This window comes from Lynx rufus, unplaced genomic scaffold, assembly GCF_022079265.1.
Source record: "Lynx rufus isolate CCGP_SWC_20201006 ecotype Redwood Valley unplaced genomic scaffold, mLynRuf1.p SCAF_4, whole genome shotgun sequence".
NCBI lineage: Eukaryota > Metazoa > Chordata > Mammalia > Carnivora > Felidae > Lynx > Lynx rufus.
Window position 1 is genome coordinate 74,576,649 of NW_025814856.1, and position 288,358 is coordinate 74,865,006.

At 39.4% G+C, this 288,358-nt stretch overlaps 4 protein-coding genes, 1 non-coding gene and 1 pseudogene across 7 annotated transcripts in view; 3 read left to right on the forward strand and 3 right to left on the reverse strand.

The window, feature by feature from the left end:
* The window catches only part of SUGCT (succinyl-CoA:glutarate-CoA transferase), a 330,930-nt gene extending 307,015 nt beyond the window's left edge, over positions 1-23,915 (reverse strand). Inside the window, exon 1 of the mRNA XM_047095218.1 lies at positions 23,816-23,915. Coding sequence (XP_046951174.1) covers positions 23,816-23,915 — 100 coding nt within the window. The remainder of the gene's footprint in view (positions 1-23,815) is intronic.
* A 164-nt stretch (positions 23,916-24,079) lies between these two features.
* Positions 24,080-26,326, forward strand: MPLKIP (M-phase specific PLK1 interacting protein). Its single transcript, XM_047096639.1, has 2 exons — positions 24,080-24,745; positions 25,805-26,326. Exons 1-2 carry the CDS (start codon positions 24,281-24,283, stop codon positions 26,003-26,005), a joined length of 666 nt encoding a protein of 221 aa, XP_046952595.1. The 5' UTR covers positions 24,080-24,280; the 3' UTR covers positions 26,006-26,326.
* Positions 26,327-57,715: 31,389 nt separating this feature from the next.
* On the reverse strand, positions 57,716-182,274 carry CDK13 (cyclin dependent kinase 13). Of its 2 annotated transcripts, none has more exons than XM_047096877.1 (14): positions 180,963-182,274; positions 154,089-154,748; positions 145,799-145,969; positions 144,323-144,462; positions 142,344-142,514; positions 101,269-101,458; positions 100,171-100,227; positions 80,119-80,220; positions 79,946-80,023; positions 70,881-70,997; positions 70,198-70,329; positions 63,999-64,204; positions 61,360-61,632; positions 57,716-60,749 (listed from the first exon to the last, which is right to left on the reverse strand). In XM_047096877.1, the coding sequence occupies exons 1-14, from the start codon at positions 182,174-182,176 to the stop codon at positions 59,896-59,898; spliced, it is 4,365 nt and encodes a 1,454-aa protein (XP_046952833.1). In that variant the 5' UTR covers positions 182,177-182,274; the 3' UTR covers positions 57,716-59,895. The 2 variants fall into 2 exon arrangements, with proteins under 2 accessions (XP_046952833.1, XP_046952832.1); XM_047096876.1 differs by having other exon boundaries at positions 61,360-61,812.
* A 76,865-nt stretch (positions 182,275-259,139) lies between these two features.
* On the forward strand, positions 259,140-259,241 carry LOC124525230 (U6 spliceosomal RNA). The gene has a single exon (XR_006965445.1). It is a non-coding gene; the product is annotated as a U6 spliceosomal RNA (small nuclear RNA).
* Positions 259,242-275,943: 16,702 nt separating this feature from the next.
* On the forward strand, positions 275,944-277,269 carry LOC124523392 (annexin A2-like; annotated as a pseudogene).
* A 681-nt stretch (positions 277,270-277,950) lies between these two features.
* RALA (RAS like proto-oncogene A) overlaps positions 277,951-288,358 on the reverse strand; it is a 74,465-nt gene continuing 64,057 nt past the window's right edge. Inside the window, exons 4-6 of one of the 2 annotated variants that reach the window (XR_006965064.1) lie at positions 288,006-288,180; positions 278,354-279,936; positions 277,951-278,220 (exon numbers count right to left, since the gene is read on the reverse strand). Coding sequence is in view for 1 of the 2 variants with exons in the window: in XM_047095468.1 (XP_046951424.1) it covers positions 279,814-279,936; positions 288,006-288,180 (298 nt within the window). In the remaining variant the exon portion in view is untranslated. Of the gene's footprint in view, positions 279,937-288,005; positions 288,181-288,358 lie in introns of both variants that reach the window. The other variant, XM_047095468.1, reaches the window with a different exon arrangement.

Genomic DNA, 288,358 nt, shown 5'->3' on the forward strand with positions numbered 1-288,358 from the left:
TCATGATCTCACTGTCAGTGCAGAGCCTGCTTGGGATTCTCTCTCTCCCCTCTCTCTCTCTGCTCCACTCCTGTGCTCTCTCTTTCAATCTCTCTCTCTCTCTCAAAATAAATACATAAACTTAAAAAAAAAAGGTACAGGATAGGAAAAATGATAAATGGTGTTGTAATAGCATTGTACGGTGACAGATGGTAGCTACACTTGTGGTGAATATAGCATATATTAAAGTGGTCAAATCACAATATTATATACCTGCAACTAATGTAACACTGTGTCTCAACCACAATAAAAATTTTAAAAGGTGACAAAGTGCTAGAAATTTAAAAACAAATAAATAAATTAAAAACATACACCAAGGCACATCAGTGTAAGAATTTGGAACACTAAGATTTTTTGTCTCTGCCAAAAGAAGATCTGAAAAATCTCTAGGGAGAAAACAAGCATATACAAAGGATTGGCTAACAGAATCTCATTGAACTTCTCAACAGTACTGGAAGCTAAAACATAGAAATGGAACAAAAACCTTAAAATTTTTGAAAGGAATATGTATTTCTCTTTTAAATTCTAAACCCAGTCAAGCCATGAGTCTTGTGTGAGGGTAGAAAAAAGAAACTTTTTAATCAGAAAAATTTTACCTTCCCATCCCTTCTTGGGAAAATTATTTCTAGAGGATATGGTCCACCAAAAACAGAACAAGAAAGAGGGGCACCTGGATGGCTCAGTCGGTTGAGTGACCAACTCTTGATTTTAGCTCCAGTCAGGATCCCAGCATCGTGAGTTCAAGCCCCATGTTGGGCTCTGTGCTGACAGAGTGGGGCCCCGCTTAGGATTCTCTCTCTCCCTCTGCCCCTGCCCCGCTCACGCAAGCAAGTGCACTCTCTCTTGCTCTCCGTCTCAAAATAAATAAATAAATACTTTTTAAAAAGAAATAAGAAGAGGGGAGCCTGGGTGGCTCAGTCGGTTGAGCATCCCACTTCAGCTCAGGTCATGATCTCGCAGTTCCTGAGTTCGAGCCCCACATGGGGCTCTGTGCTGACAGCTCAGAGCCTGGACCTGCTTCAGATTCTGTGTCTCCCTTTCTCTGCCCCTTCCCTGCTCATGCTGTCTCTCTCTGCCTCTCAAAAATGAATAAATGTTAAAAAAAAATTTGTTTAAGAAATAAGAAGATAAGGGATCCAGAAAATGAGGGATCTAAAGGAAAAGATGAAAGGAATCTTCAGAATGAAAGTAAAGAAAATACTAACACAATAGCTGAAATATCCTCATGGTTCAGTTGGGGGTGAATTAAGGACATATATTGAGAAAGTAAATAAAGAAGCCATACAAATATTAACACAAGGAAAAACAAAAAGGTGTGCAAGAGCAGCAATGTCATCCAAATCTGAAGAATAATTGTATAATCATAACGATGCAAATACTTGAATTCCGATCTAGCAAAATGTATGATTTGATAAGATAGAAAGTGTATGTGCAGTTGTTGGCATGGTGGTGAAAGAGAGCTAGTCTTTCTCACTACAGGTAATTCCTAAAAACAAAAGCAAAAAGTAGCATTATAATTACATTACTTAGAGATTTGAAGGTAAAAGCTAAAAGAAACAGCTAAAAGAATTGACATTTGTTGTCTCTGGGAAAAAGAGGCAGAAAGGCATCAGAGGTTACTATTTTTCATAATTAACCATACAGATGTGAAGTATATATAAAATATTGATTTTAAAAATTAAAAAATAGGGGCGCCTGGGTGGCTCAGTCGGTTGGGCGTCCGACTTCGGCTCAGGTCATGATCTTGCAGTCCGTGAGTTCGAGCCCAGCGTCGGCTCTGTGCTGACAGCTCAGAGCCTGGAGCCTGCTTCAGATTCTGTGTCTCCCTCTCTCTCTCACCTCCCCCGTTCATGCTCTGTCTCTCTCTGTCTCAAAAATAAATAAACGTTAAAAAAAAATTTAAAAAAAAAACAAAAAATTAAAAAATAAACTATAAGTTATGTTAAATTCATGAGCGACAGTTGAGGAATCATTTTGCTGTACTGCCCCCTGCAATGTTTTGATAAATATTGCACTCTGAGGCTTTCCATTTAATTATTTACACACACTGCAGCAGCTTCAAAGGGAAATTATAGTCTATTGTCATCATTCGCAGATTCTGTATTTGAGGATTCAACTACTCACTAACTCCAAAATCAACATTTTCAGTGCTTTTGCAGTCATTCCAGGCCATGCACAGAATGCAGAAAAATTTCAGTCACTTGATGTACATGTTCCCAGCAACACTCTTCTTGTTTTGCCTTGTTAGGCCTTCTTGTTTCCAGTCTCATACTGTAAAGAAGTGTCCTTAGTGTGGTGTACTTAGTGTCACATTTTCACGTTTCTGTGCTTTTTTGTTGGTGATTTCACCATTTAAAATAGCCCCCAAGTCTAAGTCGCCTGGGTGGCTCAAGTCGGCTGAGCATCCGACTTCGGCTCAAGTCATGATCTCATGGTTTGTGGGTTCGAGCCCCGTGTTGGGCTCTGTGCTGATAGCTCAGAGCCTGGAGCCTGCTTCTGATTCTGTGTCTCCCTCTCTTTCTGCCCCTCCCCAGCTCGCACTCTGTCTCTCTCTCTCTCAAAAATAAAGAAAAAAAGTTTTTTTTAAATAAATAAATAAAATGGCCCCAAGAGTAGTGCTGAAGTGCTGTCTGGTGTTCTTAAGTGCAAGAAGACCATGATGAGCCCTATAGAGAAAATATGTGTTAGATAAGCTTTGTTCAGGCATGACTATAACTATATAAGTTATAATGCTATGGCCATGGATTTAATGTTAACGAATCAACAATATATATTAAATAAGGCGACTTTAAACAGAAACACCCATAATACAACATTATGTGTATTAACTGGTAGACAAAAATGTGTGACCAAAGACTTGCAGGAACTTAATCCTATATTTCCCCCAGGAGCAATGGTTCAGTATTCACTAATTTGGTGTCCACAGTTTACAGAACAAAACTACTTCTAATAACGAGAATTAACTGTATAAAAGAGGCAAGAGAAAAATCAGCACTACCTCAACCAGAAAGCCCTGACCAGCCTTGGGAAGCTTTCAAACAAACCTGAGTGCCATCATCAAAACACAGTTTGGAAGGGTGGGCCACAGGGGAAGAAAAGGTAAAGAAGATTTGATAAATTGATTCTAAAATTCATCTTGATGAGTATATGATCAAGAATAGCCTAGAAAAAAATTTTTGTGGGGAGAATATTTAGCCTACAAGGTAAAAATAAAAGTGTAATTTTTAAAATAAGATATTAACATATGAACAAAGAAACAGCCATACATAGAAATGAAAAATTATTACATAACAAAGAAGAAATCTCAAATCAGTGTGAAAATGATAAATTATTTAAGAAACAGTGTTAGGAAAATTGATTATCCATATAGAAAAGAAGAAGTGTGATCTACACTTAAGTTCTAAGATCTAAATACAAATAAAATTTAAAGTAAATGAAACCATTAAAGCAAGAACGTTTGAGAAACTTTGAGAAAAGTTCTTCTCTATCTAAAAAAAAAAATTTGAAATTAAAATATCATCAAAGTTGACAGTTCTGACTACATAAAATTTTAAACTCAGTACAATGAAAGATACTATGATTAAACTTAAAAGATAAATAACATACTGGAAGAATGGAAATATTTGCAATAAAAATAAAAGACAAAGGTTTTAATGACATATAAAATACTGTTAGAAATCAGTAAGAAAGAAAGAATGGAAAAATTGGAAATATACACAGTCAATTCACAGATAAATAAAAATTTCTAGTATGCGTAACAAAAGACATTCATAGCATTTTCATCTACAATGAAAAGATGAAAATTATAATAATAATAATATTTTTCTCACCAGATTGGCAAATATTTATAATACCCAATAGTGGCAAGGGGGTGGTGAAATGGGCACTTTCATACACATAAATCACTAACAACTTTGTAGGGCATAAAAATTTTAAATGTTAGGGGCACCTGGTTGCCTCAGTCAGTTAAGCATCCAACTTCAGCTTAGATCATGATCTCGTGGTCTGCAAGTTCGAGTCCTACATCAAGCTCTGTGCTGTCATGACATTTCAAGACCCTGCAGAACCTGTTTCAGATTCTGTGTCTCCCTCTCTCTCTCTCTCTGTCCCTCCCCCACTCACACTCTGTCTCTCTCTCTCTCTCTCTCTCTCTCTCTCTCAAAAAATAAATAAAAACATTAAAAAAATTTTTTTAAATGTTAATATCCTCATACTAGGTTTTCCTGTTGTTGGCATTTAATTCACAAAACAATTCCACAAGTATGCCTAGACATGGGTAAAAAAAAAATGTTCATTGCAGAACCTTTTTGTTTTGATTTTCAGCTGTACTTCAAATGTTTTTCAATCAACATTGTTAAAAATAATTTACATATAATAAATTATACAATTAATTAAGTTTTGACAGATATATATACTTGTGCAGTCACCTCCACAATCAAGAAATAGAACTCTCCATCCCCTGAAAGTTTCTTCCTGTGAAAGAAGATTCTTCCTTTGCAAACTACCTCTCCCTCCACTCTCAGCCTTAGGCAACCAATGATCTGCTTTCTGTTACTAAAATGTAGTTTGCATTTTCTAGAATTTTATGTAAATGAAGTCACTTAATAGAGACTCTTGTATGTCTGGCTTCTTTCATAAAGCATTAAATTTTGAGATTCATTCATGTTGTTGCATTTTTATAAGTGAGTAGTATTCTACTATATGGATATACCACATTTGTTATGCATTCAGCTGTTGATGGACATTGAGATGGACATTTAGGCTACAATGAATCAAACTGCTATGAACATTCATGTACAAGTCTTTGTATGAACATGTTTTAATTTTTCTTGGGTAAATACCTAGTGAAATGGCTGGGTAATATGCTAAGTGTATCTTTAACTTTCTAAGAAACAGCCAAACAGAACTTCCAAGTGGTTGTAAAACAGTGCATGTGAGTTCTAGATGCTTCATATCCTTGCAACACTGGAAATTGCTGTTATTTTCAAAGTTAGTCATTCTAATGGGTAGATATTTCTTGTTGTGGTTTTAATTTGCATTTCCCTGATGAATAATGATATTGCACATATTTTTGTGTAATAATTGGCCATTCATACATCTTCTTATGAACTGCCCCACTATGTTTAATAGCAAAGCAAAATAGGGGCACCTGGATGGCTCACTTGGCTGAGCGACTGAATCTTGATTTCAGCTCAGGTCATGATCTCAGGGTCAAGCTCCCCAGTCGCTGGGTGAGAAGCCTGCTTAACATTCTCTCTCTCTCTCTCTCTCTCTCTCTCTCTCTCTGTCTCTCTCTCTCTCGCTGTGCCTCTCCCCTGCTCACACACTCTTACTAAAATTTTAAAGAAATGAAAATACTGAAGCAAAATATTCAAAACAATGCAAAAATCCACCAACAGGTGAAACGTTACACTGGCACATTCACACAACAGATTCTCATATAGATATTTTTAAAAATGAAACAAGGGTGCCTGAGTGGCTCAGTTGGTTAAGCATCCAACTTTGGCTCAGGTCATGATCTCACAGTTCGTAGGTTCAAGTCCTGACTGGACTCTGTGCCGACAGCTCAGAACCTGGAGCCTGCTTCAGATTGTGTGTCTCCCTCTCTCTCCACCCCTTCCCGACTCACACACTGTCTGTCTGTCTGTCTCTCTCTCTCAAAAATAAATAAACATTAAAGAAAATTTAAAGGGAGCCTGAGTGGCTCAGTTGGTTGGGCGTTTGTGACTCTTAATTTCAGATCAGGTCATGATTTCACATTTCATGAGTTCAAGCCCCACACCAGATTCTGCACACACAGCACAGAGCCTGTTTGGGATTCTCTCACTCTCCCTCTCTTTCTGCCCCTTCCCCACTCGTGATCTAAATAGATAGATAGATAAATAAATAAATAAATAAACAAAAAACTTTTTTTAATTTAAAAAAAAAGAAAAAAAATGAAACAGACTTACATATCCTAACATGAAAAGTGGACCAATATATATATTTCTTTTTTTTTTAAGTTAATTTATCTTGAGAGAGAGAACGTGCACATGAGCAGGATGTGGGGGAGGGGCAAAGACAAGAGAGGGAGAGAGAGAATCTCAAGCAAGTTTTGCACTGTCAGCACAGAGCCTGACGCAGGGCTTGACCTCACCAACCATAAGATCATGACCTGAGTCAAATCAAGAATTGGATGCTTAACCGATTGAGCCACTCAGTCACTGAGCCAGGTGCCACAACCAAGATATATTTCTAGTTAAAAAATAAAATCAAGTTATAGAATAAAATGCATAATATTATCCTATTTTATAAATATACATAATAGCATTAAGAATATATGTTGGTAGTTGTAGAAGCATTCATGAAATTTTATCAGGGATTAAATCTTGGGAAAAGAAGTTATGGAGAACTTTTACCAGCTAAGTTCTATTTTTCTGTAATTTTGCTTAATTTTGATTATGTTTCTAATCAGCAAAAAAAAAAGAAAAAGAAAAAACATACAGAATAAACAAAAACATTGGAAAAACATTTTCAAGAATAAAAACATAGAAAAAGACCTCAAATATGAGAGGATAGTTTGACATCATTAGGAATGAACGGACAAGTAATTCTCTTTGTTATATATGTCTCCAAAAATACTGGTCTTCTGTTCTCAAATCTCTTTTTAGGGCCCCTGTTTTATTTCAAATGATGCGTAAGATACGTTTAGGAATCTCTTCATCCCATAAATCTCGTTTCATTACAAATCTATTAAGAGAAGTCTATATTTCACTACAATGCCATCTCACAGCCATAAAAATTAGTAAATTTTGTTTAATGAAGCAAAAACTTTTATTTATTTTTAATTTTTATTTATTTGAGAGAGAGAGAGAGAGAGAGAGAGAGAGAGTGTGTGTGTGTGTGTGTGTGTGTGTGTGTGTGTGAGGGAAAGGCAGAGAGGGAGACAGAGAATCCCAAGCAAGGCTTTGCACTGTCAGCACAGAGCCCAACATGGGGATCAAACCCCTGAAACGTGAGATCATGACCTGACCCGAAATCAAGAGTCAGACACTTAACCAACTGAGCCACCCAGGCACTTCAATGAAGCAAAAGCTTTTTTTAATATAATTTATTGTCAAGTTGGCTAACATACAGTATATCAATGGCTTCGGGGGTAGATTCCCGTGATTCATCGCTTACATACAACACCCTGTGCTCATCCCAACAAGTGCCCTCCTCAATGCCCATCATCCATTTTCCCCTCTCCCCCACCCCACCCCCATCAACCCTCAGTTTGTCCTCTGTATTTAAGAGTCTCTTATGGTTTGCCTCCCTCTCTGTTTGAAACAATTTTTTCCCTTTCCCTTCCCCCATGGTCTTCTGTTAAGTTTCTCAAATTCCACATATGAGTGAAAACATATGCTATCTGTCCTTCTCTGACCGACTTACTTCATTCAGCATAATACCTTCCAGTTCCATCCATTGTTGCAAATGGCAAGATTTCATTCTTTCTCATTGCCAAGTAGTATTCCATTGTAGATATAAACCACAAAAACTTTTAAACTAAATTCATTTCATATCAGGCAACAGAATTTTGTATTGTCTGAGAAGACACCCAGAAAGAACTTCTGGAACACACTGAAGTCAAAATTAATAAATGAGCTTTCAATAGTAAAGAGCATGAACTTTGGAGACTGACTGGATTCAATTCCCTGCTCCAGTACTTGCTACCTTATGACCTTCAAGGTAACTTCACTTCTCTGAGCTTCAGTTTCCTCATGGGAAACACCTAAATCATAGAGTTTGCAATATTACATGAAATGTTGTGTGTAAAGTGCTCAGCAAACTTCTTGGCATATAGTAAAGGCTTACTAAAAGTTTACTTTTGTCATTATTATCACTATCATATATGTATTACACAGTCACACCACCTACTAAAGTAAATAACTTATTCTAGATTGGAAAATAAGAAAAGAAAAACACACAATTATTTTAAGGTACAGAAAAAAATATGACTCTCAACACTCTATACTTACGAAGGATATCTACATCCACATTTTGGCAGTTTGTGAAAGACAAGAATAAGTTGGATGGGAGTAAAGGGTGATTATAGGAGGAAAAACAGTTGGAAAGGGCAACAGTTGTTAATTTGCTGTGATATATCAAGCAGTTTGTATATCGCTCTATTTATTTAGCCTCTAGGATGGAAAGCTATTATAAGAATACAGCCGAGCAATCATGCAAAGAAGTATAATTGTAATGAAGGAGCCATCAATTCCCTGCTTGCTAGAGCTGTTTCTAAGACTCCCCTGGTATGTGGCCCTAAGGTTTCCAGGACACGAATAAACTTGAGCAGCATGAGAGTAGACATAATTGACAGGTACCCAGGTAAGTGGCTCATCTGTGTGACAGCAATCATGGCATCCCTCCCCACCGTACTAGCCAACATTAAAAAAAAAAAAAAAAAAAAAAAAAGGCCAAGTCATAAAACAAACTGATCAAATAGAATATGTAATATACATTAAAAGGATTTTTTTAATTTGATATTTTACAGAGAATTTAACTACCAGAACTTAGGAGTGAGAAAGCAGAAGATGGACATTTTTTTCAAAGCATGTTCTCTTAATCTGCTGAAGCTTTATTTAAAATAGTTAGCATGATGTTTTCTTTCTGGCATGTGTTAGAAGTCTTGAAAAAATCTCTGTTACTAATGATATAGTTTGACAGGTAATTTTAGGAGTTTAGAGTACTTCAAAAATTAGTATCCACTGGAAGACATTCCAGGGAAAGTAGAATTTCTGAGTTGTAAAAAGGTAGTGTGGGAGTGATACTCAAGTTATGAGCCAACCATACCACTTAGAGACAACCAGAAAATAGATGGGTAATAACTTAGAATAATTGGGGCGCCTGGGTGGCTCAGTCAGTTAAAGCATCTGACTTCGGCTCAGGTCATGATCTCACAGTTCATGAGTTTGGGCCCCGCATCGGGCTCTGTGCTGACAGCTCAGAGCCTGGAACCTGCTTTGGATTCTGTGTCTCCCTCTCTCTCCGCCCCTCCCTCCCTCCCTCTCTCTCTTTCAAAAAATAAATAAACCTTAAAAAATTAAAAAAAAATAACTTAGAATAATTTATAATCTACCTCCTATTGACACCAGTTTCTTACCAACTGCCCTTCACCTATAAGAATGCAGCTATTATTACTGTGGGATTTGCAATCAAACAGGTTTTATAACTGTCGGATGCCACTATTTTAATGAAAACTTGAGAAGTTTATAGGAAGAACGATGGCCTCTGATCAGAAAGAGGGCTTCTGAATCATGAGTAAAGCGTGCCACAACCAAAATACACGTCAGTGCTAATCCCAAATCCCTCTGCTCCTCCACACTTCCAGCTTTCTCTTGCAGTGAGATTGGGCTCAAATGCCTGGGGTCTGGCCAATGAAATGGATAGATGGAAGTAACTTGAGCCAATTCAGTACAGACCCTTAAAAACATCCCATGAAGGAGCACCTGGGTGGCTTAGTCGGCTAAGCGACCAACTCTTGATTTCAGCTCAGGTCATGATCTCATGGTTTGTGAGATAGAGTCCAGCATCAGGCTCTGCGCTGATGGCATGGAACCTGCTTGGGATCTTTGGTCTCCCTCTCTCTCTGCCCTTCCCTGGTACATGCATGTGCACACACACACTCTCGCTCTCTCTCAAAATAAATAAATATTTTTTTTTAATCCCATGAAATCCTCCAGGTTTCTCTTCTACTGCAGCAACCCTGGAGGCTGCAAGTTTCACATAGTGAAGACAGACGTGCAAGAAAGATGTTTTTATTGTATTAAAGCCAATAAGATGGTGGGCTAATTTGTACTGCAGCACAACCAAGCCTATCCTGACCACTTGAGATGCCAAGCATTGAAGGAAGAAAAATGGTAGCCTCTAAGCAATTTCACGGCAAGAAAGCTAACAAGTGATAAGTCCATTTCAGGAGTAGATTTTTACTGTCCCTTTAGCAGCAGTCTTCAAACTGAGATGTGTGAACACTTTCCTAAGAGATACATGAATCATTTTTAAAAAATCAATTTCCAGGTTTTCAACTTCCATACATACATTTTTTTAATTTTTTAAATGTTTATTCATTTTTGAGAGACAGAGACAGAGAGAAAGAGACACACAGAGAGATAGAGAGGAGCAAAGAGGACAGGGAGACACAGAATCCAAAGCAGTCTCCAGGATCCAAGCTGTCAGCACAGAGCCAGACACGTGGCTCAAACCCAAGAACCTCAAGATCATGACCTGAGCTGAAGTCAGACACTTAACCAACTAAGCCACCCAGGCGCCCCTCAACTTCCATATGTATTCTTGCCTAAAGTTGATTAGCCAGTGAATAAGCCTTCTTTCATGATAACCATTCTCCCCACTAGGCTAAAGAAAAGCATATTCCTCACACACCCCAGATCTTAACTCTCACTTTAGTTCATATTATAAAATGTATTTAAGTGATAAAAACTTTTGGTTATAAAGTCTTTAACTCTAGATTGATTTATAAAGTCTATAAATTGGTAGCTTTTCAGCCTTCCACATACAAATCTTTAGTAGTGGTCTAACTCCTAAATAACTTGTAAACAATATCTTGCATATAAGTTGATACTTAAAGGAAAACAAAGACCATGCTTCCAAATACAGAGGCAGGCCTTATGGTGGCCTAGCTGTGTTCATGATACAAACTCTTTAGTACTGTTAATACCAATTATCAAATTGTCCATGAGAAAGGTAGTACTAATATATGCTGGCACGAGCAGTGCATGAAAAAATAGTGTTCTCCGCCATCTTCCATAACACTGAATATGATCTCTTGGCTTTGTAGGATTTTTATTTACTTGTTGCAAATTTGAAAATTAAAAATTTGCATGTCATTGTCATTTTAATTTGCATTTATTTAATGACTTCTGAAAGTGAAGAGTTTTTCGTAACTGCTCGTTTCACATCTTCCCTTATAAATTATTCTTGTAAATTCTCTTATAAATTATTTTGTTTGCCCCATATTGCTTAGGCAGAATTTTCTTATTATTAATTTTTATGGACTCTTTATGCAGTAAGAATATTAACCTTTTATCATTAGTATTTAATAAAAGTAACTTTTCCCTATCTTCAGTTCGCTTTTTGAGTAATTTTGGAATTTTACTTTCCAAAAAATCATTTTACTTTCCACCTTTGGTATTTATTGTTTCAGAATTCCTCAAGACTACCCATACTTCCAATGATCTGCTAAAAGGATTCACAGGATTCGGCATATAGCTGTTTCTGTGACATTACAGCAAAATGATACATGACAAAATCAGCAAGGGAAAAAGACAGGCACAGTCTGGAAAAATCCATGTACAGGCCTCTTATGTTCTCTCCCTTCTGTGAGGGGCCACACAATGCATGCTTCTTTCTCCAGAAACAAAAAAATACAGTAACATGTCCAATGCTTCTGCTCAGGGAAGTGTATTACAAACTCAGAATCTAAGGTTTTCACTGAGCACTATCCACAGAGACATGCTCTGTTTACCATGTACCAAAATTCCAGACTCAGCTCTCTCCCCGGTATCTCACCGCTGTGTCGGTGCAGGTAGGGGATTGAGCTCAAGCTAGCTCGGATAAAGGCTCTTTTGCTTTTGCATCGGACTCGGCTCCCTGGTGGTCTTTGGGGATCACGAATTCTGGGCATAACAACAGAACCTCGTCTGGATCACCTGGTGGAAGAACCAAGCGGCACTCGGAGATCTTGGAAGGCAGGAGAAGGTTTATTTCACACCGGCGGGCTCAGAGGAGAACACTCTCGAGAGACTTTAATTTTAAGTAATGTTTACACTCGTTGTTGGGCTTGAACCTACAATCCTGAGATCAAGCGTCACATGCTCTACCAACTGAGCCAACCAGATACCCCAGGGGGAAACAGAGCATGAACGGGGGAGGGTCAGAGAAAGAAGGAGACACAGAATCTGCAACAGGCTCCAGGCTCTGAGCTGTCAGCACAGAGACCAACGCGGGGCTCAAACTCAAGGACAGCGAGATCATGACCTGAGCCGAAGTCGGACGCTTAACTGACTGAGCCACTGAGGAGCCCCAATTCTTGGATTCCACCTACACCTGCCTAAATAACCCAGAAAACCGCCAGAGGATTAGCAGAACGGAGTCACCGGACCCAAGTGCAGACGAGAGGCCCACGGAAGAGGGTAGGAAGGGCCGCGAGGCGGTGCGCGCTCCACGGACTGGCGGGAGGGAGCCGGGGCGGAGGGGCGGCTTGCCAGCCAAGCAGAGCCCCCGAGTCCGGCTTGCAAAAGCGGAGGGGCCTGACGGACTGTGTTCCGACAGCAAGCGCGACTTAGTGTCTAGGAGGTCATAAGTTAACAGCTCTGCTCGGAAAGCGGGAAGGCTGGAGGACAAAGGGAGGGTGAGCTGCGGAGCCCCCGGACGACAGAGCTCAGTTTGGCGGGGAACAAAGGTGCTCGCCAGCGCCATCTCCCCCGCCCATCCCCCAGCCAAAATCCCAAAGGGAACCGGTTCCGGCCAGGGAAATTGCTCGCTCCGCGCAAACACCCAAATCTGTGCTTCTGTGGAGCCAAACCTCCGGCAGCGGATCTGACTCCCTCCAGATGCCACAGGGCCCCTCCTGAAGTGGATCACCTAAGGAGAAGCGAGCTAAGCCTGCCCCCCCTGCCGCCGTGCACCTTGCCTTCCCACCCCAGCTAATACGCCAGATCCCCAGCATCACAAGCCTGGCAGTGTGCAAGTAGCCCAGACGGGCCACGCCACCCCACAGTGAATCCCGCCCCTAGGAGAGGGGAAGAGAAGGCACACACCAGTCTGACTGTGGCCCCAGCGGTGGGCTGGGGGCAGACATCAGGACTGACTGCGGCCCCGCCCACCAACTCCAGTTATACACCACAGCACAGGGGAAGTGCCCTGCAGGCCCTCACCACACCAGGGACTATCCAAAATGACCAAGCGGAAGAATTCCCCTCAGAAGAATCTCCAGGAAATAACAACAGTTAATGAGCTGATCAAAAAGGATTTAAATAATATAACAGAAAGTGAATTTAGAACAATAGTCATAAAATTAATCGCTGGGCTGGAAAACAGTATACAGGACAGCAGAGAATCTCTTGCTACAGAGATCAAGGGACTAAGGAACAGTCACGAGGAGCTGAAAAACGCTTTAAATGAAATGCAAAACAAAATGCAAACCACCACGGCTCGGATGGAAGAGGCAGAGGAGAGAATAGGTGAACTAGAAGATAAAGTTATGGAAAAAGAGGAAGCTGAGAAAAAGAGAGATAAAAAAATCCAGGAGTATGAGGGGAAAATTAGAGAACTAAGTGATACACTAAAAAGAAATAATATACGCATAATTGGTATCCCAGAGGAGGAAGAGAGAGGGAAAGGTGCTGAAGGGGTACTTGAAGAAATAATAGCTGAGAACTTCCCTGAACTGGGGAAGGAAAAAGGCATTGAAATCCAAGAGGCACAGAGAACTCCCTTCAGACGTAACTTGAATCGATCTTCTGCACGACATATCATAGTGAAACTGGCAAAATACAAGGATAAAGAGAAAATTCTGAAAGCAGCAAGGGGTAAACGTGCCCTCACATATAAAGGGAGACCTATAAGACTCGTGACTGATCTCTCTTTTGAAACTTGGCAGGCCAGAAAGAATTGGCACGAGATTTTCAGTGTGCTAGACAGAAAAAATATGCAGCCGAGAATCCTTTATCCAGCAAGTCTGTCATTTAGAATAGAAGGAGAGATAAAGGTCTTCCCAAACAAACAAAAACTGAAGGAATTTGTCACCACTAAACCAAAATTCCAGACTCAGAGGAAAAGCAGGTTTACCATAAATGACATGGATTGTACAAACCATCTAGGCACCTTTATTAATTAGGAAGCAGTTCAAGTGCCAAGTTCCTAGATGCCATCCAAGGGCTAATTGAAGACAGTTCTTCTAAAGGCCTTCTAAAGGCCTGAGGCCTGCTATGTTAATGATTTTCTGCACAGGTACCATGTTATCCCAATCCCAGATTACACAAATGTTCGTGTACAGGTGGGTTTCCCATTTGAAAAGCTTTTATTTTCCTATTTAAAGGTTTAAGCTACCTAAGGCTTATTTTTTCTATTTAAATATTAATAGTTGCCTCTTAGATAAGAAATTAATCTTGCTTTCTATTTTTCTAAACACTTCAGGTTTTCTACAAATTTTATTGTTTTTATAACTGGAAAATATACAAGAATATGACTTCCAGTGAAATAAAAATTTTATTTTTTAATTTTAAAATAAAAATTTGTGGGGCACGTATGTGGCTCAGTTGGTAAAGCATCTAACTCTTGATTTCAACTTCAGGTCATGATTACAGTTAGTGAGATCAAGTACCACATCGGGCTCTGTGCTGAGTGTGGAGCTCAGCTTAGGATTCTCTCTTTCCCTCTCTCCCTCTCAAAATAAATAAATAAACATTAAAAAAATTAATAATAAAATAAATATCTGTCTCAAAAACAATATTTATACTCTTACATATCCCTTCATATTGAAGTACTCTGTCAGCAACTTTATTCTCAAAGAAAATTTTTATATAAGTGTGAGTTAACGCTTTAACATCTGTGTTAACACCTGAGTAAAGAATATTAGTCTACAAAGAAGTAAATGTGTGGGGCACCTGTGTGGCTCAGTCAGTTAGGTGTCCGACTTCGGCTCAGGTCATGATCTCACTGTTTGCAAGTTCAAGCCCCTCATCGGGCTCTGTACTGACAGCTCAGAGCCTACAGCTCAGAGCCTGGAGCCTGCTTCAGAGTCTGTGCCTCACTCTCTCTCGGCCCCTCCCCTGCTCGCACTCTGTCTCTGTCTCTCTCAAAAATAAATAAACATAAAAAAAATTTTTTTAAAGAAGTAAATATGTATAAAACAATTCACCTGTGCTTGACTACCACAGACAATGCATACATGCTTAGAGTTAAAAAGAAGATGATTAACAGTAACCTTTGGCTCTCAGATGTGGAGGCCCTTTTTACACAAACAGGTTTGAGCAATGATGGAATGCAGAAAGGGTCACAGTGACCACCTGGCTGAACACAGGCCCATCAGTGACCCACCCGGAAATACCTATAATTCCTAACTGACCAGTGGGCTACTTATAACCAGACAGTTACCAAAAAAGGTAAAATTTCATACCTCACCTCCACTCCTTACAAGCAGCCCCCTCCCACTGTCTCATCGCAGACAGCCTCTCCTCTGCTGTCCTGCCCTCAGCTCCCATTCCATGTGTTCAGTAAACTTCTATCTCCTTTGTTCTGCTTCAGGTGAATTCTTCCACCTCAGGGGCCACTGGCTTCCACCCAATCATCACCCCACATTTGAGGGCCCCCATCTGATCAAGAGACCTCCCATTTAGGAGGCACCACATTTGATGCCCCCTCCACCCACATTTGGGGGAACCCTGCACGACGAGCCCTGCCAGTCTGGGACTCTCCTCAAATTCTCTTGGGAATCTCTCAGGACTTTCCCCGGGTGAACCAGCTCTACTGCTCTTTGGGGAACTGATGACCTCCGTCAGGGGTTACTCCTCATACAGGATTCAAAGCCCCAGGGAGAACCAGCCTGACGCCCTTGCCAGAAAGGGTGAGGGATTTCCCCTTTTGCCCTTCAGAGGGGAATCCCTCCCTCCCGCTCCTTTCTCTTTTCGACCCTTCAACAGTCTAACCCCTAGTACTCCTCAGATAACTGAAGGCCTCTGGCCAGGGCGGCTCTCCAGTGTGGTCTGAAGGTCTGAGGGGGAAAGCTAGGATTGTCCGAGCCTGGGAGAGTGAAGGACCTTTTTTCTCTGCTCTCTCATTCTGTCTCCTGAGGTCTGTTCCCAAAGTCTGACACAACTGGCAGGTTGCCCAGTCTGAATCCCCACACTGGACTGCATTGGGACCCTTTCCTGACACTGGCTGACTCTGAGCCGCTGCTTCTTTTGGCCTCCACCCTTTTCCTCTGTTCCTGCAGATCCAGCTGCCATCTTGATCTGTGGGCAAACATGTTCCCACGCATCTGCATGGGTCTGACCCAGACTGGCCAAACTGGTGTCTGGCTCTCCTTGTCTCCAGGGGACACACCACCAGGAAGTGCCATGCCATTTGCTGCAACCTCTTGGTAATACACACCAACACGGTGGGATACCCCAAGAGTTGGTCACCCTGTATTTGCCATGACTCCTCTCCATGGTGGGACACCACCTGAAGAGTCCATCCCCTCCTATTAGGTCTGGTCCTTTTTCAGGTCAGCCCGACGCCCTGACTAAAATCCAGACCATGAGTCCGAACTCCATTCTCTTTGGCAGAACACCCCTTTGGGAATCAGTAGCTGGTCTTTCCGACGATGGGACCTCTTCTCTTCCTTCTGACTCACTCTTGGGCTGTGTTCTTAAAAGCAGAAACAAATTGGATCCACAAGGCCTGATGTTTCTGGGCCTTAGTACAAACCCCCTTAGTACAAAACCATTAATTAGTACATATTAGTACAAACCCCTGATTAAGAGGTATGGCCCTTCCACAGAACGCTTTCGTATAATACTTTTTTCAGCTTGACCTCCTTTGCTAGAACTCTTCCAAATGGTTAGAAGTCCCATATCTTCCGACATCTTGGTCGGTTTCATGGCCCTAAATCAGCACCTTGACATAAGAGCCATTTGCAGAATGTGTTTGGCCAATAGCCAGTCGCTGCCTGACATATTGGATGCTGACTGCCTCACTGTGCTTCCTCCTAATAGGTATGGGGGCTTCTCCCTCATTCATTTCCCAAGTTAATGGCTATGATAATTTGGAGCCAACTGTCTCTGGTTAATCTATCTTTGAAGGGGACTTTAAGAAATATTCCCAAGCAGCTGCAGAAACTCCCTTTGTTTTGGGAAAGTTTCCTGTCTTCTCCCACCCCATGCGAACTGCCTCAATTTTCACCTGATGACAGGAAAACATGGCATCTGCAAATCTGTCCAAATTGAGAAGCCAAGCATTAGGACTGGGGAGTCCTTTTTCTCTGCCTTCTAGTGGCACCTCACCTCTTCTGCCTCTACCTCCTCCTGTTTCTGCACCACTTTGGGTTCAGCCTACCTAACTGGTTCCTATAGCATCCTCAGTGCCTCCAGCACCATTGGCTCCTCCTTCTATCCTTGCAGAGCCTGGATCCTGCTTCAGATTCTGTTGCCCTCTCTCTGCCCCTCCCCTGTTCATGCTCTGTCTCTCTCATTCTCTTTAAAATAAATAAACATTAAAAAAAAAATACTTTCTGGGGCGCCTGGGTGGCTTGGTCAGTTAAGCATCCGACTTCGGCTCAGGTCATGATCTCACGGTCCATGAGTTCGAGCACCGTGTCGGGCTCTGTGCTGACAGCTCAGAGCCTGGAGCCTGTTTCAGATTCTGTGTCTCCCTCTCTCTCTGCCCCTCCCCTGTTCATGCTCTGTCGCTCTCTGTCTCAAAAATAAACGTTAAAAAAAATACTTTCTAAGGTTTTAACAAACTTCTCCAGGTTTAAAACTATAAACTGAAATTTCTGACTAATTCGGCTTGTTTGCTTGGTATGTTATATTCTGGTAGAAAGTCATCACTCAAAATTCCTATTATTAAAGTATTTTGTGTCACAGAAAAAAACGAATTTTCTGTGTAGAAGCCAAGAGCACCCTTTTGGACTTAGACCACCCACTTCAGAGTTCCTCACCGGTGCCCCAGGTAAAAACTGACATGGGGACAAACTGATTGACTTTTAAGTGCACTGAAACATAATTCAGTATTTAAACTAATTGAAACTTTTATTCTACCAAGATTTACTGAAGGCCAAATAAGCTCATGTTATTCCTGTTTCAATTTGCTAGCAAAAACATGACTTAAAATAATGGTGAATTTTGTTTGTCTCAAAATTTTCATAGGTTAAGATAGCTTTAAAAGACTTTGATAACCTGAAATTGTAAAGTTCCACTTAGATGATAAATGGGATTGAATTCATTGGACTTCTAGGTCTTTTCCAAATAAGATAAAATACTAACACATTGATTACTAAACATGAGTTTTATCTGGTTTTGACTTCTTATTTCAGAAAAACTAAGACTATTTGGGTACGTTGGAAAACATGCTTTGTGCTTAATTGATTCATAAATTTGCGATTCAAAGAATCTTGGTGCAACAGTTCACAGCTCACAATTGGTTACTACTTAGTTTTCACTGGAGACTAAGGTTGCTAAGAGTTTACAATTCTGCTTTTCTCTCTGTTAAAAACACAAAGTTTCCTTGGATTGTTCATCGGCTCTTGATAAGAAAATGTAAACAAAGTTGTTTTCTCTTTTCTTTGCCCCGAAAAACCAGTTTCTATGTTTTGTCTTTATCAGGTCTTTAATGATCCATAATCCTACTTAGGCATGTGCTTTAAAACTTTCTAAGGTTTTAGAGGTGCCTGAGTGGTTCAGTCAGTTAAGCATCCAACTTAGGCTCAGGTCATGATCTCACAGGTTGTGAGTTCGAGCCCCGCATTGGGCTCTGTGCTGACAGCTCAGCTGGAGCCTACTTAGGATTCTGCGTCTCCCTCTCTCTTTCTGCCCCTCCCCTGCTCACGCTCTGTCTCCGTCTCTCTCAAAAATAAATAAACATTAAAAAAATAAATAAAAACTTTGTAAAGTTTTAACAAACTTCCCCAGGATTTAAAATTGTAAACTGAAGTCTGTGACTAATTCAGCTTGTTTACTTGATATGTTATATTCTGGGATAAGGACATCACTCAATATTCTGATTATTAAACTGTTTTGTGTCACAGACATAACCAAGTTTTCATGCCAACTGCATCATAATGAACTCTCACCAGATTGTTAACAATGTCTTTGTGATTTATAGTTATTGTTCTGATGCTCTTGCAAAATGAATTTTGTCTTCAAGGAGATTTATAAAAAGGGCTTTTGACAAATACAGGTATTTGACATCTTTAAGATCATAAAACTGAAATGGGTAAGAACCTCCAAACTAACTAAAAAGCTGCATTCTAACTGAACAAGAATTAGTAACATGGAACTAAGTGAATTAGGGAAAATTATTACAGTTTTTGTAACTCTTGTTTGAAACATTGCTGGTTCTGTAACGTTTGCTCTTCCAGATTAAGGAAACTTTCTCTTAAGATATCTATGACTTACAGAAATGTGGTATTCATTTGTAAACAAATTGAAGTATTTAATTTTTCTATCTGAACCCTTTGAAGTTCAAAAAGTCTCAGTGAGTATCCTTTCTTCCATGGTAATCATAGTCATTTGCATTAAGTTCAATAAGAATCTGTTCTCCTTTTAACAGGAAACCATTGGAAACACTAGTTCTTTTACCAAGGTTTAGACTGGAATGCCATATCTGAGAAAGACATGCATAGACTCAGATGACCAGACAGCTTTAAGGAACTGAGGTTGACTTTATGAAACACGGAGTCATAAAGTCCCTTGGAAATGTTGGCCTGATACCCTGCTTACAGAGTTCCCAGCAGCCTTACCAGGTGAGTAAAGAATGTCACTTCCTGGCAGGTGCAGGAACCTCAGGATACTTTGGGGACCTCAAAGAGGAAATCGCCCAAATCTATACGTATTGGAGGTATGTCTGATGACAAGTATTTGGCTTGGCTTCTGGCCTAGAGAGGCTGCTAACAGTTCAATTGAGATTCCTCATGAAAAGTTCCAGCGAAGGGGCGCCTGGGTGGCGCAGTCGGTTAAGCGTCCGACTTCAGCCAGGTCACGATCTCGCGGTCCGTGAGTTAGAGCCCCGCGTCAGGCTCTGGGATGATGGCTCAGAGCCTGGAGCCTGTTTCCGATTCTGTGTCTCCCTCTCTCTCTGCCCCTCCCCCGTTCATGCTATGTCTCTCTCTGTCCCAAAAAAAATAAATAAACGTTGAAAAAAAAAAGTTTAAAAAAAAAAAAAGTTCCAGCGAAGCAGATTTTAAAAGATCTATAAGGCCGATTGCTATTCTTCCTGGGCTTGCATAAACAATTAGGCCAAGGGGCGCCTGGGTGGTTCAGTCAGTTAAGCATCGGACTCTTGGTTTCAGCTCAGGTCATGATATTAGGTATGTATATCTAATATGTTGAGACATTGTAAGACAGCCAGTTGGTTAGGCCTGTACATACAGGGGTTGAACCACAGGAAAGATCCCCAAAAGTATAAATCTGGGAGTATGTATATTATAGCTGCCCAATTGCCACCTTTCCCTGAGAAAGGCAGAAAAAAGTTAATCTTCCTAATGTAAGCAAATTTTCCTTAGGAAGAAAAGGGAAGGTCTCTGAGTTCTTACCCTTTGGAATGTAAATAAATGTCTCAGGGAGAGAAGATTAACTTTACAGAGGGAAAGATTAATTTTACAGCTTTACAATCTCAATCCTGAATGTCTCCAAGGCTCAGAGTTTTATACCTCTTTGAAATAGAAACATAAACTTCCTGGGAATTCTCTAACAATCTAATCTCTTAACAATCATTTAATTTCCAAACCTTGCCCTTTAATCCAGGTTCTGGTTTTCTTGACTTAGAAAGCCGTGATCACGCAGAAAAATGAATATATACACTTCTTGGTAATACACAGTAAAACAAGCCAAAATATTCAATATTTTCAGCCCGCTTTCGCACTCTTTCTAGAGAGCCCTGGGAATTCCTCAGAGGTGCCTCAGATGCCTCTTTTCGGGGGAGTATTTAGAGGTGCATAGTGAGCAGGGCTCTGGAACCCCAATTCCTGCTTCAAGCACAGCCCATATGCTCTCATATTTGGGGTTTCCAATTATGTTTTTTAAAGATAAGACTCTACAAAAAACAAAACAAAACAAAAACTTGAAATCCACTGGAAGAAAAAAAAAAACACTGAAAAATCTTAAGCAACCTAAATAAAAATCCTGTCTTACAGAAACAGACATGGTTCCATTGACATTTTCGCTTAAATTTCCTTGGCTTGGTACTCTTACTTGCATTAATGTGAAACTTATAAAATACACAACACCACAAAATTAACCAATTATTTCTGGGGCTCCTCATATTGTTCACAGGTACTCAGAAAGTTCTTGATGTTCTGTCTGTTGATGTCCTATGTACACAATGCCACTTGAAAAAAGACACTAAGTGTCTTCCATGAAAGCACCAACCTATCCAGTACCCAATTTTCTAATGCTGATACTCCCTAAACAGGGCTGCAATTCTTTTTTTTTGGTGGGGGGGGGGTGGGTAGGGAGGGAACCAAACCTCTGTTGCTCACAAAATAAGAAGTGCCCTTTTCTCTCCACAGGACTCAGACTTCAGGGGGGCAACTACCATACTCTCATATCTATCATCCCAGTTCTTCACTTTTCTACTTCTCCTTTCCCTCATCTCTCTCCCCCTGAACTCACCGCCATACATTCGATACAAACAGATGCCTCAGACGGACCAGTTCAGGCACCCACATTGCAATTCCCATGCTAACACCTGAGAAGATTGTAGCTACACTTATAAAAAATCAGTATTTTTTTTTCAACGTTTATTTATTTTTGGGACAGAGAGAGACAGAGCATGAACGGGGGAGGGGCAGAGAGAGAGGGAGACACAGAATCGGAAACAGGCTCCAGGCTCCAAGCCATCAGCCCAGAGCCCGACGCAGGGCTCGAACCCACGGACCGCGAGATCGTGACCTGGCTGAAGCCGGACGCTTAACCGACTGCGCCACCCAGGCGCCCCTAAAAAATCAGTATTAAGGTTATACCTACTAATCTCTAAATCCAAAACAATATGCTACACGGCATTTCCAAAATTTTACATGTTTATTTATCTATTGCAGTTTCCAAAGCACAGACTAATAGTCAATTCATATATCTTTACGTAGGAAAAAAAATCTCCTGGGATTCAAGAAGCCTGAGTCTTCTAGTCGCACCTCTGTTTGTTATGTGAACTTAAGCAAGTCAACTTGACTTCTCTTGGGCTATTTCTCATCTCTAGAAAGGCAAATGGCCTATGCTCAGAAGTGATCCAAATGGAATATGGAGTTTTCATATAATTAAGAACTCTCCCACAATCCTCATATGTATCTGCAAACCTGGTGAAGGGTACATTGTCATGTGTAATCTACCTGTCAAACATTCTGCACTGTATTTCTTTCCTTTACTCATTTATTTTTTTTAACATTTGTTTATTTATTTATTTATTTTGAAAGAAAAAAGAGAGAGCGGGCTTGCATGTATGCATGAGGGAGATGGGCAGAAAGGAGAGAGAATCCCACGCAGGCTCAGTGCTATTAGCACAGAGCCTGACACAGGTCAGGCTCCCACGAACTGTGAGATCATGACCTGAGCCAAAACCAAGGGTCAGATGCTTAACTGAATGGGCCACCCAGGCACTCCTCCCACCCCATTTCTAATGCAAATGCATATGTGTAGAAGATAGCAAGACACCGCTACAGGGAAGATCATTCTAAAAGTGTAAGCCAAGTAAAAAGACAACATACGGTATTTTAATCAATTCTGCAAATCATTTGCCAGTAATAAAAAAATTAATAAAGGTAATTTTGGCCTCCAACACCCTCATTTTTCTGCTCCCTCTCCCCAAAAAGTAGATTGGTTAATTACATGACAGGTATCACTGACGATGTCATGACCGACCCAATCGTTTATTCAATAAATACCTGACTGCTCAATTACCAGGCATTAAGCTAAGCACCACAGACAAGGCACAAAAGCTAAATTTTGGGCCAAGATAGAAATACACAATAAAGTAGATAATCTGGGTCCTCATGCCTTCATTGTGTCACAAGGCCGTGATGGCATTATCCTGCCCTGATCGATTCTACAACTTGGGTCTAAAGGACAAATTTGGTGAACAGAACTTGCTCAGAATAAATAACAAAAAACAAAAACAACCATTTGTGTCTCCACTTCTCAAGAGGGATGGAAGCTGAGAAGACAGCACGCTCTTCAGCTAGCCATGTCACCGAGCAGTGACAGAGAGGCAGTGAGGAGTGACAGCTGCAAGGTGTACGGCCTGGAAAGCAGAGGTCCCCGCTACCCGTTAGGCTGTGATTTAATGAGTCCTAAAGTTCCTTAAGATTCTGTTTCCTGCGAGCTGATTTCAAGAGTCATGGTGGACTATCATTCCCAAATTCTGAGGGAGTAAAGAAAGTTCTTTAAAACGGTAGTCAATTTAAACTACATTTTCTAAATAAAATTCTGGGACAGGTGTCTGGTACAAAAGCGTGTTTTATTATACAGTAGGTGTCGTTCCTGAATTAGCACATTCGTCTTTATAACCAACAGTTCGTGAAACAGTCAAGATTTTAAAAGCTTCGGTCAAAGTTTGCTCTCTGAAAATCAGCATCTGCCTCGGAGCCGCCTCCCTAACCCGCTTCCATTTAACAAGAACAAGGAAGGGGCTGAAGTCCGTTATGAGTTACCACAGGCTCTCCCCCCAAGTTATGCAGAGATGTATTCTGAAATCCTTTCTGAAATGCGGCTGGGTGTACCTTTTTAAAGTTACTTAAACTCGGGGGACACAGGGAAGGGGGAAGGGGCAGAGGCGAGGCGTCCGCCCAGTACGATCGCGCAGGGGCGAACTCTCGGGCCCTCGACCGGGAAGCCGGGCAGGTGACCCCGGGGCGGCTGGGGGCGCGGGGCCAAGCCGGCCGCGGGGCCAACAAGCGAGGGCCCCGGGAGGCGGGAGAGGCCAAAGGGCGGGCTGCGGGGACAGGAGACACTTCAGGAAAGCGCGGGCGCTCTCTCCATGGCGCCGCCCGAAGGGGAGACAGGGGCTGGGTTCCCCTTCGCCGCCCGGACCGCGTCTCGGAGGGTACCTGACTGCGGGCGGCCGGTCCACAGCCCCCTCCCGCCGCCCGGGCCGAAGAGAAGGCGGGTTCTCCGCAGAGCCGCAACCCTCGCCAGCGTCGCCAGCATCGCGCGCCTCTCGGTTAGCCTAGGACCCTGAGTGAGGAAAGAGCACAGCGCGCGCGCCGTTCGCCGCCACTGGGGGCGCCCGCGAGCACACCAGGCCCCGCCCCCAACTGGGCAGCCCCCACTGGGCGGAGCTCCGTCGAAGTGCTCTGGATCCCTTGTCACTGCGTTCGGGAGTTGTCTAGTTAGTAGGTCCCGACCGCACACCGCAAAAGACGACAAAGCTCTTTGCTGGAGCCGAGGGTTCGGCCTTTCTTTTGTTTTTTTTATTTATCCTTCCTTTACTTCAATCCGCTCAATCTCCACCCAATTCAGTAATCCACGTACTGGCCTGTGCCTAGCGGAACACTTGTGACGCCGGAACCAATATGCTGTACTGCGCTGAAAGGCAGAGGACTGTTTTGCCGAAGGACCACCGAGTCTCTGAGAAGGGTTGGTCGGGACAGTTCCGGCGGGAGAACGCGGCAGTGAGGTCTTCGTCTTCATCTTCTGATATGCACCGACAGAATTTTCGACCCCCGACTCCTCCCTACCCCGGCGCGGGTGTAGGAGGTTGGGGTAGCGGGAGCAGCTTCCGGGGTACCCCGGGCGGAGGCGGACCGCGGCCGCCCTCCCCTCGGGACGGGTACGGGAGTCCGCACCACACGCCGCCGTACGGGCCCCGGTCTAGGCCCTACGGGAGCAGCCACTCTCCGCGACACGGCGGCAGCTTCCCGGGGGGCCGATTCGGGTCTCCGTCCCCTGGCGGCTACCCTGGCTCCTACTCCAAGTCCCCCGCGGGGTCCCAGCAGCAATTCGGCTACTCCCCAGGGCAGCAGCAGACCCACCCCCAGGTAATAATAGCCAGCGTTTGCCGAGCTCTTACTGTATGGCAGGCATGGTGCTAATAATCCCTTTACATGGATTATTTTGTTTAATCCTCTATGAGGTGAGATACTATTGTTGGCCCTGTTTTGCAGATGAGTAAACTGAGGCTGAGAGAAGTTAAGTAACTTTCTTTAGATTATCTTAAGTAATAGAGCTGTACTTTGTGTTTCTAGAGCCCTCCTGCTTTGAACTAGTACACTGCCATTCATACACAGATTTCCCTAATTCCCTCCCCTTTGCCAGGGACCTTGCCAGTTCGTGTGTGTAAATTATTCTCCGGGGGGGGGGGGGTGGGGACGAATGACTCACCAGCATAGAGTTCCTCTGAGTTACTGGGTTTTAGCCTGGTGCCATTTTCTTACTACCGGTACCTTTTTTAGGCGAGGGCGGCGGGAGGGGGTTAGGAGCTTCAAACGACACTGTCTCCTGCTCCAAGCCTTCTTAAAGGAAAATCGGTGATATTGGAAGTTTCCCATTCTCAGTAAGTGAATTCAGGAAGGCCCAGGGGGTATTTCTGATGTGTCTAGGGTTTCTGTCGTTTAAAACTTACATGGTTTTCTAATTTTCCTTATACTAAACCAACCTCACCCCCTTAGAGTCTGGTGCTTTATAAAGAGATAAAATTTCGTAGGATGTAAAGGTTCTAGAAATTTTGAAGGTGTAGGGTTAAAAAAAAAAGTTTTAATTTCAGAAAAAGATGAAAATTTTGAGGAAAAATTGAAATATAATTAATTTCTTATTTCATCACCAACTGATAGTTCTACAGAGTTACTACACTAGAAATCTAGAAGTATTTGAAGGTGACAGTTGGCATGGACTTATTAATACACAAGTATATCAAACTGGCTTAAATACTTTTAGGAACAAAAACACTAGATTAAAGGAAGAACCGACTTTGCAGTTGAACATGTTTGGGTTCAAAACACAATTTTTAACTAGCAATGCGATCCCCACTAGCTTTAAAAAAAAAAAGTGCCAATTATCTCTACTAAACATTTTTTTAACTGATGATTTTTTTTCTAAAGGGTTCTCCAAGGACATCTACACCATTTGGATCAGGGCGTGGTAGAGAAAAAAGAATGTCTAATGAGTTGGAAAGTTATTTCAAGCCTTCAATGCTTGAAGACCCTTGGGCTGGCCTAGAACCAGTATCTGTAGTGGATATTAACCAACAGTACAGCAATACTCAAACATTCACAGGCAAAAAAGGAAGATACTTTTGTTAACATTTCTGAAATTCACCGGGAAGCTTCTTGTGACAGGAACATCTTGGACAAAACTTTTACTTGTGTAATTAAGTTGAACCCTAAGATGGTGACTTTGAATAATTAGTTGGGTCTTCTTGGTATTTTTCATCATATCAAGTATTGTTGATAATAGAGAAAACATCCAGTAGAATAATTTGCAATATTTAGCTCTTTGGAAGTGCCTACCACATTTTAGAAGATTTACAGTTTCCAGATATTTAACGTTCATGATTATATAATGGACATTTGTCTTTTCAATGGTTTTTCCAATGTTTTAAAATAAAACATTTTGTCTTTCTAGATATATTGTGGTTTTGTCATATGCTAAAGAAGTGGAATTATCAAAATAATGCCTGTAATCACTTGCTTAGAATTCATAGATAAATATTTTGCATACTACTTTTGAAAATGAAATAAACCATCCTTTGAGCTGTAGATAGTTCTATATTTGTTCATAGGGAAAAAGGGTGAAGGAAGAGAACAGAAAAGAATTCTATTCATATTTATTACAACCATTGTTTGTGCATAGTTATGTAATGCTTTTGTAAAAATGCATTGAAACTTTATTGAAAGTCACAGAAACCCACTTACACTTAAGTAAAAGAGGGTATTTATTCTTTTTATACTCATTTAACTAGAAAGGGCAATGATAGACCTATTTCTTGTGTAGCTAGATTAAAGTGTTCTGTATCTGAATTTCTGAACATCTCTCAATATTACGGGGTCATCTTCTCTTGAGCCAAGGAAGATGGATACCAACAGTCTGAAATCACTTCCATTGTGAAGAGAACATTTCCTAATACCGTCCATCCCAAGAAAGACAAATTTGTCATGCCTGATTCATGATTCTATAGTCTTGAACCAATAATTATGCCCAAGGCAGTGAGGCCTTGAACTATTGACCTCCCCTATAACGAGACAGGGTCCCATAATCTTCAGCCCTGCTAGGCCTGCCTGGATTAGAATAGTGGTTTTCCAAAGGAAGGGGTGCTACGTGTATATACCTGTATTTCTCCGCAAATATTTAAATAAAGCTAAGTTTTCTAACATTCAGGCTTTTTAAATGTTTTGAGATCACAACACGATGAAGGTAGAGCTAGTTAAAATTCTTTTTAAACATCCCCAAAAAAGAAACATCTAAAAATGAAAAGGTCACACACCTATTTGAGCCATACTCTGTTCTGTTAGGTCTTTCGCAGAGGCAAAGAAGAAAATGAGAAGGGAAGGAGTTTAGCTTCACAACAGCCAGGACTGTTTGTACCAACTACTAGCTGATTCAGTTATTTAACTTCTCTATGCCTCAATTTTTTCATATGTAAAATGAAAATAGTACCCATGTCATAGAGGTATTGTGTTTGAGGATTCAATGGGTTTATATGTGTGCAACTCTTAGGCCAGAGCCTGGCACATAGTAAGCACTCAATAAATGGTAGCTATTACTTTCTCATTCACCCCTATAGAGCCTCAGCTCCTAGAATGATGTCTGGGAAATAGTAGGTGCTTAATAAATATTTGGTGAATGAATGTAGACCTTCTGATTATAACTACTATATTGCTCTGCCTTGTCTCCTCTATATAAAAGGGATAGTAAATTAGTAATTTTCCCCAATATTTTAAAGGAAATGTCTTTATTCTTTAACACATTGTCTTTCCAGATTATTTGAGGTCATGATGTGTGATGGAAATTAGAGCAAGTAGAATACTTACAAATCTTTTAATGAACTTTATAGGTAAGATATACTATCTTCAGGAAATGACATTTGGAAATAATTATTAAACCACCTCTTAGAGATCACTGGGTTATTGGCAAAGATGAAAAAGGAAGTCAGGAAGAATTTTGTGCCAATGTATTCATATCATATTTGGAAGATACACAAATTGTAACGGTTCCAATGGTTTATGTGCATTTTATTTCACTATAAGTGTAATGTTAAAAACTAAATGTAAAGTTTCTTTCTTGCCAAGTCCCCAACATCTACTTCCAGGGGTCTGACCTTTTCTGACTTTTCTTAAGAAAAACTTTTTTTTGTCCTCAGGAAGGGTACATTGCTATTTCGCTCTAGTTAGTAGTGTCTTCAGATATCCAAGTTCTTGCAACATTGATAATTTGGTTTGTTGCTATTATTAGCCTATCTTTGTTTAGCTGAATGAAAGGAACTGATCATTCTTTAAAATGAAAAATAATTGTTTTCTAGCGTTTCAAAATACACATTTTTGCCTCCGTAGAAATGCTATATAAGTTGGAAAAAGTTTTAGTTAAGTATGCATCCTGAATATTCAGATAACTAAAGAACAGAAGTATAATCTGTAGTGGGGTCTTCAAACAAGGGTGTGTGTACTTCTGGGAGTCTTCAGCCTTCCAAGGGAAATGCAGGCATAAAAACCTTTGCAGATCCTCAATTCCCATATATACTCTTTGTTAAAATGATCTGCCTAAAGAACATTTCCATGTTTGGTGAATTGTGCCAGTTCTCCTTTTTATCTTCTGCCTTTTCATAATAACCCTTCTCCCACTTTACGTAAGAAAACTATGGCAGCTTGTGTTTTCCAAAAACAAGCCCAACAATATTTCAGGTCCCACATACTCTTCCAGAACCTTGCACTACCCCATCAAGATGTGGAGTTACATCCCTTCCCTTGCAACCTGAACAGACCTTTTCTGACTGCTCTATTTAAAATATGGTGGAAGTTAATTTTCATTGTGAGTGAAGTGTGGTCTTAGAAATGGGTTATATTGGCCAATGTGGAGATTTTCAGAATTCAGATGTGTGGTCAAGTAGGAGATAGTATAATGATAGTTCTTACTTAATGACCTTGCCTTTTTTGTTTCCTGATCAAAAATTCATTTTTCCTATGGGTGAATCATGTGAAAGTAAAGCAAAGAGCAAGAACATAACATGAAGGTAAAGGTACCTTATTTTTAGGTAACAAATGATAAGATTATTTGTCTCATCTATCTTAGAATATTCGAAATTGGTACAAAAACATGATGGGTTTTGGTAAATGCTGTCAAGCAAACTATTTTCACCATTCTCAATAATGGTAAAGAGCCTGATAAATAATGTCTCAAACCTGTCTCAGTAGCATAATTAGCATGATTTCAAGGAGGAAGAAATTAAAAGTTCCATGTTTATTTCTGACATACTAATATTAGATTTTCAAATGAATAGATCACATACCAAAGGTAAGTTCATGATTGTATATTTTCCAGAGCATTTTTCAGATTTCTTAGGAGAAACTTATTAACCTTTGCCAGTTCATTATTAGATTTTGTAAATCCTTATTAATTTTTTACCTAGCCCAAGTCTCTTCCTTATTTCCTAAGCTTTTTTCATTCTTATTTCCTAAGCTTTTTTCAATATGTATTTAGGTTTAAATTAACAAAACTATTAACTATTATGGGTTTTATAAATAAAACCCATAATAGTCATTGATATACCTGGCTTACTAGTGATTCAATATAGTTTTTACCTCCTAATTTCCACAACCTAATTTTTCATCTAATCTAAGACGCTATTCTGTGATTCACTGTTACATACCACTTAGTAAAAACACTACCCACTATGATATGCCATCAATTGTAAGATCATCCCAATTTCATAAATGTTAAGATGTGTATCTTAGTTTGATAAAAATACCATAAACAATCATAAAAGCAGAACATATATTGGTAAATGGAATAAGTATTCCCAAAATGTACACTAGGACATAGTACATTTAACTTTAGAAAATCAACTTTATTTAGTTATGATTAATTCTTTTATATTACATCCTAATTTTGTAAAAACTATAACTTTCAAACATACAGTTTCTAATCTATATAAAATTATCCTCAAGAAATCTGTACAATTTCAAATTTTGTGGGGGTATTTTTACTCCATTTTATCTTAATTTTAAGCTCCATGAGCAAGATGACTCTGTGAAAGAGTTATAGATAAGTCTTAGTAATAAACATCTTTGGTTAACTTTCCAAAGAATTGAGAAGGAAAATGGCTTGAAAATAAGGTCTTTAGTGAGGGTAGTTTTCAGCTCTTTGCTTTCAGCAAAATTGAAGAAAGCTTAATCAGATTGTCAATTAAAATCATTAAAAATAATTTGATGACAGACTAGTTTATAAGTTTTGGCATATAACTTAAAAGGAATTCAAGAAATGAGTGACATCACTACAACAGAATTCTTTCTATCCCTTTTTACTATATACGTGAATGAATTTTAGCATTTATACATACATATATTTAACATTTACACATTATATATTACATATGTATACATTTTATATATTATATATATTACATTATACATAGAAAATAGTAATAAAATAGATGTCTTATTCTAGCAATTAGCAATATTTATGAAAATAAAATACAGCACTATCCTCATTAAGATACATTTCCAATAAAACTTAATTTTTATGTTTTTAATAACTTATTAAAATTAATATATTTATGTTTTTATCATTTGAATAGTAATGATAATCCAAACAATCTTCAACACTTGGAGGTTTATAGTTATTAGAAATATATTTTTATAATTTCTAAAAATATTTTTTATTTCAGTAAATGTTTTTCATGTATTTTGAGTCAGAGATGTATAATAAAGTACCAGTAAAAGACTATCAAGCAATACACTATATTCCAATGAGATAAAATTACATGGGAAAGTATAATGGAGATATAATTTAGAAATAAAATAGCATAAAATTTCAATAACATTTAAGGAGTGATGGTGAATATCAAATTGCTGTGATGTATCAGCTGGATACCTTTGTAATGTAATGGACTTAGCTTAAAATTTCAATATTACAGAAATTACTTCCTTTACGATAGAGAATATATGACCAAAAATTTTAAAGGTCTCCAGTAGAGGAGGAAGAAAGTATAGTAAACCATAAATCCAAAAGAAATCAGGGAAGGAAAAAAAAGTAAAAATGACAGTAGTCCCAATGTATCACAATGAATCTAAGGAAAATAAAAATTTGTTTTAAAGAAACATCAGATTGGATTAGGAGAATGGAATCAATATATTTGCTGGTTTTAAAAAGATACATCTAAAAGGGTTATAAAGGGTGACAAAAAGATTCAAATTCACAATCACAGGGGGATTTCAGCACATCTGTACCAGACATGGACAGACATATCAAGCAGATGTGGAATTTGTAAGGATACAGACAAAACAGAGGTTATGTGTATATATATGTACATTCTTTCCAACTACACACAGCATATAATAATTTTTATATGTTCTAAATGACAAAGAGTGCAAATTTCAAAGATGTGATTGATATGCAGATCAAGTTCTCTGACAAAATGCTTGATAAATTTAAAAATAAAAAGAACCCTCCATCAAAAAATAAAAGAATAAATCAGTGAAACAGAAGGCAAACTGTAGAGAATGTTAAGAAAGCAAAAGCCTATTCTTTGGATAAATGAAAGAAAAATTGATGAAGGTGGGTTGCCGGGGGAGTGCAATGACAGATGAAAAAACCTAAACTATTATTAACCTTTGGTGTAATATCAGAAACTATGCAAAAAAAAAAAAACAAAAGACTGTAAGAAAACAATAGCAATGGAAGGAATCACCTAGAAGGATAATGCAATAGTGAAATAAATCATCATTGCATCATCCTTTTTTTTTATTGCATTGTCTGAAGTACTGCATTATATTTTAAGAAGATATACAAGAAGTCTAGAGACAATCCATGCAACCATTTTTTTAAGCTTTCACCGAGCACAGTTAGCAATTTGTAGTTTTTTATTTTGCATTCATGATGGTAAAGAAAAAGGTATTTCACAAGCCCTCTGGATTCTAACCCTAACTATAAATTTTCAAATGAAAATACCCTAGAAAATTTTTCCGAAATTCAAGAATCAGTGAGTGAGCAATACATTTCTAAGGACAAAGGAAATATGTAATCCATATAATCTGTCATCTAAAAGGACTTCATTACAATACTGTCTCACAAGAACATCTTTTGTGTTCATCAAAATTTACATGATCTAGTTTGTAAGACAAAATTTGAAGGCAGATGCATATTTAAAGGTGATTGAAATGAAATAAATGATGTAAAAGTGAAAAATTGGATTGACCATTTTAATTAGTGTTTACAAATCTACAAGTGAAAATGTTTTGCCATTACGAAGCACAGAAGATAGCCATTCTCTTCAAAAGTGTGACATCAAAGTCTTAGACTATATTGCATTTTGAAGATGCAAGTGTAAGAAGAACCAGAAGTAATACTAATCCAGAGCTCATTAGAGATTTACTTGAAATCTGGAGTCAAGATTTATAAGTTGAATATGTTCTAGGTTCATGACAGTTAAGGAATGTCTATTATATTCGAAGTACATTACCAGTGTCTCCTATATTAATACCATGAAAACAAAGAAAATAACAAAAATTGGGATTTGCTATGTTTATATTTTTATTCAAATTTCTAATAAAGTGCTTCTAACTATATATTCTGTACATTTTGATAAATAACTTAAAATACATCTAAAAATTAAAAGGATGTGTTGGCCCCAGATAACAAATGATGTTTATTTTTTTCTGGTATACTGAGGATTAAGATGAAGAAATTCTATTACTACTGATAGAAGCTTTGAAAGTCATTCAAACATAGTATGGCCAAAGCATTTGAAAACAGTTAAAATGAGTAATTTTTTAGAAAAGGACATGATCCAAATTGACTCAAAAAGAATAGAAAGCAAGAATAAACCAACAGCCATTATAGATATTGAATTGATAATGATTCTCCCCACAAATGACATCAGACTTAACCAAACCTTCCTGGAACACCTAATCCCTGTATTACAAAAACTTGATCTAAAAAAAAAAAAAAAAAAAAAAAACAGAAGAAAAGAAAGTATCCAACACAGGCTACAACCTTGGTATTAACTTGATCTCAAACCTGGCCAAGGACCTATTAATGGAAATTGTACAATATTTAACTTATGAACATAGTGGTCAAAAATCTTGAGCAAGATACCACACTAAAGTAATTACAAAACAAGTAAAGTGGGGTGTCTGAGTGGCTCAGCCTGTAAAGCATCCAACTCTTGGTTCCAGCTCAGGTCATGATCTCAGCTTCGTGGGTTTGAGCCCTGCATCCCACTCTGTGCTGGTAGTGCAGAGCCTGCTTAGGATTCTCTCTCTCCCTCTCTCTCTGCCCCTCCCCTGCTCCCTCTCTCTGTCTCTCTCTCTAAATAAACTTAAAAAATATTTTAAATAAATAAAAATATTTGTGCATGAATTTATGTTTATTTAAAGATATGATAGGTCAGTTCACTCACAAATTGTGTATAATAACCTGACCATGAACTCAGCATAAAAATATTTTTAAATCTTACTGAATAAAGTATCTGGAAGCCTCCTTGCAAAAATTATTTTTGCAAATAAAGAGAATTAAAAGATGAGCTATTTTCTTCTGCAATATATAACCTAGAAAAATACTTGCTGTTGTATTTTTGCAGAGATATAGTTAAGAATGTTCTTTGCAGTGATGTTTGTAAGATCAAAAGATTGGCAATAATCTAAATGACCATTGATAGGAAAAAGGTTAAGTTGTAAATTTGCAAAATGTAATAGAATTCAGCAAATTAAGCTACAGACACAAATAATTTTATGTAAAAATAATTTTATGTAAAGAAGAGCAAAAAAAAAAGCCATGTGATATTCTTTACATGAAAATTTAAGTCTGCCAAATAATAAAGTGTATAAAAATATGAACAAAAGTAAGAAATCCTATTCATGATAGTAATTATTTTGGGGTAGGGAGATAGAAGCTTCAAATGGATTTGGGTGGATGGGTAGATGGGTGTATATTACAAGCTATCAAAAGTTGGAAAATATTAAAATTTATTAAGGCTGGCTATGAGGTATACATTTTTTTTCTCATTTCTTCAGAATATTTCATAATAAAAAATTTACTCTGATCTCTTATTCTAAAATGCCAGAATCACCCGTATACAAAGAAAGAGATTACAAGATAGAATACTCACAATATCTCATGAACATAGATGCAAAAATCATCAGCAAAATATTAGCAAATTGAATCCAACAATGTATCAAAAGAGTTACATACCATGAACAAGTGGGATTCCACGTATCCAAGTCTGATTCAATATTCAAAAATCAATGTAATTCAGGGTGCCTGGGTGGCTCAGTTGAACGTCCAACTTCGTCTCAGGTCATGATCTTCCACAGTTTGTGAGTTCCAGCCCCACATCAGGCTCTGTGCTGACAGCTCAGAACCTGGAGCCTGCTTTAGATTCTGTGTCTCCTCTCTGCCCCTCCCCCACTTGTGCTCTGTCTCTCAAAAAATAAATAAGTGTAAAAAAAATTTTTTAATTAAAAAAATCAATGTAATTCATATTAACAGGCTAAAGAAGAAAAATCATATGATCTTATCAATATAGGCAGAAAAAGTATTTGACAAAGTCCAGCACCCATTAATGATTAAAACTTTCAACAAACTAGAACAGAAAGGAAGTTTCTCAAACTTGAGAAAGAATATTTACCAAAACCTACAGCTAATATCATACTAAATGGTGAGAAAAATAAGCTCCAACCAAGATCAGGAACAAGGCCAGCATGTCCCCTCTTACCATGGCTTTTCAACACTGTACTGGAAGTTTCAAAAAAAAAAAAAAATTAAAGGTGTACAAATTGAGAAGAAAGAAATTAAAACCTATTCACAAATGACACTATTGTCTATGTAGAAAAGCACAAAGAATCCAAAAAAAACAAAAAAAAACAAGACAAAACATCCTGGAATAAGCAATTACAAAAAGGTTGCAGTATACAAAGTTAATAGCTTTCTTGTATACCAGAAAGATTAGAATTTGAATTTAAAAATCCAATATAGCTTAACATTAGCACCAAAATAATAATAGTAATAATAATAATAATAATAAATACTGAGGTATAAATCTAACAAAATATATGTAAGATCTCTATGAGGAAAACTACAAAACTGGTGAAAAATACAAAAATTTGGAATAAATGGAGATACTCCATATACACAGATAAAAAGACTCAATATTGTCAAGATATCAGTTCTTCCCTATTTGATTTATAGATTCAATGCAATCCCAATCAAAATGCCAGGAAGTTAAATATTGACAAAATGATTCTAAAGTTTAATTGTAAAGGACTGTAAAATTTAATTGTAAAGGCAAAATAGCCAACACAATATTAAAGAAGAACATAGTTGGAAGATTGACACTATCAGACCCCAAGACTTCCTATTAAGCTACAATAACCAAGACCATGTGGTACTGGTGAAAGAATGGACAGCCTGGTCAATAGAGCAGAATACAGACACCAGAAATAGACCAACACAAATATAGTCAACATCTTTGATGAAGGATCAAAGGCAATTCAGTGGAGAAAGGACCGTCTTTCAACAAATGGTGTTAGAACAACTGGACACAGACCTTACACCTTTCAAAAAATAATAATGAATCATAGACCTAAATAGAAAACACAAACCTATAAAAGAAGGTAACTTACAAGAAAATCTAGGTTACCTTGGCTGTGGTGATGACTTTTTAGATACAGCACTAAATGCATGATCCATTAAAGAAAAAGTAAGTTGGGGCGCCTGGATGGCACAGTCGGTTAAGCGTCCGACTTCAGCCAGGTCACGATCTCGCGGTCCGGGAGTTCGAGCCCCGCGTCGGGCTCTGGGCTGATGGCTCAGAGCCTGGAGCCTGTTTCCGATTCTGTGTCTCCCTCTCTCTCTGCCCCTCACCCGTTCATGCTCTGTCTCTCTCTGTCCCAAAAATAAATAAAAAACGTTGAAAAGAAAAAGTAAGTTAAACTTCATTAAAACTGAAAATTTCTGCTCTGCAAAAGACAATGTTCAGAAAATGAAGAAACAAGCCATGGATGGGTAGAAAATACATGCAGAACAATGAGATACCAGTTGTAATGGGTAATCCAGTGGATAAAATCCAAAACACTGAAAACACTAAATGTTTACAAGGATGTAATGCAACAGGAACCCTCATGCATTGCTAGTGAGAATGCAAAATGATGCAGCCACTTTGGAAGACAGTTTGGCATTTTCCTAAAAAACTAATTGAACTCCTTCCAAATGATCCAGTAATCATGTTCCTTGGTATTTACCCAAAAGAGTTGAAAACTTATGTCCACACAAAAACTGCACATTTGTATTTATAACAGCTTTATTCATAATTGCCAAAACTTGGAAGCAACCACATGTCCTTCAATAGGTAACAAACTGTGGTACATCCATTCAGTTGAGTTATCCAGCAATAAAAAGAAATCACTTATCAAGTCACGAAAAGTCATGGAGAAAACTTAAGAGCTAAGTGAAAGAAGTCAATCTGAAAAGCCTACACATGCTATCATTGCACCGATGTGACATTCTGGAAAAGGCAAAACGATGGAGACAGTTAAAAAGACCAGTTGTTGCAGAAGCTTGGAGGGATTGGTGGGTGGAGGGAAGAATGAATAGGTGAAGCACAGGGGATTTCTAGAGCAGTGAAACTATTCTCTATGGCACTGTTAATGGTGGATACATGTCATTATACAATGACCCACACCCATAGAATGTACAGCACAAAAAGTGAACTCTAATCTGTGACTTTATATGTTAAGTAATGTATTAATAATGGCTCATCAGTTACAATAAAGGCACCACACTAATGCAAGATGTTAATAGCAGGGGAAATGGGGGCAAAAGGAGGATGAGAGGGTATATGGGAACTTTCTGTGTTTTCTGCTCATTCTTCTGTAAACCTAAACTGAGAAAATAAAGTCTATTAATTAAAAAAATTTTTTTTTACTTTGACTTCAGTGTGGAAAACAGAATAGACAATAGATTCCCAAAGACCATTTAGTAAACCACTAAGATAGGGCCACAGATGGTCATGCATTGCATTGAAATAGTGACAATAGAGCTGGAAATGGATGGATTCCAGGATAAAGCAAGTTTAAAGTATTAGTCCTACAGCTCCATTTTTTTCTTTTAAGTTTATTTATTTTGAGAGAGAGAGCACATGCTAGTGAGCGGGGGAGGGGCAGAGAGAGGGAGACAGAGAATGCCAAGCAGGCTCCATGCTGTCAGCACAGAGCCCAACTGGGGGCTCGATCCCACAAATGGTGAGATCATGACCTGAGATGAGATCTAGAGTCGTATGCTTAACCGACTGAGCCACCCTGGGGTCCCCCTACAGCTTATTTCTGTATGAGAGAAAATATAATCCCTTCTTTGTTTTTCTCACAGTCCTATTACCTTATATGTAATCTATGTTAAATGTTTGCAAATGCCTAGAATTGAATTGTTGCTGTAGCACCTTAATTCTGTATACCTTTAAATATACATTTGCAGAAATCATTCAACACAAATTAAATTTTAAAAACATGTATATAGTAAATAATTTGGCCTTCAACTTTCGTTCATCTTCCCTTGTTAGAAAGATGTTTCGTTTTTTTTAATGCTCCAACCCTTTTGCACCTAATCTCTAAATATAAATCTGTTTTTGTCCGTTAGACACACTTGCCCAAGATTCGGTAAGTAGAAGTTAGTCCATCTTCAGGGTGGCTTCTGGCTGTTGCCACTGGTTAGGAAGATTGTAGTTTTCCTGAGAAGATTCCAAGGTTCATTTGCCAACTTTGTAGGTGTCTCCGGCTTCTTGACCTAGTTCCCTAGTGCCTGGATGCAGTTGTCTTCCTATTATCTAGATGCAGTTGCTGGCAGTGGTATCCCCAGTTTTAGTGTGGCTTCAGTGCAGTAAGTTCCCTACTGGACAACTTCTATGTTTTCAGAGAGCATTCCAACGGCCCAACTTAAATCCTGCTCCTTCAGGCATGCCACTGGTGTTAAAAGAACCTTCCCACTTAATAAATATAGTGAATTTTGTTTCATGCCTTGGATTAGTTAGATGTAACACAATCCATAGAGATTTTAAAAGCAAAGATTTGCTGGGGCACCTGGGTGGCTCAGTCGGTTAAACGTCCAACTTCAGCTCAGGTCATGATCTCATAGTTCGTGAGTTCAAGTTCCTCATTGGGCTCTGTGCTGACACCCCAGAGCCTGGAGCCTGCTTCGGATTCTGTCTCCCTCTCTGTCCTTCCCCCACTTGCCCTCTGTCTCTTTCTTGTTTCAAATATAAATAAGCATTAAAAAAAAAAAAAAAAAAGGAAAGATTTGTGTCATCTGGAAATCCTTGTTAAGTTTGTTTTTGTAACAGGGAATGAGGAATGGAAGAGAACAGATAGATGCCCTTGAGGATGAGATTGTTAATGTACAGACCAACTTTCATTACCTCAGCTTACAGCTTCAATGAATGTCTGGGCCACATAGATTATCCAAACCCTGCGAGTTCACTAAGTTTTTCATAGTTAAGATTCATTAAAGAAACGCCAAAACCCAATGCCTATGAGGCTAGGGTAAAAAGAGTCAAAACTGTCAAAATTTTATTTTTCTTTAGGTGAGCATATCATCTGGGATAAGTATATTTGGTGGGGTTTTATGACTCTAACATTCAAATTTCTTCCTCTCCTTTATTCTCTAGTTAGGGTAAGCTTACACCATAAGAAAGTATCAGCATGCTTTCTATTTGTTTTGTTCTGATTTTATGAAATGACCCTTAAACATATTAGATCTGTAATTTGATGCTGCAAAAGCAACATTTACCTTTCCCTTTGGTCTTCTAGATTGTTATTAATCCTTTGGAAGTCAGAATCCTTAATACTTCTTGTAGAACAGTGAGCTCTATGTTACTGAAGAATCTTCAACATTCGGCTCCCAGAGAGAGGACTGCAGGGGAGGGGGATGAGCCATTTCTCTTGCCATCGTTTTCCTACCTGCATTTACATGTGACAGAAGCTGAGAAGTTAATCTGTTTGTAAATTGGTACGAAATGCCCAAAGCAGAAGTGCAATGATGCCAGATTTTCCATTTTTCAAATGACTCCTAGAAATCTGGACTTTTTTACACAAATCCTCCCAGTTTCACACTAATTCTTTAAGTGTTTAAACACTGTAAACCAAAGAAAACCACCTATAAACTGAATCCCTACCTTGGGTCATCAGTTTATAACCTTTGTTCTGAGTGATTCACAGAGAAATGTGCACATGTTGTCCCTTGGTAAATGCTTTTTCGTGTCCTCAATAAATGCAAGGTCCAGGGATAGAGGAGGGGGTACACTTTTTAAGCTAGGATTGGAATCTATTGAGTAACTTTTCCAAATATTCCCCAAATATGTAGGTATAAAGGAATTCGCATTGTTGGTTGATATTCTACATGTTAGGACCAATTTTGTAATTCAACAAAGTTTAATGGATGATTGTGATGATTTTTTTTTCTTCCACCACAAGAGCCCATAGAACACATGATGAAATTCCCATTGAAGGACACTATTGTATTATGAATCCTGAATTTAAAACAATGACCTACTTCATCTCAAACTTTGGTACTATGTACTATGCTGTAATCATTTTAAACTCGTAACCCTAGAAAATGAATTGGACCAAAAATCAAAGGTATAGGGAATAGATGTTAACAAAATAAAAGTCTGTACATTGCTAGAGTTTTCTCTCAAAAGCTACATGTTTTTCATGCCTATCTTTCATGAAATATTCTGTATGCTTGTCATGAGCAAAGTGTTTATCACTTTCAGCTATATGGCATGGATTAAGAAAAAAATCTTAGTGGCTCAGCCTATCACTTGAGCCAATTAAATTATCTGACTAACTGAACAAGGCAAATTAAAATAACTAAGGTCCAGCTGTTTTTACTTTGATTTTCTTTACCGTAGATATCTCACAGGACAGCAGTCTATATTTGCTACCTCCAATGACAGAAATACCATATGTCCTTAAGAGCAATTCAGAAACGTGTAAAGCAGGCTGTAAAAGTCTTGTAACCCCAATCCAGGTAACAGATTAAATCTTTCCAAAGATTTTAGATGCCCAAATACGTTTTCAAAAGGTATCATACTAGATGAACAGTTTAGCATTAACCCACTCCAGTTAGAAATTTTTGAACTAGTCTGCATCCAAGTTGCAACCTTCAGAAAATCCAACTTAAATTGACCTATTCAGCAAACGAACTTTATTGATCAAGTCCAAGGCTAGCTGTAGAGAGCTGTAGAGAGGAGCTTAGACGATGTTATCAGTTCATGGATTTGCTCTCTGGGTAGTTGTTGTGCTCTTTCCTGTCTTGGTACCATTTTCTAGGGAATGGTCATTTCTGGGAATTGAGTCTCACAGACATTGATTGAGGGACATATCTGAGGATATGATATTAATCAGTAGGGCAAGCCTGGGGCACTTGCCATCCACAGAGGCAGAGGAGAGTCCATGGCTCTCTGAAACATGAACACTGAGAGCAAAGGAATGCATAGTTTCCCAATAGGAAGCAGAATGTTCTTGCCAAAGAGGAAATGAATGCTAAGTAAGAAAAGATATTCCATCTCCCAGCAGTCCAGTTTCCATATATAGGTTTCTTTATACATACACTGTTTTCAGGGGTTGGTTTATATTTTTAATGTTAGACTTACAGAAAGTTGCAAGGATAGTACAGAGAGTTCCTGTATAGCTTTTACACAACTTTCCCTGATATTAGCATCTTATATAACCACACTGTACTTGTCAAGAATACTAAGCTGCAGACTATTTGGATTTCATCAGTCTTTCCATTAATGATCTGTTCTAAGATCCAATCCAGAATTCCACATTGCATTTAGCCAACATGTACTTTTTAAAAGTCACACCTGATAAAATGTAACTACCGTATATGACCAAACACATCTTTTTATAGAGACAACTCTGTCTCATTATTCATTCACACTGAAGTTCAAAAAACCTCTAGATATGTATTTCTCTTTTCAGGTTTGCTATGGTACAACTCCTTATAGCAAACTGAGGCTAAATTACATACTTAACCAGTTCCTCCATACTCAAATAGGCAGTGGTGGAAAGGAAACCGGGTATTTACAATTAGAAGGAGGAAGAGGAGGAGATGAAGAAGGATGAGAGAAAGAAGGAAGGATGGAGGGAGGGGAGATGGAAGAAGGAAGGGAGGGAGGGAGGAAGGGAGGAAGGAAGGGTGGAAAGAAGGGAGGGAGGGAGGAAGAAAGGAAGGATGGAAGGAAGGGAGGGAGGGAGGATGGAAGGAAGGGAGGGAGGAAGGATGGAAGGGAGGGAGGAAGGAAGGATTCCATTAGGATGGGAAGGAAATGAAAATATGTGTATGTATGTATTATATATGTATATATATATATGTTATATATATAACATAGCCTAATTGAAAAGCATAGCAGAAAACCCTATGGAGTTTTTTACTGGACAGGAAAGTAAGTTTTTTCATCAGCCATGGTTCTGTCTGAATCTCCTGTGTCTTTGGCATATGGTCATATCTGAAATGAACAGTGAGGTTTTTTCCTTCAAGTGACTGCTGTTCTTCAACCACCTCCCTCTTTTCCTGTGAAGTGTTCTGCCTTTCTTGGGCTGACTGAAACTTTGTTTCATTTTATTGTCTTATTTGATATACTCATATTTCTACTTCCAGGGAAGGGTTTCCTTTTTATCCATAAAATCAGTATTTGTTCCTTGAATATTGAGCTTGTATGGTGTGCCAGTCACATTTCTAGAGACTGGGAGTAGAGAACCATAAAACAAAACAAAACAACTGGTTCCCTTGGAGTTTATATGGGGGGAAAAGTCGATAAAGCAGGAGGGAGACACGGGCTGGAGTGAAGTTCTTTTTTTGGCAAGAAGAGATTTTCTGGGAGAGAGTTTATCCACAGTAACAGGAAAGGCATTCATGAAATGGGGGCAGTTAGTGAAAGGTGGAGGTAGCAGCTTTGGGATTTCTTATTTCTGTATCTGTAATAAAGGGGGAAAAAGTGAGGATGGGAGAGTGTGATGGGCAGAATTGTGTCCCCTCAAAATTCATATGTTGAAGTCCTAGCCCCCAGTACCTAAGAATGTAACTGTATTTGCAGATAAGGTCTTTACAGAGGTAACCTAATTAAAATGAGGCTGTCAGTGTGGCCCCTAATCCAGTATGACTGGTGTCCATATAAGAGGAAATTGGGGCACACACAGAGGGGAGACCATGTGAGGACACAGCGAGAAGGCAGCCTTGGGCAGAGAAGTCCTGGAGGTCTGAGGAGAGAGGGGAAGAGTGTGAGATGATCATGATCAGGACGAGAGAATGACGAGGACTAGAGAATTAGGCTGTACTTCATCAAACCTAAAATGCCATTTGAGAGCCACAACAATGTTTTAGGTTCCACAAAAAAGGAAAAGCTCTGCCAATCAAAGTATGACATTTGGTAGTGACGTGTACAAGGCACACCCTCATTCTGGAGATACTAAGTGTGACAGCATGTATGTTCTAGAACCGATGGCATATGGCAGGATAACTGATGGACAGCCAGTGGGCCCACAGTGAGACTGGTGATCATGAAGTAAAGGGAAACTAGATGGCACAGCTCGTTTCTCCACTATGTTCAGCTGCATGGATACAGGCATAGTGTGGATTCAAACAGTGTTTCTGGACTTTGGGTCTAAACAGAGTTTTCATTTTATCAAGTGAGAAAGAAAGGGGACGCCTGAGGCAGTTGAAGGGGTATATAAGGAAGTGAGGGAGAGATGATAATGAAAACAGGTAGCGGAGTCTGAGTACTGGGAGGGTGAGCTACAAACTTAGGAGGGGTTCCAAAGAGCAGTATGAGTAGTGTGCTTGACATTGAGGTTTGTGGAGGGGATGACATTATTGGTGTTGATAAAGTCCCAAGTATGACAAGGGCGTGAGTAGCTGAGATGAGGTGGAGGAAAAGACCATTAGAGAAGTGGGCAAGGTTTGAAGAATCATCCACATGGGAAATCAAGATAGAAATAGGCAAGAGTGAGTGAGCCAGGAATTAAAATCTTGAAAGAATGCGTGTGGGGTTGGGTATTGGGGGGAGGGTGGAAGGAGAAGAATAACTCAGAGGTCAGTAAATAATAACAGCAGGACAAGTGGAGTGAAACAGTCTAAGGAGAGTCAAAACTATGTAGTTTGGGGGCGCCTAGGTGGCTCAGTAGGTTAAACATCCGACTTTGGCTCAGGTCATGATTTCACAGTTTGTGGGTTCCAGCCCTACGTCAGGCTCCATGCTAACAGCTCAGAGCCCGGAGCCTGCTTCCGATTCCGTATCTTTCTCTCTCTCTCTGTCTCTGCCCCTCCTCTGCTGGAGCTCTCTCAAAAATCAACATTAAAAACAAACAAACAAAAAAACTATGTAGTTTTAAGGAGGCAACGAGAGAAGTCTGAAACCAAAATTGAAGGTCAAGAAGGAAACCTAACTGGACTCCAGGCACAGTGGTACAAGGGAGAGAAAACAGCTATCACTTGAGAAGGCTGCAGGGCAATCGGTATCCTTAGGGAAGGGCCAGGTATCAGTCAAAGCAAGCAGACCAGGAGAACACAACTATCCCTTCCCACACTGAGTAGGGTATTCTAAAGTCAAAATGATTTCCCTTAGACTTTGCAGTAACTTTTAGCATCCAGTGTTAATGGTGAGGGGTCCAGTGGCAGTCTGGTTCTCTCTTTTACTGACAGTCTATTTTTGTTATTTCCTCAATCTAAATAAATCTAAAGTTCCAATAAAACTGAAAACTCTGACATATTACTTTGGTGTATTTCACGTGTAAATCTTTTATCATTGGTCTTGCTCTGGATCTCTTCCATTACAAGCCTCATGTCTCTTTCAGTTCTGGGAAAGTTTCTTCTAATACTTTTTTGCTTATTTCTTCCTCTCCAATCTCTCTGTTTTTTCCTTTTGGAACTCCTATCAGATGGATACTGGGATATCCATCTACTTATTCAATTTGCTTATACTTTTCCTTATTTAGTTTAGTGGTGAATTTGGGGGAGGATCATCCCCAACATCTTCCGGCTTGATACTCAGGCTCACTAATTTGACCTTCAGCTATGGATATTTTACAGCCCATCCACCTTTTTGTTTGTTTGCAATCATGTTTTTAATATCCAGGAACTCTGATTCTCACTTTTGTCAGCTTTTTTTTTTTTTTTTTATGAATGCTTAATAAGAAGTGACTCTCCAACATTTCTTTAACCATGTCATTCCTCGTTCAGTAGTTGGATTGGCAATGTGTATATAGCTCGATTCTGGCTAATGAGATGTAGTTCTTAAGAGGCCATTCGTCCTGCTCTAGAGAGTTTTGTTTGTGATACTGGAACAGCCACAACAAACTTGCTCCCCTGCTGAAATGAAACCAATGCACAGAGGACAGAACCGATCAGGAAAGCTACAAAGAAGTAAACATGGCATCCTGGCATACCATGTCTGAAAGTTACCCTTTTCTGGATCTATGTGAGAAAATAAATTTCCCTATTGTTTTTTTTTTTTTTAATGTTTATTTATTTTTGAAAGACAGAGAGAGTGAGCAGGGGAAGGGCAGAGAGAAAGGGAGACAGAGGATCCAAAGCAGGCTCTGTGCTGACAGCAGAGAGTCTGATCCAGGGCTCAAACTCACAAACCACTACATCATGACCTGAGCCAAAGTCGGATGCTTAAACGACTGAGCCACCCAGGCGCCCCATAAATTTCCCTATTGCTTATGCAACTTTGAGCTGGATTTTCTGTGATGAGCAACCCAAACATGCTGACCTGATAGAGAATGTGGTTAAAGGAAGTAAGACGCTTCAAGTACCACAGCACATCCTCAAATGTATAATTGGCAAAGTCAAGGATGTGGAAGATTGGACAACGTGATTCCCACTGTTCCAGGTTTGGATGACCCTTGCATTTGGCTAAGTTCTTACCTTGTACATTGGGACATTAATCACGTACCTACAGAAATGTGGTATCAAGGAAAATGGTAGGGAAAAATGAGGACGTTGGAATATGTTGGCCATTTCTTACAGCACACAAGAAAGAGATCCAGCCGAAGATGACCTATCTGAAAGCACAAGTCCTTCCCAGGTCCAGCCTGCAATCCAAGTCAAGACCCTGAGGTTTGAAAAGCTGAATTCTCTGCTCCAGGAAGTGGAAGACATAGTAGGAGATAAGACTGAGGGAAAAAAAGATAAATTTTATTATGCCTTTCTCAGAACTATAGGGTTATGAAGCATTCTTTCTTACCTAACGCTGTTGTTTCAAATTTCAAGGGCAGATATAAAGTAGAAGGTCAGAGGGATGAAGAGATTACAAAAGTGAAGCGTAGAATGAAAGGCATCTCATTGTGTTAGCAACACTGTTTCATCAAAACTATTACATCCAAAAAGACAAGTGATTCAACTGGTATCTTTTTAACAGTACAGTTGCAATTATAACAAATTTTGTTAACTATACATTTAATACATTCATTCTCATGGCTTTCATAATCATTAAAGATAAAGTACCGAGCGAACTTTTTCCCCCGTCGTAGAATTCCTCACCCCCATTGGGAGTGGATTCCCTGTAAGTTGTTTTCTGCTGCACCAATTTTCCTGGCATAAGAAGGATCTATATTTCGTGGCTCCGACCTTGGAATTTCTCTGTAATATTTCACCATGTGGTTCCCCCTATGTTTTTTTTTTTTATTTTTTTCTTAAACTTTATTTTTGAGAGAGAGAGAGAGAGAGAGAGAGAATACAAGCAGGGTAGGAACAGAGAGAGAGGGAGACACAGAATCTGAAGCAGGCTCCAGGCTCTGAGCTGTCAGCACAGAGCCCCATGTGGGGCTCGAACTCATGAACAACGAGTTCATGACCTGAGCTGAAGTCGGATGCTTAACCGACGGAGCCACCCAGGTGCCCCTGTTTTAATTGTTTTCTATCAAGTTTCTCCAACTTCTTTGCATTCTATCTTCCAAGAATTTCTAAAACCTTCTAGGACATAAGAGGCCTGTGTTCTGACACTGTTATTGAATTATAAATACATACACAAATTTTTGAAGAAGAGTGTGCTCAATATGCTAATCTCTCCCTGCATCAATTTCTTACAGAAAATGTTTATGTGCACCTTAGAATAAGTGGTTCTATGTGGACTCTGGAACCAGACTGTGTCCCCAGTCTGGTTCATAAACTAAAGCTCTAACAGCTTCATAAACTAAAGCTCTAACCCCCAGTGTTGTTAAATAAGGAGTAAGGAATCATTAAGGTTAAATGAGGTCATTAGAATGGGGCCTTGAGCCAATAGGATTAGTGTCCTTATAGGAATAGATGCCAGAGAGTTCTGTCTCTCCATCTCTGTCTCTGTCTCTGTCTCTGTCTCTGTCTCTCTCTCCACACACTCAGAAGAAAGGCTATGTGAGGACACAGGGGAAAGGTGGCCATCTACAAATCAGAAGAGAGCTCTTACCAGAAACCCTGCTGACCTTTGGGACTTCCAATCTCCAGAACTGTGAGAAATAAATTTCTGTTTAAATGTAAGCCCCCCAGCCTGCAGTTTTGGGTTATGGCTATGTTTAAATCCCAGCACTGCCTATAACTGATTATATGACCACAGGCAATGTGTTTAATGTTTCTTCACCAGTATCATCCTCTGTAAAATGTACTTAGGACTAGTATCCAGCTCCTGAGAGTTATTAGGATTAAATAAGTTAATATTTATAAAGGTCTTAGAACAGTGCATAACACATGGTAAACAGGAAAAGTGTTGGTTAAAGAATCAATGACACCAAATGCAAGAATAATTTCATTAGTTTTTGTATAGTGTCCTTTGATAAAAAGCTGAAAGCTTACCAATAAAATGTTAGTTAAGGCAATTCTATAAACTATCCAGATAATGGTAGCAGTACTTAAATATTCTGAAGGTCTAGTTTGATCTGAGGATACCACTTAGAATATGTAGAAGAAAACATGACTTTCTTCCTAAATTTAATGAAGTATTAGTGCTTTTGTGTTTTGTTCAGAGTCACAACAAATGTATTTTTTTCTATAAGCTTTGCTTTTTTTATCTTTTTATTAAAATTTTTTTAATTAATTTTTTAAACATTTTCTTTTTTCTTATTTATTTATTTGAGAGAGAGGGAGGGGCAGAGGGAGAGGGATGGGGAGAATCTCAAGCAGGCTCCACACCTAGCCCGGAGCCCAACTCGGGGTTCAGTCCCACCACTAGGAGACCATGGCCTGAGCCAAAATCAAGAATCAGATGCTCAACTGACTGAACTACACAGGCACCCCCCTTTTTTTTTAATTTGAGAGAGAGAGAGCATGAGCTGGGGAGAGGGGTGAGGGGGATGGGGAGGGAGAGAAAGAGAGAGAGAGAGAGAGAGAGAGAGAGAGAGAGAATCTCAAGCAGACTCCCAACACAGTGCAAAGCCCGACATGGGGCCCACTCCCATGACCCTGGGATCATGATCTGAATGGAAATCAAGAGTCAGATGCTCCGCCAACTGAGCCTCCCAGGCATCCCATTTTTAATTTTTTTTAAAGCAGGCTTTACAACCCAACATGGAGCCCAATGCAGAGCCTAAGTTGGGTTTGAATTCACAACCTTGAGATCGAGACCTGAGCTGAGGTCAAGAATCAAACGATTAACCGACTAAGCCACTCAGGTGTCCCAAGCTTTGCTTTTTTAACCTTTCACATTTAGCCCTATGATCTATCTGAAATTAATTTTTGAATACGATATGATATATGACTCAAGCTTTATTCCCCCCCACACACATGGATACCAATTACTACAGCAACATTTATTGAAAAGATTATTTTGGGACACCTGGGTGGCTCAGTTAAGTATCTGACTTTGCTCATGTCATGATCTCACGGTTTGTGGGTTCGAGCCCCACCTTGGGCTCTGTGCTGACAGCTCAGAGTCTGGAGCTTGCTTTGGATTCTGTGTCTTCCTCTCTCTCTGCCCCGCCACTCCCCCTCATGCTGTGTGTGTGTGTGTCTCAAAAATAAACATTAAAAAAAGTTTTGGAAAAGATTAGTTTATCTCATTGAATTACATGAAGGTGAGTGGGTATGTGGGGATTTATTTCTGGACTTGTATTTTGTTTCATTGGTCTACACCTACCATTGTGTAAATACCACACTATTTTAAAAGCTGTTTCTTTACATTAAGCATTGAAAATCTGATAAAGTTCTTCAATTTTATTCTTCTTCAAGGTTTCCTTGGCTATGCTAGTTCCTTTGCCACTTGGCCTTAAATTTTAATGTCAATATGTCAATTCTCTCTCTCTCTCTCTCTCTCTCTCTCTCTCACACACACACACACACACACACACACACACACACACACATACACACCTGCTGCATTTCTGATTGGAATTGCATTAAATCTATAGATAGCCCAGTATGAGTAGAATTGATATAATAAAACTGAGGCTTCCAATCGATGAGCTTAATATATTTACCCATGAGCTAGCTCATTGTCTGTCACTTTTTCTCCATAGTTTTAGGCCTCCTTTAACTTCTCTTGGCAGTGTATTGTAGTTTTTAGTATAGAAGTACATTTTTTGTAGGATATTCCTATATTCATGTTAATGTAAGTGAGGTTTACTGAATTTCATTTTCTAACTGTGCTAGTATAAATAAATACAATTGATTTTTGTATACTGATTTTTTATTCAGATTCCTTGCTAAATTAACTTATTATTTGTAGTTTCTTTTCTATTTTTATTTATACAATCATATCATCTGCAAATAAAGGCATATTTGCTTCTTCTGTTCCAATCTTTACATTCTCCTCCTTGTCTTATGGCTCATACCTCTAGTAAAATATTGATAAGCAGCAGTTAAACATCCTTTCTTGTCTGGACCTCAGGAGGAAGAGTTTGATATTTTTCCATTAGGTATGTAAGGTATAGGTTTTCTTTTCTTTTCTTTTTTCTTTTTTTCTAATGTTTATTCTTGAGACAGAGAGACAAAGCATGAGCAAGGGAGGGGCAGAGAGAGAGGGAGACACAGAATCCAAAGAAGGCTCCAGGCTCTGAGCTGTCAGCACAGAGCCCAATGCAGGTCTCGAACCCAGGAACCTCAAGATCATGACCTGAGCCGAAGTTGGATGCTTAACCAACTGAGCCACCCAGGCGCCCCTAGGTATAGGTTTTAAATAAATACCCTTCATCAAATTGAGGAAGTTCCTTATGGAGATGATGACATGGCTTTTCTCCTTATCATGTGAATGTGGTAAATTGCATTGATTTATGAATTTTAGCCCAACCTTGCATTCCTGGCATAAACTCCACTTAGTCATCATACATTTTTTTCTTTTAATCTGGATTTTCTACTATTTTGTTAGGGATGTTCAATGAGAGATATTGGCTTATAATTTTCTTGCAAAGTCCATGTTAGGTTTTAGCTATCAGGGTTTTGTTGAACTCATGAGTGGGAATATATTTCTTCTCTCTCTAATCTCTAATAGTTAGTGTAGAATTATTAGTTTTTCTGTAGGTGTTTGGAAGGTTTCATTAGCAAACCATTCTGAGCCTGCAGTTATATGTTTTGGGTTTTTTGGGGGAGGTGGGGTGGGGGAGGTTTCTAATTACGGTTTCAATTCAAGACTTTTCCATTTTCCTGCCAGTCTTAACTTGTATTTGTCTCTTTCATTTACCTTATCAAATTTATTTGAACAAAGTTGTTAATAAGAGTATACACTGTCTGGCTCCCTTAATTTGAAGCCTAGGAACAGACAAAATCCTAATCAAAGGTGATAGAAGTTAGAACGGTAGTTCCTAGGAGTCCTGCTTGGGAAGGAGTGTGACCTTCTGGAGTGATAGAAACGTTAATCTGCGTGGTGGTTACATGGGGTGCAAACATGTAAGAATGCATTAGGTATACTTAATGTTACTTTAACTTATCCGTGTTATACCTACGTAAAAGTTTAAATGTTCAGTTAAAAATAAAACTTAACATGTGATTCTAATGCCCACCCAAGGCTGAAATTTCATATTCACACGTGGCTTGAGAGAGCCGGTCTGAGCACTGATGGAACCCTCCATTTTCAAAATGAGTGGTCCCAATGCTTATTAGACCATTTTCCTGTAGTGAACGCAGAACTAGCTTTACTCCTAACTCCTCTGATGGAGATCGAGAAAGAAATCATTTCTCTGAACTTGCGGATAGTAAACATTAGTGCTTGAAGGAGAAAGAACAGACAGTTCTCTGTTAATCACTTCTTTCTGGTGTTTAAGGTGATAGTTCAAGATAGTTTTTATATTCTGTGGAAAGCCTCAAGGGTGAACGTTATGATTTGTTGACTGAAGTTGATACCTTCCAACTTAAAATTTCTTATTACAAAAAGATGTTAATATAAAGAGCAAGCATAGGGGTGCCTGGGTGGCTCAGTCGGTTGAGCGTCTGACTTCAGCTCAGGTCATGATCTCACACTCCGTGAGTTCGAGCCCCGCGTCGGGCTCTGTGCTGACAGCTCGGAGCCTGGAGCCCGCTTCAGATTCTGTGTCTCCCCCTCTGCCCCTCCCCTGCTCATGCTCTCTCTCTGTCTCAAAAACAAATAAAAACATTAAAAAAAATTTTTTTTAAAGATAAAGAGCAAGCATGAATGAAGCAGCAAAATTTGCCCTTCACCACTCCTACCCAATCAGTAGGTAACAACACGAGTATTCACGAAGCACTTACTAGATACCAGGCGCTATGAAGTTACTGAACCCATAAAACTTCAGTATTTTACCCGTTTCACAAATGTAAAAACTGAGAATCAGAGTTTCACTAACTTGTCTAAGGCTGTACAGATTAATACATGGTAAAGCCAGAGTCTGATGCTGGCTTAGAAGCCTGCCTTTTAAACCACTGTGTTATTCATTAACCCACAATCAGTTTTAGTTTTCATATCTTTCCTATACACCATATATAGACACATTTCGTTAATCAAATGGAATCATACTATACTTTTATCCATAACAATATTTAACTATTCTCCAATAGAGGGATATTTACATTTACTACTTTGTAAATAATATTATTTATGAATAACAGATTCCCAGAAATGGATTTGCTATGTCAAAGTGCATTTTCTCTTCCTCCGGATTTTTAATTTTTGTCACACAGACCCAAGAAAATGTGTATTTTAAACATTTGCCTCTTTTTGACGTTAGTATTTGTACTTGCATATAACCAATTGTCCCAGAAAACTTAGTATCTGGTAGAACAAGTCCAAATTCTTATTTTTTCAAAATTGCCTTTGCTATTCTTGGTCCCTTGTTCTTCTGTATAAATGTTTTAGCCACTTTCTCAAATTGCATATTAATGCTAGTAATTTTCCCATGGATCTCTGTTGCAAGTCCTCCATAGACAGTCATAGAGTCTGCCATTAAGAACTTTTTCTTCCTTTCCAATCCTACTCTTCTCTTCCTTCCTCCTTCTCCCAGCTCTTTCTTAACTGTGTAACAAGACCTGCCACAAAGTGTCGAATACCAAGTAGTCACTCATAATGGGCATGTTTGTCCATTCCTCCTCTTAAAGTGAACGTGTCTAACATTCTATCCCAATATATTGGTGGCATTAGGTTTTGGTGATGATCATAATAGCTATGTAACAGAACTGAAGCACAGTACTTTTAAAATGAGTCTAAAATCATGAATTTTACTACCAAAAAAGTAGCAGAAAGTAGGTTAGGAAATAGGGAAAGTAGGCACATTTCTTTTTATATAAGTGACAGTCTATAGCAACTCCCTCATTCCTGACATTATTCATTCAAAAAATAGGTTTACATATGTCTTCCAAACATTTAAAGATAAACAGGAACATTACAAATCAACAGAAGGCCCCCAAACACAAACTTTAAAAAGAGAGTAAAAGAAAGTAAGTTAATAAAAGATGAAAAACAAAGCCAGCAAGGTAGCATTAAAAAAAAAAAAAAAAAAAAAGCAAGAAGGGATTATAAAATAAACTTTCAGAAGATCAAGTGATAATCTTAAAACTGGACAAAAGTTTTCAAAAATGTGAAGAAATGGAACAAAGATTCAGGGGTTATGAACCTGTAAGTGCTCAACATAGCACAGAATATATATAACAAAAAGGATTAATATGGAAAAATATGTAAAAGCAGTATGAGAATTTACATTTCTCACTCCTTGAGAGACATATAGATAGTAAGTAAAGATCTCCCCAGTGTTCAATGAATAATATTGATTATACAAACTGTACCAAAGGAAATGCCCTGTACCAGAGCACTCAGGAAATATTTACAAAATGTGTTTGGTTAGAAGGTTAAAAAGATATCCTTAATAAGTTCCCCAAAGTGGACTGTATACAATGACTACATGTAATACAAACTGTAAGTTATTGGGGTACCTGGGTGGCTCAGTTGGTTGAGCGTCCGACTTCAGCTCAGGTCATAGCTTGCCAATTCAAGCCCCGCGTCGGGCTCTGTGCTGACAGTTCAGAGCCTGGAACCTGCTTCGGATTCTGTCTCCCTCTCTCTCTGCCCCTGCCCCACTCACGCTCTGTCTCTCTCAAAAATAAACATTAAAAAAAAAAAGAAAAGAAAAGAAAAGAAACTATAAGTTATTAACAAAACACTAAAGTAAAAAATAAAGTATATCCAGCCACCTGGAAATTCAAACACACTATCCTCAGTAAGCCTTGGATCAAACAAGCTATCAAATTTGCAGCCACCAAATATTTAGAAAACAGTAATGATAACACACCATCCTCAATGTATGGAATGGAGCCAAAGAAAATAATCAGAGAATCCATACCATTAACATGGCTTTAGAATCGAAGAAAGAAAAATAAACGGATCAGTCATTCAAACTCAAGAGGTGGGAATAAGTAAGGGAAGTAGAAGAAAGGAATCAAAGTCAAAATACTGAAATAAATGAGAAAACAGGTAATATATCCTTCCTTCCCTGGTAGTGAGAGAAAGGATGGAGGAAGAAGGGAGCAAACCAGAGCTAGTCTAATCAAGGAGAAGAAAAGACACAAAAAGGAGATTGGTAATAGATAATATATGTATTTACAACAGTGAGATTAAGTGCAACTATATGCTAAGAACAGTTTAAATATAAGGTAGACCACAATGACAAATTTCCAGAAAAAGGAAAATTACCAACATTTACTCAAGAAACAGAATGCTGAACAGAGCAAGAACATATGAGGAAACAGAAATACTGTGAAAGAATTACCTTCAAGAAAAGAGTCAGGTGTATCTGCGTATAAGTAAAACAGCATCAACTTCAGTAAACAATCATTCTCAAATATATAAACTATTCCAAATCAAACAAAACAGGAGATAGTTTTCCAGTTTATTCTGCACAGCTATCAAAACCTGTAAATTAAAACCAGACTTGTTTCTTATGAACAAACGTAAATACAAAATCCTAAATACAGGGTTAGTCAATAGAACACAGCAGCATTTTAAATGAGCAGCTCAAGATTGGATTCTACTAACATAGTTGGTGTCTATGATCAATAGCTCAAAGGAGAAAATCTGTATAAATATAATGGTAGACACTGAAAAGGCATTTGAAAAAAAAAATTAACATCTGATCCTAATAAATGGGCTTCATGAATAATCTTGACATAATAAAGCACTGTCAGCACAGAGTCACAAACCATGAGATCATGCCCTGAGCCAAAATCAAGAGCCAGACGCTTAACCAACTGAGCCACCCAGGTGCCCCATAAAGCATTCTATTTCTACTCTATAGGTTAAAATTATACGTGGGAGTGAAATACTACAGACTTTCATAAAGTCGGAAACAAGAATGCCCATTATCATATTAAATCAAACTGAAAATTACTGGAAATTATAATAAAATGTCTTCAGTTAAAAAAAAGACTGCTTTCCTATATAAGCAGTGACTAGTTTAAAATATTACAATACTATTATTTAATAATATGAAAAGGCCATTTCTAAAGGCAACAACAATATTCTTGGAAACTTTTTAAACAATTAACAGCTACCATAAAGAAAATTTTGGAACTTTTAATGAGGAACATGCAAAAAACCAATTCTATGTTCTCAATGGAAAGACTCCTAAGTAAATTTAAACACTTAATGTTTCCAGTTAAAATCCTAACAAGATACCTTGGGGAAAGTGAACAAAATGATTCTAAAAGTCACATGAAAAAATAAACAGGCAAAAATAGAAAACTTTGAAAAAGGGACAACTAAGCTCTGTCCTACAGCAAGTATTACTGCCTGCAGTGTGCTATACATCGTTCTAGGGATTGAAAATAGAGTGATTAAAAAAAGGACTACAAGGACTGATGCATAATTTATACAGACATAATGCAACTGCAGAACTTGTAACAGAAGAGATGAGGGTGGAATGCAACTGAAAGCCCAGAAACAGACCTGAATAAGACATAGATGGTATTTACAAACTATGACTAGGACGCACTGCTCACCAATGCTGCTTGCGTCATCAGGTTAGCCACTCCGAGAAAGCCTTAAGTCGTCGCTCACCTCACAAAACTGAATTCTAAGGTGATTTAGAATTGAGTGTAAAAGAAGCCAGAGAAGTAAAATAAAACTTATGTGAATATTAAAATAATCTTGGAGAAAGCTTTTCTAAGGAGAAACCATAGGAAAAGATGAATAGAATTGGCTACATATATAATTATGAATTTTTCCTACATCAAAACACACCATACAGTGTTTTTAAAATTATACTTTACATAGGGCTATCTTCTTTATCTCTGTTGCTCTTTCAAGCAATAATTGAACATGAATAGTTAATAAAACAAAATATACCTGGCTAACATGAAATAATGAATTTCATTAGTAATCAAATAAACACAAATCGAAGTGATTTATCACCTGTCAAAATGGCAGATTTAAAAGTTTTAAATACCCAGCATAGCTAAGTGAAAAGTAATAGGAATGAATGTAAAATTTGCAAACCCTTCCTGAGGGCAATTTGGATATAGCAGAAGTTTAGAAGTATGCTCCTATACACCAGCAATTCCAAGGAAATCATGCATATTTGTTTTTATGTGGATTTTCATCACAGTTATTTATAACAGAAGGGTTAGCAATATTTTGTGTCCAGCAATAAGGAAATTGGAAGCTACGGTTCTTCTTTTTATAAGGGAATAACTTAACCATTAAAAAGAGGGTAGAATTTAATTATTGGCATAGCAGGATGTTCACAATGTATTATTAAATGAAAAAAATAAACTACAAAGTTACGGGTAACATAAACCCATTGTTTTAAGAAAAAGATTAGATATGCATTTATATACATCCATCAAAGTCTAATTATTAACGGTTATCTTTGGAGGTGTTCCTACATTTTCAAATATGTACCAGTCTAAAAAGGACAAAGTAAGTATTCCGGGTTTTAGGTTTTGTCAATAAAACACGGCACAATGGATAATAAGTGGTCATCTTTTTCAGATTATTTATTAAGATTATTCCTGGAAGTCTGTACTGGATATAAGCAAGAATAAAACAAGGCTAAAAATGGCCTCGAATTCTTTTGGCAGTTTATTTACAGACTATCGAATACAGCCTTTATTTATTTATTTTTAAACAAATGGCTTCTATTAAACACATTAAACAGTTACAAGACTTTACTAAAAGTTCTTGCAAAAAAGTACAACACCTTTACAACAAACTAGCTGTCAAAGAAAACCAAGGGGTGATTCACTTACAGGGCCTCATTTTGAATGCAACTACAACTAGGAATTGTTTTGACGTGATGAAGAGGGTAAGACCCACAAAATATGTTAGTCTACACAATTTAAAGACAGAGTTCTGTTATGGTCAAAATTTTGTTTTCTCCATCTTCAAGTGGATCCCTTGATAGCTTATTAATTTAATAGCTTTTATTTTTAATTAAATTAAAAGCAGCTTGAGAAATTACCTGGAAGAGGCTTTGGTAAATGACAAACCGTTGCTCCCTCATGACACCACTGGAAATTATAAACCCTTGAAAGATTTTAAAAGCAATGTTTGCAGGCCTGCTAGCATAGACTTTCCTCCTCTAAAGAGAAAACAAATGTAAATGATTCAGTTCACTACCTAATCGTTATTTAAAAACTACTGTTGTTAAAAAGAAACAAAAAACAAACCAAAAAAACGAGGAGCCTCCTTTTGAAGAACTATCCATCCTGTATAGGCTTCTAATGAAGTTTTTCTAAAGTTTTGTTTTAGTCTATTTTTTGAGTCGTTTTATAAGTTGACTTTTTAAAACCATTTGTTAAGGTAGTTGTTCAGTATTCTAAATTTAATTATTTTACTTCACTGTAACACTGGTAATTTTTTTTCTTTTTTTTAAGTTTGAGAGAGTGAGTGTGCACATGCGTGAGCAGGGGAGGGGCAAGAGAGAATCCCAAGCAGGCTTCTGTCAGTCTGGCCCCAACATTGGTAACTATTTTAAGTCAATTTTTTAAAAAAGTTAAGTGTTTTCTGCAGAATTTAGATGTGGCTTAGAGGAACTGCCCTGGAAATCCATCTCTACATCTCATTTCTCTTAGGCTGTAAAAGTGAGGGGACAGACCAGATGATTAGAATATTGGAAGGAATGTCCTGTTCAGACTTTAAAAATCTCAAAACCAGTATCCCAGAGGATCAGATTTTCATTCAGAACTTGTATTTCAAGTTTATTTTAACAAAAGGTGGGGGGAGGGACTATGGTGAAAGTTGTGTAAAATATGATTAAGCTCCTAGCAAACACTGCAAAACTTTGACTCACTAGTTCCAGTGAGAGTAGTTTGGAAGCACTTAACCCATTTACCTTCCACTTTTCTTAAGAAATCCTGATATTTCCTACAAATTGGCCTATTACAAATTGGCCAGATGCAACTTAAAATTTGTTTTCATCATAGAGTTTCCAGTTGTTCTATTTTGTTCCAGAATGTTATTTCTTTATTCAGTTTCCACTTTAAAACTGCACACGCACATGGTCACTTCTTACATTCACTTAAGAGTAATGTAGATACAGCTGAGAGTAGCAAATACTACTAGCTTCTCCAGACCCTTTTTAAAATCTTATCAGCCCACTGGAAGTGTGACTGAATGCCCTTCACAAGTTAACTGACGTAGCCCAAGGCACTGAATATATATACTCACTGACAGAATGAAGCCCTGAATCACAGCTAAAGCATTATCTTAATTCACATTCCACAAACCATTTTCATCAATAAACCTCTTAAAACGAGTCTTAAAAATTTCATGGGTGACTACAATTCTTCCACAAAGAACAGACTGAAGACTTTTGAGTTGCATGCAGAAAAACTTGCCGCGTCAGGAAATATAAATGGGAATTTCACATGGGAGATAATAAGTTTTCTTCTTTTGGTAGGTCAGTCTTTTATTTTCATCTTCATATTTGCAATCTGACTTACCTGTTTCTTTCCCCAAAACTTAAGTAACGTTTTATGGTCCTTAGACTTTACTCAAGAATACTCGTGATTACTGCAATTATAACCTATGTAATTAGTGATTTCCATCCCGGCTCTTTTTATTAATCCGTATTTACTAAAGTATTAAATGGTATGGAAGGATGCATTGAGATTTTTATTACCGTATTTCACTGACTGTTTCATATAATAACATCTATGAATTTGGGAAGTATCTTACAATTACTGCATCTGGGCATTGTGTTGTGGTTTAACCGGCAAGATTTTTTCTAAGTGGTGCGTAAGATACTGGTATATTTCACAATTAATACTGTCTAAGGGTAATATTATAAGCTGTAGTTCAAATTTCCAATTTCAAGCAACAACTTCCCTGTCCTCCCAGCCACTCTCCCAACATAAATATATAACTGAAATGTTGGAAAAACTATCCAAACACAGTTCAATTTTATATAAAATATTTAATTTTTAAAACACAGGCTATTCATGTCACATAAATATCTTCAATTTTCGGTTAGCTGCTATGGTCAGCAGAATTATCAAGTGTGACTATTAAGAATAACTTAAGATACTGTCACTTATAGGAAAGTCTAAAGCGCTAAGACTCACCATATTAAAATTTGAGATAGTTGAATACTGTAGCTATTTTGCTAAATTTGAAGTATTTCTTCACCTCCTGCAATGTAGTTTTAAGTTGTTAGTACTCAAAATTCAAATAAAAGCAAAATAATTTTTCTTCCATTCATTTTTCTCCCCAATAACAACAAAAAAAAATTCCATCAAAAAAATAAAATGATCAACTGACATCAACTCATTTTATAGCAGTAAAATGGTAAAATATCCACTTTAAAATATCCTTGCTGTCACCAAACTGTAATGCTTCCCATATAGTATTTTGAAATGAAGGTTCACAAGTCAGAGGGCATGGGGTTAAAAGACTGACTTTAGAACTGGAGCAAATTTCCATTCTAAAACAGTTCTTCCGATTTACAATTCCGATGAAAAAGTAAGTTACCAGGAGAAAGAACAGTTAAAACAAAATGGTTAATTGGCACAGCTCTCATTTCCAGAGTTTATTTTTCCATTCAGGGATACTGGAAACACTGGTTATTCACCTTTGGTTCCTTTTGAGAATTTATTGTAATTGTACGTGTGCCTGAGCGTGCACGAGAAGTTAGTTAGACTTGACATAATTACAGCTTACATAGGGTTAGTCCATCCTTCTTTGCTGCTTTTAATAAAAGAAAAATGCTAAAATGAACTAAGGTTGCTCTAAGTCTGGCAGAAGTCCTAATAAACCTCACAGAAGATGAGAGGAAGGAAGAGAAGAGGTTTTCTCTCACTACTTTTTCTTTTTGTTTCAATAAATTCAGTGTAGGCAAAGTTTCTAGTTAACAAACTGAACGGCTTTTTCTTAAAATGGCAATTGCGTAACTTAAAATATGATGTCTGCCTCCCCTCCCCCCATGAACTTTAATAGAATCAGGCAATTCTGTTTATTAAGCCTTGCTTCTGCACTACTGCCCTCCAATTATCCATGGCAAAAGGAAAACAGGGACAATATGGCAGCCTGAAAACGGGTACTCTAAAATTCTCATTTAGCTATTACTTTCAACCACTTAAATGATGTAACTTTTTAGAACTTCTTGGAAGTAACAAGATACTGACTGGAGTTCTAATCCCTTTCTTTGCTCTCACGCTCCTAGCAAGACAAGGTGGTAGTGGAAGGTAACATAGCCCAAAGACAGGCAGGAAAGAAGAAAGTGTGACAGGCAGAGGGAATGAGTCTAGCGGGAACTGAACAGGCAGCAGTCCCTAAACACTGGAGAGCTCCCTGCCTCTTCAATACAGTATTGATTCCCTTTAGAAGACAAAATGGGTGTAAAGGTTAACTGCTTTTTCAGACCTTCAGCTTACCTGTTAAGGCACTTACTTACCCTCCCCACCCCATATTTTTCATATAAAACCCACTATTTCATTTGAATGCATTTTGCTCGGCTATGATAATCTGCAAAATAAAACAAAAATAACGTTGACCATTTTTTTTTATAAAACTGTTGCATCAAGAGAAAGGTTGTGTTTTATTTTCTGAAGTGAGCACAAAGTACACCTTTCACAATAACACTGGAAGCAGGTGCAAAGACTGACAGTGACCTTTGACTAAAGGTAGCTTTGTAAAAAGAAAAATACCAAATAAATCAGTGCCCTTTCTGATTGTTGTAAAACTGGAGGGGGGGAGGGGTTGGTTGGTTGTTACATAAAAGTTGGTCCAAACTTACAAAAAAAGCACAAATGTGCATAGTTCAGAAGATCTGCAAGAGGGCCATAAAAGACTCTTATGTCCCTAAGATTAGCATCCACGTAAAACTGCAAGAATACAAAATAAAATTGTTAACTAGAATTTGTGAAGATGTACAATCAATAGATCTAGTTTTTAGAACAGCATGAATTTAAGCAAAGGTTTTTTTTTCTTTTTTTTTTAACTATTGTATGCAAGACCCTTTTCCACATAAAAATAAAGCTGTTGTTGAATTAATATTATTCAAGTCTCTTGGATTGCTGCCTTAAATTGCAGCTAGAAAAGTCTTTCCAGATAAAAATGATGTGCCTGAGGAAAAACAGATACTCAGTATGGTAACCCTCTGCCTCGACCTCTGCCAGCTGATGTGCTAATGTGTCCCCTGTATCCTTGTGAATATCCAGGTCCTTGGGCAGGAGAAGTCCAGGTCTGTCCATGCATGAGGCCGGGGCCACCCGGGTTTTCCTGTAAGTTACCACCATAGTTATAGTTGTGCATCTTTGCTGGCAAAGGATGAGTACTCTCTGGCCCTGTGGGAGGGTCACTGCTGTTCGCCAGGACTGCAATGGGGCCATGGCTATATTCAAATCTATGGTCCTTGTCTCCACTGAACAACATGGGACCAGTATTGAGGTAAATGTCTCCGTATCCAGCTACTGAACTGGGAAATGACTCGGAAAAGGCAGAAGGCTGAGGTGGACCACCAGAATGAGATGAAGAAGTACTGTAGTTATCCAAAGACTGAATATCTGAGTTTCCAATGAAGCTACGTCGTTCCAATGGTGGAGGAGCAGAGCTACTTCCCAGACCATCATTGCTAACATAAGGAGCGGAAGAGAAAGAAGAGGATCCAAAATTGTCCTTGTAGTCTGATGTGGGCACATAAGTGTCTCCTGCCTGGTAATCCATACCACTTTCTCTTTTGGGATCATCCTGGGGCTGATGCTGAGCGAGCAGCTGTAACAGGGCGGCTTTCACTCCGGCATGAGGGTCAGTTAACGAAGAACTGGTGGTGGGTACGTGCTGGTTTTCTGTCCGATAATCCAGATCTTCTTCGGTCACTGGTGGTGGTTCAGGTGGTTCAGGAGGTCGCTGATCAGGAGGGAGGATACGAGGCCGGTCCGGTTCTGGGGTGAGCTCCAACATCCTCATATCTTGGTGCTGAATGAGGTCATCTTGCCCTAAGTGAAACAAAGCAAAAAGAAAAGGAAAAAAAAAAAGAGAGAGAGAGTCAAAAGTGATCATGGAAAACTACGTGTTTCAAAATAGTCAGTTTCCTACAGGTGGTCCTAAAGAACATCACAAGTTCCGGAAGTTCCATTTCCAGCAAAAAAAAAAGGAACGAAAGGAAACAGGGATATAAATACTAATATTGCCTGCTACCATTTAGGTCTGTGGTGACTGAAAAATTTAACTGCATTGGACTTTTCCAAGGTATCTCACATCTACCTATTTATTGCCTGAAGAACAAAAGCTACCATACACACACAGTTTCTGCCTTGCTCAATCATGTTGTTGTAGTTGGAGTAAATTATTTCTTCCATCAGAGGTTTACATGAGAAAAATCTCTGGCATTCTTAATGAGCTACAGCACTCATGGGTAATTTGTCAAAGAATCTACTCTTCCTAGGAGTAAATGGACTCACGTACCAACCTATGACCAGTGACCTGGGAATTTTCAGAACATCTACTCCTAGCAATGCCACCAAACGATACGCATCAGAGACCCCCCCCCCCAATCAAGAAAAAACAGTGTGGACACTGTTAGCAGTCTGCTCTCTGCACACTCACCCGATGCCGGAGTGCTAGGTTCTGGAGGTGGCCTGAGTTGTAATGACGCTTCATGTCCCGACCCATTTTCCCTCTCTTCCAGTAGCACGTCTTTCTGCTTGGACTGCTGGGCCTTTATTAACTGAGTCAGCAGAACTGCGAACGCGCTCTGCACGGCCGCCTGGGCAGCATCAGTCTCCACTTTAGGCTGCGCGCTCTGAGAAGAAGGCTGAATTCCTCCCAATGGTTTCGAAGACTCCTGTTGTGGTGTGGATGGGTCTGTCTGTTTTTCACCTGTTGCCAAAATTCCAGCAGGAAGGTTTATTTTATTTAGCTGCTGTTGAGTCTCAGAGTTTACCTTAATGTTCAACACTTGGACAAAATCAGCCATATTAACACTTGTTTTAGACTGTAGTAGGTTTAGTAGAATTGCCAATTCACTGTGGTTTAACTGCTGTCCAGGGCCTGTTTTTACTAAAGACAAAATTTGTATTAATTAGAATTGCCATAATTCACAGCACACCCCGCCCCCCCCCAAAATGGCTCTATATTACCCTATTAAAATGCCCATTTGTGGGACAGTGTGTAGGAAACACTGTGAAACAGGAATCTCAGCCTGGTTCTAATTTCATGTACGTACATTTAAGATGTAACTGCACGTAAGTCAAAACAACAACAACACACTGCGGCCCGTTTTGAAGAATTCTCTTCAGGGCTCAATAGTTCAAAAGGAAAACCAAGACTACTGCTGGAGCCCCGTACGGTAGGTGTGAGTGGGATTCGCCAGCTGTGAGCAGGGACTGGAGGCGGCGGCGCGGGGCAGCTACAGTGTCAGGCATTCTTGAAGCATTTGGGATCTTCCATTCCTCGCAACAACCTTGAAGGCACCCTCTATTATTACTCCCAGTTTGTTTGTTTTTAAACTGAAGAAGAAACTGACATCCAGGGACACTAAATAATTTGCCCAAGGTCACAAACGCTGTAAGCGGCCAAGCTGAGATCAGAACCCAGGTATTCTGATTCCGGAGTCTGAGCTCTTAACTACTCACTAAAATCATCTTAAATAAGCTCATCTAAAATCATGCTTATTATCTGAGGACCTAACCTGATTTTGCTGTAAATTCAAACTGAGATGTTACAGACTCCTTAATAAAATGTATTTTATTCAAATTACCTTTTTTTTAAGGTAAGTCCCTTAGGGTAAGTTAGGAACTCCTACAGAAGCATGCTTATAATGCTCATGCAAGATGGTATTAACTCATCACCAACAAAACAGATGGCGTTGTTTTTCAATTTTCAGTTGAGGCTAGTGACGGTTTGCACAGGTTCTCGTGCAAGCTTCTCTGAGCCACACATAACGAGGCTCGAATGTGTATGATACCACAGAAGTTCAGCGACACTACCCTGATAAGCAATTTCTATTATAAGAATGATGAAACAACAGAAGAGAAACTCCAAGAAAATAAAAAACTGATGAGTAACGCTCTCCTTTTATTTTCTCTCTTTATATATATTTTAAGAGCCTTTTTATTACTTCTTAATGTTATTTGTAGGTTAACTCAAAACAAACTTTTGCAAGTTCTTCCTGTGACTCGCAGGCATTAAGAAACAAAGAGCCATGTCTGTTTGCTGCATCCTAAGAGCCAGTTTCCCCTCATTTTCCATTTTATTTCTACATCAGCAGAGGCAGGCTCTGTGTGAGCTTGCAAGTATTCTGTAACTATGGTGTCTCCTCTAACAAAAAGGGCATTTTCTTTTAAAATAAGACAGTTGATGATGAAGAAAATGAAGCAGAGAGGATTCATTCCTATTTCACAAAACCAGGATTCTTCTTAACAGTGACAGTTTCAAAAAAAGGAAAACAAAAGATAAAATGAAACTCTGAGCAACAAATAACAATTGCTTTTGGTTTGTAAAGTAATGTACCAGTACTTTAATGCAGTCTGACCAAGGTCAACTATAAGCTTGCAGATTACATGGGAAAGCATTAATGGTAAATCTTTCTCAGCTAATCTACTCTATATTTATATCCAACCACCAAAGTTCAATCTGATCAGATCTGTTTTAATCAACTAACTGATCTTTAAAACTAAATGACAGAATGAGTTTAACAACATTTCTGACAACACTCAAGAGGCCGAATTCTCATGAAGAAGATTACTCTTATGACAGACTGATCCAGAGGAAGAAATTTAATAAGTTTCCCCCAGATAGCCTTCTTTATCATACTTCAAGTCATTTTTCGAACAATATGAGATTCCAATTTTTGAGATTCTATAATATAACAGGCCATGTAGTAAGAGTGATCTGAGGACATTATAAACAGAATGAAAGAACTTCTATTATGAATTTTGGCTGTCTTCCTGTATCTTTCTATGGATTCTTGCCCTAGGGGGAAAAAGGAAATAGAGAAATCTGACCATTCACTAATCATATGTAATTTGATGCTCTTCTGAAGTGCCTTTTACCTTAAGATTGTTTCATATTGTGATGCCAGTAGCAGTAAAATGTCTATACTGGCACAAGCAATTAACAGGGAAATGTCAAGTTTGGTGAGTAAATCTTAATGTTTTAGCCACAAATGCTTTAACACGATAGCAACATAATCACAGCTAGCCACAAAACGAGGGAAGAAAACCAACCCGGGAAGCATTACTGACCAGGCGCTACGTTCGAGTTGCCCTGAGGTTTCAGCTGTGAAGACGGCAGCACGCCCTGCGGTGTGCTGGTCCTGCTGTCATCTAAGCCAAGAGACAAGTCCTTTCTGGGGGCTTTAATTGTTGAAACATCATCGGTCATGCCCATCTGCTTCTGTCTTCTTCGCTTTTTACTCCACAGCTCATGACAATCTTGCCATAAAGGAAGACTGGAAAAAAAAAAGGTATCAAATTGTTTGTCAGTGTTATTTCTTAACGACAACCAAAACCTGCTAATATTTCCTACACAGCACCAAAGCTGCCACCCCACACCCCTGCCAGTTGATCTTGAAGACTCCATACACATGCTGTGTGAGCCCCTCAACAAAAATCATCCTTGAGGCCCCACCTCTATCAGGGATTCACTTTTACAAATGGACTTTTTCTGTGGCTTCTGAATAATTGACAAATAATCATTTATTAAAACTATGAATGAAGGGGCGCCTGGGTGGCTCAGTCGGTTATGCATCCGACTTTGGCTCAGGTCATAATCTCGCAGTTCGTGGGTTTGAGCCCCATGTCGGGCTCTGTGCTGACAGCTTGGAGCCTGAAGCCTGCTTCGGATTGTGTGTCTCCCTCTCTATCTGCCCCTCCCCCGCTCACGCTCTGTCTCTCTCTCTCTATAAAAAATAAAACATTAAAAAAATTTTTAAAAACTATGAATGAAGAACACATGTTCATAAAATTTTGTTACTATTATCCTTGGTGCAGTCTTTTAAAGCCAGTTCTTATCACAGTACACCATACACTGAACAGGACATGGAAAAAAAGGCAAAAAATATGCCATTCGCAGGAAATGCAAACAGGATTAAAGAGTAGTAAAGGCTAGGAGATAACATTTGTGAAAGACTTTCTAGTAAAAGCTTTTTACTTTTTTAATACCCTCTTATTTACTTCCATAATCAAATGCTCTAAAATGAAACTATGCTACAGAAAAGGTTCAAAAATAGGTAGTCCAGGCTAATTACTCATCAATAAAGAGTTCTGAATACCTAGCAGCTATCAAAATTACCCACAATTCTGAAACAGTTCTACCTTCATTAATGTAATTTCTTAAAACTGACAACACTACAGAGTAACTTTTGCCTAAAGAAAGATGTAAGTGGTTGATTTATAAATGTTTTCTTCTTATCCTAATAAAAATTCCAATGGGAAGTTACTATTATATCTATTTTAAAGATGAGAAAATTGAGGCTTGAAAAGGTTAATAAACTTGCCCAGAATATCTACAAATTCTCTTAAGCAGCCCCAACCTGGTTGATACAGCTACAAGTCTTCAACCTGGGTGTGTTCACCTCTAGGGATGCTTTTGAAGGGGATGCACCTGAAATGGTTTTAAAACAACTGACATAGCTCCGTGTCCTTTCCTACAACTGACTTTGGAGAATGGCCTGCACAGCAAGTTCTTTCACACCTCTTTCACAATTACTCTCATCTCATGTTACAAAATAAAGGCATATGCAACAATATGGTCGAATCTTAGCAATATAATATCAAGTAAAAAAAAGTCATTCCCAAAAGATTACAAACAGCATGACACCCTTTTATAAAATTAAAAACAACTAAAAATTTTAAAATATAACTTTTTATGAGTACATATAGATGGCAACAAAAGTATATACAAAAGAAAACAGGGATGATGGTTACCTCAGGTGGAGGAAGGCAAGGGGATAGGTCGTGGGGCAGGGGGTGGGGAGAGGGTATGATATGACTAACGTAGGTTATTTCCAAGGTTCTAGCTTTTATTTGGTAGGTTCATGGCTGCTTATTAACATCATTTAAAATAACTAATTAAGTAACTAAAAGAAAAAAAAGAGAGCCATGCATGGACCAATGATGAGTGACACAAGGATTATGATTAAACCAAGTCTATGCACCTGAGGTCCAAAAACAAAACAAAGGCATACCTCTCAGCCATCTTACTATGGTGCATTGCCTCAGCGTGTAAAAACCTCCTGGAGTAACAAACAAAGGTACAATTTGAAATATTGATATTGGGAAGCTTTAAGGCATCATAAACCCGCCAAAGACTTTCCTTTCTGTGTGTGTGTTTATGTATTTTAAGATGTGTGGCCTTAGCCCCTGCTGGGATATTCCGAATTCAGATATACTGCGGTACTCAGAGTGGGGCAACAGGAGTGACTTCACTTCTTCCACCCTGATGCTCTTGCAGGAGAGCCCCATAATGGGAAAGCAAAGAAATCCACAGGAAAGGGCTTCTGGGCTCCCTCCCACAATTTAAAGCTGAGAGATTCTTTATGGATGATCTCCAAGCTCATCTCTAGGAAAGACCAACATTACCCAACCAATAGCTGTAATGTATAGGTTAGTGATGCAGACTCTGGATATACCGGCAATGTTTTCCAGGATGACCACATTTTTATGTGCTTTTTCTGAAGGTTCAAATACCGGCTCAGCCACTTACTTATTGGCTCTCATTAGGCAAGTAACTTGACCTCTGTGCCTCAGTTTCCTTATCTTTAAAAATGAGATTAACAATATAATCTACCTTATGGGGTAGAGGTAATGATATATGTTAACATGTGTAAGCGCTGGACAGTGCCCCTCATATAGTAGGCACTGTATTCACGCTTGATACCCATTTATCATCATTCCATAAGATAGTTTAAAACTACTTTTATCAAATCACTCACATCATGAAATGTTTATTCCAATTACAGTTGATCATATTTTATCTTATAAATTGTTCAGTGCTTTTCACTTACTGTTGAGAAAAAATAAAATTATAGGCTAGCTGTCACTCTTTCACTTTTTAGTAATATGTTTTTTTCTTTCCATTAAATATGCCAGTAAAGTTTCGACACCACATCTAATATAATTAATGCAGTTGTTTTGTTTTTATATCCTATTCTCATTTGATTATTCCTAAAATTAATCACAATATCATTATACTTTCAACCTGAATGCTTTAGTGATGCATCCTGTAATTTATTACTGGATTACAGCCTGTTCACCAAAATGTGTATTAATAAGCTTTTTTTTTTTTAATATGTTTATTTTTAATGGAGAAATGCAGTCAGGTGTGTTCTGGTAAAAATTAAGTACATTTAGGTGATGTGTTTGACAATATGGACAGGTTCCAATTAGGAAAACAGATGTTTTCCATTAATTAAATGGGATGTATCTACAGTTCCAAGGTTTCACAAAACCATGCATTTTAAAAATGTAATAAGAAAAAAGATGTAACATATAGATTGGCGAAGTTGTACTGACGTTACATGTTGACACCCTAAACTTTTCCAAGTATACTTACTGGATGAAATAAGTGTTAATAAAAGAAAAAGTACGAAGTATAAGAAATCATTTAATAAGATACTAATAAAGCTTCTTTAGTTTATTTTCTCAAAATTTGAAAAAATAAATAATGAATGACTCTTAAAAATCTTTTCAAGCCATAGGCTTTCCAATTCTTTACTGTCAAGAAAATTAAAACAGAACCTTAAGTCGACATCTGAAAGGTCATTATCATAATTTCTGATGACAGATCACTCTGTGATTTTTGGACATAATATGGAAGGAGTGCAAAGAACTCAGTGATAAAACTATGACAAAAGACCATTTGTTCGCAAAGGCTTACTTACAAGGGTACTTATAAAAAGAAAAGAATAAAATTACAATTAATGTGGAACTCTCTCATTCTAGAATGAGTAATATTAATTGGTAGATATAAAAAAAATCACAGTCCTACCTATTTCATTAGGTTGCATTTACAAATTTATTAATTTTTTCTTTCCTTAAAAAAATGTTTTTAATTGGAATATAGTTGCCATATAATTTACCATATAATATTATATTAGTTTCAGGGCTACAACATAGTGAGTCAACAATTTTCTTTCCTTTTTTAAACTGAAATATGTACTAGTAATATTCACAATGACCATCTGATCAAGAAGAAAAAAAGCTTAAAATCAGAAAAATTTTAAGATTAAATTTCCATTTATATACATATATTTGTTTTAAAGAAGTTCAATACGGTAATCAATAAAATACTTTCAAGCATAAATATGTTACATTAAAAACCTGTGAAATTAATATAAGTTCCAGATTAAAAAAAGGGACACTGTCCAATTGTTGAAGAGTATTCTGTATTTTCTAAATGAATCTTGATGAATATCAAAATGCTAAGATATTTTGATCCCAGTGGGTACATTTACAAGAAGTGAGATAACTGCTCCATTTAAAAGTGTCAACACTTACCATACACTGAAATTTACATCTTTTGCAACTATCTCCACCCTTGATTAAAACAAGTTTAGATGTTAATTAAAAATATGCTCAATATAATTTTTACCAGGATTCTTTCATGTGGGCCACTTGAACCAGGAGATCAACTTAGTATTACCAATAATGGGAGAAGAGTGACCTTACATTCCTCCTGATAGGATAGAGCAGGAAGCACACATCACTACCTAAGTACTATTCTTGACAAAAAAAAAAAAAAAAGTTATTCTAATTTTGATCACAAGAAAGCAATTACAGCCAAAATGTAGAATGTTTTACAAAATAGCTAGCTTGAACTCTTCAAAAATGCCAATGTCATAAAAGCCCTCCCCCAAAGAGCAATTAAAGACTGAAGAGAATTACAACTAAATCCAATGAGTGAGCTTTGACTGAATTCTTCATCAAAAAAACACAAAAAACAAAACAAAAACTATAAAGGAAATTACTGGGACAACTGGAGAAATTTAAATATGGATTGCCTACTACATACCGCAATGTTAAATTTCTTATGCTTTATAATGGCACTGTAGTAACAAAGTCCCAGTTCTTACAGCTACATGACAAATCATTTATAAGTATTGTGTCACTTCCACAATACAATATTCAGATATTTCAGGACGAAAACCTTATATATAGTGTAAAGCAAATGTTAACAATTATTGAATCTAGGTGAATGACATATAAGTGCTTATTGTACTGTTCTTCATATTTTTCTGCAGAGGTGAAATTTTTCCAAATCAGAAGTTATAAAAGATATACTTTGAAGGGGTACTGGTGCCAAAGTCTCAAGCCTGCTGATATATACCCACAAGCAAAGAACAACAACAACAACAAAAACCCCACCATGAAACAATTAATTAAACAGCGAATGATTCAGGTCCTTCAACATGTTAAGTGATAGATCCTTTCTGCCTGTCAAATCATCCCACAATGTCTATTCATATAATTCAGTAAAAACCTAATGAAGTTGAACGTGAAGGTCTCAGAAATAAAGTAAGTCCAATCTAAGTGATAAGTGGAAGAGCCAGGATTTGAACTCCAAAGCCCATGTTTGTTCATTCACAATATACTAATTTTATTACACGGAAACATTTTATTATAGGGATAGGCCTGCTTTTGTGACCCTCATCGTTCAGTTTTTAAATTACTATAAAAATCCCTACAAAAGTTCTAGGTCCTATCAAAAAAGAGAACCAAGTGGACTGCTCTGTCCCCTCCCTTTTTCCCCAAAGCAATCCTAGAGAAATTACAGGAGCCACAAGGGAAGGAAGGTTCAAGAACCCAGCTATTCTGACTCCCAAACTCTATACATTTTCTCTGCTTCATCCAATAAACTCCTTCTATACAGACTTTTGTTACTAATGCTCTTTTATCCAATGATAAGGATTTTCTATTATATAGTATGCCAGGAATATTTCAGAATTTCTCTTTGTTACTGAACTAACTGGCTGGCTCCACCCTTTACTAGATTTGTATTCTTGGGCAAGTTTCTTAACCTCTTTGAGCCTGCTTCCTCCTCTATATAAAGAGGACAATAATAATACCCACCTGATAGGATTATAAAGATTAATGTAATACATGAAAAATGCTTAGCATAGCACCCAAATTTTTAGCTATAGCAACACTGGGGCTGGCAGAAGTAGTACTAGAATAATATTAGCAGCAGGAATATTTTCCTAGAGTTGAAATCTATTAATAAAATTAGAAAAAGGAAAAGCTGCTCTTGCTATTCCTATGGTTAGCAGAACATTAAGCAAGGTTCTAAATTCTAGATGTGCAAATTATGTGTATTACTAGTATTCTATTTCTTTTGACTTATTCTTTTTGACTTAAATAATCATGCAATAGCTTCTGATCATTTTATACAGATGCTACTAAAACTGTCCAGATGGGATCTAATTATTAATAAAGAGCCACTTACTCTGGTGGAGGCATCTTTGAGGGCTCCACGTCCCGAAGGAATTCGCACTGAAGAGCCTGTTCTGCAGTGCAGCGCTTACTAGGATCCAAGGCGAGCATGTAATCAAATAAGTCTAATGCGGCTGCAGGAATACTGGCATGAGAGGATTACAAAAGTCATACATGGTCTTTGACATAAGTTTAATGCTTCTTTAAAATAACATTTTATAACATGTTTGTACTACTTTATTCCAATAAATTCCAAATTTTCCTTTGAGACATATTTTTACATACTTTTTAACTATCATTCTAAATAATTTGAAATTTGGCAAACAATAGCATTATTTTATTACTCAATTGGAAATATGCAATTTTAACAATGAAGAACTGAATAGTATAGTTTCCTATAACAAAATAAAAACCTGAACTCAAATAACATGTAAGTTGCTTCATTAAAATTTTAAATGATGTTAAAGTTCCATCATGTAAACTCCAAATCAAACACACAACCCCAAATCACTGAAACCATAATGATAGTGAAATGGTAATTTGCATGTAGCAAAGGGAAAGTCAAAATTAAAGGACATAAGAGAATTGTGATCGGTCTACGCTGGGTCAATAGAGGACAGTGACATTTAGAATTCACAATAACTAAAAAGAAAAAAAAATCAATGCAATATGGACATTTAAGCATCCCCTTCTTACAAAACAAATTCTTCTCTTAACTTTCGACGATATTGCTTCTTTGGTTTCATGGTGTTGAAATATGGTAGTTTGATTACATCAGGCCACACTGCAGGACATGGACTCCCACATATACGGCTAAACAACACACAAAAATAAGTACATCAATATAAATTACACAGAAAAAAAATCATACATACGACTGCCACATAAAACCTCAACTCATTATTCAATAAAGGTTACATAGAATCTTCATGCAATGTATGAGAAGTTTTACTCAATATTTTAGTCATCCCAACTTAATTACTTGTTTTAAGATATCAACTTATTTTCAGTAGCTACTTCTAACACTCCAAACATTCCTGAAAAGAAAACCTTTATATTTGTACAATCAAGCCTGAAAACACAGATAACACTTCAAATATGCTGACCATATTGTGAAGCAAGCTAAAAAATTTATGCCAATAAATTAAGGAGCAAGAACTTAGGATGTCTTTCTCTTGTTCTATAGGTACCTGTCATCACCTTCTCATGACTATGATGAAGTCTGTGAGAACACTGGAAACAAACTTCCTACATCCAGGAAGGGAACTGTACTATGTCTGCTGCTGAATTCAGTCAACAGGAGGACCCTTCAAAGTAACATTCTTGAGACATAAAAGTTCTTCAACTTAAGTAGTGCCACTGATTTCAAGGTATTTAGAAATTTTAACTGCTTTAATCTCTGCTTATCTGTATTCTGGAAACCCTATTTTTGTACTAACTAGTAAGTCCTTGTTATCGTAATTTGTAGAAGGAAGGCTATAACATGGATAACCCCAGCTGCTAAATATTTAAACACTGATTTGATAATATATAGATGAAATATCATTAAATATGCTTACCCTCAGTACACTGAATCTCAAAAATAAATGTGCATTGTACATAAAATCCTTAGCTGGTCTTCATGTGTAAAGAGGAAATGTCCAGGCATCACTGACTAAAAGTAAAACTGTTCTGTACATAATAAATATAAATGCATGCACCAATGTGTATAAACAAGCCATGGCTAAAGTTGCCAGCCATTCTTTAGCTGAGCTGTAGAACGCGGTCTCAGAAACACACAAGAAATAAAGATTTCTTCTTTATGGAAGAAATCGCAGGTCTTTCAAGCTATGCCACTGAAAAGTACATTTTTGTTTCAACATAGTTCAGGATTTTTGTAAACCTAAGATTTTAAAAAGGTATTAAGGTATTTGTACACTGCCAGTCTCTTTTTCCTTACAACTTCCTCAAAAATACAGTGGCTGTCTCAGAAAACAAGGTCAAACTCAGGAGTATGGTTCTATGATCTGGTTTCAAACTGCCTTCCCAGTCTCATTTCCCAATTCATCCCTCCCCACAGATCAATCACTCTTCCGCATTTGTGATACTTCCCCTTGCTAGATTCTAACTAGCAGAATCCTTTTCATTTCTCCAGATTCAGATCAAAAATAATGTATTCAATGAGGTCTTCTGTGTCCCCATAGCTACCGAGAACAGTCACTCTGCTTTCTACTTGCTTCTTTTGACACTATTTCACTCTTTTGTATTTTAGTTTACGTATCTGTTTTTTCTTACTAAACTACAGTTTGGGAACTGTGTCTTTTAACTTTTGTAAACTTCTCTCAATAACAATATAAATATAAATAATCCCAGGCAGAGTGATGTACGTTATTACAGAAATATAAAGTATACTGAAATTTTCAAAAGTGAAGGATGCTTTCAACTGCAGAAATACAAGAAAATGTACTCAAGTTATGGAAGAGGTACAGAATTTTGGCTACAGCTCCAAGGATAAGTAAATAATAGACAGGTGGAAAGGAACTAACAAAAATGTTACTGGCAAAGAGAAGTGCATAGGCAGAGGCACAGAAGTAGTCCAGTACAGACATATCAGAGGAAGACTAAGGAAACAGGTGGAATTTAGGGCTCGGGGAGGGTTGCTGGGAGCACAGATAGGAGCCACGCAGTAAGTTTTAACAGGCAGTTCGCCTAACTAGAATGAAGGCAAACTCTGAAAACAAACTTTAGAACTGAAACCTGCCTGTGACAATTGGTCAAACTGCATTGCTTAAAAATCTGTTTCTTCTTTTGTAAAAGGCAGATTAGTTTTACTTCAGAGCTGTGAAATTAAATGAGCTGGCATCTGGCCCATTCAATAGAAATAAAATGAAAGTAAGTTTCATTACCCCTTAGCTAAAGAGTTTCAACTATTTTACTCTATGTGTTGTGAGAAGATAGTTGAATAGTAAAGTTATCAAACTAGTAGCAGGTCATTAGATCATCTGAGGCAGGGAAAGTTACTAGAAACTGAGGAAGCAGACATGACAGCAATTGATGAAAACTGCATATTGGTTAAGATCTGTATCCGATGGCCAACCAGCTCTCTCAAGATCACTTACCGAAGAGGTCTTGAGATGCATCATATGCCAAATCCCCAAATACCTGAGATCTATTTTGGGACTTTATTCTGACTCACCTACTCTGGTATCAATACCATACGGTAGCTTTTTATTTTTTGTAAGGCCAACAGGACAAAGCCTTCTATCCACCCACACCTCTAATTACTCTCCTCAGAATTTTCTTACAGATTGTAGAATCAATACTGTCACACTCCAAAAGTAAGAGAATCTGTTCAGATTCCACTGTTGCTCTGAACTTATAGATTTAGAAAGAATTGCTATCTTCAGAAGGTTTAATTTCTATCCCAGAAATAAACAACATTTATATTTCCTTCAGTTTACATGTATCTTTCTTTAATTAGATCTTATATATTGCTTTTTATCATCTTTATTTTTTACTTGTTTGAATGTATTCTTATTCCTATTAGGAAAGTCCTATTATAGAAAACGTTTGACATATGACACAAAATTTTAAATAGCCATCTGAGATCCTATGGATCCTAACATAGTTTTAATAGTTGTTTCTTTGAGGCTTTCCAGGTTTATAGTCTTCTCACCTATAATGAGAATTCTCCTCTATTTTTTCAAACATGCATACCTCTTTATCATTATGATATGGTATGTGGCAATTTCAAAACAATGTTACAATGATAATGATGCCATATGATACTGGGTAGTTTAGTTTCTGACTTTAAATGGGAGTACTCTAATTGTTTACAACTGGGAAGGATGATGACTTTTGGTTTGAGGAAAACATATAATAAAGATATTCATACACACACACACACACACACACTCACATATATCCTGTTAAAAATTAATGTATTCCTTTTTACTATGGGTTTTATTTTGTGGCTTTTAACTGTTTAAAAGGCAGTTTGCCTAACTATACTGTTTGGCACTCTTTTGTTAGTTTCATTTTTAGTTTGTTAGTTTCATTTTTAGAAACTATTATAACCATCATCTGCATTTTCCTCCCTGGGTTACTAATGTTGTATATTATATTAAGAGCTTTCCTAATATTCATCCTTACATTTAAATGAGGAATACACCTGGCCCTGACAAAAGTACTATTATTTTAGTGTAATGCTGTATTCTACTTGTTCGTTTGGATGTTTTGCATCAATATTCGTATGTTGAGATTGGTATACAGTAGCAGTTCTCAAAAAGGGGGTCCAAAGACCCTTGGATAATAATCCCTTGGACCCTTAAGCAGTCCGGCAGGTGAAAGATGTTACTGAAACATTATTTGCCTTTTTTCAATGTGTTGATTATCCACTGATGGTATAAAACTATCAACAGTAAATACTCTTTACTACTATACAATCTCCCAGGGCAGGGATGATACAGAACAGCCATTTCACTTACGGTCATACTTGTTGAAGCACTAAAAACTGTTAATGTTATTAAACCCTAACACTTGAGTATACATCTTATTTATATTCTCAGTGAGAAAACAGAAGATAAAGCACTTTTGTTGCTCAAGAAATTCTGATAGTTATCTTGAGACACACTTGTGTTATGTAACTGCTGAAGTAGCAGTTTTTTCACGGCCCATCATTTTTCCCTATGTGAATAAGTAACACACTACGGTCATTCAGACTTGGGTATCTGCCAGACATTTTCTGACATGTGAACAAAGTCAGCTTGTTACTTCAAGGAAGACAAGTGTGGTATTTATTTTCAATTATAAAATCCAAGATTTTAGGAGAAAATTAGAATACCAGAAAGGTTTTATCTACACCATAGACTTGAAAGCTTCACAATAAATACCTATAGGCTTTTCTGATGAGATTAGTGGTGATAACCAATATTATATAATGAAATGTTCCATTTAGAAGATCTGCTAAATTCAGTGATCTGATATTTTCCAAATTACCAATGTTACAAAATCAACACAGATCCAGAGTGCAAGACAGACTAATGGATTTTAATACATTAGAATACAATATATTCCTTCATGTTTTCACACTGCACTTCACAACTAACCTATACAAAATAACCACTTATTTAGTATAGTTTCAAAGGAGAATACACACGATTATCTAAAAGACTACTGAAAACAACATATCACAAAGCGGAGAATCCATATGTTACTACTTTATTAAGCCAGATATTAAATGATATATAAAAACGTAAAACAATGCTACTCATTTTCACCAATATTTATTTTAGTTTGGAAAACAAAGACTTTTACAATTAAACCGTATTAATATATTGATTTAAAGTGAATATTTTTAATTTTTCAGTTTTAATTTCTTGTATGATAAATATCAATAGATACAACTAGCATAAACAAAGCTCCTGGGATCTTACATAATTTTTCAGGGTGTAGAGAAATTCTTAAGAGCAAAAAGAAGCACAAGTCTAAAGAATGTTTATGCTATTGATTTATGAAGATATACACGCTTCATTTTTAAAAATATGGGAGCTTCCCTTCTTGAGCTATATTTTAGAACAATCAATGGCTAAGCTTTTAAGGTGTTAAAAATTTCACCTGTGTGACCATAGGTGGATAGAAGCAGAATTCTTTTCATTCCAATCTACTTCTCACTTTTTCCATGATTATAAGTGTTTTTTATTTCATAAGCAATGTAATGTACACTGTGTGATATAAAAGTTCTTCGTGGAGTTAAAACAGTGACTCTTGTGTTAACAGTTTTTGCTCTCAATTCATCCCATTTTGGCTTCACCTGTTTTCACTTCCTTTTGCCGTTGATTTTAAACCCAAGCTATTTTTTATCACAAAACTTTTGTACTTTGCCTAAAATAGTTTCTGGAACAAGGCTAAGTAGGCAGAACTTAACCACTGTAGTGTGAAGCTTTTAAACACAGATTCTGACTAGTATTCCCACCTTTGATTAGTTCACACGGATTTTTATGCAGACTAGAACCCATCATTCCTGGGGCTTTAGACTGGGGGTATATTCAAACATAACTGCAAACAAAGTTAGAAGGAGAAGTAGGAAACTTAACACTTAATTCTTACAACCCTAAGCATATGATTAATCCTGTTTTACTTGTGAAGAAACAAACTTAGAGGGTTATGGAACTTACCCTAAGTCACAAGAGCAGGAAGTAGCTGAGCTGGCATTAGAACCCAGGTCTGGAGGATTCCACAGCCCACCCTTTCAATCAATAGTACTCTGATGCCTCCTTCATATCAGGGAGTCAGGGAGACAACTGTTTCTTTTGTCAGAAACGTCTTTTTCTTCATGTTTTAAAAATAATGCCATAGAATCACAATTCCACCATCTTTTTATATTATAAATATTTGGTATCATACCAACAAAAACAAAAACATTCTGAAATATATAAACTGGAATGTAAAATAGCCCCCTCTCACAAATCCATGCTCAGACAATAACTCCAGACTCTTTTGATGTGTCAGTCTTACCTAAATGGGACCAAACCAAACATAGCCTTCTGCAAAACGGTTCTGTAAAACATCATGTAATGATGTTGCTTTTCTATGTCAACATCTCCAGATCTACCATTTCCTTTTTAATCTCTGTACAGTATGTGACCAAGTGGATGGGCTGAGTTCACTAATAGACTTAACATGTTCATAACAAGTACACTCATGCATCAGGATCTTTATTTTGCTGTCCCCCCACTTCTTTCAGATCCCTGCTCAAATGATACTTTATGGGAGAAACCTTCCCTGACTCTATATATGACACTACCTCCTGTCATTTTCTATCCCTTATCACCACCTGATCCATTTTATTAATTTGTTTTGTCTTGTCTCTCCCAGTTAGAAAGTAAAAAAATTGTGTGCCAGTCACTAGGCACTGAGGATACAACCCGCACCCTTCACTGTACCCTCAGTGCCAAGTAACTGGCACACAACCAGCAACCAATAGATACTTGTTCAGTTAATCCCCTGGCCTTGAAATGTTTTCTCTATACTATATTTGAAAGTCCATATAAACTTGCTTTATTTCTGGACTTGCCATATAATTCCACCAATTCATCTATGTATCTTGTGCCAGTGCAAATGGTTTTAGTTGCTATAATTTTGTTTTAACATATGATATGCCAGATTTTCCTTCTTTTTAAGAATTTTTCTGGTTATTTTAACATTTATCTGGAGGGATAGTGTCTTTTGAAATTCTCATTAGGACTATACTGATTGACACAGGTTGAACTGCCATCTTTAAAAAAGTTAAGGCTTCCAACCAAAAACAAGATACATTTCTCCCAATAGTTATTCAAATCTGCTTTACAATGTTAAGTGAGATATTATAGTTTTCACTAAGCATGGAGTATATATGATGGTGCTTTTGTTAAAGGGATCTTTTCCCTCAGGGACGTTTCTAACTGGTTATTATTGGTACATATTTTTAAGAAGCTACTGCTTTTGGCATAAATGTATTAACGTATTAGGGTATTGTATGTATATACATATGTATGTATATACGTGTATATTGTGTGTACACACACACATATGTATATACGTATATACACACATATGTACACACACACAGGGTTTCTCAACACTCATCATTTTACCAAACTTTTTAATTTAAGGTCTTTCAGGTAATTCCCTTGCATGTTGCATGTATGCAATGTTATCATATACAAATTATAACAATACTGCCTTATCTTTCCACTATTTATACCTCTTAATGGTTCACTTTTATAACACTACTAGTTAACTGGTTGGTACTTCTAAAAACACTCTTAAAGTAATGATACTAGAAAACACTTTTTATAATTCTTGTCTTATATCTTCTAGTATTTCAACACTAAATATTCTGGATATTAGTCTGTAATACATCTTTTCATCACATTAAAGAATTATACCTCTACACTTGGTTTATATTTCTAGTCAATGCCTATTCAATGCCTACTAAGATAAACATATTATTTTACTTCTATTAAAATGATGAATTATAGTAATAGATTTCCTAAAACTGAAACATTCTTGTATTCTTGAGATGACTCCTACTTGACTCTGCAAGTTGATTTTTAATGAAAAACTAGATACTACTGACTAATCTTTTCTTTAGAAGTTTTGGATTAATATTCTGGAGAAATTTTTCAGGACGTTTGATCAATTATTGATGCTTATGTCATACTAACCAAAAATCTCCAAGCAGTTTTATTTCCTACATGGTGGAATGAGTTAGAAGTTTAGCTACTATGGTAAAACTAAATTCAAATCCCCAATCTGCCACTTGCTAGTTCTATGACCCTGGACAAATTCTTCACTTTCTAAGGTTCCATTTTCTTAACTATAAAAAGAAGAAAGAAGGTTGTTATGAAGCTTAACTGAGGTTAATTCAGGTGAAATTCTTAGAACAATGCTTGCATCATGTATAAAGTAAATAAATGTTAACTTATCATTAATAGGAGCCTTAGTATCCAATACAATCAGGACCAATGCCTTGTTAATAGAAAAAATGGGTAACAGGGAATGATTTAAAACAAATAAAGAAACACAGATACATAATTTAAACATTTTATTATAACTGAAAAATAAAAAATGTACATTTATTCTCCAATTTTCTGACACAGAGCAAGGCCTTCCCTTTGAACAGAGGATGCGTTGAATGGGACTCTGTATTCGCTTTCTTGAATAAACCACACCCATAACACATCATATCAAGGATTTAAAGCAATTTGAGTACTAAATTCTTCCAAATTTTTATGACTTATCTTTCTAACTTGCCCACCCCAACTTTGTTAAGTCTTTGCAAAGCACTGCATCTGTCTATATTTAATTAAAGGATATATATACAATAATAAAACAAAAAAAAAGTCGGTATACAAAAAAGTCAGTAAACAACTATCTCTTAGTCATCATACTTCAACTGGTAGGATAAATACATAGTCTTACTAGAGAGTAGTAGCCTATTAGCTGCAAACATTCAGTTTGCCATGTTATCAAACTAGTGTTACTTACAGGGGGACTGGGGAGCATCAATTAATCCAATTAAGTCTGTTGAAAGGAAGGTTCATAATATACTGGTATCTGGTATATATCATAGTATACTGGTAGCTGGTATCATATATACTGGTACCTCATACCAGTACCTTTCCTAAAAGTTCTCATCCATATTTTGAGAAACACACAAATCTTAGAAGTTGTAAATTAACATTATTATATATGAAAGCCAAGGCTCTTTAAAAAAAAATATTTTAAAATATTAAAGAGAAATGTGATTAACATGTATGCCCTTGATGACATAGGCTCTACAACAGGCTCCAAATAATGAAGACTTATGTTAGTGGGTACGTGCATATGTATACATTTGGTGTGTAGACATTCATATATAGATACATATAAATGTATATGCATATGCATATGTATATATAAAACAGATATTGTCTTACAGTACGCCAAAACATGAATTCTTCCACCCTGCCATACTAAAAAAATGTTACCTATCACGTATTGTCTCCTTCCTCATATTTATTTACTCTTTCTTCCCAGTCTTATTTTTTGGGCCTCTAGCCCTTTCATTTAATTGCAAAAAAGATCTAGGGACTTTAAGATCCTTAATTTTACTAGAACAAGGATCAAAGTACCCACATTCTAGTTTTTCCTCTACTCAGCAATCATTAGCCTTCAGGAAAACCATGTCGTTCTCCTGAAAACACAAACTTGAAAGACTTTAAATACACCCCCAACAAATATTACAGTCATGAACTTACCTTATTAATTCTAGTTGTGCAAGTTCCTGATTTGCTTGAAATATAGGTTTTTTAGTGAAGAGTTCACCGAGGATACATCTAACGAGAAAAATACCCATCATTACTAAATGATACGAATTTACTTCACTACCAAAAGTTTCAAGTAAATTAAACCATCAGTAAAACTATCTTACCCACAGCTCCATACATCAATGGCTGGTGTGTATCTTTCTTCTCCCAACAGCAGTTCAGGTGGACGGTACCATAAAGTGATGACCTTGTTAGTATACGGCCGACTAAAAAAAAACAAAAATCACTCTTTAGAGTTAGTATCTGTTAGAATAAGAGAGATTCTCTTAGGAAATATTATTTTGGCTAATCAAAGCATAACAATCCGAACTAAAACCAATTCCATCTGCCTACGAAATTCAGACATGCTATTACATCTATGATCATAAAATGCATCTGAAGAGCAACGTGATTAACCGAAAATTCCCTTAATACATAAAAATGAAAAGTAGTTGGCTGATTTTAACTGTCATTTGGTCCAAAAAAGGTCTTTATATTTCAACTCAACTGTTCAGTTTGGTTTTTCCTTTCCATAACTTTAAAAGGAATTAACTGACTTAAAGGAAGTTGAATGATTTTAACCAAAGCCGGCAAATTACTAATGTGTGCCAAGATACGGTACAAATTGGAATCACCTAACAAACATTTTCACCTGGACATATCTTTGACAATATTTCAACCCACTTTAGTATGCAAACACAAAGTACGTGAATGTACTGTAGTAGCTGAGGTCTACTCTGCCAAGCGCCACAAGCAATAGGTATGATACCGTATCAGACGATTCCTTTGTCACCTTCTAACAGAGAAAATATACACATACTGCTACCTCTTTATTTGCCAGTGGGGCTTACATCCAGGGGACCAAACAGCCTGTAGGGAATTGAGATACTTCTCTTAAAAGGCTTGCAAACAGGCTCCCTCAAGCCAGGGACCAGCACAAAGTAGCTGTTTAAAAAGCAACTAGATTATATGTGAAGGATATTAATTTGCTAATCTTAAACCATCCACCAGAGGGGTAGGGGCCTGCTGGGACTCTCTCCAGAGACAAAGGCACTGCCCTGTGCCACTGTTGCACTCTCCCATGGCCCCACTAAAGCCAGCAGGCGCACCCCAGCCCTGCACTCTCCCGCAGTTGCACTAAACCTGTTGGTCACACACAGTCTACACAAGAGATGCTCCCTGATCACATGGCTCTAGTGGCCAGGGGTGACTGCATTCCTTAGTCCCGTGAGAATGTAATAATCAGAGAAAAGGTTCTTGGCAGGCCACCATAACCAGGGCACCACACAGACTGAAACACACCCCCAGGCTTTCTGTGAAAAAGGCCCATTTATCTGTCCTAGAGCTTCAGCCTAAGGGACAGACTTCAGGTTTGCCACACATCTAAAGGCTACACAGGTGCTCTTGAGGAATGTCTGGCAGGGGACACCATCTTTGCACTCTCCATTGGCCTCATTACAGCTCACTGGTACCTCCCAGAAAAGAGCTTATATATTTGGACTTTTCCAATTGTAGCCCAGGGATATCTCCAGATCACCTGGTCTGTAGGCAGAGGATTTACAATCGTGGTACCATACAACTATATATATTTGCATACGTTAAAAGCTGCCGCCTGAGGGTCTGGCTTCCAATCAACCTGAACTTAAGTGTTGACTGAGATCCCTCCCTTCAGAACACTGACTGGTCTTGGAACACCCTCAATAACTGGTTCCTAGCAAATATAAATCAGGCTGCTTAGACAAACACAAAGGTCTGAGAAACAGAAGAGCTAGGGCAAGGTTGAAAGACAAAGTTCATCTCCCACACAAGGCCACTCCTTAGGACTAGAAGAGGTAGCTGTTTTCCCTAAACATAGAAACAACACACAGAGTCAAGCAAAATAAGGAAACAGAAAAATATGTTCCAAACAAAAGAACAAGATAAAACCTGAGAAGAAAAAATTTAATGAAACAGAAATAAGTAATTTATCTAACAGAGTGAAAGTCATGATCATAAACATGTTCACCAATCTTGGGAGAAAAGTCAACAAACACAGCATGAAGTTAAACAAATAGACTGAAAATATAAGAAAGTATCAAAGGGAAGTCACAAAGCTGAAGACAGTAACTGATCTGAAAAACAGAAACTAAACTAGAGGGATTCAACAGCAGACTAGATTAAGCAGGAGACAAAAGTAGTGATCTAGAAGACATAGTGAAACTCAAACAAACAGAGTGGAAAAAAGAAAAAAATTAAAGTGAAGAAAGCTTAAGGAACCTATGGAACGACATCAAGCAGAATAACATCCACCTTATAGGGGTACCGGAAAGAGAAGAGAGAAAACAAAGGGACATTAAACTTATTTGGAGAAATAATGGCTGCAAACATCCCTAATGTGGGCAAACAGATGTCCAGATCTAGGAAGCCCAAAAGGTCCCATAAAAAAAACTGAACTCCAAAAGATCCACAGCAAGACATAGTATAATTAAAATGTCAAAAGTAAAAGAGAATCCAAAAAGAAGCAAGAGGAAATCAACTTTAACATACAAGGAACCCCCCACCCCAGCCCCCTTAAGACCTTAAGCAGATCTTTCAGCAGAAACTGCAAGCCAGAAGGGAGAGGCACAATATAGACAAAGAGCTGAAAGGAAAGAAACTTCCAACCAAAAATACTCTACCCAGCAAGGTTATCATTCAGAATTAAAGCAGAGAGAGTTTTCCAGACAAGCAAAAGCTAGAGAAGTTCATCATTGCTAAATTGGCTTTAAAAGAACTTTTAAAGGGAATTCTTTAAGCAGCAAAGGAAGTACACTAATTGAATAAGAAAACACGTAAGTCTCACTGGTAAAGATAAATATATAGTAAAGGTAATGGATTAATCACATAAAGCTACCATACAGGTTAAAAGACATAAGTAAAAATAATTGTAACTACAATAATCAGTTAAGGGACACACAAAAGAAAAAGATGTAAAATGTGACATCAAAAACATAAAATGGGAGGGGGGGAGCATCATGGTAACCACAAAGTAAACATCTACAAGAGATACACAAAAATAGCAAGAAAGGAATCTAAGCATAACACTAAAGAAAACCATCAAACCACAAAGGAAGACAGCAAGAGAAGATAGGAACTACAAAACAGCCAGAAAACAAGGAACAAAATGGCAATAAGTAAATATCAATAAGTACTTTAAGGTAAATGGACTAAATTCTCCAACCAAAAGACAACGTGGCTGGAATAAAAAAAACCATCGATCTGCTACAAGAGATTTGCTTCAGATGTAAGAACATACACAGCCTAAAGAAATGGAAAAATATATTTCACACAAATGGAAACCAAAAGAAAGCAGAGGTAGCTTTACTTGTATCAGACAAAATAGATTTTTTTTTTTTTTTGGGACAGAGAGAGACAGAGCATGAACGGGGGAGGGGCAGAGAGAGAGGGAGACACAGAATCGGAAACAGGCTCCAGGCTCCGAGCCATCAGCCCAGAGCCCGACGCGGAGCTTGAACTCACGGACCGCGAGATCGTGACCTGGCTGAAGTCGGACGCTTAACCGACTGCGCCACCCAGGTGCCCCCAGACAAAATAGATTTTAAGCCAAGAATGTAGTAAGAGACAAAGAAGAACTTTACATAATAATAAAGGGGTCAATCCAACAAGAGGATATAACATTTCTAAATGCTTATGCACCCAAGATAGGAGCACCTAAATATGTAAATATTAACAGACCTAATGGGAAAAATGGACAGCAATACAATAATAGCAGGGGACTTAATACCCCACTTACATCAATGGACAGATCATCCAGACAAAAAAAAAATCAGTAAGGCAACATCAGCTTTAAACAACCAATTAGGGGCACCTGGGTGGTTCAGCTGGTTAGGCATCTTACTTTGGCTCAGGTCATGATCTTGAGAATTGTGAGCTGGAGCCCTATGTCAAGCTCAGTGCTGACAGCTCAGAGCCTGTGTCTCCTCTCTCTCTGCCACCCCCATGCTTTCTCTCTTTCTCTCTCTCTCTCTCTCTCTCTCTCTCTCTCCCCCTCTCCCTCTCCCTCTCACAAAACTAAATAAACATAAGAAAAAGATAAACAACTAGGATAAATCATGTGAGGCCACAAAGTAAGTCTCAATAAATTTGAGAAGACTGAAATCACATTAAGCATCTTTTTCAATCACAATGGTATGCAACTAAAAATCACTTACATGAAAAAAAAACTGGAAAAAAATCATAAGTATGTGGAGATTAAACAATATGATACTAAACCACCAATGGGTCAATGAAGAATTAGAAGGGAGAAGTAAGAAAATACCTCAAAACAAATGAAAATGGAACTTACCAAATACAAATACAACTTACCAAATTGTATTACAATACCAAGTTGTATTACAAAATACAACTTACCAAAATCTACGGGATGCAGCAAAATCAGTTCTAAAAGGGAAGTTCAAAGCAACAGAGGCCTACCTCCAAACAATAAGAAAAATCTCAAATAAACAATCTAACTTTACATGTAAAGAAACTAGAAAGAGAAGAACAAAACCCAAAGTTAGTAGTAGGAAGGAAATAACAAAGATCAGAGCAGAAATAAATGAAAGAGACTAATCAGACAACAGAAAAGATCAATGACACCATGTACTGGTTCTCTGAAAACTAAACAGAACTGACAAACCTTTAACTAGCTTCAACAAGAAAAAAAGAGAAAAGGCTCAAACAAAAATCCCTAGAAACACGGTCATGGCCTCCAAGACCGAATCATGAAGAAAAAATGTGAACAGACCAACTACTAATGAGACTGAATCAGTAATCAAAAACCTCCCAACAAACAAAAGTCCAGGACCAGACGGCTTCACTTATGAATTCTACCAAACAGAGAAGATTTAATACCTATCCTTCTAAAACTCTGACAAAAAATTGATTAAGAGAGAACACTTCCAAACTCATTTTATTAGGTCAGGATTACCCCGATAACAAAACCAGACAAAGACATTAAAAAAAAAAAAAGAAGAAGAAGAAGAAGAAGAGAAAAGAAAAGAAAAGGAAAAAAAAAAAAAAGAAAATTATAGGCCAGTATCCCTGGTGAACACAGATGTAAAAATGACAAAGATGCCCATTCTATCCACCTTCATTCAATATGTCAAATTACTCTAGCCAGAACAATTAGGCAATAAAAAGAAACAAAAAGCACTGAAATTGAAAAGGAAGAAATAAAAGTGTCACTATTTGTGGATGACATTTTATATGTAGAAAACCCTAAAGACTCCACAAAATACTATAAAACAAATTCTGTAAAACTGCAGGATATAAAATCAACCACACAAAAATCTGTTGCATTTCTATACACTAACAATAAACTATAAGAAAGAGAAATTAAGAAAGCAATCCCACTTACAATTGCATCAAAAAGAATAAAACACCTAGAAATAAATTTACTAAGGAGATTAAAGACCTGTTCACTGAAAACTATAAAGACACTGATGAAAGAAACCAAAGGCACAAATAAATGTAAAGACATATTGTCCATGCTCATGGACTGGAAAAATTAATATTGTTTAAAATGTCTATACTACTCAGAGCAATCTATAGACTCAATGCAAGTTCTATCAAAGTCCCAATGGGATTTTTCACAAAAATAGTACAAACTATCCCAAAATTTGAGTGGAACCAAAAAAGACTCCAAATAGCCAAAGCAATCTTGAGAAGAAAGGTGAAGGCATCACACTCTCCCAATTTCAAACTAATTTACTAAGCTATAGTAATCTAAACAGTATAGTAGTGGCATAAAAACTGACACATAGGTCAATGGATCTGAATAGAGAACCCAGATATAAACCCACACATATATGGTCAATTAACTTATGACAAAGCAGACAAGAATATAACTAGAGAAAAGACAATCTCTTGAGTATCAATGGTACTGAGAAAACTGAACTGCCACATGCAAAACAATAAAACTGGACCACTATCTTGTCATACACAAAAATTAACTCAAAATGGATTAAAGACTTGAATGTTAACACCTGAAACCAGAAAACTCCTAGAAGAAAACACCTGACATCAAGTCTTAGTGTTGGTTTTTGGGTTTTTTTTTTTTTTTTGATCTGACTCCAAAAGAAAAGGCAAAAAAGGTTAAAGTCCCAAGTTGGGACTACATCATATTAAAAAGCTTCTGCACAGCAAAGAAAACCATCAACAAAATGAAAAGGCAACCTACTGAGTGTGAGAAAATATTTGCAAATCATATATATCATAAGGGGTTAATATCCAAAACACATAAAGAACTCATACAATCAAATAGCAAAACAACCCCCCCCAAAAAAAACGGATTTAAAAATGGGCATAAGAAAAAAAAAAAAAAAGGGCATAGGATCCAAAGAGACATTTTCCCAAAGATGACATACACATGGCCAACAAGCATATAAGACGCTCAGCCTCACTTATCATGAGGGAAATGCAAAACCACAATGAGAGATCAATTCACACCTGTTAGAATGGCTATTATCAGAAAGATAAGAAATAACAAATGTTGCCAAGGATGTGGAGAACAGGGGACCCTTGTGCACTGTTGGTGGGAATGTAAATTGGTACAGCCACAATGGAAAACAGTATGGAGGTTCCTCAAAAAACTAAAAACAGAATACCATATGACCCAGCAATCCCACTCTGTGTATTTATCCAAAAAAAAAAAAAAAAAGTAAACACTAATGGAAATAATAATCTGCACCTCCATGTTCACTGCAGCATTATTTACAGTAGTCATGATATGGATCAACCTAAGCGTCCAACAATGGATGAATGGATAAAGAAGATGTGGTACACAAAGTAGTCCCCCCCTTATTCATAAGGGATACAATCCAAAACCCCCCAGTGGATGCCTGAAACCTTAAGTAGTACTGAACTATATATATACTGCTTTTTGCTAATCCACACAGAACTATAATAAAGCTTAATTTCTAAATCAGGCACAATAAGAGATTAGCAATAATAATAATAATAAAGTAGAACAATTATAATATATAGTAATGAAACTTGTAAATATGGTCTCTCTCTCAAAGTATCTTACTGTACTGTACTCATCCTTCTTGCGATGATGAGAGATAACAAAATGCCTATGTGATGAGACAAAGTGAGGTGAGTGATGCTGACACTGTACAGATGTAGCATTAGGCTACTACTGACCTTCTGATGATACATCAGAAGGATCATCTGTTTCTGAACTGGGTTTGACTGCAGGAATCTGAAACTGTGGAACACAAAACCCAGACCTGGGGACTACTCTCTATATAATGGAATACTATGCAGTCATAAGTCATACTATGCAGGCAAGAGAATGAAATCTTGCCATTTGTGACAACATGCATGGACCATGAAGGTATTGTGCTAAGTGAAATAAGCAGACAGAAAAAGACAAATACCATGTGATCTCATTTATATATGAAATCTAAAAAACAAACAATAAAAAAACTCATGGACATGAAGAACAGAATGGTGGTTGCCAGGGAGGAGGTGGGGTGATTTGGATGAAGAGGGTCAGGAGGTACAGACCTCCCATTGTGAAATGAACAGGTCATGGGGATGTGCTGTGCGGCATGGTGACTCGAAGTCAATGGTATTGCAGTGCATATTTGAAGGTTGCCAGGAGAGTGGATCTTGAAAAGTTCTCATCACAAGAACGAAAATTTTTCTTTTGTAACTTTTTATGGTGACAAATGATAACTAGATCTACTGTCATTTCACAGTGCATACAACTGTCAAATCATTACATTCTGAAACTAATATAAAGTTGTATGTCAATTATACATCAATAAAATAATTCACCTGTTTATGCCTTAACTCCTTTTAAATTCGAAATTCCCCATTTTTCTCATTCAATCCTGTACCTCCTTCAAGACATAGTGAAAGACCAAACTTCATAAACTCGAATCTCTATTATCAGCAGATTTTCACATTCTTATTTTTTATATCATACTTACCACTGTATTGTATTTTATGTTTTCTATCTTCCCAGGAAGACAAAAGACCCCAGAGACTATTCTTTATTATGAATCCCACACACAAAGCCCAGAACAATGCTGAGCACAGGACAGACACTTTAATGGATATGGCCTTGCAAGTTTAGTTGACCTATATGAATTAGCTGGGTGGGAGAAATTTGTGAAAATGATAATGGCTAGTTTTCTAAAACATTTCAAGGATTTTTAAGCATATGAAACCTATGGTCTCATCACCTCAAGTGCAACTAGATATCTACAGTCTCAAGAATATGTTTAAATTAATATAAATCTGTAAATAGTTTATATTTTATCTTTTTATGTTTAGAAGTATATTTAAATATAATTTTAAAAATAAAAGTATGTTGAATTATGTACAGAAATTACACAAATTAAAGTCATTAAGTTTTATTGAAAGCAATATTTAAATAAAAGATTATTTTATATACTATGTATCAAGTTCTAGACAACATTTACAACACAGTCATCTTTAAGCAGTTAAAATTAGACTAGTTTAATTTTTTAACTTTTATCAAATCCAGAAGTGAAAATATTTAGTATATTATCAAAGATGATTAAATGAAAACTGGATGAAATCCACTTTTTTTTTTTTTAATTTTTTAATGTTTATTGTGTGTGTGTGAGAGAGAGAGAGAGAGCACGCGCGCACGTGCAAGGGAGCATGAGCAGGGAGGGGCAGAGGATCTGATGTGGGCTCTGTACTGACAATGGAGAGCTCAACAGGGGGCTCGAACTCAAACTGTGAGATCATGACCTGAGCCAAAGTCAGATGCTCAACTGATTGAGTCACCCAGGAGTCCCAAAATACACTTCTAAATATATGGCAAAAATATTTCATGTATACTAGTTGACAGCTTTTTCTAATATTTCCAAATTCTTAGTTTCTGTCAGAAAAAAGTAAGAACTAGGGAGACCGAGAAAAATCATTCAACTGTAAAATTTGACCCAGAAAGCTCAATTATATATTTTTTAATTAAAAAAAAAAATCTTTTTTACTTTTTTGAGAGAGAGTGCCAGCGGGGGAGGGGCAAAGGCGGCGGGGGGGTGTGGTTGGGGGGGGCAGATACAGAATCTGAAGCAGGTTCCAGGCTCTGAGCTGTCAGCAAGAAGCCTGACTCGGGGCTCAAACCCACAAACCATGAGATCATGACCTGAGCTGAAGCTGGATGCTTAACCGACTGAGCCACCCAGGTGCCCCTAAAAATATTTTTTTAATGTTTATTTGTTTTTGAGAGAGAGACCACGAGCAGGGGAAGGTCAGAGACAGAGGAAGACACAGAATCCAAAGCAGGCTCCAGGCTCCGAGCTGTTAACACAGAGCCAGATGAGGGGCTCAAAATCACAGGCTGCAAGATCATGACCTGAGCCAAAGTCCGAAGCTTAACTGACTGAGCCACCCAGGTGCCCCAAAAAGTTCAATTTTAAAACACGAATATCTCAATATTGGAGAAATTCTTTTATTTGTAAAGTGAATAAATTATTCAGATTGATATATACCTTTTATAAAACAAAGTACCATTGTGCATTTTCACTGAATTTTTCTTTACATTCAATGGAGGTATCAAGAGAGCTCAAAGACTATCTGTTCGATGATAGATTTCAACACTCTGCCTTTAGATAATCCCAGGAATTCAAAAGACTGGGGTGGATCAGGGGAGGTGGTGGGAAACAGTTACAGACTTGCCTACCTTTTTTCCCAACAAACAAAAGCAATGTCTGGGATGCCTGGGTGGCTCAGTCAGTTGAGTGCCCGACTTAGGGTCTGGTCAGGATCTCACAGTTTGTGAGTTCGAGCCCTGCGCTGGGCTCTGTGCTGACAGCTCAGAGCCTGGAGCCTGTTTCAGATTCTGTGTCTCCCTCTCTCTGCCCCTTCCCCGCTCATGCTCTGTCTTTCTGTCTCTCAAAAATGAATAAACGTTAAAAAAAAATTAAAAAAAAAAAAAAAAGCAATGCCTTAAGGGTGTGTCCCGAGGCTGGTAGGCAGCTCAGCCTCCTATCTGGTCTAAATAAATAAAAAGGCGAAAAAGCAAATGTTCAGAGCAAGATCCTAGACCCCTGAAGTATTTGGAGGTTCTACATAATTAAAATTTACAAACCAGAGTTGCTAACTTTGTTAAAGACTCTTATAAGAAATAAAAAAAAGAGAATTACATAAAAGGAAATACCTAAACTGCTCTAAAATGCTTCATTCTTTCAACATATATAGTATGCCTGTACTTCTTTTAGACTATAACTTATATATATTTTTTTTAATTTTTTTTTTTCAACGTTTATTTATTTTTGGGACAGAGAGAGACAGAGCATGAACAGGGGAGGCGCAGAGAGAGAGGGAGACACAGAATCGGAAACAGGCTCCAGGCTCTGAGCCATCAGCCCAGAGCCCGACGCGGGGCTCGAACTCACGGACCGCGAGATCGTGACCTGGCTGAAGTCGGACGCTCAACCGACTGCGCCACCCAGGCACCCCTATAACTTATATTTTTGAGAAAAACATGGAGAGCCTTCTGCTAACAAAATTTATCATATGCACAAATGCCATGTCTCCCTTCAGAATCTACTGCAGAAACACCTACCAAACCTACAAAAGAAATCTAGGACCTGTTTTTAATATCTACCCTCCGGAGGTCAAAAATATTGTCATCCTTGACTCTTCTTTCTTTCAAATTTCACATCTAACCTGTCAACAGCTTTTGTCATTTCTACATCCAAACAGATGCTAAATCCAACCATTTTCCATGATTTCAAAAAAGTGAAAGCCAAGATTATCTTTTAGTCTGAGTCATTATTATTTTTTCATTGGTATGAGTTTCGCTGCCTCTATTTCTATCTGGCCTCCCTCCCCCACTTTTTTAAAGATTTTTTTCAAAGCCTAAAATCAGATCCTATTACTGCAAGTACATAAAATTTAAACTTTACCTCAGTTGATATAACCATATTCCTGGGCATCTCACCTCCTATTTTTACACTAGGCAACTTTCTAGCCCTTAAATTTTCCAAGTCTATTCCCAGGTTTTGCAGTTGCTCAGTTCCTTCTACTGGAATGTTCTTGCCCTATGTCTTCACTAAGTTATCCCATTCTCATCACTCATTATTCAGGTCTCAGGCTCAATTTTACTTCTTTAAAGGTCTGTCCTAACTACCTTAGCTAAAAACTACCCACATGCCTAGAGTGACCTCGCAGTCACTATTTTGTTTTGCAGCACTTAAGTATTTTAAATTCTTTCCTCTATTCCACAGGTTCATGTCTACCTCTGCCATCACCGTGTAAATAAGACCATGTGTCTTTCATAGCTATATCTGGTGTCTTTCATAGCTATATCTCTAATACTTAACCAGTAGGTATTACCTAGGTCAGTGTCTGGCACAGAGTAAGCACTTGTTAATATATATGTATATATTTTTTAATGTTTTATATTTTTGACAGAGAGAGAGAGAGAGAGAGAGAGAGGGGGAGAGCGCGCGAGCGAGCATGAGTAGGGGAGGGCCAGAGTAAGAGAGAGACAGAGAATCCGAAGCAGGCTCCAGGCTCCCAGCTGACAGCACAGAGCCCGACGCAGGCTCGAACCCATGGACCATGAGATCGTGACCTGAGCCGAAGTCGAAGTCAGCCGCTCAACCAACCCACTGACCCACCCATGCGCCCCTCATTAACATATTCTTAAGTCTATTTATTTTGAGAGAGAAAGCAGGTGAGAGTGGGGGAGGGGCAGATAAAGGAGGAGGGAAAGAGAATCTAAAACAGGCTCTGCATTGTCAGCAGTGTGGAGCCCCACACGGGGTTCAAACTCAAGAACTGTGAGATCATGACATGAATCAAAATCAAGAGTCAGACATTTAACCAACTGAGCCACCTGGGTACCCTGCACTTACTAATACTTTTAATGAGCTAAGACATGCCTTAACTATATATGATGAACACAATTTTTTTCACATGCCCCTTCCCCCTTACTTTTCTATCTTCACTCCCACTTTCTTCCTGATATTTTCCAAGAAAAATAACTCTGAAACTTCCGTATTGTAACACTGCTGCAAAGAAACAATAGTAATTTTTTTTCCCCAACTAAGGTCATCTTACCTGTTTTTACTACACATGTAAATTTAGAAGTCCTAAAAGTACCTGTATCTTAACACATCCCAAAGGAAATGTATCATCTTTTGCCACACACTTGCTTCCTGTTTCCTGTCTCAGGAATGTATGGTAGACACTGCTAGCTGTCTTGCAAAATCTGTTCTTCTTTTCTTCAATGGTAGCTGCCCACCTGTAGGCCACTGCCTACCCTCACTGCAGTTGGGTGTGTGTGATCACAGCACCATGTTCTCACTAAAAGAACATGATCATAAATGATAAGCACCATTCTAGGTCTGGCTCATAACATCCCTCTCTCCTTTTTTCTAGCTTCTGGTTAACAGAGGTGGTGTCAGCCTTGGAAGTCATGTGAAGAAGATGGCAGATCTTCCAACTTGGATCCCTCAATGACTATATGAAATAGTCACTACTTGATCTAATGAGATGGTTAAATACTCTTCATTGTCCACCGAGGTAAGCAATATCCATTCCTGATCATTAAGTGAGAAACACATACAAACTTCATACTCTTTAAGCCACTGAATTTTCAGGTTCTTTTTGATGTAAAAGCTTAGCTTACCCTAACAAACCATTTATTCAGTTTCTTAAGCAGAAATCTACAGTAGAGGTACAGACAGGGATGTGTCTAAATAAACATATTCAGGGGCGCCTGGGTGGCTCAGTCGGTTAAGCGGCCGACTTCGGCTCAGGTCATGATCTCGCGGTCCATGAGTTCGAGCCCTGCGTCAGGCTCTGTGCTGACAGCTCAGACCCGGAGCCTGTTTCAGAATCTGTGTCTCCCTCTCTCTCTCTGACCCCTCCCCCCCCCCCCGCCCCATTCATGCTCTGTCTCTCCCTGTCTCAAAAATAAATAAAACGTTAAAAAAAAAAATTAAAAATAAACATATTCAACTATCAAGTTTTAACAATTTTATATCTTATGATATAATTCATCTGTTTTGCCAACATCTATGCCCATTCCCAAGTTCTAGCCATAATCATCCTACCCAGGTTTACTGCAACAGCTGACTGCCCTTGCTTCCAGACTTCCTTTCCAAATACAGTCAAAGGGACAACACAAAACGTCAATATGTTATACCTTTAACACACACACATTCTCTTCCTCCTAGAGAATATGCACATAAGGCCTATAAAAATCTTTATTACTAGGGTGCCTAGGTGGCTCAGTTGGTTAGGTGGCCGACTTCGGCTCAGGTCATGATCTCACGATTCACGAGGTCGAGTCCCATGTCGAGCTCTGTGCTGACAGCCCAGAGCCTGGAGCCTGCTTCCAATTCTGCGTTTCCGTCTCTCTCTGCCCTTCATGCTCTGTCTCTCTCTCAAAAATAAAAAAAACATTAAAAAAAAATATTTACTACTTGGTTCTTGTTTCAAGCACACTGAACCATCAGGTCCTGAGAAGGCTGAGCAAATGTTCATTTTCTAGAGCTAGGAGATAAGCCAGGGAGAGAGCAGAGCTAGCAAGAAAACTTTTAAGATGGTGGTGCTATAATTATGTTTTAAATGTTTGTGATAAACATTTTTTAAATAAACATTTTAAATAAGCTTTTCAATAAACTAGTTTTAAATGTTTAGAAGTTAATATTGACAAAAGACAAAATGTTTAAAAGTTAAGAAAAAACTTACATGATTTATTCAAGTATTCTGCAAATCACGTGTCCCACCTCACTTTCTACCTTAGTGTCTAATAAGAAGGAAGCAAATATTGAGAAAGTATGCAGACAGACTTTTAATCATAAAAGCAAATACCAAGATAGATGGAGTTGGCAAATAAGGCCAATTTCAAATTACTTAATTCACTAATTTAAATGATATTTATTTATTTATGAGAGAGAGCGTGAGCACACGCACAAGTGAACAAGCAGGGGAGGGCAGAGGGAGAGGGAGAGAGAGAATTTCAAGCAGCCTCCAGGCTCAGCACAGAGCCCAACTTGGGGCTCGATCTCACAACTGTGAGAACACGACCTAAACCAAAATCAAAAGTCTAATGCTTTTGATTATACACTGTGAATATATGTGTATATATGTATGTATGTGTATGTGTATATACGAATGTATGTGTATATGTGTATACACACATATATAAAATATATAAAGTACTATGCACAAATGTTAGTTAAGTTTGTTCCTTCTTTATATATATACTTTTTGTTGTTGTTGTTGTTGTTTTGTTTTTAAGTTTATTTATTTATGTTGAGAGAGTGAGCAAGTACACAAGCAGGGGAAGGGCAGAGAAAGAGGGAGAGAGAGAACCCCAGCAGCCTCCACACTGTCAGCGAGGAGCCCAATGTGGAGCCCAAACTCATGAAGTGTGAGATAACGACCTGAGCCTAAATCAAGAGTTGGACCTTAACCAACTGAGCAACCCAAGGGGTCCCTGTTCCTTCTTTATAAACAAGTATTTACTGACACTCTGAGCTAGGTACTGCACTAAGCACCAAGAGATGGCTAGACCAAAGAGCCAACCAACCAAGTAGTTGTTTAAAGCCTTGAAGTCTGGTGGTAATATAGATATAAATTACAATAATATACTTTAAGTACTACATAAAATAATGAAAAATGTACTCTGGATAAATAAAGGAAGATGTGACCAAAAATGACTGTAGGATTCAGGGTAAATTTTTCAAAAAAAACAAACGTCAGACTCAGATAATGGAAAGTATAATTCCATACAAAGGAAACAACTTATGTAGACTCACAAAGGCATTCAAGAGCTTAACCTGTTTAAGGGAACTACAAAGACTTGACATTGCTATTATCTGGGGGGCAGGGGACAGCAGTTGATAAGAATGGCAGAAGGAAAAGAATGTTAGGGAAACAGCCCAGAGGCAAGAAAACCAATACAATTCTACTTACAGTGGTCTATAGGAGACATATCTATATGTGAGAGTGACTGATACCTTCAACTAAAATGGGGAATAAAGGAAAAGAGCAAACTTTTTTTCTGGAAATACGAAGACAGGTTTTGTACAGTATGTTTAATTTAAAGCACCTACACCACCTAGGTGGAGTTGTGCAGTTATGTCCAGTACAGGTTTAGAGATCAAAAGAAAGATCAAGAGAAAGAAAGAGAAATTTGTAAATCTTCAGCATTGAGGGAATACATGAAATTTACCCTACATGAAGAGGGGGAACACCATACTCCAGATAATTAAACTGCCTTTCCCATTTTATATGCTCAAAAATGTAAGCTACTCCATTAGGGCCAAAGGAAGTACAATTTAATCTGGATCATATGGTTAGGTTAGTAATCTAAATGAGATTTCCATTCCTAAAGCTTGTTTAGCCACATTTTTTATTGTTACTAATATGTTATTAGCCATCTTTTTATTACTATGGTCCTAATATTGGCCCAGGATCTCCCAGAAGTACTATGGGTATCTGTAGTCCCCAGAGCTCCCTGCACTAATCTCTATCAGGAGGGTCCTCCAGATCAGAATGCTGGTCTCTTGGATCAGAATTAATCAAGCAGTTAGTGTGAATGTGTTTTACAGTTTAGGGCACAAAAAACATAAAAGTTTAAAATATGGTCTCTGTCTTTAAGATGACTACAATTCTAGCTTGACTGAAAAGACAAGAACACAAGTAGTATGTCCTGAATATAAATTCATCTAGTCCTTGGACAAGCTGCAAGAGGTAATACTTTCTCCCTTTCCCACTGATACTTAGCTTTGGAAAAATTTAATTTTGCTTTTAATGGCAATTTTATGAAAAGCCACTAGATGGTGATATTACCTTTAAAAATGTTTAAGAAACTTTTATTTTGATTACACTAACTCTTAGAACCATAAAAGATGGGTTTTTCAATATACTTTAAATAAGGATTTTAGAGATTTTAAATCTTTCATCTTGGGGCACCTGGGTGGCCCAGCCGATTAAGCGTCTGGGTGTTGGTTTTGGCTCAGGTCATGATCTCACAGTTTGTGAGTTCGAGGCACACGTCAGGCTCTGTGCTGACAGCGTGAAGCCTGCTTGGGATTTTCTCTCTCTGCCCCTCCCCTGCTCACTTGCACGCGTGCATTCTCTCTGTCTCTCTCTAAATAAACTTAAAAAAATTTTATAAAACAAAATCTTTCATCTTAAAGTTGTGAATAATGAAATATAGAGAGATTAAGTGACCTGCCCAAGATTAACTTCTTAAATAAATGGAAATGCCAGGACTAGAACCAAAGTTTTCCTGATGCATATATTTATTCATATGGGACAGTCACATAAAGAGAAAAAGATATCCCATCATTTGGGAAAGCAATGGAGCAATGACTTGGTAAAATAAAAACTCAGAAGTGGGTATATTACCATGGCTAAAAGTTTCAGGAAAAGTTGATCTTAAAATAGCTACAGAAAAAAATGATTGGGTGTAAAGAAATGGGCAAAACCCTCTGTTCTCAAGTTCCCTATTTCCCAAAATGAGAAAAGGATTTTTCAAGTTTAAAGGAATCATTTTCACCCTAATTTTAACTCAGTGGTTCTTTCTTCTACTGTAGCACACGTGACAGAGGAGATCCACAATGGTCACATCACCTCCCATGTTCAATTCCTAAGTACTAGAGAGAATTCCATCCAGTTCTCCAAATTCAAAAAAGATATCGGAAACCAAGTGAGTGAGAATGTAGTTGAAGCTATTACAGTGGTAAGCTGAAATGTGCTCAATTTCTGAACAAAAAAACCTTGCAATAATTTCTTGAACACTTCAGTTATTCTATCTGTAATAGCTAGTTACTTAGAAAACACTTCAAAGTGATTTAACATTTGGATGAATGTTATTACTGTAAAGCCTTACTTTTATTCCTGCTTATAATAACAAAGAAGTATGAATGAAATATCATGGTATGTTTATTTTTAAAAATATCTAGAAAAGTTGGAACAATAGTAAATCTGCTAAAGGCAGTATGTTAGAAACTGGTAGGTTATTAAAATTTACTATAACAATATATATATTTTAAAGTCATTCCATTAAAATTAAGCCTACTCTGATCTTAAATTGGAATTATTCAAATCTGAAAAAGAAAAGTTGTAAGGGAGTACATAAGCCCCTGAAAAACTTTGCTTACAAAACAATACACCAAAAGGTTTTATCTTACGAAAATTGGGTAAGCAGAAACATTTACTACACATTACCAGAAGATGCAAATTTTAAACTTCCTACCTTTCTAAGCTCAAAATTCCTGTATCAATTCAGTACAGCAATGGGGACCCCGGCTCAGTGAACACACCACACCCTTGGCACTCCCCTGAAACCCAACACTCCATTTAAAAAAAATTTTTTTTTAACATTTATTTTTTAGAGAGAGAGAGAGAGAGAAAGAGAGAGAGAGAATATGAGCAGGGGAGGGGCAGAGAGAGAGAGGGAGACACAGAATCTGAAGCAGGCTCCAGGCTCTGAGCTGTCAGCACAGAGCCCGACGCAGGGGTTGAACGCATGAGCAGCTGTGAGATCATGACCTGAAGTCGGACACTTAACCGACTGAGCCACCCAGGCACCCCCCAACACTCCATTTTTAAAAGGTAAAATAAATTAGAAAATGTATTTTGATAGGTAAAACTTGACTTTACAGTCCGTTTTTCTGGAACATATCTATTCTAATGTGAATAAATATCAACATAAAATGAATTATACAGTGGAACTTTCTCACAATAGTTTGTTTAAATAAAAGATTCTAGTGAGTTTACAACAAACATATAACTATATATAAAATTTGAGGTTTTTTTAAAAAAAAGGAAGTCCAAATTAATAACTAAAACAAAATTTATGAGCTTAAACATACAGTATAAAAAGCATATACTATACTAAGATTTTTCACTAAACATGAAAATAAGACGAAAAATGGTAATTTAGCTGTTCTCCATCTCTACTGAAACCTAACATGAAATCAAGAAGAAAGGGATTTACATTTAAGTTTGACAAAAACATATACCTGTATTAAGAAAGGATGATTGAAACTGCAGTGAAATCTCAAAAAACCAGCTAAGAGGACAGAATCTTTAATTAAATAGAACTTCCCCATAAAGAATAGTCAACGAAATTTAGTTACTCAAAAAATATACTCCTAAGAGAAGTTTTGGATTAAGTGCATATTTGGCCAGTTTATTTTTTCTTCAATTTCTACCAAGAGGCACTATTATAGGTGATAGAAAAAATATAAAATTGGGAGTTGGAAACTGAACTACATATACTCTGGACTCTGCCAACAAGTATTTTTGTTTGTTTGTTTGTTTGTTTTTGTTTTTTTTTTTTTTTCAACGTTTTTTATTTATTTTTGGGACAGAGAGAGACAGAGCATGAACGGGGGAGGGGCAGAGAGAGAGGGAGACACAGAATCGGAAACAGGCTCCAGGCTCTGAGCCATCAGCCCAGAGCCTGACGCGGGGCTCGAACTCACGGACCGCGAGATCGTGACCTGGCTGAAGTCGGACGCTTAACCGACTGCGCCACCCAGGCGCCCCAACAAGTATTTTTTTATCTTTAACTCAACCCTTTCTAGGGCTCAGTTTTCTCAAATGCAAGATGAGGGTTACAGCTTTTAAGGCTTTAGAAAAGTTTCAAACTTAAAAAAAATAAATCCTACGACTCTTTCTTAAAATAAAATATTAATTAGAAGTATGGCACGTAAAACAACAAAAGCCAAAAAGCTCTGCCTTTTTATTTATTTATTTATTTTTTTTTTTTTTCAACGTTTATCTATTTTTGGGACAGAGAGAGACAGAGCATGAACGGGGGAGGGGCAGAGAGAGAGGGAGACACAGAATCGGAAACAGGCTCCAGGCTCTGAGCCATCAGCCCAGAGCCTGACGCGGGGCTCGAACTCACAGACCGCGAGATCGTGACCTGGCTGAAGTCGGACGCTTAACCGACTGCGCCACCCAGGCGCCCCAAGCTCTGCCTTTTTAAAGTAGGTCTGTAACAACTGGTCCATACCATAGTTTCTGAGGGATTTAATGAATTCTGATGGGTCCAAAACACACCATTTAAAAACCTCTCCACACTAAACAATGAAAATAATTTTCAGAATGACATAACAGACACTGCAAGATTCAAAAAGAAATAAATTTTCACTGTAAAAAATTCAAAGAGGATTTTTTTCAACCAACCAGAAACTGGCCAACATTCAGTGAAAGTACCTATTTCTGAGAATTCTAATTAACTTTTGTTAATTAGATTAAATTATAGTTGCACTAAAGAAATTACAGAATTGTCAAGCATAAAGTATTTCAGAATATATATCTGGAAATAAAGAAACAGTGCTGTTTGATAGGAAAGAAACAGACCAAACTAGAGATAGATTAAACCCAATTAATTCCATAGAATATTTATATAAAATCCACTACTTGACAAAAATAATTTATTTTGAAATTCCATATTAGTTTTCTTCTTTTTTTAAGATTTTCTTTTTAAGTAATCTCTGTACCCAGTGTGGGCTTAAATTTACAACCCCGAGATCAAGAATCCCATGCTCCACCCACTGAGCCAGCCAGACTCCCAAATATTAGTTCTAATGAGGCAAGTCCTATTTCACTACCACCAGGCCCAAAGGAGCCAAAATGGGATACACGTCCCAAGTGCAGCCAGGGAAGCTCCATACAGAGAAGAGTTATACAATGGAACTTTCTCACAATAGTTTAAATAAAAGGTTCTAGAGAGTTTACAACAAACATAACTATAGATAAAACTTGAGTTTTTAAAAAAAGGAATCCAAATTAATAACTAAAATTTGTGAGCTTAAACATGCAGTATAAAAAAAGCACATACTGTACTAATATTTTTCACTAAACACAAAAATCACCAACATCTTAATATCTGGATCTGCACTTAAGATACATTTAAAATGACACATTTAAAAAAAATTTTTATTTACCTCTAAAGTGCCAAAAAAACAATTATTTTTAAATTGAGATAAATACATAAAATTTGTAATTAAAACAGTCAATCCCAATATGGTATAAAATTATATTATTTCATGTATTTAACAATGAAAAGTATAGTATATTTCCCTTTTCTTAAAAAAGTTTATTTCTTAAGAAAAAATAAACTATCAATAAGCTGTCCTTAAAACTGGTCTCTATTGTCTATAATACTCATTTGAAAATACTCTTACCTTTCTTCTGAGCTATACAATCGAGCAAGTCCAAAATCTGCAAGTTTTATTTGCCCTCTGGTGGAAGACAAAATGAACATAAACTATTAGTCTACTCTGAAATCATACATATTTGTACGTATTCATAGATATCTAATCCTATCATACACATTCATATTCTATTCCTAGAACTAATAAAAAATATACTTATATAAACTTTAACAGTGATCACACAGCAGTACCCCAAGTCCTATAAGGAAAGGTAAACAGATAAACAAGTAAAAACAACAACAAACAGTACTTTTCCTTTGACAATTTCAGCTACTATTATTCTAGTACCACCACCATAACTATTACTATTATTGTACTAGTATTAACAGTATTTTAGTATTAGTTAGTTCCTATCTAGACAAGTACACTTCAATGAAAATAAAATGAGATTATTGTTGCTACTCAGTATTAAGACATATTACTTGTTCAAATCAAATCAGTAAAGCATGAGAATTAAATCGTATCATTTTAAATTTATGTTTAATTTTCCAATTCTTAGAGGGGCTAGGTACATAGAACCCTTTCTAGTAACTAAAATCAGAACCAGGCATATCTCACTTAAACTAACAAGGAGTACTACTTAGAAAAGAATTATCAGAGCTCAGGTTATGCTGTCAGTAAAATGTTTAACATAAACTTTAAATATCTACTTGTGTGTGTGTATAAGTATATATGTGTGTGTGTGTGTGTGTTTGTGTATACACACTTCAAAAAAAGTTCACTTTAAAACTGTGATACTGGTGTAAAACAAATTCTAAATTAAAAAAAATTCTTAGAACTATTCTTAACCTAAGGCTGAAATCATTATTAATTATAAGAATATCCATTCACATTATCTGGAAGAATATCAAATAAGAAAATTGATTAAGTATTATTTTATGTACACTAAAAACTATTATCAGAAATTAACCAAAGTATATTTAACACATGTTCAGATGCAGTTCTGGCAGTAATAACACTGATTATGTTATAACAGCTTGAGCAATAAATTTTAAATCTTTTTAACAGAATCAAAGTATACATTATATAATACTCATTTGAAACACATATATCGGACTCATACCATACCTATTATTTAGAAGAATATTTGAACATTTAATATCTCTATGCAAAAAGTTCTTCTTATGACAATAATCCAGGCCTTCCATAAGCTGTCTCATAAATGACTTTATGTGATTTTCATTAAAATGAACCAAGCCTGATTCCAGTAGTCCCATCAGATCATGGTCCATATATTCAAACACCAGATAAAATGCACCTAAGAACAAGAATAGTTAACACATTAAAATTTTTATTCTCATAAGACTTTTCTATAGGCTCAAAATTAAAAAAAAAATGCTGTGAAGAAAATTATCTCTTGAAAAGAAGTCCTACTTTGTGACTTCAATAACATTCATCTTTCTCTCTGAATTTAAAATCAATAAAAACATCCCAAGGAAACAGAAAACTGTTAAGATATGGAAATCAACCCTACAGTGCATAGCTTCTGGGCGTGATTAATGTAAAATAAATTAACTGTTTTATACACTGAACAAATTGTCTCTCAGCAGAAGCTGAATAAAATCAGTACAGTTCATCAAAGAAAATTTAAAAGTGTTAAAAGAATTGTATTTAATAAGAAAAGAATCTGAGCCCAGTTTGATTTTAGATGATTTCTATTAAGCCTTCAATAAACATATAATTTAATTCTGTTTGTACATCTCCAGAGCATTTGAAAGCACACAAATTACAACTTTATTTTATAAAACCAACTTAATCTTGCTACCAAAACCTAAAATAGCACATAGCACATACATAACAACTGTACTTATAAGAGATCCAAAAACCCTAACTGAAGCTTGTAGAAATTGAATCCAAAGCTGTATCTAAAAATATTCATGGAAAAGCTGACAAAATTTAATATATCTATCAAAGAAAATAAGCTATCAATATGCCAAAAAAAGTCATCTGAAGAAAGTTAACAATCAGTTCCTAACTAAAAACAGAGCCAAGATCTTACTTATAGTAAACTTAAAAAAATAATACTCTTAAAAGTTGGGGATGAAGGAGTGAACTTGTGATGAGCATCGGGTGTTTTATGTAAGTGCTGAGTCAATAAACTGTACACCGGAAACTAACGTTACACTCTATGTTAACTAACTGGAATGTAAATAAAAATTGAAAAACAAGTTTATGATGGTACCCTTCTCTCAAACCAACAACCAAGTCATATTTAGCAGTAAAATGCTTGGTGTTATAAACAAGAAAAAACATTAATTATTACTAACTGCTGTAGAAGTTAGTAAGTAAAATTAGAGACAATGTGTAAACACTGAAAGGAAGAAAAACAGAATTACTGGTAGACGACTATTTTCCTTGAAAATCCAATAGAATAAAAAGAGACTACCTGAGTTAGAGAAAATCATATACAAAAAGCAAAAGGTGCATTCGTATATGCAAGTAACAACTTATGAGAAAATAAAATTTACACGACTCCACAGAAGAAACATTACTGCAAATGACCAGGAAAATAAACTTTAACAATAACCATACAAATTCATTACGAGATACCAAACTATAAAATTCTGTACTATAAAATGGTTTCAATAAAAGAGCCAAGGATTTGTTTCTATTTTCTCTTGCTAAGAAGATACTTAACTTCACAAAATAATGCTAAAATTCACCTTAAAGAAAACAAGAACCAAAGTACCAGCCAAAATGTTTCTGAAAATGAACATCTGCCCTACCAGAGATTTCATATAACCTGTAGGGACAGAGAAGTGTAATATAATATACACCAGAAAATAAAGCGTCAATATACATCTAATAATTATGAAAGCAAGCATTTTAAGTCAGTGAAGAAAAAACAAGGTGAAGCTGGTATTTGGAACAAATACCATAACCCCACAGGAAGATGGGTGAGTTACACCAAAGACAAAACACAACCCCATAAAAAAACCAACAGATTTCACTGTTTCACTAAATAAAAATTTAGAATCATGTACATAAGTAAACAATATGAAAGGTAAAGGCAAGGGGTGCCTGGGTGGCTCAGTCGGTTAAGCGTCCGACTCTTGATTTCAGCTCAGGTCATGATCTCACAGTTCGTGGGATCAAGCCCCACTGAGAGCACAGAGCCTGCTTGGGATTCTCTCTTTTCTTCTCTCTGCCCCTCCCCTGCTTGTGCACGTGTGCGCTTTCTCTCTCTCTCAAAAATAAATAATAAATAAACTTTAAAATACAATTAAAAAAAGGGAGATAAAGGCAAATGGCAAACTGGAGAAATATATTTGCTACAAAACAGATTAATATCCTTAATATAAAACAAAGTCTTACAAATTCCTTAATATAAAACAAAGTCTTACAAATCAGTACGTTAGAAGACCAATCCCACAATAGAAAATGATAAATAAAATGAACTGTCAATATGCAAAAGATGCTTATATCCAAACACACATTTCACTCTCAATCAAAATATACAAAGCAATATACCACTTTTAACTGAAGGGTTACCTAAAGGGTTTTAACTAAAGGGATTTCAAAAGAAAGACAATAAATACACAGTATTAACAAAGGCCTCATGAGGTAAATAGACACTGTTATGTAGTATCAGTAAATTAGAAGATTCATAAAATATAAATAGGCAATATACACCAAAGCTTTAAAAATTACATACCCTTTTACAGAGCAAGTGCATTTATAGATATTCAGCAAAAGGAAATAAAGATTGCAAAGATTTAGCTATAAGCATGTTCACTAAAAGCAATAGTGCAATAAAATATTTAAAGGCAAACAAAAAACAAACAAAAAACTGGCTAATTATGGTACATCTATACCATACCATGCGCTTTGAAAATTATTGTAGAGGTACAATATTGATGTGGAAACATATTAATGATGTTAAGTAAGTAGATTATAAAATAGTATGTATTTGACAGATTAATCTTTGATGACATTAAATAACACAGTTAGAGAAAGTATTTAGAATGTGCATGGTGTTATACAGTTGCCACAAGCCACATGTGGCTATTCAACACTTGAAATCTGGCTAGACTGAATGTGCTGAAAGTATAAAATGTATAACAGATTTCCAAGACTTACTACAAACCAACAAAAAGAATATAAAATACTTTAATAATCTGTTATACCAATCACATTCTGAAATAATCTACTTGATACACTGGGTTAAATAAAAATATTATTTAAACAGACTGATTTTTTAAAATGAGGCTAACGGATAATTTTAAATTAAAATATAATGGCTTGCATTCTATTTCTATTAGAATTGAATTACAGGTGTAAGAATTAAAACGAAAACTATCTCTCTATACAGATGAAATTATCTTTTGGTCCCTGCAAAAGACATAAACATTCAATGAGAAAATTATTAAAAACAGTAACACATTTAAAAAAAACAGCAGAAATAAAACATAAAGGAGTCACTAACGTAACTACCAGTTAAAAGACAAAATGGAAGGCTCTGTTTCTAATAAAAGATTAATTTTTTTTAATTTAAGGAATGTGTCAAATCCTTCAAAGATAAACTTGTAAGACTCTTACGAGACAAAACTATACACACAAAAAGTGCATACACTCTTAGATAGGAAGGCTCAACATGAAAAAGATGTCAATTCCCCCAAGTAATTTATAAATTAATCACAAGCTCAATTTTTTAAAATAGTTTTTCTTCCCTACAATTAAACATAAAGTTGATGTTATATCCACATAGAAAAATATAAGAATAGCAATGAAAACATATAAAAGGGGATCTGGGCATGAGGCTCTACCAGATATAAAGACAGTGTTAATGTCTATAACTAGAAAGTGTAATATTTGCAAGTAAACATGAAATAAAGCAGAAATCCAGAAATCTATTACCCAAGCACATACAAAACTTTAATATATGATAAAGATGGTGTATCATTTCAATAGGGCAAAATATGGATTTATTGACGATATTTGAGCAATTGAAATAGACAGAAACAGATAAAACTGGTCTTTTCCTCACAACATATACCAGCATAAAAAGCAAACGAAGAAGTGCTAAATATAAAAAATAAAATCATGAGAACACTTAAAAAAAAAACAAACAAAAACCATGAGTTTCTTCCTAACTTCAGAATGAGGAAAACTTTCCTAACTAGGAATCAAATCAAGAAGCAGTAAGAGGGAAAACACTTCCATGATGTGACTATGTAAAAATAAAAATCTATTGCATGGCTAAAAACACTACAAGGAAATTTAGAAGAGTTAAGCAAACTGGAAAATATTCAATTGTAACTTATATTCCAGGCAATTTATTAATATCCATTATAAAAAGTCCCTCTAAGTCGGAAAGAAAAAGATTAACAACCTTAAGAAAAGTAGGCAAAAAAAAGATACCCCCCCAAAAAAAAACAAAAAAACCCACAACCACCAAAAAACCAGTATAGCAAATTGCCATTCCATCAATGGTAAGTTGCTTAACCTCGCCCAGAATAAAAATTATTTTTTCAAACTGAAAGCTCACCACAATAACAAACTGACAACAACCCTAAAGTATGACACCAGACTCTACTGCAAAGCTTGTAAGGAACACTCTCTCGGACATGCTAGGAATCTGTTAATATCTAATTTAATCATATTTAGCATTTCCCTTTGACCTATAACAAACCCAATTCTAGGAACCTGTCCCAAAATTCACTGACAAAAATGCTAAATGATGTAGGCACAGAGCTACTCAGTGCAGCATTATTTCTAACAGTAAAAGACTGAAAACAATGTAAATGTCGACCAGCAGGAGACTGACCAAATAAACTGTACATCCGCATGGTGGAGTGCTGTGTAGCCATAAAAAGAGGTGATGACAATCTCTACCACTATGGAGGAAAGAACCAGGCACAGGAGATCATTTACTATTACGCTCCTATGTATACAAAGAGAGGAGGGTGAATATGTAGAAAAGAAACTGAAATGAATTAAACTTTAAAAACAAAAACATAACAGTTACCCATGGGAAAGGGACAGAATGAGAAAAAGAGAAATGCGAGTGAGCCTATTCTGAATGTGCCCTGCTTTAAAGTTGTGAGTTTAGAGTCATGTAATGTTTTACATGATAAATATACATCATTAACCAAAAAGGGTAAGAAAGTATTTCCATAAAAGATCAGAAACAGATGAACCTAAACGTGTATCAAACTGGCTGCAGGTCTGTATCATAGTATTTTGACTAAATATCCCCAGTGGGGTATAGTCTAGGAACAAAAAGAAACATTAAGAAATCTAAAACTTTATTCAGTGTTCTTCTTAGTAACTAATATTAGCATTGTTATCTTGAAATTATGTGTATATTGTAGGACTAGGTTAGTACCTTGGGAATTAAGATTTTTAATATAAAACAAAGAAAAGTATAAGATCAAACAAATATAAACCTTATTCTTTTAAATTAAAATTATCTACAGTAAGGGCGCCTGGCTGGCTCAGTTGCTAGAGCATGTGACTCTTGATCTCAGGGTCATGGGTTCAAGTACCACGCTGGGTACGGAGCCTACTTAGAATAAAAAATAAGTAAATGAATTTCTTTAAAAACAAATCATCTATGGGTAGTCAGCCTCCAACATGGTCCCCAACAATTCTATGTCCAGGTATCTATGCCCTCCCACAATGGTTCGAGGGCAGCCTGTGTGACCAAAGGAATACTGCAGAGGTGATAATATCAATGACTGCCAAGGCAAGATCGTATATAGACACTGCAGGTTCTATTTTACCTTCTCAAATAACTTGCCCTGGGAGAAGACAGCCATGAAGCTGTCAGGATAGTCAAGCAACTCTACTGAAAGGCCCATGTAAAGAACTGAGACCACCCACCAACCGTGGAACTACACCTCGCCAGCCATTTGAGGGAAGTTGATTCTCCAACTCCAGTCAAGCCTTCTAGTGACTACAGCCCTAGTCAACACCTCACTGCAACCTCATGAGAGAACGTGAGCCAAAAGTGCCCAGCGAAGATGCTCCCAAATCCCTGCCCATAGAAACCATAAGAGATAATAGCTTCCAGCATCATCTTTTAAGCACAACTGCCAAAGAATTAAGCTTATCTCTAAATAAGCATCTAGATCTAATTACCATTTATAGCAAATATGAGAGTTAGAAGAACAATCCAAAAACACCAAAAGGAAGCATTTAGCCAAATCCAAAATGTGGTCTAATCTTCAGTAAATAAATGGAATGAAATTTTTGAAACGTAAGAGCAAATAATTAATCACATACAATGTAGATCTTGTCTGCATCCAGATTTCAACAAAGCCCTCATAAAAAGTATTTCTGAGACAACTTGGTAAATGTAAAGATCAACTGTTAGAAAATATTATAAATTATATAAATATTATATAAATTATATAAATATTATAAAAAACTGCCTCTTCTCTTTTTTAACATAACCACAACTTCATTATATACTATAGGCAGAGGATTAATCAAGTATTTATGTTTACAATATGATGCCTAAGACTCACTTAAAAATAATCCAGGCATAATAAAAACAGGTAGGGAGAGAAATGAAACAAGATTAGCAAAATGTGATAATGGCTAAATGTGAGAAATGGCAACAATGGGTTTCATCATACTGTCTTAAGTATGTTTGAGTAGTTCAATAATACTATTTCACTAATACTGAATTGTTTTAAATGTTTGCAACAAAAATGAATAAATAAAAATTTTAGTAGGTTTTCAAGTTATCCTGAATTAAGGGACAGAATGTTCCCACATCAAAATGTTTCAAAAGTTCCAACTTTCAAACTGGGTCATGAAATCAATTTAGTAAGTCATAAGCATTTATTTTTATTTTTAAAATTTATTTTTAAATATTTTATTTTTAAGTAATCTTTACACTCAGTGTGGGGCCCAAACCCACAATCTCAAAATCAAGAGTCATACACTGCACTGACTGAGCTAGCTGGGCACCCCACAAAATGCATTAAAAAAAATTTTTTTTCGGGGCGCCTGGGTGGCTCAGTCAGTTAAGCGTCTGACTTCGGCTCAGGTCATGATCTCGCGGTCCGTGAGTTCGAGCCCCGTGTCAGGCTCTGTGCTGACAGCTCAGAGCCTGGAGCCTGCTTCGGATTCTGTGTCTCCCTCTCTCTCTGACCCTCCCCCGTTCATGCTCTGTCTCTGTCTCAAAAATAAATAAACATTAAAAAAAAAAAAATTAAAAAAAAAATTTTTTTTTCTACTGCATGTTATTTTTCCTTACATTGTATTGAAACATTAGTAAAATCGTATGTAATAATATTTTTTATAATAGAGCATGCCAAGTAAACTTTCATTTTGGTAGGAATTTATATACATACATATGGTTAGAAAAATGTCCAATATCAAAATTCTAAGAGCAGTTTATCTCTGTGTGAGCAGATGGGGGATTTTTACTTTCTTCTTTTGCTGCCATTTTCTGACTTTTCTACGAGGAACACAAACAGTAATTTTTAAATATATTAACAACTATGTCTAATATACAATTTGTTAAGGAAAAAACAACCCAACTGAAAGAAATGGCAATGTCACAAAGAATGCATGTGGGAAATCAAAATGGTAATAAGATGCTCCATACCTCACTAGTAATCAGGAAAGTACTAATCAAAGAAACAATGAGATACCATTTTGACCTATCAGACTGACAATATTCAGCAATTCTTTCTTTCTTTCTTTCTTTCTTTCTTTCTTTCTTTCTTTCTTTCTTTCTTTCTTTCTAAGTTTATTTATGTAAGAGAAACAGAGACAGTGCAAGTGGGGGAGGATCAGAGAGAGGGAGACAGAGTATCCCAAGCAGGCTCCGGGCTCCCAGTGCAAAGCCCAAAGTGGGGCTCGAACCCACAAAACCATGAGATCGTGACCTGAGCCAAAACCAAGAGTCAGATGCTTAACCAACTGAGCCACACAGGCACCCCCTCCAGTGATTTTCAAATGAAAGGAAACTCATGCACTACTACAACTTTTTAGCAAAGTAACCTGATTACTTACTAATTAAAACTACAAATGTCTGTTGACTTAGCTTCCCACATTTGGGAGTAAATCAAAGGAAATAATAGCACCAGTATGCAAGTATACATGTACACTCACACATGTATAAGGACTTTAAAAAAAAATGTTTATTTATTTTTAGAGAGAGATTGAGAGGGACAGAGAGTGTGCGCAGGGGAGGGACAGAGAGAGACAGAGAGAGAGAGAATCCCAAGCAGGCTCCACACTGTCAGCCCAGAGCCCAATGTGGGGCTCGATCTCATAAACTGATGTAGGGCTAGATCTCATGAGCCATGAGATCAAGACCCGCGCCGAAATCAAGAGTCAGACGCTTAACTGACTGAGCCATCCAGGTACCCCATAAGAACATTTCTAGCAGAACTGTTTGTAATGGAAAAAATGATGGGAAATACTGAATGCCCATAAAGAACTGACTGAATAAAACTGTACATATCCACACTGTGGCACATCATGCAGCTGTGTCAAAAAAAATTTATCACCTAGAGGTATGTTTTATTCTTTAATAAGAAAAGTAAAATACATAGTAAAAAAGCAATTAGCACCAGGTCTTCCTGATTCTGGTCTGACATGTATGGAATTTGGAAGTTACCAATCCCATTGTTACAACAAGAAAATAGGAGAATAAACTGAAAATCAACAACTCTTCTTAGATCAGAGAATTAAGGGTCACAGAGCAAACCACTGCCCCCCAAATTAGCAAAGGAGACAGGTGGATAAAGAGAGTCAACTCACCAGAGCAGAAACCCAGGAACAGAAATCTCCATAGAAACTATTATCAGGGTAGGAAAGCCCAAAATGTAGTTGACAAACGGCTGGATACTCCACATGAACAAGTCTAACAGTTAAAAACTCCAGGGGATCCAGCCTTACATAGGTTCCCATACTTCTGCAAGTTTTCCCTTCAGGAAATCTACCAGGTTATCACATCAAAGATCACAAAAAAATTATACTGTGCTTCTAGCAAGGGGTGGGGAAAACAGTCATGATCAAATACACTCAGAGCATTCTGTTCTTAACACAGCCTGCTCTCAAGAGAAATTATATTAACAGAGACTAACTGACTGGGGTTCCACAAGAGCCTTATCGATCTGGCAGAAAAAAAATAAAATCCCATCTCCACAACACTCTAGTCTTTCACTCAGAGGAAGGAAATACTCAACTGCAGCATCCTTTAGTATTCCTGCCTTACTTAAGGGGGAAAAATATAAGAAAACTGAGAAACACTTCTGAAGGACACAGCCCAAGGATACAGGCTTACTAAAAAACAGACCGAATCATAGAAGGACAGAATACTTTTCCTCCCCCCATAACTTACCACCGTATAAATAGGGCTTCTGTATAGTAACAAGGGAATACAACTTAAAGAACTGCACATCCCAGATATTATTTAAGAAGTCGCCAAGGAACCCAAAAGACAAGAGGGGAGAGCTTAGCCTCTGACACAGCTTCAGCAAACAAAAAGCACAGCCTAGCCACTAGGCAGATAAACATAAACCATACACTAAAAGCCAATATACCTCAGTTACTTTTATCCAATACATTGTGCGTCTGGTTTTCAACTAAAATATCATACAGTATTTTATAACACAATCTGAAGAGAAAATGCAAACATCAGAGTCACATTCAGATACAGCAGAAAAACTAGAATTATCACATGAGGAATTTTAAAAACTATAATTAATATTCTAAGGGCTCTAATGGGAAAAGTAGACAACCAGCAAGAACAAATGGGTATTGTAAGCAGAGAAATAGAAGTTCTAAAAGAGAATGAATAGGAAGTACTAAAAATCAAAAAACACTGTAACAAAAATGAAGAATGCCTTTGATGGGTAATCAATATATGGGACATGGCCAAAAAAATCACTGAGCTTGAAGATATCAAAAGAAACTTCCAAAACTGAGCTGAAAAAAAAAAATGCAGAACAATACCAAATACTCAAAAAATGTGGGACAATTAGAAAAGGTGTTAACACACATGTAAAGAGAATACTAGGAACAGAAAAAAGAGAGGAAGGAAAACAAAAAATCTCAAGTAATAATGGCTGAAATCTCCCCCAAATTAATGATAAATCCAAACCACTGATCTAGGAAACTCAAAGAATACCCAGGAAGACAAATACAAAACATCAACATCTAGGTATATCACATTCAAACTACTGAAAATCAAAGAAAAAAAAAGAAAGAAAGAAAGAAAAATCTTGAAAGAAGCCAGAGGGAGGGGGAAACTCACCTACAGAGTAGCAAAGATAAAAATTATATCAAATTTCTCCTCAGAAAGCAAAGGTACTGCTTAGAGAAAAATTACATCACTGAATGCATGTATTTGAAAAGACCTAAAATCAGTAACCTAAGCATCCATTTTTCTAGGAAACTAGAAAAAGGGCAAATTAAAGTCAAAGTAAGCAAAAGAGAAATAATAAAAATTAGAACAGAAATCAGTGAAATTAAAAGCTGATTCTTTGAAAAGATCAAATAAAATTAGTAAACCTCTAGCCAGGTTAATTAGGGGAAAAAAAGAGAATATGTACAAATTACAAATCTCAGAAATGAAAGAGGAAACATCACTATTTCTCTCAAAAACATTTTAAAGACAGTAAAGGAATATATGAACAACTCTGCCCACAAATTTGATAATATAAATGAAATGAACCAATGCCTTGAAAGACACAATGTACCAAAACTCACAAAAGGAAAAATAATAGGCCTATATCTATTAAAGAAAATGAACTAATAATTAATAACCTTCCAAGACCAAAAGCATCAGGCCCAGATGGGCTTACTGGTGCATTTTACCAAAAATTTTAAGAAGGATATTATATCAATTCTCTACAATCTCTTCCAGAAAATATAGGGAGACAGACTACTTCCTAACTCATTTTATAAGGCCAGCATTACTCTAATACCAAAACTAAAGTCACTACAAGAAAGAAAAACTACAGCCAGTATCTCTCATGAACACATATGTAAGAATCCTCACCAAATATAAGCAAATCAAATCCAACAATGTATATATAAAAAATATACACCATGACCAAGTGGGATTTAGTTCAGGTATGAAAACCAGGTTCATCATTCAACAATTAGTCAGTGTAACCCATGACATCAAGGCTAACAACAAAAAAAAATTATCTGATCATAGCAACAGATGCAGGAAAAAGCATTTGACAAAATCCAGCACTCATTCATGATTAAACAAAACAAAACAAAACAAACAAAACAAAACTCAGTAAACTTCCTCTACAAAAGAGTTTCTACAAAAACCTGCAGCTAACATCATTCTTAAACGGTGAGAGATCTCCCACTGATAGCAAGAATAAACCACGGATATCCCCTCTTACCACTTCTACTCGTCGTACTGTAAGAGCTAATTAATGCAGTCAGACAAGAAAAAGAAATAAACGGCATTATTAGAAAGAAAAAAATAAAATGTGCATTATTGTCTGTGTAGAAAATCCCAAAGAATTACCAAAAAAAGTCGGGCAACTAATTAGCAATTGTAACAAGGTTGCAAGATACAAAATTGATGTACAAAGTTAACTGCTTTCTTATATACCAGCAGTGAACAACTGAATTCGAAATTAAAAACATTATACTATTCACATTAAGAACAAAAATAATTAAATATTTAAGTTATAAATCTAACAAAATATGTACCAGAAAAACTACAAACCCTGATGAAAAAGCAAAAATCTAAATCAATGGAGACAGTCCATGTACATGGAGTGAAGACATAATATTGTAAAGATATTTCTTCCCAACCAGATCTATGCATTTATTGCAATCCTAATCAAAATCCTAACAAGTTATTTTATGAATATTGACAAAATGATTCTAAAGTTCATATGGAGAGGCAAAATTCCTAGAAGAGCAACACAGTAGAAGAAGAATCAAGTTAGAGGACTAACACTATCTAACCTCACTTACTATAAGCTACAATACTCAATACAATGTGGTATTTGCAAAAGAATAGGCAAGGAGACCAATGGAACGGAATAGCAGAATAGAGAGCCCAGAAATAGACCCTTAAAAAACAGTCAACTGATCTTCAGCAACAGAGCAAAGGCACCTCAACAGTGAAAGGACAGTCTTCAACAAATGCTGCTGGAATAAATAGGCACTGGCATGCATGCCAAGAAAAAAAAAAGAAAGAAAACCCACAAAAAACAACTGAAAGAATCTAGATACAGATACTATATGCTTCACAAAAATTAACTTAAAATGGATCATAGACCTAAGGGTAAAATGTAAAACTATAAAGCTCCTAGAAGATAACACAGGAGAATATCCAGGTGACCCAGAGTTTGACAAAGGCTTTTTGGATGCACCACCAAATTTACAATCTGTGAAAGAAGAAATGGTGTTAAGGAAAAAGAGTTGGACTTCACTAAAATTAAAAACTTCAGCTCTGTGGAAGACCCCCTTAGAAGAATGAAAAGGCAAGCCACAGACTGGAAGAAAATCTTAATAAACGTATCTGAGAAAGGACTGGTATACAGCCATGTACAAAAAATTGTTTAATTCAACACTAAGAAAACAAACAGCCCAATTAAAACATGGGCACACAATCTGAACAGATACCTCACCAAGGAGAAAAAAAATCCCAAAAAACCCCACATACAGGTGGCACATAAGCATATGGAAAGATTCTCAACATCATACTTCATTAAAGAAGAGCAAACTGAGGGCCACCTGGGTGGCTCAGGTATGATTTTGAGGTTTGTGAGTTCAAGCCCACATGGGGCTCCCTGCTGTCAGCCTGTCAGCACAGAGCCCACCTTCAGATGCACTGTCCTCCTCTCTCTGCCCCTCACCCACTTGTGCTTTCCCCCAAAATACATAAATATAAAAAAGAATGGCAAACCGAAACAACAATGGGATACCGTACACACCTACTAGAATGGCAAAAATCCAAAACATTGACAACACCAAATGCTGGTGAGGCTATGAAACAGCAGACCTCTCATCATTCATTACTTAATGGAAACACAAAATGGTAAAGTCACTTCTGAAGACCGTTTGAAATTTTCTCAGAAAACCAAATACATTCTTCCTATATGACCCAGTACTCATGCCCCTTGGTATTTAGCCAAAGAAGCTACAAACATATATCCAAACAGAAACCTGCATGTGAATGTTTACAGCAGCTTTATTCAAACCCAAGCATCCAAACCCAATAATCCAAACCCAGCATGTTCTTCAGTAGGTGAATGGATAAATGGGGTACATCCAGCCAATGGAATATTAATTAGCACTAAAAAGAAATGAGGCATGAAAACCATGGAAATCCATGGAGCAAACTTAAGTGTATTATTTAAGTGAAAGGAACCAATCTGAAAAGGCTACATACTGTTATTTTTCCAATTATAATGACATTCTGGAAAATGTAAAACTAGGGAGATAGCAAGAAACAAACAAACAAACAGTATTTGCCAAAGAATTTAAATGTGGATATGAACAGGTGGAATACAGGGGATTTTTAAGACACTGTAAATACTCTGTCAGATTCTCTGTGTCTGGGGGACTTGCTGTGCCCCTGTCTCTCTTTCTCTGTGTTCCTATCAGTCTCTCTCAAACTCTATCAAACTGTTGGATTCTCTGTCTCTCTCTGCTTGACTGTCTCTCTGACTCTCTCTCTCTCTCTCAACATATATATTTAAATATATATTTCTAGGGGCACTTGGGTGGCTCAGTTGGTTAAGCATCAGACTCATGATTTTGAGTCAGCTCATGATCTCACAGTTTGTGAGATTGAGCCCCACGACAGGCTCTGTGCTGCCAGCACGGAGCCTACTTGGGATTCTCTCCCTTCCTTCTCCCTCCCTTGCATGTGCTCTCTCTCAAAATAAATAAACTTAAAAAATATACATTTCTATTATTTCTATTTCTATTCCTATTCCTATTTCTATTTCCATTCCAAGACACAAAGGTCTTGAAGGATATATAACAGGCTGTTAACCCTGGATTAGGAAAAAAGTATCAAGAAAAAACCAGGAAATTAATTTTTTTCTTTATATACATTTGCATTATTTCAAAGATTATGATAAACTAATTTTTACTTTTATACTCATTACAGAGGAACTCTTTCAAAAGAACATTAAAATAATAAAGAATTTATAGTTAAAAGTCCTTAAGATACAAGAGATTTTAAATTCAGTAAAAACTGATCACAATAAGCTCTACACTCACAGGCAAAAGCAATAAAATGCAAAACGGAGAACAAATAAATTGGGGGGAATAAATTACGTGTTACTTGCATTTCTGATTCCCTTCACTGAATAGACATTTGAATCATTACTGTTCATTGTAATTAGGCTGAGTCCTTAAATGTCAGCCCCACCAGAAGGTCAGGAACAACCCTTTATAAGGGGTAAAGTCAAGCATTTGAGGCCTAGGAATCACAACTTAACCTGAATTATATTTGGTGGAAACCCTCCAGTCAATCCCAGAACAATCCTGTGCTACTAGGACATTCTAAGACCACAGGATATTTTAAGATAGACCTCCCTAATCCACACCTACAAATGTCAAAGTACACTGACCTGAACAAAAAAGTTGATTTATCAATCTCCTAAATATTCTTTGTTTTGGGTATAGAGTGAAACGGAGTTTTCAAAATCCTACAGCAAGAGTCTAGTCTCCTCTACATCTCAGTGCTGGCCTTAAACTAAGAACCTATACTGTCACAAGGTGGCTGCTGCAACAACAGTTCCTTCTTGCTCTCAAGCTTACACCGCACAGGTGAGAGAACCTCACTCTATGCATGAAATCTTGGAATAAATCTCAACCTCATGGACAGGAAGACCTTACTCTAACTGGCCAGTGATGTGCCCCTAAGGCGCTGCAAATGGAGTGAGCTCTACTGCTAGACCAACCAAGAATAGATAAAAGGTGGATCCTCAAAAACAAAAAGTCCACAGCTGTTACGGGAAGTATATAGGAAATGGGTAAATGGGCGGTAGGAGACTCCAAAACACATCAAATACAATTATCAACCTCAAAGTAGAGCCACTATCAAGCTATATTCTAGGACTATGCTCTCCATTCACAACGCATGAGTCACAATTGCCTTTGAAGCACCTGAAATGTGGCTAGACCCAATGAGACGAGATGTGCTAGAGATTTTGAAGACTTAGTACAAAAACATGTAAAACATCTCAATAATTTTTAAATAATCATTACATGTTATAATTACGATTATATTTTGGGGTATTTTAAATAATATAAAATATTATTAAAAATAATTGGCAAGGATGGGACGCCCAGGTGGCTCAGTAATTAAGCGTCTAACTTTGGCCCAGGTCATGATCTCATGGTTAATGAGTTCGAACCCCGCATTGGGCTCTGCTGACAGCTCAGAGCCCAGAGCCTAGAGCCTGGAGCCTGCTTCAGATTCTGTGTCTCCCTCTCTCTCTGCCCCTCCCCTGCTTGCACTCTCTCCCTCACATTAAAAAAAAAAGATCATGATTAGCAAAGAGAAAATATTTTATTGTATTATTAAAAACATGGCAAAAAGGTAGGGAAGGGGAGGAATACATCCAAAAAATGAACAATAAATTCACTAGCACAGTGATTTATGTGAAAATCAACTGTCCACTTAGTACTAATTCAAATATAGTATTTCACCCATGACCAAAATATATGGAAAGGTAAACTCACGCCTAACATAATTTATAAAAATGTGGTGTTTTAATGTTTATTTATTTATTTTGAGAGAGAGTGAGAGTGCGAGTGGTGGAGGGGCAGAGAGGGAGAATCCCAAGCAGGCTCTACACTCAGCACAGAGCCTGACACAGGGCTCAATATCACAAAACATGAGATCATGACCTGAGCCAAAGTCGTCTTTTTTTTTTTTTTATTGTTATTTATTTTTGAGAGAGAAAGAGAGTGAGCACAAGTGAGGGAGGGGCAGAGAGAGAGAGGGAGACACAGAATCTGAAGCAGGCTCCAAGCTCTGTGTTGTTTAACCCATGAACTGTGAGGTCATGACCTGAGCCAAAGTTGGATGCTTAACCGACTGAGCCACTCAGGTGCCCCAAAAGAAACAGATTTCTTAAATAAATAGACCAACCACTCTGTTCGAGATTGCCTTATTTTTGAACATGGAAGGTTACCATGCTGTTAACTAATTACCATAATAAACAATGCAAACAGAAAAAGCATTCTAGGGTGCCTGGGTGGCTCAGCTGGTTATCCAACTCTTGGTTTCAGCTCAGGTCATGATCTCACGGCTTCATGGGTTCAAGCCTCACATCAGGCTCTGCGCTGGCAGAACAGAGCCTCCATGGGATTCTCTTGGTCTCTCTCTCTGCCCCTCTCCCAATTGTGCTGTCTCTGTCTCAAAATAAATTAAAAAATCAAAAAAAATTAAAAAAAGAAAAGAATGTGAAAGACCAATCTACTTTCAACTAGCCATTCTAAAAATCATCTAGTATATTAAGCCTAGATCCTGCCTGTTCAAGGCAAATACAGTAATACTGGAAGCAAACACAAGGTATAGGAATGGTGAATTTGAACGCAAAATTACAAGTTTCCACTTGTAAATTCTAATTTATATTATTTTTGAGATCACATATGTTTTGTAAATGTATCAATTATTTCAGAATTTTACCTTTGTGAGACATTTTTCAATAGAACAGTCAACAGAAGTTTATGGCTTATAAGTACAGATATGACTAAGAGCTGCTGACATCAAGAGCCTAATAAGGTAGCACTGCAGATGTTAGGTAAATAAAAATACTATAGTGCTGTAACTGACGAGCTTAAAATGCAGTGGTATCCTGATTAGGGAATCGAGAAGAAACATTTTAACCTGGGTTTAAAATCAGGGCTAGGAGCAAGCAGGCTGACAGGGGCAAGGAGTATGCTCAGTTTGAGAAACCCTTGTGAAATGTCAATATGGAGACATCTAGTGAACAGTTATAACTGTACGGAGCTCAGGTCTAGAAAATTTTTACGAGGTAACAGAATACAGCCAATGATGGTTAATAGCCTTAGCCATTGAGAGTATCTGAGAATTAAGAGAAGACCACCAAGGACTTAACACCAACATTTAAGTATCAGGCAAAGAAGGGGCCAATGATCAAGGCCATGAAGCCACAGTCAGAGAAGAAAACAAATCTGACAAGAGCTTTATCAGAAAAGGCAAGAAGACATTTAAGAAACAAGTCAACAGTAAATACTGCCCATATAAAGAAAAACTGAAAAATTACCACTGGTTTGGCAAGAGATCATTAATGACGTTATCTTAATAAAGTAGTAGGAAAATTCAGATGAATGTGTGATTGAAAAAGTGAGAAATACAGACAGCAATTGTTCATTACTCTTTCCAAATGTCTGGCAACAATGGAAAGGAACAAGAGTAATGGAGTCATAAGTAGACTCAAATCAAAGAATTTTGTTTTGTTCAAGACAGAAGAGATTTGAGTAGGTTTAGTCCTGAAAGTAAGGAGCCAGAAAAGAGGGAAGAGGACGAAATACAGAAGAGATAACACACAACCAAGATCCTAGGAACAAGAAGGAATCAGCTTTAAGCAGGAAGAAACATTACTTCAAAGAGCAAAATGGGTACAGAGTGAGGTGAGTGCATGGAAAGTCAGAAGCGCAGGCAGAGAATTCTCACCCTGTAAAAACAAAGTATAAGCTGCATTACAACTCTGTTTTCTCAAATTCAACATCAGAAATAATCAAGGAAGGAAAGTTAATGGACATGCTTTAACAGTTCTCACTGTAAAACTAAGGACTGCCAAAATTGCATTGTCTTTACTTAAGAAAGGAAAAGAATCATAGTCTCAATATTTGGAATGTATACATTTTTAAGACATTTATATAAATTCAAAAACATTTCTGCCTGAAATCTGCAAGGAAAGAAAAAGAAAGTAAAAACATTTCTTCTTGTAGTCGTCTTTGCCTTTAATCCGTAATTGCTAGAAAACATGATGCTACATTAACCACTTAACATCAGCATCCCAAACCATACAGTATTACTGAGGATGGATGGGGACATTCCTAAACTCTCCTTTGACTCTGTATTCTGTCCAAGTTGGAGGAGAAAAAAGCAACTTCATTTCCCTATTCCCTTAAATCCTCCCCAGCCCAACCCCAATCCTCAGGTCTTACAATAGAATATCCAAGACAGCCAGTCTTATTCAATTAGAATGTTAAGCACCAAAAGGTAGAAAACTTGTCTATCAAATGTACTGCCTATTCCTAGCACCTAGAACAATGTAAAGCATATAACAAGTACTCAACAAATACTTGTTAAGTAATTTCTTCGAAAAGTACCCAATTTTATTTCGGCATTCAGTAAATACATTACCCAAAGTCACTTTCTTATCTCTGCATTTCCCACAGGCCAAAGAGGAAAAATGTGTCTGGGGAAAAGGGTTTGGGTGTTAAGTACTGGCAGAGAAGGAAGAAAGCTATCCTCCTCTGCTTCTCATTGGTATTAGCGGCAGAAAACTTAACAACAGACATATGCACATTACACGAAGTTGTGACCAAGAGTGGCGGTCAGTAGCAATAAAAAGAGAAACAGATCAATTCCTGAAATGGCAGAAAGAGAGAGGTTTGATGACTGTGCCTGCCTGAAACCAAATACGTCAAATCCAGAGATTTTTCTATCACAAAAAAAAGCCCAAAAGCTTCCAATTCTGAAAACCTGAGAGCTCCTGGCTTGTCACCTGAAGGTCTCCATTTCTCATTTCAGGCCTCCAAGGTCACTACCAGTGACAGTGAGTGGGGTTAGGAAACGTGCTCCTACCATGTGAAAGGTGAGGAGCAGAAAAGAGGAGAAATCCATTGAATGCCACCATGGCTGAGAATGGCAGGAAACAGGTGTGTACTTGGCCTTAATATTTGTATTTCTAATGCATTTTCCCACAAAAATACTGTGATACATCAAAGTCAGATTTTCTACATCCTATTAAAATCAAACTGAAATGTCCACTTGAAAAAGAATATTTCTAGTCACTATTTTTCATATACCAGGTATTATGTGTATTTAAGAGTGGTTCTGATGTTTTTACATCTCATTTCCTTCTCTATTCCTCACAGATTTTTTATGAGGATTAAACGAGTTAATATTTTAACTTGTTTTATTTTTTATTTTTTTTAATTTACATCCAAATTAGTTAGCATATAATGCAACAATGATTTCTGGAGTAGATTCTTTAGTGTCCTTTACCCATTTAGCCCATCCCCCCCACCCGCAACCCCTCCAACAACCTTCAGTTTGTTCTCCATATTTATGAGTCTCTTCTATTTTGTCCCCCTCCCGGTTTTTATATTGTTTCCCTTCCCTTATGTCCATCTGTTTTGTCTCTTAGAGTCCTCACATGAGTGAAGTCATATGATTTTTGTCTTTTTCTGATTAATTTCACTTAGCATAATACCCTCCAGTTCTACCCACGTGGTTGCAAGTGCAAGATTTCATTCTTTTTGATTGCCGAGTAATACTCCATTGTATATATATACTACATCTTCTTTATCCATTCATCCATTGATGGACATTTGGGCTCTTTCCATACTTTGGCTATGGTTGATAGTGCTGCTATAGACATGGGGGTGAATGTGTCCCTTCGAAACAGCACACCTGTATCCCTTGGATAAATGCCTAGTAGTGCAATTGCTGGATCATAGGGTAGTTCTATTTATGTTTTTTTGAGGAACCTCCATACTGTTTTTCCAGAGTGGCTGCACCACCCTGCATTCCCACCAACAATGCAAAAGAGATCCTCTTTCTCTGCATCCTCGCCAACACCTGTTGTTGCCTGAGTTGTTAATGTTAGCCATTCTGACAGGTGTGAGGTGGTATCTCATTGTGGTTTTGATCTGTATTTCCCTGATGATGAGTGATGTGGAGCATTTTTTCATGTGTCGGTTGGCCATCCGGAGGTCTTCTTTGAAGAAGTGTCTATTCATGTCTTTTGCCCATTTCTTCACTGGCTTATTTGTTTTTTGGGTGTTGAGTTTGGTAAGTTCTTTATAGATTTTGGATACTAACCCTTTATCTGATATGTCATTTACAAATATCTTCTTCCATTCTGTCAGTTGCCTTTTTAGTTTTGCTGATTGTTTCCTTTGCTGTGCAGAAGCTTTTTATTTTGATGAGGTCCCAATAGTTCATTTTTGCTTTTGTTTCCCTTGCCTCCAGAGATGGTTTGAGAAAGAAGTTGCTGCAACCAAGATCAAAGAGGTTTTTCTCCTCAAGGATTTTGATGGCTTCCTGTCTTACATTGAGGTCTTTCATCCATTTTGAGTTTATTTTTGTGTATGGTGTGTGGTCCAGGTTCATTTTTCTGCATGTTGCTGTCCGGTTTTCCCAGCACCACTTGCTGAAGAGACTGTCTTCATTCCATTGGATAGTCTTTCCTGCTTTGTCAAAGATTAGTTGGCCGTACGTTTGTGGGTCCATTTCTGGGTTCTCTATTTTGTTCTGTCTTGATGATTACAGCTTTGTAGTATAGTTTGAAGTCTGGGATTGTGATGCCTCCTGCTTTGGTTTTCTTTTTCAAGATTGCTTTGGCTATTCGGGGTCTTTTCTGGTTCCATACAAATTTTAGGATTATTTGTTCTAGTTCTGTGAGGAATGCTGTTGTAATTTTCATGTGGATTGCATTGAATATGTAGATTGTTTTGGGTAGTATTGACATTTTAACAATATTTGTTCTTCCTATCCAGGAGCATGGAATCTTTTTCCATTTTTTTGTGTCTTCTTCAATTACTTTCATAAGCTTTCTATAAGTTTTGAGTTAATATTTGTAAATTGCTCAGGAAAGTGCCTGGCCCACAGCAAGCATTATTTTTTTTTAATTAAATAAAACACTATTTCATTTTTCAAATTTGTTAAATTAATTCTCTCATTAATTTCTAATTAATTTTCAAAAAAGTATTTTTGGCTCTACTTTTTTTTGCTTTTTTTTGGCTTTACTTTTTTAGTGGTGTTTTCAAAATTCATTTTTTGATCACTTCAAAACGAATTATCTAGAATTCACAGTCAAAATTATCATTTTAAAAGACTAGCACATTAACTGCTCTTTGGGAATTTCAGATTAATTTATAACTTCATAATTTGTAACTTTTCAGTATGTTTAAAGTAACCTTATCTTCCAAAGTTGTCCTGTTTTTTAAAAATTTTATGTAAAGGGGAGCCTGGGTGGTTCAGTTTCCTGCTTGAGATTCTCTCTGCCTCTCTCTCTGCCCCTCTTCTGCTCACGCAAAATAAATAAACTTAAAAAAAAAAAAAACCTTTAAAAAAATTAAAACTTTATCTACAACCTATTTTACCCACAGCCATATTGTCACTCCCTTAAAAGTATATTTGTTACGTTTAAGCAATTTTTTTTCATTTATTTATTTCTGAGAGAGAGAGCACAAGTGGGGAGGGTCAGAGAGAGGAGGAGACAGAATCCGAAGCAGGCTCCAGGCTCTGAGCTGTCAGCACAGAGCCCAATACGAGGCTCGAACTCACAAACTGTGAGATCATGACCTGAGCCAAAGTTGGATGGTTAACCAACTCAGCCACCCAGGATCCCCATGTTTAAGCAATTTTTATTTACCTTAATCATGTACCTTTATTTACACTTAATCATGAGTGCTCCATTAAACTGCCATCGTTTAATGCAGCTTCTGCTGTAAGAGGTGGATGTACGGTGAGAAGTCTATGCAACCTCAATTACATTCTGGGACAAAGATAATCACGTAACATTTTAGGGACAGCTGATGCCAGTCCAGTCTTTCTTATGCAACTCAATACGTTGGGGGAGAGTGAACAGTTTTAAAATGAAGATTGAAAGTGTGTAGGGAATCCAAGTTGGCCAAGTGGCTGCTGCAGAAATAACATGAGATGACAGGAGAATCTGAACTTTTTAAAAGTTTACTGGTTATATTAAATCTAGAACAAACTGTAAAATTCCAATTCACTTTCAGAAAACTCACTTAAACCCAGAAACAAAGAACAAAAAAGCCGAGAAATGCAAAACGCATTCAATTGTTACCCCAAATATCTGTGATAATGGACAAATCTTATGATTACATAACATTTGCTAGAAAATCCAATTATATGCAAAAATGACCCCAAATCCCCAAATTAAAAGTCTGGTACCTAAAAACCCAAGAGTGAAATGAACATAAGCCCTAATGAACAAGCCCAGTAATAGGAGCCAACAGTCAGGAAATAATTACTACATTAACTAAAATAAAACACTTAAAGTCAGAATGTAAAAAGACAGTATCAATGCAACTTTCCATATCCTAAAATAAAAACAGTCACTAATTCCATTAACTTCATGACTCAGTATTTTGGCTGCCAATTCCCACCTGTCCTAGGGACACAGACTAACCGAAAAAGAAAAAGTCTGCATAACCTTTACTTGCATAACACAATACGTATTTCTCAATCTTCTTTTGTAATACTGTAGCATCTTCAGATTTCATGTAAAGCCAAGAATCAGTCTCTGCCCAAGTCAGCTATCTCCCTCCCTCCCAATAAGGTCCTGAGTACTGAAAGTGGTATTTTGCTTAGTTTGTTTTCTTTTCATCATATTCTAATTACAGTACATTCTATGTTAAGTAGTTCTTGATAACCCTCCTGCTGGTGACTGGTTCGCAGATGTGCAGGCACAGAAGATTTGGGCCTACTGAGGCACTGATGACGGGCCCTAAGAGAGAAGCCTTCATGGACTTCAGAAATGCATGGGAAGTAGCGTCTGGGTGGCTCAGTCAAGCATCCAACGTCGGCTTAGGTCATGATGTCGCGGTTCATGAGTTTGAGCCCTGTGTAGGGCTCTGTGCTGACAGCTCAGGCCTGGAGACTGCTTTAGATTCTGTGTCTCGGCCCTCACACTCTCTCTCTCACAAAAGTAAATAGAAGGAAAGGAAAGGAAAGGAAAGGAAAGGAAAGGAAAGGGAAGGGAGGGGAGGGGAGGGGAGGGGAGGGGAGGGGAGGGGAGGGGAGGGAAGGAAAGGAAAAAGGAAAGGAAAGGAAAGGAAAGGAAAGGAAAGGAAAGGAAAGGAAAGGAAAGGAAAGGAAAGGAAAAAGGAAAGGAAAGGAAAGGAAAGGAAAGGAAAGGAAAGGAAAGGAAAGGAAAGGAAAGGAAAGGAAAGGAAAAAGAAAGCAAGCCATGCGAAGCCAGGCTCTCCCCTCACCAGATATGAGTAACTGCCTCTTCAAGCCATCCTACTGTTAAAATAGACACTGCAGATGGCATAACCTGAGCCTTTGATGACATCCAAAAAGCCACTGAATCAATTAACCCTAAAGCCTGCCCTATCTCTGGACCACTTTTTATGCAAGCTAATACATTCCCATTATGATTTAAACCATTTCAATTGAATTTTGTTGCTCTGCTGAAATCACTCTGATAGAGTGATGAGTGTGATGGTTAATTTGATGTGTTACCCTGACTAGGCTACAGTGCCCAGCTGCTTGGTCAATACCAGTCCAGATGTTGTGAAGGTATTTTTAGACGTGATTAACACTCAAGTCAGTAGACTTTGAGGACAGATTACCTTCAATAATGTGCGTAGGCTTCATCCAACCATCTGAAGGCCTCAAGAGAAAAGACTGAGGTCCTTTTAAAGAAGAAATTCTGCCTCCAGAATGCTTTTGAACTCAAGTCTGCAACACAGACTCCTGCCAGAATTTCCAGCTTACTAGCCACTCTTAACAAATTTCAGACTTGCCAGCCTCAACAATTGTCTGACCCAATTCCTTAAAATAAATCTCTCTATATATTCATACATTCTATTGGTTTAATTTCTGAAGTAATAAACTCAATCGTTCTCCTTGAGCTTATTACACTTTAACTGAACAAAAATGTTTTTCAGTTTCAATGTGTTAATTGACAATAATAAACTGTACATATTTAGAAGATACAATTTAAGTAGTTTTCACATAGGTATACACCTGTGACACTGTGTCTACAATTAAGATAATGAACACATCCATCAGCCCCAAAGGTTTCCTTGTGCTCCTAGACTATATTTTTAATACAAAATATAGATTAAACTTTACCTATTCCTTTATAAACTTTTTCCGGTTCATAATACATAGAGTGAACAGTTTTCCTTATCATTGAACACAATTATAATGGCTACATAGTACTCCAAAGTAATAATACACCATAGTTCTGTTCAATCATCTTCTGATGTCAGACATATGAAGTTTTTTGTTTTTTTTTTTAATGTTTATTTTTGAGATAGAGCTCAAGCAAGCAGGGGAGGGACAGAAAGAGAGGGAGACACAGAATCCGAAGCAGGCTCCATCCTGGCTCTGAGCTGTCAGCACAGAGCCCAACACAGGGCTCAAACTCACAAGCTATGAGATCATGACCTGAGCCGAAGTCGGACGTTTAACCGACTGAGCCACCCAGGCAATTTAAGTTGTTAGACACTTAAATTAATTCTAATGTTTTGCTATTATAAGCCATACTGTGAACAACATTCTCATAGCTATATTTATATAAAGTCATGATTACTTCCTTCTATGTTTCTAAAAATAGAATTGCTGAGTTAAAGGACAATTATACTTTAAGAAATAATTATTGTAATATAATATCAACATTAAATACTTATATAACATGTAGTATGTGCCAGGTATCATACCATGCCCTTCCTCTATGAAAGCTGTACCAATTTTCAGTCTCAAGCATTACATGAATATACCTATGATTTCATACACTGAACAAGTTTTTTAAAAACTCCTGCTCTTCCCCAAATAAACCTCAACATAATTCCAGTCAAGTCTCCATTTTTAAGTTTTCACACTTCATGAACATCTAAATGTATAAAAATAAGATCTTTTCTTAAGGAGCACAGAGGAGGAGACCTTTATGTACCAGAAATTAAAATGTAATATAAGATTACGATAATTAAAACAATGTATGATAGCAGGACACGCAAAAAGATCTATAAAACAGGAAAGCCCAGAATACGTACAAACTTTATATACGATGAACATGACAGAACAGAGTAAGAAAGATTAAATATCCAAATGTTTTTAAAAACCCCCATAGACATTTTTAAGAAACCAGAAAATAGAAATACCTAAAACCCAGCAATTGTACTACTAGGTATTTACCCAAAGAACACAAACGTACTAATTCAAAGGGATACACAGACCCTGATGTTTGTATCTACAACAGCCAAATTATGGAAATAGGCCAAATAAATCAGTCACAGAAAGACAAACAGCACAAAATTTCATTCGTATGTAAATTTTATTTATTTTTTTTTTACTTTTATTTTTATTATGAAATTTATTGTCAAATTGGTTTCCATACAACACCCAGTGCTCATCCCAACAGGTGCCCTTCTCAATACCCATCACCCACCCCCCCTCCCTCCCACCCCCCATCAGCCCTCAGTTTGTTCTCAGTTTTTAAGAGTCTCTTATGCTTTGGCTCCCTCCCTCTCTAACCTTTTTTTTTCTTCCCTTCCCCCATGGTCATATGTAAAATTTAAATAAGAGAAAGAAAACAAACGAGCAAAGGGGTAGGGGGAGAGGGAAACCAAAAAACAGACTATTAAACTACAGAGAACAAACTGATGGTTACCAGAGGGGAGGTGGATGGGGAGATGGGTTAAGTAGGTGATGGGGATTAAGGAGTGCACTTGTGATGAACACCCGGTGTTGTATGGTAAGTACTGAATCACTGTATTATACACCTGACACCAGTATTACGCTGCATTAACTAATTAGAATTTAAATAAAAACTTTAAAAATATGTAAACAGAAAACATTCTTACAATTTTCTAGGGGGCTAAGCCTTCCTAAGCGTGAGACAAATCACCTTCCTTCAAAAAAAATCCCGCAAACTGACATATGACCACATATAAATTTCAGAATAACAAAGAACACAAGAAAAACAAAGGTGAGGGCAAACAACGGAAATGGGAAAAATTATCTATGCTATGTGAAACACATAAAACATTAATATGTATTTTAATAAATCTTTCCAGTTAGTAAGCAAACATCAAACAAACGGGCAATTCACAGAAACGGCAAAAACCTGACAAATCTTTAACCTTTCATAGTTGACTGCCCTAATGCTGATGCTGCCCTAAATGGTTCTCTGCCACTTCCACCCTTCACCACCCACCTTGCCCCACTGCAGGATTTAACTGCTAAAGTTCTTCTATTAATGGCCACAGTATTCACAATGCAGATCACCCGCTTTTTAACTTCTCCCTCTACTCTCCATTTCAAACCGATACCATGGCTTCTGCCATTGGCATCTGTCTTACGTGTCTGCTGCTGAGTTTCATTCTTACGACCTAACCCCCCTTTCTCTGCCTGGGTTTGAGCTCACTTTTTAACTTCCGGTAAGGTTAACCAATCAAACACACCTAGTCATTATGTGACAACTTTTTCACTCTTGACAACTTTTACTATTAATAATTAAAGACTACTTGGTAAGCTTTCAGAAAAAAGGTTGGTTTTTTTTTTTTTTTTTCCTAATTTCTGGGTCTGCTCTCCAAAACTTCACTGGAGGACTAAAACCATTTCTCCCAAACCTCCATCCTCTCCACCTAATTAAAACAATTACTGTATTATTGATCTATTTCTACCCTCACAATCAACAGACTACCAACCTATAATAAACACAAACTTTATTGTGTTCTTGGGGCGCCTGGGTGGCGCAGTCGGTTAAGCGTCCGACTTCAGCCAGGTCACGATCTCACGGTCCGTGAGTTCGAGCCCCGCGTCGGGCTCTGGGCTGATGGCTCAGAGCCTGGAGCCTGTTTCCGATTCTGTGTCTCCCTCTCTCTCTGCCCCTCTCCCGTTCATGCTCTGTCTCTCTCTGTCCCAAAAATAAATAAACGTTGAAAAAAAAAATTTTAAATAAAAAAACTTTATTGTGTTCTTGCTGTGTGCAATATTCTAAGTGTTTCGCATGAATTATTTCATCAAATGCAACAAACCTATGAATAATGAATTATTACTCCATCTTCCAGATGAGGAAGCCAGAGATGGACGAAGCTCGGATTCAAACTATGTACTCTTAATCATTACACATATTTCTCATTACTTTTACTTTATAACATCTGCCCCAAAAGAACACTATTTCTTGTTCAGCTACTTAGGAAATATTGACAAGAGAAAGGCACTTCCCCTTTCCTTTCCCATCTACTCCTTCCTGCCTTTCCCACAGATTCCTTTTCCCTTAAACTCCACAATCCCTTTGCAATAAATCATCTGATGGGCAACTAAACATTCTGATTTCTCCATGTTCTTTAAATTTTTAAGGGCACCTGGCTCTTGATCTCAAGGTCTTGAGTTCAGGACCCACCTTGGGCATAGAGCTTACTTAATCAAAAAAATAAATGAAAATAAACTCTAAATTTCAACACATTATGCTAACTCTGTATCTCCTTGTGATTCAGAAAGGAGTCATTTCCTAATTAAGATTTTACATTCTTTCCTTTAAAAGCATTATAGGCAAGGGACACCTGGGTAGCTCTGTCAGCTGAGCATCCAACTTCAGTTCAGCTCATGATCTCCTGGTTTGTGAGTTCGAGCCCCACATTGGGCTCACTGCTGTCAGCATGGAGCCTGCTTCCGATCCTCTGTCCCCTTCTCTCTCTGCCCATCCCCCACGCTCACACCCACGTGGACTCTCTCTCCCCCCCCACTTTCTCTCTCCCCCTCCCCCATGCTCTCTCAAAAGTAAACATTTAAAAGAGTAAAAGCTTTATATGCTACATTTCATTAAATGTAAATAAAACACTTTCCTATACCTTTTAACTGATTATGCAAAATTCACAATCATGAAATATTCATTTGGTTATTTTGGAACAGAATACAATCTGTTTTATAAATATTTTTCTCCTCGATTCAACTCTAACATTTACTGAGCACTAACATAAGAAACATGAGAGCAAGGAAACCAGATGTCTGGACAGTTTCTATATAAACTACTCAAAAGATGAACATTCTTACTATGTTACAAATATATTCAAAACTCAATTAAAAACACTAATACCCTAATTTTAAAAAATAGGCAAAGGACATAAACAGGTAATATATGTTAAAAAAATATATAAATGGCCTCTAAGAACAGGAAACTGTCCAATCTCCACAGTAATAAAAAATAATTATTAAAAAGACAGGATACCATTTTTTACCTATCAAATTATCAAAGATCAAACAAAATCATTATAAATGCTGGTCAAAATACATGATAAGCTCTGTGCTATATTTTTTTGAAAAAAGTGAGTATTTTGATTCCTTGGCATTGTATTTAATGTCAAGCACCATTTTTGGTCCTAACCTACCCTTCCAGTCTCATCTTCTAAACAAACCTACCCCATCCACCACACACACCTCTCCCTCTCAATCTACCCAGTATTTTCATCAGAACAAAGAATTCTGGGGTGCTGTTTGGATTTTTTGTCTTAAATAACAGCTTCATTGAGATTTAATTCATATATCATACACTCACCCATTTAAAGTACACAATTCAATTGGTTTTAATGTATTCAGAGTTGTGCAACCACCACCACAATGAAATCACCTCAAAAAGAGCCTCATACCCATTAGCAGGTACTCCCCATTTTCAACACCTCCCCAAGTGTCTGGCAACCACCAATCTATTTTCTGTCTTTACAGATTTGCCTATTCTAGACATTTTATATAAACAGAATTATACAATACACAGTCTTTTTACCTGGCTTCTTTCACTTATTGTTTTTAAGGTCCATTCATGTTGTAAGATGTTTCTGTACTTCATCTTTTTTTTTTTTATTTTTAAAAACTGTAGTAAAATGTATATAATATAAACCATTCATAACTATTTTTTAAGTGTACCGTTTAGGGGCAGCAAGTTCATTCACACTGTTGTGCAACCAATCAGCAGCACCCATTTCCAGAACTCTTTTCATCTTGCAAAATGAAATTCTGTACCTATTGAACTGTAACTGCCCATTCTTACCCGCCTCTACTCCCTGGTAACCACCATTTGACTTTCTGTCTCTATGGATCTGACTACCTCAGGTACTTCCTGAAAGTAAATTCATCTAGTATTTTGCTTTTGTGATGTTTATTTTACTTAGCATAATGTCCTTAAGGTCCATCCATGTTGTAGCTTGTGTCAGAATTTCCTTTTAAAGACTGAATGATATTTCATTGTATGTATATACCACATTTTGCTTGTCAATTCATCCATCCAAGATTTAGATTGCTTCTGCCTCTTGGTTACTGTGAATAGTGCTATTAACAAAAGGTACAAATATCTCTTCAAGATGCTACTTTAGTTCTTATGAGTATATAACCAAAAGTGGAAATGCTGGACCATATGGTTGTTTTTAACTTTTTAAGGAATCATCATATCTTCCACAGCAGTTTTACCATTATACATTCCAACTGGCAAAGGCCAAGTATTCCAATTTCTCCACACCTTTGGCATCACTCATTATTTTTCTGTTGTTTTTATTTTTGTTCTTTTGATAAGTCATTTTAATGGGTATGAATGGTAATTCATTTTCGTTTTAACGTGCATTTCCCTAATAGTGATGTTGAATGTCTTTTCATGTGTTTAAAATCCATTAAAGTCCTTTGGTATTTTATTTTCATTGAGTTGGAGTTCTTTATATAAAATGAATATAAAACCTTATCAGATATGTGATTAGCAAATATCTTCTTCTATATCCTGAGTTGCTTTTTTACTCTTATGTCCTTTTATGCCTAAAAAATTTTGATTTTGGGGGCACCTGGGTAGCTCAGCCTGTAAAGCATGAGACTCTTGATCTCGGGGTCATGAGTTTGAGCCCCATGTTGGGGGTAGAATTTGCTAAAAAAAATCAAATTTAATTTTGAGTAGCCCAACTTTTTCTTTTTCCTTTTTTTGTTCTGTGCTTTTGATATCCTACCCAAAAACCATTGCCAAACTCAATGTAGTCAAGTTCTCCCCTATGTTTTCTTATAGAAGTATTCTAGTTCTGGCTCATACATTTGGGTCTTTGATCCATTTTGAGTTGGTTTTATTTTAAGTTCTTCTTTTTGAGAGAGAGAGAGAGAGAGAGAGAGAGAGAGAACATAAACAGGCAAAAGGCAGAGAAAGAGAGACATACACACAAATCCTAAAGCAAGCTCCAGGCTCTGAGCTGTCAGCACAGAGCCCAACACGGGGCTCCTACCACCAGATCATAACCTGAGCCAAAGTTGGATGCTTAACCAACTGAGCCATCCAGGCACCCCTGTTTTTTGTTTTGTATTTTCTCTTAAGTGATCCTCAGTCTGACTTTTTTTTTAAGTTTACTTCATTTTGAAGGAGAGAGACAGAGAGAAACCATGCAAGTGGGGGAGAGGCACAGAAGGACAGAGAGAATCCCAAGCAAGCTCCACACCCAGCACGGAGCCCAAAGCAGGGATGGATCTTATAACCATGGGATCATAACTTGAGCCGAAATCAAGATTTGGATGCTTAACTGGCTGAGCCACCCAGGCACCCTGATGTTTTATATTATTTCTATTTTTTTAGTTTTTTTAATTAAAAAAAATGTTTATTTTTGAGAGAGAGAGAGAGAGAGAGAGAGAGAGCACGAGCAGGGGAGGGGCAGAGAGAGGGGGAGGCACAGAATCTGAAGCAGACTCCAGGCTTTGAGCAGTCAGCACAGAGTTCAATGCGGGGCTCAAACTCACAAACCGTGAGATCATGACCTGAGCCAAAGTCGGACACTTAACTGACTGAGCCACTCAGGTGCCCCTCAAGGTTTTATTTTTAACACAGTATTAGGTTAAGAGTCCAACTTCATGGTTTCACATATAGATATCCAACTTTTTCAACACGAATTGTTGAAAAAACTGTCTTCCTCTGTATTAGTACCCTTGTCTAAAATCACGTGCCCATATATGCCAGGGTTTATTTCTGGGCTCTGAATTCTGTTGTACTGGTGCATATGTCTTGTCTTTATGCCAGTACTACAGTCTGATTACTGTAGTTTATGATAAGTGTTGAAACTGGGAAGTGTGAGACCTCCAACTTTGTTCTTGTTTCAAGTTTGCTTCGGTTATTTGAGGGTCCCGTGAGATTCCAAATAAATTTCAGGATGAATTTTTCCAATCTGCCACAACCACTGTTGGGATTTTCATTAGAATTGCATTAAATCTGTAGATTACTCTGGGTAGCACTGATATCTTAACAATATTAAGTCTTCTAATCCAGGAACACCAATATCTTTAATTTATGGTGTCTAACTTCTTTCAGCAACGTTTTATAATTTTCAATATACAAATATTTCATCTCCCTGGTTAATTTATTCCTATTTTATTCTTTTTGATGCTATTGCAAATGAAATCATTTTCTTTTCCTTTTCAGATATTTGCTGTTAGAATACAGAAACTCATCTTTTTTGCACATTGATTTTGTACCTTGCGATTTGCTCAATTTACTTATTAATTCTAATATTTTGTTTGGTAGAATCTTTAGGACTTTCTACATATAAGATCATGTTGTCTATGAATAAAGATAATTGTATTTCTCCCTTTCCAATTTTGATATATTTATTTCTTTTTCTTAACTGCTTCCAGCACTATACTGAATAGAAGTGACAAAAGTGAGTATCCTTGTCTCACCCTGATTATAAAATAAAAGCTTTTCATCTTTCACTACAGAATATGATGGTAGCTGTATACTTTTCATATATGGGCCTTTAATACGTTTGACATAGTTTCCTTCTAATCCTAGTTTGTTGAGTGTCGTTATCATGAAAGAATGTTGAATTCTGTCAAATGTTTATTCTGTATCTAGAGAGATGATCATGTAAATTTTTTTCTTCATTGTGTTAATGTAGTGTATTACAGTGACTAATCTTCATATGCTGAACTATCTTTGCATTCCAGGAATAAATCTCACTTGGTCATAGTGTATAATCCTCTTAATATACTGCTGAATCCAGTTTGCTGTATTTTCTAAGGATTTCTGTATAAATATATCTCTGAAATATTGGTCTATAGTTTTCTTATACCATCTTTGCCTGGTTTTGGTTGGTATCAGATAATGATGTCCTTACAGAATGATTTTGAAAGTGTTTCTCCTTTTTATTTTTTTTTTAATGTTTATGTATTTTGAAAGAGAGAGAGGGAGAGAGTGACCGTGCAAGCAAGGGAAGGGCATAGAGAGGAAGAGGGAATCCCAAGCAGGCTCCGAGCTGTCAGCTCCAAACCCAATGCAGGGCTCAATTCCACGAACCATGAGATCATGACCCAAGCAGAAATCAAGAGTCAGATGCTTAATCAACTGAGCCACCCGGGCGCCCCAAAAAGTGTTTCTTTGTGATCAGTTTTTTTGGAAAGTTTTGGAGAGGACTGATGTTAATTCTTCAAATGACTGGTAGAATTCACTGTGAAAGCATCTGGTCCTGGGCTTTTTAGTTGTCATTGTTGAAGTTTTTGTTACAGATTCATTTCCTTACAGTTATAGGTCTGTTCAGATTTTCTATTTCTTCATAATTCTTGGAGGTTGTACATTTCTATGAATTTTTCCATTTTATCCAGGTTATCAAATTTGTTGGTCTAAGTTCTTCATTCTCTTTTACGGTATAATACTATTGCACTGCATGGGTGTACCAGATTTTGACATATTCATCAACTGATGTTGGCATTTTCTGGCCATTATGAATAATCCTCCTATGAACATTAGTTTACAAGTTTCTGTGTGGATATATCTTTTTATTTTTCTTGGATATGTCCCAACAGTTGAAGTTCTATAGCTCATAACTCTTACGTTTAATATTCTGAAAAACATGCAGATTGCTTTCCAAGGTGGTTGTACCATTTTACAACCCCACCAGTAATGTATGAGTCTCCCACCAGTAATGTCTGAATCTTCCAATCTCTCCACATCTTCTCCAATACATGTCAATATCTATCCTCTTTCTTATGGCCATCCTATAGTGCATATGAAGTGGCATCTCTAATTTTGATTTGCATTTCCCTGATGGCTATGATATTGAACATCTTTTCATGTGCTTATTGGTCATTTGCCTATGTTTTTTTTTTAAACTTTTTAAATCTTTATTTATTTTTGAGAGAGAAAGAGACACAGAGTATGAGTGGGAGACAGGCAGACACAGAATCCGAAGCAGGTTCCAGGCTCTGAGCTGTCAGCACAGAGCCTGATGCGGGGCTTGAACTCACAAACTGAGAGATCATGACCTGAGCCAAAGTCAGATGCTGAATCGACTGAGCCACCCAGGTGCCCCTATTTGCCTATCTTCTTTGGAAAAATGTTTATTCAGATCCTTTGCATGTTTAAACAGGTTGTCTTTTTATCATTTGGTTGTAAGAGTTCTTTATACATTCTAGATACAAGTTCCTTACCAGATAGATGTTATACAAATATTTTCTCCCATTCTATGAGTTGCCTTTTCACTTGTTCTCAGTAGTGTCCCCTAGAGCACACAAGTTTCTAATTTTGAAGAAGTCCAATATATCTGCTTTCTTCTACTGCTGCTTTTGGTGTCTTAAGAAGGCTTTAGCTAACTCAAGGCCATGAAGATTTACTGCTATATTTTCTTCTAAGAGTTTTAAGGTTTTAGGTCTTATATTTAAGTCACTGAACCATTTTGAGTTAATTATTACATATGGTATGAATAAAAGGCCCAATTTCATTCTTTTTCATATCCACTTGAGCCAGCACTGATTACTAAAAAGGCTATTCTTTTCCACTGAATGGTCTTGGCATCATCATTGAAAAATGAAATGACCAAAAATGTGAGTGTTTATTTCTAGACTTCCAAACCTATTCTACGGATCTATATATTTATCCTAAAGCCAGTACTACACAGTCTTGATCACTCTAAGTTTTATAGTAATATTTGAAATCAGGAAATGTGAGTTCTTCCGTTAAAATTTTTTTTTAATGTTTATTTTTGAGAGAGAGAGAGAGAGAGAGAGAGAGAGAGAGAGAGAGAGAGAGAGAGAGAGAGAACGTAAGTGGGGAAGGGGCAGAGAGACAGAGGGAGACACAGAATCCAAAGCAGGCTCCAGGCTCTGAGCTGTCAGCACACAGCCCAACGCAGGGCTCGAACTCGTGAACTGTGAGGTCATGACTTGAGCTGAAGTCAGACATTTTAACCAACTGAGCCTCCAGACACCCCAGTTCTTCTGTTTAAAGATATTTTTTGACTGTTTTACCTCTCTTGAATTTTCATATGTTCTTTCTCTTTCTTTCTTTTCTTTCTTTTTCTTTCTTTCTTTCAAAAGTGTGAGCAGGGTAGAGGGGCAGAGGGAGAGGCAGAGGGAGAGGCAGAAGGAGAGAAAGAGGGAGAGAGAGAGATTCTGAAGCAGACTCCATGCTCAATGCAGAGTGACAAGAGGCTCGAACTCATAACCCTGGGATCATGATCTGAGCCAAAACCAAGAGTCAGACACTCAACCGAATGAGTCACCCAGTTGCCCCTCCATATGTACTTTAAAATCAGCTGGTCAGTTTCTGAAAAGGAGCCAGCCAGGATAGGGACTGCAATAAACATACAAATCAATTTACCATCTTAGTAATGTTAAGTCAACAGATCCATGAACAAGGAACGTCTTTCCATTTATTTAGGTCTTATTTTTTTTCAGTGATGTTTTATAGTTTTCAGTGTACAAGACTTTTACATTTTTTTTGTTCATTTATTCCTAGATATTTTATTCCTTTTAGGGCTATTACAATGAAACTGTTTTCTTAATTTCACTTTGGACTGTTCGTTGTTAATATACAGAAATACAACAGTTTTTTGTGTATTGATCTTGCATTCTGCCACCTCAATGAACTCATTTATGAGTTCTGAGTTTTTTAGTGGATTCTATAGGATTCTCTATGAAGAGAGAGTATGTGTGTACGTGTACGTACACGTACACACACACACACACACACACACCATGCACACATTAGAGATAGTATTATTTTTTCCTTTCTAATCTGTTTATCTTTTATTTAATAATTTTCTTGCCTAACTGCCTTGGCAATGCTGAATAGAAGTGGTAAGAACAGACATCTTGTTTTTCATAGATGCCCTTCATCAGGTTGAGATAGTTACCTTCTTTTCCTAGTCTGTTCTATTCCTGCTTTATAAATTGGCACAGCCTTTCTGAAAAACTTGGTGACATGTGTCAAGAAATTTCAAAGTTCAAATCCACTGACCTAGTAATCCAATTTGTATTAATCTATTTAAGGGAACAATCAGAGGTGAATAAAAGTTTTATGTACAAAGTCACTAAAACAGAAGGAAATCTGGCTCCAGTGTCTAGGAGAACTGCGTATGACATGCAATGCAAATGCAAGGGAGCACCATGTGAAATCAGAAATCATAGCAGTGACATATGAGACTTTTTCCCTCAACCGTATGGTGACACTTTGCCACAAACATTTACTATAGAATATTGTTTTTTGCTGATTTTTAAGAAAATTCCAAATTAAAAGATTACACAAATTCCATTATTAAATAAGTACTAATACTGAAAGTATTATAGCTTAATTTGAATATAGTAATTACAATTACAGCTTTTGGCTGTCCAGCATATCATTTTATTTTTAAGTACCAATACTATTTTATTGGAATGATACCATTATTTCAGTATTTAGAGTTTTTTTTTTTTAACCTGAATACAAAATATTTACATTTTGAGATGGAGATCAAAGACTGTAGTTTTTATTTTATAGTGCATATAATTGCAAAAACAAAGTCTTCTCTGCCCAGAGAATTATAAACTGCTTTAAATTTTTAATTGAATATTATTACATTCAGTCAGAAAGTATCTTTCCATAAATTCATAATCCTCAGTGGGAGCAAGAAAATAAAGCAAAACTTCTGTTGCAAAATAGTTCATACTTTAGTTCAAAAATTTGAGGAACGGTGAAATATGAACATCAGAGTACTGAAATTAATACAAGTAATTATATCCCACTCTCCTTTCATACTTGAAACTGCAAATCTAGAAGTACAAGAAATATTTTCCTTGAAACAAAAACTACCCTTTGCTAACACCTAAAGATTGAAAAACACACAAAAAGGTTCAAAGATTCCCCTCAGTTATTAAAAAGATGAGACTGCCTGAAGATAAAGAAAATTAAGAAAAAAATTTAGAATTAGTTTAGCCTCCCTCCATTTCCCCAGATTATTTCAGAAAAAGCTCATTCAGCATCTCTAAGATTTTGCACAAAAATCCACCTATGACTTATGGAAACCACTTAACCCTGTTTTCTTCAGGAAGTAGAGCCAAGTGCTTTGTGCTATGGCTTCTGTTATAATAATGCAAATCTTTATATATATTTGTTTTTATTTTATTTTTATTTATTGATTTTATTTATATTATTTATTATAATATATTTACACTATATATTTATATATATTGTTTTTACTATGTTTTTATATTTTTTTAAGTTTTTACTTTTTAAATTTTTTTTTAATTTATTTATTTTGAGAGAGAGAGAGAGAAAGAACTAATGGTGGGAGGGGAAGGAATAGAGAGACACAGAGAGAGACAGAGAGACAGAGACAGAGAATATTCCATGCAGGCTCTGTAGCCTTAGCACAGAGACCAACACAGGGTTAGAACTCATGAACCATGACATCATGACCTGAGCCAAAGTCAAGAGTCAAAGGCTTAACCTACTGAACCACTCAGACACCCCAAAAGAGAGAATCTTAAGCAGACTCTACACTCAAAGTGGAGGCCAACTTTGCGCTTGATCTCACAACCCTGGGATCATGACCTGAGCTGAAACCAAAAGTCCAACACTCAACAGACTGAGCCACTCAGGCACAAAGTTTATATTATTATGTTAGCAATTTTACTTGATTTTTGTGTTGTTTACAATTTTCAAATTTAAATTACTGTTAAGTATTTGGTTTTATTTTGTTGTTTTAGTTTCATCAATTCTAATATAAAATATTAAATCAAAGTTTCCATACTGTCTTTCTGCTCCAGGACAGCAATCACAATTGGAATAATGGTACACAGCTAACATGATCAGGATTAGAACCCAAAGACTTCAGATCTAGTTCCCTTTTCACCAAATCAGTCTGCATCATCGTGGTTCTCACCAGAAAGAATAGATTCATGGGGCACCTGGGTGGCTCAGTCAGTTGAGCATCCAACTCTTGATTTTGGCTCAAGTCATGATCCTAGAGTTGTAGGATCGAGCCCTACATTGGGCTCTGCTCTGAGTGTAGAACCTGCTTAAGATTATCCCTCTCTCTCTCTCTCTCTCTCTCTCTCTCTCTCTCCCTCTGCCCCTCTCCCCTGCTCACACACTGTCTCTCTCTAAAATAAAACAAACCAAATTTAATAGATTCATTGAAAAAGGATTACATATCACCTCACACCTATTAGAATAGCTATTAAAAAAAAAAGACAAGAAATAAGCATTGGCGAGGAGTACAGGGTACCCTCATGCACTGTTGGTGGGAATGTAAAATGGTGCAGCCATTATGGAAAACAGTATAGAAGTGCCTCAAGGGGCACCTGGGTGGCTCAGTCGGTTAGGCGGCCGACTTCGGCTCAGGTCATGATCTCATGGTCCGTGAGTTCGAGCCCCGCGTCGGGCTCTGTGCTGACACCTCAGAGCCTGGAGCCTGCTTCAGATTCTGTGTCTCCCTCTCTCTCTCTGACCCTCCCCCATTCATGCTCTGTCTCTCTCTGTCTCAAAAATAAATAAACGTTAAAAAAAAAAATTTTTAGAAGTGCCTCAAAAAATTAAAAGTAGAACTACCATATGATTCAGCAATTCCACTTCTGGCTATTTATACAAAAGAAATAAAAATCTAACTCAAAAAGATGCATGTACCCCCATGCAACATTACTTACAACAGCCAAGACATGGAAACAACCTAAGTGTCTATCAAAAGATGACTGAATAAATAAAATGTAGCATAACTATATGGTATAATATAATTCAGCCATAAAAAAGAAGGAAATCTTGCCATTTGCAACAATGTGGATGGACCCTGAGGGTTTTGTGCCCTTAAGTCAAACAGAGAAAGACAAATATCATATGATCTCACTTACATGTGAAATTTAAAACAAAAACAAGAACAAAAAAAACCCCAAACTCATAGATAATCTAAAGAACAGACTGGTTGCCAGAGGCAGGGGACAAGAGGTGGGCAAAATGGGTGAGGGGGATCAAAAGATAGAAATTTCCAATTATAAAATAAATAACTGTGTGCGTGAGGGTGTAATACACAGTATGTGACTACGGTTAATAATACTGTATTGTATATTTGAAAGTTACCAAGACAGTAGATCTTAAAAGTTCTCATCATGGGGTGCCTAGGTGGCTCTGTCGGTTAAGCATCCAGCTCTTGATTTCAGCTCAGGTCATGATCTCAGAGTTGTGAGATCATGCCCGGTGCTGGGCTCCATGCTTGCATGGAGCCTGCTTAAGATTCTCTCTTCCCCACTCCCTCTGCTCCTCTCTGACTCATGCTCACTCCAGCTCATGTGCGCTCTCAAAAAAAAAAAAAGTTCTCATCGCAAGAAAAAAAATGTAACTGTGTAGTGATGAATGTTAACTGGATTTATCACGGTGCTCATTTCACAATATATGTAATACCAGATCATTATACTGTTAAAACTAATGCAATGTTATGTCAATTTTATCTCAATAAAATAAATAATTCTGAAAGAGGATTAGGTTTTAAATTCCATACTCCTTGACATACTGTAGTATATTTAATAGCTGGCATCTAAATGTAACTTCCCCACAGTAAAACACATTATGTATCATGATTCCAACAATTACAAACAGGATTATGGTGGGGGAAAAGATGAGGAAGCAAATAGAGGAAAATCTATGGTTTGTAAAATATGGTGATAGACATTGTGGGGGAGAAAACACAAAACAAAAAACAAAGGACTGAGGAAACTTATAATCCAGTAAGGAAAATAAATAAGGACCATAAATATGATACAAGGAAAATTCCGACTACTGTATTCTTTTAAAAAGTATTGGGGCGCCTGGTGGCTCAGTCAGTTGAGCATCCGACTTCGGCTCAGGTCATGATCTCATAGCTTGTGAGTTCGAGCCCTGCATGGGGCTCTGGGCTGACAGCTCAGAGCCTGGAGCCTGCTTAGGATTCTGTGTGTCTCTCTCTCTGCCCCTAACCTACTCACATTCTGTCTCTGTCTCTCTCAAAAATAAATAAACATTAAAAAAAAATTAAAACAAAAAAAGTATTAAAGTATGAACAGGCTATAGTAAGCAGAGTTTAATTACCAATCCAGCAATTAGTTATTTAGTACCTTCTATGGCCTAGTCACTGAGCTAGGTAAGGGTTATAATAATGAATAAAACAGGTATGGTTCCCATTCTCATATGGAGATACAAGTAAATAACAAATCAGTAGTTATTCTGGAAAAAGTTATGAAGAAAAAAACTAAGGCCTGTGTCTCCATTCAGTTGAAAGTGGTCCATCCGGTTAGGCTTCACTGATGAATAAAGTAACATTCAGTCTGTGACCCAGAGGATGAGAAAACAGTCTTTCAAATTGTGTGTACACATGTGTGTGCATGCGTGCATGCATGTGTGTGTTGAGGGTAGAGAGGTTTAAGCCCAGGGAAGCAGCATATGTAAAGACTTTAAGGCAGCGAAGTGCATTGGCATATGTGACCTATATGACTGAAGCTTGGTGGACAATCAGCAAAATGGCAGAGATGGGGTTAAAGAAATAGGCAGGGATATGATCCCACAAATCAAAGCAGCAGGAGGTTCAGGGTATGTTGGAGGAAGAACAAATATATTAATTTTGGCTATAGTATGACATTAATGAAAAATATTTACATACAACCCTCATATATAAGATCTTAATTTAATCCTTACTACACAGTAAGAAAAACAATGTTTCCTTTAATGGATGAAGAGGTCACAAGGGCTCAGATGGGCTAAAGATCTTGCAAATAAGGTTGCACTGCTTGTAAGCAAAGTCACAAATCTCAGACATTCCAACACAAGTCAAACCAGTATCCTTTCTACTACACAATAAGAAATGATGAATAATATAAACTGGATTAAAATCAAGCTAAAGAATATTGGTATTATTATGGACAACTAATGAAAGTGGTATCAATTAAAAAGATGATTGTAGGGGCTTAACTGCTCAGTCGGTTAAGCGTCCAACTTCAGTTCAGATCATGATCTCATGGTTCACAAGTTCAAGCCCTGCATCGGGCTCTGTGCTGACAGCTCAGAGCCTGGAGCTTGTTTCAGATTCTGTGTCTCCCTCTCTCTCTCTGCCCATCCCCCGCTCAACGTTCTGTTGGTCTCTCTCTCTCAACAATAAATAAACATTTAAAAAATTAAAAAAAAAAAATTCAAATTTTCTACATAGTGCATACAGAATACTTTGAGAAGTTCCTTTCTACAAAATAACTATTACATATTAAGTCACTCATTTTTTATACTGTTCCCCAGAAGACTAAGATTGTGTGTGTGTGTGTGTGTGCGTGTGTGTGTGTGTGTGTGTGTACAGTTGCGGATGGGAGGGGGTTAAGTACCATGTTCAATCAGAACACCTATTTTAATCTATCTTATCTTAGATTTGAAAAAGAATTTTGCTCTTTGAAAACCACAGGTTATAATGAAGTCAACTTTGGTTCCAAAATCTCAAAGATCCTAAAACCTACTGGAAGTAGAGCCTTTTACCTACCATATGCCTTATGATAACTACTTTAATGAGCATGCTAATTTCTTTTTAGTTTTTCTGCTAAAAGCATATACCACTATAATTCATTAAAGGCAATTTCAGGTAAGATTTTGCCTCCACATGTTCAGAAATAACATAAATGCCTACCATAAAGTTTCCTTACATGTTAAGGCATTAAAACATTTTAAAAATGTAAGATAAGCATATATTCTATACTACTATAAACTATTTCTCAATAACTAAAAAATGAAGATTAAAAATTATACATTGATGCTCCAAAAAACTACTACTACTAAATATGTGTAATACTGATAAATATGTTTTGTTTCTTAGGGGACTCAAATATCACTAAAGTAAATAAATAATTCTTCAACTCAACTACATCTAAAAACAGAGTATGATATTAATGCAATAGTTTTATGTACCTAGTAATTACTCATATAGTCAATACCTATGACAAAATCTGCAAGTTAGCAACATCATGCATATGCAGAACTGGTTATGTAAATATGCACACATACCTTTATCCTTCTTAAAATCCAAAGCATCTTCTTTATCAGTCACTATTTCCTTCATATTGATAATACTCTGGTGGGTAAGCTGCCGGAGAATTTTAATTTCTCGAATTGCTGTAATTGGAAAGCCTTCCTTTTCATTATCTAGACGTACTTTCTTTAAGGCTACCATTTCTCCTATAAAAATTAAGTAAAATCAAGTTAGCAGCTGACAAAACCAAATGACATTTTTCTTAATTTTAACTTTATTTTAATTCAAAATTTCTGTTCCTACCTCTTACTACTCACAAAATATATTTTAGCTTTCAAAGTACCAATGATAATGTTCATAGCTCAAGAAATTAAGTCTCTAGTTAAATTATCCAAACTGTGGAATACTATATAACTGTTAAAAAGGATGGGGTAGGTCCATAAGTATTGTTACTGTATGCTCTGTACGATATATTAAATTAAAAAAGCAAGATGATGAACAGTAGCTGCATTACACTACCATTTTTAAAAAGTGAAGGAGGGGATGGAATGCCTGGATGGCTCAGTTGGTTAATTGTCCAGCTTGATTCCATCTCAGGTCATGATCTCATGCTCTTGAAATCAAGTTCTGCTTTGGGCTCCACACTGAGCACAGAGCCTGCTGAAGATTCTCCCTTTTCCTATACCACCACCCCGCGGCTCATGCTCTCTCTCCCTCAAAAAAAAAAAAAAAAAAAAATAGAGAGGAGGTTAAATTTATATAATATGCTTATACATGCATAAAATCTCTCAACAGATGAGAAGATTCTATACATTAAGCAGGTGACAAAATGTGCTCGGACATATTAACTTATCCAAAGCTGCCCAGCCCAGCAGTGAGACATATATTCAAAATCTGTTTTAGCTATCTCAAAAGTATGTGCTCTTCCCACTACACTAAACGACTTTATAATTCAGATATGAGTGAGTACTGTCTCAGATAAGATCTCACTATTAAAAGAACACACACACACAAATCCTGTAAGTAAAAGTTCACTATTATAAAGGTTTGTTGGGGTGCCTGGGTGGCTCAGTTGGTTAAGTGTCTAACTGCAGCTCAGGTCATGATCTCAGTTTGTGAGTTCGAGCCCCACATAGGGCTCTATGCTGACAGCTCAGAGCCTGAAGCCTGCTTCAGATTCTGTGTCTCCCTCTCTCTGCCCCTCCCCAACTCATGCTCTGTCTCTCTCAAAAATAAATAAATGTTAAAAAAAAAAAATTAGAAAAAAAGGTTTGTTCATTCTTCTTTGGAGAAAAAAAGGAATTCTGTACTTACAAATTTTCCAAAAGAAGGATGTTTATACTTTTAATCATTAAAACTTACTTAATTCTTTTTGATGGAAGTCTAAAATAAAGTATGATTCCTTATTTGTTAAACAGCTTTTAAAAGCTACAATTTAATCTCTTTTTGATAATGCAGAATCACCAGTATAAATAGTATTACTGTATGCCGTAACCGCGTTCCAGAGTTTCCAGGCATAAGGTAGTCTAGTCTCCCCTATACTAAATGGCTTCAAATAGCTATGCTATTTTAATCTATTGGTTTATTTCAACAAGGAATTATAAGTAAAGATTAAACACTGGCTCTAAGAGTTATTAGTAAAATATGTAGCCTCTGCACAGTTACTTTTTACTGGCTGCAAAACCTTTAAAACGGCTCACAGGTTCCTGATTATGTTCTAAAAGATTAAGCTGCCAAATATGGCCTCCAAAGGGTAACTTTGACAGAAAAAAAGAATATTTTGCTAAAAGAAAAAGTGTTGCATAAGGCTTAATACAACAAAATTTACTACTAAGGCTAATTAAGGTCAAGATACTTTTTTTCCCCAATTACTAACAATGTAAGAATTTATTCACAATTAAAGAAATCTAAATCCCACCATGCTACACATCACAAATACTAAAAAACCACTTTAAAAAACACAAATTAAGTACATTCAATAGATCCAAAGATCCACAGTATTTGGCATACTTACCAGTGTCTTTATCCCTGGCCTTGTAAACTTGTCCATAGGTACCTTCTCCAATAATTCCGATGATATCAAATTTATCCACGCAGCGTTTTCCCCAGTCAATATCTTTTTCTTTGATTTCACCATAGCGAGGCCCACATATTCTATCAAATATAGTTCTTAAGTTTTTATATACAATCAAGCAAGTTGAATAAACTGTTTAATATTTAATATCCACCCTCTTCCAAAAAGTATTATAAATTATCATGAAAGTCAAGGCATCATTTCTCCATGCTGACTCTTCTTCTATAGACTAACAAACTGGAAAAAGAACTAAGGCTTATATGAAGAACTTCCAGATTAATAAAATGTAATTTTTCAATGAGTGGATAAAACCAACACTGATACAAAGAGTCAAAGTTCTCTAACCAACCTTTAGGAAGTTTTCCTTTTCATTCATCATCTATATATATAATATATATTATATATATACAAAATATATAAAATGCTTCCAAAAAGCAAGTTTGATAATGAACATTACCAAAAATCTAACTATAAAGCTTACTGACAAATTTAGACTTACAGCTAGATGAAATTATCTTAAAAATGGAAATACTAGAAAGATGTTTAGTCCAAGAGAGTAAAAAAAGTATTAATATAATCAACTTTCAGGAATCCATACTTTGTGGCTGTGTGTGTGTTATATATGACAAATATTTGACATTCTTCAAAAGATACATAATTTAATAGTCTTTCAATATTCTGGTATGTAATAGAAATTCAAGTAAGGAATAAAGCTACAATACTCAGAAAGACTTTTAAAAGTTTTTTAGTTTTCTACTCTATACTAGAAAATTGCCTCATACTCACACGAGGCACCTGAACAGCAATTCTAAAATCAGATCTAACTCAAAGTCTTACTCACACCTTCCCTTGGTTAAGTAGAAGTAAAAAAAGAAATCAACATGCTCACTTCTTAACTGATGAACACATTTCAAGGGAGTTATCTCTAGGCACTTACTTGAAGCTAATTTAGGATACAGATTTCAAACCTTCTTCCACTCCTCTTGCAGAATGAAAAATGCATTTAGTTATAGGAGCAAATGGAGCTAAAAAGCAAAGAAAACATAGCAGCTTGCCCATTACTAATTTTGTTTGGGCTTACTGAATGCTGACTTCCACCTTCTCCAATTTCAGTGTTTTGTATTATTTAAAAACTTAATTATAGAAATTATCTTTAACATATAATACCCCAAGAAATTAATACATTACAAACCATGAGAGAAAATTAAATTTAGTTTTATTAGTTGTTTTGAATAGGTATGCAGGGAATTATGAATTTTTTTTCAAAACTCTAGTAGAATTTATTCATATACTTAAGTTTAAAGAGTAAATATACTTTTTATTATTTTAAATCTTAATTTTTTGTGTTTTATGATTTTATGAGGACCCAGAATCATTTCTGGTCAATTTAAGAGCAGGTAGAAAGCAAGCACATACTTAGGCCTCCTTTTACTATGTAACTGTGTTGTTGTTTTCTTTTCTTCTGGACTCTTTGAGAGATCATCTCCTCCTGGCAGCTCAGGGGGCAGTGGTAAATCAGCAAGTAAACATCGTAGTTTCTTCTCTACTTCTTTTTTAACTGCTTTTACTGAAATATTTCCTCGTAAGCTAAGGAAGAAAGGAGTCAGACAAACAAAACACATTTATTTGAGAAATAATAATCAGCCATGTCTTACACTTAGGTAGTAATGGCAAAATACTAAACTAAGTTACTTTCCAGCTAAAATAATAAACTGTATTCAATTGCAAAATACCAAATTTGGGGGCAAAAATGATTAGATAAAAACTAAGGAACCTGAACAAAGTATGAACTTTAGTTACAATAATATTTTGATATTTGTTCACTGATTGAAACAAACATACCATATTAATATAAGATGTTAATACCGAAAAAACTAAATACAGTATATATGGGGACTCTCTGTAGTATAATTATAATTTTTCTGCAAATCTAAATCTGTTCAAAAAATCGTATATTTTAAAGATGATTTAGAATTACTATGAAACTGTAAATTAAGACTAAAAAATCAATTAGTCATGCTTCACAGAAAAATTCATTAGTTCTGTGATAGCATCCTGACTCTGTTGGAGAGACATAAAGAGGTTTTATAGAAATAAATAACACTATATGGGGCACCTGGGCAGCTAGTCAGTTGAGGGTCCGACTCGTGATTTAGGCTCACGTCATGATCTCAGTGTTCATTAGTTCAAGCGCTGCAAACACAGAGCCCACGGGATTCTCTCTTCCTCTCTCTCTGCCCCTCCCCCGCATGTGTTCTCTTTCTCTCCCTCAAAATAAACAAACATTAAAAAAAAAAAAAGTCTTGGGGCGTCTGGGTGGCTCAGTCAGTTAAGCACCCAACTCTTGATTTCAACTCACATCATGATCTCATGCTTCGTGAGTTCAAGCCCCGCATCGGGCTTTGTGCTGACAGTGTGAAGCCTGCTTGGGAGTCTCTCCTTCTCTCTTTGCACCTTCTCTACTCATGCCCTCTCTCTCAAAATAAATAAATAAACTTAAAAGAAAAAGTCTCTTATTAAATAACACTAAATGGTGTTATTTATCTTGCCCATTTAAATAACCACGAACAACTAATTTAGCTTTGCCCTTTTCCAGGGTTAATTTTCTTAAATTGGATAATGACTCTCTTAAATATTTAAGGTTCTAGCTTACGGAAATTACAAGTCAAAATTTAAGTTGTCTGTATTGTACTTTTTTGAATGCATAAAGAACTCTGAATTTTAACTAGGTAATCTGATTATTTTAAACCTCCCAGTTACTAAAAAATCTGCTTAAAAATATGACATTTCTTGGGGCACCTGGGTGGCTTGTCAGTCAAGCATCAGACTTCGGCTCAGGTCATGATCTCACAGTTCGTGGGTTCAAGCCCTGCATCAGGCTCTGTACTGACAGCTCAGAGCCTGGAGCCTGCTTCGGATTCTGTGTCTCCCTCTCTCTCTGACCATCCCCCACTCACACTCTGTCTCTCGTTCTCAAAAAATAAATAAAACGTTGAAAAAAATTTTTTAAAAATGACATTTCTTGAAAGAAAATCTTATAATGATAACAAAATTTGGACTTCACACACTTTCATAGCAGTTATGAGTCCGATAATGAAAAAGTTTAGTGAGACTACACCACTGCGGTCGGAAATTACAAATGACATTATCAACGTAAATCATTTAATTATAACTTCTATTCGTGTTGAACAATATTATTGTACAAATGCACGCTTTAATACCATCTGATAAAAACCATTTATCAATAACTATAATAAAATTGTGCCTTTTCTCCATAGCCCCATGTTACTCACCAGAAGGTTCTTTAACAGAGAAAACATGCTCAAAAGGAAACTAGTTTGCAGTTTTATTTTTACAGTAATGGTACATAGCCTCCTTTTCAATGTTAATGTCCATACGTTCAATTGATTTTATGCTTCTATGTACTAGATGTTAGGTAAGGCACTGGACTTTAACAATAAAAACTATAACAAATACATTAAGATACAACTCCTGGGGCACCTGGGTGGCCCAGATGGTTAAGCATCCAACTTCAGCTCACGTCATGATGTCATGGTTTGTGAGTTTGAGCCCCACATTGTGCTCTGTGCTCACAGCTCAGACCCTGGAGCCTGCTTTAGATTCTGTGTCTCCCTCTCTCTCTCTGCCCCTCCCCTGCTCACGCTCTCTCTCTCTCTCAAAAATAAACAAACATCAGGGGTGCCTGGGTGGCTCAGTCAGCTGAGCATCCGACTTCAGCTCAAGTCAAGATACAACTCCAGGGGCGCCTAGGTGGCTCACATGGTTAAGTGTCCAACTTCAGCTCAGGTCATGATCTCATGGTTTGTGAGTTTGAGCCCCACATTGGGCTCTGTGTTGACAGCTCGGAGCCTGGAGCCTGCTTCGGATTCTGTGTCTCCCTCTCTCTCTCTGCCCCTCCTCTGCTCACACTCTGTCTCTCCCTCTCTCTCAAAAATAAACATTTTTTTTAAATTAAAAAAAAATAAAAATAAAATAAATAAACATCAAAAAAATTTAAGATATAACTCCTCTCAGAAAGGAACTTAGACAGACTTTTGGAGAACATAGTCAAGCAAGCAGTAGGATAAAGTACTACACAAATGGAGTCCTAGAGTAATGTAGCTAACGGGTCGCTAAATCAGGATTGAAAGATAGTAAAGGCTTCTTTCTAAAAAGGTACCACTTGAACTGTGCCTGAAAATAAACCTATTCCAAATAATTCTTAGAAAACTGTAGTCTCAAAAAACAAAACAAAACAAAACTGTAGTCTCTTACTTGTAATTAGTTTTCAGTCAAAAATTCTCATTTGTCTGAAGATTCAAATCAACATTTTTAGAGGAAAAAACACAAATCTTAACTTTACTTATAACTTAAAAATTAAAAGACTGCCTATATTCATATATATGTTATGAACTACCAAATTCAGCAAGACTCCCAGGCTTCAGAGAAATGAAATACTAACTATCCAAGAATAATACTATATAATTAAAAGCATCATTATTTTTACTGAATACCTGCAATAACCAAACAGGAAGCATGATATTTTTAATAGCTCCCATATACTACAGCAACAAAAACAATAAAATGCCTTAAGAAATATACAAGGCCAATAGAAGAAAATTTAAAAATATGATGAAAATAAAACTGGATCTGAATGAATGGAAAGAAACAATGTTTTTGTACAGGAAGCTGTAATGCTGTAAAGCTATTAGTCTCCAATAATCTACTACACTCACTAGAGTCCCACACAAAACACAAGCAAAAAATTTTTTAATATAACTTGACAAGCAGGTTATAAAAATCTAAGAATAAAGACAAAAATCTGCCAAAAAACAATAATGAAGTGAGATTTGCCTTGTCCTGTGGTCAACCTGTTTTAAAAGATCCCAAATTAGGGGCACCTGGATGGCTCAGTCAGTTAAGCGTGACCTTTGGCTCAGGTCATGATCTCCCAGTTCATGAGTTCGAGCCCCACATCCGGCTCTATGCTGATGGCTTGGAACCTGCTTCGAATTCTGTGTCTACTTCTCTCTTGGCCCATCCCCCCACTCATACTCTGTCTCTCTCTGTCTCTCTCTCTCTCTCTCTCAAAAATAAATAAACATTAAAACAAATTTTATAAAAGATCCCAAACTAGAAGCCCAAGATTGGCTGAAGTCAAGGAATATATATTATCGTCTATCCAATGTTTTATAAGAAAAAAAAAAACAACAACTATGAATTAAATTGTAAATATTTTTAAATCAGAAAATTTACATAAACATTCAGATTTCAGGCTTCTTAAAAAAAAAATCAAAGGCTCTAGCAACACTGGGCTCAAATTCATATACAGTAGCACTGAAGCTGAGGCTGAATAGCAGAGCTATTCACTGATCGGTATTTGAGTCTGAGAACCAATATACTATTCATCTAAAGAAGTCAAAACAAAAAAGTACTGGCAAAGAAATAATAAAACACATTAATAGAAAAGAGGGTCCAGGGGCACCTGGGTGGCTCAGTCGGTTGAGCATCCAACTTCGGCTCAGGTCATGATCTCGTGGTCGGTGAGTCTGAGTCCCACATAGGGCTCCGTGCTGACAGCTCAAAGCCTGGAGCCTGTATGGATTCTGTGTCACCCTCCCTCTCTGCCCCTCCCCCACTCATGCTCTGTCTCTCTGTCTCTCTGTCAAAAATAATAAAACATTTTTTTAAAAAAAAGAAGAGAGGGTCCAGAAATACAGGTATCTATAAGAATTTTTATATATGGCACCACAAACCAGTGAGCTGGGACTATTCAGTAAGTGATGTTAGAAACAACTGGATCTATCAGCCTACAGGGTGGTAGGGGAGAGCATTTTTCTTCCTCATCTAATAACCAAAAACAAATTTCTGTATGATTTGAGTCAAGTTTTTTTTAACTTTATGAACCCATAAGTTTTAAGGGAAAAATGATAGATCTGACTATATTTAAAAATGGAAAACATCCGGGGCGCCTGGGTGGCTCAGTCAGTTGGGCGGCCCACTACAGCACAGGTCATGATCTCGCGGTCTGTGAGTTCGAGTCCCGCATCCGGCTCTGTGCTGACAGCTCAGAGCCTGGAGCCTGCTTCCGATTCTGTGTCTCCCTCTCTCTCTGCCCCTTCCCTGCTTGCTCTTTGTCTCTCTCTCTCAAAAAATAATAAACATTAAAAAAAAATTTTAAAAAAAGGAAAACATCCATATAGCCAAAAACAAAACAAATAAATGTCAAAGGCAAGCAATAGACTCTGAAAGGCAAGATCTTTAACATAAGGAAAAAAAAAAAAAGAAAAACAGTATTAAGGAAAAGCCAGCATAAGATATAAACAAGTAGTTCACTGGAAAAAAATAAATAGCCAACAAGTATTCAGAAAGATGCTATCTCAATAATCAGAAAAACGCAAAATTAAATAATCATATATTTTATAGACTGTATAAACTGGTACACAGTCTTATTAAGAAACAATTTGGCAGCTTTTAATCAGATTTTAAATGTATATACTTCAACCTTATAACTATCCTACAAAAACTGCTCAAACGTACATAAAATATTAATATAACAAGAGTGTGATAGCAAACAATTATTATAAATCTAAGTATCCCTTAACCAATAGAATAGTTAGTAAGAGCATGATTTATCATTCCTATAGACAGGAATATTGAACCTATCCATATACCAATATGGAATGATCTCCAATATATTAAATGAAAAAAAAAAGTCAAGTATTATGCACAGTATAATCCTAATTTCCTTTAAAACAAAACAATTTATTATATGAAAGTATATAGTTAACAGTGTATCTTGTGATTTTTAAAGAGTAACAAATTCCGGGTCTGAAGGAGAAGCAAAGTTCAAAGTAAGCCTAAAAGATATTACTTGGCTAGGAAGTACTCAAAACCAAACAGGTCATGTCAAAAGGACAAGACAGTCAGCTTAAGGAGTTCCCACTGACCAAGGACAATGGAGCATCAAAAGAAGAGTGACTGACTGCTGTTGAATTGATCTGTGGCCACACATGTTAGTAGTAGTAGCCAGGGGTCTTAAAAACTTCTATATCCATGAAATGTGCAAACATATTCAAAGAAAGAAGAACAGAGACACAACAGAAAAGCAGAAGAGACCAAAAAGAATACAGGTCAAAAAAATTTTTGATGATAAGCATGACATATACCAACATCTCATTAAATATGGACACACACTGGGGCGCCTGTGGCTCAGTCGGTTAAGCGTCCGACTTCGGCTCAGGTCATGATGTCGCGGTCCATAGGTTCGAGCCCCGCATTGGGTTCTGTGCTGACAGCTCAGAGCCTGGAGGCTGTTTCAGATTCTGTGTCTCCCTCTTTCTCTGACCCTCCCCTGTTCATGCTCTCTCTCTGTCTCAAAAATAAACAAACGTTAAAAAAAAAAAATGGATGCACATGGAAAACAGTATGGAGGTTTCTCAAACAACTAAAAACAGAACTACCCTATGACCCAGCAATTGCACTACTAGGCATTTATCCAAGGGATACAGGTGTCCTGTTTCGAAGGGACACATGTGCCCCCATGTTTATAGCAGCACTATCAACAATAGCCAAAGTATGGAAAGAGCCCAAATGTCCATCAATGGATGAATGGATAAAGAAAATGTGGTGTATGTATACAATGAAGTATTACTCAGCAATCAAAAAGAATGAAATCTTGCCATTTGCAACTACATGGATGGAACTGGAGGGTATTATGCTGTGAAATTAGTCAGAGAAAGACAAAAATCATATGACTTCACTCATATGAGGACTTTAAGAGACAAAACAGATGAACATAAGGGAAGGGAAACAAAAATAATATAAAAACAGGGAGGGGGACAAAACAAAAGAGACTCATAAATATGGAGAACAAACTGAGGGTTGCTGGAGGGGTTGTGGGAGGGGGGATGGGCTAAATGGGTAAGGGGCATTAAGGAATCTACTGAAATCATTGCTTCACTATATACTAACTAGTTTGGATGTAAATTTTAAAAAATAAAAAATAAAGTTAAATCAAAAAAATAAATAAATAAAAAATAAAAGATGCAAAGCTAAATGGGGATTGTACACATCCGAGATCAGAACTTTAGATTCTATTGTTCAATAAATCAGTCAATTGTCAAAAAAAAAAGGATGCACAAAAAATACCCTCCTTAAAGCATTCACCTGCATGCATCTTGAATTCTTGAAAATACCACCAGTAAAAATTTATCTCCATAGGATATATGAAAAATAGAGAATAACCAGTCTCACCAGCCCAGAATTACTAGATTCTTGGCAAATGGGTTATTTTCTCACTAATGAAGTGACTCAGTTCTGCATTCATGCCTCTCTGCTGGAGAGTCCATTCCACAACTCATCAAAATTACAAATCACTACTCTGTTTATGAACCTTCAGTGTTCCTAGAGAATAGTGAAACCTGTAAATACCATAATTAGAGTGGTATAATTGGAGAATACCTGATTATATTGGATGAGTTCTCTTGGCAACATTTTTGATTGTAGAAAAAAGACATTATAGTGGACACAAAACACAGGAATTATGATTTTTTTGTTTTAAATTATAAAATGTTCACAATGCCAGCCAAAGTGAGCACTTGAAAGACCTACCCACACAGCATTCTCATCCACTTGTTTCCAAATTCTATAAAGATGTCAGCTAGGAAAACTGCTCATATAGTTGCTTTTTAAAAGAAAATGAGGGAAAAACAGCTCTAATTTCTCCATAAAAATAAAAATGAAAAAGGTTAAGTGGTGTAACAGACAGACATTACACAGTAGCATAATGCTTCTATCCTAGCATATGTTTCAGAAATATTCTTAGAACCACATTTACTTTACAGACACTCTTATCTTAATCCTCTAAAAAATAAAATGTTTCAAAAAAAAGTCATACCCCCAATATTCATAAAAGAATCTGTAAACATCTTAAAGGAAAGCAAAACCACATTGAGTTTTCTGTAATACATAATGAATCTCCAATTGCAAAAAATTAAAAGGGTCAAGAAAAGTCTAAAAAATAATAAATTCATAAAGCTACCCAGAGTGATAAATGTATAAGGCCACAGAAGAAACCTAGAAATAACGAATATACCTGCTTTAATCACCCAGGACAGAGTCTCTCATAAATGTCCTGTTTCTGATACTGTCATTTAAGGAATATTAAATCAAAGAAAACACAGTACTAGCATCTCTAATTCCCAAACTCAATCGGAAATATACATTGTATTCCGAAGCCAACAGCAAATTTTTCCCGGAATTCTTAGCATAACCTATATTTTGTCATCTTACAAGCAGTGTGCTTCATTTTAAAGTGAAAATAATAATAAAGATAATTTACTTATGATTTTTTTATAACCTTTTTATGGGGGGGAGGGCATTTCAGGTAATTTCTCACTCCAAACTTACATTTCTTTTTTTAAACTGTTAGTGACAAGGGCGCCTAGGTGGCTCAGTCAGTTAAGCGTCTGACTTCGGCTCAGGTCATTAACTTGAGGCTCGAGAGTTCGAGCCCCGAGGCTGGTTCTGTGCTGACAGAATGCTTCATATTCTGTGTCTCCCCCATCCCCTCTCTCTGTACCCCTCCCCCACGCTCATTCGCTCTTACTCTCTCTCTCTCTCTCTCTCTCAAAAATAAACAGTAAAAAAATAATTTCAAAATAATAAAAATAAACTGTTAGTGACAAAACTTTTTTGCACTTACCTATCGGCATCTTTATCTTCAGGCAGCATGGGAGGCAAAGGTAATGGTGGTAACGTAGAGGTCACTAAAGCCACATGTTGCTCCTTCTCCTTGGCTCCTAAACTTGGTGTAAGTGGTTTGGTTTTCTCTTTAAGAGATACTGGTTCGTCCTTTGTAGCAGCAGATTTACTCTCCTTCCCAACTACAACTGCTTTCTTGGCGGCTTTATCTACAATCAAATTATTGTCCACCTTGGTTACCTGAAGAGGTGGCTTTGTTTTTGCCTTGTCGTTTTTTAAAGTCCCACCACTTGACGGAGAAGGTGCGTGTTCTGTTTTCAGTTTCTTCACATCCTTCACATGGTTTGTTTGAGATGCACCGGCACCCGTCTCCGTGCTCCCCTTCGTAGGTGTAGAAGTGTTGGAGGCTTTGGCAGCTTTGGCAGCAGCCTCAGCAGCCTTAGCTGCTTCTGCAGCTTTCGCGGCTTCTGCAGCTCTTGCTGCCTCTGCAGCCCGTGCTTTTTTATTCTTGTTCAACTCGGCTGCCAGGCTACTCTTCAGAGTTAGTGTGCTAGGAGAAATGCTAGAGTGACGGCTTCTGGATCGAGACAACCTGTGCCTGCTACGAGATCTTGAATGCCTAGAGGAATATGGGCTTCTGCTTCGGGATTTGGCAGAACGTCTGGTGGAAAATAATGAAGATTTAGTCAGGAATTCAGAAAAGTTCAGTCTGAAATTTACAAAAACTACTAACTCAACCCTGTTACATAAAATAGAAATTTATTAAATTTCAAAATCATAATACAGTTTTTTGGGGGGAGACTTTTTTAAAAGACAGAAAATGCTTTTAAGCAGATTATTATCTATCTGGTAGCTAAAATTTTCCTGAAAATAGACTGTCTTCATCCTGGTCTAGCCTATGAATGCTCAAAGGTGAGACTGGATGAAAGCAGATCTCTGGTAGAAGAAATACTCTAAGGATTAGGAACAAAAGTGTGACGAAGCATCACTGCTGTCTTTAGAGAAGAGAAGTACAGGGGCGCCTGGGTGGTTCAGTTGGTTGAGCATCCGACTTCAGCTCAGGTCATGATCTCACAGTTCATGAGTTTAAGCCCCGCGTCGGGCTGTGACTGACAGCTTGGGGCCTGGAGCCTGCTTCAGATTGTGTCTCCCTCTCTCTCTGCTCCTCCCCTGCTCACACTCTGTCTCTCAAAAATAAATAAAGATTAGAAAATAATTAAAAGAAAGAAAAGAAAAGGAAAGAGAAGTACAGGGGTGCCTGGATGGCTCAGTCGGTTGAGCGTTCAACTTCAGATCAGGTCGTGATTTCAGGTTCGTGAGTTGGACCCCGTGTTGGGCTCTGTGTTGACAGCTCACAGCCTGGAACCTGGAGTCTGCTTCAGATTCTGTCTCTCTCTGCCCCCCCCCCCATGCTTACTCTTTCTCTCTCTCTCTAATTAAATAAACATTTTAAAACATTAAAAAAAAAAAAAAAGGTCTTTCTGAGGCCCCTGGGAGCCTCCTGCTTTAAAAAAAAAAAAAAAAAGAAAGAAAAGAGAAGTACACAACAAGGGTACACCAATGGTAGCAGTAGCAGGGTGAAGTCTGACCAATCTTTCACCAAAGTCTAATCTCTACATCTGTAAAGCTTCCTCACCCCACAAATTCAGTAGTCGGTAGTGCTCTGTCTACAGCAAGAGTGAAAAAGACAATGCCTGTCATTGGGCAATAAGTAAAAGCAGTCTCTAAATCTTGGTAACTACTCAATAATGACTGCAATTCACTTCTCAAAAAATACTGGAAAATATAAAAACTATCATATATATTTAAAATACAGTGACAACCAAAATTCCTATAAAACAAATGCAGCACAGCACCATGTGAAAGGAAGCTGAAGTTTTCAAATCCTCACCTTATCAAAACTAAAAACAAGTATCTACAAGACAAAGGCACTATGATAGTACTCTGACATGTTTACCAGGTCTCATTTTAATGCTCACATCAATCCTAGTGAAGTATCTACAGTTTACAGATTAGAAATGTAATCTAAAATATTATGTTACCTAAAATCAATCCCATACTCATCAGTAGTTGTACTGGTTATTACTTACTGTCACTACCCTATTCCTCCAATACTCTTCTATCCAACTCTGTGCCAAAGGAGGCTAACCTCAACAAATGCACCTTCTGAGTTTCAGGGCTGTCACTGGCAGATCAGAAGGCAGAGAAGGCCGGATTATTTCTTCCCAGCATCCTCCCTTTTGGTCACATTTTCTGACAGAAGCTGTGTCCCCTTATCACCCTCTCCACAGCTCTCATCAGGCTCTAAAAACACTGTATTTTCCTTGCTTCCCTCTGTAACTACAGGAACATCTCTTGTGGGTTCCCTTAATCCACCCCTTTATCTGCAATCCTTCGTGAAAGTCTCTTGCACCATCTCAGTTGGATTCAGTTTCCTTTCAGAACCTTGCCTGATCTACCTTGTATGCCAGGTTTTAAATCCAGACCTTCTGACTGAAAAGTAGCTAGGTTAACACAATAAAAAAAATTAACACACTGTGAAGGAGAGAACTCTTGCTGAAATTTTGTAGAAGCTATGGGGAGACAGTAAATAAAGCAAAGAAACTCCTAAGAACCCATAATTAAAGTAGGGCAGAGAGAAAAGAAAGGACTGGAAATTCTGTTTATATCTGATGTTAGTAAAGTATGGAGGAAAACATTTAGAAACATTCTATAATTCTAATATGAAAATAAAATGATGATTAGGTTTAGGATAAACTCAAATACAAATTAAACTTCTCCCTCACTCTTTCAAAAACATTTCAAAATGTACTGAGGGCCAACTGCTGTTCAACATTGAGCTTGTGTTTCATACAAACCCAATATTTTATATAAAGTATTTATGCAACACTATTTTAGATTAATGGGAACACAGTTTAGAAAATACTTAAATCTAACACTTGCTTATCATTAAATATTCATATACACCAATCATTAAAATCACCAATAAGCTTACAACTATTTACGGAAATGAGAGGAATTGTTTTGCTAAATATAAAGTGGTAACTATCTCAGATAACTTTAATACAGGAACCAATAGTGTCATAATATGAAACACTCAGCCACATTTTTTATGTCTTTTCCCTTTAAACTCTTGGGCCTCAAAACAAGTCTCATATGCCATGCTTCTAAAGCAACAGAAAGGTACACAGCAGGAGAGAGCAAAGAGACTATCATTTCATCAGAGGTAACAGTACAGAACTTTCCTCAAATTAACTTTCCTACACTAACAAGATTCAGATCATCAATTTCATACAGACACATAAATTATATTTAACTGAGAGATTTATGACTAAGTTTTACCTAAGAAAAGAGAGACAAAGATATTACGTAAAACCCTAATACAATTAACTCCCGTGGCCTATTAAATTATTCTTTTCTGGATAGAATCTGGATAAGCATTATCAGCAAAGACTTAAAAATTTCTGGTCTATAAAAGGGATATATTGGAGGTGCCTGGGTGTCTCAGTTGGTTGAGCATCCCACTTGGACTCAGGTCGTGATCTCAAGATTTGTGAGTTCGAGCTCCCATCCACCTCACTGCTATATCCCTCTCTCTACCCCTTCCTTGCTTGTGCATGCTCTCTCTCAAAAATAAACATTTTTTTTAAAAAGTAAAAAATAAAAGGGTTATTTTAGAAATGAGGTTTTTATATGTATCAATTAAATTCTTCTGGACATACCCTCCATTCCTCTCTAATTCTTCTATTTCTCTTCAAAAATTTAACTTTTCATTTTTTAACTTAAAAAAATGTTTATTTACTTATTTTGAAAAAAAGAGACAGACAGACTGCATGAGTTCAAGCTGGAGAGGGGCAAACAGAGAGGGACAGAGAAAATTCCAAGCAAGCTCTGTGCTATCACAGCACAGAATCCGACATGGGGCTCCATCTCACAAAAGGTAAGATCACGACCTGGGCCAAAATCATACCAACTGAGCCACCCAGGTGCCCCATAAGTTCCTTAACCTTTTAACTTCATGTCCTAGGAAACATGCATTCTCTCAGTGCTTATGGTCTGAAACAAACATGGTTTGGAAACCTAAAATTAAATATAAACACAAAATTCAAGTTTAAGTCATTTTTACAAATGATCTAATACTTCAGCCATACAAAGTTACGAGGGTAAGAGAGAAGTGCATCTTCAAGACTACAGAATGAACGATATCATGGTATCTTAACCAAAAGAACGAAATGGATGGTAGATAGCAAGTCTTTCTTTAAAGATAAGATTTTTCTTCTTTTTAAAAATGTTTTTTTCTAATATCTCTACGCAGTGAATACATATTAGCTGTTTCTTGTCTCTTTTTAATGTTTTTGAGAGATGGTAGTATCTCTTTAAGAAGTTGAGAAAACTTTCCATGTTTCTAAGGCTTGCAAATTCATACAACACAAAGCAGAACCAGAATCAAAGCTTGATATCCTGAAACTCAACTGGTTAGTGCTCATTGTGAATTAGGTTAGTGTTCCTTAGAGAAAGAGCATGGTGTAGTATTCACTCAACTATATCACACAATCTCTCCAAGAGTCCAGGTATGCTAACACTAACTCTTAAAATTTTTACTATAATAATATCTAGTTCCTCATTATATAAAACAATATATAACCACTATCCAAAAGAAGTTTCTAAAATGATAGAAATGTTCTATACATGTTCATGTCTGATACATTAGCCACTATTCTCAATATTTTTTAGCTTAATTTTTCTACCGTTTATTTCACATTCTAATAGCAGCTATACGCATTTCAAAAACTTGATTACCCTCCCAAAAAAGATATAACAATGCTTCCCATGCAAGGACGGTCCAACATATGCTAATCCATAAATGTGACATACCACATCAACAAAATGAAGAATAAAAATCACAGGATCATCTCAGCAGATGCAGAAAAAGCATTTGACAAAATTCAACAACTTTGCATGATAAAAACTAAACAAACAGTATAGAAGGAACGCACCTCAACATAATAAAAACTTTCAGTTACAAGATTAATAAGGTTTGAGGATCTAATGTGTAACGTGGTGACTACCGTTGATAATATTGTATAACTGAAATTAACTTAGAGAACTCTAACCAAAAAAATTAAATCTATGAGGTGATGGATGTATTACATAACCTGATTATGATACGAGAATCCTTTCCCAATATATACACATAGCGAATCATCACAATGACACTTTAAATACATAATTTTCTCAATTATATCTTAATAAAACTAGTAAAAAAATGCCTTCTAAAAATGAAAAACAGTACCTGAAGTAGTCAAAAACCTGCCTTTCTCAATCATCCCTTTTGTTACCTTCTCAGTCAAAATTTTAAATATTCCTATGTAATTTGTCATGTATTGGTATTGGAACAGCTCAATTAACTTTTTCTCATTTTTTTCAAGTAACTATTAACAATACTAGGGCAGCCTCTTAAATCCGTCTTCCTGTTTCAGATCTTCCTTTACCCTAACTAATCTATACTTAATGCAAAGTGAATACCTTCCTCTAATATCTCCTCCTATAATTTTAATTTCACCACTCTTTTCCACCCATTTATCCAGGCTAGAAATCTTCCCAGTTTCCTGATGCCCACAGCCCATCTCATCAACTGCCTCACTTTATCAGTTCTAACTCTACATTCCCTTACATCCACACTTCTATGCATGTTTCCTATTGTGGCTATAACAAATTACCAGATTTAGTGGCTTAACCACACAAATTTATTATCTTACAGTACCTGAAGGTTGAAATTCCAAAATCAGTCTTATTGGGTAAAAATCAGCACATCACCAGGGCTTTGTTCCTTTTGCAGTCTCTTGGGAAAATCTGTTTCCTTGCCTTTTCTAGCTTCTTAAGGCTGTCCATTCCTTGGCTCTTGGTCCTCCAACAATCTGACCTCTGCTTCCTTTATCACATTTCCTCTTCTGTTTCTGTCCTCACATGGCCTTTTCTGACTCTGCTAACCCTCCTGCTTCCTTTTATAAAGACCCTTGTGATCACAGAGGACCCACGTGTACAGTCCAGGATAATCTCTCCATCTCAAGATGCTCATTTTAACCTCATCTGCAAAGTCCCTTTGGCCGTGTAAGGAAGTATACTCACAGGTTCACATGGACACCTTTGGGTGGGCCATTATGTAGCCTACCACATCCTCCCCTCTGTATTCTCAAGGCCACTTTTCTATTTCAGACCTCATTATCTCCCCTGAGAGTACCTTATCATCTCAAAAATCTTCATATATAGTCTCTCCCTACTCCAATTATTTCTACAGACACCATCACCAAACAAATCCTCACTGTTCAGTGAATGTTAAATGCTCCAAATTCACTCATTTCCCTTCTCTTTTTAGTAGCTATTCCAAACCTTCACAATTTATTCCAAACCTTTCTGTCTTCAAGTTAACACCATTCCAAAGTCTTTTCTTAACATTGTTTTACTTCTATTTTGCAGAAATAAAAAAAATTATCAGGCATAGCTCCCACCTACAAGCTTAATCTGTATCTCCATCTACCTCACATTTTACCTGATCTCAGAATAGAGGTGTTCTTCTTCCTATCCAAGACTAACTCTTCTATAATGCTATCAATGCCATACTCTCTAGATCTTACTTCAAAGAGTATGGGCCACAAACCAGCAGCATTAGCCTCATCTGGGAGTTTGTCAGAAATGCTGTATCTCAAGCCCCAACCCAGACCTTCCGATTCAGAGTCTGCATTTTAACAAGATCCTCACTAAAGTTTGAGATGCACTATTCTAGGCTCCTCCATGACTATTCCACTATTTGTGATTTCAACCCTTTGCTGTCCATTTACTATTTCAAGGATTAAATAATTCATCTTTAAAATCTTTAAAAACAAACAAGAAAAATACGTACATAAATACATACATATAAGAAAAAACAAACAATGGTATTTTTGTATTTTATCTTTTTCTCTGCTTCCAATTACAACCAAATTCTCTACATACATACACCCCTCAAACCCCTATAATTTGGCTTGTATCCTCACTGAAATTAATTACTAGGGTGAACAATGACCTATCTTTGGGGTGGGGGAGGAATATCAACATCTGTGATGACCTTCTTCCCACTTCCGACTAACCTACAAGAACCTTCAACACAATACAGATAAAACTATTAAGTCCTCTCCAAATCCACCCCTTTTCTTCTCAGGCAATAGCAGATTCTGAAATTCTGAAACAGCAAAGATCCAGAAATCATTCTATATTCCATATGGTCCTTTTCCTCTCTTCTCCCATATCCAACTGATCTGCAAGTCCTGCCAATTGTACATCTTAAGCATCTCTCTAGTTGTCTAGGCTCTTTGTCCCATAGCTACTATTTCTCATTTGGTCCTACATCACCTCTCACTTCGCCCAGTCTAACAGTCTCCTTTCCAGACTCCTCACCTCAAATCTCTATCCTTTCCAATTTAGTCTCCATACCACCACCTGAATCTTCCAGTTACCCCTGTAACAAAGCTCTAGACAACCTTGCACTGCATACAAAGACCTTGTCCAGCCATCCCAAAACACAGAATGCCTTTCTTATATTCCTCTCTTCATCTCTGGTACCTGCTAAGTACAAAGATACCTCATAACAAAAGGTCTACTACACCTCTATAAAGCCTTCCCTCATTATGCCAGAGAGCTGGAGACATTCCTTGTCCTATGATCCTGCCTCATTAGAATAACAGATAATTTGTCTTCCGCAAATAGACGGAGATCAACTGTATCTTTATAGCCCAAACTAGCACCAATGTGGCAATGGCAGATAGTCAATAAATATTTGCAGAATTAAGCACCTGCTGAGAATATTCCTATTGAATGGAATTCATCTTCCTTATCCTAATATTAAGGTGCTGCATGATCTAATTCTAAACTACCTTTCCTTATCACATCCTGAATCTGCCTAATATTGCCATGCCTTTACTCACAGACTCACCTACTGAGAATATTCTCTTCCCCTCCATATTCTACTCAAGTCCTACAAGGCCTCATTCAAGAGTTCTTACTCTGAAAGCCTTACCGCCAACTCCAAGAAAGAAGAAAGCTCTTCTTTCTTTGAACTCCCCATAGGGCTTTATCTGCATCTTTCTTAAGATGTTTACCATTCTTAACTTTGTATTTTAGGTATTTACCACATTGTCTACTAGACTATATCCTCTTTGAGCAGCAGAAACCAGGTATAATTCATTTGTTTTAATCACTCCACAGTCCTTAGCATAATACCACACAGATGATAAGTCTTTTCCTGAGTAAACAAACATACCATATTGCATGTCTCAGTTTACAAAACACTTTTATAAACATTTTTCGTTTGACTTGCTCTTCACAGCAACCAAAGTACACAGAAAGATGAGAGAAACTAAGAAGAGAGTTAAAAATTTTATGTAGAGGCCAAGAGCTATAAAGAAGTAGAGTCAATACAGAATACCAAGTCTTCCAATTGAAAGCCAGGCGTTCTTTATTGCTACCACATCAAACTACATCCTTCCCCTCCATTTATTTCTTACTTGCCTTTATGGATCAAGTTAAAGTCCCAACTCTGTAACCTCCCCATTTGCTGAATAATACTTGTGACATACTGCCTTGTATTCTATGTCTATCAAAAATATAAACTGGATTATGCCACACCTTTGCCTAAAACTCTCCAATGGCTTCTCACTGCATTTAAAATTAAAATAAAAATCTTTGTTGTGATCCACAAGACCCAAACTGCCTCTCATCTTCATTACACTCTCCTTTACTCACTAGGTCGCAGTCACTAGTCTCTTTTATGATTCTTCAAAGTTATGCTTCTTCCTGGTACCTTGGCAATACTGTTTTCTCTTTCTGGGATACTTAGATCATCACATAGTTGCTCTTTCTTGTCATTCAGGGCTCCATATATTTATCAACACCACAGTGAGCCTCTCCTCAGAAAAATAAATAAGCACATCATGTTCCCTCCCCCCTTCCACCACTGTCTTGTTTATTACTCCATCCCAGTGCCTAGAACTGTGTCTGGTATGTAATAAGGAATCAAAAGATATTTATTGAATTGATGAATAAAAGAGCAAAGCACATGTTTATTATCTGTTCTCTAACTGCCCATAAATGCTAACTTTGTATAACTGATACCCAGCTAACTAACAGGCAAAGGTCCACTGATGAAATTCTACTTAAACTAAAAAGATTTAAGAGACAGAATAACATTTAGCTAATCAGCTTCTTCGTATAAACACTGAGATGAATTTATCATTTTATTAACAACCAACCATTTTATATCCATTATCCCATAGGGATTTAATGAACAAAACTAGTTTTTCTGTTGTAAAACTATATTCATTCCTTGTTTTTAATGACTAGAGTCTCTTCTTGATTAGAAAAATATGTAATCACAGAAGAAATGCAAACGGGCAGTAAAGAAATTTAAATGCTCTCTTCTCTCTCATAACCAGAAAAGGCAAAATAAAGCAATGGTAATTAATTTGCATCCATCAGAATGTCAAAAATTGGAATTCTGAAAATATAATTTATGAAAATGCACAGAAATGGTCAGTCACATAAATTATCAGAAGGAATATAAAATTACTCAGGCTTTTTAAAAGGCAGTTTGGTAATATCTATCAAATGCTTTTGATCTGCAATTTCACTTACGAGAACATATCCTACAAAAACATTTCCATATGTGTCAAAAAGTTATTACACAGATACTCTTTAAAGGACTGACTATAATACAGAAAAAATGAAAAAACAGTGCCCAACAACTGATAGGTAAATAAAACTTGAAACATTTCAGTATGGAATTCTATGTAGCCAATTTGGAAAGATCTTCAAATACTACTGCTAAAAAAAAAAAAGTAAATAAAAATTTATGGCATAGTCACATTCTTAATGTTTACATGTACACATGTTTGTATGAAAGTATATACACAGAAAAAACATATACACCAACTACGTACAGAGTTATACATTTTAAAAGGAACAGGAACAAAAAGGACATCAAGGGTAGCTTTCACATCTTGCTGTATATTCTTCTGTATTGTTTTCAAGTATCTCATATATAAGATTTTTTTTTAATGTTTATTTATTTATTTTGAGAAAGAGAGCAAGCAAGCAGGGGAAGGTGCAGAGAGAGGGGGAGAGAGAGAATCCCAAGCAGGCTCCATGCTGTCAGTGCAGAGCCTGATGTGGGGCTCAAACCCCGGTGAGATCATGACCTAAGCCGAAAACCAAAAGTCAGACACTTAGCAGACTGAGCCACCCATGCACCCCTCATATGTAAGTTTTAAATACAAACAGTATGGGTTTTTTAAAAAGGTAACACAATTTCACTGTAGAAAACTGAAAAGTACAGAAAAGTTTAAAAATAAATACTCATAGATCTTGCCCATGGTTCTGTGGTAGCTTGTATGCCCTTGACTGCTACTGTTACTCTCGAATAAACCCACTTTTGTTAGTAAAAATAAATTTTTAAAAAAATTTTAATGAAAATAAACACCAACAGTGGTGCCTTGCTGGCTCAGTTGGTAGAGCACGCAACTCTTGATCTCGGGGTCGTGAGGACAAGTCTCACACAGGGCATAGAGATTACTTAAAAAACATTAAGTATTCAAAACTCATCAAAAGAATACACAAACACCAACAGAAAAGTTTAAAGATGAATACCACCAGAAATTACAACAAACCAAAATCTATGCTATAAAGAAAACTTGTCACTTCCTTTAATAAAAATAAAAAAGGCTGCACAAATTATTCTTACTACAGTACACCACCTCTTAACCTTAAAAAATTAAATTTAGAAAATCATGACTACTTAAGTAACACTAATTAAAGAAAATACTATGAACATTAATGCATATATTTTTAACAATAAAACATTTTTCAAATGTTCCTGTAGGAAACCAATATAGCTAATCATTATCATTACATACATGCTACAAAATAGGAGATTTTCCTCTTTTCCTGGACTCTGTAAGAGTAATAAATAATTACACAGGCTCATATATAAGGGTCAAGCAAGGCATCTAGAATTTTTCTGACACCAAAAATTAGACCCCAAGGGAAACAACTTTAACCAAAAAATAAAAGTAGGATTTATGAAAAATTCATAGCTAACATCATTTTGTGGAAAAAGACTAAAATGCTTTTCCTATAGGATCATCAGGATCAACACAAGGAAGTCTCATTTTACCACTTCTAATAAACATTGTACTTGAGGAGCGCCTGGGTGGCTCAGTCGGTTAAGCGTCCGACTTCAGCTCAGGTCATTATCTCACGTTTCGTGGGTTCAAGCCCCACATCGGGCTCTGTGCTGACAGCTCAGAGCCTGGAGCCCGTTGCAGATTCTGTGTCTCCCTCTCTCTCTGCCCCTCCCCCACTCACACCCTGTCTCTGTCTCAAAAATAAATTAACATTAAAAAAATAAATTAAAAAAAAACCCACAGAACATTGTACTTGAGATTCTAGCCATTGCAACTGAGCAAGAAAAAATAAGTAAAAGGAATCCAGACTGTATCCATTTGCAAATGACATAATCTTATATACAGAAAATCCTAAGAAATCTACTAAAAACTATTAGAACTAATAAGCAAGCAAGATGGCAGGATACATGATCAATGTAGAAAAATCTATTGTAGTTCCAGACACTAGCAATGAACAATTAAATGAAATTACAAAAACAACTCCCATTACACTGAAAAAGTATACTCAGGAATAAATCTAACAAAAAAAAGTTCAAGGATTATTCCCTGAAAACTTCAACATACCACTGAAAATATTGAGGGAACATAAATAAATGCAAAGACATTCCATACTCATATATTTTATGACTTACCATTAAGATGGCAATACTCTCAAATTGATCTCCAGATTCAGTGCAATCCCTATGAAAATCCAAGCTGCCTTTTGGCCAGGTAAACCTAAAATTCATGTGGAAATGCAAAGGACCCCTCTCCTCCTCCAAAAAAGAGGGGGAAAGGTCAAAGCAATGTAAAAGAGCAAAGCTGAAGGACTTGCACTTCCTGATTTCAAAAATTACTGCAAAATTAGAATCAAGCACTTCCTGATTTCAAAAACTACTACAAGATTAGAATAATCAAAACTGTATGCTACTGGCTAAAGATGGACATGTAAAATCAAAGGACTAGAGCTGACAGTCCATAAATAAACCCTCTCATTTATAGTAAGTGGATTTTCAACAAGGGTGCCAATACAATTCAATGGTGAAAAAAATACGTAGCCTTTTAAATAAATAGTGCTGGCACACTGGTTTTCCACACAATAGAGTAAGGGTGGACTTCTTTCTCTCACCATACACAAAAATTAATCCAAAATAGATCAAAGATCAAGATACAAAAGCTAAAACTATAAAACTCTTAGAAGAAAATATAGGAATAAATCTTTGTGATGTTCAATTAGGCAAAGACTTCTTAGATACAACATCAAAGCACAAACAACAAAAGAAAAAATAAACAGGACTTGATCAAAATTAAAAACTAATGTGCACTAATGGATGTCAACAAAGTGATACAATGGGGGAAAAATGCAAATCATGTATCTGTAGCACAATTTAATTGCTCCTAGTCATTGTACTTGGGTTGTTTCCAGTTTTGTTGTTTTCTTTTTCTTTTTTTTTTACTAGGTAGGCATTATACCTCCCATTTTACAAAGTAGAAAGACCAGAGCTCAAAAATTGAATTGCTTGATATTGCTCTGCTATGAAAGCAACAGAATTAGTACCTAAATCCACATCTATATAATTTCTAGTCCTTGCTTTTTCCTTTACAGTGGATATTTACCCAATCAACCCAAAGTAGAAGGTCTGCCAACCAGACAGTAGTCTTTTGGTTGTTCTGTTAACACCTCACCCTAGGAATTCTTTTTTTCTTCTTATGAGTCCATAGACAATGACTCAAAAGCTAAGTGACTTGTCCAAAGTTTACACTGTGAGAATGGCCTAAGCGGTTACAAACAAGTTACCTAGGAAGAGTCCATTATTTTGCACTAAATTAAAATGAACTCTCGTGAATACAAGAGTTCTTCTTTCTAGAAGAAATGTCACAGTCATATTAGTACCTAGAATATATAAAGAATTCAAGACATTCAACAATAAGAAAACCCAATTTTAAAATAGGTGAAGGATATGAATAAACATTTCTCCCAAAAAGATATACGAATGGCCAATAAACATATGAAAAGCTGTTCAACATCATTAGTCACTAAAGAAATGTGAATCAAAAGTACGAGATACCAGGACAGATGTAATAAAAACAGACAACTATTGTCAAGAATATGCAGAAATTGAAACCCTCATATATAGTTGGTTGGAATATAAAAAATGATGCAGCCACTTTAGAAAAGAGATTGGCAGTTCCTTAAGATGTTAAACAGAATTACCACATGACCCAGAAATTCCACTCCTAGGTATATATATATCCAAGAGAAATAAAACAGGGGCACGTGGGTAGTTCAGTCGGCTAAGTGTCTGACTTCAGCTCAGGTCATGATCCTGTAGTTCATGAGTTTGTGAGTTCAGGCTCTGTGCTGACAGCTCAGAGCCTAGAGCCTGCCTCCGATTCTGTGTCTCCCTCTCTGCCCCTCCCCTGCTTGCACTATCTCTCTCTCTCTCTCTCTCTCTCTCTCTCTCAAAAATAAACAAACATTTTTAAAAAAGGAAGAAAAGAAATAAAAACATATCTCACGCAAAAAAAGTCTCATGCAAAAACTAAACACAAACAAAAACAAGAAACTAAACACAAATGTTCAGAGAAGCATAATTCATAATAGCCAAAAACTGAAAACAACCCAAATGTCCATCAACTGACAACAAAATGTGGTATATTCATACAATGGTACACTATTTTTCCCTAAAAAGAAATGAAATACTGATGACACATGCTACAACATAGATGAACCTTAAAAACATTAAGCTCAAATGAAAGCAGTCAGTCATAAAAAACCATGAATCATATGATGCCATTTATATGAAATGTCCAAAATAGGCAAATCCAAAGAGATAAGAAGTATATTGGTAGTTGCCAAAGATGTGGGGAGGTGAGAATGGAGACTGACTACTCACAGGCACTGAGTTTCTTTTTGGAGTGATTAAAATGTTCTAAAATTAGTGGTGATGGCTGCACAACTCTGTGACTATACTAAAGGCCACTGTCTGTATCAGTTAAAATTAGAGTAAATTGCATGGTAGGTGAATAATATCTCAAAAAAGATGTTATTTTAAAAACTAGAAAAATTTAATATAAAACTGAAATGTTTTGTGTTTATTTGAAAAGTATACTTCCTTTCATGTTCCTTATGAAACACTAAAAGTTAAGAAGATAAAAGACACATGACTGACTTTTTACGGATTTGCTCAGGCAAACAAGTTCTAGTCCACTGAGCACATAAACTGTGTTTGTCTTCATGTTTCACTGAACCATGCCCTGAGATATGTTTTTGAAGAGAGAAAAAGGAAAGATGGTGAGAAAAGTAGAGGGAAAGCTTAATACTTGATTTGCACAAAGGCACATACTTTTGATAGGTCCAGCTCTAGCCATTATTAATTTATTCATAAATCAATATTAGACTCTATTAATATTAAAAGGATTTTTTTTTCAAATTCTGAGGTGCTGGATATTTTCTTATCCAAACCAATTTAACATCATTTGTTAGGTATCTATTTCCTATCACATGCTGTGGTAGGTGCTTAAGAGACAGTAAGATTAAAAAAGAACCTCATGAGACTTACAATCCAGTGACTGAAGCAAAAACAAAATATTATGTAAATTCTTGTCAAACTACCCAAGCCAGAAGTGGAATAACTTAAAGTAACAAAGGGGCGGGGAAGGAAAGTCCATGTAGAATTCCATACCCAGCAAAAATATCTTTCAAAATAGAGACTTTTTCAGACAAACAAGACAGCAGAGTGGCATTGGTAAGAAATGCTGAAAGGGGTGTCTGGGTTAAGCATCTGAATCTTGATCTCGGCTCAGGTCTTGATCTCAGGGTCATGAGTTTAAGAGTTTAAGCTCTGCATTGGGCTCCATACCCAGTGTGGAGCCTACTTTAAAAAAAAAATAAAGGCTAAAAACCATTTCTCTCACTACAGCAAAATACTACCTCAAAACTTGGATCTACACAAAGGCATTAGAAGTGTTTCAAAAGGTACATTAAGGGGTGGCTTCGTGGCTCAGTCATTAAGCAGCTGACTTTGGCTCAGGTCATTATCTCACAGTTTGTGAGTTCGAGTCCCACATCAGGCGAGCGCCAGTCCTGCTTTGGGTTAAACACAAGTCCCAGGTGAACACCGCTTCTCTCTTTCTCTCTGCCCCTCGTGGGATTCTTCCTCTTTCTCTCTCTGCCCTTCACTCACTTGCACCCTCTCTCTCAAAAAAAAAAAAAAAAAAAAAGAGGTATATATTAGATATAAATTTTTTTCTCATTTTTTAAATTTCATGTCTATAAATAACGTACATAAGTCATACTTCTGTAGAAATAACACATATGACAGGAATGGTACATAAGAAGAGAAGGAGGAAAGAGAAGCATACTCTTGCAATATTATATTATACATGAAGGTAGCCTGTGATAAACTAAAGTGGTACATTATAAAACCAAAGAGAAAGTCTTTGTGACCATAAGTTAGACTCAGATTTGCTAAATTAGATTTCATCAAATTCTGCTTTTCAAAACTACTGTTAAGGAAAGGCAAACCACAGAATAGGAATACTCATTTACAAACTGACAAAGCTTATATATATCTATAATATGTACAGAACTCTCACAATTCAATAAAGCGAATAGCCCAATTCATAAAAAATATGGACAAAACATTTTAAGACACTTCACAAAAGATATGAAGAGCAAATAAGTATATGGAAAGATGCTTAACATTATTAGTCATTACAGAACTGCAAATAAAAGCACAATGATGTACCATTACACATCCACCAGAATAGCTAAGAACAAAGACTGATAAAAACAAGTCAGGATTTGAAGCTACCAGAATGGTCATACATTACTGACTAGAATGAAAAATGGTACAACCATTTTGGAAAAGAGGCTGCTTATAAAGTCAAAAACTCACTTCCTATACAACACAGCAATCCCACTCCAAATTTATTCATGAGATATGCAAACAGAAAAAAACTATTCAAATGTTCACAGCACCTTTGTTCATAATAGCCAAAAACTGGAAACTTAAATGCTCATCAACTGGGTGAATGGACAAGCAAATTATGGTATATCCACCGACTGTAGATGTAAATGGAATACTACTAAGCAATAAAAAGAAACAAACCACTGGGGCACCTGGGTGGCTCAGTCGGTTAAGCATCCAACTTCAGCTCAGGTCATCTTGCGGTTTGTGAGTTCGAGCCCCACATTGGGCTCTGTGCTGACAGCTCAGAGCCTGAAGCCGGGAGACTGCTTGGGATTCGGTGTCTCCCTCTCTCTCTGCCCCTCTCCCGCTCATGCTCTGTCTCTGTCTCTCTCTCAAAAAATAAATAAACATTAAAAAATTAAAAAAAAAAAGCACTCAAATGCACATCAACAACAATGAATTTCAAAAGTATGCTAAGTGAATGGGAGACACCAAAGATTACATACCATATAATTCTACTGATATGAAGTTCAAGAAAGATGGCACAAAAACAGACACATAGACCAATGGAATAGAATAGGAACCCCAGAACTAGACCCACAAACGTATGGCCAACTCATCTTTGACAAAGCAGGAAAGAACATCCAATGGAAAAAAGACAGCCTCTTTAACAAATGGTGCTGGGAGAACTGGACAGCAACATGCAGAAGGTTGAAACTAGACCACTTTCTCACACCATTTACAAAAATAAACTCAAAATGGATAAAGGACCTAAATGTGAGACAGGAAACCATCAAAACCTTACAGGAGAAAGCAGGAAAAGACCTCTCTGACCTCAGCCATAGCAATCTCTTACTCGACACATCCCCAAAGGCAAGGGAATTAAAAGCAAAAGTGAATTACTGGGACCTTATGAAGATAAAAAGCTTCTGCACAGCAAAGGAAACAACCAACAAAACTAAAAGGCAACCAACGGAATGGGAAAAGATATTTGCAAATGACATATCGGACAAAGGGCTAGTATCTAAAATCTATAAAGAGCTCACCAAACTCCACACCCGAAAAACAAATAACCCAGTGAAGAAATGGGCAGAAAACATGAATAGACACTTCTCTAAAGAAGACATCCAGATGGCCAACAGGCACATGAAAAGATGTTCAGCGTCGCTCCTTATCAGGGAAATACAAATCAAAACCACACTCAGGTATCACCTCACGCCAGTCAGAGTGGCCAAAATGAACAAATCAGGAGACTATAGATGCTGGAGAGGATGTGGAGAAACGGGAACCCTCTTGCACTGTTGGTGGGAATGCAAATTGGTGCAGCCGCTCTGGAAAGCAGTGTGGAGTTTCCTCAGAAAATTAAAAATAGACCTACCCTATGACCCAGCAATAGCACTGCTAGGAATTTATCCAAGGGATACAGGAGTACTGATGCATAGGGGCACTTGTACCCCAATGTTCATAGCAGCACTGTCAACAATAGCCAAATTATGGAAAGAGCCTAAATGTCCATCAACTGATGAATGGATAAAGAAATTGTGGTTTATATACACAATGGAATACTACGTGGCAGTGAGAAAGAATGAAATATGGCCTTTTGTAGCAACGTGGATGGAACTGGAGAGTGTAATGCTAAGTGAAATAAGCCATACAGAGAAAGACAGATACCATATGGTTTCACTCTTATGTGGATCCTGAGAAACTTAACAGGAACCCATGGGGGAGGGGAAGGAAAAAAAAAAAAAAAAAAGAGGTTAGAGTGGGAGAGAGCCAAAGCATAAGAGACTGTTAAAAACTGAGAACAAACTGAGGGTTGATGGGGGGTGGGAGGGAGGGGAGGGTGGGTGATGGGTATTGAGGAGGGCACCTTTTGGGATGAGCACTGGGTGTTGTATGGAAACCAATTTGTCAATAAATTTCATATATATAAAAAAAAAAATAGATGTGAAAAGAAAAAAAAAAAAAAGAAGTTCAAGAAAGATAAAATTAATGTGACAAAAAGCAGATTAGCAGTTGCCAAGGACCACAAGCAGAATAGGGGACAAACTACAAAGGGGCACAGGGAAGTTTTTGGGGTAATAGAAATGTTCTTTATCATGATTGTGGTAGAAGATACACAAGTATATCTATTTGTCAAAAGCATTTAATTTTATACATAAATTGGGAAATTATACTGTATGCAAATTATACCTTAATAAAACTGACTTTTTTTTTAATGAATGAATGAAATATGTCCAGTATACCTGGGTGGGAGGGGACAACTCAAATTAATTCAAGCCTGGATGTGAGAGGTCACTTCTAGATGACATTAATGAAGAGGACACCTCAACTATGGCTGGAAGAATGGACAAGGAGGATTAGCCAGCTGAGAGAAGGGCATAAACTAAAGTGTAGGGCACCTGCAATTCCATGTTTTTAACATAGTAAAGAGTCCAGCTTGCATTGTGATCAGCATATATAAATAAAGGTAGTGTGGGTCAGTCTGGGGTAAGGAATCATAAATGCCCAGTTCAAGAATTTGATTCGGTAAGTATGCTTCAGAGAAACATGATAGAATCAAAATGGTATTTTAAGATTAATTTGAACGCAGAAAACAGGAAAGTGTCTAAGAGGAAAAACCCAAAGCAAGCAAACCCCACAATAAAAGCGTAAAGTAAGGAATTTCAAAACCAAAGTAAGAATAGATGGACTAAAGACCACTGCAAAAGGACCAACAGAACAAGCAATTCACTAGAACTGGGGAAGAACAAGAGGCAAGTGAAGTATTACTGAAGTTTTGGACCTAGGTGCCTTGGAGAAACTGTCACTTAAAACACATGAATACATGGGGGGTGGGAGGGAGGGGAGGGTGGGTGATGGGTATTGAGGAGGGCACCTGTTGGGATGAGCACTGGGTGTTGTATGCAAACCAATTTGACAATAAATTTCATATATTAAAAAAAAACCATGAATACATGATGCATAGCACTTCTTAAAACAAAACATTATATAAACAACGTTAAAAAAAAACAAAAAACAAACCATGAAAAAGTTGCTATGCCACAGAAAGTTAATACCCCTAATACACAAAAAAGCTTACAAATTAATAAGAAAAACAACGAAGAGAATAAATCAAGAAACTAAAACACTCAATAAATAGATGAAAATAAAGTCAGTCTTATTAGATATTAAAGAAAAGCAAATAAAAAAATAATCGCGTATCTGACAACTCCGAGTGATGATAGGTCTGAGGAAATGAGCAGTGGCACATTGTTGGGAAATAAAAAACGGTAAGAGCCTTCTGAAGGACAATATGACAGTGTATCAAAATTACAAATATGAGTACCATTTCTGACCCAACAATTTTACCTCTGAAAAGTCCAATATATGGGATTTAACGGGACAAATGCACATACAAAATATTTGCAACAAATACATACACATGTCAAAAATAAAAAACTAAGATTCTAGCAAAATGGACTTGGCCAAACAAGTTACAGTACATCCATACAACAAAATAACAAAAGCCAATAAAAAGAACATACTACAGAGTACAATGTACAAAACAGCATTGTAGTATATTCCCATAATTCCTAAGATTTATATAAAATCTTTTGTCTCTATGCTTTGCATATATGCATAAGTCCCATATATTATGCAGAGAGAAGTCTAGAAGAATGTTATTCAGAAATGTCAAAGATGATCATCTCAGGTGGTTGGATTCAGAAGGACTTTTAATCTCTCACACTGTTCTGTAGTAACCGAAAAACCATGATTCTCTAGAATCTTTGTAAACAGGTGAAAAATACTGAAGAGTAGCATCAGAAGAAGAAATGATTTGAAGAATGGTGAAATAATTAACTTAATATTAAATAAAGTAAGTTTGGAGAATCAATAACATATCTCAGTGAAAGTGCCTCTGTGCAACTGAAAATGCAGTAACAAAAGTGGGGAGGCATGCAGCCCATTAACTACTTTCAGTTTTCAGTTCCTCTCACTACCTTTTTCATTTCTTTTTTATAAACTCCAGTTTTTAAATGAGCAAAGGGGAAAAAAAGAGCAAGACAAACCAAGAAACAGACTCTTAACTATAGAGAACAAACTGATGGTTACCAGAGACAAAGGGATGAAGGAATGGGTTTTGAAATAGGTGATGGGGATTAAGGAGCGTACTTGTCATGAGCGCCCGGTGTTGTACGGAAGTGATGAATCACTATATTGCACACGTGAAACTAGTATTACACTGTACATCAACTAACTGGAATTTAAATTAAAACTTTAAAAATAAATAAATTCCAGCTTCTAACCTAGATTTTATTCTCTACATTCATTTTGCTTTCCAAATACATTAAGCAAACTAGATTCTCTCACGATTTACATATGTAGAAATTCAAGTAACAAAAATCACTGCAAACAAGTAGTACTTCTGATTCTAGCTTGATACTTTTGTTTCTGACATCCACTTAAAAGCATATAAATATCTAGCTATGAAACAAAGCCAACCAAAACCAAAATAACAGCAATAAAAATTTAAATGAGGGGTGCCTGGGTGGCTCAGTCGGTTGAGTGTCTGACTCTAGACTTCACCTCAGGTCGTGATCTCGTGGTTGGTTCGTGGGTTCAAGACTCCCACGTCCAGCTCTGGCCAGCAGTGTGAAGTCTGCCTGGAATTCTCTCTCATTCTCTCTCTCTCTCAAAGTAAATGAATAAATTAAAAAAAGAAATTAAGTGATATTCATAGAGAAAGTGTAAGACAACAGATTAAAATGATCTAAAATATAAATATTAAACAATATTAATTTTCAACTTATTTTTCAGAAACAGCTACAATTTTTCAGTTAGGAAATAAAGCTTGACATACAGTCAACTTGTTCAGAAAATTTTCACCAAGAAAAGCAGATCACTTATCTTGATTAGTACCAGAGTGCAAATATAAACACTAGGTCTGAATTTATTCTACTCACACAGAAAACGAGTCCCAGCATCTTCAACTCATGCCAGTAAAGAAGCAGCTACAGCTAGAAAAAGGAAGTTCTTAGCTTTTCTCCTTACAAAATAAAATAATTACTTCATCTATCCTAGAGTATATGTGAACCAAAATAGCAAGTATTTTTTTTTTAATTTTTACTTATTTATTTTGAGAGAGACAGAGAACGCAAATGGGAGAGGGGCAAAGAAAGGGAGAGAGAATTCCAAGCAGGCTTCATGCTCAGCATGGAACCCAGACGCAGGGCTTGTGGGATCATGACCTGAACCGAAATCCAGAATGGATGCTTAACAGAACGAGCCACTCACGCATCCCCAAAATTCCAAGTTAAGAGACATAACTGGATTCTGCACAAACGCTGATTTTCATTAATCTATGGTGAAAAATGCTATCTAAACTAACTCAACCACTAATCAATACACTTTAAAATTTGTCCCCTAGGAGGTTACAATCTTACAGAGAAAACACAAATGTACGCAGCCAAATAATTCAAATATTAAATAGAATTTTTTGAAGCTCTATAACAAAGATAAAGCAAAGTGCTGCAGTAATATAAGAATTAACTTTTTCTAGATGAATGGAGCAAGACCTCAACATGGTTAAACTGGAGCTAGGATTTGAATGCAAAGCCGGAAGCAGAGAAGAGGGGAAAACAGGGGCATTTCAAGGTAAAAGAACAGCAAGAGCAAGAATACAGAGAAATAAAAGGGCCTCTGGAAATAGAATTCTGATAGAATGGGGCCTGATCATAAAAGGTATTACCTGAAAATCCACTGAAAAGTCTGGACTTAATTCTATAAAATGGAAGTGACACAATCTAACCAAGACTTTAAGAAAATTCTCCTGATGGGGCACCTGGGTGGCTCAGTCGGTTGAGCGTCCAACTTCGGCTCAGGTCACGATATCACAGTTCGTGGGTTCAAGCCCCATGTCGGGCTCTGCGCTGATAGCTCAGAGCCTGGAGCCTGCTTCAGATTCTGTGTCTCCCTCTCTCTCTCTGCCCCTCCCCCACTCATGCTCTGTTTCTCAAAAATGACTAAATGTTAAAAGAAATTAAAAAAGAAAATTCTGATAAAGAATGAAGTGGGAAGAAAGGGATAAAGAAGAGAGAAGAAAAGAATGGTAACAGGAAGTCTGAGTGAAAACTAGGGCCTGAACTAAGGTGCTGAATGAAAAAGAAAACGGGAGAAATACCAGTGTTAGAACAAATATATGATAAATGGGGCAGGGCACCTCGGTGCCTCAGTCAGTTGAGCAGTGTCTTGATTTCAGCTCAGGTCATAGTGTCACAGTTTGTTGGTTCGAGACCCATGTTGGGCTCTATACTGACAGTGCAGAGCCTGTTAGGATTCTCTGTCTCCCTCTCTCTCTGCCCCTCCCTCACCTGTGCTGTCTCTCAAAAATAAATAAACTTAAAAAATATACATGTGATAAGGACTACATAGATATAAATGCTGGGTAAAGTTTGGTCAGAGAAGAAGCAAAACACAAGCCTACTTTGAGAATGAAATAAGTGACTACAGGTTTGGACACTTAAGACACTTCACCTAAATTTCCATTCCTTCTGTGTATTTCTTCACTTATTCTAGTATCCTATACACTCAACACTTTTAAAAAGCATTTTAAGAATTACATTCATCTAAGGATACTACCATTCTAGTAAGTACAAACCAAATCAGTAGCATTATTGGTTAATAGGAGCTTTTTCATTATCCCGGAGCGGTTTTATTTTACATATTTTTGAACACAGATTTTAAGACAATACACTAAATAAATCATGACAGAGGTATCCCAAATCATATGCAAGTAAATACTAATAACTTCACTGATTTACACCTAGGGTCCACCCATCTTTAGATTTTCAGGGTCTCTATACTATCCTGTAATGGAGGCTTTTGCTCCATTTAAAATAGAACTTCCGGGGCGCCTGGGTGGCGCAGTCGGTTAAGCGTCCGACTTCAGCCAGGTCACGATCTCGCGGTCCGGGAGTTCGAGCCCCGCGTCAGGCTCTGGGCTGATGGCTCAGAGCCTGGAGCCTGTTTCCGATTCTGTGTCTCCCTCTCTCTCTGCCCCTCCCCCGTTCATGCTCTGTCTCTCTCTGTCCCAAAAATAAATAAACGTTGAAAAAAAAAAAAAAATTAAAATAGAACTTCCACAATTTCAGACCCAGAACCAATTACAGTATATATAACAATTTATTATACTGGTTGTAACTGATGAGACTTGAGTGACTTCAGATCAAGACATTCCATTACAAAACAACTGTCAATAACTAAGTATAATTAAAGCCTTCAAGGAATGCTTTTAGACTCATATTCATAAAAACTACAAGTTAATAAAGACCAAATGAGCTGAAACAATCTTTAGAGAAGAATTTCTTTTTTAAAAATTTCAAAATGCTGCAAAGATGGCCAGGAAAAAAAAATCAATAAATAACCAAACAGGGAGATGAATTTCAGCAAAACAGATTATCACATGAGGGGGTCAGCTCCCTTGAAAGCCAGCTCCCTTTAATGCATGCCAATACCAATACCTAATATCAAGAACACATACTTCAGTCAGCCCTGGGTTTGAATCCAAGCTGACTTAACTTTTTATAGCTTCAGTTTCCCAGTCTATCAATAGAAGTGTATCTTAGGGGATTTGAGGGTGAATGTATGATAAGTATTTATCAATGCCTGGCATATAGTAAAATCCAAATCTCAGTACCATTCCCTCCCTTTATTAAACAGCTCTCTCTTCAGTACACTCTCACACTTACGATAGGGCCAGTCAGCAAAATTATGTGACTTCCCACACCCCGATAGTCAAGCAGTAAAGAAAATATGGTAAACTGGTTATACAGAGAAAACGTAAAGCTAAGGAGGGACTGATGAAAAGAAAAGCAGGAGGAGAGGACAGAAAATTCAGATGAAGGCCTAGAGAAAACTGTGATTTAGAAGTCAACAGAATGGAGAGGATTTATTCTAGGAATTAACACCAAGAAAAAACTTCATACCATGGTTTCAATACCATTTTCAATGTGCATGCATTTCCTTAAAATATTACACTGACAATTTATGAATACATTAGGTCCATGTGGACTGGTAAAAGATCTCACTGATATTTCTCATAGCATAGCACATGGTCTCTATTAAATACTTATGCAATCCAGGCCCACTGTAATATTTCACATGCTCCATAAACTCCATCATCCCTTCATTTACCCATTCAACAATTATTAGGAGACTACATGTGCCAGATGCCATGCTGAACACCAGGAATACAGTGGTGGGCATGACAGGATAGCTGCCTTCACAAGGCTCACGATCTAGCAGTCTATTCATTAAACAACATGAGACACTTAAGACGTTACTAAATTCTGAAAGTAAATAAAACTTTTAGCATTAAACTGGACAAGTTCAATTTCCTAAACAGTTATAACACATTTGTTATATTTAAAAATCTTTAAAAACCACACCTCACGAAAAATGAAGTTCTTGGCCCTAGAGAAGAAAAGAAGACATGGGAAGTGTCTTTACATTTTAAAGAGGTGGCATACAGGTTTGCTCTGTATCATTCCAAAGGGATAAACTTGAAGCAATGGGTAGAAAGTTATATGGAGATAGATTTCTGTTTCAATGTGAAGAATTCTAATAATTCAAACTACACAATAATAACTCGACATTACATTTCTATCATAATCTATAGTATTTCTATACTTTACAAACACAAATTTTCACTTAATCCTTGAAATAATCCAAAAATCACAAGCATTTTCCCATTATAGTTCAGAAACGGGAGCCTTTAAGAGAGGGTCTTGCTAAGTCAGGACTAGAATTCAAGTCCCAAATCTAATGGAACAGGCCATCTCAAAATAATGTTTTCCCAGGTCTGGATGTTTCAGGCACACACCAAATGCAAATGGACAGCTGTCAGGAATGTTGGCCAAGATACTCTAAAGCCTCTTCCAAATCCAATCCATTAGAAATACTGGTGGTCAGTATAAACACCATGAAAAGATTCAGCAATGAATGGCCCTCTAGAATGCAAGCTTCATGAGGGCAAGGACCTCATCTTCCTTCACCAATCTATTCCAGTCCCCAGAACAGTAACTGGCATATAATGTGCTTAATAAATATTTGCTAATAAAGATGAATAATCCTAATCATACATACCACTACTCTACAACATATATAAAATACACAGCACCATAGTGCAGGGCCTTGCTAAAGTAACCAGCAACTAAAAAACCAAACAAACACATAAATCTACTCTTATATTGCATCATACGTTTAAAAATTACAATGTAAAGCGCTGAAACTTAACCTAATCAGTTTTCAAAAACAGTCAACTGCAAAAAAAAAAAGAAGAAAAGAAAAGAAAGCAAGACTTTTGGCAAACCTAAAATATTTTAACTAAAAGTAAAATGCAAAGTCTTACAAGATATAAAAGCTAAGTGGTCACTGTTAATAGTCTTTATTAAGGCATCAACTAGCATTTTAAGTGTACTTGAACACTGTAAGAAACACATGTACACAGATGTTTTCATTTAAAGACAAACTCACACCCAGATCTCTACTCCAATCACATCTTCACAAATATTTACTAGGCTGACACTTCAAAGAGATCTGCTAATTTTACAGATACATGAATTGAGATTCAACATAATTTCTACTTAGAGATTCTTAGCATCCACTTGGCATTACTGCAAACTAAGGCCAATAGGAAAAGCATAACAGATGCAAACGTCATTCTGTAATACCCTAAAATATAAAGCCTAGAATTTCCAGACAGCTCAAGGAATTAAGAACCTACAAAATATTCAAAAGTTATTTTTAATTCACTTTGCTTCACAGGTATGCATATATCAATGCACACACTTTTCCTGAAGAATTACGTAACAAGGTATAACAACTACATAAAAGATTTACTCCAATTTCACTAGATTAAATTACCCCTTTTAAAGATTCCTGAACAAAGATCCTGATATTTAAAAGTATAGCTAACTTATGGTAAATGTAAACAGTAACCTTAAAGTAATGGTAAATAGTGTAATAGTGTAAGGATGTACCAGACCATTTGCTTGGTCACACCAATTAATTATACGTCATTAGCAACTGGGTGGTCATCACAAACCAACAGAGAAACCACAATGTTGTCATTTTTTTTCTACTTTTGAACACTTAAAAAAACATTCCACACAAGAATATCACAAATCGGGCATCTTCCTTGTCTTGAGAATTTAGAACTATAAGGCTTCCACATCTTTAAAGAATAAACTTCACAGAAAACCTTTTTCTGTCGTTGTATTAATCACCTGAAACATCTGAAATGTACATCTAACTGACATCAGCAAGTGATTCTGATTCTCTCCTACAATATTTAGGCCCTAGCTGCAGTCCGTTCCTAAATCTCCAACGATAAAACCTCTTCATAGGGCTTTCAAAATGATGACAAATTAAAACATCTAGGTTTACCCAAAGTAATTGTGCTGGAAAAGCAAAGAGCAGTTGAGGGAAATCTGTGAATATATCAATGCAACAAGTTGAAAACTTCGAACTCTTTCTTAGAAATTTTCCCTGCACGAGCGAGAAGAAAAAAACTGCGGGACCTGTTGCTTTGTCCCTCCAACCCACTAAAAGGTGTCGTGGGCGCGCGAAAACGCCTCTCCCGACTTGAAGCCCAGTCTGAAGATGAGTTTTCTAGGGCCGGTTGTAGAGCTAAGTGGCTCCAAGAGGCCAATCACCACTTTCCCTGCCCCCTGGGGATCTGGCCAGCGCTGCGGAGGACCGGCGCGCACCAGGCGGCGGACTCACCTGATCACCGGGCTGTAGGGGCTCCGGGAGCGGCGCCAGCTGCTGCTGCTGTAGGGGCTCGGGGACACGTCGCCGCCCCGCTCGTAGGAGCTGTGGCGGCTGTAGCTGGGGGAGCGGCGGCGGCTGTAGGGGCTCGGGGAGCGTGGCAGCCGCCGAGAGTACGGGCTGCTGCCACCTCCTGCCGGGCTGGGGGACTTGCGGCTTCTCAGGCTCTGGGAGGCCCTGTGGGACACCGGGCTGTCGTCCCGGCCTCCCAGCGGGCTCAGGGACCGCTGCCGCCGCCTGTAGGCCTTGGGCTCGCTCTTGTCCTCCCGGTAGGCCTTGGGCGGCTCCTTGTAGGCCGAAGGCGGCTCCTTGGACGACTTAGTCCGGCTCCGGTGAGCCTTCAGGTCTCGATCCTTGCGGCTACTGCTGCTGCTAGACGTGGCCGAGGCGCTTTTCCGGCGGCCGCCGCTGCTGCTGCTGCTGCCGCTCTTAGCGGCCTCGGCCCGCTCCTCGCCGCTGTGGCTGTGGCGGCTGCGGGACTTGGAGGCCTCGCTGCCGCCGCGCTGCCCGTCCCGCCGCCGGTGCTCGCGGTGGCGCTCCTTGCTGCGGCCGCTGCTGCTGCGGCGGTCCCGGCGGGGCCTGCGCTCCGACCCCTCCCCGCGCCGCTGGGTGCCGGAGGAGGAGGCCGGACTCCCGCCGCTGCCCCCCGTTCCCCCGGCAGCCGTCGCCGCCGTTGCCGCGCTGGCCCCCCCCAGCAGCAGCCCCTGCTCGGACTGGGAGCTCACATCCTCGTATTCCACCAGCGGGGTCACACCCCCGCCGCTACTAGCACCGCCACCGCCGTCCTGCTGCGGCTGGGGCAGCGAGAAGACCCGACGCTTCTCCGCCTCCTGCCCGGCGCGGGGCCCGCGGCGCCGCTTCTGCCGCCCTCCTGCGCGCCTCTTGCCTCTCGCCAGCCGCTTGACCTCCAGAGGGGGGCCCGGGCTGAAGCAAGAGGAGGAGGCCGCGGCGGCGGCGGCTGCGGCGGCGGCCGTGCCGGGAGCAGCCAGGAAGAGCAGAGGCGGCGGGGGCGGCGGCGGTTGCAGGAGCTGCGGCTGCAGGAGCGGCAACAGCAGCGGCGGCTGCTGAGGGGACAGGAATCGCCTCCGCTTGCGGCGTTCCTCCAACTTCTTCTCCGCCCAGCTCAGGCCCCCGCCTCCCCCCAGCGCCGTGTCCGAGCTGCTCGGCATCGCCTAGAGCCCGCCGCAGAGCGCGGCGCGGGTGCGGCCTCCTCCCGGGTCAGATCCTGGCCATCTCCCCCGCCGGAAACGGGAACTGCGGCGGAGGGACACCGAGCACCAGGGCCGGCCAGGGGACGCGCCACGATAATCCGGGTCAGGACTCGGGTCCCTGGGTTCCAGGTCACAGTAGGGTATGCAGCGGCCTCCGGGCCTGAGGGAAGCAGGAATCCGGGTGGCAGAGCTCGCGATCGTGCTCGTCGTCCTCTCCTCAGCAGCAAAAACACCAGATGCGCCGGGCGCTGACCTGCGGGGGAGTCCGGAGTCCTCCAAGTGCCCCCGGGGGTGGGGGAGCGGCCTCGGCCGCGCTCTCGGCTCGGGCAGCGCAACGCGGAAGTACCACCTTCGTCCCCGCTTCACTCCATCGCGCCCTGACGTTGGGTGCGAGTTCAGGGGAGGGGAGTGGGCGAGACAACAACACGCCTCCGCCGCCGCCTCCTCAGCGTCGACGTCGTCCTCCTGTGGTGGCGGCGACACACGGCGGGCGCCTCGGAAGTGGCCTGGGCCTGACAACAACTCCCGGCCTAGGGCCTCGCGCACTCTGCCGCCCGCAGGGACGGGCGGCGGGGCGGGGCGAGGCGGGGGCGACCGGGCTGCGGCTCACGGTTGGGGCAGCGAGTGTGCGGGGCTGGGCGGGGGGCTGTTTCCGGGGAGATAGGGGCGGGGGGGGAGTTTCTGAGCCTGTGGCGGTGGGTTCGGGCCCTGACTTTCTTCTTCCTTCGCCGCCGCCGCGAACAGAGGTGGCGGAGCTCCCTTTTCCTCCGCTCCCCCCCCCTCCACGAGGAGGCTCCTGGTGTGCGCGGCCGGCCCCGGCTCGCTCCTCCCCTTCCCTCGCCGATCTTCGTCAGGAGGAGGGAGGGCGACGGGACTTGCTGGTTGGGCCCTAACCTCCACAACCCCTCCTTCTCGCCTCGCTCTTTCGGCCTTTCCCCTCGGCCCTGACGCAAGGCCGGGGACGCGCACGCACGTCACGCTCCGAGAAAGCCGAAGGTGAGTGGTGTCGGGGCAAAGGAGGCGGGAACAAAGTTGCCGCGCACCAGCGTGCTCGCTCCCGCCGGAGACGGGCGTGCGGGCCGGAAGTGGCGTAACGTAGAAACGGCTCCACTTCCGGTGAGGGTGGGACTCTGTGTGAAGAAGGGTTAAAGAAAGGAGAGGTTTCGTGTACCGCCCACTGCTGTCGCTCGAGACTCTCGCAGTGATGGCACGCCGGTCGTGCCTGTTGCGTCCAACGCGGTGTTGCACCGCCCGCCTGTTGAAAGGTCACGGCGACAGCAAGAATCTAGAGACTCATTAGTAACGCCGTTAGGAGCCTCTGGGCTGGGTAGTCATTCTATCTTGTACCCTCAGCCAAATCCCGGGGATGGAATAGCTGCGACAGGAAAAGAGAGGGCACCGTGCAAAAGAGAACAGAAGTGGCGTTGGTTTAAACTGTCTTACGAACACCCAAGTTGGAGGCCCCATCTTAACCTAAAAGCACACTTGGCAATCAGAGTCTTGAGCTTTGGTAACACTGAAATTTACTTTAAAAAAGAAAGAGCCTTGAATTGATTTGGGGAATAAATGAAACTTCCAAAGGAACTACTGGAAATCCCGAAATTATTACCAGCAGCTAGAAGTCAAAACATTTTGCTCAAATGAGGACTGCCCTCTTGGCACTTCACCCACTTTCTTCTTAATATCTAAACCTATGGCGCTGCCAAACGTAGCCATTCGGTGACCTCATGTCTCCTTTCTTGCCTTCCCAAATTGCCTTTCAGTTATAGACTGGGCTCATAGGATAATTAGATTGAAATTTAAATGGGTTATTGGCTTTTAATATACTTGAAAAAAAGCTGAGCAGTCCATTCAGTGGCTACAAGTAGTAACCCCTTTACATGTTTGTTTTTTCAGATCATCAGTTGGTTCTTAGTTCCCAAACACTTGGTATGCTTCCATCATTCATACCTTAGTGTAAATATTTTAATTGGTTTGACATCCACTAACACTGTATTTCAGACTGGACTAATCTAAGCTAAAATCAGACTTTACTGAAAGAAAGAATACAAAGGGTATGTGTTTGCTGAAGGATAAAGGAGGAGGCAAAGCATTGCCCAGGAAGGTAGGCCTGGGTGGGCCACACAGTGGGCTCTACTGTGCAGCCAGAAGGAAGTGGTAAGGGCACTGGAAAACGGAATAGAAAAGTAAGGGCCAGGGTGCCTAAAACAAATTCCTCCTTAGCAGTATGCTGAGTGAAGGTCGTATAGCCCGCTAAAGACCAGTTAGGACATGGTTTTTTCCAAAAAATAGGATTAACTTCTACTATCATCGTACTTTGAAAAGCCTGGAGTAACAGAGCAGGGGAGCAAGATAAGAGATTTATTTAGCAGTTTCTCAAATCTATAACCAATTTCACGTGAGAATGTGATCTATACTTGTAAAAAAACTTGACCCATAATTCATGGGCAGCTTCCAGGCCAGGTTGCAAACAGAAAAGATGTACTAAAATATTTTTAGTGGGATTTTGCTGCCCACATGTTTCTGTAAAGATTCTATCTTGGGAGCAATGGGAAGAAGTGGAAGAAATGAAGCATTTTGAGCTCTTGAGAGATACCTGCCTGCATACAATGAAATACTAATAATTAATAGACTCCAAACTAAAAACAAAAGACAAAAACAAAAAATGAGAAAGACCTTCAGATTAAAAGCCATCTGTTTCTATAAGCTTGTCTACTTGTCTTCATATAAAGAGGTTTGAAATTGCCAGTTGGGACTATATTTTAGTATTTTCCTTTTTGTGTGTTATAATTTATTGCCTCTTGATTTTAAAAGAAAAAAAAACAGGTGGTAAGTTTTTTGCTTTCTTTATCTAACAGTCATATCGTATCATATCAGCTGTTCTTAAAATATGCCTTGAGACTAAAACCTATTCAGCGACTCATGCAGTCAGAACACTTTTCCTAATAATAAGATATGACTTGTCTTTTTTATTCTAATTCTTTCATGAATGTATGGTGGAGTTTTCCAGAGACGACATGACATGTGATGACATCATCGTTCTGGTGGCTAATAGAATGTGTGCTTGTGTGTTCATTTGTTTTCTAGAATGTTCTAAGGTATTAGGTTTCTGAAATGTGTAAACATTTGGAAAATCTGCATAACTCCATGAACTGATATTTTCCATATGAGTAATGGGTGATGTTACAAAGTCATGAGTAAAACATTCATTCAAAGTGCAAGACTGACTGAGGGATTTTAATATAACAGTACAAAACATTCATGGATAGGATTTGAGATTCCACTTTACAACTAACCTTTAAGAAACTACTGTGGAGTTTTGATGTAATATCAAAGAATAACCACAATTATCTGGAAAGGGTATTAAAATACTCCCTCTCTTTTCCAAGGACATATCTTGTTCATATATTTTCACTGAAACAACATACTGCGACAAATGGCATAAAAAGGCAGAAATGAGAATCAGTTTTGGTTCTATTAAACCAGTCGATAAAGAGATCTCCAGAAAGGTAAAACAATAATCCTCTCAGTTTTGTTTTGTTTTGTTTTGTTTTGTTTTGTTTTGTTTTGTTTTGTTTTGTAAAGATAGTTAATTTAAATGTGTTGTGTTAATATATGACGGGGTTATTGTCATTTCAGATGAATACTTTTTAATTTTCTCCACTTTTATTTTTAATATCAATAGATATAACTCACATAAACAAAAGCTCTTTGTGGGCCTCAAAAATTTTTAAGAGTATGAAAGGATCCTCAGATCAAAACCTTTGAGAAATAGTATATAAAATCATTAAAATTCTGATTCTCTGCTTCATGCTTCTAACGTACAAACTGTTGACAGGCCATTCACTATCATTCCAGGATCCTTATCACTAGGAATTTCTGCAGTGTCTTTCAACACTGTTCCGCCTCTGGAGAGGCTGGTTGTTTGACTTTCAGTTAGGTTTTTCTCCACCTTGAAAGAACTTAAGCTCTTCTTAAGTCAGCCCACTATCACATGGAAGATTGTCAACTAAAACAGTGGAACTTCTCAATTCAACAACAAAAACGTAGTGGCTAGTATTTACTGAGCACTTGCTGTGTATCAGGCTCTATGCTAAGTGCTTTATTTTTATTTTCTCATTTAATCCTCATCAGTACCTATAAGTAGGGTGACCATAGTTCTGGGTTTGCCTGGGGCGGTCCTGGTTTATGCCACTTGCTGAAGCGTAATTATTAATAGTATCCCCTTTCCAGCACATTAAGGTTTTCCAGTTTGGACATAAATTGTCTTCTCATCTGACTTATAAAAATTATTACCACAGTTTACAAATGAGGAAATTGAGGCATAGTTTGAATGCCTTGCCCAAAGTACATTGCTAGTAAATTTGGATCTGGATTCTAACCCAAGTCTGTCTAGGTTTGTAGTCCAGTCTTTTAAGAATTACAAGATGTTGGGGCGCCTGGGTGGCACAGTCGGTTAAGCGTCCGACTTCAGCCAGGTCACGATCTCGCGGTCCCGGAGTTCGAGCCCCGCGTCAGGCTCTGGGCTGATGGCTCAGAGCCTGGAGCCTGTTTCCGATTCTGTGTCTCCCTCTCTCTCTGCCCCTCCCCCGTTCATGCTCTGTCTCTCTCTGTCCCAAAAATAAATAAATGTTGAAAAAAAAAATTAAAAAAAAAAAAAAAGAATGACAAGATGTTTCACAGTGCTATCAGTCCTGAGATTTATGTTGAACACAGCTGTAGTAATAAATTTCCCAGCAAAAGGAAATAGAACGCAAAATTTGTAATACAATTTTAAGATCAATTTCACTAGTAAGACTCAGAAGCGAAAGATGTGCCTCTCCCATACTCATCTTTCACACAGTTCAGAACCCACACTGGCTATCAACCCTTTGCAGAAGAGTAATGCTACCTCTGTGTGTGAGAGTGGGTGGGGATTTGGGGGTACTGGGGGTAGAGTTCTTGCTGGTTCAATAAAGCTGAAGGATACCTATTTACAGAATAGGAATGGTGGACTAAACTGCTAGAGACCTTCCTAATATGGATTCTCCCTGATCATAAGTAACAGAACACTGGTTTCGGAGGGGGTATAAATGTGCCTAGCTAAAAACTACATCTTCCAGCACTCTGCAGGTGAAGGACAAGAACATATTATGTAGTTCTGGCCAATGAAATGGAAGCAGAACAGTTTGGATGAGGCTTCTGTAAATGCTTCTGAAAATGGAAGACCAGTTTAACTGACCTGTGCCTTTTGCCCTTCACCCTTACTTTTCTTTACGTCTGGATGCAATACTGGAATTTGGGCAGCCGTCTTGTGACTACAAAGGAACAAGTGCGGGCTAAGGATTACTAGGTGGAGGGAGAGTGGAGGACCCTGGCTCCCTGAGGATGTTGTGGATGTGCCAAACCAATCCTGGACTGAAAAAGACATAAATCTGGTAATATGTTTAAGCCACTGCTTTTTCCAGTTTTATTACAGCCAAACTAAATTCCTAAACACTTCAGTGTGACCCCATGCTCATCCCACTTCCATGATGGATATCATTAATTAATGACAGCACTCCTTCCTGCGCATCCTAAATATAGCCTCAGACTCCATCTCAAAATAAGTGCCTGAAACCCACACTGGAGCAGATCAGCCACATTGCCCAGCAGTTCGGGCTCAAGAAGGACATGGTGTGGTTCTATAGCCCTCATTAGAAAGGCAACCGATTTAGCAGTGACTATTCATGATGAGAGGATTTTGAGTCTGCATGCCTCCTTTCTCAGAGGCACCAGTATCCTTTTTCTATGGCACGAGGGCCCCATTTTGGTGCCCCAGGTTATGGGGTCCTTCACTAGGCTGTACTGCATCCATTCAAATTGAGGTGCCTGCCCCTTCCCAGGAATGGGGGGAGAGGAGTGGGAAATCTATGGGAAGAGAACCCTGGGGATTATATCAGGCCTTTGGGGATTAAGCTCTTCATTCACTAAGAAAGGAATTGGGAACACAAAGGGTGTAGGGACAGGGAGTTTGAGGAGTTAGTTGGAGGGAAGGTAAAGTTCAGTGGTGCTCTGTTTTTGTTTTTGTTTTTAATGTATTTTATTTTAGAGAGAGAAAGAATGTGTGAGCCCAGAAGGGGCAGAGAGGGAGACACAATGTGAAGCAGGCTCTAAGCTCTGAGCTGTCAGCACAGAGCCTGACACAGGGCTCAAACTCATGGGAAATCATGACCTGAGCTGAAGTCGGACGCCTAAACCAACTGAGCCACCCAGGCGCCCTTTTGTGGTGCTCTTGATTTTAATCTATACATCACGCATAACTTTTTTCTTAAGCCTGGGGGAGGCGCACACAAACATAGTATATTTCAGAATAAAAGTAAAACACAAAATTTGTGATAAAATTTTAAGATGAATTTTACTAATAATAGATGAAAATGATAGATGTGCTGGTCCCATGCTCATCTTTTCCATGGTTCAGAGGCCCATTACCAATAGGTCAGAGATGGTACCAGCAATTAAATCATTTTTCATGCCTGTCCTAGAGCAACTTTTGTAATTTTGGGGGGATTTGGTCCAAAAACTAGGATTCACACTTTGGCATAAAACCATGAACATTACAGTTATCTTATACTAGTTATGCGTTAGTTATAGAGATAAATCAAATTAATACATTGAATTATGTCAGAATTTGAAATGGATATACCTTTTTGGGATATTTTGTTAATGTGTAACTTCATCAGAATATGTACTGTTAGGAGATTTTCAGGAATATCTGGAAGTTCAAGTATAGAACAAGAATACTTTAAATTTCCAATTATATCCACTAAGAGAGTTGATGGAGAAAGTGCAAACAAACATGAACAATTCATCTATGTTGTGTTAAAGTTCTTATTAGTGAAGTCATTATAATCTTAAAGTACACTATTGGTGATATAGAGCAAGTGAAATGATTTCTCCCAGAACTTTTTAACTGACAATGAGAATCTTATTTTGTTTTCAGAGCATTACAATAAAAGTATTAGACTTAGAATTTAAGAATTGATTCACCTTTATTTTTATGGTCAGATCATTTTCAACAAGGGTCCCAAAATAATTCAATGGGGAAGAATAGTCTTTTCAACAAACGGTGCTGAGACAACTGGGTAGCCACATACAAAAGAACATAGTTGGACCCCAATCTCATACCATATTCAAAAATTAACACAAAATGGATTAGAGACCTAATATAAGACCTAAAACTATAAAACTCTGAGAAGGAAACATACAAATAAATATTTGCAATTTTGGGTTACATAAAATCTCAGATGAGATACCAAGGATACAAATGACAAAAGGAAAAATAGATAAATTGGACATATTATGATTCAAAAGCTTTGTGCTTCAAATGACAACATCAAGAAAGTGAACAGCTCATATATATATATATATATATATATATATATATATATATGTGTGTGTGTGTGTGTGTGTGTTAAGGGACTTGTATCTAGAATATATAGAATTCCTACAACTCAATATTGAAATGAAAAAACCCAATTTTAAAATGGTTAAAGGATCTGAATAGACTCTTCTCCAAAGAAGATACAAATAGCTAAAAAAGGACATGAAAAGATGCTCAACATCATTAGCTATTAGGGAAATTCAGATAAAAGTCACAATGAGATACCACTTCAAACACCAGGCTGGCAATAATCACTAGATAAGTTTTGTTGAAAAATGTGGAGAAAATGGACCTTCATACATTGCTGGTAAGGAAGTAAAATTGGTATGGCTGCTTTGGAAAACAGTTTGACAGTTGTTCAAAGTGCTAAACATAGAATTTCAATGTGGCCCAGCAATTCTACCGTTAAGTATATACCTATGAGTTGTGAAAACCTATCTCCATGCAAAAACTTGTACATGAATGTTTATAGCAGCATAATAGCCAAAAAGTAGAAAGGGCCCAAATGTCCATCAACAGATGAATGGATAAACAACATGTGAGAGATCCATACAATATAGTATTTGTCAGCAATAAAAAGGAATGAACTTCTAATACATGCTATAACATGGATGAACTTTGAAAACATTATGCCAGATTAAGCCTTAGTTTCTGTCTTTTCAATGTTATCTAAAGTACAAAGTAGACAGGTTTTTTTTAAAGATTTTATTTATTTTTTTAAGTTTATGTATTTTGAGAGAGAGAGCACGCACATGTGCACACTCGCACACAAGCAGGAGAGGGGCAAAGAGAGAGGGAGAGAGAGAATCCCAAGCAGGCTCCTTGCTGTCAGTGTGGAGCCCAACATGGGGCTCAGTCTTCTGAACCATGGGATCATGACCTGAGCTGAAATCAAGAGTCAGAAGTTTAGCAGATTGAGATACCCACGTGCCCCGCCATTTTATTCTTAAGCCCTGCACAACATAGGTTGTGCTTAATGAATATTGGGAGAATTGATGGATTGATTTTGCTGATTTATCAATTAAAATAACTCTACTGAAAGTTAGAAAGTTAGTTAAAAATCCTAAGTAAAAAAGGAATTTATTGAAGATGTGTAAAGGGCTCACAAATTGAAGCTATAATACCAAGGCTTAAATAATAGGTAAAGACCCAGATAAATCCAGACAGCAAGGAAGCCAGAAAACGTGAGGAAGAATCGCTGAGGAAGGACACAACCACCTCTGTGGAAGGACACTGCTGTTTAGAGATAATGTCCCCACTAGTGTGAATTAAATCTCATCACTTCTTTACTTTTGTGTCACTTGGTTAAGATTCAACTTTCTGAGAAAAATGATCATTGGCTAAAGATCATGTGCCCATGCAGGCTGCTAGGGTAAATGGCCCCTTACACTTCCCGAGTGGGAAGGAGGGTGTGACCTCTCAACGAGACAGTGGGGGAATTTCCTCAAACAGGAAGAAGGGTTGGTTATGCTGCAGCCAAGAAAGTCCAGCTGTCCATTACAGCTGTCTAGAACTAAAGCAAAATATGTGTTCTCATACAGAGCAGTCTGTTTTGGTGCCATGTGTGTGTTTAGGGCCCCTGGAATGGCTTAAAAAGTAATAAAACACAAGAATTGGGCATGATGTTTTCAGAGAAACATAATCTTCATTTTATAATCAAATGGAATATTCAGTAATTTGGATGTGTTTATGCTAGAATTTTTACTTAATGAAGAGCTCAGGTAAGGATAGAAATAGAAATTATAAGATAGACATTTCAAACATCATCTGAAAAGAACTTAAAATACTTTTGCTTGCATTATCCATAAGTTCCTTACTGCTCCAATCTCAATTACAGCATACAGTTCTACCTTTCTGTGGAAATGGGCATGAGCCTAGAAATTCAAAGGACTTTGAAAGTTACTCAACAAAAGTTAAAATGCCTGTCGAATTTTGAGGAAACCTCGCAGTAATTAATATTTACTGAGAGACTACCAAGAATTCAGGCTCATACAAACAAGATGAAGGGTTTTTCTCAGATATGAAAGAAATGAACCATCTAAGAAAAGTTTAGCATAAACCTGAAGAACCAAGGATGAAAAAGGATGTGTATATAGCTACACAAAAACCTGCATGTCAGTGTTTATAGCAGCTTTTTCCATAATTTCCAAAATGTGGAAGCAACTGAGATAGCCATCAGTAAGTGAATGGGTAAACCACTGTGGTACATCCATTCAGTAGAATATTACTCAGCAATGAAAAGAATTGAGCTCTCAAGCCACAAAAGACATGGAGGAACCCAGGTGCATATCACTAAGTGAAAGAAACCAATTGGAAGAGGCTTAATACTGTATGATTCTAATGATATAACATTCTGGGAAAGGCAAAACTGGAGATAGTAAAAAGATCAGAGGTTCTTAGGGGAGGATGGAATATTTTTAAGGAAGTGAACTGTTCTGTATGATGCTGTAAAGGTAGATACGTGTCATTATACATTTGTCAAAATCCATAGCATGCACAACACTAAGAGTGAACCCAATGTAGACTATGAACTTCAATAATAATAATGCATCCCTATTGATTCACTAACTGTAACAAGCACACCACAGTAATGCAAGACGTTAGTGGAAGAAACTAGGGGATGAAGAGTTTATGGGACTCTATCCATCTTGCTCAATTTTTCTGTTAACCTAAAACTGCTCAAAAAGATAAAGTCTATTACTTTTTTAAAAATGTTTATTTTGAAAGAGATTTAGAGCATGAGCAGGGCAGTGAGAGAAGGAGAGAGAGAATCCCAAGTAGGCCCTGTCCTCTCAGCACAGAGCTCAACGTGGGACTCAGACTCACAAACTGTAAGATCATGACCTGAGCCGAGATAAAGGATCAGACGCTTAACAGACTGAGCAAGCCAGGTGCTCTAAAATCTATTACTTTTTTAGAAAGAGAGAGGGGCACCTAAGTGGCTCAGTTGGTTAAGCGTCAATCCAACTTTTGGTTTCAGCTCAGGTCATGACCTCACAATTCGCGGGTTTGAGACCCGTGTAGGGGTATGTGCCACCAGTGTAAAGCCTGTTTTCGATTCTCTCTCTCTCCCTCTCTCTGCCCCTCCCCTGCTCTCTCTTTCTCTCTCCAAATAAATAAATAAACTTTAAAAAATAATAAAAAATAAAAATGAAAAGAGAGAAACACAGAGGTGCCTAGCTGGCTCTGTTGATGGGGCATGCGACTTTTGGTCTCGGGATTGTGAGTTAGAGCCCGGCACTGGGTATAGAGAGTAGAGATTACTTAAAATAAAAGTCTTTTTTAAAAAAGAGAGAGAGAAGCACTTACAATTGTAACTTTGAAACTTTGAAATACTATAAATGTCTTAGTTATGTTTGCCATAGTATCTATCATACTAATAAAAATTGATTGGTATTTTCTTCACAAGTGGCAGGTGAAACAGATGCTGAGGAATAAAAATGAAATAGATGGACATAAACACACAAGTAAGTATTTACTGACTGGATTAGACAGCCCCCAAGATGAACCCCAATGATCCTCATGTCCTTTTTATTATTGTTTTAAGCCCCTAAATTTTGCAGTATTTGCTATTCAACAATAGATAATTATTACAACACACTTCAACTAGGATTAAATCAATGGATGCACATCACAGAACAAACATCCTAACAATGCATAAACAACTCTGGATTTGTAGGGCTTTGGAGAGGTTTTGGACTTGGGTATAGGAAGTATTACAGAAGGAAAGAAAGAGAAATGAGGCAGGATCAGACCATCCGAAAGTGTATAGGGAACAGACTTTGAGACACAGAATAGTTGCCAGCCAGATGATTACATCTGGAGGCTGGGATGGACAGGAGAATTCCTTTCTAGAGAACTACCTAGAGAGAATTAGGGGTGTTAGGAAGGAGTTGGTAGAGCAGAGAAAAGGTCTCCCTTCTGGCATGGGAGAAGTTTCCATCGTAAAAACCAGCCCATGACCTGTACTCTCCAGGAAAGCCTATCAATTGAGAATCTCCTTCTTTGTCCACAAATCAGTCAGTCTTACCGTTGCCTCTTTAAAAAAAAAAAAATCAAATCAATTTTATTACAAAATCAATTTGTTTATAATATAGTGGCAAACACATAAGGCATGTAACCACCACACAAAGAATATGTCATTCACAAAAATGAACTTTCCTCCTGCCTCTTTGCAATCAATCACCACTGCCACCACCAGCCCACCCTAGGCAACTAGTTTTCATGTTCTAGAACTTCTGCTGAACTGAATCATAGAGTATGCAGTACTGGCTTCTCTTGCTAGACGTAGTGTTTTTGAGATTTGTCATGTTGTAACTCATATCAGTAATTCATTTCTTTCTGTTGCTGAGTAGTACTGCCTTGAGTGGATAGACCACATTGCTTATCCATTCACCTGTGGTTGGACATTCAGGTTGTTTCCAGTTGGGACCTATTATGTACAAAACTATTAAATTCACGTATCTACCACTAGAGTCTCATATAGAATAGTTTGCTTCCCTAAAAAAAATTCTGTGATTCACCCATTTAACCCTCTCCCATTCCCCTCAAGCCTCTGGCCTGTCAATCACTGATCTTTTTAATACTGCTATAGTTTACCTTTTCCATGATGTAATTGTAATTATAATTATGCAGTAATCTTTTGGGACAGGCACCTTTCACTTAGCAATATGTATTTAAGATTCATCCATATCTTTTTGTGGCTTGATAGCTAATTTCTTTTTTGTGGCTGAAAAGATATATATTGTATGGATGTACCACAATTTGCTTATCTCTTCACCTATTGAAGGATATCTTTGTTGCTTCCTATTTTGAGTAGAGCTGATGATTGTCTGCAGGTTTCTAGGTAGACATAATTTTTCAAATCAGTTGGGTAATTTTGCAAATCTGTAAATCACTAGGAGTGAAATTGCTGGATCATATAATAATATTATGTCTAGACTATTTTTAGCTTTGTAAGAAACTACCAAAGTGTTTGTGCCATTTTCCATTTCCGCCATCAATGAGTGAGAGTTCCTGTTCTCCACATCCTCACCAGCAACAGGTATTATCAGTATTTGGATTTTAGCAGTTCTAACGGGTATATAGTCGTATCTTCTTGTTTTATTATGAAGACCCCTAATATCAAATGCTATTGAGCATTTTTTCACATGTTTATTTGCTATCTGCATATCTTCTTTGATGTGTATGTTGTGTGTGTTTTAGATTTGGTGCACGTTTTTACAATTTGGATTGTTTTCTTATTGTTGAGTTTTAAGAGTTCTTTGTATATTTTTCATATCAGATATGTGTTTTCCAGAAAGTTTTTGCCTGTCCGAGGCTTGTCTTTTGATTATCTTCCCAGAACAAATATGTTTAGTTTGTATAAAGTACAAATTAACAAGTTTTTCTTTCATGGATCATGCTTTTGGTGTATCTAAAAATTCATCACCAAATCCAAGGTCAAATATATTTTCTCCTATGTTCCAAACCGGAAGTTTTATAGCTTTGCATTTTAATATTTGGTCAGTGATCCATTTTTTAGTTAATTTTCATGAAAGATATGTAAAATGTTTTTTAATATTTAATTTTTTCAGTTTTTTTTTTAGTTTTCTTTTTTTGTTGTTTATTTTTGAGAGAGAGAGAGAGAGAGAGCATGAGCAAGGAAAGGGCAGAAAGAGAGCAAGACACAGAATCTAAAGCAGGTTCCAGGTTCTGAGCTGTCAGCACAGAGCCAGAGGCAGGGCCCGAACTCACAAAGTATGAGATCATGACCTGAGTTGCATGAGCCAAAGTCGATGTTTAACCAGCTGAGCCACCTAGGTGCTCCTCATTTTCTTCAGTTTATTACTAGTATTTGGAATTACTATTGATTTGGGGCTCAGTCGGTTAAGCGTCTGACTCTTGATTTTGGCTCAGGTTCATGATCTCAAGGTTCATGGGTTTGAGCCCTGTCTCCAGCCCTGCACTGACACTATGGAGTCCGCTTGTGATTCTCTCTCGCCTTCTCTTTTTCTCTGCCCCTCCCCCACTTGCACCTCTCTCTCTCTCTCTCTCTCTCTCTCTCTCATAAATAAATAAACTTAAAAGTTACAACGGATTTTTATTTTGTTTTTAAAATTTATTATTTATTTAATGGGGCACCTGCGTGGCTTAGTCGGTTAAACATCCAACGTCTGCTCAGGTCATGATCTCATAGTTAACGAGTTTGAGCCCCACATCGGGCTCTGTGCTGCCAGCTCAGAGCCTGGAGCCTGCTTCAGATTCTGTGTCTCCCTCTCTCTCTGCCCCTCCCGTGCTCATGCTCTGTCTCTCTCTGTCTCAAAAATAAACAAACATTAAAAAAAATGTTTAACAAACTACACATTTTCCTTTAAGCTTTAGCTACCTCCCATAAATTTTGATATGCTGTGGTTTTGTTATCAGTTGGTTCAAAATGTTTTAAAATTCCGTTTGTGATTTCTTTTTTAATCCATAAATTAATTACAAATCTGTTGATTATCCAGATAATTAGACTCTTCTCATATATCTTTTGGCTACCAGTTTCTAATTTAATTCCATTATGGTCAGAGAACATGTTCATTATGATTTCAGTACATCTAAATCTATTCAAACTTGTTTTATGGTCCAATATATGGCCTATTTTAGTGATTATTCTAAGTTAAAAACAATGTGCATTCTTCTGTTGTTAGGTATAGTGTACTATGATAAGGAAAAAGTGTTCTATAAATATCAATGGGTCAATGTGGCTTAGGGGTCTTGTATATTCTTACAGATGTACTAATTAGTATCAATTACTGAGCTGAGTGAAATCTTGAACCACAATTGTGAATTGTTCTATTTCTCCTTTAATTCTATCAGCTTGGCTTCATATTTTGAAACACTGTTTTTAGCTGCAGATACATGTAGGAATTATGTCATCCTTGTGAATTTAACCCCATATTCTTTTTCATACTGAAATGTCCCTCTTTATATCTGGTATATTCTTTATCCTGATATTACTTTTTTCTTACTAGAGCCATTCCAGCTTTCTCGTAATTATTGTTTGCCTATTATAACTTTTTCTATCCTTTTAACCTATATGTAAAGCAAGTTTCTTGTATGTAGCATTTGGGTCTTACTTTATTTATTTATTTATTTATTTATTTATTTAGTGGGGGGGGGGTGTCTTGCTTTTTTAAAAATCCAGTTCAACAGTCCCTACCTTTTAATTAGAGTGGCTAGTCTATTTCTAATTACTGTATTCCATTAAATGCATTCCATTTTATTTCCATTATTTATTTGTTAGCTATACCTCTTTATATTTAAAGCAAGTTTCTTGTATGAAGCATCTATGTGAGTCTTGCTTTTTTTAAAATCCAGTTCAACATTCCCTACCTTTTAATTAGAGTGGTTGATCTATTTCTATTTAATGTATTCCATTAAATGTATTCCATTTTATCCCCATTATTTATTTGTTAGCTATACCTCTTTTTTGTATGTCTGTGTGCATGCTGTGGGACTTGCAATATGAACCTTCACCTTAACAGAATCTAATTTCAAATGATATTATACTACTTCAAATTTGGTGTAAGAACCTTACCACAGCATACTTCCATTTCCCTCTCCCATCTTTTATGCTGTTTTTGCCAAGGTTTTAATTTTACACATATAACATATATGCATACACAATAGAAAGCAAAATGTATTATTTCTTTTGCTGTGAACAATCAACATCCTTAAAAAAAATAAAATGAAGTAAAAGGTCTGTTATAATTACCCCTATATTTATCATTTCTGAACCTTGTCACTCCTTTGTGTAGATCCAAGATTATCTGATACCATTGCCTTCAGCCTGAAGGATATTGTTTAACCTTTCTTGTAGTGCAGGTCAGCTCACAACAAATTATTTCACTTTGTTTTCCTGAAAGTTTCTATGTTTTTCTTTATTTTGAAAAGCATTTTTTAAAAAATATAGAATTCTAGACTGACAGTCTTTTTCTTTTACCATTGATTGTTTCATTGTCTTCTAACTTACATAGTTTGTAGTGAGAAGTCTGTGATAATTTTTTCTTTTTTACTGGCTACTTGATAAATGTTCTCTTTGTCAGTGGTCTTAGCAATTTAATTATTATATTCCTTGCAATGGTTTTCTTTGTGTTTTCTTGCTCGACTTTCATTTGTCTTTTTGGATCTGTGGATTTTTAAAAATTTTAATCATATTTGGAAGTTTTTTGACTATTACTTCTGCAGATCTTTTCTCCACATCTTTCTTCTCCTTTGGGGTCTCAATTACACATGTTTGGCCTCTCGAAATTGTCTCATAGGTTATTGAGTCACATTAATTGTTTTTCAGTTTTTTCCTCTTTTTCCATATAGATAATTTCCATTGCTGTGTCTTCAAGTTCACCGATCTTTCTATTTTCAGTATCTAAACTGCTATTAAGTTCATCTAGTGAAATTTTCAATTCACATTTTGCATTTTGTTACTTCTGGAAGTACCCATTTAGTTCTTTTTTATACATTCCATTTTTTCTTTATTATTTTTCTTCTCCTTTAAACATTTGAACATATCTATAATAGCTATTTTCAATTCCTTGTCTGTTAATTCCATCACACCTGTCATTTCTGAGTCTAGAAACAGACAACAGCTCTTAGAAACATTGGCTCATTTTTCTCCTGGTTAGAGGTCATATTTTTACCTTCTTCACTTACCTAGTGAGTTTTGACTAGAAGTTGAACATTGTGAATTTTATATTGTTGAATATTTGACTTTTGTTGCATTCTTTTAATGAATGTTAAACTTGCTTTTATGAGTGTTAAGTTTAATGAATGTTAAATTTAATGAATGTTAATGAATGTTAAATTAGTTACTTGAGGATCAGCTTAATTATTTCAAGACCTAGTTTTAAGTTTTGTTCAGTCAGATCTAAAGTAGCTTTTATTCTAATACTTATGTAGCCCCACTAGAACACATAACACTTCTTAGTTCTCTATTGAATGCCCCAAGTCTTTCATATGTTTTCTTCACATGGCCACGTGGAGATAAAGTGTCTCTTAGCCCTGTGCAAGCTGTAGAACTTGTTTAGCTCATAGCGCCCAGGTTGTGTTCTTTGCTTAGCCCATGCGGTTTCATCTTACATAGGTTCAGATTACTTTTCTGTCAAACAGTAAGGGGATCCCTATGCAGATTTTTGGATCTCTTGCTCTGCATCTCTCCCTCCCATTTGATATTCTTCCTCACAAACTGAAGCCACCCAGCCTCCCCAAGTCCTTATCTCTGGCTCATCAACTCAGTGAGATCTCCTAGTGATGTTTCTCCTTCCTGTGCCATGGTCTAGAAACTGCCTCCAGGGATAAAGCTGCAACAATCAAAAGACACATCCTGTAGGTTTCCTTTCTTTCAATGACTGAAAGGAAAAGGCTTCAAGCATTTATTTCAGATATTTTGCTCAGTTTTCTAATTGTTTACAACAGGAGTGCAAGCCCCATACTGGTAACCCCTTCATGTGTAGAAGCAGAAGTCTATTGCCCATTCTTAAATATGCATAGATAACCCAGGATGAACAACCACTTGAGGACCACAGAATATAAGATATATTTAATATATACATTATATATTATTATGAATTTATTAGGGCTGCTGTAACAAAGTACCGGAAATGGGGGGGGGGGTACCTTTCGACACTAGGAATTTATTGTCTCACAGTTTCTGAAGCTAGAAATTGGAGATTAAAATGTCAGCAGTGTTGGTTCCTTCTGAGGGCTGTGAGGGAGAATCTCTTCCATGCCTCTCTCCTAGCTTCTGCTGGCAGTCTTTGGCATTCCATGGCTTCTGCTGCATTGCCCCAATCTCTGCATTCATCTTGACCTGGCACTCTCCCTGTGGTTATGTCTGTCTCCAGACTTCCCCTTTTTAAGCACATCACTTATATTGGATTAGGGACCCACCCTGCTGCAGTATGATCTCATCTTAACTGATTATATCTGCAATCACCTTATTTCCAAATAAGGTCACATTCTGAGGTACTGGGAATTAGGACTTTGGCAAATGAATTGGGGGGAAGTGTTGGACACGATTCAATTCATAACAATAGTTAAGGTGCTTCTGACAAAATGTGTGAGATGGAAAGGGAATAGAAGAGATAGAGGCGAAGTGGAAAAAAACCAATATCTTGGTCTTACAAAACAGGAAGGGAGCTGTGAGATATTGACAAAAGCTTATGAAGCATGAAATGGGAGTTTTGGTATATTATTTAAAAATTATAAAGGTAAATAGTAGCACAGTTAGCAAACAGACTTTTACAGGAACAAAGCAGGTAACATACATGAAAAACAGGGCTCAGGTACTGGTGCATGTGTTTGCCTCACAGATGCGATGAGAATTTGGGCATACTAGTAGGTGCTCGTCCCACCTGGAGAGTTCGGCCACTGGACCAGCTTCAGTCAGTTCTTAGGATGGGGCATATATGCCATGTACTGAGTTAGTGTCCCCTTGCCCTCCAAAATTTCTGTCCACCTGGAACCTCAGAATGTGATCTTTCTTGTTAATAGTGTCTGCAGATGTCAATTACTTAAGGTGAGGTTACAAGGGATCAGGGCAAGCCCTCAATCCAGTGGCTGGTACCCCTCACAAGAAGGGGAGATTTGGATGGAGATGAGGACACACGGAGGAAGGACAGACACGTGAAGACAGAGGCAGAAATGTGAGTGATACACCTAGAAACCAAGGAACGCCAAGGTTTGTAGGCTCTGAGGAGTCAAAAAAGGATTCTCTCCTAGAGCTTTCAGAGAGACTGTGGCCCTGCCAACCACTTGATTCCAGACTTCTAGCTTCCAGAACAGTGAGAGAATACACTTCCAGAATGGGGAGAGAATACACTGGTGTTTTACGCCACTTGATTTGTGATACTTTGTTACTGCTGCCCTAGGGAACGAAAACATGCCTCTTCTGACTTTTTGTGAGAAGCTAAACATTTGGATTTTTTGAAAATGTTAAATCATTTCTTATTATTTAATTATTTTTATTTAATTTTTTATTTTGAGAGAGCACGCACGTGCGCACGCACAAGCGGGGGAGGGGCAGAGAGAGAGGGAGACACAGAATCCAAAGCAGGCTCCAGGCTCTGAGCTGTCAGCACAGAGCCTGACGTGGGGCTCGAACCCGCTGCCCCTTGCGAGATCATGACCGGAACGAAGGGAAGTCTGGCGCTTAACCTACTGAGCCACCCAGGTGCCTCCAAAATTGTTAAGTCTTAACAACTTTTCAGCATTGTGTTTTTTCTTTGTTTGTTTTTTAACTAACGGTAATCCAAATAAAACACATCCCTAGTCAGATTTAGCCTCCAGGCCATCCATTTGCAACTTCTGCAATGAAGAAATGAAACACAGTAAAGGGATATGACTAACACACATGAGGACAGAGGTAAATGAACTGAGATGTGGTGTAAATGTGCCAAATCTTCATCTGTCATAGCAGGAAGTAAGAAGAAAATGTCTAAAGTTGATTAATCAAGAAACAGTAAGAAAATGATTCAAAGTAGTGGCCTCTGGAAAATTTACAGGGGTTGGGTCAGGTGGCTTTTGCTTTATAAGTTCTTTTATATTCTTTGATTTTTGAAAGGTTCATATTAGGCTTGCCAGGAAGTTGCTTTAGAGGTGAGGGACTAAATTTTTCTGCCAAGAATAATAAAAGAGGCCCATAGGAGAGAAAAGTTGGGAGTAGCAACTAAGGCACTGTGTCTCTCTGGAGAAAAACAGGTCTTAGTACTTTTGAAAGAACAGACAGAATGCATATGTTTCCACACTTTTATGTTTCCCAGAATCTGTTTATGAAGATCATAAGAGTCCTTAATGCTGAGTATGCTATGAACTAGGGAAATGAAGCCACTGAGTAATGTAATCTGTTATGTTTTACAATATTGGGAAAGTAAATAATTAAAAATATATTCTGATTTCATTTTTGAATCACCTATGAAAAACCTTGGAAGCGCCATCCGTGTTTCATGGAGACATTTGTGCCCTTCAAAGAGGGAGTATAGACCCTTAATTGTACAACCATTCATGACGTCTCTCATGACTAATGATTTTAAATGGTAAATCAAAGGAATCAATCCATAGAGACTGCACAAGGGGAATATCATCTCTAGAACTACATCCAGCTTATCTTGAAATTCTTGCTTCCATAAAACCTTACCAACACATCAGCAGTATATACGAAGTTTACAAGTTGAATTTATTTAGGTAGTTATTCGAGATTTCTGGGTTGCTTCTAAGAACAACATTAAGAAATTAAAATTAGATTAAACTTGAGAAACACGTTTATTGTATGTCACTTTCTTCCCTCTGAAACACTGGAGGAAAATTGGGCCAAGAGCCAGACTGTCTCCATCAATCTGTACACACTAGTCCCGAAGGTCCTTATTCAAAGGCCAATCTGCTTAAGGCCTTCCCCTAATGTAATTCCTTTAATGGGTCTATCACCATTGCTTTCATGACAGTTAAGATCTTTCATGATCTGACCTCTGCTCACCTTTCTGGCCTCAACTCTTAGCTCTCCATCCAGTCCAAACATGGTGGTTGCTGGTTCTTGGATCTGAGCTCTTGGGCATACATAGTTCCTTCCCTTCTCAATCCTCTTTCCAATGACTAACTCCTACTTATCCATGAAAGTTCAAATTAGGTCCACCCCTCCTCCAAGGAGGCACCTTCTTCATCCCTCCACAGCTGGGTTTTATGCTATCCTGGGCATTTTCACAGCATCTTAGTGGATAATTCATCATAGCTTGGTGTCTTCACTCATTCATTCTCTTCTGACCCCCATTTCACTAATGGACTTGTAACCTTATGACCATAAAATTTGGATTTAATGAAAGAGTTTCTTTTTTTGTTTCTAAATGACGATTTTGGTTCTCAGCTCATATATTAAAAAGGCCAGGCCCAAACTAGATGAATAATCCAGCCCCTACCTGTTCTGCCTCATCGGACCCCTCCTCCCAATTCCTTCACATCCTGTTGTCTGCTTTCACTCCCCATAGGAGGTGTCCCAGTTTAATACCAGAATTATACACATTCCAACAGAAAAAAAAAAATCAATGGACAAAAAAGAAAAAGAGGATTGTTTTCTCATAGAATAATGCACTCATAATCAACTCTCCTAATTTTCCTTTTGAATGATTTGAATATAAGTTTCCTAGAAGCTTGAATCACGTCCCATTGCTTAGCATAGTGCATAAAATAGGAAGCAGTCACTAAACGTTTACTGCCGATGATGGTCTTTCAAGTGACCTGATTTCCATTAATCTCTGTACTTATTAGCGGAAACTTATTGCATGAGAGGTGTTTTGTGGGAGATTTTTTGCAAAAAAAAAAAAATTTTAATTGAGAATGACAGGATTCATGAAAATTAAACAGTCTGCCCCGTTTTACAAAAAAGTGTAAAACGGACGATAAGAATGTATAAATTTAGATCCAGATGAAACCAGAAATTCTGTAGGATTTTTTTTCCCTGATGATTTTTTGTTTGTATTTGCTCTGAAAACTCTAGATGTACATAAGTCTTTGATTTACAGAAAATTCTCCGAAAGCAAAAGAAAACTCAAACTGCTCATATTTCAGAAAAGGCAGAACTGGCCTCAATCTGAGAACAATTTTTGGTCATACATCATTGACTTTCCTCAAAAGTACTTTCCAAAACATGTACTGTTTCCTGCTCCATTCTTCTTTCCTTTGGGTGTTCACCTCAGAGTCAAAAGAGAAATTTTTATGTCAGCAGTAAAACTGAACTGTCATTTTTGCATGCTTGTTAATCCAATAAATGCCACGAATAGTTACAGTGCACTAAGCATCCTGCCCAGGACGTTCACAGACAATAACTCATTTATTTTTCATACTACTATTATCAGCCCTTATTCACAAATGTGGAAATGTAAGATCAAAGAAATTATGTCATTTTCTCAACATCACACAACCAGCAAGGAGCAGAACCTTAAGAGACACTCGTAAAGGCCAGATAAAAGAGAAGAGATGAAAGGAATTAGTCTAAAGAGGATGCAGTAGTTTTGAAATGTTTTTTCACAGCTATTTGTGAAACGACAGCCAGGCAGTGGCTCACGAGATAATGTGAAGTCAAAGCATACTTGTTTTCACCCCCTGACCACTTGAAGGGAAAGGCAAACAGATAATCACTTTGGAAAGCCCAGGACAGATTATTGTATTAGTCTGTCTGATCTTTATCTTATCTTATCTTTAAAATTTTTTATTTATTTATTTTTAATTTTTTTAACGTTTATTTATTTCTGAGAGACAGACAGACCACCAGTGGGGGAGGGGCAGAGAGAGAGGGAGACACAGGATCTGAAGCAGGCTCCAGGCTCTGAGCTGTCAGCACAGAGCCCGATGTGGGGCTCGAAATCACGAGTGATGAGATCATGTAAAATTTTTTACTTATTTTGAGAGAGAGAGAAAGCGGGGGAGGGTCAGAGAGAGAGAGAGAGAGAGAGAGAGAGAGAGAGAGAGAGAATCCCAAGCAGGCTCTGTCCTCTCAAGCACAGAGTCTGACGCAGGACTCCATCCTGTGAACCACAAGATCATGACCGGACCGAAACCAAGAGTCGGACCCTTAATCCACTGAGCCACTTTGGCTCAGTTGATTTTTTTTTTTTTAATCAACCCTTTTTACTATAAGCATCGATGACAAAGAATTGTTGAGTCCTGCTATATCCATGGGAGGCACCATTCTGGACATAAGAACATAAAGACATAAAATCGACTTGTTTCTTCTCTGACAGCCCAGTTTCTATCTCTTTTGGTGGAAGGTTGATTTGAAATTTGTTTTTATGGCATTCGACCATCCCACGATATAGCATAGTTGAGACTCTTCTTCCCCATCACTAAAAATGGCCTTGGAGATAGTTTATGTGAGTGTTCACATCAGTAGTAGCCCCTCAGTCAGCTCCCCACAAAACTGATTGATGACCCATGTACCTTTTAGCGTATTGAGTATCATTGTACCTTTTGGCCCTGCCACCACCCTCTGGTTTAGGGCTAGGGGAGTAAGTTCAGAAACACAGAATCCCCGTTTGTCTCTCTCATGATGAGGAGTCCCCGGGTGTCCAGGACACCTGACTCAGTGTCATATTTGGATGACTTTCTCATCCCTTCCAGCAATAGCTTCTCAGGGCAATAACATCAGCTAACAGGTGCCAGTTTCTGTTTCCCTAGCCTTATGAAGTCCATACAATTTGCAGGAAAAGTCCTCAGTCACGAAAGGGGGCATCTCTGCTGTGCACTTCAGGGAATGGGTAGGCTGCTTTAAGAAGTCTGACTACCTCCTTCACATGAACGTCACTCCCATATCGCTTTTCTCAGAGAGTTTGGAAGCTAGAAAGCAGTAGCCCTAGTTTTAAGAGAGTTTTGACTTCCCTCTGTACTTACATAAAATGCAAAGAATAAAACAGTTCACTGCTCGTTGTAATTACTGAATTTTACCCATAGCAGTCTGGAGGATTTTTGCCCAATTAATCCCCCATTAGGTTTTCTTTTCCTCAGAACGGAGATCTGAAAGAGGTTTGCTGTCAGCAGGAGCTGGGTGACTTAGGCTCTAACAGTCTGAGAGGCAGCTGGATCCAAGGGATTAGAGGTCATGATAGCTGAGCCTGTTACTTGGCAGGAGGAAACATGAAGGAAGGTCCTGACAAGTCAGAGCGTGTGTGATCTCACTGATAGCTGTTCTCCCTCTGTGCTTGCCTGACAAATGAGACTGGTTCCCCTGAAAATTGTTTGGAACATTGAATCTTATATTTAATGTTTCAACAGATCATTGGAATTCAACAGAAATAAATTTATTCAAACCAAACACTTTTTGGAGTGCTTCTAAAACTATACTTGTGGGACACCTGGCTCGCTCAGTCAGTAGAGCATGTGACTGTTGATCTCGGGGTTGTGAGTTCCAGCCCCACGTTGGGCGTAGAGATTGCTTACAAACAAAATCTTTAAGAAAACTATATTTGCAAACTGCTTTCAGAGCACATTTTACTTTTTTAAAGCCAATTAAGAAATTTTAGGATTGCATGTTGTTAGACACACATTTTACCCTTTATAATATCTGCACCTGTATATAACTTTTAGCTCACTTTCATGCTTGAATCTTTCTCTGTCTTAGAGCTTTGAAATTCAGTCCTCTGGTGAAATCCCAAGGGGAAGTGTAATCTAGTGGAAAGAGTAAGAGGCTGAGTCAGACGTACTCTGGTTCTGCCATTAATAAGTATTTTCCTTTAATCTCTCTTAGCCTCAGTGTTCATTTCTGTGAAACGACAAGAATGATAGCTTCCTCGCCTATTGTTACAAAGTGCTTGTAATAATACTGGGTAATCCATATGAATAATATGAGCCAGCATGTGAGGTAGGTACTGTTACCCACTGTGTAGAAGAGAGAACCAAGGTTTGAAGTGCCAGGTGACCTCCCCAGGGTCACTCACAATATACCAAACTGAATTTATGCACCCCCCCCCCCCGCGACCTCAGGTCAGGCCCCTCTGACCCCACACCCCAACCTTGGCCTCTTGCTCGGTGAGCTCCCCTAATCTCCTGACATCCCAGCTGACTCAGACTCCCCCAGGATGAGGGCCTGGCTTTAGCCTGACCCCCTCACACCCACTCATGAAGCAGCAACTCCAGCACCCAGGTCCAAAGTGACCCATTGACTGGCTCCTCCCACCACTTCCAGATTAGATGGAAGCACTGTGCCATTTTCCCTGCGCAACTCATAGTGGGGTAATTAATGCCCCGTGAAGGGCATTGGACAATGGAAGGCAGGAGATGGCAAGGAGCCAGTAGATGAGTGCATCTCCCTTCCTCCCCATGATGGGTTGTGCCCATGTACAACTGTGCTACACAGCATCTCCAGAGACATCCTGTGTGGCCCAGCAACTGGTGTGTTTTCTTGTGAAGCTGTGACCAGCTCAGTAATTCACCATGTTATGTTTGCCTCTGCTCCTTCCTCTTTTCCATCACTCTTTGTTGCCCTAGGATTGCACTCCCCCCATAAAACAGCTGTTACGATCAAACTCTAGACCTGTACTGTCCAGTTCAGTAGCCACTAGCTTCATGTGGCTATTTAAATGTAAATTCATTAGGGGCGCCTGGGTGGCGCAGTCGGTTAAGCGTCGGACTTCAGCCAGGTCACGATCTCGCGGTCCGTGAGTTCGAGCCCCGCGTCGGGCTCTGGGCTGATGGCTCAGAGCCTGGAGCTTGTTTCCGATTCTGTGTCTCCCTCTTTCTCTGCCCCTCCCCTGTTCATGCTCTGTCTCTCTCTGTCCCAAAAATAAATAAACGTTGAAAAAAAAATTAAAAATAAAAAATAAAAAATAAATGTAAATTCATTAATATTAAATAAAATTCGGGGCGCCTGGGTGGCGCAGTCGGTTAAGCGTCCGACTTCAGCCAGGTCACGATCTCGCGGTCCGTGAGTTCGAGCCCCGCGTCAGGCTCTGGGCTGATGGCTCAGAGCCTGGAGCCTGTTTCCGATTCTGTGTCTCCCTCTCTCTCTGCCCCTCCCCCGTTCATGCTCTGTCTCTCTCTGTCCCAAAAATAAATAAACGTTGAAAAAAATTAAAAAAAAAAAAAATTAAATAAAATTTAAAATTTGGGGTCTCAGTCACATTCGCCACATGTCAAGTGCTCTATACTCACATGTGGCCAATAGCTACCGTACTGGACAGGACTGACATAGAATATTTCCATCATCGCAGAAAGTTCCATTGAACTATAACCAATGTTTCACACAGAATTTCTACTTTGAGCAGTTCCCTTCTCTGACAGGCACCTTCTCTCTTTCCAACTTGCTCTAGTAACCTCACTTTAATACTTTGTAACCTGCATTTGGACCCATGGGTATAGGTCCTGCATTTTCTCACTGCCTCCTCTTTGCGTGTCCTCATCGGCCCCCTTACACCACTTAGATGTAATGATATGTCACTTTATTCTTAACTCTCTTAATTCTTAATACCCCTATATTCACCTGATGCAGGTTACCTTCTGTTTGCCCCTCTAGATCCAGACATATATGGTCTATAGTCTTCAGTGAACCCCTTGTCCTCTGGATCTCCGTCCATGGAGATCAAAGGGAGGGAGGAGACTGAGGTTAAGATACTCCCTCCTCCAGCTCCCTCTCTAAGAAGTCATCATGGGCTACATCCCCTGTTGGAAGGACTCAGCTCAGGAAAGGCCTTCAACTATTCTCTATGTAACAACAAACAAATAAACCAATAATTCCCAGATTACCATTGGGCCCTGGTATTCACCTATGACACCAAACTCCCCACCATGAACTGGGGAGTGGGAGGTATTATATATTCCATCAAAACGTCAAAATAAGACATGCCTAGCAGATTTCTTGTAAAGTAGAAATGGCACACTCGGTCTCATACGCAGGTCTGGAAGACACAAGTCACCCACATAAGCAGATGGCACAGACTCCCATGCTACTGCTCCTATGGCTTTTTTGCCTCTTTCTCAGTCCACACCAAGGTGCTGTGAGGAGTTCCATGCAGCCAGTTAATAGAGGGAAAAACAGGAGCTAGATTTATTGAAGGATCTACCTGTTGCACCATCACCAGCTGGAAGTGGGTGGCTGCTACATTAACGCTCTGCCAGACGGTGGCCCAGAAAAACAAAGGTAAAGGGAAATCCCTATTGACAGAACTCTGGATGCCACATCTGGTTGTCCATTTCATGTGGGAGAAGAGGTAGGCTGACATACAGAGCTATAGTAACACATGGACCATAAATCAATTGGTCAGGGACTTGGAAAGATTAATTTTGGAAAATCAGTGGCAAGATCTCAGTGCTCTTGCCAGTCCCACCAGTTTTTGGACTCTTGGAACATCTTATCTACCGCCATCAAGTCCCATACAACATTGCCCAAGACTAGGCAAAAGAAGTGGTGCAATGGACTCAGCATCTGTGAACTTTCCCATCACATGGAAGTAGTTGGTTTGACCGAACAGTGGAATTGCTGCTGAAGACTTAGTCCTGACACTGGCTGGGAGACAACACCCTGTGAGGTGAGGCTCCTGGTCTATAAACTAAGGTATGCTTTTAGCCAGGGACCGATATATGGTGCCTTATTTTTCCTAGCCAGAATGCCCGGGTGTGGGAACCAAGGATTGGAGCTGGAAGTGATTGATCTCTCTATTACATGATACCCTTGAAGAATTTTTGCTTTTTGTCCCTGTGACCTTGGCCTCTGTGGATTTAAAGATCCTAGTGCCCGAGGGAGCAATGCAAAGAATGGGGCTATTGTGCTGACTGGGGTCACTGATCCTGATTACCAGGGAGAGATTGGGTTGTCGCTACACAAGGGTGGCAAAGAACTATATTGGGAGCACAGAGGAGGGGCACCTGGGTGGCCCAGTGGGTTAAGCATCCCACTTTGGCTCAGGTCACAATCGTGCGTTTGTGAGTTCAAGTCCTGCATCAGGCTCTGTACTGACAGTGCAGAGCCTGCTTCAGATCCACTGTCCGCCATCCCCCCACCCCTCCCCTGCTGGCATGCACATGTACACATGTACACCCTTTCTCTAAATGTAAATAAATAAACATTTTTTAAAAATTAAATTAAATTAAAAATCTGTCCTGGGCTTTCAAAAGTAATTATGTTTTCTTTCCCTTCCGGTGGTCAGGGGATGGAAACATATGCTTTGACTTCACATTATCTCATGAGAGTGTGTGCATGCGTGTCTCTCTTTCTCTCTCTCAGTAAATAAACACTAAAAAAAAAAAAAAGAGCACAGAGGGTTTGTGGGGTGCCTCCTAGTACTTACTTGTCCAATTGTCCTTGTCCTCAATGGGAAGTGGTAGCAACAGAGTAAAACAAGACCAACAAGGACTCCAAGCCCATAAAAATGAAGGTTTGGGTCCCCCCGCCCCACTCCCCACCAGAAAAAGAACTCCATCCAGCTGAGGTGCTATCATAGGATAAGAGAAACATGAGGTGAATGTGGAAGAAAACATACATGATCACCACCTGCTTAGACCTCAGGGTCAGTCACAGAAGCAGGGATGGTAATAGCTATGTTTCATATTAATGAATTACTTTTCCACACCCTCATCCTAGCCATCTGATATGAAGAACACCAGTGCTAGCTAATATTTCGGGTTTCAGGTGGAACTATGACTGAACAGACATTTTCCCAGCATGGAACTTGGAGGACTTTGAATGTCTCCTATAACAGGGAGACAGATTTTCACCTCCACTAAGAGCAAGAGTTGATGCTGAAAGGGGAAGGAGTTGGAGCCTGCTGAACATCTTCTGTCCGCCTCTCCAGATCCAATCTCGAGTCTCCTCTCCCCTGCTCTGTGTCTTGAGAGGCTAACCTTAATGGACAACATGGAAGGCTCCCTTGCCTTCTGCTTCTGACTGGGTTCAAATTATGGGGAACACCAAAAAGGAGACTAGAGGGAGTGAGAAGAGTGAGGTTGAAATATTTATTCCCAGGCTCCCTCTCTGGGGAGTTGCTGCCTGGTGGCTACTTTAGTTATCTATCAAAAACCTGACTGACTGAATGGGGAGTCTGGGTGGCTCTGTCGGTTATCAGCTCAGGTCATGATCTCACAGTTCATGAGTTCGAGCCCTGCATCAGGCTCTGCGTCGACAGGGTGGGGACTGCATGGGATTCTGTCTGTCTTCTCTCTCTCTGCACTACCCCACTTGCTCTCTCTCAAAATAAATAAATAAACTTAATTAAAAAATTTAAAAAAAAACAACTGACTGACTTAGAACCATCACCATTGACCAAAGCTCAGCTGAATGATTCTTTCACTGGTCTCACCAGTAGTTTCTCATAAAGCTGCAGTCACATGGTGACCGAGGCTGGAATGTCCAAGACATCTTCACTTCCACGTCTGGTGGAGACAGCAGGAAGGCTGGGATTCTGGGAAGGTGAGATTTCTCTCTCTCCCCAAGGAATCAAGAGCCTCATCCTTTTTGTATGGCCCCCCACCTCCACAAGGTCTTTCCCCATGGTCTCTCCCACAGAGTAACTGGACCTGGTGACTCAAGAACTCCCAAAGTTACAAAGGCAGAAGCTGACAGACCTTAAGGCTCAAGCCCTGCAATTGGCAGTGGGTCATTTCCATCATCTTTTTTTTTTTTTTTTTAATATATGAAATTTATTGTCAAATTGGTTTCCATACAACACCCGGTGCTCATCCCAAAAGATGCCCTCTTCAATACCTATCACCTACCCTCTCCGCCTCCCACCCCTCATCAACCCTCAGTTTGTTCTCAGTTTTTATTTTAATTTTTTTACATTTATTTATTTTTGAGAGACAGAGCACAAGTGGGGGAGGGGCAGAGAGAGAATGAGACACAGAATCCGAAGCAGGCTCCAGGCTCTGAGCTGTCAGCACAGAGCCCGATGTGGGGCTTGAACTCACAAACTATGAGATCATGACCTGGGCCGAAGCCAGATGCTTAACCGACTGAGCCACCCAGGCGCCCGTGTTCTCAGTTTTTAAGAGTCTCTTATGCTTTGGCTCTCTCCCACTCTAACCTCTTTTTTTTTTTTTTAATATATCATTTCCATTATCTTTTAAATAGCCCCTTTATTAAACCAACCAATCACAATTTGAGTGTGCCATTTGTTTCCTATTGGGACCCTGGAAAGTTCCTACTTGACATGACTCTGCACTCTCTTCATGCCTGTACCCAGTAGAATTGAATTGCCTTGGTGAAATCAGTTGAGTGTACTGATCTATTTCTGAAGTCTCTATTCTGCTCCAATGGTCTATATGTCTGTCCCTACAACAATCCAACATTGTCTTCACTATTGCAGCTTTGTACTAAATACTGAAGTCAGCTAGTGTTAAGTCCTCCAGTTTTGTTATTCTTTTTCAAATTCATTTTGGATATTCTATGTTACATACATTTTCAGATAAATTTGGCATTTTCTACAGAAGAGCTTATTGGGATTTTTATTGAAATTGCAATTGAATCTCTACATCAATTTGGCAGGAATCGACATTTAACAATATTGAATGTTATGGCTCATGACCATGGTACATAATTTTTTTCTACTAAGTTGCATATTTCATGAGCCTTTTCCCCCAAATTCTTCAGTGTGTATTTCCCAAGAATAAGAATATTCTCTTATATTTCCATAATACTGTTAGCAGCTTCGGTAAGTTTAACATAGATACTTTTACCTTATCCATTGCCTATATTCCAGTTTTGCCAATTGACCCAATAATGTTCTTTATACCACGATTTCTTCTAGTACCAATTCCAAACCAGGATCACATGTCGTATTAGTTGTCATGTGTCTTTAGTCTCCTTTAATCTGGAACTGTTCACCATTAGCTTTTGTCTTTTATGACATTTGTATTTTTGAAGAATATACCTTTTTTTCCTTTCATAGTCCCTCTTTTTAAAGATTGCCATTTTAGTGTGAAACAACAGTACTGTTGAATTCCCATATTTAGTTTTTAAAAAGTGGATGTAATTAAAAGCAATCTTTGTAATAATTTTTACTTCTCAGAGGAGAGAAGCCCACTTTAACAAATAAATTACTAAGATGTCTTTTGTATAACAGAGTTGTTTCCTTTACTTACACATGGAACAGAATAAGCATTGCTGATCTGATTACACAGACGTATATGTTTTACACAGAAATATATATATTATACAGATAGAGATCGAAAGGACTTATTTGTATTTGGTCCTCCTTTCCAGGAATAAGGAGAAACTGTACTTCTTCTTGTTATGCTAGATGGGTGTCTAGTTTTTGCCAATGAAAGATGGCATGTGTCACTTCTGGATGAAGATGTTTAAGAGTTAGTGTGCTATCTCCATGTACTTGCTTCCCCATCATGGTGACCTTGGAAGCCCCAGACTGAAAAGGCAGCATTTCTAGATAGAAAAAGCTTGAATTCTTGACTTACCAGATGGAGGACAGCTTTGGCTCACCTGAATCCATTTTTTTGCTAGCGAGAAATGTATTCTTTTTAATGTGTGCTAAGTCTCTGAGATTTTCAAGGTTTGTTACTTCATCCTATCCTATCCTAGCCTCTCCTATCCTATCCTATCTTATCCTACCCCAACGAATACAATTATGTGCCATTTATTTGTGTTGGAAATGAGAACTAAAGAGTAGCTGATTCCTAAAATGTCCTTTTCAAGTCACATCACCCCCATGTCAGACAGTTAATGAAAAGTTGGTCTTCCTTCAAGCATCAAAAACAATATACAAAAATATCCTAGGGCTATAAAGAAAGTAATAAATGGTTACGAACAAGACACCTCCCCTGTTTTGGAGTTGTATCATGTGGATGTTTTAAATTGCAAATGTCAGAAAGTCTAAATCAAATTGGATTAAAAATAAGAAAATGCAGGGGTGCCTGGGTGGCTCAGTCAGTTAAGCATCCAAGTTCGACTCAGGTCATGATCTCACTGTTTGTGGGTTCGAGCCCCAAGTTGGGTTCTGTGCTGACAGCTTAGAGCCTGGATCCTGCTTCGGAGTCTATGCCTCCCTCTCTCCCTGTCCCTCCCCTGCTTGTCCTCTGTTTCTTTTTCTCTCTCTCAAAAATAAATAAACATTAAAAAAATAAGAAAATGCATTATTTTGCATTACTCAACGTCTCAGCTAAGGTAAGGAGCGCTTCAAGACTGGTCAGTTCAACAGCTCAATGTGCAATCAAGGACCTGGATTCTTTCCATTGTTCTCTTCTGAAGTCCTTGGGGTTGACTTCATCTTCATGCTCATAAGACAGCAGCAGCAACTCTTGTATTCACATTCTCACAGGAATTGTCAAGTGGGGCAGGGATGACTTCTCTTATAGCTGCCTCTTAGGATTGAGGGAAATTTCTCCAGAAGCTTCCTCATACACTTCCCCTCCTGTCTCATTGGCCAGAATTGATTCTCCAGCTCATTCATAACTACTCATTGACCAGGCGCAGTGAGATTATCTGTGGAAGAATCAGGTCTGTTCTTAGAACTGGGAGCATTGTGACCATAAGAAGAGAGGTATCCTTGTAAACAAAATCTGGTGCCGTTAGGAAGGAGGAACCGTGGCTGTAGCCCAAATGCGAGCTGACAGTGTGGGCCACAGTAGGAAGGGATGTGATGGGGCTCACTCATGGCCACCTCTAAGACGTACTTTGTCAATAACTGAGACAGTCTGGTAATGTAAGAAGAATGTCGCTCGTCTCTGTACTGTCTCAAGTTTGCAAAGGACTCCAGTCATAACCCTACAGGGAATCATGGGAAGACCATAATTTATCACATCTATGTCACCAACAAGTCACCTAGAGCAAAGCTGTCATTCTTATATTCATTCAACATTTATTGAGCACTGGGATAAATGTTAAGGATAAAAATTAATGATTTGTGGTCCACATACTCTGGTGGGGAAATCTTCATAGATTGTTCCAAGAGCTATAAATGGAAGTGTGAATGGAGTCCCATGGCAGAGATAATGAAGTGAGGATGGAGGGATTCACAGGGATAACCACAGGTGCCTGAGCTAAATATTGAATATGAATAAGAGTTTGTCAAACAAATGAGGATAAGGAAGATCATTCTGGGCAAAGGGAACAGCATGTATGGAGACAGTGAGGCACAAGAGGATATGGCAGAACAGAGGAACATGAAGATATTCAGTGTGCCTGGTGAGTTAGAGTTGTCAGAGTTAAGATTGGTAAAACAAGCTTTGCATTGAGGAATCTGGTAAACATAAGACTGGGATCCTTAGGTAGTAAGGAGCCACTGAAGGGTTTTAAGCTGGAGTGTGACCTAGTCCAATCTGTATCTTCCAGGGATGACTCTGGCAGTAGAGGGAAGATATTGCAGGGATGAGGCCAAAGTCAAGCAAAGGAGTAAATTCAGTGGGCTCAGTCGCCTTGTCTACAAAATGGGGTTGTAGGGTGGCATTAAATTAGCTTAGGCATCACAAATGCCACCTGTAGCAAGGCTGGACGAATCCCATGTGAGTGCCAGGGGCTACCCTGGATGGATAGGACACAACCTGTCTCAAAGATGGCAGCAACTACTCAGCCCAGGCTGTGGGTAGCTATGGACCTACTGGTACCAGATTTTCCAGTCAAGGGAAAAAAAAAAAGCCCCAAAAACTTTCTGTGAAATCTCCCAACATTTATATGTTGGTAACTAACTCAAAAGTAAAAACCAGGGGCCCCTGCTGACTCCGTCGGTTGAGCGTCTGACTTCGGCTCGGGTCATGATCTTGCAGTCCATGGGGTCGAAGCTCTGTGCTGTCCTGTACATCAGGCTCTGTGCTGACAGCTCAGAGCCTGGAGCCTGCTTGGGCTTCTGGGCCTCCCTCTCTCTCTGCCCCTCCCCCCGCTCACTCTCTGTCTCTCTCTGTCTCTCAAAAATGAATAAAGGTTAAAAAATTTTTTTAATTAAAAAACAAAAAAAACAAAAGTAAAAACCAGCATCGACAGCAATAAGACTATGCAAGCTAAATAAATACATCTGAATCCTAATGGTATTTCCCAGGATGGGACCTTGGGACATGAAAAGCTCTAGGCTTCTTTCAGCTCTAACAATATCTGATTCCATAATATCCCAAGAGTGTTTGTGCTACACTGTCATTGGCTATTTGTGCTAAGCCGTTCACATGGATGAAAACCTTCAGTGCTGCTTTAACAAACCTACCCAGGTATTTCCAGGGTGAGTGTTCACCCACGGATATTTTCATTTATTAATTCGTTCACTCAACAAGCATTTGTACAGTGCCAATTATACTCAAAGCACTGTTAAATTGAGATACAGAGACAACAGAAGGAAATGAACCTGAGGGCTTGCGGAGGAGAAGTTGGGATTTCCTTATAAGAAGGAGAAAGTGGTCGTTTCTCGTCTGTTGCCTCCACCAGCAGGTCTTAGAAGACTGGGTTCTGCAGCCTGGCCCAAGGTCTCAGTGTCCACCCTTTCCAGGGTGGGCAAACTTGCCCATCATGGGTCACCAGGATACTCAGGATCCAACTGCTTCCTTCTCCATTTTAAGAGAAGACAAATGAAAATAAAGGAAGGGCACCTAAATGGCTCAGTCCAGTTAAGCGTCTGACTCTTGATCTTGGCTCAGGTGATGATCTCACATTCATGAGATGGAGCCCCGGGTCAGATTCTGCTCTGATGGCGTGGAGCCTGCTTGGAATTCTCTCTCTTCCTCTCTCTCTGCCCCTCCCCTGCTCTCTCTGTCTTAAATAAACTTAAAAAAAATAACATTTAACTATAAGCATAATTATCATAACACAATTTTTAGAAACCTGAAAATAGGCTTAATAGCCAGCAATAGGGAATCGGTTAAATAAATGGCATAAATTTGTTATTATCTAGTTTTTAACCATGACTGATTTATTCTCATAGAAAACTGTCCCAGGGAAGCATATTTTGGCTTATATATGAAAGAATTTTCTGACAGCTAGAGTTATGCAACATGGAATGAGCCACCTGGGGCATTCTAGCAAGGGTCTAACATGACAGCAACCACGGGCAATAGGATAGGGCTGGCCAGAAGGGGAAGAACTGGAAGGAACCAGACAGATCATGTAGCTTAGGGGAGTGGGAAAGCCTCCAAAAGGTTAGTTACAATAGGGACCATCAGATAAATACCACAGGTTCAGATCAGTAGGCTCTAAGCCATGTTATATAATTTTAAATTGTCTGGCAGCCAAATTTCAAAAGGACAAATAACTGAAATTAGTTTGTTTTTTTAAGATTTTAAAGTTTACTTATTTTGAGAGATAGAGCATGTGCACGCATGCACGGGGGAAGGGCAGAGACAGGAGAGAGAGTCCCAAGCAGGCTCTGTGCTGTCAGTGCAAGACCGATGTGGGGCTCAATCTCATGACCCTGAGATCATGATGTGGTGTCATGAGTCTGATGCTTAGGGGTGCCTGGGTGGCACAGTTGGTTGAGTCCGAGTCTTGGTTTTGACTCAGGTCATGATCTCAGTTTCATGAGTTTGAGCCCTGCTTGGGATTCTCTCTCTCTCTCTCTCCCTTTCTCTCTGCTCCTTACCTACTCTTGCTGTCTCTGTCTCTCTCTCCAAATAAATAAATAAACTTAAAAACAATTTTAAAAAGAGTCTTACCCTTGGGGCGCCTGGGTGGCTCAGTCGGTTAAGCATCTGACTTTGGCTCAGGTTATAATCTCATGGTTCGTGGGTTCCAGCCCCAAGTCAGGCTCTGTGCTGACAGCTCAGAGCCTGGAGCCTGCTTTGGATTCTTTGTCTCCCTCTCTCTGCCCCTCCCCTGCTCACTCTCTCTCTCTCTTAGTCAAAAATAAATAAACATTAAAAAAAAAAAGTCTTACATTTAACTGACTGAGCCACCCAAGCGCCCCTAACTGAAATTAGTTTTAGTACTATATTTTATTTAACCCAGTATATCCAGAATATTATCATTGCAATATGCAATCAATATTTATTTGTAATTACAAATGAGATATTTAACACTCTTACTATATGTCCAGAATCTGGTGTGGGTTTCCCACTTAAAGCCCATGCCGCATGAGCCACATTTCAAGTGCTCAGTGGCCACGTGTGGTGACTGTATCGGTCAGCACTGCTCTAGAGTCTGAGATGTGGGCGTCAGTGCTCATAGCACTACTGACGGGTGTTAGTGAACTGGTAGGCTATTTTGTTCTCTGATGCATCTGAACCCTGCTGGGCAAGGAAGCATTTGGGTACACAGATGAACAGCACAACTGCAGATTCAAGGCCAGGCAGTTGCAAAGTCTGTATCTAAGATGATGTCTCCTGAGTGCATGCATGGGAAAGGGACTGATGCCCTGGGAAAGGAGTTGGGCTTTGTCCTTCCTGATGCTGAGTCCCTGACCCTAGGGTGGGCTTCGGGTCCCTCACCTCACTGTTTCTAACAGACACAGATAGAGACAAAAGGTGTCCCAGCTGAACAAAGCTACCAAAACACCACATGATTGTTTTGGTAGGTAGCTTTCTTTTGCCTAAATGTGAATGATTCTGTGTACACGTAGATATCAGATTACATATGCTTTTGTAATTTCTTAATCCTTGACATTTTATTTTAACATTAGGCGTATAATTTCAAGTGGCTCTGCAAAGAGTCTGGTTGCAACCTCAGACTCACTAGCTTGATGGAAGAAAAGTGGGGCCCAGAAAAGACCAGGGAAATTTACTCTGACTGGAGCCAGGAGGCTCAGGCTTGTGCACCCTGGCTGGGGCTCGGATCTAAGAAGGTGCAATCCTGTTGGCGGCAGGGTGGGGAAGTGACAGCAGAAATACATCTGTTAGGTGGACAGAGGATATCATGATGATGAGTCACAAGTCTATGAAGCAATTCCTAAATCTTGGCTTGCCTCATGACCACTTAGGGATCTGGCTTAAAACGCATAATTTTGTCTCTACCTTCAGAGATTCTAACATAGCGAGTCCAGAGCTGGACCCAACGGGTGTGAATGTAAGCAGCATCCCAGGAGGCACCGATGCACTTGGTCCCTGGAGAAATACTGGTATTGCTAGCAACAATTCCAGGCACAAAGATCAGGAAGTATCTGGCCTCTTACTCACCAAGCTTGCTAGGAAAGATGTCAGGGCCCAAGAGGAGCCATCCTGTGAAGAACCGGGATCTCAAACATGAACCGAGGTGGACGCCTCATCACCCCATGTGGAAAGGACAAGGGGATTCCAGAGAGCCACTGACCTAAACCGCAAGCATGGAAAATGAGAGGCGCCTCTCCGACGCCCCACTCCGAGCTCAGACTGATAACCAGCTCTGGAAGGCACGTTGTTTTCCTATGAAATGACCCCAAACCAAAGATTGGCTGTCCAACCGAGTTACTTTATTAGTACTTCTGCTCTAAGCTGGCTTTGCAGTCCATATAACCAACGTGAAATCTTGTAACCGCTTCTTGGAGGATCATAGAGTTAGCTGTAAAATTAATAATCCAGAAGCCAAGGGACATAGAACTCTAAAGGCAAAAACTGGATTATTTGGTGTGAACGATTGAAACGAAGGAGTTGGGAGGAGAGTGATGTCTTACTCAGGATGCGTCACCAGAGGGCGCCAGAGCACCCTTCTCCAAAAGAAGTTTCTGTTGCCCTAAAACCCGTTAAGCTTCAGTTAAACAAAATAGTTGCCCAAAGCGACAGTCTCCACCGAAGTCACCCTAAAGACAGAAGACAGTGGACAGGTGGCCCTCTTAAAAAGTTACTGGAGGTATGTAATTTCGTTGATGCCATCAGCTTTATGTTAAAAATGGATGTAACTTTCCCCCGAATCTCCTGCTTTATTATACTTAATATAGCGCACGACGTTTCACATTTCTTACACCCAGTAAACAGGATGCTCCAGAGGACGCAGTGCCTGTCGCCTGCACACTCTGGCGCCGACCCGCCATCCTGAATTCCTGTAGCCCAATCTCCTGGGGAGCACGAACCTACCCACCTGCTGGACACCTCCAACTAGCCCTGACCCTGAACTTGGAACCTCCGGCTGTCGAGGCTGATGACCTCAGAGAGCCCCAGTTCCGCTGTCCTCTTTTCACACAGGGGAAACTGAGGCTCAAGAGGGGCACAGGGACCTGTCAAGAGTCGCACTTCAGGTTAGTCTGTCGGAGAGGTAAAACTTTTTTTAGCCCATGAACTAACCAACAGAAAGGGGTCTTGGTCCACTGATGTTCTAAAGCCTAAAAAAGGATAAGAAAGAATCTGAGACCCGGGAAATGGGTTCAAAATGCAAAAAGCCAGCCACGTTGGGGCGTAGGGGAGAGGCGGCGCAGAGCAATACGCTCCTGCAAAATTGCCGTGTGGTGCTGCCACCTTCTGTTCAACTAGGAAATTAAACTCTAACTGCCATAAAGCTAGCTTTTCAATAAAATGGTATTTTGTAAAAGAGCTGGTGCTTGCTGTATTTCTATCATAATACTTTTTTCCTAATGCACTTGCTTGGTATTGCCAAGATCATCACTAGATCATGATCATCACTAGAGAAATACGAAAAGACAAACATGAAGAGACATGAGAACTTCACAGCTAATTACTGAGAAATTAAATCAAAAACTTCAATTTCTGGGGCACCTGGGTGGCTCAGTCCACTAAGCGTCCGACTTCGGCTCAGGTCATGATCTCATGGTTTATGGGGTCAAGCCCCACCACGGGCTCGGACTGCTTCAGATTCTGTGTCTCCCTCTTGCTCTCTGCCCCTTCCCCACTCACACTCTGTCTCTGTCTCTCTCTCAAAAATAAACATTAAAATTTTGTTTAAAAAACTTCAATTTCTTCTATACTCAGCCATTAGGAGTGTGAAAGATCTATGGATCTTGCATATCTTATAATATGCATTTGCAATATAATACCTGGCTCACAAAACATGTTCTGAATTAATACCAAACATGTGAGTATTCACCATCTGCTGTATCCATTTTTTTATGAGGAAAAGTATTTTGTGGTGGGTACTTTATGGATACATGGTGTGTGGATACTTCCCGTGGATAAATTTATTTAATCTTCCCCATAACCCCCCCTAAAGTAGATGCCATTGTTATCCCCATTTTACATAGAAAGCAACTGAGGCATGGGAATATTGAATATCCCCAAGATCACACAACAAAAAGATGGTGAACCTAGAGGTTAACCCACTGAGTCTGGCCCAGAAGCCTGTGATCGTAATCAAAAAGCCAATGGTTGGGGTGCCTGGGTGGCTCAGGCAGTTGAGCGTCTGACTCTTGGTTTGAGCTCAGGTCACGATCTCGTGTAAATGCGAGCCGCGCCCCATGTTGAGGTCAGAGCTGACAGCTCAGAACCTGCTTGAGATCCTCTCCTTCTCTCTCTGCCCCTCCTCTGCTGTCTGCGTGTTCTCTCTCTCTCTCTCTCTCTCTCAAAATAAATAAATAAATAAATAAACAAACAAACTTAAAAAAAAAAAAGTCAATGCTTCTCAAAATGTGGCTCCCAGACCAGCAGTGCCATCATTTACCTGGAAACTTGATAGAACTGTAAGTTCCCAGACCCCACCCCAGATTTTCTGGGTCAGGGGGATGGGAACCACAAGAGAGTGTTTGTTTGTTTGTTTTTGCTTTTTAAAAAAAATGTTTACTAGTTTTTGAGAGAGAGACAGACAGAGCATGAGTTGGGGAGGGGCAGAGAGAGAGGGAGACACAGAATCCGGAGCAGGCTCCAGGCTCTGAGCCCTCAGCACAGAGCCCGACGAGGGGCTCGAACTCACTAATCATGAGATCATGACCTGAGCTGAAGTTGGACTCTTGACCAGCTGAGCCACCCAGGTGCCCTGGAACCACCAGAGTTTTAACCAGCCTTCCAGGTAATTCTGCCATAGACCAAAGTTTGACAACCACTGATCTAGGCAATACTGCCTCCAAATGTTAGAATATTAAAAAAAAACAAAAAAAACAATTCTGGGCCTAGCCCTACCCTTGAGATCAGAACGGTAGACACAATTTACACTGTCATTTGTGTTACTACATGCAATTATGGCATATCCAAAAGTCACCGTCCAAGACTAAGTAAAAATAATTCTTTGAACATAATGCTTATGTAATTAAGACCCCTAAAAAAGGTGTATTCTATGGACATATTTGGGGGGGACTGTATTCTTCAGTTTGAGAAACCAATATAAAGTAGGGGATCCCAAAGCCAGCTTCATGTTAGAACCTTCTGAGGATCTCTAAAAATATACATGCCAGGCTCTATCCCAGACCTACTACATTAGAATTTCTACAAGTGAGGCCAAGGAGTCTGAATTTTATTTAAAAATTTTTTTTTGAGACAGTGAGAGAGTGTGTGCAGTTTGGGGAGGGGCAAAGGGAGAGAGAGATAGAGGGAGAGAGAGAGAGAGAGAAAGAGAGAGGGAGAAAGAAACTCAAGCAAGCTCCACACTCAGCACAGAGCCTGACTCAGGACTCCATCTCACAACCATGAAATCATGACCAGAGCCGAAATCAAGAGTCAGATGCTTAACCAACTGAACCACCCAGGTGCCCCAGGAATCTGAATTTTAACATGCTCTCCAAGTGATTGTGTAGATTGGCTGGTTTGAGAAACCGTTGAATAAGGAGTTCATTTATTTCTCTCCATTAATTAATGCTTAAATCCATTTTACTATTTCCTGACAAATACTCATCCTGTGTTAGCTTGACTACCCCAGTGAGGGACAGATTACTTTCCTTTGAGTCAGCCTATTGTGCTGTAGACACTATTGTTGTTGATTTTTTTCTTCTCTTGAGGTGAACTTCTGTTTCCCTCAAGTTTTACTTAAGGGTCAGTCTGATGATACAGAGAACAAATTTACATCAGAACTTATAAAATTATTATTAAACAATAATATTTGTATAATGACCCTATTAAGACATCCTGTCTTCTAAAAGGCTGGTAGTTCTTGGAGAGATTTTTTGACAGAAAATCCCACACTATGTTCTAGATATTGAGACTGATTCTTCTAGGCTTTATTTAATTATAAGGATTCATAAACTGTTGTCTGGCTGGACTATTAGGAAGTATCTATTATATGCTTAGGGAATTGTGGGGGAAATATATAAAAATATCTGTACAAGGATCGTGTTTGAGGAATGGAATTGTTAAGGAAGGTAGCTTTTATATTTTTCTCTTCATGAATCTTTTTGTTTGTTTTGAACACCATTGGTTTATTATAAAAGAGAGACATGAGAATTATTTATCTAATGAAAAACTTCACTGGAATGGGCAGCTTCATTCGATGCCATTTCAGTGATTCATTTCAGTCTACATACTTCCCAAGAATGTCACAGTCTCTACAAAAGAATCCATGTCATCTAGAACTACTTTGGTGCCTCTGTATTCTGGGAGAAGAACTCGATCTCCAGTTTTCATGCTAACTGATTGAATCTCTCCCCGCTTTCCTTTAGAGCTCCATCTAACAGTTACAACTATTGTTTGCAATGCTTTTCCTTGAGATTTTTCTGGAAGTCTAATGCCACCTTTGGTTACAGTTTCAGCTGCATTCCTTTCAACTAAAACTCTGCCAAAGAGGGGAAGAAACTTTCTAAATGCATGTCTTGCCATGACTCTGTCCCCCAGACTTATAGTCTGACCCTGGGGCCACGTGAACGTGGGGGAAAGAAGTCTCATGATGAATCTTTTGATTTTATCTTCAAGTTCTTGAAATTTTTCCAATATTGTTTTCCTCCTATCCTCCCTCCATCCCTCCTTCTCTCCCTTCCTTCCTTCCTTATTTCCTGCTTTCCTGGTGCTTGTCAACATGTGTTTAGTCTTCCTCTTATGAGGCAGGGGAGAGGCTGGATGAGGAGAGCCAGTTTGGATTTGCTACAGCAACCTAGGAGTGAATAGACAGAGGGAAGTGGTAATGAGGATGGAAAGAAGGGACCGTAATGAGAGTCAGGGAGGGAGACATATCAGGACTGAATCACCAAGTGGGTACAAGGGCACAGGAGATGGAGGAAGAAAAATTACTCCAAGATTTGGCGGCAAAAGGGAAGTGATTGGCAGAAATGGCAGGAAGTAACGGAGTGACTTCTGAAGAGAAGATAATTCATTTGGACATACTGGTTTGGAGAACTGGTGGAGAATGTTTAATGGGCTTTTTAATGTAGTGCTGGAATTTAGGGCCAAGTTTAGGACAGAGGAGAAAAAAAAAAAAGGGCAAGAGCTTCTGTCTCCATGGAACTAAGAGGCACCACCATCCCACTACATGGATGCTTTCACCAACCCTGAGATCATCAAATCTTGTTTAAGAGTTTTTATAAGGGGCACCTGGCTGGCTCAGTCAGTTACATGCCCAACTTCAGCTCAGGTTATGATCTCAGTGTTGGTGAATTCGAGCCCCACATCAGGCTCTGCGCTGCCAGTACGAAGCCTGCTTGGGACTCTGTCTCCCTCGTTCTCTCTGCCCCTCCCCCATGCATGCTTTCTCTCTCTCTAAATTAAACATTAAAAAAAAAAAGTTTTTATAGAGCTTAATTGTCAGCCCTCTCATCTTTCCAGAGGTTGGTGGGTGTTGCTGAAATTTCCAACCCTCTATGTAGTTGGTCTTTCTGGTGACCAGCTCCATCCTGAGGCTATCTTTGGAGCCCAGCCTAAGTCAACCTTATTAGCATAATAAACTCAGATGTGCTCAAGAGGGGCTCCTTATGAATGACAAAATGGCAAGAATTTAGGAGCTCTGTGACAGGAGCCACAGACAAAGACCAAATGTCTTTCTTTCTTTCTTTCTTTCTTTCTTTCTTTCTTTCTTTCTTTCAAGTTTTTTATTTTGAGCGAGAGAGAGAGAGAGAGGGAGAGAGAGAGAGCACTTGTACGTGTGGGGGAGGATCAGAGGGGAAGAGAGAGAGAATCTTCAGCAGGCTCCATGCCCAGTGCAGAGCTGGACTCAGGACTCAATCCCGTGAACTGTGAGATCATGACCTGAACTGAAATCAAGGGTCTGATGCTTAACCAATTGAACCACCCAGACACCCCAAGACCAAATGTATTTCTTATTACACCACACTCTTTAACCAGATTCCTCAGTTGCTGACTTTTTATTCCATTTGCTTTACCGTTCTTTGTCTTGTCCTCTTCTCTAATGTATTATCTGTGTGAGTGTGTATGTGCATAATGTAATTTTTCTGAACCATGGTTGAATGAGTTGCAGATGTGATGACCCTTTACATCTAAATACTTAAGTATGTATTACCTAAAAATAAGAATATCAACCACAATACAATTGTCAAAATACAATGATCAAAATTGAGATATTAAAGTTGATACAGTATCAGCTAATCCACACATATCTTCTTCCAGTTTCACTAATTGTCCCAGTAACATCTTTTATAGGAAAAGAAAACAATAGATTATAAATTGCATTCTGTTTTCAGCCTCATTGGATATTGCTGAATTGCCCTCTCTAAGGCCATAACCTTTTGCATTCCTACCAGCAATGCATTATAGCGGTAGCTCTAGTCTTTTTTTTTTTTATTTTTAATTTTTAAATTTTATTTTTTTTTTATTTTAGAGGAGGGGCAGAGGGAGAGAGAATTTTTTAATATTTTAATGTTTATTTATTTTTGAGAGACAGACACAGAGCTTGAATGGGGGAGGGGCAGAGAGAGAGGGAGACACAAATCTGAAGCAGGCTCCAGGCTCTGAGCTGTCAGCACAGAGCCCGACACGGGGCTCGAACCCATGAACCATGAGATCATGACCTGAGCCAAAGTTGGATGCTTAACCAACTGAGACACCCAAGTGCCCCAGAGAGAGAGAGAGAATCTTAAGCAGACTCCATGCTGAGTGTGGGGCTCAATCCCATGACCCTGGGATCATGACATGAGCCAAAATCGAGAGTCCAGACACTGACTAAGCTACCCAGGCACCTCAGCAGTGGCTCTATTCTTATTCATACCTTTTTTTCTTTGCCTTTGTATATACGGTTTATTTATTTATTTAATATAATTTATTGTCAAATTGGTTTCCATACAACACCCAGTGCTCATCCCAACAGGTGCCCTCCTCCATGCCCATCACCCACTTTCCCCTCCCTCCCACCCCCCATCAGCCCTCAGTTTGTTCTCAGTTTTTAAGAGTCTCATGGTTTGCCTCCTTCCCTCTCTGTAACTTTTTTTCCCCCTTCCCCTCCCCCATGGTCTTCTGTTAAGTTTCTCAGGATCCACATGTGAGAAAACATATGGTCTCTGTCTTTCTCTGCCTGACTTATTTCACTTAGCATAATACTCTCCAGTTCCATCCACGTTGCTACAAATGGCCAGATTTCATTCTTTCTCATTGTCAAGTAGTATTCCATTGTATATATAAACCACATCTTCTTTATCCATTCGTCAGTTGATGGATATTTAGGCTCTTTCCATAATTTGGCTATTGTTGAAACTGCTGCTATAAACCTTGATTCACATCTTTTGAGAAAGAATCCAGGAAGGTCCAGGTCACTCATCAATTTTTTTGAATTGAATCTTTTATACCCTGATTGGTCCAGTTTGGATCATGTGTCTTTCCTGATCCAGTTACTGTTGTCAGGGGAAGTCGATTGTACTGATTAGCTTAGCCTGGTCACATACCACTGCCTGGGAGCCCCTGGGTGGATTCAGGTTCACTTGAAGCATGTGGGGGGGGGGGGGAGGGGGAGGAGGGCTGGCTTTCAGACTGCGGGGAGGGCTGGCTTTCCAGAGCAGAATTGGAATACTATTTCTACAGACTAGAACTGGATGAAAACAACAGAAACAACAACAAATATCCAATATATAGTCCCCTTAATGAGTGCCTGACATCCAGATGTTCCAAAACAACAAATACCTACTGTGCTTAGCAAAAGTGAGAGCTATCAAAGCGAGGTCAACATAGGTTGACCCCCAACTAAGTTTTCATTTTCATGAAGAAAACAGGTTAATATCTCTTCTTTTATTCATAGCACCACTCACTCTATGAGATATTTTGGTCTGTCTAATTTTATTTTATTTTTCAACTTAATTAACTCTCAGCTCTAGGTAGCAGCAGGGAATTGCATGTTTATCCTGCATTTGCAAAGTATGTACTAAAAAAATAAAAATATGTCCTTGAAATTTTTTTTTTTACTAAATGTGAAATGTTACTCAAATAAATAAACTTAAGCCCAGTTTTTGCTCATGTTGTTTTTCCAAACTATAGGTCTTTTGTGACTGTGATCTTTCTAAAAGAACTTGGGTGCTATTTTCCAGTTTCCCAAACAAAAAAACTTCAGAACTTTCATTATTAGAATGTTTGTTTTCCTGCCTTTTCAAATGACAGAGTTTTCATCTTGCATAGAAACTGGAAAGTTCTTGTGTAGGGTGATGATTTCTGACTGTTCCACACCACATTTCTTCCTACACTTGTTTTTCTTCTGATTGTAATGCTTCTAAATGATCAATTGCCATCATAACAGACCCTAGGCAGGTCGTGTTTCCCTGGGGGAGTTTCTTTAAGCCAGAAGCATTAACCCTCCCAAATGTACCTATGCCAGGACAAACTGATCTCTCATTTTACATCCAAAGAGTATTTGGGAAAATATTTTCTGAACCTAAGTGTTTACTGTACTTTGAAGAACGCACATTTTATTACCATAGTCATTAAACCTCAGAAAGCCCTACCATTCCTTGATGTAGGAATGTACTCGTATTCCATAATTAACTTTTTTTTCCACTCAGCAGAGATCAGAAATACCTTAAAAAAAAAAACAAACAGAATCCAATTTAAACCAGTCTCCTTTCTTTTTCTTTATTATAATGTTTTTAAAGTTTATTTATTTGTTTTTGAGAGAGACAGAGACAGTGCAAGTAGGAGAGGGTCAGAGAGAGAGGGAAAGAGAGAAAATCCCAAGCAGGCTCTGCATTGTTAGTGTGGATCCTGACTGAGGGCTCAAACTCACAAATGGTGAGATCATGACCTGAGTGGAGACCAAGAGTTAGACGCTCCACCAACCGAGCCACCCAGGGGCCCCAGTCCCTCTCCATTCTTAATCAACAAACATCAAACAGTGGAAACCCAGTGATGGTCTGCCTGTGTCTTTCCCTTCATGTGGATTTGAAAGAGAAAAATGCTGGGGAGTGTTTTAGAGAGGTGTGGAAGGATGCAGGAAAGGGGCATGAGCCCTCAGAGACTGGAGGCAGGGCACCTGGGTCCTAAGGTGGCTGTGTAACCACAGCTAAGCCACTTATATTTTCTAGAAGTTAGACCATGATGTCAAAAAACACATGCAAAAAACAAAAACTTCAGAATTTAATACAAAAGTCATATTTCTCCCAAAGTGACAATATGAGTCTTCCCGAAAAAACAACCATAACTTTGTAATCTCATAATTCAGATTTCCCAGATACAAGTTATTTGTGTACATCTCCCTAACATAATGATAAAATCTGTCCTTTTAGATGGAAACTTCTATTATATTTGAGTAGGGAAAGGAAGAAGGCAGATTCCTGTGAACCAGCTCTCTTCACCCAACACGAGGTAAACCACAGGCCAATACTCAATACGAAGACTAGCCTTAGGAAAAGAAAGGAAAGGCGGATGAATTATTTCTTTAAAAACAACCAATCCAGGGACACCTGGGTGGCTCAGTCAGCTAAGCGTCTGACTTTGGCTCAGGTCATGATCTCAAGGCTCATGAGTTCAAGCCCCACATTGGGCTCTGTGCTGACAGCAGATCCTACTTTGGATCCTCTGTCCTCCCCTTCAACTTTCAAAAATAAATAAACATTAAAAAACATACAAAAAACCCCAACTGATCTGACTTCAAATGGAAGAGTTATGAGAAGATCAGTTGAGGCTCTTGAGAGATACTGGCTACTTTTCCAGAAAATTTCTTATCCCAAATTAAATGGCACCTGGAATGCCCCAGCCTGTTTTTGTTTGTTTGTTTGTTTGTTTGTTTTTTGACCTAAATCCTAATGTCTGTAAAATTGGATTAAAATGTGGGAGAATTTTGAAATCAAGGAGAAACAGAATGGGACAAAATAGTCCCTAAAACCTCTTTAAAATAAAACAAGTGGTCAAAATCAATTTCCAGAATTCCAGTTCGCAACTCTTATTCTTATTACAAAACAGAGGAATTGGTTTGATAAACATCCTTCATATCTGAAGTCTTTGCCTCCAGGTCTTAATTAAAAATTATTCCATAATGTATGTTTGTTATTTTTTAAGGCAAAGTGTACCTCTGGTTTTCTCTACGTTACTATCACCTAGTCTAGAAACTACACTTCACTGGCCCCTGGTCTCTCCAAAAACAAAATAATTTAACCACGAGGAAATGTCCTGGGAGGGTTTCTTATTGTATTCTTACTGGAGAATATTTACTCATCCATTTAAATGTTGATTAACAGCATCTGGGCATACAGGAATGAACCACAAAACAAAGGCTCTGATCTCATGGAACTGGGTTCTAATGAGGAGAGACCTATAATAAATAAATATATAACATCAGCTGAAAGTAGCCACTACAAAGAAGACAAATAAAGCATTATACGGATGCAAAGAGCAGGTGGGGCATGTGTTCCATTTAGGTAGGGTGGTCCAGGAAGACCTCTCTGATAAGGTGGCATTTGAGCAGAGACCCTAATGAAATGAGAGAGTGAGGTTATCTAGTGCAAGAGTTTGCAAATTTTTTCTGTGAGGGGACAGACAGTAAATATTTTTGGCTTTGCAGGCCACAATGGTCTCTGCTGCAAACTATTGGATTTCACCCTTGGGGCAAACACACAGCCAGACAACATAAAAGAATGGGTGAGGCTATGTTCCACTAATTCCGTACTTATGGAAAATAAAATTCAGATCTCATGTACGTTTCATGTGTCACAAAACACTATTTTTCTTTTGAGTGTTTTCTAACCATTTTATTTTAATTATTTATTTTTTTTTAATTTTTTTTAACCTTTATTTATTTTTGAGACAGAGAGAGACAGAGCATGAATGGGGGAGGTGCAGAGAGAGAGGGAGACACAGAATTGGAAGCAGGCTCCAGGCTCCGAGCCATCAGCCCAGAGATGTGGGGCTCGAACCCACGGACCGCGAGATCGTGACCCGAGTTGAAGTCGGATGCCCAACGACTGAGCCACCCAGGTGCCCCGTTTTCTAACCATTTTAAAATGTAAGAAACATTCTTGGCTCAGAGGCCATACAAAAATAAGCTGTGGGCTATGTTTGCTGATTTCTGATCTGTGACCCCTGATCTCAAGTTAAACACATTCCAGGAGAGGGAAGAATCAGACCTTGAAACAGGAGCATGCACAACTTGACAGAAAGCAAAGGAAAGGTCCATCCAGAGGATCAATTAGTTGTCATCATGGGAGAGAGCTCCTTACACTCATTCCAAATTATTTTTACCTGGATATGACAAGCTTCTAACTGTAAGTATCTTTAGGACCAAAACTTGTTCTATTGGACTTCCTTTAGAAGACAGATATCACATTTCAGAGGGCTGGATGGGTCTGGAGAAATTTCTCAGAGGAAGTAGGTTTTGAACCGGTTTGGCTTTGAAAAGTGAGCAAGGTTTTAATAGATGGTCCTGGACAAGGAAAGAGAAAGAATATTCTAGTTAGAGAGACAACCAGAATATAGGCCAGAAAATAGGAGAGTAGCATGTTGTGGGTTACAGGTCTTTTTGCTATTACTCCAAGCTGTGTGTGTGTGTGTGTGTGTGTGTGTTGCATATCCCTATACCTTGAAATGCAAGCCTTCAAACAATGGCTCTCAAATTCTGGCCTGCATCAGAATCACCTGGAGGGCTTGTTGAACCCCAGTGCTAGACCCCAGCTGAGGGTCTCTGATTCAGCAGGTCTGGAGAGGAGCCTGAGAATGTGCATTCCTAGTAAGTTCCCAGGTAATGCTGATGCTACTGGTCCTAGAATCCCACTTGGAAAACCACTGCTGCACAGGGTCGTCCGCTGCAGAGGAAGGGTGGGGTCTGGCAATTGTCTATTGCCTGGCTTTCAAAATGGGGTAGTGCTTGCCCAGCTACAAAATCCAGACTCATCGAAGACTTCCTTATGTGTGAATTCTGTTCTTCTCCTGACTTCTTTCCTGAAGGGCTTAAAATTTGTACACATGTTTCATGTGGTGCTTCTGCTTTCAGATTAAAAAAAAAAAGTCATTAGAGACATGTTTTTTTGCCATCAACAACAAATGAAGCAATAATATGGAGTAGCATACATGTCCCCAAACATTCAGAGCATCCTAGGGTGTCACCGAGAGACAAAGGAAACTGGAGACATTTTGAAATTGACTCACACAGTGAGTTTGTATATCTTTCTTACAAATGAAAGGCCAAGATTAAACTTAAATTCTCCAACAGCTAAGAATATCACAACTAAACTTCTTCTTATGCATACTATCGATTCTTTTGGCATAACCATTCTTTAAGACTGACAGCAAAACTGAGCGCCACATGGGGCACCTTGGTGGCTCAGTCGGTTGAGTGTCCGACTTTGGCTCGCTGGCTCTGTGCTGACAGATCTGTTTCGGATTCTGTGTCTCCCTCTCTCTCTGCCCCTCCCCTGCTCCTGCTCTGTCTTTCTCTCTCTCAAAAATAAATAAACAATATAGAATATAGTATGGAGTTTCCTCAAAAAATTAAAAGTAGAACTACACTATGACCCAGCAATTACACTACTAGGTATCTATCCAAGGGATACAGGTGTGCTGTTTCGAATGGGCACATGCACCCCAATGTCTATAGCAGCACTATCAACAATAGCCAAAGTATGGAAAGATCCCAAATGTCCATCGATGGATGGATGGATGGATAAAGAAGACACACATATATATATATACACACACACATACACAATGGAGTATTACTTGGCAATCAAAAAGAATGAAATCTTGCCATTCACAACTTCGTGGATAGAACTAGAGGGTATTATGCTAAGTGAAATTAGTCAGAAAAAGACAAATATCATATGACTTCACTCATATGAGGACTTTAAGATACAAAACAGATGAACATAAGGAAAGGGAAGCAAAAATAATATAAAAACAAGGAGGGAGACAAAAACATAAGAGACTCTTAGATATGGGGAACAGAGGGTTACTGGAGGGGTTGTGGGAGGGGCGATAGGCTAAATGGGTAAGGGGCATTAAGGAATCTACTCCTGAAATCATTGTTGCACTATATGCTAACTAACTTGTATGTAAATTAAAAAAACAAATTAAATAAAAATTTTTAAAAAAAGAAAAAAATAAATAAAAAGAAAACATTAAAAAACTTAAAGGCTCGCCTGGGTGGCTCAATCTGTTAAGCATCCAACTCTTGGTTTCATGAGTTTGAGCCCTGCATTGGGCTCTGCACAGGCAGTACAGAGCCTGCTTGGGATTCTCTCTCTCTCCCTTTTTCTCTGCCCCTTCCCCACTCGCACTGTCTCTCTCTCAAAATAAATAAAACTTAAAAAAAAATTAAAAAAACAAGACAAAAAGTGAGCAACATGTTATGTCTTTGAAATCAGTCACTTGCACCAAATTTCCAGTGATTAGCAAAAAATCCAGAAAGTGGGCAATGGGAAGATCAATATGCTCCAAAAGAAATATGGGTTTTTTTTAATGGGAAGTACCAAAAATAAAATTCTCCCTTGTGTTCCAAAATGAAACAGTGAAAAGTGAAATACCCATATGTATTTGGAAGTGGCATTTCACAAGTAATCAGGTTAATGTTGAACTAAAATCCAATTGAGAGTATGCAACAAAACTCAAAGTTTGAATGATCAGAATAACCTCTGTTCTGAGCTTGCTGCCGACCAGTCTCTGCTGAGGAATAGGCCCTATTTCCAGATTCTGGGGCCTGACCTGGTAAGGTTTGTATGTCACGACCCTGTTCCCACACCCCCAGCCATGGCGTACTGATGAGCCAGCTGAGGCCGGGCCAGCCTATGAGGTTGGAGAGCCTGGGTCAGCTGGCTGTGGGAGACAAGTCAGGGCTCACTGTGGACCGCAGGCAAAGTGATGGTATGAAGAAGCCCAGTGTTAGCCCTGGGAGGAGGCAGAATGGACAGACTCACAAGAAAGAAGTAGAGGGGCCATTAGTGGGAGATCATGTAGCCGCTGCTGGAGAAAGGAACAGACTTGCTCTAGATGACTCTCCAGCCCCAGTACATGTGTATCCTTAGAGTCATCTACCTTTTCCTTGAGATAACTAACTCACGTGGGTTTGCTTACAGGGACCTAATGCAAAACAGCAGCTGTGTTTCTAATTATTACCATTGTTTCTAATGAGGAAAGCAATGCTTTTGTTATTTTAAAACATTTCCCCGTAGTTACTGGGAAAAAAAAAGGTTTAGAAGCACGTATGAATCTAGGTTTTTTGCAGTCTGGAGCCTATACAGATTGGGTGGCCATCTTGAATAAAAAGGATGCAAAATTACCCATAAAAATTAGGGATAGGGCCGTAAAAGAGGAGACCCGTTGAAGTGAGGAGCCTCAAAGCCCCGAGCTTCATTAACTTTGCAGTGACTTCAACTCCGCTTAGAAGTGAGACCGTGATCCAAAGGGGCAATGTGAGCTTAGACATCTTTCTCCAATGGTAACCATGTTTGATTTAAGCAGTAAGTGCTCCCCAGAAAATTCCATCATACTATCCTAGTGTTTTACCTTAGTGTTTTTAAGCCTTAGTTAAAGAACAATTTGTGGGCTTTTAAATATTTATTTATTTACTTACTTATTTATTTATTTTATTAGTAAAAAGAATTTTTTAAACATTTATTCTTTTTTTTAAAAATTTTTAAAATGTTTTTTATTTATTTTTGAAACAGAGACAGAGCATGAACGGGGGAGGGGCAGAGAGAGAGGGAGACACAGAATCGGAAGCAGGCTCCAGGCTCTGAGCCATCAGCCCAGAGCCCGACGCGGGGCTCGAACTCACGGACCGCGAGATCGTGACCTGAGCTGAAGTCGGACACTTAATCGACTGAGCCACCCAGGCGCCCCATGACTAGTACTTTTTAAAGGATGATATAGAATAGGAAAGAGAAGAAAACATCAGGGTGCATCCCATGATATCAGGAAACGATTGTTCTGTGAGGCTTTGGTTTCGTTTTACACATCTAATGCCAGTGATTCTCAGGATCTCTTCTCATCACCTTAAAATATAGACAGGACCTCCCAAAGTTTTTGCTGATGGGGGACATAGCTACTGATATTTTCTATATTAGAAATTAAAACTGAGAATTAAAAAAATATATGCATATTATATATGTACATACATATATATAAACATGTGTACATATCCGTATATACACATATACATATATATTTTTTAGACTAGTCAAGGGCAGTAGTGGGAAGGAGGGAAAGAGAACAAGGAGTTTGATCTGTAACAATCAGTTGAGAGAATTCACTACCTTCGGACCAACCGAAAACATATTAATTTATTAATTTTTGCATTATTAACCATCGTGGTCACCCCAGGGAGGCAGCATGAGCCCAACAGTTGTCACGACGAACAGGGTGTTCAGGTGGTGCCCACCACCAAAAGCCTTTCTTCTGGCTTCTAACTGGTTCTGCCAACCGCTGCTGAGTGCGCTGACCCGCGTCCCCTTCGCGCTGTGCGGGGCCTGTTGGGGAGAGTGCACTTTGGACCGCGCTACTCAGTGCTGCATTCTCTGTGTCCTGCCAAGCCTCTGTCGTACATGTAACCAATCCGAGTGGAAAGTTTCAATGATTGGTGTTCAGGGCCTGGATATTGGGATTGAGGCCCTCTTTAAAGTGGCCCTGGATCATGTCTCTGCCTCCGCCAGATGCTATCATGCTGGAGGACCCCTTGGCCACCTGGGGATCAATAGAGTGAGTGGCAATGGGTTGGAACACCTTACAGACAGCAATGCCATCATTACACATGAGAGGCTGGTGTCCATCCCTTTCCTGGGACATCGCTAATTAAGGATGGGACAGAAGGGCCAGCACAGTTAGCAGCACTACAGGCAGTCAACTTCGCGCTGGTCCCTGGCCAACAATTGACCCCATCTGCACATTTTTACAGGTACCGGTGCCATTCGCTGCCAGCAGTCACCCATCTGGTCCAGCCAATGGCAGCAACAATCCCTTACCCAAGGCGCATCCTTATGGGTAAAGAACTCTGCAAATCTATTGCTAACAGACACCTAAACTATATAATGTTTTTAGTTTTTATTTTTTTTAATGTTTATTATTTATTCTTGAGAAAGTTAGAGAGACAGAGCATGAGCAGGGGAGGGGCAGAGAGAGAGGGAGACACAGAATCTGAAGCAGGCTCCAGGCTCCGAGCTGTCAGCACAGAGCCCGACGTGGGACTTGAACTCGTGAACCACAAGACATGACCTGAGTTCAAAGTCGGTGGTTCAACCTGAGCCACCCAGGGGCCCCTTAGACACCTAAATTATAAACCAAGATCACACATATCTCTGCACATACTAAAACCACAATATGAGGGTTCACCAAGACACTTCTTCGCAGTTCCAAACTTTACCGATAGTGACAAGGCACACATGTCACTTTGCAAAATACACAATGCTGGGCTCTTGAACAAGGTCTTCAACTGAGCTCCCTGACCAAAATGAGGCAACACGTTTCCCAGAGGACTGTAGTAGCTTATTTATTACAAGTACAAATTCAGTTAAAGGCAACGTGGCGTTTTCAGTCATCAGTGAAACATCAGGAGTGAATTGTAGTAAGTCTGACTCCAGGTTTGACATTTGAGTGCTGACATCTTTCAACTTCCACTCCTCATTATTTACTTCTTGCCCACATCTGCAAAGGCAGTAAGAAAGCTCATGGACTCCTTCCCTTGGTGCCAAAAAACACACAAACAAACAAAATTCAGACCACACAGTCTGGTCCATATGAGAGAACACTTGCTCCAGCCTCACCCCCTAGCCACCATAAAACTCCAAACCAGTCACCTCTCCCTGCTTTCTCAAGTCATTATGGACCTTCTTGAGAGCCTTCCCTGCTCGTCCCAGAAAGCCTCATTATGTGAGTAATAGATTGCCTTATACCCTCTTGGTAAATGTGCGACGTATCAGTCTAAACAGCTGAGTCAAATTTTGGGTGTGGGGTACATATATCTCTAAGGGGTGACTACAATAACAGTAATAAACCCATTACATGCTAAGTAAAAACATGTTTAAAAATAAATATTTTTAGGGGGATCCTGGGTGGCTCAGTCGGTTGGGCGTCCGACTTCGGCCCGGGTCATGATCTCGCAACTCATGAGTTCGAGCCCCGCATCAGGCTCTGTGCTGACAGCTCAGAGCCTGGGACCTGCTTCAGATTCTGTGTCTCCCTCTCTCTCTTCCCTTCCCCAACTTGTGCTCTGTCTCTCTCTCTCTCTCTCTCTCAAAAATAAATAAACATTAAAAAAATGTTTTAAGTAAATACATATTTTTAAAAACAAAAAAACATTCAGTAGGAGAACGGGATTTTTACCTTTTTTGGAAAATCTCTTTCATCCCCAGTTTAATAGAAGACACTTTGACTCTCATATTCTCTATTCAGTCTATTGCAATGTGCCTCTGGTTAAAGTGTTTGAAGAAAATTTATCCTAACTGTTATGTAGTTGGAAAGCAGAAAGGTATTTTAATAACATCTTTAGATAATCGTAGTAGCTATTTCTGATACTGCCCCAAACATGACAAGTGGAATTTTCTTAAGTTGCAATGTGGAATCTGAAACCTTATCAATGTACTTTTCATATTCTGCTATATTCAAACCCATCTCGCATTTTGCATGGATTTCTTACCCATGCATGTTTTTTTTTTTAACATCATGCATTGCTCATTTGGAAAAATATTGATAGTAACTGAATTATACAAATCTTACAAAGGGTGACACATTTCCTTATGTAATATTAAAAAAATCACTTTTATTAGTATGACCATAGGTCTTCAAATGTTGGGAAACTGTCAAGTTCATACTGATGGGTACAAGTTTTCTAAATTTCTAATTTTTACTTGAAAACTCAACTTTTAGTACTGCCAACAAATGCTGTTTTCCTTAAAGTGGCAGGCTCACTGCATTCATTTTCGAGGAAATACCTGCCAAATATTCAAATGTGAATAAATCCAGTTTGTCTCTTAGGTGTTCTTTCAGAAACTCAGACTGCTGCTTCGTGAAAAATGCAGCTGGTTGAGTCTGCAACTCAAACGCTTCTTGGTTGTCTTCTTGGACAACCCCCAGACTTCAGTATGCAGCAGAAGTGCTTTATGCATATTTATTTCATACATAATAAAAAGATGTGTGGTGTGCCTGGGTGGCTCAGTCGGGTAAGCGTCCGACTTCAGCTCAGGTCATAATCTCACCATCTGTGGGTTCGAGCCCCACATCGGGCTCTGTGCTGACAGCTCAGAGACTGGAACCTGCTTCGGATTCCGTGTCTCCCTCTCTCTCTGCCCCTTCCCCACTCATGCTCTGTCTCTCTCCTTCAAAAATAAAATAAAAACATTAAAAAAATATATATGTATACAAGGAACAAGATGTGATATAATTAGTGACTTTTTAGTGTATTACCTAGAACATTCTTTTTTTTTTTTCCTTAACTTTATTTATTTATTTTGAGAGAAAAAGAGGGAGGGAGAGAGAGAGTGTGCACATGGCAGGGAGGGACAGAGAGAGAATCCCAAGGAGGCTCTGTGTTGACAGCTTGGAGCCCGACATGGAGCTTGAACTCACGATCCCGTGAGATCATGATCTGAGCAGAAACCAAGAGTCAGACGCTTAAATGGACTGAGCCACCAAGGCACCCCAATCGAGAACATTCTTTTTTTTTTTTTTAATGTTTTATTTTTGAGACAGAGAGAGCGGGGGAGGGGCAGAGAGCGAGAGGAAGACATGAGGATCTGAAGAGGTTTTGCAGGCTCTGCGCTGACAGCAGCGAGCAGGATGTGGGGCTCAAACTCACCAACCGTGCGATCATGAGATCAACAGCTGAGCCAAAGTCAGATGCTCAAGTCAGGTGCCCCCAGCTGAGAACATTCCTGAATGATACTGGCTTTTAAAACACTCGCCAGTGCACGGAGACGACTCACACAGTTTGGCGCCACTGCCTCGATTGATACTGAAGCAAGGACAGATTTACTGCCACTGCTTTTCACCGTAAGTCAACACCCTGTAAAGGCAAATAACGTCTGGTGTTCAGAGGCAGGGGAAACGAGACTGTGGGCTGAAAACGTGTTTTAAACAAGACAAAGTGGAGACCAGGAATCACACCGTCAAGGGTTCTAGTCTGGCCCCTGTACCATCCAGGGTAGAGATTTACATGTACTGGAGGACCATTAGATATTGTCTAGGTGACTGGGGAACTGTTGGCCTTGGGAAATCACTTAGCCTCCATGCGGCTCAACTGATTATAAACTGAGATGAATTAAGTGTCCCAAATGGTCATGATCCCTTGTTGCTCTGCTGAATGTAAAAATTCACCTATCGGTCAGGTCTCTTGGCCCTCCTTTCATTCCTTCACTACCTTAGTGAGAGAGCTTTCGTCCCTTTCCAAATTCAAGAAAACAGTGGGAGTTCCGCTTATTTTCTCCAGCTTTCCTAGGAAGAGAACACTCTTTGTAGGTATACTGTCTCCTGCGTTTGGAAAGGTACAAGTGGGCCCAGGTGGTGAAATCCTGAAGGATGCTCCCCTCAAAACGTGCGTTTCCATAGGGGAGCAGAGCACATGGATAATTTGATGTGCCAGTTCACCTGTGGAGAAGAATATCGTTTTCTGTCCTTTTTAAACTGGTGCCAGATGGTCGGCAACATCCATGGAAATCTTTACAAAAGACTCCAGTTTATTTGGAGCGAGGTGAAGCCAATGGCTCCAAATCAAGTGAAAAACCAAGAGGTGTACGAGTGAGTAGGGAAAAGCACCTGTGCTGGGTTGAATGGAGTCCCCACTGTGCCAAATTCATGTCCATCCACAACCTATGAGTGTGACTTTATACGGAAGGAAAGCCTTTGCAGATGTAATCAGGTTTAGATGAGGTCAGACTGGATCCAGGTAGGCCCTAAATTCAGTGACTGGTAGCCTTCTAAGGAGAGGGGTGTTTGGAGATGGAGACACAGAGGCCCGGACACAGAGAGAAGGTCATGTGGCCATGGAGGCAGAGAGTGGGGGGATGAAGCTCCGTGCTGAGGAGTGCCACGGATGGCCGGCCACCAGAAGCTAGAAGAAGCAGGGAAGGTTGACCTACAGGTTGCAGAGGGAGCACCTGCCTGCTGACACCTTGGTTTCAGATCTCCAGCCTCCCGAATGGAATAGAATACGTTGTTCGAAGCCACCCAGTGTGTGGCACTAGGTGACGGCAGCCCCAGGAAACTGAGACAGCCTCTCACAAGTTTATGAGAAACTTTCTCCATTTGAGAATTTAATGTCAGTAATTACAAATAGTCCTTGGACATCTCTCAGCCTGAAGGTGTGTGTTCTCTGGAAACATCGCCCTGTGACTGTGACCAGTAATTAAAGACAGCAGCTTTAAAAAGAGGACAGTGAACGCCCAGGTCATTTAAATCTGGAGGGGGGCGCCTGGGTGGCGCAGTCGGTTAAGCGTCCGACTTCAGCCAGGTCACGATCTCGCGGTCCGTGAGTTCGAGCCCCACGTCGGGCTCTGGGCTGATGGCTCGGAGCCTGGAGCCTGTTTCCGATTCTGTGTCTCCCTCTCTCTCTGCCCCTCCCCTGTTCATGCCCTGTCTCTCTCTGTCCCAAAAATAAATAAACGTTGGAAAAAAAAAATTTAAATCTGGAGAACTTTTTTTTTTTTAAGGTTATTCATCTTGAGAGAGAGACAGCACAAGTCAGGTAGGGAGAGAGAGAATCCCAAGCAGGCTCTGCACTGGCAGCATGGGGCTCGAACCCACGAACCGTGAGATCATGACCTGAGCCGAAACCAAGAGCTGGACACTTAACCGACTGAGCCACCCAGGTGCTCCTAAATCAGGAGACCTTTTAGGTGTGACCTCTGTTTTTTGGGGCCCAGGACACTGGCTTCAACTCCCTAGGAAGACCCACCTTCCCCCCCACAGTTTTAGGAGACCCCAGAGCAGGGCCCTGACTGGGTGAGGCAAGGGCGCAGGACGAGTTCTTCCCTAACTGCTGCACCCCAGGACTGCTGCATGTGCAGCTGTGTCCCAGCGTGCTCACAAGTGCCCACAAACCAAAAAACATGTTTTGAAGCCATACCATAGACACCCTGGGTAAGACTTCCCCAGTGGGCAGGTGCAATCTGCATTTCATGAAAATCTCCAGGTGACTCTAAGAAGGAGCCAGGTGGTGCTGGTGGAGGGGGAATCACAGCCAGGCCCAGAAATAGGATTCAAAAAATAGACACGCTTTTGGCCTTACACCTGCTATGTTCATATGGGTTTAAAATGCACAGACTCCAAGGAACGTTAACACAGCGTCACACTTAAAGAGGAAAGTGTTGCAAAGCTAGAGAGGAGAAGAAGTGGAGCATGAGGAGCAAATGAACTAATGACTAGAGGGTAAGGAAGGTAAAGGAATCGGTGAGATTCCATTTATGTGAAATGCCTAGAAGAAGCAAATCCATAGAGACCAAAGGAGATCAGTAGTGGCTAGGGGTTGGGGAGAGAAGCGATTGGGGAGGCAGTGTTGATAAGGAACAGGATTTCCTTTTTGGAGATGACAAGTTCCTGGAATCATCAGGAGGTGAATGGATAAACAGATTGTGGTATACCCGGACCATGGAATGTTATTTAGTGCTAAAAAGAAATGAACCATCAAGCCATGAAAAGACATGGAGGAAATTTAAGTGCATGTTACTAAGTGAAAAAGCCAGTCTGGAAAGGCTACGTACTGTATGATTCCAGCTATTTGACATTCTGGTTGCCAGGGAGGAGTGGGGAGGGAGAAGTGGCTAGGCAGAGCACAGAGGATCTTTAGGGCCGTGAAACTGCTCTGTGCGATACTGTGATGGTGGATATGCATCCTTATAAATATGTCCAAGCCTGTAGAATGACAACGGTTTCCCCAGTGGAAACCATGGACTGAGGTGGCTCTGACGCTTGGTGGTCTACGTAAATAAACCAAAACCTAAGCCAGAGTCATTGCATCCGAATCCCAGAAAACAAAATTTAAGGACAAACGGCCAACTAGGCTATTCCAAATAAGGCAACCACTGAAGCCACAGCCAATCAAGTAATTTTGCTTTGCTTCCATGTCTTCTCTATAAAAACCTTTCTGCCAGCATGCCATGGAGTGTCCCTAACCACTTTTCGTTAGAACTGCCTGATTCAGATTATGCTTGCTCAATAAACCCCAGATTTTTTTTTTAACCAGGCTTTGTGCCCAGTGCAGAGCCCAATGCGGGGCCTGAACTTAGGACCCTGAGATCAAGACCTGAGCTGAGTCTCTTAAGTGTCAGACTCTTGAGTTTGACTCAGGTCATGATCTCATGGTTTGTGGGGTTGAGCCCGGTGTTGGGCTCTGTGCTGACATCATGGAACCTGCTTGGAATTCTCTATCTCCCTCTCTCTCTCCCCCTCCCTCCCTCCCTCTCTCTTTCTTTCAAAATAAATACACTAAAAAAAAAAAAAAAAAAAAAAAAGACCTGAGCTGAGATCAAGAGTTGGACACTTAACCCACTGAGCCACCCCAGGTGCCCCCAAACCCTAGATTTTTAATGTGCCTCAGTTTATCTTTTAACAGTCACCATGTGCTGGTGTGCACATTATAGCTGGGAAGAGCGGGTCTAATACCTCCTGCAGCTCCAGGATGCTGTGATGAGAGCAACCAGACAATTCAGCAGAGTCTCAGAGGAAGTCTTGGGTTGTTAATCAGATATCCTGAGTCCACAGACACTTTCTCTGCCCACCTACCGAGATGTGGCACTTAATTTTTTTGTACCTTGGTGTTTTTCACTTCGCGATTAATTTTAGAGGCATTTCCATATCAGCACATTCTTAACAACTGCCTAACAGTCTTAGAGCAGTACACTTTTGCTGTAAGAAAACACCCAGCTTGTTTTGTGCAATCAATACACTGAACTATCTGAGCATAATGGGAATGTCACATTTGCTGATGCGTGATTTCTTCTGCAAGAAATGCTAGGTGACAGAAAACTGCACGCTGCCGAAATGAGCCACAGAAGGATCCATGAGCCGCACACAGGTGCACGCCTCAGACATCCTCCAGGAATCTCAGCCACTGTTGCACGGCGAGCCACACCCTTGCAGGGGATGTAACACTTTCAAAGATAGGTGACACTCCAGCAAGAAGAGATCTGCCCAGTCTACATTTCACTTTTGCACACTAAATGCCTGCACCTCTTTTGCTGGATAGCTCATTCCAAAACCCTGGGACAGGAAAATCACAAGTAGTTGAGACATTTAAGGAGACATTGAAACTTCTCAAATGCAAGAGAATCACATTTCCTTCTGACATTAAAAAGGTTCTGAACACTCCTGTGGGAGGATCTGATTAACACAACAGGAGGAAAAGAATAACAAAATTGGGATGCCAGGAGGTGGCGCCTGGCACGCAGCTGGGAGCCTGGCAGCCCAGATGTAGCCTTCTGGAGAAGTGACAATCCCTCAACAATGTGGAGGCTTGGAGACAGGGCCAGGCAGGAGGAGGGAGGTCTTAGTGGACCCACAGCAACCCAGAAAACTGAAGAGTGACTTTCTGCATCTCCCACTCACTCCCCAACATACGCTAGCTGTTCTCAATCCTTGGGCTGCACAGGAATCACCCAAGATGTGCTGAAAATGTAAACGTGGGGCACCTGTGTGGCTCAATCCGTTAAGTGACCGACTTTTGATTTCAACTCCGGTCGTGATCTCACGGTTGTGAGATCGAGCCCTGAGTTGGGCTCCACACTGGATGTGGGAGCCTGTTAAAGATTCTCTCTCGGGGCGCCTGGGTGGCTCAGTCGGTTGAGCGTCCAACTTCAGCTCAGGTCACGATCTCGCGGTCCGTGAGTTCGAGCCCTGCGTCAGGCTCTGGGCTGATGGCTCAGAGCCTGGAGCCTGCTTCCGATTCTGTGTCTCCCTCTCTCTCTGCCCCTTCCCCGTTCATGCTCTGTCTCTGTCTCAAAAATAAATAAATGTTAAAAAAAAATTTTTTTTAAATAAAAGGAAATCTATCTAAAAAAAAAAGATTCTCTCTCCTTCTCCCTCTGCCCCTCCCCAGCTCATGCACCTGCATTCTCTCTCTCTCTCTCTCATAAAAAAAAAAAAAGAAAATAGGCTCTGGGTGGATGGCTCGGAGCCTGGAGCCTGTTTCCGATTCTGTGTCTCCCTCTCTCTCTGCCCCTCCCCCGTTCATGCTCTGTCTCTCTCTGTCCCAAAAATAAATAAAAACTTTGAAGAAAAAAAAAAATTAAAAAAAAAAAAAAAAAGGGGCGCCTGGGTGGCGCAGTCGGTTAAGCGTCCGACTTCAGCCAGGTCACGATCTCGCGGTCCGTGAGTTCGAGCCCCGCGTCAGGCTCTGGGTGGATGGCTCGGAGCCTGGAGCCTGTTTCCGATTCTGTGTCTCCCTCTCTCTCTGCCCCTCCCCCGTTCATGCTCTGTCTCTCTCTGTCCCAAAAATAAATAAAAACTTTGAAGAAAAAAAAAAATTAAAAAAGAAAATAATAATAATAATAAAGAAAATGTAAATGTAACAATGGACCCCAACACAAGATTCAGGCCAACAAAATCTGCATTATAAGCCACATCCCAGGAGATCCTGATGTGGGCGTGGTCCTTAGGTCTCCGCGATAATGATTTTAGAAGAAACCAGCATATTTTACAACTTTTGGTTTGAGCACATTGGTAACTAAACTTGAAGCTCACCTCTCAGTTCACAAAAGGCTTTCAAATCGAAGGTCTTATTTGAGACTCAGAATTACCCTTTTATAAAGGTGGAAACTGAGGGGTCATGCCAACCTACCACCAGAGTCTTCTGTTTCCAAAGCCCCAGGCAGCCTCTCCAGGGCCCCAGGGTCAAAGCAAGACCAGGCATGGGTTACCTCGATGGTTCTCCAAACACGAGAACCAAATCACCTGGGAATTTGTTACAAGTGCAGTTTTGCACGCCCCCCCCACCCCACCCCCCCCCCCCCCATGGTTCTGGAGACTCTGGAGTGGGGCCCAGCAGCCTGTGCTTTCACAGGCCTCCTCAGGGGGCGCCAAAGCTTGAGAAGCACTGCGGGTGCTACCTCAACCAGACCCTAAAACGTAATGGCACCCTCAGTATCCAGATTCTCCACCGCTGAGCAAAGCCATCAGTTGGAGGAATCTGAGGAGGGGGAACGCTGCAGGAGGTTGGAGGGGTGGGCGAGGGCAAGCTTGTTTCTAAACCTTTCCCTCTAGTCAAGCATAAGCCAGAGCTTGGGACTGGCCTATTTTTTTCCTGCTTCTCTGAATGGTCACACTGTCCATATTTCTACCCTTCTCCCCAGGAAGTTTATCAGATGTCAGATAAACTTTATCAGAGCCGGCCTGGTTCTCAGCCCCGCCCTTCCTTCCCACAGGCCATCTGGGTGCCGCTGACCTTCAGAGCCAGCCACAGCAGCTCGAGTCCTGGCACGCTGTCCCTGAGAGAGAAGTCTGGAAGGAGAGCCAGAGCCAGCCCACCCTCCGGGAACTACACATCCTCTCCTTCATCTGTCTGCCTGGGTTCTACTGCTGGCTCACACTTTCTCCTTTTTCCAATCAGGCTGTTTGGCTCTTGAAAGCTGAGAATTCCCTGCCTCCCACATGGAGATAGCCGATACCTTGTCTCGTCTGCAGACCAGGCTCAAATAGCTCCTTTGTGACAGCTTTCCTGGTACCCACCCCGCCTCCTTTCCAGGAAAAGTGAGCCAGCTCTCCCTCTGGGCTCCTGTGGCATCTGGGGCTCACCTCCTAACATTTACCTCACCCTATTCTAAGTCTGTTTACCCCCCTTGAAATCCTTTTCAGATTCCCAGTATCTATGCCTATTCCTGGCCCAAAGGAGGATGTCAGTAAACGTTCAGTGGAACGTGTTTGATGTTCCACGTGCTAGCTGGAACGACTGATTTCCTCCGAACCACAGGCTGGGACCAGTGTACCGTGCTTTCTGCATCTGGGTTCCTAGAATGTGGAGGTGGGGGGTGGGGTGCTCAGACAAATGAGGGTGAGCAAGGCGTACAGGTGAACCAGAATGTGCATCATTGCCTTCTGGGTCTTTCCCGTATGAGGCCGAACAATTGAGACTCCCCCCCACCTCCGCACGCTCCCCATTCCTTTTGCCCTTTGGGAACCGGCACAGTGTCCCTGGGCTCTCTCCAAACTCAGGCTTCCAAGTCTTGCTAACTGTGGAGTAAGAGACCCCAGGCGGGTTCTCAATAAGGAAATATGTACTTCGTCCCCTGTATTGGGGCACTTTGGAGAGAGGAAGGGGCAGTATTAGCAGTGACGCCAGGACAAAGGCACAAATGGGGGAGTGTCACAGGCAACCCGGGAGATGAGCCACGTGGCTGCTTGGTCCGCTGGCTTCAGCAGCTGGGTTTGGCTGGGCTGGGCTGGGCTCAGGGGGGAGCTGGACCGGGAGCTGAGAAAGGGGTCTCAGGGCTGAGGCAGACAGCATTTTCCCATGGAAACTAGTGCCAAATTTTGAACTGGGGGCAGGCCAGCTTAGGAAGAAAATTAGGGCTGCCTGGGTGGCTCAGTCGGTTGGGTGTCTGACCCTTGATCTCAGCTCGGGTCACGATCTCACGGTTCGTGAGCTCACGGTTCACTGCGCTGACAGCGTGGAGCCTGCTTGGGATGCTCTCTCTACCGTTGTCTCTGCCTCCCTCTTCTTTCTCAGTGGGCTACCCTGCAATACCCCTTCCCTCATTTCCCAGATGCTCAGGGACCCCAGGAAGCCACCCAACCTAACTATAACCCCCAACCTGCCTAGCTCTTCGGTTAGCACTTTCACACTTAATCTCTTTGGGGCCACACGGTGGCTTCCTGGTGGGAGGTGGTATGGAATGACTGGGTGTCTGTCCCAGAAACACAGGACCCAGCAGAGTGTGAATAAAAGGAATTCTGTGTATATAAACATACACTCTCCCACCCTGGGCAGTTTTTTACATGATTAACCAGAATGTTACCATTTAATACCTTACTGCATCAAGTTCAAGGGTGAAGTTATTCCCACGACAAAAGGATTCCCCATATTTCAAAAGGGTCCTTTTAAGAAGCAGCTCCTCTTGGGGTGCCCAGGTGGCTCAGTCATCTAAGTGTCTGACTCTTGATTTCAGCTCAGGTTCATGAGATCAAGCCCCAAGACAGGCTCTGTGCTGACAGGCTCTGTGCTGAGCCTGCTTGGGAATCTCTCTCCCTTTCTCTCTGTCCCTCCCCTGCTCACACCCTCTCTCTCTCTCAAAATAAATAAACTTTAAAAAAACAGCAGATTGTCATGTTTACACTTATAGATTGTTAAATGCTTAATAGAAGGAGAAACCAAAGGTGCCTGTGTGGCTCAGTCGGTTAAGCAACCGACTCTTAATTTCGACTCAGGTTACGATGTCACAGTGGTGAAACCGAGCTCTAAGTCTACACCCAGCATGGAGCCTGCTTAAGATTCTCTCCATCTCCCCCTGCCCCGCTCCCCAGAGTGCTGCTCTCTCTTTCCCTCTCTCTCTCAGAAACACACAAACAAAAGCAAAAAAAGGAGAAACCAAAAGCTGAAGTATTCCAACCTGCCACTTATTAAACATAAATAAAAATTCAGATAAATTTAACCTGCCATTATTAAAGCAGTGTTTTTATATGTTTATCTCTTAAATGGTCAATTCACCAACAATGTTTTTTACTTTACTAGGAAGTAAGCTTAAAATGCCAGATGTTCAGGTCAGCTCTAACCCAGGGAGAGTTAGGTGACTGGCCCTCCTTCACACGTAGAAGGAGGCCGACCCGGGACTCCGACTCAGTCTCCCCAGGCTCACCCCACCTCCTGGCGAGGGCTGCCTGACCACTGAATTCCAGCCTCCAGCCCTTCGTACCCTTGGTGCCCTGGCCACTTCCTTGGGTTTTTTTCTGGTGAGCCAGAGTGGGAAGAACATAGTGTCAGCAGAGGACCCTGCTTCCCCATTCACGACTGGAGACTCATTTCAGGACGCACCTCTTACTCACTACATCTGGGCCTTTCTCTGAATGTGTGCAGCTCCTTTCCACCTCAGGGCCTTTTCCCAGATATGGAGAGTTCTTGTCCTTACTGGATTATCGGTGGAATCTCTCCCTGTATGGAAACTGAAAACCTCATACGTGCTTTTGACCATCACCTGTCTGGTTTATGACTCTCCTCGGCACTTAGTATCTGGCATTTAATAAGCACTCGTGAAATGACCCAGTCTTTAGATATGCCCTGTCAGTTGCAGTAGAAGCTTCTGCAGCGACCACCCAACTGGGGAAGCTTCCAACACCACCATGCAGTTTGGGACTGGTCTGGAATTCTGAGTTATCTTTGTACCACCATGAAATTAAAAGCCAAGGGGACACATTATTAAGTCACCATGAACATTCTAAATAATTGTTTACAAACAAAAGAGACAAGTAAAATTTTTGAAAGATACTGAATTTCTGAAGAGTCCTCACTTATTTCCTCTGCAGAGCATCATTTAAAGACCTCCCTGCTGGAAGATACTGTTTACAAGAGCAATCAAAGAGGGGCACCTGGGTGGCTCAGTGGGTTAAGCATCCAACTTCAGCTTGGGTCATGATGTCACATTCGTGAATTCGAGCCCCAATCGGGCTCTGTGCTGACAGACAGCTCAGAGCCTGGAGTCTTGCTTCAGATTCTGTGTCTCCCTCTCTCTCTGCCCCTCCCCTGCTCCCACTCTGTCTCTCGTTGTCAAAAATAAGCATTAAAAAAAAAAAAAGGCAACCGAAGATATAAGCTACTAAGGAATAAACTTAAAAATAAAGGTGTCCAGGGGCTCCTGAGTGGCTCAGTCGGTTAAGCATTCGACTTCAGCTCAGGTCATGATCTCGTGATTCATGAGTTCATGCCCCGAGTAGGGCTCTGTGCTGACAGCTTGGAGCCTGGAGTCTGTTTCAGATTCTGTGTCTCCTTCTCTCTCTGCCCCTTGACCCCTCACACACACACTCTGTCTCTCTCAAAAATAAATAAACATTAAAAAAAAAAAAAGATTTGGGCACTCAGCTGATCGAGGAGGCACTCAGCGGCCCCTGGTTGCTCATATTTTTCTATTTCTTGACTTGCATGGTATTTATACAAATGTGTTCCCTTTGAGATATTTGATCAAACTGTCCACTTATAATGTGGGCACTTCTTGCATACAAAATATACTTTAATCTAAAAGTTTGTCTTTTACGAATTATGTGCATTTCCTTTGACCTTGCAATTTGACATTTATGACTTATCCCCCTAAGGAAACAATAATAAAAACACCCAAAGATGTACAAAAAAAGGCATTGAAGCACTATTTATAAAAAATAAAAATTAGAAACAATCTAACTGTCTAATGATAGGGGAACCAGATGAATAATTTAGAAGACATGCCTATACTGAGATACTATCCAGCCAGCTGTAAATGACACAGATCTACATTTATTGGCCTAGAAAAAAGCTCACTACAAAGGCTCAGATGACGAAAGCTGGTAGATATACTGATATTTTCAGATATGACACTAAAATGTTTTCTGCAGTAACTTTGGATGGAGGATTATTTGATTGTGTTTGTATTTGCCTCAATGTACTTTCTACCTTTTCTGTAAAATCCATGTCTTTAAAAAGATATTTACTCATTTTATTCATATTAAGACAGCCCAAGTAGACTACTTGCCTCTCCTAAGAACGTAGACTCTGTGTATTGATCCAGAATGGTGTTCCAGGCCCAACCACATATTAGCCATGCTACTTTTGAGGTGTTGGCTCAACTTAAGAGCTTCCTTTTCCGGACCCACAAAAATGAAGATAATTGTGTTTAGAGGATTTTAAATATTCCAGTATACATAAAGCATTTATCATTGGCTGACTCACAAAAGACACTGATAAATGTCACTGCCCTGCTTCTGCTGTGTTCAAGGCACTTGATATCAGAATTTTGATTTTAGATACAACAATACTTTCAACAGAGGCTCAGTGTTCTAGGGGATTAGAAAATAGCCCACAGGGGAGCCTGGGTGGCTCAGTTTGTTAAGCGTCCGGCTTCGGCTCAGGGGTTCATGGATTCGAGCTCTCAGCACAGAGCCTACTTCAGATCCTCTGTCTCCCTCTCTCTCTGCTGCTCTCCAGCTTGTGCTCTCTCTCTCTCTCTCTCTCTCAAAAATAAATCAACATTTAAAAAAATGAATAGGGGTGCCTGGGTAGCTCAGTGGGTTGAGTGTCCAGCTCGTGTTTTCTGTTCAGGTCATGATCTCACAGTTTGTGGATTTGAGCCCAGCATTGGGCTCCATCTGGCAGCCTGGGATTCTCCTGGGATTCTCCAAGAATCCTGCTTGGGATTCTCTCTCTCCCTCTCTGCCCCTCTTCACTTGCTCTGTCTCTCACTCAAAAATAAATAGATTAACTTAAGAAGAAAAGAAAAGCAAATGTTTAAAAAAAAAAGAATAAACTTTTTTAAAAAAGAAAGTAGCCTACAGTCTCTTTTGTTCTTATGAATTGTTTTTGTTTTGTTTTTTTCACTTTGTGTCAGCAGTTTTTGATCAAAATTGTTGACAGTTCCTGGGCCTTATGCCATCAGGAGGGCAATATTAATGTGGTTGTCGGGTGAGGGCAGAACATTCTTGTTTATCCCCGTCAACGGGTGGAGTTGCTACGCTTGTGCTCCAAGTTTGATATCGGAAGGGTCAGCAGCCCAAAGGACTTGGAAATAGCTCTGGCAACACCATAGACTTGAGCCAGCAGAGGTCAGAGTCCCCGGAGAAGAGCAGCCGGGCTTCTTGACCGCGTCTCTCCATCCAGGATCTGTAACCCAGTGACCTCACGCAGACAGAGTGTGGCACACCCAACTGTCCCTGGCTCTGAAGCATCAGCCTCCTAAGTGTCTTGTTCCCAATAATTGAAACCAGGAGGCCAGGCCACAGGCATAAGCACAGCATTTGGGCGGTACAGGGAGACCCAAGGGCCCTCCCAAATGTCACTCTGTGCCCCCACATGATAAGAGGTGCCTTCTCAAACATGACAAGTCCTGGTACAACCCCAATGTCTTACTGATGTCCCAAAGGAGACAAATGCAGTGATCAGAAGCTTGCCAGAATATGAAGCATGTTAGAAGATGAAAACTACATACCGTATGAAACAGAAGTTCATTTATGCTGTGACAGTATAAACATGGAGAGTTTTTCATTAAGATAGGAACCAGAACCAAGTCAACTGTGACACCTTCCTGTGACGAGACCACCCCGGTGGGGGAGGAGAGGTGTGCGAATAATCCTATTTCATCCACTGAAACAGCTACCCCATTTCCTCACCTCTCCCAACAACAATAACCCTGGCTAAGACTTACGTCCCTCTTACACTTCGTTACACTGACTCGTTTACTCCCCATGATTACTTAGCAGGTGGGCAGCTTTCAGGTGACAACACTGAGGTCATCAACTGATGAGAGTGGGCCACACAAACGATCCTTCTCGTGCCCCTTTCAGCCACGTTTGTGGTCAGGCTGAAGACCAGTCTCCCCCAGCCAGGGCTAGATCAGAGCTGCCTGAACTTCATCCACCCCCGAGATGGCTTCCTGCCATCAGTCAAGATTGGTGACACTGGGGTGCCTGTGGCTGTCTGGGGCTGCCATCACTGAGAGTGCCGGACAGACTCCCAATCCCAGTGACGGGCCACCCGGGTGGAGTCTCACTTCATTGTCCCACTGAGGCTGCTTCTACTAGTTTGGCAGGAGGGGAGGCTGCTGATGCCTCAGATCGAACAGTGATTCTCAGTTTTGGGGGCTGCCCATTGGAAGTGCTTGGGGAACATTTAAGAATGCATTAGCCAGCGGCACCTGGGTGGCTCAGTCAGTTAACTCTCTGACTTTGGCTCAGGTCATGATCTCATGGCTCATGAGTTCGAGGCCTTGCATCGGGCTCGCGGCTGTCGCACGGAGCCCACTTAAGATCCTCTGTCCCCCCTCTCTCTGACCCTCCCCTGCTTGTGCGCTCTCTCTCAAAAAAAAAAAAAAAAAAAAGTCCATTGGCCAGCCACACTGTGGACTAATTGCACCAGAATCCCTGGGGGCAGGGCCCAGATATCAGTATTTTTTAAAACTCCCAGGTGAGCTACAGTTGGAATCCACTGTTAGCTGTCACTGACTAGAAAGGGGAAGACCAGACCTCCTTGAAAATGGTCTTGGGACTAAACTGTTAGAAAAGCCAATACAGGACTATGATCCGGCCTCCCTTCTTTTCAATTTGTGTATTCAAAGTATAAAACTTCTAAATGGGCTGGGTTTCACATTATTCCTTCAAACTAGGAAGGCCTGAATAGAAGAGCCCTCAGGCTAGACCAGAAAGAACAGTCACAGAAAGACCTTTTTTTTTTCCTCTTCAAATTTTAAGTAATCTCCACACCCAGTGTGGGGCTTGAACTAATGAGCCTGAGATCAAGAGTCGAAAGCTCCTCCGACTGAGCCAGCCAAGTGCCCCCCCAGAATGACCATTTTTAAACAAATATTTATTGAGTATCTACTCTCTGCCAGATACTGTGCTTGATACTAGCAAAGACAGGCAAACAGACAGGCAATTACAGTTCAGTATGATATCTATGATGGAGAGGAATACTACGAAACTCTAGAATAAAGACAAAATTTTGTCAGAAAAAATCCAGATGATGAAGGATATCGATTTCATTCAGGCTATGGCATTAGGAGTAGTCCCCAGATGTGACGGTTGGAGTATCTAGGCAGGGCGGTTTTGCCTCGGACTTCTGTAAGGAGGAGCAGACAGGTTACAGGTGTGGGGGACTTACACTTGGGATTGTTTTTGCATTTAGGGGACGTCTCAGTCAGCGAAACAGGAAATGTTTATCTTTGAGTCCAGCTAGTTTCAAGGGGACAGTTTTTTTTTTTTTAATTAAAAACAAATTTTTTTTTAACGTTTATTCACCTTTGAGAGACAGAGGCAGACAGAGCATGAGCTGGGAAAGGGCAGAGGAGAGGGAGACACAGAATCCAAAGCAGGCTCCAGGCTCTGAGCTGTCAGCACAGAGCCCGATGTGGGGCTCAAAATCATGAACTGTGAGATCATGACCTGAGCGGAAAGTCGGACACTCAACTGACTGAGCCACCAAGGTGCTCCAGGGACAAACAGTTCTAAGCTAATCACTCATGAGACAAAGAACGGGATACCGGCCAAAGGCAAAAGGTCTATGTCTCGCCTTGTCATTCTTAATCAAGATTTTGTGTATGTCTACACATGCTTTTTTCTTCTCTCTTTCTTTAGCTGGTAAAATTTCAAATACATGCAAAGATAGAGGGAATAGTATGATGAATTCTCAAATAGCGATTGTCCAATTTCATCAAGTATCAAAATTTGGCCAATCTTGATCATTTATCCATCTTTACTTCTGTTATTTCAACATATTTCAAGACAAATTCTAGACATTGTGTCACTTCACTCCTTATATACTTTGATGCTAACCTGTAAATTGTATTTAGCCAATTCCTGGGGTTTAGGAAGGCTTCCTAGAAGAAGCAACATCTAAGTTGAGATGTGAAGGTCAGGTAACAAATAGCCTGGTGAAAATGTAGGTGGCGGAGCTGAATCAACGAGCAGGATATGTTCTCCACAGAGAGAGGAGCATGTGCTAAGACTTTGAGGTACATTTTGAGGACAAAGGGATCCATGAGTGAAGTCATATGATATTTGTCTTTCTCTGACTGACTAATTTCACTTAGCATAATACCCTCCAGTTCCATCCACGAAGTTGCAAATGGCAAGATTTCATTCTTTTTGATTGCTGAATAATACTCCATTGTATATATATACCACATCTTCTTTATCCATCCATCCTTCGATGGACACTTGAGCTCTTTCCATACTTTGGCTGTTGTTGATAGTGCTGCTATAAACATGGGGGTGCATGCGTCCCTTCAAAACAGCACACCTATATCCCTTGGATAGATACCTAGTAGTGCAATTGCTGGGTTGTAAGGTAGTTCTACTTTTAATTTTTTGAGGAACCTCCATACTGTTTTCCAGAGTGGCTGCACCAGCTTGCATTACCACCAACAGTGCAAAAGAGATCCTCTTTCTCCGCATCCTCGCAAAATCTGTTGTTGCCTGAGTTGTTAATTTTAGCCATTCTGACAGGTATAAGGTGGTATCTCATTGTGGTTTTGATTTGTATTTCCCTGATGATGAGTGATGTGGAGCATTTTTTCATGTGTCAGTTGGCCATCTAGATATCTTCCTTGGAGAAGTGTCTATTCATGTCTTTTGCCCATTCCTTCACTGGATTATTTGTTTTTTGGGTGTTGAATTTGATTAAGTTCTTTATAGATTTTTGGATACTAACCCTTTATCTGATATGTCATTTGCATATGTCTTCTCCCATTCTCTCAGTTGCCTTTTAGTTTTGCTGATTGTTTCCTTTGCTGGGCAGAAGCTTTTTATTTTGATGAAGTCCCAGTAGTTCATTTTTGCTTTTGTTTTCCTTGCCTCCAGAGACATGTTGAGTAAGAAGTTGCTGTGGCCAAGATCAAAGCCTTGCCCGTTTTCCCCTTGAGGATTTTGATGGCTTCCTGACTTACACTGAGGTCTTTCATCCATTTTGAGTTTATTTTTGTGTATGGTGTAACAAAGTGGTCCAGGTTCATTTTTCTGCATGTCACTGTCCAGTTTTCCCAGCATCACTTGCTGAAGGGACTGTCTTCATTCCATTGGATATTCTTTCCTGCTTTGCCAAAGAGGATTTGGCCATATGTTTGTGGGTCCATTTCTGTGTTCTCTATTCTGTTCCATTGAGCTGAGTGTCTATTCTTGTGCCAGTACCATACTGTCTTGATGATTACAGCTTTGTAGTATAGCTTTAAGTCCGGGATTGTGATGCCTCCTGCTTTGGTTTTCTTTTTCAAGATTGCTTTGGCTATTTGAGGTCTTTCTGGTTCCATACAAATTTTAGGATTATTTGTTATAGCTCTGTGAAGAATGCTGGTCTTTTTTTGATAGGGATTGCATTGAATATGTAGATTGCTTTGGGAAGTATCGACATTTTAACAGTATTTGTTCTTCCTATCCAGGAGCATGGAATCTTTTTCCATTTCTTTGTGTCTTCTTCAATTTCCTTCATAAGCTTTCTTTAGTTTTCAGTGTACATAGATTTTTCACCTCTTTGGTTAGATTTATTCCTAGGTATTTTATGGTTTTTGGTATAATTGTAAATGGGATCGATTCCTTGATTTCTCTTTCTGTTGCTTCATTTTTAGTAAATAGGAATGCAACCGATTTCTGTGCATTGATTTTTATATCCTGCAACATTGCTGAATTCATGATTCAGTTCTAGCAGTTTTTTGGTGGAATCTTTTGGGTTTTCCATATAGAGTATCATGTCATCTGAGAAGAGCGAAAGTTTGACCTCTTCCTGGCTGATTTGGATGCCTTTTATTTCTTTGTGTTGTCTGATTGCAGAGGCTAGGACTTCCAATACTATGTTGAATAACAGTGGCAAGAATGGACATCCCTGTCTTGTTCCTGACTTAGGGGGAAAGTTCTCAGTTTTTCCCCATTGAGGATGATATTAGTGTTGGGTCGTTCATATATGGCTTTTATGATCTCTAGGTATTATCCTTCTATCCCTACTTTCTTGAGGGTTTTTATCAAGAAAGGATGCTGTATTTTGTCTAATGCTTTCTCTGCATCTACTGAGAGGATCATATGGTTCTTGTTCTTTCTTTTATTGATGTGACGAATCACATTAATTGTTTTGCAGATATTGAACCAGCCCTGTATCCCAGGTATAAATCCCACTTGGTCGTGGTGAATAATTTTTTTAATGTATTGTTGGGTCCAGTTGGCTAATATCTTGTTGGGGATTTTCGCCTCCATGTTCATCAGGGAAATTGGTATATAGTTCTAGGTCCACATTCTTGAATGGAAGAATGAGGACATTGCACAGTACACAGTTGAGTCCACAGGTCAGGAGGGAGATGAGCTGGCAACAGAGATTTGGGAACAGTCTGCAGACATGTACTTGAGAGGGAAAGTGAGCTTAGGCCAGTAACCAGAGGGATGCCAATATTTAAGTGCCCGGCAGAGAAGTCACATTACACCTTGGTATCATTTCCTTAAGCTTCATGATCGCATTCGTTCATTATTTTTCTGGCACCCAACTGTGCTCCTATAGTAAAAACTACAAAACTGTTAATTATGGCAAAGTCTGTGGCCTTGTCCATGGGGATAGTGAGGACAGGAGGAATCTACAAGATAGTAGCAGGTTGGGCTAGTGCAGGGGATAGTAAAGTGATCAGGATGAGGGAGAAGCAAACAGAGTCCTAAGAATTACAGAAATGGCGGGGTGGGGTGGTGGGGAGAAGCACAGGAAGCCAGATTAGCCAAAGAGGGACAGAGTTAACAGAATAAGCATGAGACCCAATACAGAATATGCATTTAACAAAAATTCATTTTATTTTATTTTTTTTTTAATTTTAATTTTTTTTTTTTTATTTTTGAGAGAGCGAGCACAAGTGGGGAAGGGGCAGAGAGAGAGGGAGACACAGAATCCGAAGCAGGCTCCAGGCCCTTTGTTAGCACAGAACCCAAGGCCCAGGAAAGGCGGGGGGGGGGGGGGGGGGGGGGGGGTGCGGAGGGAAGGAAGGGGGCGGGGAAGGGGGCCTGGAACTCACGAACTGTGAGATGATAACCTGAGCTGAAGTAGGACACTCAACCGCCTGAGCCACCCAGATGCTCCAAAAATTCATTTTACTAAAAATTAATTTAAAACACTATAATGACTATTTATTAAGTGCCATGTGCTTGATATCTTTTCTCCATGATTTCACGTGATTCTGGGGACACTCCACTGAATCGCTTTTCAGCCCCCGAATGAGGAAATGGAGGCTCTGAAAGATCACCCAGTGTCTTGCTGGTTAGAAACGCTGGAAATGACCTATGTTCTGACTCAGCCACTTGTCAAATTGGGACCTGGGGCAAGTCCCTTCATCCTGACACCTGGCAGTTGAGAGACCCCCAGCTTGGAACCACAGGCCCAGAGGGGCTCTAATGCCCCTGCACTCCCGCTCTGCAAGCCAAACCTCAATATCCCTATTTTACAGATGAGGAAACTGAGGCCAGAGACAATGCCAGGTCTAGAATCCAGTCTCCTCTAGTTAATAAGAACCTCTAATTTTGAAGCTGAAGCTGCTTTTGGGCCATCGCGGACAGTCCCTTCTCTCCGGATCCACACAGGAAAAACATGCCCAGAGGAGATGCCATTGTGAGACAGACAAAGCTGGAGACCAGCACATTCGCGGTCCCGCTGGAGGCTGGACGCCCGCCTCCCCCACCGCGCTTCCCTTCTGCGGTGGTGCGGCGGAGCCAGAGCGGGGAAGATCCGGTTTCCGGTTTCCAGACACTGCGGGAGTAGCCGCCTCTGCCGGTGGGATCCCGTCTCCTAGAGCAGGCCGGGGAGGTCCAAGTTGGTTCCTCCCTTGCTGCCAGGCTGCAGTCGCCACGGAGACCGCCTCCCAGGACTCCGGGGACCACAGCTCCCCTCCTTCCCACGCAAGGGGGAGAGGAAATTTCAACCAATGAGATAGCGGGATTCCTGTGACGTCGCCGGTAGCTGGGTGAGCGTTGGCCGAGAGCAGAGCCCCGCGGAGATTGGAGCCTCTGGGCAGGGGTTGGGAAGGATGGTGCGGGATGAGGAGTAAAATGGGAGTCCAAGAGTCACAGCTTACTCTCCTGCTGGGTGTCCCACAGGCACTCCTCTCGTGTTCGCCCCAGATGCACCTGCCCCCCCCCCCCCACTGCTCCTCCTGCCTTGGGTTTCCACGCCGGTGGCCGTCGGGTGGGGGAGGATGGGAGAGGAGCACGGTCAGAGAAGCCCTCGCTAAGAAATCCGGTTGCTGACTTTTGATTCCGCCTGGAAAGGCTGAATGGGATTCAGGTAGCAACGGGAGGTAAGGGTGGGAGGACTTTTCTTGATAGGGAGGGTGGAGGAGGGACACAGAAGTCTGGACACAGAAGTCTACTCAGCTAACTGAGGTGTACATGGGGGAGGGAAGGGATTGGCCGGAGCCGAGTCATATGAAGCCTGTCTCCACTTCCTCCTGCTGGAGGTGGCCAGCAGACAGTGGAAAATGTGGGTCTGTAAGCCGCAGAGGCCAGAGTGGACATTCCTATGTGACAGGCATCTCCTCACTGGTATTTGTGGTTGGGGTGAGGAAGGGGGGTGTCTTTGTCAACCATTCGTTGGGCCCAGAAGGTTCTGGGGCTGTTCCTTAGAAGACTGGCTCAAACCAGAACCTGGCTCAACCCAGCTTGGAGAGGGTCCCTGGAGGGAAGTCAATCATTCCTCCGCCCCTCCCTTTCTCAGTAGATGTTAAGGGCCAGCTGTGAGGCAGGCCTTGTTCCAAGAACTGGGGATACAGTAATGCATAAGACCACAAAGTTCCTGCCCTCAAGGAGGTAATATTCTAGGGCACATTCGAACCTGCTGGAAAGACTCTAATACCTAGACTCTGCTCTATAAGTGATCGTTGTACTGAACATAGTGAAGAGATCATGACCAGATGTGGCCCTATTTTTTTTTTAATTTCAGCTTTGTTGAGGTATAATCAACATATACAATTTTAAGATATTTGAAGTGTACATTTCAGTGATTTGATATATGTATTTGTGGAAGGATTCCCCCATTTAGTTAATTAACATATTCACCACTCTTTCTTTCTTTCTTTCTTTTTCTTTCTTTCTTTCTTTCTTTCTTTCATGAGAGAACATTTACAGTTTACTCTCCTAGCAAATTTCGATTATACAATACAGTATTTTCAACTCTAGTCACCATGTTTTATATTAGGTCCTCAGAACTTACTCATAGCTTATCTTATGGCTGAAAGTTTATACTCCTTTACCAGCCTCTCCCTATTTCCCCCACATCCCAGCCCCTGGCAACCAATTTTCTACTCTGTTTCTATGAGTTTGACTTTTTTTTTTTTTTAAGATTCCACCTATAGGGGCACCTGGGTGGCTCAGTTGGTTGAGCATCCAATGACTCTTGATTTTGGCTCAGGTCATGGTCCCAGGGTTGTGGGATTGAGCCCCGCATCAGGATCCATGGGCTTGGGGGTCTCTCTCTCTCTCTCTCTCCCTCTTCCTCTTCCCCTCTCCCCCACTCACATGCTTTCTCTCTCTCTCTCTAAAAAAAAAAATAATAAAAATTTAATATTCCACATGTAAGTGATACCATGCAGTATGTGTTTTTCACTGTCTGGGTTTTCACTAAGGAGTGTACCCTTTCTTGATGGCATCCTGGCCATATCCTGAAAACTGCCCTTCCCTAGAGCTAAGGACAGAGCCTCAGGGCCACATCTCCAGGTCCCTGGCTAGTATCCATCCCCTCCACCCAGTATGTTCTCTCCCCTTTGGTCAAATCAGAGGATTCACCTAGGAAGAACAGGGCCTGTGTTCAAGCCTCAGCCCTACCCTGAGCTGCAGTCTCAGGAAGGAGTCAGAGGGGTATGGTGTCAAGGTTCGAGGGACTTGGGACTGGCCAAGGACAAACATATGATCATGAGAGGCAGTAACACACAAGTTTTAACAGGGTTGTTCTCGAACAGGATTACATTCCAGAGCAAGTCTCTGACAGCATGAGACATAAGAAGTTTAAAGCGAGCAAATGAGAGGGATCCTTCCCATCCAGAAGAGGGGGGGATATGGGATGCAGAGAGGGGCTTACATGTTCAGCAACATGGTGGGGAGTGTCTGGGTCAAAGAGCAGCTTGGGGTCTTATAACTGTCAGGCTCTATCTTATCTCTGGCTCACAGATATGGGGTGAGCTGTGTCTTGCAAAGTATGCAAAGCAGACAGACTCTAAATGGCTAAAAATCTGCTTGTTTGAGTTACTTTTTAAATAAGAGGGTGTCTGGGGCGCCTGGGTGGCTCAGTCGGTTGAGCGTCCGACTTCGGCTCAGGTCATGATCTTGTGGTTCTTGAGTTCGAGCCCCGCATCGGGCTCTGTGCTGACAGCTCAGAGCCTGGAGCCTGCTTCCCATTCTGTGTCTCCCTCTCTCTCTGTCCCTCCCCCACTCATGCTCTGTCTCTCTCTGTCAAAAATAAATAAACATTAAAAAAAAATTAAAATAAAATAAAATAAGAGGGTGTGTAAAAACTTGAGTTTTGTGCTGGTGGGCTCTTGAGCTAAGGGGTCTCAGCCCGCAGTGAAGAAATGAACGACCTAGGGACCCATACACGAAGGCCATCTTTTGCTCATTTACGGAACACATGGACCAAAGGAAGACAGAAAGGTCTGCTGATGGCCTTCCTTCTGCGTGTGACCTTGTCTCAGGATCCTCTCAAAGAGTAAGCGAAGGCATCTCATTGCAGATATTTTCCACCCTCGGAGGCCTTCTAAGCCTGCTATTCGAGGTCCTTCAAGATCCGGCCCCTGCTGGCTCCTTCGCCAGCCACTAAGAATTGTAATGACATAGTGAGGAGATAGTCTCCTTAGAATACAGCTTTCCTCACATCGTAATCCCACTTGAAAGCCACATCTGTCTCCAGCATCACATGTTGTCTTCTCCCAGTGTCCGTGTCTCTCTCTCTTCTTACAAGGACATCAGTCATATTGGATTAGGGCCCACCCTTAATGACTTCATCTTAAACTGATTACATCTGCAAAGATCTTATTTCCAAATGAGGTCATACTCACAGGTATGGGGGTTAGGACTTCAGCGTATCTTTGTGAGGGACATAATTCAACCCATAACACCAGGCGAGTAATTTCCTGTGAAATGAATGTGATAGAAATATATGGGAGCTTCCATAGACCTTTCTTAGGAAACAGCATGTGGGTTCCCTTTGTCTTTTCGCTGTCTCTTCCTCGATCCTATTGCCCAGAACTGGAAATCTGATGTTGAGGCCTTGGGAGACAAAGCAACAACATGGAGGTACCTGGGTTCTTCACAATGTGGAGCACGCTTCTAGCCCTGGATGACCAACCCGGACTTTTACGTTAACGAGAAATAAGTTTTAGTGTTCGCTTTGATATACTAAAAATCAGAACTAAAATCGGAAACCATGCAAAGATTAGCATGGCCCCTGAGCCAAGATGACATATGCAAATTCATGAAGCGTTTCATATTTTTATGGATAGATCTAGACAGTATAGTGCTAAGTGAAATAAGCCAGTTAGGGAAAGACAAATACCATATGATTTCACTCATGTGTGGAATTTAAGAACAAAACAAGTGAACGAGGGGTGGGGGTGGGAAGAGAGACCAAAAAACCCAGAATCTTAACTGTAGAGAACAAACTGGTGGTTAGCAGAGGAGGGAGGTGGGGGGCTGGAGGAAACAGGTGGTGGGGATGAAGGAGGGCACCTTCAGTGACGACCACTGGGTGATGTATGCAAGTGCAGAATCACTACATTGTACACCTGAAACGAATATAACATTGTGTGTGAACTATATTGGAATTAAAATAATTTGTTTAAAGATAAAGGAAATTTCAAAGTGTATAAATCCCTTATTGTGGAGTTTCTACCCGGTGCGGCAAAACCCAGTTCTCATTAAGACACTTTGTGCCATCCTGGACTTGGGACTTCCCCGTGGGGTTTGGTTTCCCCTCGGAGTTACCAAGGGGAGGTAGCAAACTTCTCTGGGGATTCTATCATGTCCTCCCTTTCTCTGGGACACTCACCGGTGCCTAATCTTGTTCTGATATTTTTCTCCCTTCCTCAATTCAGAGGGTTTCCTAAGGCAGGGAAAAAGTTATTCCCTTACAGCCATCCAAATCTGTGATTTCTGTCATAAACTGCCGGCCCCAAGTCCCTTAGGGCTTTGACTTTTGAAACTCAAAGCCTTTATCTCTCATCCTGTTGTCCCAAGGATGTAATCTGAAAGTGAGAAATCCAGAATGGACATTTTTTTGTGTTGCTGTACTCCTCCTTTCTCTGGGGTCGTGAGCCCAGAATGCTATGCCGATGCCCTATTAGGGGAAAGGTCAAAGGCCCAGGAGTGACCAGGAATGAAGACATGTTCGCTAATTTATCAAACAGGACCCTGCCACATGAGCATTCTCCTATATGTGGTGTCAGAAAATGCCTTTAAGAATCTTCCTCAAGTGAGCACGAGCCCCACATCAGGTAAAAAATCACGAGCCCCAGGTGAGCCCCACTTCTCTCTGTCTCTCTCTCTGCCCCTCACTCGTGCCCTTTCTCTCTCTCTCTCAAAAAAAAAAAAAAGACTCTTCTCCAAAAGAAGAGTTCTGGGTTCAAATAAGTTTGAGAAACAGAGCTTTTTACCAGGCAAATATACACTGTGAAGTAGATAGAGTGCAGTACAGTACAACCGTGGTTTGCGAGCATAATTCGTTCCAGAAACATGCTTGTGATCCAAAGCACTTGTGTATCAAAGCGAATTCCAAGCACCTTCAGCTCAGTTGTGATCCCGTGACCTTCGGCGACACGTACTACTCGTATTGCGAGACACCGCTCCTTCATCAAGCTGAAATTTATTAGAAACGTTTGCTCGTCTTGCGGAACACTCGCAGAACAGTTACTCGCAATCCAAGGTTTTACTGTCACTCCTAAATGTATCTTTCTTTTCAGAACGATTTACAACACACCAAAGCACACGAGAGTTGTAAGATGCATCTCTACTAAGGTTATACGGGTGTGTTGTCTGGGAAGAAACATGAGCTGGTACAAACGGTGGCCTCTGGGGAGTCAAGGTGGGAAGTAGACTTCCTTCTCACTGTACCACTTTTGGTATTTGGGGCTTATGCTTTCTATGTGTAAGTGTTACCCAATGACCTATCACAGCCACTAACTCAGGAAATGAGCAGGTGAGCCCTGGTGCTGGCAAGCTGAACTGCCCTGTCCTGGAGAACCCAGGGAGCTGGACACATAGCTCCTGGCTGGGTTTGCCAACCCTGTTGCTGACCAAACTCGGATAAGCCTGTCACAAGAGAAGCCAATAACTCAAGAGACAAGGGTTTGGAAAAGAGAAAGAGAGAAAGATTTATTTCAGGTGCTGGGAGCAGGGGGAGGTGCAAGAGAGCAGGCAGAGAGCAAGTGACCACAGCGGGGGATGGTAGTGTGTGTTCAGCATGGGATCGTAGGCAGGGGCGGGGACGTGGAGGGTGTGGTCTTCTAGGCATTCCGTTGCTATCAGGGCTTTCCTGACACGGCAGTTGGAATGTTCTGGTCATTGCAAAACATCTTCTTCAATGCCTCAAGAAAGTGCAATAAGAAATAAGAACAATGGGTTGCAGTTAGAGCATGAGTTAAGTGGTCCTGTCTACTTCTGGCTTTAACAGCTGGGGTTTATAGTTGAGCAAGAGGGCTTGCTAACATGTACATTAAAATAGATAAAATAGGTGTGCCTGGGTGGCTCAGTCAGTTAAGTGTCTGACTTCGGCTCAGGTCATGATCTTGCGGTTTGTAGGTTCGAGCCCTGTGTTGGGCTCTGTGCTGACAGCTCAGAGCCTGGAGCCTGTTTCGGATTCTGTGTCTCCTCCTCTCTCTGCCCCACCCCCCATGCTCATGCTCTGTCTGTCTCTGTCTCTCAATAATAAATAAACGTTAAAAAAATTTTTTTAAATAATAAATAAATAAAATAGATAAAATAAACTGGTGGAAGCTTAGATAAGCCCCAAACTGGATATCGAGTTGACATCATGTTTAAGCAAACCCTCCTCGGGACTGATGGGTGCTGCTCTCTACTGAAGGTCATAGTCAGAAACATCCCTCAGAAGCTCATCACTGAGCCTGATGTAAGAATGACATTGAGGATGCTATGAAATAGGAAAGCAAGAAAAACAAAAACATCTGATTTAACTGCTCTGGATATAGAGCATGTTTTCAGAGCTCTAATGCGTAGTCAGAATTGAGACCCACTGGCTTCGAGAGGGAACTTCAAGAGGTCTCTATCCACAAGCCAGTTCTCTTGTTTTGGGCAAAGCACTAGGCAGGGGATATTCAAGAGTAAGACTCAGTCTCTATCTTCACATGGCTCCTGGAGCGGGAAGTCGCTCTGCTTCTTATCAGAGATGCTTCTGGAGAGAGCTGCTCCCCACACCCCACCACTCCCAGCTTCATTTCCTAAGAGCTGGGGTTGAACTGAGAAGGGTTTGCTCAGGGAGAGCTGAACTGAGATATTGTGTCAGCCTTGGAACCCTGAGGACAGGTGGCCCTTCCAGGCCCTTTGGGAGAATTCCACATTCCAGATCACACATTGCAGGCCTAGGAAATAGAGGAGGGGTACCTAGGCTTGTATAGCAGCCAGTCCAAATTTGCCCTAGAAAAGCCTTATTGATCACCAGCCCTCGAATGAATGAACGAACTATATATTTTTTGCGATCCTGATTCAGAGTCACAACGTTTTTAAAACTCTAGCAATGGAGAAATCATCATTTCTCAGGAGAGAGAGCATTCTGATTTTGGGAAATTCTATTTTATCTTAAAACTTTTATCCTGAAATGATTATGGGCTCACAGGACACTGTAAAATTAGTACAGAGAGTCCGTGTACCCTTCACCTCACTCCCCCCCACTAGTGATATCCTATTTGGCTGTAGTATAGTTTCAAAACCAGGACATTGACCCTGGCATATTACTGTTCTTCTTCAGTTCTTATTCAGTTTTCCATCACTTCTTTTTTAATCTGAATTCATTTGTGTATGCAACTTGTATAGACCATATAATTCATTCATTTAAAGTGTAGAGTTCAATGGTTTTTTTTTTTATTTTCTTTTTAACTTTTATTTATTTTTGAGACAGAGAGAGACAGAGCATGAACGGGGGAGGGGCAGAGAGAGAGGGAGACACAGAATATGAAGCAGGCTCCAGGCTCCGAGCCATCAGCCCAGAGCCCGACGCGGGGCTCGAACTCACGGACCGCGAGATCGTGACCCGAGCTGAAGTCGGACGCTTAACCGACTGAGCCACCCAGGCGCCCCATCAATGGTTTTTAATATATTAAAAGAGTTCTACAACCATCACCACAGTCAAGGTAAAGCCTTTTTGTCACCCCAAAAAGAAACTTTCTACCAGTCAGCACTTATCCCTTATTTCTCCCAAACCCTCAGCTCCAAGCAACTACTGATCACTGATCTGCTTTCTGTCCATAGAGATCTGCCTGTTCTGGACATTTCATACAAAAGAAATCATATCATACTTATAATCATATAATTTTAGCCCTTTGTAATTTGGCTTCTTGCGCTGAGGATAATTTCATCAAGGTTCATCCATGCTGCAGTGGGCATCAGTACTTTATTCATTTTTATTGCTGAATAATGTTCCATGGAGTGGATATAGCACCTTTGTTTATCCACTTATCAGTTGTTTCCACTTTTGGCTATTATGAATTGGTTGAATTGATTGGCTATTTTATTGATTGAATTGATTGGCTACTATGAATTGATTGAATTGATTGGTTATTATGAATCGATTGGTTGTTTCCACTTTTGGCTATTAAGAACAATGTTACTATGAACATTTACATACAAGTGTTTGTGTGGATATACGTTTTCATTTTTTTCAGCTATTCCATCTAGGAGTGGAATTGCCAGATTATATGGTCACTCTATGTTTAATCTTTTCAGGACCCACCAAACTGTTTTCCAAAGCAGCTATACTATTTTACGTTCTTACCAGCAGTGTATGAGGGTTCTAATTTCCCTACATCTTCACCAACACTTGTTATTATGTCTTTTTGATTATAGCCATCCTGGTGGGTGTGAAGTAGGATCTTATGATTTTTTTTTTTTTTAAGATTTTATTTTTAAGTAATCTCTACACTTAATGTGAGGCTTGAGCCCATGACACTGGGATCAAAAATTGCACGCCCCACCCACTGAGCCAGCTAGGTGCCCCTCATTGTGGTTTTGATTTTAATTTCTCCAGTGACTAAAGACATTGAGTACCTTTCATTTGCTTAATGACCATTTGCATATCTTCTTTGGAAGAAATGTCTGCTTGGATCCTTTGTCCATTTTTAAATTGGGTCATTCATTTTTTTATTGTTATGTTGTATGAGTTTTTCATATAATCTAGGTACAAGTCCCTTAAATATACGATTTGCAAATATCTTCTTCCATTCTTTATGCTTTCCTGGTGGTATTCTTTGAAGCACGAAAGATTTTAATTTTGATGAAGTTCAATTTATCTATATACTTTTCTATTGTTGTATATGTTTTTTGTCTTATAGCTTTAGAAGCCTTTGCCTAATCCAAGGTTATGAAGATTTATGTCTGTATTTTCTTCTAAGACTTTTGTTGTTTTAGCCCTTATGTTTAGGTCATTGATCCATTTCAAGTTAATGTTTTTGTATGGTATGAACAGAGTTCAATTTCATTCTTTTGTATGTGGATATCCAGTTGTCCCAGCACTATTTCGTTGAAAAACTATTCTTTCCCTTTGATTTGTCTTGGCACCCTTGTCCAAAATAGATTGACTGCAAGCGATTCTTCATTCTATTCCATTGATCGATTTGTCTATTCTTATGCCTTCCACACAGTCTTGATTACACTAGCTTTGTAATACATTTTAAAATCAGGACTTTGGGGGTGCCTGGGTGGTCCAGTGGGTTGAGCTTTCAACTCTTGATTTCAGCTCAGGTCATGATCCCGGGGTCATGGCATCTAGCCCGTGTTGGGTTCCACACTAAGCATGAATTCTCTCTCTCTGTCTCTGCCCCTCTCTCCACCCCTCTCTCCTGCTCCCATGCTCTTTCTCTCTCTCCTTCTCTAAAGAAATCAATAATAAAATATAATAAAATCAGGACTTTGTTCTTTTTGCAAGATTGTTTTGGCTATCCTGAATTTTTTGAATTTACATATGAATATTAGAATCACTTCTTGCAAAAAATCAGGGATTTTGATAAGGATTTCATTGAATATGTAGATCATTTTAGAAAGTACTGCCATCTTAGCAATATTAAATCTTCTAACCCATGAACACAGGATGTCTTTTCATTTATTTAGTTTGTATTTAATTTCTTCCAACAATTTTTTTTAAGTTTTCAAACCATACATTTTGCATTTCTTTTGTTAGGTTTATCCGTAAGTATTTTACTCTTTTGACACTATTGTAAATGAAATTGTTGTTCTTATTTTCAGTTTCAGATTGTTCATTGCTAGTATATAGAAATACAACTGATTTTTGCATATTGATGTTGTATTCTCAACCTTGCTGAATTTATTAGTTGTAATAGTTTTCAATGGATCCTTCTGGATTTTCTATATACAAAATCATGTCATCTGCAGATAGAGAGGTTTTTTTCCACGCATTTGAATTGAATTGAATTGAACGTTTATTTATTTTGAGAGAAAGAGAGAGAATGTGAGAGGGGTAGAGAGAGAGAATCCCAAGCAGGCTCTGCATTGTCTGTTCAGTGCCCGATTCAGGGCTCTAACCCACAAACCATCAGATCATGACCTGAGCCGAGTCAGCCATTTACCCGACAGAGCCACCCAGGGATCACTTCCATGCATTTTTAAAATAGACTTTATTTTTTAGAGCAGTTTTAGGTCCAAAATTAAGAGACGTATACTTCCTGCCCCTACAGGTGCATAGCCTCCTTCATTACCAACAATCCCCACAAGAGCGGTACATTTATTACCATTGATGAAGCTACATTGATGCATCATTATGACCCAGAATCCAGAGTTTACGTTAGGTTTCACTCGTGGTGTTGTACATTCTATGGGTTTGAACAAATTTATAATGATATGTATCCATCACTATGGTATCATACAGAATATTTTCACTGCCCTAAAAATCATTTGTGCTCTGCCTGTTCATTCACCCCTCCTCTCTAAACCCTGGCAACCACTGATCTTTTAACTATTTTTTACCTCTTCCAGAGTGTCATGTAGTTGGAATTATACAATATGTACTCTTTCCAAGTTGGCTTCTTTCACTTAGTAGTGTGCATTCAAGGCTCCTCCAGGCTCATTTTTCTTTAGAACCGAATACTCCACTATTGGAGGTGCCACAGTTTATGTATCCATTCCCCTATCAAAGGACATCATAGTTGCTTCCAAGTTTTGGCAATTAAAAATTAACCTGCTGTGAGGCACCTGGGTGGCTCAGTCAGTCTGACTTTGGCTCAGCTCCTGATCTCATGGCTCGTGAGTTTGAGCTCCGCATCGGGCTCTGTGCTGTCAGTTTGGAATCTGAAGCTTGCTTCACTTTCTGTGTCTCCCTCTCTCCGTGCCCCTCCCCTGCTCATGCTCTGTCTCTCTCTCTCAAAAATAAATAAACATTAAAATAAATAAGTAAATAAATAAATAAAGCTGCTGTGGGACACCTAGGTGGCTCAGTCGGTTAAGTGTCCAACTCTTGGTTTTGGCTCAGGTCATGATCTCACAGTTCGTGAGTTCAGGCCCCACAAAGGGCTCTGCAGGGCTCTGTGCTGATAGCATGGAACCTGCTTGGGATTCTCTTTCTCCCTGTCTCTGCCCTCCTCCCCCCACATCTCTCTCAAAATGAACACATAAACTTAAAAATAAAAATAAAGCTATCGTAAACATCCAAGTGCAGGTTTTGGTGTGGATGTAAGTTTTCAGCTTCTCTGGGTATATACCAAGGAACACAATTGTTGGATTGCATGGCATGAGGATAGTTAGATTTGTAAGAACCACCAAACTGTCTTTCAAAGTGGTTGTTCTCCCCCTCCCACAGGGGACCTCCGATGGGCAAAGAGAGCTAAGCTTGCCCCTCCCACCCCTGTGCACCTTGCGGATCCACCCCGGCTAATACACCAGATCCCATCGAAGCAGCACCACAAGCCTGGCAGTGTGCAAGTAGCCCAGACAGGGGCCACACCACTCCACAGTGAGTCCTGCCCCTGGGAGAGGGGAAGAGAAGGTACACACCAGTCTGACTGTGGTCCCAGCGGTGGGCTGGGGGCAGATATCGGGTCTGACTGCAGCCCCGCCCACCAACACAAGTTACTCCAGACAGCACAGGGGAAGTGCCCTGCAGTTTGAAGCCACCCTAGGGACTACCCAAAATGACGAAACGGAAGAACTCCCCTCAAGAGAAACTCCAGGAAGTAGTGACAGCTAACGAACTGATCAAAAACGATTTAAGCCATATAACAGAACAAGAATTTAGAATAATAGTTATAAAATTAATCGCTGGGCTCAAAGTGGCTGTTCCGTTTTGCATTTGCAGCAGTGAATGAGGGTTCTTTCTGTTCCCCATCCTCACCAGCACTTGGTGTTGTCAATGTGCCAGATCTTGGCCACTCTAATAGGCGGGTAGTGGTAGCTCCTTGGTTTAACTTGCATTTCCTTGGTGACATACACGACGTGCAGCATCTTTTCATATCCTTATTTGCCATCTGTATGTCTTCTGTGGTGAGGTGTCCGTTAAGGTCTCTGGCCCATTTTGTAACTGAATTGTTTTCTTATTTTTAAAAAAATGTTTGTTTATTTATTTATTTTTGAGAGAAAGAGAGAGAGTGAGCAGGGGAGGGGCAGAGAGAGGGGGAGAATTCCAAGCAGGCTCTAAGCTGTCAACACAGAGCTGATGCAGGGAACTATGAGAACATGACCGGAGCTGAAATCAAGAGTCAGACACTTAACCCGAATGGACCACCCCGGTGCCCCTGTTTTCTTATTGTTAAATGTTAAGTGTTCTTTGCATGTTTTTGGATAACAATCTTTTAACAGATGTGCCTTTTGGAAGTATTTTCTCCCTGTCTGTGGCTTATCTTTTCATTATCTTGACAGTGTCTTTAATTTGCATTTTCTTAATGGCTAATGATGATGAACATCTTTTCATGTGTTTGCCATCTAGTGTAATACCTGTTTATGTCTCTTGTCCGTTTCCTAATTGGGGTTTGTGTGTTACTGTTGAGCTTTGAGAATTCTTTATATATTCTTGATATAAGGCCTTTGTTGGATATGTGTGATCATATGCTTTAAAGATTAATTTCAGTTATGTAAGTAGTACCTGAATGCATTTCTTATTTATTTATTAAAAAAATTTTTTTAATGTTTGTTTATTTTTGAGAGAGAGAGAGAGAGAGAGAGAGTGTGAGCAGGGCTGGGGCAGAGAGGGAAGGAGACACAGAATCTGAAGCAGGTTCCAGGCTCTGAGCTGTCGGCACAGAGCCTGATGCAGGGCTCGAACTCACAAACCGTGAGATGGTGACCTGAGCCGAAGTTGGGCACTTAATCGAGTCACTCAGGTGCCCCAAATGCATTCCTTATTTAAATATGGTAAAATAAATTAGATAAAGTTTCAATCCCTGAATCCTTTCCTTTTCCACCATCTGCCCAGTGATAACCATTATTATGTATATGAGGTATATAATCTAGATTTTTAAAAAATGCTTTTCTCAAGATATACAAACTCAAAGGATGTATATGGTGCTGTTTCATATATGGGTTTTACAAAAAAGTTATACTGTTTGTATCACAGTGCAAGATGCATTTTTGAATTAAGGATATTTTAGAGAATTTTTTTAAAGTTTATTTTTAAGAGACAGAGTGTGAGCGGGGAAAGAGTAGAGAGAGAGGGAGAGAGAGAGGATCCCAGGCAGGCTTCTCACGCTCAGTGCAGAGCCAGATGTGTGGCTCCAACTCACAAACCATGAGATCATGACTTGAGCTGAAAATGAATCAGACGTTTAATGGACTGAGCCACACAGGCTTAGAGAACTTCTTAGGCTGACAAATAGTTGTAGTCTGTTCCTTTACACTGTTGAACTTTTTTTTTTTTTTTTTTTTGACAGAGCCAGAGAGCGAGAGAGCACGAGCAAGCAGGGGAGGGGCAGAGAGAGAGAAAGAGAGAGAGAGAGAAAGAATCTCAAGCAAGGTCTATGTTCAGCCCAGAGCCCAACCCGGGACTTGATCCCACGGCCCTGGGATCATGATCCGGTTGGAAACCAAGAGTTGGACGCTCAACCGGCTGAGCTGCCCAGGTTCCCCATGTTCCTTTACACTATTGTAAACGCACTGTATTGTATGACTGTGTTATGTTTTGTTTAACCACACCTCTGCTCCTAGACAAGTGGTTCCTGGTGCTTCTCCAGTGAACATTGCTGCAGGGAACCACCTTGAACATGACTCTGGGCACACGTGAGAGTGTTTCTTTAGTGAGACACAGAGAAAGGGAGTGTTGTGAGCATTAGGGCCCGTACGTTTTCTATTTTAATAGACCCTGCCAAATCGCCCTCCCAGCTGTGTGTGTTTCACCACGCCTTGGTCGACAACCTCATGTCTTTTGAATGAATGTAAGACCCACCATTTTGTATGCCAATGGCCTACCGACTGCAAAGAGGATGGCGGGGAAGATGAGTGGGACTTAGACATATTGCCGGTGAGGGAAAGGGGGGAGCTCACACTGACTGCCTTCTCTGCCACGAGGCCTGTGCCCCGACGCTTTCCGGTCATCTCTGTTAGGAACTGTCATTGACTGGAGGGGACAGAGGAGACGTGAAGATTAAGTTCAGTGCGGGTTCCAGATTAGACCGTGAAATAGATAAAGGGGGAACAGTGGTGAGATCTCACGTAGTCTGTAGCTTAACTGTTTTGTACCAGTGTTAATTTATTCCTTGTGACAAGAGTACCCTGGTTATGTTAACATAACCTGGGAGTAGCTGGGAGAAGGGTATGCGGGAACTCTGTGCAATCTTGGCAACGTGCCTGTAAATCTAAAATCATTCTAACATAAAAATTTATAAAAGACTGGAACATGCAATAAAATACGGTGTGTGGACCGTATTTGGATCCCAACAGAAACAAATGAAAAAGAGACTTTTGGGGGGAGAAAACAGCAAAATTTTGAATACAGACTAGGTATTAGACAATCTGAAGGAATTTTTAGGTTTGTTAGGTATGATGTCATATGTGTGAACAAAAATCACCTTCACCTATTGGAGGTGCATCCCGAAGTGTTTGTAAGTGAAGTGACATGAGAGCTGGAATTTCTTTCGAAATATCCAGAAACGGGGTGCCTGGGGGGCTCAGTTAAGCATCTGACTCTTGATTTTAGTTCAGGTCACAATCTCACGGTTCATGAGTTTGAGCCCTGCGTGGGGCTCTGTGCTGACAGCATGGAGCCTGCTTGGGATTCTCTATCTCCCTCTCTCTGCCCCTCCCCTCATGTTCTCTCTCTCTCTCAAAATAAATAAATAAACATTAAAAAAAATTAAAACAAAATACTCAGAAATCATGGTGGCGCCTGGCTGTCTCAGTTGGTAGAACAAACATGAGACTCTTGATCTCAGGAGTTTGAGCCCCACATTGGGTGTAGAGATTACTTAAAAAAATAAATAGAGGCACCTGGGAGGCTCAGTCAGTTAAGCATCTGACTTCGGCTCAGATTATGATCTTGTGGTCCATGGGTTTGAGCCCCATGTCGGGCTCTGTGCTGACAGCTCAGAGTCTGGAGCCTGCCTCGGATCCTGTGTCTCCCTGTCTCTCTGCTCCTCCTCTGTTCATGCTTTCTCTCTCAACAATAAATAAACATTAAAAATAAGAAAATAAATAAATAAATAAATAAATAAATAAAATACACATGATGCCGCCTTTTTTAAAAAGTTAAAACAGGGGCGCCTGGGTGGCTCAGTCGGTTAAGCATCCGACTTCAGCTCAGGTCACGATCTCGTGGTCCGTGAGTTCGAGCCCTGCGTCGGGCTCTGGGCTGATGGCTCAGAGCCTGGAGCCTGCTTCTGATTCTGTCTCCCTCTCTCTGCGCCCCCCCCCCCCCGTTCATGCTCTCTCTCTGTCTCAAAAATAAATAAACTTAAAAAAAAAAAAAAAGCCCATATGACTTTGGGCAAATCATTAAAAAAAAAGTTAAAACATTCAGAAACAAAAGAAAAGTGCTTATGGATGGGTAAAGTAAAATAATTTCTTGGGGTTACTTTAAAATACTCCAGAAAAAAAAAAGTAGTTGTGGAAAAAGATGAAAACAATTGGCAAATGTTGCTACTTACTGAAACTGGATGGAAGATACGGGTGTGCGTGAATGATTTTTTCCATCGTAAAAAGTTAAATAGACAACACGGCTCCGTGGATAGGAGTGGCTTAGTGACGCCCCACTTTTTTCACACTTCGATAGCACTTCCTATGTTGTTTGACGCTGTGCACAGAAACTGCTTCCTTTCTGGTGTGAAGGCTCCTTGCGGCTGTTTGATCTCTGCACCAACCTCACTCCAATCAATGCTTGTTGAGCATTAGTATGTACCAGGGGGACAGGCTGGTCAGTAAAAGCAACATTGTTGCTAACTCATTGAATACATAATCCAGGGGGGTCATTATGTCCTTGGGTCCTGAATTACTGGAAGCCAATGAAGGGAAGGAAGCCAGTGGCTTGGCCGTCTGCTTCTGTTGTCCTGTCTCCGTCTCCAACCTGGACTCTGACCTTTCTGCCTCCATTTTATAAGGATGCTTGTGATTACACTGAGTGCACCAAGATATTCCAGGATGACCCCCCATCTCAAGAGCCTCAATCACATTTGCAAAATCCCTTTTGCCATGTAAGGTAGTAACATATTCATGGGTTCTGGGGGTTAGGACATAGACATCTTTGAGAGGGTGTTGTTCAGCCTACCACATCTTTTTTTTTTTTTTTTTTTTAAGTTCTGTGTTTATCCTAACAAAAAAATTGGAAGTTAATGCGATGGTTTAAGCAAAGGGAGGACCTGATCAGCTCTGACCTTTGCTCTGACTGCTGTAGCCAGGATGGCCTGACTCAGGGCCAGGAGGGGAGCTGGAGTGGGTACAGTGAGAAACTAGGAGGCTATTGGAATAGCTCATTTTGCTTGCATGAGGATGCTGGTGGTAAAGATGGAGAAGAATGAAGAATTATGTTTGACGAATGAACGGATGGATGGATGAATGAATGGTCTGTCATAGAACAAAAGGAACCTGCTTCCTGGCATAGAGATTTCCACTCTAGAAGCACCCCATGCTGCTGCACTGCTGAGACCTGCCGACCTTGACCATCTCAGGATGGCCTTCCAAGGCCCACATAGTCAATGACCTCAGAAGGTTTGTGCCTTCTCTCCTAGAAGCCATTATCTTTGGCATCAGGACAATGACACAGCCGAAGCCTCTCCCAGCAGAGGAGCAAAGGCAGAAAGCAGTTGCTGATTGTCTTGAATGTTTCCATCTCTCTCTGGCAGACACCCAGTAGGGCATGGTGGGGCCCAGGGAGGCAACCCGGATATGGTGCTGGCTGGCGCTGGCCTTTCTGAGTCCTATGTTGATAGAAGCTCACGAATGTTACTCTGTCTCAGAATAAATACATACAACCGTGACGTAGGTTTCACAATTTATTTGGCCCATCTCAGCATGTACTGTCCTTTTCATTTACTGTCACTTTTCTGAGATTTACAGCATTTTCCTTATCTCAGGAATGTTGTACGCTGGGGCCAGATAAGAGAGTGGCAAGGTATGATGTGCATATGTAGGTGCACGTACCTGTTTCACCCATGTGCTTCCCGTATGCTACTGGCCACTCAAGAAGATTGCTTTTTGCGATCCCAAGCCGACCACTGGAACGGATGATCAAGGTGAAGAGGTGATTCTACTTTGGTGGTTTGAGTCAATGAGCCCCCCATCCTTCCCAAATGCTACCTCATGCATAGCCTATGAAGTGGGGGGTGCTGGTTCTTGGAGCTGGTACCTTGGGTTGCTTTAACTCAGTCAGTGGAACGTGCAACCCTTGATCTTGGCGTTGTAAGTTCAAGCTCCATGTTGGGTGTAGAGGTTACTTAAAAAATAAAATCTTAAAAGAAAATCTTCAGGCCCAAAATTCTTCAGCAATGCTCAACTGTGTGCCTCCTGCACACCAAGTGTCAAAAGACGTTGAATGATTGGATCTCCCCAGACTCAGTCAATACGTGTCCTGAAGGCTTCCCCTAGGCTGGAGGGTTCATATCAGAGGCCAGAGTGATTACTTATGCCCATGTTAAGGATTCCTGACTTTGCCTCTCCCCCAGGGCTCCAGTGAGGCTGAGGAATCACGAGCTGTATCCGACCTGTCCTTCTTTCCACGATCCTCATGCCTAGTATCCCCACCTTGCTGGGAGGATTCCTGACTCTCATGAGGTACCAGAGTGGGATAGAACCGCAAGGAGTGGACTCAGCCAGCAGAGCAGGACTGTCTTGATTCTGCCTTTTCTGCTGTGACATTGCACAGGCCACCTGGTCTCTGCAGACCTCACTTTCCAGTTCCCGTGACTCGTCATCGGAGGGTCCATTCAGGGCTAAGATTCGCTGAGGACCGATGTGGGACAACCTGAATCTCTGGCTCCTTCAACAAGTTTCCTAGTTCCTTTTTTCTCACCTGTCAGCGTGAAATAGACGGGCTCAGGAAGGCATCTGCACGGTTTAATCAATGCCAAACAGAATGTCACACAGACATGGGTTTGGTTAGGAACAGGGGGCCAGGCACGGTGAAAACCTTCCTCTGCATATACGAAATCCATGCCCTGTAGCAAAAATGGTGAGGACTCCTCCGCGGTCCTCACAGTAATCCTAGGAGGTAGGCCGTGCATGCCTGTTTTACAATCAAGAATCTGAAATCCGCCGACTCTCTCCTCAAGGCCGAGAGAAGCAACGGAGGCCAGACTGGAATTCCAGTTACCAGGTTCTGGAAGCCTTAGCCTCCAGAAGCCTCCACAGCCTCCTCTTGTGCTGTCTCCATTTATTTTTACTTTATTTTATTTTTAAATGTTTATTTGTTTTGAGAGAGAGAGGGAGAAGAGTCCCAAGCAGGATCCATGCTGTCAGTGGGGCTCGATCCCACCAACTGTGAGATGATGGCCTGAGCTGAAATTGAGTTGGATGCTTAATAGACTGAGCCCCCCAGGTGCCCCGAGCTGTCTCCATTTAAAGCACCCTCAGGGGCACCTGGGGGGGCTCAGTCGGTTAAGCATCGGACTCTTGATTTTGCCTCAGGCCATCATCTCACAGTTTGTAGGCTTGAGACCCACCGATGGTTCAGAGCCCACTTGGGATTCTCTCTCTCTCCCTCTCTCTGCCCCTCCCCCACTCACAAGGAATTAGAAGCCAAGACCTGTGCTTTAATTCTGGTTCTTACATCACTTGTGTGATTTTAGGCAAGTTACTTCCCGCTTCTGGCCTGTAATCTGAGGGAATCTTGGCTACGGCCCCTCCTAAGCCAACCTCCAGGACTCTAGAAAATACATCTCCATATCTTTCCACGACATCTGGCATCCTTTGCAAAGATCAGTCTGCGCACAACTCTCGGGGTTACAGGCTGAAATTCTTCACCCTTCCTCCACCCACCTTTCAGCTGGGGCCCAGATGTTGGCTTTCATATCTATCTGTTCCTTTCCCTTCCAATCCAACACACTCTTGTATTTTGGCTGTTTCTTTTCTTTTTCTTAAGTTCATTTTGAGAGAGAGACAGCACAAGCAGGGTAGGGACAGAGAGAGGGGGAGAGAGAGAATCCCAAGCAGGCTCCGCACTGTCAGTGCAGAGTCCGATGCGGGGCTCCCACACACCAACCGTGAGATGGTGACCTGAGCCAGACAACCAAGAGTCGGACGCTTAACGGACTGAGCCACCCAGGGGCCCCTGGGTGTTTCAAACACTCTGCCCTTAGGAGCATTTCCTGCTAGCTGCTTGCAAACACCTTTACACTTCAGCTGTTTGTTTTCATCGGGGTTTTTGATAAAAGGAATCTTGTTCTTCTATCAGATTAGCCATGCAAGTTATCACAGGCCTCATGGCCTCTCTTGAACAGATGTTCAGTGCTCCCCAAGCCCCTCCCCATCCCCAGAAATGGCGTTCTGTAAAGACGGAGAATACGGACTGACGGCCAAAGCTCCCTCCCGCCTGCCTCCAGGCCCCTGTCCTGTGTGGGGCTGCTGGAGCAAAAGGCCTGGAAAGTCATTCTGCATTTAAGAAAATACGGGAGGAGATTTCCGGCCTGCCAGAAGCAGGCTGACTCCTTCCTGACGTTATGGGAAAAACGCTGTAAGGCTTGACTCCACAGCTGAGCTCTGCACAAAATCCTCTTGGCGCTTGGTCTTTGTCTCAGCAACCAGGCTGTACACACAGGAGGCCCCTTCGCCTCCGCCTCTCGTTCTCGGCTGCAGCCTTGGGGACGTGTGGGGCGTATCCCACCATGAATTCTCGTCCCCACTCTGCATTGTGCACGGAGCCAGACCACTGTGCTTCCAGTGCCAGGTAACAGTTGCTAGCTTTGTGGCCCCGGGCAAGTTTTTCTGTTCTTTGGCCTCAGTTTCTTCATCTGCAAAACAGGGGTAAATGATAGCACCTACCTCATAGGATTAACACTAAATTTAAATACATATATACAGTATCTTGCATATAGGATGCACAGTTTGTTATAATTATTTTTCATGTTGACAATCATAAGAAATAGGCGGTCTAGCCCAGAGTAAGGAGGCCGAATACCTAATCTTTGTCGTTGTTTTTTAACTTCCTCTCCATCGGCATGGGACACCGGGGTAGTTTCTTCCGTGTGAATCTCTGTAATTGTCTCTGACTCATGTTTGTCCTTCATCTGCTATATTCCCAGCAGCGCCCATGGTGGGGGATATACAAATCTAAAGAAAACGAAAGGCATGAATGAAGACCTCTATTGACCTGCCACTCTTGACTTCCTAAGTAATTTGCTAAAGGAGACTTCTAACACGGGGTTAAATCAAAAGCATTACTTTGAAATCTTTACAGGAACTTTTGGTAAATGCTTTGATAGTTGCCAAATATTAAGTTTTATGTCCTTGTCACAGAATGGTGAGACATGAAACTCTGATTTAGTTTAAGACCAGAATTTAACCTCTGTTTGGTATATATGTAACATCATACCCCATACTGGTGTTAAACATGGGTCCAGTGAGGTTAAAACTATGCCAGTTATAACTCATATGTGCTCATTCTGGCACTGCTTATGAATTAAGAAAAGTGGGGCACCTGGGCCGCTCGGTCGGTTAAATGTCCGACTCTTCTTGATTTTGGCTCAGGTCATGATCTCACGGTTTTTGAGATCGAGCCCCGAGTTGGGATCTGCACTGACAGTGCAGAGCCTGCTTGGGATTCTCTCTCTCCTCTCTCTGCCTCGCCCCCACTGGCGCTCTCTCTCAAAATAAGTAAATAAAACTTAAAAAAAAAAAAAGACTGCTGTTCATGAAATTCTCTCCAAGCTCAGTTTGGAGGGTGATCACTCCACATTCCCAAGTGCATACGGGTCTGTCCAAGAGCACACCAATCTTGATCAGCCTGAGAGTGATCCTCTGAACACTGAAATGACCATCAAGACCAAAGGTGTGGATGAGGTCACCATTGTCAACATTTTGACCAACTGCAGCAAGAACAGAGGATATTGCCTTTGCCTACCAGAGAAGGACCAAAAAGAAACTTGCATCATTTCTGAAGTTAGCCTTGTCCAGCCACCTGCTCCGTGTGATGCTTCTGAGCTGAAAACCTCCATGAAGGGGCTAGGGACTGATGGGGACTCTCTCATTGAGATCATCTGCTCAAGGACCAACCAGGAGCTTCAAGAAATTAACAGAATCTACAAGGAAATGTACAAGACTGATCTGGAAGACATCGTTTCTGACACATCTGGTGACTTCTGCAAGCCGACGGTTGCCCTCAAAAAGGGTAGAACGGAAGACGACTCTGTCATCAATCATAAACCGACTGACCAAGATGCCCAGGATCTCTAGGATGCTGGAGTGAAGAGGAAAGGAACTGATGTGTTCAACTGGATCCGCATCATGAGTGAAGAGTGTGTCACCTCCAGAAAGTGTCTGGCTACTTCCAGGGATAAAAAGCTACTGAGCTATGACATGCTGGAGAGCATCAAGGAGTCAAAGGACACCTGGAAGAGGTTTTCCTGAACCTGGTCCAGTGCATTCAGGACAAGCCCCAGTATTCTGCTGACTGTACGACTCCATGAAGGGCAAGGTCACTCACGATAAAATCCTGACTAGAATCATGGTCTCTCGCAGTGCAGCGGACCTGGTGAAAATGAGGTCTGAATTCATGAGAAAGTACAGCAAGCCCCCATAGTACAGCATCCAGCAAGACAGGAAGGGCAACCATCAGAAAGCGTTGCCATACCTGTGTGACGGGGGTGACCGAGGCCCACAACAGCAGGAGCGGCCAGAAGTGGTGTTCCTTTGTTTCCAGCTAAGTTTTAGAAAATAGCTTGTGACTGACAGTCCCCTTGTGCCCGTCCCCGTGAGGATGACCTTGGCAGTGTCCCCTCACCATCTTTATTTCAGTTGCCTAAGCACTGTCTGCCTCTCATGTCTAGTCTTTTTAGTGAAAGAAATTAACATTCCAGGGAGTTGGACATCTATGTGAAACACTTTGCCTCTTGTGTACTGTGTCATGAACAGATGAATAACCCAAATTTTTACTTTATCAACAAGAAAGAAAAAAGGAGGAAGGAAGGAAGGAAGGAAGGAAGGAAGGAAGGAAGGAAGGAAAAGAAAGAAAAGAAAGGAATGGTAGGTAACAGCATGGTTACTCCTGCCACAATTTGGGAATTATATGGTCTCTGGGGATCATTCCGATTAGAACACGATATAAAGCTGGCCCCCAGCCATTTTAGTTTGGCAGTCTTCTAAAAGTAATGCGCAGTTGTGACCGCATAACGGTATCTTCCACGTAATCGTGCACATGGGGTCCTCCCATTTCTGAGCCCTCCCTGAGCCTGAGCAATGACTCTATTATCCAGGAAATCTGGCATCACTCAAAAGAAAGCCCTAAACTGAGAGTTCAAGACACTCAGCGGCTTTAAAATCTCTGATGAAGAGGCCCAGGTTGGGTCGTCTGAATTTTACATGTTACATATATCGTAAACATCAAGTAACACCACAAGCATTTAAAAAAAGGAAGTTTATTGGTCTTTAAATGGCTCAAATTGCAAATAAACCAATCGGGTAGTGGCATCAGCCTAAGACATGTGATGCGTCTTTGTCAGTTGGCTTCATAGCACCTCAGTACCCAGGAGAGGAAAGGTCTCAAAGCAAAGTCACAATGTTAGTGGTTAGGACCCCTGGTTAAATAAGACTGTGATGAGTACACACGGAGACCGCCGGGCCCGCGGGGCCAGGGTTACATTGGTAACTTGAATTCTGCACACGGCATAGCCTATGAAAAATACGAAACGGAAGATGTACATCTCAAACCCTTTAAGGACAAATATTTAACATGACAAGTCAGATGTAATATCTAAAGAGCTGAGTTCCTAAAAAGCCTATTTTTGTTAACTTCACATACACACCTGTTACCTGGAACGCCTGAATGCATTTTTCACTTGTTGAAATCAGGACTGAGCAAAAAGAAAGACAAAGTTTATTGAATTAGCCGTCTTAGCCCCATTCTGAAGAAGATAACAAAAATCTGGACAGTGGTATATTTCCCATTGAAATTATGTTCCCAAACAGCATGCTAGAATTCCTCCAGTGGGCACGGCACGCCAGGGCGACACAGGCTGGTGTTCGGTCTGCAGATGCCAAACATGCCTTCTGCACCATACTCGGGGTTCACTGCGTGATGTTAGCGTTAGGAAAGCGTGGCTCCGGTGTTCTCCATTATGAACATGGACTACAGGGACTCCCGGTAACTCTCCTGCAGCCAAACTGTCACCTCCTAAGTGCAAATGTAGAAATGAACCAGCCGCAAACACGCACACCTTCCCAAATGTTCTAGTGCAAAATGCATTAGCATTAACGACACCTTTCCTGTGCCCTGCTCCCGAGAGACCAACAACTTAACACACGCTCACCACTTGTAAAAAGGGAGTTCCAGGGACCGAGGGTTCACCGAAACAACTGTACTGAATCCCCACAGTCTACAATTATCTTACAAGTATGGGCTGACCCTTCATGTCAAACTACCTTACGGTTAATGAAAAGCGATCAAGGAGCTCTGGACCCTTACTTTCGAGAACCAGAGTATGGCACACATTTTAAGTTTGGACAGACTCCTAGCAGACAGTTATTTTGCAAGAATCGTCTATACAAAAGTTGTACTCCATACCAGGCAAATACTCTCACCAGGACACGTGGGGCAATGGGCCCACGGCACCAGCGGGGACACATCCAGAATGACACAATCGGGTACTTTTCAGTTTCTAAATTAAGGCATATTCAAAAATTTCCATGTACAAGTTTACATCACTTTTCTACGTTAATCACCAGGTAATTAATGCAGGTTCACAGATGAATTACTCTCAATTTAACTATATGCAACAATCATGCCAATAACTTTTCTTCTATGTTTTGCATAACAATGGTTAAAAAAAAGTGGTACAGTTTAACTACCATGTTCACAATTGTCATTTTTCAAGGCAGTAGAAGACCAAGACATTTTAAAATGATATAAAATTTAAGCTTTGTAATAAACCAGAGGAAGTAGCCTTTCCTCTCATCCCTCCCACCCCGTCTCGGCTCTAACAGTTCCAGAAAGACTGCCCGCGACACACAAGCCCATACGCTACATTCAGGACCGCGATAAATGTAGGCAATTATGAGAGAAGTTGAACTCTGCTTCTTGGTGAAGCCACATTAATTTCTTTTTTAAGTGAATTTGACTCTCAGTGCAGTTCCAATTCATGCTTTTAGTGATACATAACAATTTCCAAATCGTTAAAGTAATTTCAGTCAATTGAGCCTTCAATGGCAATGCTTATAAATTATATTTATTAGTATGGTCAAGATAAGAAAGGAGTTTGGACTTCGATTATAAAATGCAGCATCTTTCTCTGATTCTCTTGGCTAAACTTTTCCTCTTCTTTTTTCCATTCTTTTCTTTGCTGTCTTCCATTTTTCTGGCTCGAATTTCCCTCATTAAGTCAAAAAATACCTAGAAAGAAGAAAATAGGGTAAATAAAGCCACCAGATAGTATGACCTTGGTACTTCTTGGAACCGGAGCAGTAAACTTTGGGAATAAGTAAGAGTAACTACTTAAGAGCTTTTGTCTGGGGGCCACCTGGGTGGCTCTGTTGGTTGAGAGTCTGACTCCTGATATCAGTTCAGGTCGTGACCTTGTGGTCGTGGGATCGAGCCCCGTGTTGCGCTCTGGGTTCTGCACTGAGTGTGAAGCCGGCTTGGGATTCTCTCTCCCCATCTCTGCCCCTCCCCCACCCATGCGTGCTCTCTTTCTCTCAAAATAAACATTAAAAAAAAAGGGAGCTCCTATTTGAGGCGTGTAGGGACAGGAAAGCACAAAACTAGAGTCTTCTTCAAGTACACTGGGAAAATCGGGAAATGTTCTGAGTTATGCTTTTTGGTAGAAATGTTCACAAAATATAACCTGATCTTCCCATCCCAACTTTCAAGACAAGTGATGATAGCTCCAAAGACAAAATTCAATGGACCGTCTTTGAGCAATTTACAATTAATAAATGTATCTTACCAGTTCATCTTTAAAAGTAATTAATTTATGTTTAACAAAATTTATATTTAATAACTGGTTTTTCCTCAGGTCCATTTTTAGAAACAAAGCTAAGGAAAGTGAGTGCTTCCTTTGTCATTTTGATACCAGAGGCTAAGAATTTATCAAGTCTGTCTTGATGTCTAGAAACTGGCAAAGGAGAGATATTAGTATAATAATTTAAAAATTACTAATGTAACAACTCAAAAGTTAAATATCAATAGCAAATGTCTGAGTGCAGACAGACAAGAGCCTAGAAGGATAAGGGCTCACACTGTACACGAATAGTTATGTGCGTGTATGATGAATGGATGAATAACTTTTATGGTTTATACCCAAATTCTGAATTAAAAAATTCAGTTATTACTTCTATTTTATTTTTTTATTTTTCTCAAGAGCATGAAATAAGAAGTGACACCACACCGATTAAAAACAAACATTTAAAAAATTCTGGTTAGCTTGTGCATTCTGAATGCTGTTAAGTCAACAAATGTGGGTTACGTAACGGCCAGTGTGCCTTTTCAAACATGCCTCCAGCTCTCTAAAGGAGACCGACTAGAAAAGCAAGGCGCCGAAAAGCACAGGTAGAGAGTGAGCCTGTGCGTGTGTAGAATATAGGTTACGTGGATCTGCCTGCATGTGAAGTAGAAACAATGAAACCAAACACTAGTATTATTTTGAGGATGAAGGGAACAGGGTACAGGGAACAGTGAGGCATCTCTGAATATATCTCGTTATACAACTTCTGTTTTGGAAACGGACATGTCTTACGTCTTAAAAAATGAAACTGGACACAAAAACTGAGAATCAAACTAAAACAAATAAGACTATACGTAGAGTTGGTGACATAATCCTACGGGGGACAGGATTATTTCGAGGGACTTTAAAACACAGTATACAGAATGTACGTCTCAGAAGAGAAGCCGAACAGAAAAACAAAAACAAAAGCTCAACAAATAAAAAAGACGGATCTCCGACATCACTTTGTAACTTGGCTGTTACTAGTAGCAGTGGTATCGTCCTTTTGAACAGTTTTATACAGATGCTACAGGACAGTTGGAAGGGAGCAATTATGTTGATGTGGGTTAGGAACCAAGACTTCCAGTGTAAGAGAAGAGGGGTCAAAATCCCGAGTGCTAAACCTGAATCAGAAGTAACGGTGGGCTCTCAGGATTTGCTTCCTTGTAAGAATACATATGTGCCAGCACTTCACTGAAGGGACACGAAGCAACGACAGCCCAACAGCAATAAGCAAATTAGTCCCCAGGCTTTGGCTGCTAAATACCATTCCTGCCAAGGGAACCAGCGTTTCGTAGACAAAGTGGACGATTCCTGATCTGGAGTGAAAAACAAAAAGTCAGTCAGAAAGCAAGGAGGCTATTAAAAAAAAAAAAATAAGGCAAGGAACAATCAGAGACTAGTGGGTTAAGTCAAATGGACACAGGACCAACACACAAGGTGAGGGGAATGGTTAAAACAGGGAAAAAGTGAGCAAAGAACATCCACAGAGGATGCAGGAGACCAAAACACACAGGTGACACAGACCCCATGGGCCCACGGGCTCGGCTTCCCCAGGATGGAGATTTCAGAACCCTGTGCTTCGAGTCCACAGTTGGCCATCGGGGCAGGGAGCTTCCAAACTAGCTACGTGTAATATCCGAGGATCCCCTGCGGCTTTCAGATGTGGACTTATCACTATGGAACAGACATCAGGAGAAGGTTTAATTTCTAATTTTAGATAAGTATCCGCAGTGAACTTCAAATGAATCCCTATTAGAAATCGCCAAGGTCATCTTGACTAGCAAACGCCGTGGGGAACTTGTAAAGTCTGCATCAGCTACTATAACGAGCTAAAGCTAATGGAAGCTCTGTTCCAACGGCCACATGGAAGGACACGCGTAACTAGGGATAAGAATAAAGGGCTGTGGGGGTGCCTGGGTGGCTCAGGTGGCTGAGTGTCCAACTCTTGATTTCGGATCAGGTCATGATCTCAGGGTGGTGGGATCAAGCCCTGTGTTAGGTTCTGTGCTGAGTGTGATGCCTGCTTGGGATTCAATCTCTCTCTCTCTCTGTCCCTCTCCCCCACTTGCGTGTTCTCTCTCTCTCTCTCTCTAAAAAAATAAAAATAAAAAAGAATAAAGGGTTGGCTTCGACAACCTCAGGCACATGATCATCCCCAAAGCGCAGGGCTGCCTTTGACTTTTTTTAATATAGACACTTTTCAAAATTACTTTTCTCTGTTTGCTCCCACCTCTTCTTCTCCTGTCTCCTTTGTTTTCCCATTCCCATTTTAGGGCAACCTGGTATACACAAAATTTGGCTCTTCTAAATCCAGAGTAGAGATCACAGGATATCCTTCTCACACAAGTCAAAATAAGACAAAACTAGATAAACATACAAACAGGCTCAGAATGCTAGGCTTACAATACTTACAGCTGAAAAAACAAAAGTTACTAGAAACGACAAACACCTCTCTTTTGAAAAGCATCAACAGACATTAGCTTAAATCTAAACCTCTGCCTTGTTTTAAGCACTTAGACAATATTAAATTTTCAAACAGATTAAGGATCTACCATAAAAGCCAACAAAAAAGAAGGGAAAAAATTATAGGTAAGTTTTTTTTTAACTTTTTAATTGTTTTTAAGTTTAGGATGGGAGACAGCTTTTCTAAGAAAGCCACAGAACCCACGAGTCAGAAAGGAAAACACTGAAAGATTTCACAGCATAATCCCTAGTGTTTTTCCATGGCAAAAGACAAGAATCAGCCAAGTTAGAAGATGTAGTATGGATTAGGAGACAATATCCACAACAGATATAAATGGACAAACGGTTAATGTCTTTACTATAAAGTACGCTTTAGGAATCAAAATAATAAAGCCGTAAGATCAATGGGCAGAAAAGAAAGTAATTTCAGAGTTCACAGAAAATGTACAAATGGAATGGCCCATGAATCAACTACAGCATGTCTCATTAATTATCAAGAAACAATGGTTTAGCCACCTCCCCGGTGACTTTGAAAGGTTGCTTTACCTGGTGCTGGGAAGACAGTGGGGAGAGGGTTTTGGTGCAAGTAAGGACGCTTTCTGGAGGGCACCCTGTTATTAAAATTCACAATGCACCTTGCATGGGTGCACAGAAAGCTCACCGCAGCACTGCTGTGAGAGAAGACACAGCGGGCAATCGGCACGTCACTCACGGGAAAATGGCTGAATTACGAAAAAGCCCAACTATGAAATACTTCCTAGATGTTTACAAGAATGTGGTATGTCTATATGTAACGGCATGGAAAGAACTACATCTGTTATGAAATTTACAAAGCAAACTACAGAAATACATGATCTACATACACAGAAATACTATATATATGTTGTATATACACCGTATGTATATAAATGTGCTACATACACTACAAAAGTCCTATTTATATGGGGGGAAAACAAGCAAACACAAGCTTTCCCTCAGATTCTACACGCTGGTCTGTAAGTGTAGATAAATGTCTGTCTGGAAAGACACACCTGATCAGCAGTGGTTGGTTACCTTACAGGAAGGGGAGGGGAGTGACTCACTTTTTCTCCTTATTACAGATTTTTCTTTATATAATAAGCATGTGTTCACGTTTTTAATGAAAACACTTAAAAATAAACAGACTGCATTTCTCCTATAACTCTTTCCCCAACCTAAATTGGCTCTCCTGACGTAATAAATCACACTCTCCTTTTTGACATCTACTTGCTCAATCTGTTTCCATTACTCCAAGATGTTCCTTAAAAATTAAGACCAACCTTAAAAAAAAAAAAAAAAATTAAGAGCAACCTTGGAGCCATGATTTAAAGAGCTGGAGCATTTAGCTAGAAGGCTACTAACAAGGTCATCAGATGAACCTGGCACCCAGTGAGTCCACAAGCAGGTTTTCCATGTGGTCCTCTGCCTCTGGGTGACTCCTCTGTGACAGGCATGGCCTCTGCGACAGGCGAGGCCCCGTCTCCCTCTCCCCTCTCTCTCTCTCTCTCTCCCTCTCGAGCCGGCTCAACCACTCTGATGGTCCTGAAGCTTTTCACAGGGAGGATTCAAAATCTGCCTCTTTGAAACTTCAACCCAACGGTCTATTTGGAATCCAGATGAGGACAAGACATGAGACCTTACTCTTGTAGGGAGCTAGTATTTGTTTTTTGTGACAAACAAGATACATGCCAGTTTAAGAGGAGCCAGTATTAACACTTGCCACCCCCCAACAATCTGTGCCAGGCTTCCAGTAGTGGGCGACATACAGCCTGGGAGACACCACAGGAGACACCATTGTGTCGAGTAAAACAGTGCGGAAATGACACGGGCACCAGGGTTGGCTGCACCCAGAGCCAGCAGATGCCATCACAGGCCTTTTGAAGTTGAATCAGGTGTATAATCTTTCCACTTCTTTTCCGCATCTAAACAGTGAGCACGAGAAGAGTATGCCTTACAGAGTTAAAGACAAATGGTCTGTGCTGGCCACAGTGCCTGGGTCTTACAGACACCATTGAATATTAGCTCCTTTACCTATTAACATTATTTCCTCAGCAAGAAACCAAATATAACCTAATTCTAGAAACTGAATAGTTGCTGCAAGTTACTTTTATTTAGCCACTGAGGTATTTTATCTGGCAGTCACTCCTCAGGGTCAGTAGTACATCAAGTTACAGTATTCCATATGAACTTGTACCTACCTTCCTTCCTTCTTCCTTCCTTCCTTCCTTCCTTCCTTCCTTCCTTCCTTCCTTCCTTCCTTCCTATCTATCTATCTATCTAAGTGTGCATCCATGCAAGTGGGGGGGCAGGCAAAGGAAAACAGAATCTTAAGCAGGCTCTACACTTAATGTGGATCCCAACGTGGGGCTCGATCCCACGAACTGCGAGATCATTACCTGAGCCAAAATCAAGAGTTGGACGCTCAACCGACTGAATCACCCAGGCGCCCACCCCCACCCTGCTCTGCCCCCGTACCTTGGTTTATAAGCGTCCACATTTAATGTAATTTTGCTTTGGAGAGGTGACCCTTGAGTACAGACGATACTTTGCAAAACCGGCCACAGCAATACTCCCTACGCACTCTTCCAGCATCTTACCATTCTCCATCAGCACGTGGAGTCCATTCCCCTTCCTCCCAAACCTGGGTAGGACCTGCGACTACTCCAGCCAACAGAATGAAGTGGAAATAATGCTGAGTAACTTCCCTGCCTAGGTCATAAAAGGTGACATGGTTTCTGCCTGGTTCTTATTCTCTTGTGACACTGGCTCTTGCTCTAAGAAAGCCTAAAGTAGGACACAACAGAAAAGGTTACATGGCGAGGAACCAAGCCATGCCTGGACAACAGCCAGTGTCAACTGCCTGGATCAGGCATGTGTGGACAGTCTTTAGAACTTAATCAGAGGGCCTGAATGCCTCAGTCAGTTAAGCTTCTGACTTTGGCTCAGGTCATGATCTCATGGTTCGTGGGTTCGAGCTCCGTATCGGGCTCTGTGCTGACAGCTTGGAGCCTGGAGGCTGCTTCGGATTCTGTGTCTCACTCTCTCTGCCCCTCCCCTGTTCACACTGTCTCTCTCTCTCTCTCTCTCTCTCTCTCAAAAATAAACAAACATTAAAAAAAAAATTGGAAAAAAAAAAAAAAAAGAAAGAAAAGAACAGAACCTAATTGAAGATGCTTCCAGTTCCCAGACTTCAAGCTTTTCAGCTGAGGCATGAGACACTGTGGAACAGAGACGAGCCAACTCCACTGTGATCTGTCCAAAACTTTGGCCCAGAGATTCCATGAGCATAATAAATGGTTACTTTCACCCATAAGTTTTGGGGGTATATTTTGTTACACAGCCAGAGTAACTAAAATAGCCCTATACTTTCAACTTTCCTCTTTTGAAAATACATGCATATGGCAAAAAATTCACGCCAGCAGATGACAGCACAGAGATTGTTATAATGACCGCTCCATAGCTTTTGTGGTTACTGCTCACCTCTTGGACCCACTGTCCTTAGTTTGAATAGGTTTTAGAGTGTGTTCTACAATTGCTCATCAGTTTGGAAGAAACGAAACACACACACACACACTAATATTCAATGCTGCCTTTCAAAACCCCAAACACACTGAACTTTAAAACCTATTTTTATTAGTACTTTAAATACATTTGCCATAACTTTGGAGAAAACTGGTATAGACTATGTAGAAATCTTATAACACTCATTTTGTACAGATCTCTTGGAACTACAGGAATCTCACCATGTGACAAGAAATCTAATCAGCTTAAGACAGTATAGTGACGTTACCTAAAGACCTACAGTAATTGGGGGTGCCTGGGTGGCGCAGTTGGTCGAGTGTCCAACTCTTGGTTTTGGCTCGTGTCATGATCTCATGGTTTGTGAGTTTGAGCCCCGTGTTGGGCTCTGTGCCGACACTGCGGACCCTGCTTGGGACTGTCTGTCTGTCTGTCTGTCTCTCTCTCTCTCTCTCTGCCCCTCCTCTACTTGCCCATGCATAATCTCTCAAACTAAATAAATAAACTTAAAAAAAAAAAACCCACAGCAAATGAAAAGAAAGACTAATTTTTTTTAACTAATGATTTCTGTATTGGTATTACGAGTCTACAGGCACAAGCAGACCAATTCGCTAAAGCTTAAAGCCACCCAGAGCAGTGTTACTCAAAGTGTGGTCCACCAGGCCACAGTCTGTACCACCTGGAGCTTCCTAGAAATGCAAATTCTCAGGTCCCACCCCACAGCAAATGAAGCAAAATCTCTGGGGGTAAGACCCAGGAATCCATGTGTATTAAGTTTCATAGACACTTCTGCCAGTTAGAGTTTGAGAGGCACTCAGTAGAGCTTAGATGCTTGGAGGCTAAAAGAGGCCGTGTGTGGAGGGCTCAAGGGGGCGGTGCCTCAGTCTTCCTAAACACTGAAGACGCAGGTCTCGGCAGCAGGATGAAATAACGTATGTGGGCAGGTTCCCAGGAACAAGGCAAGGGTGTTCCTGGCCTGGACTCGGCGAAGGGCCAATGTAGACAAAGAAGAGGGCTCAGGGGGAAACAGAGGTGAGGGTAGGGGCATAGGTGTAGTAACAGATTTCAAAGCCCTCTTATCTGGGGATCCTTTGTCTTCGGAGGTACCTTTACTTTCGAGAACTTAAATAGGGCTGGGCAGGTGTCAGCTCAGAGGACACTTCTAAATTATCCAGCCGCTCAGGGTAAGAAAAAAGAAAAATTAAGAAAAGGCAGCGATTCGGGTCAGAAATCCTATTAGTGCTAGAAAAAAACCACTTAGCTGTGGTGTCTCATGTTTTAATGTCTCTTGGGAGCCTGAGGACAAGGTGAAGTGAGAAATGCCTAACATGTTGCACTTGAGCATTTAGGGCAGATAATAATCAGCACATACTAAATCACCATTTGAAAGTTTCACAAATCTCTGGACAAAATGCAGCTGAGTTAAAGCAAATCAGCTTATTAACGTGATGTAGCAGTAAGGACAGCCACCCTTTACCTTGTCAACATTAGCTCGAGTTTTAGCAGATGTTTCCACATAGTTGACATTCCACTGGTCGGCTCTGGTTTTTGCTTCTTCTACAGAAACCTGCCTTTTATCTTCTAAATCTGATTTGTTACCAACCAGCAGAAATGGAACATTCTCATCTTCTTTTACTCTTAAGATCTGCTCCCTGGATAAAAGAAAATGAGAAAGAAATATTAATATCACCCCCACAGGTTAAGCTAACAAAATAACTAACACCATCTGCCATTAGCCTTTACGTATGTGTGTCTACATAACAACAATTAACTCAATCATGGCACGGTAGGGCGTGTGCTGCACCTCTTCCTTATTCTACCACCAACCAC

Excerpts from the sequence above, each read along its gene's own strand:
- MPLKIP (XM_047096639.1), top strand. The coding sequence starts at position 24,281 with ATGCTGTACTGCGCTGAAAGGCAGAGGACTGTTTTGCCGAAGGACCAC. Across the intron at positions 24,746-25,804 it reads AGCAGCAGACCCACCCCCAG|GGTTCTCCAAGGACATCTAC; the intron begins GTAATAATAGCC and ends TTTTTTCTAAAG.
- CDK13 (XM_047096876.1), bottom strand. The coding sequence starts at position 182,176 with ATGCCGAGCAGCTCGGACACGGCGCTGGGGGGAGGCGGGGGCCTGAGC. Across the intron at positions 101,459-142,343 it reads GGATTTTAAGAAGGATAAAG|GTGCATTTTATCTGGTGTTT; the intron begins GTATGTGTGCAT and ends TCTTGTTCTTAG. Across the intron at positions 80,024-80,118 it reads ATTGATGTATGGAGCTGTGG|ATGTATCCTCGGTGAACTCT; the intron begins GTAAGATAGTTT and ends TTTTCTCGTTAG.